General features: G+C 51.6%; 7 protein-coding genes and 1 non-coding gene across 47 annotated transcripts; 2 read left to right on the top strand and 6 right to left on the bottom strand.

Annotated features, from left to right (window-relative positions):
* The first annotated feature begins 13259 nt into the window (after positions 1-13259).
* On the top strand, positions 13260-36181 carry GPS1 (G protein pathway suppressor 1). Of its 11 annotated transcripts, none has more exons than XM_059878089.1 (15): positions 30953-31021; positions 31192-31392; positions 31910-32002; positions 32559-32740; positions 33062-33352; positions 33461-33596; positions 33683-33760; positions 33941-34001; positions 34439-34524; positions 34733-34827; positions 34936-35041; positions 35127-35207; positions 35290-35427; positions 35498-35632; positions 35715-36181. In XM_059878089.1, the coding sequence occupies exons 1-15, from the start codon at positions 30989-30991 to the stop codon at positions 35787-35789; spliced, it is 1791 nt and encodes a 596-aa protein (XP_059734072.1). In that variant the 5' UTR covers positions 30953-30988; the 3' UTR covers positions 35790-36181.
* Positions 26798-30901, bottom strand: RFNG (RFNG O-fucosylpeptide 3-beta-N-acetylglucosaminyltransferase). 4 transcript variants are annotated; one of them, XM_024980980.2, is made up of 8 exons: positions 30568-30901; positions 29975-30023; positions 29330-29432; positions 29067-29238; positions 28685-28773; positions 28419-28584; positions 27769-27854; positions 26798-27695 (listed from the first exon to the last, which is right to left on the bottom strand). In XM_024980980.2, exons 1-8 carry the CDS (start codon positions 30847-30849, stop codon positions 27614-27616), a joined length of 1029 nt encoding a protein of 342 aa, XP_024836748.1. In that variant the 5' UTR covers positions 30850-30901; the 3' UTR covers positions 26798-27613. The 4 variants fall into 4 exon arrangements, with proteins under 4 accessions (XP_024836748.1, XP_059734590.1, XP_024836749.1 ...); XM_059878607.1 differs by having other exon boundaries at positions 26798-27325; XM_024980981.2 differs by having other exon boundaries at positions 29067-29220.
* Positions 36182-36381: 200 nt separating the features above from the next.
* Positions 36382-43154, bottom strand: DUS1L (dihydrouridine synthase 1 like). Of its 2 annotated transcripts, none has more exons than NM_001435067.1 (14): positions 42947-43154; positions 41845-42339; positions 41101-41209; positions 40541-40591; positions 40032-40144; positions 39471-39553; positions 39168-39271; positions 38800-38944; positions 38456-38552; positions 38291-38379; positions 37705-37850; positions 37216-37253; positions 36884-36959; positions 36382-36783 (listed from the first exon to the last, which is right to left on the bottom strand). In NM_001435067.1, the coding sequence occupies exons 2-14, from the start codon at positions 42079-42081 to the stop codon at positions 36644-36646; spliced, it is 1428 nt and encodes a 475-aa protein (NP_001421996.1). In that variant the 5' UTR covers positions 42082-42339; positions 42947-43154; the 3' UTR covers positions 36382-36643. The 2 variants fall into 2 exon arrangements, with proteins under 2 accessions (NP_001421996.1, NP_001421997.1); NM_001435068.1 differs by having other exon boundaries at positions 41845-42091.
* Positions 43155-57384: 14230 nt separating this feature from the next.
* FASN (fatty acid synthase) lies at positions 57385-76093 on the bottom strand. The gene is made up of 42 exons (NM_001434958.1): positions 75999-76093; positions 73996-74133; positions 73073-73225; positions 71550-71723; positions 71110-71310; positions 70874-70996; positions 70673-70788; positions 70448-70582; positions 69302-69764; positions 69016-69203; positions 68729-68918; positions 68031-68125; positions 67757-67891; positions 67448-67651; positions 67225-67340; positions 66816-66988; positions 66544-66735; positions 66382-66462; positions 66078-66266; positions 65738-65917; positions 65457-65660; positions 64566-64870; positions 63870-64262; positions 63621-63785; positions 63384-63502; positions 63149-63303; positions 62795-62998; positions 62487-62637; positions 62223-62401; positions 62013-62132; positions 61695-61817; positions 61346-61569; positions 61060-61261; positions 60783-60934; positions 60581-60672; positions 60230-60381; positions 59902-60144; positions 59381-59569; positions 58925-59155; positions 58613-58833; positions 58435-58533; positions 57385-58350 (listed from the first exon to the last, which is right to left on the bottom strand). The coding sequence occupies exons 2-42, from the start codon at positions 74120-74122 to the stop codon at positions 57961-57963; spliced, it is 7548 nt and encodes a 2515-aa protein (NP_001421887.1). The 5' UTR covers positions 74123-74133; positions 75999-76093; the 3' UTR covers positions 57385-57960.
* Positions 61556-61639, bottom strand: MIR10179 (microRNA mir-10179). Its single transcript, NR_162216.1, has one exon. It is a non-coding gene; the product is annotated as a microRNA mir-10179 (primary transcript).
* Positions 76094-79306: 3213 nt separating the features above from the next.
* On the bottom strand, positions 79307-189821 carry CCDC57 (coiled-coil domain containing 57). Of its 14 annotated transcripts, none has more exons than XM_005221096.5 (19): positions 189762-189821; positions 175762-176176; positions 170589-170697; positions 161562-161663; positions 160015-160172; positions 159789-159863; positions 158264-158464; positions 152775-152933; positions 150266-150428; positions 149729-149863; positions 145915-146137; positions 145139-145288; positions 141160-141263; positions 138146-138346; positions 132645-132831; positions 113082-113182; positions 109648-109767; positions 109023-109239; positions 79307-79822 (listed from the first exon to the last, which is right to left on the bottom strand). In XM_005221096.5, the coding sequence occupies exons 1-19, from the start codon at positions 189805-189807 to the stop codon at positions 79623-79625; spliced, it is 3066 nt and encodes a 1021-aa protein (XP_005221153.2). In that variant the 5' UTR covers positions 189808-189821; the 3' UTR covers positions 79307-79622. The 14 variants fall into 14 exon arrangements, with proteins under 14 accessions (XP_005221153.2, XP_024836741.1, XP_005221157.2 ...); XM_024980973.2 differs by having other exon boundaries at positions 175762-176149; XM_010816488.4 differs by lacking the exon at positions 79307-79822 and adding an exon at positions 80446-95661.
* A 16151-nt stretch (positions 189822-205972) lies between these two features.
* SLC16A3 (solute carrier family 16 member 3) lies at positions 205973-218007 on the top strand. 7 transcript variants are annotated; one of them, XM_010816461.4, is made up of 6 exons: positions 205973-206123; positions 213049-213185; positions 214210-214456; positions 214891-215034; positions 215312-216076; positions 216956-218007. In XM_010816461.4, exons 3-6 carry the CDS (start codon positions 214234-214236, stop codon positions 217207-217209), a joined length of 1386 nt encoding a protein of 461 aa, XP_010814763.1. In that variant the 5' UTR covers positions 205973-206123; positions 213049-213185; positions 214210-214233; the 3' UTR covers positions 217210-218007. The 7 variants fall into 7 exon arrangements, with proteins under 7 accessions (XP_010814763.1, XP_024835658.1, XP_010814764.1 ...); XM_024979889.2 differs by lacking the exon at positions 205973-206123 and adding an exon at positions 206542-206619 and having other exon boundaries at positions 212991-213185; NM_001109980.3 differs by lacking the exon at positions 205973-206123 and adding an exon at positions 206591-206619.
* CSNK1D (casein kinase 1 delta) lies at positions 217249-255050 on the bottom strand. 7 transcript variants are annotated; one of them, XM_059878079.1, is made up of 11 exons: positions 254656-254785; positions 251639-251782; positions 248895-249152; positions 247735-247845; positions 231602-231750; positions 231104-231332; positions 230603-230773; positions 229998-230146; positions 227921-228092; positions 227248-227387; positions 224273-224895 (listed from the first exon to the last, which is right to left on the bottom strand). In XM_059878079.1, the coding sequence occupies exons 4-11, from the start codon at positions 247748-247750 to the stop codon at positions 224749-224751; spliced, it is 1173 nt and encodes a 390-aa protein (XP_059734062.1). In that variant the 5' UTR covers positions 247751-247845; positions 248895-249152; positions 251639-251782; positions 254656-254785; the 3' UTR covers positions 224273-224748.
* Positions 255051-255749: the final 699 nt, after the last annotated feature.

The following is a 255749-nucleotide window of genomic DNA, read 5'->3' as shown; positions in this document are numbered from 1 at the left end:
CACTCTGGAACACTCCTTAGTCTTTCCTTGATCTTTATGACCTTGATACTCTTGAAGAATATAGATCAGTTATTTTTAGAAAGTCCTTCAATTTGGCTTTGCCCAATGTTTCCTTGTAATCATGCAGGCTGTGTATCTCTGTCGTGAGCACCATGATGACGAAGCATCCTTACAGCATCCCACCAGTTGGCACCATTTTGATTGGTCCCATCACTGGTGATGTTAAAGATGGAAGCGGACATCACTAGGACACCACTTTAATCACAGGATGGAAGTGGACACAGGATGGAAGGACGGAAGTGGGCATCACTAGGACACCACTTTAATCACTGCGTCTCCCTTCCAGGTGCAAAAAGAACATGATTGCTGTAGCTTCACTTCTGTTTCCCCCAAATCCCAGGCAGAATGTCCCCCGTGTTCCACACCAGCTCGGAACCGTGCAGAGAAAGGACTATGGGACCCTAGGTTCAACCTTGCACAATATACACTGACCACTACAAACCCACCCCAGTCCATCTAACTTCAATTCCAAGTAAAGTTAACAGCAAAGACTGCCTGACATAATGCAACCACCAACACACGACACACAACACAATACGTGTTACCCTCTGACCAGAAGATGACGAAGTCCCTTTATCCATCTTTGGGTGATATTCATTCCTCTTCCAATGGAGCCACACCCTCTTATATATTCTGTAACTTCAGTGTTGACCTAGAAGGATAACCACTATTAACACATATTATGCTAGATAGTGAGGGAGAGGGAGAAGAGAAAAAAAAATTGGTTAATATGTGCACAAATGTATTTGTGAAGAACAGGGAAGCCTGGCATGCTGCAGTCCATGGGGTTGCAAAGAGTTGGACACGACTGAGCAACTGAAGAGCAACAACAAATGTATTTGTGTCAAAAGGAGGATGAGATTATTATAGTTCTCTTTTCTGCAACTTGGACTGCAAGGAGATCAAACCAGTCAATCCTAAAGAAAATTAGTCCTGAATATTCATTGGAAGGACTGATGTTGAAGCTCCAATACTTTGACCACCTGATGCGAAGAACTGACTCACTGGAAGAGATCCTGATGCTGGGAAATATTGAAGGCAGGAGGAGAAGGGTATGACAGAGGACGAGATGCTTGGATGGCATCACTGACTCGATGGACATGAGTTTGAGCAAGCTCTGAGAGTTGATGATGGACAGGGAAGCCTGGCGCACTGCAGTCCATGGGGTAGCAAAGAGTCCGACATGACTGAGCGACTGAATTTTCTGCAACTAGTCACATGGTCACATGACCATCAGTTCAGTTCAGTTCAGTCGCTCAGTCGTGTCCGACTCCTTGCAACCCCATGAATTGCAGCACACCAGGCCTCCCTGTCCATTACCAACTCCCGGAGTTTACCCAAACTCATGTCCATCGAGTCAGTGATGCCATCCAGCCATCTCATCCTCTGTCGTCCCCTTCTCTTCCTGCCCCCAATCCCTCCCAGCATCAGAATCTTTTCCAATGAGTCAACTCTTCGCATGAGGTGGCCAAAGTACTGGAGATTCAGCTTTAGCATCAGTCCTTCCAAAGAACACCCAGGGCTGATCTCCTTTAGAATGGACCGGTTGGGTCTCCTTGCAGTCCAAGGGACTCTCAAGTCTTCTCCAACACCACAGTTCAAAAGCATCAATTCTTCAGCACTCAGCTTTCTTCACAGTCCAACTCTCACATCCATACATGACCACTGGAAAAACCATAGCCTTGACTAGACGGACCTTTGTTGGCAAAGTAATGGCTCTGCTTTTGAATATGCTATCTAGGTTGGTCATAACTTTCCTTCCAAGGAGTAAGCGTCTTTTAATTTTATGGCTGCAATCACCATCTGCTGTGATTTTGGAGCCCCAAAAAATAAAATCTGACACTGTTTCCACTGTTTCCCCATCTATTTCCCATGAAGTGATGGGACCAGATGCCATGATCTTCGTTTTCTGAATGTTGAGCTTTAAGCCAACTTTTTCACTCTCCTCTTTCACTTTCATGCAGAGGCTTTTTAGTTCCTCTTCACTTTCTGCCATAAGGGTGGTGTCATCTGCATATCTGAGGTTATTGATATTTCTCCTGGCAATTCCAGCTTGTGCTTCTTCCAGCCCAGCGTTTCTCATGATGTACTCTGCATATAAGTTAAATAAGCAGGGTGACAATATACAGCCTTGACGTACTCCTTTTCCTATTTGGAACCAGTCTGTTGTTCCATGTCCACTTCTAACTGTTGCTTCCTGACCTGCATATAGGTTTCTCAAGAGGCATATAGGTTTCTCAGGTGGTCTGGTATTCCCATCTCTTTCAGAATTTGCCACAGTTTATTGTGATTCACACAGTCAAAGGCTTTGGCACAGTCAATAAAGCAGAAATAGATGTTTTTCTGGAACTCTCTTGCTTTTTCTATGATCCAGTGGATGTTGGCAATTTGATCTCTGGTTCCTCTGCCTTTTCTAAAACCAGCTTGAACACCTGGAATTTCACAGTTCACGTATTGCTGAAGCCTGGCTTGGAGAATTTTGAGCATTACTTTACTAGCATGTGAGATGAGTGCAATTGTGCAGTAGTTTGAGCATTCTTTGGCATTGCCTTTCTTTGGGATTGGAATGAAAATTGACCTTTTCCAGTCCTGTGGCCACTGCTGAGTTTTCCAAATTTGCTGGCATATTGAGTGTAGCACTTTCACAGCATCATCTTTCAGGATTTGAAATAGCTCAACTGGAATTCCATCACCTCCACTAGCTTTGTTTGTCGTGATGCTTCCTAAGGCCCACTTGACTTCACATTCCAGGATGTCTGACTCTAGGTGAGTGATCACACCATCGTGGTTATCTTGGTCGTGAAGATCCTTTTTTGTACAGTTCTTCTGTGTATTCTTGCCATCTGTTCTTAATATCTTCTGCTTCTGTTAGGTCCCTACCATTTCTGTCCTTTATCGAGCCCATCTTTGCATGAAATGTTCCCTTGGTATCTCTGATTTTCTTGAAGAGATATCTTCTACACTGCTCCATATTCTTTTTTTAAAAAAATTAATTATTTTACTTGACTGCATTGAGTCTGTGTTGCAGCACCTGAGGTCTTCCTTGCACCATGTGGGAACTCTGGCTGGGGCACATGGACTCAGTGGTAGCAGCGAGTGGTCCTAGCTGCCCCAAGGCACATGAGATTTTTGTTCCCCAACCAGGGATTGAACCCAAATCCCCTGCATAGCTAGGTAGATTCTTAACCACTGGACCACCAGGGAGACCCTGTGCCCCATATTCTTTTGTTCTCCACTGCCAGCTAGAGTCAGATCTCTGAGGGTACAACATTTTGATCACTGCTTTGGGTCTGCTTACCATTGTGGCATGGCTCCCCTGGTGGCTCAGAGAGTAAAGAATCTGCCTGCAATGCAGGAGACCTGGGTTTGATCCCTGGGTTGGGAAGATCCCCTGGAGAAGGGAATGGCTACCCACTCCAGTATTTCTGCCTGGAGAATTCCATGGACAGAGGAGTCTGGCGGGCTACAGTCCATGGTGTCACAAAGAGTCAGACACAACTGAACAACTCATACACACACACACCATTGTGGCAAGTATGACCAAGTTGTCGTTGAGGATTAAGTCAGTGGAGCTGAAGTGGAGTGGGACCCTATGCTCTTTGCCCCATCCCCATGTCCTCAGCTTGTCTTGTCTGTGGAAAAACTTTAACCAAAGAGTAAGTTTAATCAGAGAAGTAAGAAAATGCAGAAACAAAGGAAAAGAATCCAATGAGACTAGATGGTAATAGTTTACTCATTAAGCATAGTTTAGTTTCTTTAGTTTCTCTTCAAGAGCTAAGAGATTACTCTGAACATTATCCTTTGAGCTGTTTTATAGATATTAAAATGTTCACCAGGTGAAAGAAGTTAACTACATGATGACCAGACTGTAGCCATGACATAAGCTGCCACAGTTCCAAGCGCTGGCCTCAAAGAAATGGGAACAAACCTACCTTGGAACTGAAGATTAAGTGTACTTAAGATGACAAATTTCAAGATGACTATCAGAGCTGACTGTGCTGTTTCTGCATGTAGCTCCTCCTTTCACCTATAAAAACTCTTGCCAACTGATTGTCAGTGCAGAGGAGTCAACCTGTGAATAGGTGTCTGCCTTCACCCCAAGGCCTGCCAGCCTCCTAAAGAAAGCAAACTTTCTTTTCCACCAACTTTGCCTCTTTATTGGCTTTAGAGTGGAGAGCAGCCAATCCACACTTTCGGTAACAGAATCAAGGGAACCTCAGCCACATCTGGAGTCTGGGTAGGCCTGTAGGGGAGCTCTCCTGCCTCCCACACGCGTCCATGACCCCAAACAGCAAGGACAGTTGCCTCTATTTACTGTCCAGTAGGAGGAAGAAGTGGAGAAGGCAATGGCACCCCACTCCAGTACTCTTGCCTGGAAAATCCCATGGATGGAGGAGCCTGGTAGGCTGCAGTCCATGGGGTCGCTAAGAGTCAGACACAACTGAGCGACTTCATTTTCACTTTTTCACTTTCATGCATTGGAGAAGGAAATGGCATCCCACTCCAGTGTTCTTGCCTGGAGAATCCCAGGGGCAGGAGAGCCTGATGGGCTGACGTCTATGGGGTCGCACAGAGTCAGACACGACTGAAGTGACTTAGCAGCAGCAGTAGCAGGAGGAAGAAGTCTTTGCGCCCAGACAGCCCAGCCAATCCAACCAATGGGATGCCTCCATACGGTGGTCTCCCAGTTCCTCCAACTGAGACTCTGGTTATTACCCCCCAGCTCCTCGCGCCTCTTCCTTCCACTATAAAAGCAAGTTCCCCTCCCTTGTTCTCTGGGTTTGCCTCTGGTTCCGCATAGTTTGAGGTTTCTTGAGTCACAGTTCCTCTGGCTGTCCTGGAATAAACCTGTTTCTGCTGGTGAAATTGGCTACTCTGTTATTAAGTGCTACCCCTTGACCCTTGCCCCCCTGGGATTTCCATCACTCCCAACACGATGGCAGCTTTTGCCCCCATAAGCTCTGACCTACAGAGAAGAGCCCTACAGAGCTCTGTGCTTTGCAACAAGAGAAGCCACGGCAGCTAGAGAGTAGCCCCTGCTCGTCACAACTAGAGAAAGCTTATGCAGCAACGAAGACCCAGCATAACCAAAAATAAAAATAAAGAAATTATTAAAACCAAAAAACTGGAACCATAAATACAGAATATTTGAGCAGGGGAGGAGGGGTGGGGCTGATGTCCGGGCTGGGCAGGGTCCAGGACAAGAGATCTCTGAGGGGAATGGGCCCCCTCAAAGGGTCAGCTTTTGGGTGCCCACTACAAAAGGCCAGGGTTCAAAGGGTCAGCCCTTGGGTGCCCATTGAGAAAGGCCAGGGTCCAGGCAGAATGGCCACAGGGGCCTCAGGGAGAGCTGGGCACCCAGCAGAACAGGGGCAGGAGGTACATGACGGGGGTGCCAGGGAAGGAGTGCCCGCAGGCTAGGCCCCACCCTGCAGCCCAGGCTGGACAGGGCTTGATGCCACGTAGAATTCCACGTCTGGGAGATGGACTGGACCCTCTGGACCTGGACATCAAGACTTTCTCCCAAATAGCGCCCAGCTGTAGCCAGGGTCATGGGTGAGTGGGACTTTCCCATGCCTCATCCAGGTACTGCGCCTTCTTGCTGTTTAAGCTGAGCCATCACTCCTCACTGAGCTGCAGTGTCTCCTCTACGCCACCTGACCCCACCCAGAGCCACAGCTGTGGCCCCAGAACTGCCCACTGCTCAGCCCAAAGCCATCACTTGCTCCAGACCTTTCCTCCTCCTCCACTGCTCACCTGGGGTGCACCAGGCTCACTGGTTCTACCACACGAGGAGCCTTTTGACTGCCTGCGTCCCTGTGTCTCGCTCCCAAAGGCCAGGTCAGCTCCGCTCATTGCCCAGTGCCTGCCCTGCGTGGCCTTGCAAGCCTCTCTGCTGGCCTGTCTTCGCCTTCTGGCTCTGGGCCCCGCTCACATGTCAGCTCCCTTGCGGGACAGCCCTCTGGGCTCCCGCACTCCTGGGATGGCTCTTCCCAGGAGTAGTCACCTGAACCCCCAGAAGGCAGGGGTGCTTTCTCCACCGCTTCCCCAACACCTGGAAGAAAGCGTTCATCCAACCCATGTCTACAGAGTGAACAAATAAGGGAAAGACATATTCTAAAACAATCTGTGAAGCCCACTGGTAGCCACACAAAACACGGGCCATGACTCCCGCCTGCACAGGGAACCCGCGGTTGAGTGGGTGGGGAGAGGCAGGAACAGGGAAATGAGTGGCAATAATAGGGATGAAATCTTTCACTGCTAGGCCCACATCCAAGACAGGTGAAAGTGGCTTTATTATTGTCAATAGGACTGTTTTAAAGAGAGCACTGTTGACAGTGTGGCCTCCGAGACACAGGGCATGGACCTTTAAGTGGAGGTTAAGAGGCTGCGCAGGGAACCTTCTTGGTTGAAGCAAGAAGCTGGTGCAGCTGAGTGTGACCATAAGGGAGGGAGAGGAAACCTGTTTGGGTCACTGGCTGACGGTCATCGTTCCTCTCACGATTCCCGTGTGCACCCATGGCACATGCAAGTGTGAGCACATGCACTCAGGCAGCACATGGGCACACACGCAGGGAGTCACATGTGTAGTCACATGGACACATAGGCATAGGCACACGTGAACACACACACAAGCACACATTCGTCCCAGTGGCGTGATGAAGAGGACCTGAGTGTCAGCGAGTTCGTTCTTCATTCAGGAAAAAAAAAATTACTTATTTTGCTTGAGCCAGGTCTTAATTTCGGCACGCAGGATTTTTTTTGGGTGGGGGGTTTGCGGCCTGCAGAATCTTTATTTGCGGCATGTAGGATTTAGTTCCCTGACCAGTGTTCGAACCTAGGCCCCCTGCACTGGGAGGGCAGAGTCTTAGCCACCGGACCACCAGGGAAGTCCCAGCAGGTTCATTCTTGATGCTGGGCTGAGCCAATAGCCAGGCTGGGCTGTGTCTTTGTCATTGTGTTTAGGGTCCTCCTACCGGGCAGCCATACTAAGGAGGAGACAGAATCTTGGCACTCCCTGGAACCCGTCACACTGGCTGGGTCTTGGGCAAGGATGACTAATAGCACACTGGCTGTGGCGAGGGCTCCTGGGGATCCTGCTGGGCCAGATTCACACCAGATTCTGAGAGTGAGATCCGGTCCTGCGGTCACCATAGATGGGGGCTGGAAAATATTGCATCTCATCGGTATATTCTGTTTTCTTCTGGACTATGAGGGGATTGAAAGGACCTAATAAGACCTTCTGACCCTCCACTTTCCTGGACACTGTACTGGTGCTTCTGGCTCTCCGGACAGCCCTTGCCTGGCCAGCAGCTGGCAAGGGCCAAGGTACCAAGCTGATCAGGCAGGGGGCATAGCACTCCAGGTCAGATCCCGGGCGCAGGCCTCTGCTATTCACCACCAGGAGTGGAATCCCGGGCTCAGGGCACCCCAGGAGCCCAGCTAGGGGCCTCTTGCCTCTAGGAGTGTCTGTGCGCTCAGTGCCAAGCCTTTCCTACTGCAAGCACCCTCTTGGGGGTGGGGGGCATGCAAGCCCACAGACACCACACAGAAAGGGCTTCCTGAAGGCCTCCTTTGTGGAGCTCAGGCCAGTGTTTGTGGCCGCCTCCAATCAAGTCACTGTTGGACCGTGGTCTTTCTGGTCCTTCCCATGTCAGCTGGTGACTCTTTTCTTCACGCCCAAGGATGAGTCCTTCCTGTGTTGCTAGGGCAGAGGGGACAGCCAGAGGGTACGGGAATGTGCAGGGAGGGGTGGAGGGGCCGTGCCCAGCCCTGGTGGGATGGGGGAAGACTCACGGTTGCTAAGCCTCAGTCTTTCTCAGGATGTGCCCCTGTTCTACCCCACATCAGCCATCTCCTGAAAGCTCCAACCCTTCTCTGGGGGCTTTGCCCTCCAGGAAGCTGACTTGTTCCCAGCTCAGTACCAGGGTTTTGAAGAAATGAGAGGGAGGCTTAGGTGCTGGGGTTATTGTGCAGGAATTCCACTCCCCAAAGGCTCCTGGATTCCTAGGACCCGCAGAAGCTTCTCTGATGGGAAAGAGCCTGAGGTTTCTGCCCATGACATCATGGCATTATAGCCTGGGTGTGACTGGGAGAGGCCCTGCTCTTCTTCACCTTGCTAAGAGCTCTCCTAAGCTCTTCCTGGTAGGGTATACTCCTGGGAGAGGAGAGTTTCAGAAGTAAGGTGATACCTCTGGGAAAAGCCACCCTGGCTGTTCCCAGGGTGATTAGGCCTGAGTGGCTAGAGCCACAGAGCTAGGGAGGGATTGTCAAGTTTCCTGTGAGCAAGCAGTTTTCCCGTGGCCCCTTTTCCCACCATGGGGAACAGAGGCCCCATACTCTCCTGGAGTCAGCGGCTCACGGGGGAGTTGACCCCAGCCTGGAGGCACAGGGTCCCAAGTACTGTGAGCCTGGAGCTGAAGACCCAGCTCTCCAGTCCAGGGAGGAGGGTTTTCTCCAATGGCAGTTCAGATCGGTCCTCAGCAGTTCTGTCTGCTCCCTCCACACCCTGGCCTCTCCCAGACACGGGGAAAGGGTGACCCTTTCTTCAGGGCGATGATGTTCCTGGGGAGCGGCCCAGATTGGCTGCATTTCTGCCTCCCCAGGTTCCACCAGACCCTCCCACCAGCTAGTGCCTCCTCGTGGAATTGGCTCCCCAGGAACTGCTATAACTTGCTCCCTGGGAGCTGGGGAACAAGTCAAAAAACAGACTGAGGTGTACAACACACTCTCCTCACTATAAACTAAAAATACGTGCAGACATCTGCTTCCAGCGGGGATATTGTAACTCGCACCCAGACTAGCCTTCCTGCTGTAAATAACCATGAATCTTGACATCAGAGGTCCAGTAGTTATTCCCAGGGAACAGATAACAAGCAGCACAAGACTTCCAGCTCTGGAAGGTGGAATCCCTGAGATGAGACCCTCAGATGCTGTAGCTCAGATGACGCTTGCCCTGAGGGATGGGGAACTGGAGTCCAAACAGAATGCATGGTCCTGCTGAACAGAGGAAGCAGATCAGGGCTCGAGGGGCTGAAATCTTCAAGGCACAGCAGTAGAGAGGAGGCCATGCCCAAAGGTCTGTGCCAGTTCCTTGAGTCAATAGCTGAGGACTGAGCTGTGTATGCAGGGAGAGATGACCCAAGAGAGATTAAGGGCAGAATGGAGCTGCTAGGGGTGACACAGGGCCGGAGGCCCAGGAGTTGTGGCCCCACCAGAGTGAACGCAGCTCATTAACAACTAGTCCACTCTCTACACATCCAGCTGACTGCTAGAAAAACCATGGCTTTGGCTAGATGAAAGTTAGTGGGCAAAGTGATATCTCCATAAGGTCCTGGATCCTTATGATTCAGGACCAGTTGAGGTAAACTTGCTCCAGTCCCAATCCCTGAGACCTTGATAAAATGCACAGAGGAGACAAGAATTTGGAGGCTGAATCCCACTAAGTTAGAGGCCCTTGGGAACGCCATAGAATTTCTACAGATTATCCCAATGAAGCACATAACCAAGCCCAGAGAAGTACAAAGTGACTGCTCAGTAATTAAACTATCTACCAGAACAAACATGAACACTTCAGTGGAAAATAACAAAATCCAGACTCTCTCTGGCATGTCATCCACAATATCCCATATACAATGAAAATTGTCTAGCCATGAAAAGAAATGGGAAAATGTTACTCAAAGTTGGGGCGGGGGGAAGCAACCAATTAAAAACGGATCTGGCTTTACCAAGAAAGACTTTAAAGTAGCTATTATAAATATATTCAATGAATGAAAGGGAAAGTGGCCTCAGGGATAGGTGAAACCAGAGTGCTAACTCAAGTGCAAGGGAAGAAGGTCTGCTGCTTGGCTCTGGTGCAGGCTTGGCAGCCAGCCTTTGGCGCAGAGATTAGATATGGGGTGTGCAGTGGGGCGAACCTGGTGCCCAGCATGAATCTGTGAAATTAGATGGAAGTGACAGCTTGGGATGAGATTTGGAACCCAGCCCTCAGGTAGAACAGAGTCACCCTGACTCAACACTTTCCTGTTTGTCCAACTTCTGTTAGAGCCAATTTTGACTCCGTGTTGAATCCGTTTCTTTGACTTTGTTATTGTGGTTGTTCAGACACTAAGTCATCTCCAACGCTTTGTGACTCAGTGGACGGCAGCATGCCAGGTTCCTCTGTCCTCCACTATCGCCCAGAGTTTGCTCAAATTCTTGTCCATGGAGTCAGTGAGGCTGTCTAACTCTCTCATCCTCTGCCACCCCTTCACCTTTTGCCCTCAATCTTTCCCAGCATCAGGGTCTTTTCCAATGAGTCGGTTCTTTGCACCAGGTGGTCAAAGTATTAAAGCTTCAGCATCAGTCCTTGCAATGAATATTCAGGGTTGATTTCTTTTAGGATTGACTGGTTTGATCTCCTTGCAGTCCAAGAAACTCTTAAGAGTCTTCTCCAGCACCACAATTCAAAAGCATCAATTCTTTGGCACTCAGCCTTCTTTATGGTCCAATTCTCACATCCATATATGACTACTAGAAAAACCATGGCTTTGGCTAGATGAAAGTTGGTGGGCAAAGTGATGTCTCTGCTTTTTAATATGCTGTCTAGGTTAATCATAGGTTTCCTTCCAAGGAGCAAGCAATCTTTTAATTTCACGGCTGCAGTCAACTTCCACAGTGATTTTGGAGCCCAGAAAAAGAAAATCTGTCACTGCTTCCACTTTCCCCCTCCTATTTGCCATGAAGTGATGGAACTGGATGCCATAATCTTAGTTTTTTGAATGTTGAGTTTCAAGCAAGCTTTTTCACTGTTCTCTTTCACTTTCATCAAGAGGCTCTTTAGTTCCTCATCACTTTCTGCCATTAGAGTGGTATCATCTGCCTATCTGAAGTTGTTGACATTTCTTCCAGCAGTCTTGATTCCAGCTTATGATTCATCCAGCCCAGCATTTCATATGATGTACTCTGGATAGAGTTTAAATAAGCTGGGTGACCATATATAGCCTTGTCATATTCTCTTCCCAATTTTGAACCAATGCATTGTTTCATGTCTGGTTCTAACTGTTGCTTCTTGACCCACATACAGGTTTCTCAGGAGACAGGTAAGGTGGTCTGGTATTTCCGTCTCTTTAAGAATTTCCCACAGTTTGTTGTGATCCATGCAGTCAAAGGTTTTAGTATAGTCAATGAAACAGAAGTAGATGTTTTTCTGTAATTTCCTTGTTTTCTCCATGATCCAACAAACGTTGACAGTTAGATCTCTGGTTCCTCTGCCTCTTTAAAACCCAGCTTGTATATCTGGAAGTTCTCAGATCACATACTGCTAAAGCCTAGCTTGAAGGATTTTGAGCATAACCTTGCTGGTATGTGAAATGAGCACATTTGTGCGGTAGTTTTGTTGCAGGAAGGGGGATCCCTTCCAGGGCCCAAAACTGGGTTCTTGTCTAACACTCAGAAATGAATTGTCCGAGAAGACACATGTGCTGACAAAGCAAGAGATTTTACTGGGAAAGGGCACCCGGGTGGAGAGCAGTAGGGTGAGGGAACCCAGGAGAACAGCTCTGTCACATGGCTTGCAGTCTAGGGTTTTATGGTGATGGGATCAGTTTCTGGGTTGTCTTTAGCCAATCTTTCTGACTCAGGGTCCTTCCTGGTGGTCCCTTGTTCAGCCAAGATGGATGCCAGCGAGGATTCTGGGAGGTGGTCGGACATGTGGTGTCTCCTTTTGACCTTTCCTGAACTCTTCTGGTTGGTGGTGGCTTATTAGTTCTGTGTTTCTTACCAGGACCTCCTGTCGTAAAACAACTCATGCAAATGGTTACTATGGTGCCTGGCCAGGGTGGGCGGTTTCAGTCAGTGTGCTTCCCCTAACAGTTTGAACATTCTTTGGTATTGCCCTTTTTGGGGGCTTGGAATGAAAACTGACCTTTTCCAGCCCTGTAGCCACTGCTTAGTTTTCCAAATTTGCTGACATATTGAGTGCAGCACTTTAACAGCATTATCTTTTAGGATTTTAAATAGCTCAGCTGGAATTCTGAGCTAATTCTGAATTATCACCTCCACTATCTTTGTTCTTAGTAGTGCTTCCTAAGGCCTATTTGACCTCACACTCCAGGATGTCCGGCTCCAGGGGAGTGACCACACCACCATGGTTATACCTTTTTTTGTACAGTTCTTCTGTGTATCCTTGCTGCCTCTTTTTAATCTCCTCTGCTTCTGTTAGGTCCTTATCATTTCTGTCCCTTATTGTGCCCATCGTTGCATGAAATATTCCCTTGTTATCTCCAATTTTCTTGAAGATGTCTCTAGTCTTTCCCATTTTATTGTTTTCCTCTGTTTCTTTGCATTGTTCATTTAAGCAGGCTTTCTTATCTCTCCTTGTTATTCTCTGGAACTCTGCATTCTATTGGACTTATCTTTCCCTTTCTGCTTTGCCTTTCTCTTCTCTTCTTTCCTCAGCTATTTGTAGCTGACTTAGACTTTAACCTTAGCTTTTCATTGCTTTTTTAATTATAATCATACATAAGGGCCTTTCTCAGGGAACCCTGCCCCTCTGCCTGACTGTTAAACTAAAGTGCCTTTGTTCAGCTCACAGAGAGACAATCTAACCTTGCCTATCTGTGAATGGCTGCAGAAAGAAGAAATTAATACATCCCCTCCCGGAAGTTGGCCATTCCAGGAGACATTTGCTAGATTAATGGCCTTTTTACTTTACTTTCTCACTTCTTCCCCTTCTCTGTTCTGTAAAAGAACCTGGCATCCAGGCCCCGACAAGATGGTTGTTTTGAGACATTAGTCTGCCATCTTCTCAGTCTGTGGGCTTTCCAAATAAAGTTGTATTTCTTGCCTCAACACCTCATCTGTAGATTCACTGACCTGTTGTGAGGTGAGCAGAGTGAGCCTGGACTCAGTAACAAATTTGGCTTAGCCAGTCAGGGGGCTTGCTGCTTACAGCTAGTTGGTCCCGGTCAAGGAATACAGAGGCAAGGCCCTAGCAGCTTCTGGGACCATTTGTCTTGAGGATCTTCCCTTCAAAATTCCCTGCAGTGGCATTGACTGCCTCAGTGCTTGGCAGCTGAAGCAAGGGAACTACAAATTTCTGCGAGCTGACAGATTCAATTTTGCAGGGTAAGCCTACCCAGTTAAGTAACCAGCTCATTTGTTTGTCTTGGTTTTGTTTTCGTTTTGTGTATCCTTTTGTGTTGTGAGTTGACAGACTTGATTTTGTAGGTTAAGTTGCTCTAGTGTGCACACCAGGAACATATTCACCCCTCAGTTTGGGCTTTTCCTTTATGGGACGAGCCAATTTGGTTGGGGTACCCTGTTGGAGAGGAGAATTGTATTTGGACTGTACCTGAGTTGGAAATGGTTCATTGGGAACTAGTTTGCTGTTTTTGTTGGGTAAGTCTACCCCATTTGGGAACCAGTTCATTGGCTTTGTAGGGTAAGTCTTCCTGATTTGGGAACCAGTTCTTTGGTTTGTAGGGTAAGTCTACTCCATTTGGGAACCAGTTCTTTGATTTTGTGTGCATTGATGCTGGAATTTGTTTATGTTGGAATTTGCCTACGTCTTTTGTGTTTTAGTATTATCAAACTTATAAAATGAGAAATACCCCATTTATCCAGAAGAAAAATTCCTTTGGGGGCATATGTTAGATATATGAAGGTCCAAACGGTGATGGCCCCTGAATGGCTCATTCAATTATTATATGATCTTGCAGTTAGAAGCATTTTGGAAAAGAGAGGAACACTCTGATAATAAATGAAGAGACCTAGTGACAGCCTTGGACTTGTGTTGGATTCTAATTTCTCCAGAGGAGTCTCGGGTAACTTTGACAGTGCAAAACAAATTGATTGACTTTCTAATAGATACAGGTGCCACGTGTTCTGTGGTAAACATCAGTGCAGGGTGGACCAGAAAACATCTTAGTCTGTGCCAGTCACAGGAGTCCCTGGGGAAATTCAAAACCATTTGCTTTTATAACATCTAGAATGCCAGTTAGGGGATTTCACCCTGCAACATAGCTTCTTATATATGTCAGAGTGTCCAATCCCCTTTTCGGGGACAAGATCTTCTTTGTAGCTAAATGCTCAAGTAACTTTTTCCACCAGAACAGCTGGAAATTAAGATTCAACCGCAGAATTTGGACCTTGTCGATTTGGGAACTGTGCTTCCATTTGCGGAAGCTGGGTTCCATTTGGGGAACCTCAGGCTCCTGTTTGGAGAACTTCGGTTCTAATTTGGGAAGTTCTCCCCATGAAGGGAAATTCTGTTTATAAGGCACTCTGGGCAGAGGTGACAGATCTAATGGGACGGGGAAGTCATCTTGGGGCATTTTGCCATTCAACTTGGAATGTGACTTTCCTGCTGGTAAGCTTTTGGTTTGCTCTGGTTTGGTAACATATAGACACCTGGTAGTAACTGCTCAGCTGGAATGGGAAGCACTTCCTCGAAGGCTCCCCTCCCACCTGGGAGCCCTTTTGTTGTTCAGTTGCTAAGTCATGACTCGTTGTGACCCCATGGACTGCAGCATGCCAGGTTTCTCTGTCCTCCACTGTCTTCCATGGGAAATTTTAAATAACTGGTTGAAGCCTAGGGAAGATTCTCAAAAGTGTTTGTAAGTAGATTACCAAAATGAGCTAAGTGAGGAAAAGTAAAACTCTCCAACATAGGCATAGGAGTATTTCAGTCCTTCAGTATCAGTGAGATAGCCACTCAGTTATTTGAAAGAAGAAAAAACAAAACTGCCCTTGTTTGACAAATATAGTCTTTATACAGGACAAGGAGTGTGACTCCGAGAATAACGCAAAGGTCATCAATCCTTTTACAACTCCCCAAACCTTCCCTGTTAATGCAGACTTCTCACTGTGGTGGCATCTCTTGCTGCAGAGCACAGGTTCTAGGTAGGCGGGCTTCAGTAGTTGCGGTTCCCAGGCTTTAGAGCACAATAGTTTTTTAGGCTCAACAGTCGGGAAGCACAGGCTTAGTTGCTCCGAGGCATGTGGGATCCTCCTGCACCAGGGATTGAAGCCACGTCTCCTGAATTGGCAGGCAGGTTCTTAATTACTAAGCCACCAGGGAAGCCCTCTGCCATCTTTTTAACATGCAAACTTTGAAAAGAGGGTCAAGTAATTTAGAACTTGAGTTGTTTTCCATAAATATCAGTGAAAAGGGAAGAAACTTAAATTTTTAAAATTCAAATAGTTATTTATAAACTAGTGAGTTTTATATTGTGATATTTGATTCATGACTAAGTTTTGACAGTGAAGCAATGAGATCTCTCATTGTGTCTGTCTGGATGTATGTATGTCTCAGGATATGCCTTGTGTCACGCGAGTGTATGTTCCTCGGTTCTTTGTCTCGTCACAACAAAGATTTGGAGCAACGGACATTAAAGCCCTCGGTGCGTCACGGCTCTTGGGTCTTGGACAAACTGTGCTACAGCTCTTAGGCAAATCAGTGTTACAGCTCTATTTTATTTAGAAGATAGCAGGAGAATCCAAGACTTGAAGAGAAGAGAGTGGAGGAGTGCGTGGGGAGGGAGGGAGAGAGAGTGAGAGAGAGAAAGAGAGAGAGAGAGCGTGCGCATGCACGCGAGAGAGAGAGTCCGAGAGAAAGCGCTTTGGCCCCTCCTTTTATATGTTTTTTCTTCCACCTGGGCCTGCCCTATGCAAATTGGGCTTAGCCAGGAGTGCTGTTTGTTCTGCCTGAAGTTTTCACTCTGGTCCTCGGACCTTCCTTTGACCTTCCTTGTCTTTTAGCCACCGCCATTTTGGACTCCTTTTCCCTATTCTACCTACCTAACACTTGGATATTATTGCTGCGGTTAATGTGTAGAAGAGCTCTATTTAATTGGTTTAAAGAAAACTAAGTGCTTACAAATCAAACAATCCTAAATACAAGAGAAATTAAGCAAAAATGAGTTTCAGGTTCATGGGAACTGGGGAAACAATATTAAATTAATACCTGGTATTAATGTTTGATGATGCAAATTTATCAGTGAGGAAAGTAACTTGATGTGAAGAAATTTTAAGGAAAGAAAATGCACATGAGATAAGAGCTCTGGGTGAGCTTTTAGAAATAATTATATATTGGAATCTCTCCAGGGGTATATATCAAGGGAATGATTTCAGTGAGCCCTGACTCTTGAATCTTCCCATTGTCAACTACAAATCAGCACTTGCCAAGAGCATTTGCCAGTGACTGAACGACAACAACAACAAGGGCATTTGCCATCTGCCTCTGCAGAGATTGAACCCTGTGCTGCTGCAGCTGCAGAACTTCGATACCTATGAGGGGAATTCAGGGTGGAGAGAGAGGTACTCTGTGCTCCAGGGAAATTGGTGGAATAGGTCTTTAGATAGTTAGATATTTTCAGGAACTGATTTCATGAACCCAATCCTTGAATCTCTTCATATCTAGACAAGCACTAGATCCCTTCAGGGTGACATCAGCTCCTCGTGATTAGCAGAAAACCTTTTGTAAAACAAGCGCTTGATTGCATTGAATACCCCCTTTATCAAAATCTTATACATTGACCTTCCCCCCACTGCCTCTTTGAAGCAGTCTCTCAGAGCTGTCTGAGGTGCTGTCTCCCGGGCTACAGTCCCCTTTTTGCCCCAGATAAAACTTAACTCGCAACTCTTATGTTGTACACCTTTTTAGTTGACACCATACATCAGTTCAGTTCAGTCATTCAGTCGTGTCCGACTCTTTGCAACCCCATGAACGGCAGCACACCAGGCCTCCCTGTCCATCACCAACTCCCAGAGTTCACCCAAACCCATGTCCATCGAGTCGGTGATGCCATCCAGCCATCTCATCCTTTGTCACCCCTTCTCTTCCTGCCCTCAATCTTTCCCAGCATTAGGGTCTTTTCCAATGAGTCAGCTCTTCGCATCAGGTGGCCAAAGTATTGGAGTTTCAGCTTCAACATCAGTCCTGCCAATGAACACCCAGGACAGGTCTCCTTCAGGATGGACTGGTTGGATCTCCTGGCAGTCCAAGGGACTCTCAAGAGTCTTCTCCAATACCACAGGTCAAAAGCATCAATTCTTCAGCACCAGGTGGACCTTTGTTGGCAAAGTAATGTCTCTACTTTTTAATGTGCTGTCTACGTTGGTCATAACTTTCCTTCCAAGGAGTAAGTGTCTTTTAATTTCATGGCTGCAATCACCATCTGCAGTGATTTTGGAGCCCCCAAAATAAAGTCTGACACTGTTTCCACTGTTTCCCCATCTATTTTCCATGAAGTGATGGGACTGGATGCCATGATCTTAGTTTTCTGAATTTTGAGCTTTAAGCCAACTTCTTCACTCTCCTCTTCCACTTTCATCAAGAGGCTTTTTAGTTCCTCTTCACTTTCTGCCATGAGGGTGGTGTCATCTGCATATCTGAGGTTATTGATATTTCTCCCGGCAATCTTGATTCCATCTTGTGCTTCCTCTAGCCTAGTGTTTCTCATGATGTACTCTGCTGCTACTGCTAAGTCGCTTCAGTCATGTCCGACTCTGTGTGACCCCATATATAGAAAAATGCTAAATTCTTTAGCTTGAGATGTTGCCTTCTGGGTTTGAAGTCCAAGAAATTTCAACTTTTAGGTTGTGAATATTTCAAAGTCTACAATGATAAAGTAGACACTTTCCAAAGTGGAATAAAAGAAGAAAAATCTCAACATTTGGAACACTGGCACTGATAACAGAAAGATCCATCTGACGAAGCAGTTAGAATGATTGTCACTCTTTTTTCCACAAGATGTGGAATGGACATTGACAGTGGGGGATTGTTACAGGGAAGAGCCAATTTTGACTCCATGTTGGATCTGTGTCTTTGACTTTAACCTTTGCTTTCCATTGCTTTTGTTAAAATCATACACAATGGCCTGACTCATGATCCTGCCACTCTGCGTCTTAAACGGCAGTGCTTCTATTCAGCTCACAGAGAGATAATCCGCCCCTGCCCATCTGTGAATGGCTACAGAGAGAAGAAATTAATACATCCCCTCCCCAAGATTGGCCATTTCAGAAGACATTTGCTAGATTACTGGCCTTTTTACTTTACTTCCTCACTTCCTCCTCCTCTCTATTCTGTAAAAGAACCTGGCATCCAGGTCCCGACAAGATGGTTGTTTTGAGACATTAGTCTGCCCTCTTCTCAGCCTTCTGGCTTTCTGAATAAAGTCATATTCCTTGTCTCAACACCTCATCTTTAGATTCACTGACCTGTTGTGCAGTCAGCAGAGCGAGCTTGAACTTGGTAACACTTCCAAAGGATCTTCTGCCCTTGCTGATTTTTCAAAGTGCAAATGCTTCTCCCTCCTTCTCTTAAAAGACATTAAGATAATGACTTTCCCCTATAACTGTGTGCAGCACCCAGGAGCCATAATAGGGAAGACCCTTGTATCCTTTGACAAGTTAATTACCTAAGGGATATTGCCTATTAACTAAATTACACAGAATGGCCCATCTCTGGGAACCCTGCCTCCCAGGTAAAATACTTTTGTGTAACTCTTGCAAAATATCCCAACTAGGCCCATCTGTGAATGGCTGTAGGCAGGAAGAAATTAACACATCCCCTCCAGAGTCTGGCCAGAACCAGAACTTTCCCCCTCCCCTTTTAGTTTAAGAAGCTTGAATTCTAACTCTGGAAAGATGATTCTTTGGGACAGTAGCCCACTATCTTCTCAGTCTGTTGGCTTTCTTAAAAAAGTTGCTAATCCTTACTCTCAATTTACAGGCCTGTTGTGCAGCAAGCAGTTCAAGCTTGGACTCAGAGCCACCCTCTCAAGCTGAGGGGCTTACCTTCCATATCTTCTCTATTTTTTATATTCCTCCTGTATGCTCAGGCCACTCAAGATGACTGTTCTCTCGCTCTCTGTACATCCCCTTTCCAACCAGTGCCTGCTTCATGTATAACATAAGACTGACCTTCCTACATACTTGCCCCAGGCCTCAGCTACTGATTGTTCTTACTAAAGGATTGGTGAGGGGCACGCCCCTTTACTGGTTTCCTTGGTGACTAATGAGCCCATCTGTTGTCAATTCCCCTATAATTGGCAATCTCCCCTGTTACCCCCCCATTTCCCAGGAAAGAAGACTGCCACCATTTCCTGCTCTCTGTCAGCTGCACATGGTAGGCTGTTACTTCAGACCTGGAAGCTCCCCAGTCGTTTAACCACTGATGGCTCTGTTGCTGACTCTGGGCTCTTCTGTCTTGAAGCTGGCCAAGCACAGTCCTTAGGCCTTTGGGATACAACCCAACACCTTTTTTATTTAATTTTTCTTCTTCCACTTAGTGTGTGTGCTAAGTTGCTTCAGTTGTATCCGACTCTGTGCGACCCTATGGACTGTAGCTCACTAGGCTCCTCTGCCCATGGGACTCTCCAGGCAGGAATACTGGATTGAGTTGCCAGGCCCTCCTCCAGGGAATCATCCACACCCAGGGATCGAACCCATGTCTCTTATGTGTCCTGCATTGGCAGGTGGGTTCTTTACCACTAGGGCCACCTGGAAAGCTGTGTCTCCGCTTAGTACTCCTTCCAAAAACAATTTACACTTATGGACCTTGTTTCATATTCCATATGAGTTATGAGTGGTTCTAGCTGCAAACAAGGTGATTAACTGGCTGAAATATTTCTGTCATAATAAGTACACAATGAGAATGTGGCACCAGCAACATCAGAGACCCAGTATCTTTCCCTCAGTCCACTTGGTCAAACAGAGTAGGATCCTGTGGGGCCTTCCCAGGTACAAATCCTTTCTCTATTCCGCGTTTCTTGTTTGTAGGAAATAGACTTCATTCAGCCTCCTTGGCCTGGTATCCCTGAGTCCCAAAACACTGATTCAAACAGTAGTTAAGGCAGGGAGGGGATGCCTGAAGAGGAGCAGTCAAGACACAATAGTGCAGTTGTGGGGCAGGGTCCTGGTTTCTCCTCAAGGAATATACATAACAATAGTTTTGGGCTCTTCTGCAGAGACTAAGACCCCCACTCAGGTAGAGGATGGTAACTTCAGGCTGAGCCGAGATTCCTGGAGCACCGCCCTGCTACCTCACCACCAACCAATCAGAAGAAACTCACAACCCTGCAGTCTTCCCGCCAAATTTTACCTATTAAAAACTTCCCCTGGAAAACCATCCGGGAGTTCAGGGTTTTTCTGAGCATGAGCCTCCAGTTTTCCTTGTTTGGACCTGCCATCAATCTTTCTTTGCTCCAGACTCCAACATTTCAATATATTTGGTTTCACTGTGTATCAGACACATGAACTTGTATTCAGTTCAATCACTCAATTGTGTCCGACTCTTTGAGACCCCATGGACTGCAGCATGGCAGGCTTCCATGTCCATCACCAACTCACGGAGCTTGTTCAAACTCATGCCCATCGAGTTGATGATGCCATCCAACCATCTCATCCTCTGTCGTCCCTTTTTCCGCCTGCTTCAATCTTTCCCAGCATCAGGGTCTTTTCCAAGGAGTCAGTCTTTCACATCAGGTGGTCAAAGTATTGGAGTTTCAGCTTCAGCATCTGTCCTTCCAATGAATATTCAAGACTGATTTCCTTTAGGATTGACTGGTTGGATCTCCTTGCAGTCCAAGGGACTCTCAAGAGTCTTCTCCAACACCACAGTTCAAAAGCATCAATTCTTCAGCGCTCAGCTTTCTTTATAGTCTAACCATCACATCCATATACGACTACTAGAAAAACGATAGCTTTGACTAGACGGACCTTTTTCGGCAAAGTAATGTCTCCACTTTTTAATATGCTGTCTAGGTTGGTCATTGTGTGGTGGTTTGAGCATTCTTTGGCATTGCCTTTCTTTGGGATTGGAATGAAAACTGACATTTTCCAGTCCTGTGGCCACTGCTGAGTTTTCCAAATTTGCTGGCATATTGAGTGCAGCACTTTCACAGCATCATCTTTCAGGCTTTGAAATAGCTCAGCTGGAATTCCATCACCTCCATTAGCTTTGTTCGTAGTGATGCTTCCTAAGGCCCACTTGACTTCACATTCCAGGGTGTCTGGCTCTAGGTGAGTGATCACACCATCGTGATTATCTTGGTCGTGAAGATCTTTTTTGTACAGTTCTTCTGTGTATTCTTGCCACCTCTTCTTAATATCTTCTGCTTCTGTTAGGTCCATACCATTTCTGTCCTTTATTGAGCCCATCTTTGCATGAAATGTTCCCTTGGTATCTCTAATTTTCTTGAATTGCACTCATCTCACATGCTAGTAAAGTAATGCTCAAAATTCTCCAAGCCAGGCTTCAGCAATACATGAACCGTGAACTTCCAGATGTTCAAGCTGGTTTTAGAAAAGGCAGAGGAATCAGAGATCAAATTGCCAACATCCTCTGGATCATTGAAAAAGCAAGAGAGTTCCAGAAAAACATCTATTTCTGCTTTATTGACGATGCCAAAACCTTTGACTGTGTGGATCACCACAAACTGTGGCAAATTCTGAAAGAGATGGGAATACCAGACCACCTGAGAAACCTATATGCCTCTTGAGAAACCTATATGCAGGTCAGGAAGCAACAGTTAGAAGTGGACATGGAACAATAGACTGGTTCCAAATTGGGAAAGGAGTACGTCAAGGCTGTATATTGTCACCCTGCTTATTTAACTTATATGCAGAGTACATCATGAGAAACACTGGGCTGGAAGAAGCACAAGCTGGAATCAAGATTGCCAGGAGAAATATCAATAACCTCAGATATGCAGATGACACCACCCTCATGGCAGAAAGTGAAGAGGAACTAAAAAGCCTCTTGATGAAAGTGAAAGAGGAGAGTGAAAAAGTTGGCTTAAAGCTCAACATTCAGAAAACGAAGATCATGGCATCTGGTCCCATCACTTCATGGGAAATAGATGGGGAAACAGTGGAAACAGTGTCAGACTTTATTTATTTTGGGCTCCAAAATCACTGCAGATGGTGACTGCAGCCATAAAATTAAAAGACGCTTACTCCTTGGAAGGAAAGTTATGACCAACCTAGATAGCATATTCAAAAGCAGAGACATTACTTTGGCAACAAAAGTCTGTCTAGTCAAGGCTATGGTTTTTCCAGTGGTCATGTATGGATGTGAGAGTTGGACTGTGAAGAAAGCTGAGCGCCAAAGAATTGATGCTTTTGAACTCTGGTGTTGGAGAAGACTCTTGAGAGTCCCTTGGACTGCAAGGAGATCCAACCAGTCCATCCTAAAGGAGATCAGTCCTGGGTGTTCATTGGAAGGACTGATGCTAAAGCTGAAACTCCAGTCCTTTGGCCACCTCATGCGAAGAGCTGACTCATTGGAAAAGACCCTGATGCTGGGAGGGATTGGGGGAAGGAGGAGAAGGGGACAACAGAGGATGAGATGGCTGGATGGCATCACTGACTCGATGGACATGAGTTTGGGTGAACTCCGGGAGTTGGTGATGGACAGGGAGGCCTGGCGTGCTGTGATTCATGGGGTTGCAAAGAGTCGGACAGGACTGAGCGACTGAACTGAACTGAACTGACTGAGGTCGGTCATACATCTCTGTAACATCAATGCCACAGAGTTCAGCAAACCCATGGGTTTCTTTGCATGTTCCAGCTTCCCTGGCTGTTGTGGTGGCCCTGTGATTTCTTTCAGCCAGTGAAATGTGGGAAATTAATGTCACTTCTGGGCTTAGGTGGTGTGGATCTGGTGCCTTCATTCCACTTTCTCCTCCATTTCACCTGGACAATCTGAGGGGGGCTTAAACTACAAGATGCTGGGCCCTGAAGATAGAAGCAGCCTGAGTTCCTGATTCACCAATTAGAAGAGAGCCACCCATGCATATCATAGTGTGATATGGACAAATTTCCTTACAGGGCTTAGTGGTTTCTGCAGCACAGCCTAGCTCATCCTGACTAATACTTTCTCTAAGTTATCTTTTTTTTTTAATTATAAAAAATTAATTAGTAAACTAATTCTGGCACCATTTGCTGAAAAGACTTTTCCCCTTAAATTGCTCTGATGACTCTATTGGGAACTCTTATGATGGTAGAAGCGTGTATCTGTGACTGGGTTCTGCTGCATGTCCCATGGATCCATCTGTTGGTCCCAGTGCCAGCACCACAGTCTCCATACTGTAGCTTTGTGAAATAAAAGTCATATTTTTATGGCAAGACAAGAGATATTTAAAGAAAAAATCTTCTCTGCCCTTTGGCCTACGTTCTCCCCTCACTGTGCATTGTGTGTCTGGATTATGCATCACTCAAGCCTCCCCCATCAGCAGGAATACCGGCTCAACTGAAAAGAGCAACATTCTCCCAGCATCAACTAGACAACTCCTGAAGAGACAGCATTCCTTCTTCATCTCGTATGGGGTCACGTGACTTACTAGCATGACACTTAGATCTGGATCATGTAAACTGTCAGTCATACGTTATCTGGGGTCTTCCCTGGTGGTGCGGGTCAGTCAGTAAAGAATCTGCCTGCAGCACAGGAGACCTGAGTTTGATCCCTGGATTGGGAAGATCCTTTGGAGAAGGAAATGGCAACCCACTCCAGTATTCTTACCTAGAAAATGCCGTGGACAGAGGAGTCTGGTGGGCTACAGTCTATGGGGTCGCAAGAGTCGGACACGACTTAGTGACTAAGCTACTGGTGTAGTGGTTAAGAATCCACCTTGCAAGGCAAGCACCACGGGTGTGGTCCCTGGTCAGGGAACTAAGATCCCACATGCAGTGGAGCGACTAAGTCAGACCACTGAAACCGCTGAGCCCAAGAGCCAGGACTAGAAAGTCTCTGTGCCACAAGGAAAAGATCCCGCATGACCGAACTAAGATTCCTCATGCCACAACTGAGACCTGATGCAGCCGAATAAACCGGCTAGTTAATAAGTATTTTAAAAATATGTCATTTGATGTATGGCCCTCTGTCTCAAAAACTTATATAACTGTGCCTTGACATCTAACAGATGGTTCTCAGAGCTTTCTGAGATGCTCTTCCTGGGTTATAATCCTCAAATTTGGCTCGAATAAAAATTTCCATTTCTTTCCTAGATCAACAGATTAATTTTTCATCAACATCTCATAGTAGGTCTTGACGTCAGGCTGTGTAAATCCTTCAACTTTGTTCTTTTTCAAGTTTGCTTTTGAAAAAAAATTATTGATTTGGCTGAGCTTGGTCTTAGTTGTGGTTCGCAGGGTCTTTGATCTTCTTTGCAGCATGCAGGATCTATTTCCCTGATCAGGGATGGAACCCCAGACTCCCTGCCTTGGGAGTGCAGAGTCTTAGCCACCGGACCACTAGGGGAAGTCTCTCGTGTAAAATTTAGATTCAACTGGTCAATTTTTTGGTAACGTGTTTGTCTGATTTTGGTACCAGAGTAATGCTGGCCTCATGAAATGATCTGGGAACTGTTCTCATCTATTTTCTGGAAGATCATAAGATTGATGTTATTCCTCCCCCAAATGTTTGATATAATTCACCAATGAAACCATCTGATCCTAGAGATTTTTTATGGGAATATTTTTGTCAAATTCAAATTATGGAATAAATATAGGACTATTTCAATTTTTAATTTCATCTTGGCTTACGTTTTAAGTAACATCTTTATTGAGACATCACTCACATATCAAAAAGTGTACAGTTTTGAAGTGTATAATTCACTAGAGTTTTTTTGTTGTTGTTATTACATTCACAAAATTATGTAACTATCACCAAAATCTAATTCTAGAATGTAGTTCCCATTGAGTTTCTTGCTTTACTCTGCACTGCCCTCTGCTGTCTTCATCCTCTGGGGTGAGCCTCACCTAGTTCCACCTCAGTTGGGGATGGTTGCATCGGATGACTCAAAATTTTCACCATGGTTTGTCTGAGAATGACCAGGAAATTAAGTATTGGTTTGAGGGTTCCAAACCAGTTTTATTATGTGAGTGAATTTGGAAACACGGAGTATAATGAGGATCGACTCTTTTCAATGGAAGCTCAGGGCTTCCCTTGTGGCTCAGCTGGCAAAGAATCCGCCTGCAAAAAAGAATCCGCCTGCAACGTAGGTAGACCTGGGTTTGATCCCTGGGTTGGGAAAATGGAGAAGGGAACAGCTACCCACTCCAATACTGTGGCCATGGAGAATTCCATGGACTGTATAGTCCATGGGGTCGCAAAGAGTTGGACAGGACTGAGCGACTTTCACTTCACTTCACTTCAAAGAAAGCTCATACGTGTCAGCGGTTCCATCCAATACGCCCTCTCTCCAGCCTCGAGAGCTGGTTCATTTTGCAGATCATCATTCCTCTGGCATGCAGTGATGTGGGATGGACTGATGCTTAGTAAACAGTTGTCCAAAAAAATGTCAGATGGAGGGCCAAGTACACACAATTTAATTCTGAACCCTAATTACCAAAATTTTAACTTTTTCTGATTATACATAGTATATATGTCTATCATACAACATATTTTGGTATTTGTAAAATATCAAAAAGTAGGAAGAGAAAACAAGTCAACTCTCAAGGAAATCAACACTATTCATTGGAAGGACTGATGCTGAAGTTCCAATACTTTGGCCACCTGATGTGAAGAGCCGACTCATTGGAAAAGATGCTGATGCTGGGAAAGATTGAAGGCAAAGGAGAAGCCGGTGGCAGAGGATGAAACAGATACATCACCAACTTGATGGATGTGAATCTGAGCACACTTTGGGAGACAGTGAAGGACAGGGGAACCTGGCATGCTGGACTGCAGAGTTGGACATGACTAAGCAACTGAACAACGAAGGAAGAAGAAAAAACATTTTTACCAATTTTTCATTTTTTTTCAGGAACAATCACATATAAACATTTTTGTGTGTTTAAGACTTTTTTCTGTCTGAACAATACATGGACCACCCATTCTGGCAGACCATGCTGCAGCCTCGGGGTGCCCGCCAGTCCTACCACTCCTTGGAGGTGGTTTGGGGGCTTGGGAGTGACTGTTCCTCTGGACCCGGTAAGAGAGGAGTCTGTACCTCTGAGGTGATCCTGGCCCAGAGATCCAGGCCTGAGGTGGCTCCAGCCAGGGGAGGGACATTTTGGTCCAACTGATGCTGTCCTGGTTCTGTGCTGTGGATGCCCAGTGGACTGGGGTCTGGGGGGCTCAGTGCGTATCTAGGTCTTGAGAGCTGTTACATAGTCCACATCTAGGAACACAATGAGAGGGGTGGGTGGCTGCTGCAGATGGACACTTCCTGGTGACCTGCTGTATACCCCTCTTCAAGGAACCTTGCTTGGCCTGACCACCAGTGCATGCTGACTCCAACCTGCTTACCAGGTGTTGCTGGCCTGCCCTATGCACATACACATACACCTGCCTACATGTACACAGCAATGCGCATTCACACTCAATACACACATTTACACGGCAATTCACAGATACACGCAAGCACACGTGTGGACACCCATGCACACAGGCACATGCACTCATGTATGCTTCTGTGCATGCTGGCACACACACACCAGTCCCACAGTATGCTGCAAAGGTAAGTCTTAACAGGCAGTCTGCCTTCTGGAGCAAGGTTTGTCTTGCTTGTATCATTCCCTGCAGGAGCCCCACCTCCACACCCCATATACTCTTCAGCTCACAGTGAAGAGCCCAGTGGGCAGCTTTAGGCTCAGGTGGGCCGGCAAGGCTGTAAGGAACACAGATCTGCCTGGGAGGGAGCTGGTCTCGGGCAGTGCCTTCATGGGAAGGAGCTAGATGCTGTGTGGCCCTGCCTGGAGCTGAGCTGCCAGGTGTCACTGGTTAATTAACACAATGAGCAACAGAGAGTAACAATCAAGCCTTTATTCACTTGTTGCAACAGCAGCGCGGGAGACCAGAAGGCAGGTGCTGGCTCCCCTTGTTCTGTTTCCTCCTCCTGTGGAAAGGCACTGTCAAGGTCAGTGTGGGTCGGCTGGCGGGGATGGGGACGTCTCACTGCAGAGGGGGCCCCAAACAAAAGGCTCCTGTTGATTCATGGACTTGCAGCCCCCGGGAGCAGGGAAGGATGGAAAGTACTGAGCAATGAGTCAGAGTGCAGGAAAAGTGTCTTCGAGATCCCTCAGGAAGGACCTCTCGGCCAAGAGACCCCGAGAAGGTGCCTCTGAATGGGGACAACCTGGCTAGGAGTAAGCTGCACCCAAGAGCACAGCTGTCCAGAGGGTCTTCAGCCTTGCGTGCAGTTCCCCGTGGAGGCAGAGGCCCTGGCTGGGCTCCCGTGGGAAGGGTGGCATCCCAAGAGAACAGCAAGGAAAGCGTCCGGAAGTCACCACTAGGGGGCAGCATCTCACACACCACCCTGGCCTAGAATCCTCTCTCCTGCAGGTGAGGGGAACAGGATGGAGCCCTGGGAGGCGGATGCCAGCCCCCTCCCAGACCCCCAGCACTGTCCTCCTCTCCCACAGCGCCAGGGTCACCCGGGCCCGCCCGGGGCTTTGGGAAGCCCTGCCGGTCAGCTGGAGCGCCTGCTGGGCGCCCGTATCTCCCTGGATGAGGGCCCGGCCGTCGCCGCCTGGAGTAGCCAACTGAGCCCAGGAGGGGGCAGCACTGTTCCAGCACTGTTCGGCCACTTGCATCTGGGGCAGAGCCAGACTTTGGGGTCGGGGATCACCGAGGGGCAAGGTCGCTCTGCTTCTGCACAGGACACCAATCCGTGTCCGGGTAGAGAAGGCAGTGGATGGACTTAAACCTGGGAGGGAAGTGGGGGTCAGGCTGCGGGAGGGGTGGGCTGGCCCTAGCACTCCTCCCCACGGCCGGCTCACCGCGTGGGATCCTGCTGCAGGCTGAAGCCCCCAGCCACGTTCACCACATTCTGTGGGTTCTCAGGTCCCCCGTAGCTCAGGGTGACCTGAGGGAGGAGAGGAGGCAGAGTCACTCAGGGCTGGCACCTCCCACCTTGCTCTCCAACAGAGACGCTGCTTGGCCTCCTGGATTCCAGGGCCCCCGCTGCCCCACCCCAAGTCAGCATTCTTAGGGCAAGCTCAGAACACCACGGAAAGGTGATGGGGCTTGATGGGGGCTGAGAGGTGTGGCCAGCACAGCAGATACCTGGGGGAGGCCGCTGGCACACGTGTAGGGGCGAGAGATCCTGAACCCCCTGCCTGGGCCAGGTCTGTAACACTGGTCATGCCCAGACCACTGTCCCTAGCCCTGCTGCCCAGGGCCACCTTCTGGAAGCTGCAGCAGCTGCTCTTTACAAACAGGCCCTCATGTGAGCCTGGGGGTCTCCATGGCTGGGACTCCAGGTCCCAGTAGCCTGGATTCAGGGTCCACGAAACTTTGCTGCCATGCTGGGACCCACAGTTGTCTCACCAGAATCCCTCCCTGAGCCCTTGCTCAGTTGGGGGGGCCACGGGGGCATGGCCCCCATGTAGGGACGGCCATGGAAGCGGCAGGGGCCCAGCTGGCCTACCTGCTGGAGCAGGGTGTCGGGTGATAGCTTTTGTAGGTTCTCCAGGTGGGAGTGGAACAGCGAGCTGTGCAGCAGGCGAGCGCCCAGCAGCCCCTCCACGATGTAGCCCACCGTGCAGTCGTCTGGCAGCCGTACCCGCTCGGCTGTGCTCATGAAGCCACCCAGGCTGGGGAGCAGAGTGGGGACAGGTCAGCGCCTCTCCAGCCTTGGGGAACCCCAACCCCCAACAGCCAGCACCTGCTTCCCCCCCGCCATGCCTCCATCACCTGGCCCATGGGCTCATCTTGAGAGCAAGGCCTCTACTTAGGCAGAACCCGGCCCCACCGGTAGCGAACCAGAACTTGACCGTGGTCACCTGAAAAGGAGGGAGCCACTAGTCAGGGTCCCTCATCCTAACTCTACATCTGGACACCCTGAGAATTGTCCTTAAGCTGCCCCTTAACTGCTCCCAGGCCCAGGGGCAGAAGCTTCCCAAGGCATGAGAGGACAGGGGCTTTCACAACTCAGTTGCCTGTGGCTCCAGCCCCTCCTGTCTTGCCCCAGTTCCCAAAACACCCCATCTGGGTGGACTGGGCATCAACCCCAGCCCTTCCTTGCTGGGGTCTCCATACTCTCAGCTGCTCCTCCCCGCTTCGCCCCAGCACGCACGGTTCCACCTCCCTGGATCCTCTCGGTAGCCTCGATGGGGTGGTCCAGGCTGGGCCGCCCCAGGTAGATGTCCTGGCTGGGTGAGAAGGTGGACAGCAGCTGCAGCAGGCCTTTGGGGTTCACATAGTTGTCATCATCCACGTGGCAGAACCACCTGGGAACGTGTAGAAGCCTGGAGCCAGGCTGGGCCCAGAGGGTGGGGGTGGGGAAGCCCCTGACCCAAGTTGGGGCCCAGCCTCCCTTGGCCCTGGGCCACCACATACTTGCGTCCGGACTCAATAAACTTGTCATATTCCACTGACATCTTGCAGCACAGAGCCTGGCGGGTGTGCACGGCAGAGCAATTGGTGTTGATGACATGGCCACCTGCCCATTGGAGAAACGGAAGCACGAGGGCCGGGGTAAGACCTGCTGCCAGCCCACCCCACTAAAGTTGGGCTAAATGCTGCTGGCTGGCTGGCACGAGGCCTGTCCTGTTCAAGACCATGAAGTCGGACCCAATCACAGTCCTGTCTTGGCCTTGCTCATTTGACCCTGTTGCCACCATCCGAGGTCCAGGCAGATGACAACACTTGGAATCCCATGAAAGCAAACCCACCAGGAAACAGGACTGACAGGCTGGACCATCCCCATCAGGGCAGGCCTGGAAAGCATGGTTCCCTGCTGGCCTTTCTTCAGGGGACGTGGCTCCAGCCAGAGGCCCTGGGAACTCAGCCAGTGACCAAAGCATGGCTGGAAGGGTAGACCCTGGATGCCAGGCTTTCTCTACCAGCTGTATGACCCTAAGCAGGTGCCTTAACTTCTCTGGACCTGTGTACACAGCAGGGGGCTGCGTGGCACTGGATCGAGAGATAGCTGAGGAGACCCCTCAGACACGGCAGCCGGGCTGGGCTGGGGAGGGCACTCACCTCCCTGGAGCTGTAGTTCAGGGTCATCCCCGTCGGTAAAGATAAACGTCTGTAGAGAGATGACCTGTGAGGTTTCAAGGGGCAGCCCTCCACCCCAGGGACTCTGGGCCTGGCAGGGCCTTGACCTGGTGAGCAAGGGTGAATGAAGCTGGACAGGTGAGCCTGGGTTTGGGGATCCAGGAGAAGGGAGGGTGGTGAGCCAGGGACAGCCTGCTCTACCCGCAGCATCCCCAGTGCTGCTAGGACCAGGCTTCCTCTTGCTGGAGGAGTTTCTGGGGTCTCAGCCCAGTGTCATCCGGGAGAACCCACTCAAGACTAGAGCCCAAAAAGGGGCAGGAGCGGGTGGGCACTGGGGGTCCTGGGTCCCTGCATTCTCAGGCCTGGGCCTGACAGCCATGCTGGGGACACATCTGTGGGTAGGGGGTCTTCGGGTGGATCCTGGGTGGGGTCCAGGGCAGGATGCAAGTTTGAGGATGAAGGAGCGGGGATCTCAGGGCGTGCGAGTTGGCCAGAGGCGGGGGCTGGGGTGGTGGTGGGGGTGTCCCGAGTCAGCGGGGATTCCGGAGTCGGCGGGGTCCCCGGGCGGGACCCACTTGCCGTCGGGCCCGGGAGATCCAAGTGCGCAGCAGTAGCCCCAGGCGCGGCCCGTGGTTTTTTCGGGTGGTCTTGACCGCGATGAAGACGTCGTCGGGCCGCAGGCGGGGGGCGGTGGCGGGCCGGGCAGGGGGCGCGCGCGGGCCGGAGCCGGGGGCCAGGGCCCGGCTCGGGGTTGGCGCGGGCGCAGGCGCGCGGGGCAACGGCAAAAGCAGCAGCGCACCCAGGGCCGCGGCCAGCGCGAGGCAGGCCCGGCAAAGCGCCCCCCGCGCGCGGCTCATGCGGCCGCGGGACCCGCGGGCACCGCCCGGCCAGGCGCGCCGCGGCCCCTTTAAGAGCCGCCCCGCCCACGCCGCGACCCGGAAGTCGCGGCCGCGCTGCCCCGGAAGTGGACGGTGCGCCGCGGCGGGGTGGGCGAAGATGCCGCTGCCGGTTCAGGTGTTTAACTTGCAGGTAACGAGCCGCGGCCGGCGGCCCCTCCGCGTCCCCGCCGCCGGGCCGGAGCGGAGCCGGCCGTGCGCGCCCCTCGCGCGGCGTCCTTCTCGCGCCCGGGCTCCGGCCGCAGCGTCCCGCCCGTCGGCCCCGGCAGGCCCGGCGCGCTAACGCTCTCTCTCCTTCAGCAGCCAGCCAGCTCTGTGTCAGGGTCGGGGGGTGCAGAGAGTCAGGACAGAATGCAGGGTGGCCCGGCCCCCAACGCGGCCGCGTCGTCAGTGGCAGATGTGCACTGCACCCCTCCCAGCGGTAGGTCAGAGCTCTTCCTGCCGGGCACGGCCGGGGACTTCAGCCTGAGCGCCAGCCTGTCGGCCTGTACGCTGCTTTATGAGGTACCTTTCAGGACAGGGGCCAGGACCAGCCCGCCCGCCCGCCCGCCGGGCCTCGCAGGGCGCCCAGGTGCCCCACTCCCGCCTCCCGGCCGCGACTGCGGCCCGGTCCAGCCGCGGGACTCGCCCGGCGCTGCGGCTCCGGCTGCTTGGCCGCACCGGGGTCGAGGCCGCCCGTGTCTTCCCCGTGGCTTGGAGGAGGCTGCTGTCAGGATGGCGGCTGGGAGCGCGTAGCGACCCTTGGGGGTCCCTGGGCAGTGGTCCTCCGGCGTCTGGTTCCCGCCCCAGAGATGGGCCATCATGGTCCGGCCGAGCGTTCAGCTCTTGAGCCAACAGTCTGGCCAGGAGCCCCATCCCTGGTGTGGCGGCGCGGGACTTGGTGGGCAGTGGGGAAGGTCTTGGGACAGAATCCCGCCCGCCTGGGAGATGGCGGGCAGAGCTGAGCTGGGCACAGTGAGGGCCTCTCGCCCTCCTTGGGCTTCTCCCTCTCAAGGTGCCAAGGTGACCCCCCGTGTTGCAGGGGGCCGTGGAGCCCATGCAGATTGACGTGGACCCCCAGGAGGACCCGCAGAATGCGCCCGATGTCAACTACGTGGTGGAGAACCCCACCCTGGTATGGAGTCTGACAGGCTCTCTTCGGGGTGGGTCAGGGGCTGGTTGAGTGTCAGTCCTGCCGGGAAGGCCAGGCTAGGCTCCCTGACCACGTGTTTTTCTAACTCAGAAACCTTTAGACTTCCTTTGTTGTTGTTCGGTTGCTCAGTCGTGTCTGACTCTGCCACCAAATGGACTAAAATATCTAGTTGCCCGTTTTTAATGGGTTACTGGCCTCCTCCAGACCCTGCAGCTTCTTCTCCCCCACATGGAGAAGCGCCTTGTGCCAGGCCCCCTGAAGGTCAAGTCTCACTGTGAGGACAGGTCTTCCTTGGGGCCCACCTTGGGAAGCCCTGCCTCCTCATTGCTCAGCCTGGTGACTGGCTGCCTACATGGCTGTGACCATTCATCCCCAGGGCAGAGCTTTACTCCAGGCCCGTGCACTGGCCCATCCTGAGTGGTCTTTCCTCAGACCCCAGACAGTGGTTGATTTGGTGCCCACGTGTCCCGGCTCCTGATCCACTGGTGGGGGCTTGGGGTCCAGGGTTCCAGCTTGCACAATCCACCTCTGCCCCCAGGATCTGGAGCAATATGCGGCCAGCTATAGTGGCCTGATGCGTATCGAGCGACTGCAGTTCATTGCTGACCACTGCCCGCCGCTGCGAGTGGAGGCCCTGAAGATGGCCCTGTCCTTTGTGCAGAGGACTTTCAATGTGGACATGTACGAGGAGATCCACCGCAAGCTCTCGGAGGCTGCCAGGTGAGGCCAGGGCTCAGCAAGGTGGGGCAGGGACAGGGTGTAGTGTATGGCCAGCGCAGGCAGGGGTCTTTCTTGTGCTCCTGCAGCATTTGGCTCCAGAACACAGTGATCTGGCTTTCTTGTTGAAAAGCCAGGAGGGGATGGGGAACGGCTCAATGGGCGAGATTCTCACTCTCCTTGCTGAGCGTTCAGACTCTCTCCACATCTGCACGCGTGTGTGCGCGTGTGCAGTTCTGACACCGGGCAGAGCCTGTGGAGACGGCAACTTCTTGCTTCTCGGCACAGCTGTGTGACTTATTTCTTGCTGGGCTTTCCCGCCAGGCTGCGGGCTCCTGCTGTCACAGCTGCCCCTGTGCCAACTGGGCGCTCTCCCGATGGGGGTGAGGGCCGCTGGGAGGCACCCGCCCCCCCTGCACGTGGGCCCCTGATGGCCAGGTCCTCCCTCAGGGAGCTGCAGAATGCACCTGATGCCATCCCTGAGAGTGGCGTGGAGCCCCCACCCTTGGACACAGCTTGGGTGGAGGCCACGAGAAAGAAGGCCTTGCTGAAGCTGGAGAAGTTGGACACAGATCTGAAGAACTACAAGGGCAATTCTATCAAGGAGAGCATCAGGTATGTCCAGGGGGCTGGGGGGTGGGCTTCATCAAGAGAGCTTCAGGTGTCCCCTTGGAGTCAGGGGTTGGACAGCTGGCCAATGACCACTTGTGCCTGGACCCACAGGCGTGGACACGATGACCTGGGTGACCACTACCTGGACTGTGGGGATCTCAGCAACGCCCTCAAGTGTTACTCCCGGGCCCGGGACTACTGCACCAGCGCCAAGCACGTCATTAACATGTGCCTCAACGTCATCAAGGTGGGCCCGGTTGGGTGGCCACAGGGCAGCAGTGCCAGTGGACCGGGAGGGGCGCCCAGGCTGAGGGCATCCCATCTGCCTGCCAGGTCAGCGTCTACTTGCAGAACTGGTCTCATGTGCTGAGCTACGTCAGCAAGGCAGAGTCCACCCCGGAAATCGCCGAGGTAAAACAGTAGCTCTCCGCCCCTCAAACCCTGATCCAGGAGCCCTGACCACTACTGACCCTGGTGGGCCCCGTCCTCCTGGAGTCTGCCTCTGCTCCTTTTAGGCTGGAGCTGGATGCCTGGGAGTTGATGCGGGTATGGAGGGCATGGGTCGCTCACTTGTGCCACCTTCTCCTGCAGCAGCGTGGGGAGCGTGACACCCAGACTCAGGCCATCCTCACCAAGCTCAAGTGTGCGGCAGGTAAGGACCCTGGGGCATAGGGGCAGGAGGGCACCCCAAATGACCCCAGCCCAGGAAGCACACAAGCCCCAAACCTGTGCTGCACACCCCTGATACTTGCCCAACTCACGTCCCTCTCAGGGAGGTCATGGGGTAGTAACCTGTGGTTGGGGGTAGAGGCATTGCCTTCTGATAGCTGCCATCCTGGCTGGTTACCCCCACTTCCATCCCCGTCCCCCCCTTCACCGCTATTCCCACCCCGTCAGCTGAACAGCTCGGGTGCCCTTTGCAGTAGTAACAGCAGCTGCTCGGCCTCCTTGGGTGCCTTGCTCTCCCAGAAAGCTGCTGATGCTGGCCGACGAGGTCACCTCTCCCTCGCCAGCATTTCTGTCCCAGGTGCGCCTGTTGATGGGCAGCTTCCTCTGGGCTTCATCCTTCCTCCCCCTGCTGCCCCCCAGGCTTGGCTGAGTTGGCAGCACGCAAGTACAAGCAGGCTGCCAAGTGCTTTCTGCTGGCTTCCTTCGACCACTGCGACTTCCCTGAGGTGAGGGGCATAAGGGTCTCTGGGGAGACCTCACTGGAACTTGGGAAGCAGGCTGAGGGCTCAAGAGGTGGGCTTTCTGTTGGGGGCTCATCCTCATGAGGTCCTAGGCATTCTGACGGGGTGATGGGTGAGATAGGGTGGGCCTGGCCCAGACTTCTGTGCTGCCTGGCATTGACCCCAGGACTCTGATCACCTCCTTGCCCCTCAGCTGCTCTCCCCCAGCAATGTGGCCGTGTACGGCGGCTTGTGCGCTTTGGCCACCTTTGACCGGCAGGAGCTGCAGCGCAACGTCATCTCTAGCAGGTGGGTGGAGGCTGGGTGCTGGGCCCTGTCGCCCTGCTCCTGTGCCCCTGGCTGCCTCCAGGGCGGGTGGGCGGGCAGGGCCAGCTCTGAGGAGTCTGGCATCTGCAGCTCCTTCAAGTTGTTCTTGGAGCTGGAGCCACAGGTTCGGGACATTATCTTCAAATTCTACGAGTCCAAGTATGCCTCGTGCCTGAAAATGCTGGATGAGATGAAGGTGAGAGGCCTGGCGGCCTGGCTGGGAGGGCAGGCAAGTTCAGAAGGCCTGGGGCAAGCTGTCCCTGATTGGCTGTCCTCACCAGGACAACCTGCTGCTAGACATGTATTTGGCTCCCCACGTCAGGACCCTGTACACGCAGATTCGCAACCGGGCCCTCATTCAGGTAAGCGTTCTGGTGGAGGCTGAGGCCAAGGCAGGGCACTACAAAGGCACCTTCGGGTAACTCATGTCCCTCTGCTCTGCAGTATTTTAGCCCCTACGTGTCAGCTGACATGCGCAAGATGGCCACAGCCTTCAACACCACAGTAGCGGCGCTAGAGGATGAGTTGACGCAGCTCATCCTGGAGGGGCTCATCAACGCCCGCATCGACTCCCACAGCAAGGTGGCTGGATTCAGGGCCGTGGGGTGCAGGAGGGGGACCTTGGGCCCCACTGAACCTTGCACCTCCACAGATCCTGTATGCCCGGGACGTAGATCAACGCAGCACCACCTTTGAGAAGTCTCTGCTCATGGGCAAGGAGTTCCAGCGCCGTGCCAAAGCCATGATCCTACGGGCAGCTGTTCTGCGCAACCAGATCCACGTCAAGGTGTGGGCGGGGACAGCCCTGGGACTGGGGGTTGGGATGGGCGCACACACCTTCCTGGTCTGAGCCTTTGTCTCCACTGCAGTCCCCTCCCCGGGAAGGGAGCCAAGGGGAGCTGACACCGGCCAACAGCCAGTCCCGGATGAGCACCAACATGTAAGAGCAACCTCCGTCTCCAGGATGGTCTGCGCACCCCCACCCTGCCCACCCCCCACCCTCGGACTCCTGGGCCTCTCTCATCTGCTCCAGCGGCACTTCCGGAGGTGTTGCCTGTGGCCCACTTGCAGGGGTCTGGCTGCTGACTGACGCTAGTCCTCGGCGCCCCCGCCTGGGCTTCCATGTGCCCAGATTCTTGTGCCCCGCCCCCCCGCTGCACCTTGTGCCGGCGCCCTGGGGAGGTGGGCCTTCCTTGAAGGAGAAGCCGACAGGGCTCACCAACATGGCATCTGGGGCCCCCACCTGGCAGCACTGCCTCCCAGCCTCCACGTTGACGCATCGTTTGAGGTTGCAGCGTTATTGAATCTTAGTCCATTAAAGGGCAGCCTGAGAACAGCCCCTGGTACCACTCCTTCCTGTCTCTGTGGGGCCCCCTTCCTCATGCTCTACTCGGCTTTGCAGGGCTGAGGCCAGCGCGTGGCCCTCCGTTAGGCAGGTCTCCATGGCTGAGAAGATGAAGGCAGGTGGTGCCTTGCCCGCTTCCCCTGTTCTAAGGTTGGTCCCTGTTGGCCCCAATAATACTCAGGGATCAAAAGGCCTGGGAACGTCCCATCTTTGAAATGGTTTATTGTTCATCTCGAACACACGCGGGCTGTGAGGATGGGCAGGTCCAGCCTGGGAGCCTGCTCCTCGGTGCAGCATCTCCGGGCCCCCAGCATGGGCCGAAGGGAAGACCAGCTTGTCCTTCCGTGTGAAGTAGCAGGAGGTTCCCTGAGTAAAGGCGTTTCCTTAACTGGGACATGGGTTGAGGCTTCAGCAGCAGGCCTGGGGGGTGGCACATGGGGCTGTAGCTGCCCTTTAGGCCAGGGCACTGCCCACAACCTCAGGGAAGCCACCTGGTTCTCCAGGCCCGGCCTGCTGTGGTTCCTGCAGCCGCGGCTGGGCACCCTTCCAGACCAGAGACCTCTCCAATTTGGTTTTAAAAAGCAGTCCGTGACCTGGCAGAGGGGCAGGAGGAGGGAAATGGGGCTCAGGAGGCTGAGGCTCCACTGCCCACTGGGGAATGGGGTGGTGCTGATGGCGGCAAGCGCTCCTCACCTGGGCAGTCAGCGGTCTCTTTGAAAGCTCGCTTCTTGCAGCAGCCCCGGCATAGGTTAAACACACACCTGTTGCCCTGGACACAGAAAAGCTTGTGAGCCAGGGGCTAATACCCATTCCTTAGCCACCCTGTAGCCTGAGTGAGTAGCCAGGAACATGGAAGAACTGTCCTGAGGCCAGGCAGAGCTACTTTACAGGAAAGAAGCCCCCCTACCATGGGCTGTGGCCCGACTGCCACCAGCAGATAGAAAAAGGACTGCCCATTCAGGTCCCCATCCCTCCTGGGGCTGAGCCCTGCCCTAGGTGTTAACAGCCAAGACGGATGGACTCACCTTTGGGTTTCCACACTGATCACACTTTGCGTATTTTGCTGAGAAAAGAGCAAAAGGACATGCTGTTTGAACTAGGTGAGGCCACCCACCACTGCCATCTCTCACATGTAGCCCTGGGTAGGCCTCCCTGCTCTCTTGGGGCGGGCAGAGGACACAGCATACATGGTCCTGCTGGGAAACCTCATCCCACCCGCCCAAGACCCACGGTTCCACGCCGTGCTGTGCGCCTCCCACCTGAAGGTCCTTCCTGGGCACGGCAGCCCCTAGTGCTACTCCTGCCTCTCTAGCTGCCCTAGGGCAACAGCTGAGGGACTGGCAGGCAGGATGGCTGGCTGGCTGTGGCCTCGGGGAACCTGCCAGTCTCCTTGGGGGCTGCAGGGCCCTTCCTGCTGTACTGCCCACAGCTTAGGAAGCAGCAGAGCTACCCGACCCTGGGGAACCCGTTAGGGGCTGGCCTTTTCCCTAGACTCCAGTGGTTGGACCACTTACGCTTCAGCAAGGGGTCAAAGGTCTTGTGGGGGTTCCTTAGCTTCTTCTTCTGCTTGTTCTTGGATAAGACATCCGTGGTGCCCTCCTCCTCCTCCAGGGCCCGCTTGCTGCGGGCACCCCCATTCTCCTTGCTCCCCTCCTTGGGCCTGAAAGCGGGGATGATGGGCAGAGCTGAGGGACACCCATAAGAGGCAGCCCACTGGCCACAGTCACTAAATGAGGACGTATGTGCAACTCTGCTGAGGCCCCAGCAGCTGGCACGGAGGCTGGGACACCAGTGTCTGAACCCTGGGTAGGGCTGTGGCTACAGATGACAGCCCAGCCTCACTTCAGAAAGTCCAGAGGAAGCTAGAGAGGGTCTAGCTGATCCCAGGACAAATCCACTCAGGGTCAGAGGACCTAAGAGAAGCATCACATGGAAAAAGTGATTTAAATAAAACAGCACAGGCTGACAAGGAAGGAGGCCCCTAGTCACCAAGGGACGGAGCTGAGCCTCCAGCACACCTGCCAAGGCTGGGCAGCAGGCAGAAGAATCCCCTCCGTGTAACACCTCCCACCCAGGTCAGCCCATGTGCAGGAGGCTCACCCTGGCCGGAAGTAGGGCTGGCAGATCCAGTGAAAGAAAGGCAAGCCTCCTGAAGGCTTCTCTCCCTCCTTCTGCCTGGATATATCCTCCTGGAAAAGCCCAGAGGGCCCTCAGTAAAAGGCCCGAGACCAAGTCTCTCCCACCACACGGTGGCCCAGCACCTACCTGACACCGCAGTTTTAGCTCCTGGCTCACTGCAGCAATGCCCTCCAGGGTCTTCACTTTGGCGAGCTCCTCTCGAAGCTGCTGATGCACCTGCAGCCTGATACAGACGCCCCATCAGAGAGCTGGCTCAGCCCCTACCTCCCAACTGCTGACCCTGAGCCTTGGGCATAGAAGGGCACAACCCCTCCTCCCACACAACCTCAGCACGTCACTGTGGTCCTCCCAGATCTGACTTGGTGGCAGGTAGGGGTTTTGTGAATGTCTGTGGAGAGCTCATCTCAAAAACGACGAAGGCCCCAGACAAGGCTCAGATCAGACAGCATCTGCCATGGGGGTTGACTCACGTGTGGTGCCACAGCTTAAAGAGATGGGCCCGGACGTACGAGAGGGGGCAGGGGTGCTGCCGCACAATGTCCAGGTACTCCTCGGCCAGCTCCCACACAGCAGGGCTGCGGCCCTCGAACAGGGCAGGGTTGTGCAGGTTTCCCTCTGCAGGGGAAGGTGACGCAAGGCTCAGGGGCCCCTGTGCCTGGCCATCCCCAAGGCAAGGCTGGCCACTGGCCTGAGAGTGCTGGCCAGTCAGGCAGATGGGGCCTTCAGTGGTGACCGCGTGAAGCCTGAGGCTCTTCAGCTGGGCCAGTGGTGCCACGATGTGGACGGACCCCTCCAGCACCCGACGGTGGACCAGCTGCAGGCGAGGGCACAGCCTCACCTGCACTCATGACCCCCTGCACCCCCGTGTCCTGGATGCAGCGTTCCACGTCCCGCAGGCACTGGATGTTCCCGTTGGCGAACACAGGTATAGTCACCGCCTTCCTGTCGGAACAGGACGAGCAGATGCTCAGAAGGATGCTGCTTCCCCCAACCCTGGGGGGCAGTACCAGGCCCCAAACTCCATCCTCCCACTGTGCTGCTCACCCTCAGGCCCTGCGCCCTCATCTCGTGCCGAGGGCTGAGGGCCTGGCCTGGGGGCTGGGCCGTCTCCCCGCCCTGGGCTCACCCTGCGTCCACTCACCGCACAGCCTTGATGTGCTCCCAGGACGCGGTGCCTGACAGGGGCCCCTTCTGCTCCTTGGTGCGCCCGTGGACAGTCAGCAACTAGCACACAGGAGCACCTGGTTCAGCTCCACTTTCAGCTGCAGCCCCCAACACTCCAGGGTACCCTCTGCCTTTGGCTTTTCGGGCATCAGCTTCCCTCACTCCTCTGGGCCACACTTGGGCCAGTTGACACCCTGGGAGTGCTGCCTAGGACTCCCATGTCAGAGCTGTCCCTCTATCCTTTCAAGGGCCAGTCTTCTCCGCAGTGGCAACACTCCTGCTGCCAAGGTTAAAGGTGTGAGGGAGGAGCAAGCACCAGCCTGACCCCAGGACTGGTGGGGGTGGGTGGGGAGGTGATTTAGGCCCAGCACTACCCCTAGGCAATACTGGCCTCTTGGACGCAAGCATGGGACTTCGCTGCCTGCATCAGGCCTCACCTAAAGGTCACTGATTCCTGCCCATCCCAGGGGCAAGCCCTCAAGAGGTGTTTCTGGAGGTTCGGAAGCAGTATGGAGCCCTGGAAGCCCACAGTCCTCACCTGGCAGCCAGCCTTTTCCAGCATCTGGGCATATCTCACGGTCTTGTCAATCTCTGGGAAGACGCGGATCTTGCAGGTGACAGGAACAGAAAGCTTTTCGTGGGCTAGCAGAACTGGGGAAGGGCAGAGTCGGCTCCTGACAAAACTGTGCTGCCACCTTCAAGCAGGCTGTGGGGCCCCACGGCTAAGCCCCCAAAAGAACACAGGCTCCGCAGATGTCCCGCACTGGTAACAGGGAGCTGTGAGCCGTGCCTCGGACCACACTGGAAGAGGCGGTCCAGGCAAGGATGCCTTCCTCCAGCACAGTCTATTTGGTTCGAAGGAGGGCAGCAGGTACGGGACAGGCGACTTCACAGCCGCCCTCTACAGCAGGAAGGGGGAGGGCACAGCAAGGCCGGGAGGACCCTGCCAGCTACTGTTCTCTCCTGAGCCCTGCTAGGCTGTCTTGGGCTTGCCACCCAACCACCATGTGGCCCCAAGTCCCTGAGGGCAGCACAGGGCCAACTCACTCATTCTCTGGAGCAGGTCCCACTCCTCCTGCAGGAAGGCGCCATAGTGACCTGCAGAGAACAGGCACAGCCTCTGCACCCTCCCACTGCGTCCACGCTGGCCTCGACCTGCCTGGCCACGTTCGTTTAGTTCGGCGGCCTGAGCTCAAGGGTGCTGAGCTGAGTGCCCACCCCACGTGGTCTCTAAGCAACCAGGAACTCCTCAGGCCAGTGAGGAAGGTTGAGATGCCAGGGTAGTGGCCACTGGTGCCCGAGGCAGCACAAGGGTGGAGGAGGAACTCTTCAGCAAAACACGTTTATCCAGAGGGAGCCCCACAACTTCCTGAGCATGGAGGAAGTGACAAGCCCCTGACAGCCAGGTGAATGTCGTCCCCTACCCCCAGTGACCAAGGGCCGCCTTGCAGAGGGAGAAGCAAAGAAAGGCCCAACATCAGAAAGCTGCCAGAGGAAGGGCCAGGCCCTCAGCCAGCTCACCCACACACCTGGCATCTCTGCACTCCAAGCCTTGCCCTAGCCAAAAGCCAGTACTCAACACAGAACCCCAGAACAGGAACTCTTACCTCGTTTGGCGATCATCTGTGGGCAGCCCAAATTCAGGTCAATGGCATCACAGTAGTCCTGAGCCAAGAGAGCTGCCTGGACAAACACCTCTGGGTCATTGGCACAGAACTGGAAGAGACATGAAAGTTGCCACAAGCCCCAGCCAGGCCCTGGTACCGAGGCTGCCCAGGGCTTCATACGTGACCCAGTGAGGGTGTGGCCCCAGCGGATGACTGCAGGATGGTACCCTATCTTAGATGTTTACAATATGACCAAGCTAGAGACTTCCCTGGTGGTCCGGTGGTTAAGACGCCATGCTTCCACTGCATGGGACATGAGTTCACATCTCTGGTTGGGAAACTAAGACCCCACATGCCACACAGTGTGGCCAAAGAAAAAAGCAACATGACCGAGCTAGGATGCACCCCCATACCACCAGCAGGGCAAGCTACAGATTCACACAGTCCTCCCAGATGTAGGAGAAAGCTGGTATCACTGACTTTGCCAAGAGCAGAGCTGTTCTGTCTGTCTGATAAAGAGGGGGCACTTGGGGTGATGTCAAGGTTGGGGGAGGGAGGGGCTGCAAATCTTCCACGGCACCCAAGCCATCCATTTGCCACAAGTCTGAGGCAGCTACTGGGGAGAGGTCAACCTCTGCAAGAACCAGCCTGCCCTTGCCCCTCTGATCTCGGAAAGCCGGGAAGCCTTTTCTGGAAAGGCCCAGGAAAAGGCTCTCGGCCAGCGTTGGAGGCTGGGCCGCTAACCTGAACAATGAGAGGCCGGTCCTCGGGGCACACATCGCAGTACAGGTTCTCCTTGCGGTAGTTGGCATCGCGGACAAAAACCTGGGCATGCAGCATGGGTGTGTAGCACAGATGGGCCCCGTGTCGGCGGCTCAGCAGCCTCCAGGCCAGCTCGCTTTGGTCCACCATGGGGGCCACCACGTGGCGGGCCCCCCCCAGGGTGCGGCTCCAGAACTCGAAGCCTTCCAGCTTTGGCATTGCCTCCACACTGAAGGGCAAGACCACGGGCTCAGCCGCAGCCAGTGGAGCACAGGTGCAGGAGGTGACCCCCCTCAGGGCTGCTCTAGCGCTGCCTGGCGGCCACAAACGCGGGTGCTAAGGGTGTCGGCTGATGCAGGCCAGGAACCGACGCCTCATGGCCGTCGCCTTCCAGTGGAGACTGTGGACAGGTTACTCAAACTTTCTGAGCTTTAACCTCTCACTTCTTAGCGGGAATAGGATGTCTGCCTGGCAAGACTGGCATGAAGAGTAAATGGAACAGTGAATGAGGTCCTGTCAGCGCTTTGCCCAGGGGAGGCCATCACAAAAGGCAGCTACACCCCACAAGACCTGGAGACCCCACCAAGGCAGGACCACCCTGTGGCGACACTGCCCTCCGGGCCCACCAAGGGGCCCAGGGCAGTCACCTGGACACTCTGCCCTCCGCTGGGTGTCAGATGTATAAACGCACTACCAGTACGTTCCCTCTGGCTTATCTTACCCATGCCTGGCCAACCTTATCAGAGCCACCGTTCCCTACAGTGACTTAACAGGTGGTAGGTAGCCTGAGGACTACAACTGAAACCCCAAAGGAACAGATCGTGACGAGGGGCTCACTGTCAGAGAACACCCACCTCCTGTACTACTTTGGGAATTATTAAGCAGGGTCATCGGCTTAACAACTGCCTAAGCGCCCAGCTGTGGGTTTATTTTCGGGAACTGTGAAGCCACAGGTAAAAATCAATATGATACCCACAGAGGCCTGGACACGAGGCGCCGAGCGCGGGGTCCTCCACCTCCAGCCGAAGGAAGAGCCCCGGGGCCCCAGAGAACCGTGGGTCAAACCTGAAGGGAATCTACCTACCTGGGCGGAGCCGAGACACCTGGGCGCCCGAGTCGGTTCGCGGCTCCTCTCTACGCAGCTGGGCCCTTCGGAACCGGGGGGGAGAGCCAGGGGCCCCACCGGGAGCTCCGGGGATGCGGCTAGGGTACCGCGGAGTGAGGCTCCTGGGCTCGCGCCGCGACTTGACACCGCCACGCTGGGGCCGCCACCCGGCCGCCGCCGGGCCCAGGGCTCCGCGCTGGGGCCGCCGGGAGGTGCTCCTCCAGGCCGTTCCGGGCGGCCCGCGGTGCTGCAAGAAACGCATTCCCGGGAAACCGCGCCCGGCTGCTGAAGGGCCCGTCGCGCGGCGGAGGGGCGGTGTGCGGAGTGGGGGTCGTAGGCTAGAAGTCGACTTCTCCCGGCGCGGCGGGGCAGTTTCGCAGCGGTAGGGCCGGACAGGGGCCGCCGGGACTCTCCCCTCGCTTGCGGGGGCTGGTTATCGCCTGGGTGCCAACATACCCGAGCTCCCGCCCTCCCCAGCAGAGGCTCGGGGCTAAAGTCCTCGGCCCCCACGCGGAATCCTATAAAAATCTTCGAAGGACCAAAAATCTCTCTTTTATTTCGGAAACCAAACACCGCGTGAAATTCCTGTCCCGCGGCCCCCAAAGCGCCGCGCTTGGCCCCCCAGACCCACAGGATTCTTCATTGTAAACTTGAGACGTGCGAGAGTCACCGTCTTAACGAATATAACAACCTTACCTCCTGCTCGTTCTCTTAAATACTCGCTTCCCTGTCTAAAAGAAACCGATTGGTCCTCGTTTTCCCCTTCTCTCTTCCTTTCTCCTATTACCTTTGGTACTGAAACCTCTACCTCTGATTACTTGGTGTCGGTCCTCTGTATCCGCCAAAGAGTGTGAATATACTTTCTTCCTGTTCACCTGTCTTTTGTCAATTTAATTTGCAGGACCCCTAAACACAGTCCCAAAAGGGAAGAGGGAAAGTTTTTCCTCTAGCAGAACCAAGTTTCATTTTACCATTTCATCCTTAAGTGTCTCTGCTGCTGCTGCTAAGTCGCTTCAGTCGTGTCCGACTCTGTGCGACCCCATAGACAGCAGCCCACCAGGCTCCCCCATTCCTGGGATTCTCCAGGCAAGAACACTGGAGTGGGTTGCCATTTCCTTCTCCAATGCATGAAAGTGAAAAGTGAAAGTGAAGTCGCTCAGTCGTGTCCGACTCTTAGCGACCCCATGGACTGCAGCCTACCAGGCTCCTCCATCCATGGGATTTTCCAGGCAAGAGTACTGGAGTGGGGTACCATTGCCTCAGTATCCCCCAAAGACAGGAATTTTTAGAGCAATATCATTAACACACCTGAAAAATCTCTATGTCCTAAGATCAAATATCCATCCTCGTGTGTCCAGTATGGCAGCCAGCTGTCACATCCTGAGTGCTGGAATGTGGTCTGAATTAAGACGTGCTATAACAGGAAAAAGACACACCAGGTTTCAAAGACTTAGGGGGAAAAAAGTAAAAGTTAGTTCATAATTTAAAAAATATTAATGATATGTTGAAATTATATTTTTTATATTACATTAGGTTACATATGAGTGCCTAATATGGCAAATTCCCTAGTGGCTCAGGTGGTAAAGAATCTGTCTGCAATGCAGGAGACACCGGTTTGATCCCTGGGTGGATTCCCTGGAGAAGGGAAAGCTGTCCAATCCAGTATTCTCGCCTGGAGAATTCCATGGACAGAGGAGCCTGGTGGGCTACAGTCCATGGGGTCGTAAAAAGTCAGACAGGACTGAAAGACTTTTGCTTTTTTTCTTTTTTCAGGTTAAATATATTATTGCAATTCATTTTATCTTTTTAACTTTCTTGAAATGTGGCTACCGGAAAAAAAATTTTTTTTTTGTTGAAATTTTAAACTTACATATGTGGGTGGGATTTGTGGTACAGTAGATTGAGTAGCTCACCAAATTTCTTCCCAAAAAAGCAAAGATAAAACTGGACAGAATTGTTAAAAGCAACCATTTCAGGACTCTGTAAGTTGATCAAATTTCATACCATATTTGAAAAGCACTTATTTAAAAGAAAGAACTGCACATCTAGGAGAAGACCAGTGGGAGTCTGTGATTTCAGTATTGTACAACTTTTATTTCCTCCCTCCCACGGGTAATTCCACCAGAGCCTGGTAGGCCTTGAGGGCTTCTAGTTCCTACAGACTCTGGAGAGAGCTGACTTGACTGGGAAATAGGGAAAGCCCAGAGAACAACTGTAATCCCAGTAGCAGACAACGGGGTGAAAGCGTTAGCTGCTCAGCCAAGTCTGACTCTTTTCTACCCCACGCACTGTAGCCTGCCAGGCTCCTCTGTCCATGGGATTCTCCAAGCAAGAATACTGGAGTGGGCAATCTTTCTCTTCTCCAGGAGATTTTACTGATCCAAGGATTGGATTGAACCTGGGTCTCCCACATTGCAGGCCGATTCTTTACTGTCTGAGCTACCAGGGAAGCCCCAAACAACTGGGTAGAAACCTATATCTTGGCTGCCTGATACTGGTTGGAGAAAGCAATAGTCCAGCCATAAATTTAACAAAGAAATTCAGTAGATGAGCTAGCCATGGTGGGCCTTGATAAGATAGTGATTTGCTAGGCTGTGCATATAGCAAGGAAAGACCCGAGTCAGCCACAGCTAAATACTCCTGGCTGACTGAAGAAGAGGCTTTGTGCAAGGAAAAAGGCGGACCCAAACAATAAACTGTTAACTGCAAAGGGTGGAGGCCTTACCGGTTCAGTAGACTTAAGCATAATGGCTAACCAATAACTGGCTGGCCGTTAAACTATAATGGCCCAGGGATAAGTCTTAGGAAACCAGGCTTGCATATAAAAAAAGTTTTATTTTTGGCCTTGCCACATGGCTTGTGGGAGCTAAGTTCCCCAACCAGGGATTGTACCTCAGCCCTCTGCCATGAGAGTGCAGAGTCCTAATACTGAACCACCAAGGAATTCCCTAAAAAAAAAGATTTTTAAGAAATCTAGTAGAGGACTTACCTGGCAGTCCAGTGGTTGAGACTCTGTGCTTCCAATGCAAGGGGCACAGGTTCCATTCCTGGTAAGGGAATTAAGATCCCACATGCCTCAGTGTGGCCAATAAACCAAAAAAAATCCAGTAGAGATACCAGTGGCGACACACTGTAGGGGAAACAGACTGTGTAGACTTCATCCAGGTCGGGAACTGAGGGAACAAATACCAGCATCAATAAACACATACAGTAAAGGTGGGTGGGGTGGGGGGGCGGTCAGAGTCCAGAGTGACTTACTACAACATATTATAAATGCCTAGTATTTAACAAAATTTTATAAGACAGTCAAAGACATAAAAAATTTAGGACATACACAGGGAAAAAAAAAAGGTTCCTAGAAACTGTCCCTGAGGGGGCTCAGATGATGGAGTTAGCAGGCAAAGAACTAAAGCAGCTATTGTAAATATGTCCAAAGGACCAAAAGAAACCATGTTTAAAGATTTTTTTTTCAAATGTGATGATGATTCAACAAGTTAAGATTATCAGTATCTTTAGATGATTCTTAAAAAGCCAATGGAAATTATGAGTTGGAAACACAATAACTAAAATGAAAATTTCATCAGAGGGCCTCAACAGCAGATATGAACTAGCAAAAGGAAGAATCAGTGAATTTGAAGATAGGTCAGTAAACATTATCCAATCTGAAGAACAGAAAGAAAAAAAGCATAAAGAAAAATGAACAGCACCTCAGAGACCCATGAGATACCATCAAGAATACACATATAATACATGCACATCCAGGAGAAAGGAAAGAAGACAAGGAACAGGAAAAAGTTTTTTGAGAAAGTAATGGCCTCAAACTTTCCAGATTTGATGAGAATAACATTAATTTACCAATCCAAGAATCTTAATAGGATATATAGAAAAACATTCACACCTAAACACATGACAGTCGAAAAGCTAAAAGACAAACACAAAATCTTGAAGCAGTAGTCAGCTTCTGATGCATCCAGCCTGGCATTTTGCATGATGTACTCTGCATATAAGTTAAATAAGCAAAAATCACATGGTCGTCTCAATAAATGCAGAGAACAAAATCCAAGAGCTAGTCGTGATTTAAAAAAAAAAAAAACCTTGATAAACTAGGAATAGAAGGAAAATTTCAATTTGATAACAAGTATCTACAAAAAACTTACAACTAACATCATGTTCAGTGGTGACAGACTGAGCTTTTCCCTTAAGATCAGGAAAAGGGAAGCATGCCAACACTTACCACTCTTATCCAAAATAGTATTAGGAGCTCTAACCAGTGCAATAAGACAAGAAAAAGAAATAAAAGGCCTTGTGCTGCCTTCCCTGGTGGCTCACGGGTAAAGAATCCCCCTGCCAATGCAGGAGACATAGGTTTGATCCCTGATCCTGGAAGACCCCACATGTCACGGTGAAGCTAAGCCTGTGTACCACAACTACTGAACCTGTGCTCTAGAGCCCCAGAACCTCAATAAGGAGAGCCTTCGCACGACGACTAGAGAGCAGCCCCAGCTCTCCTCAACTGGAGAAAAGCCTGTGCAGTAACCGAGGCCCATCACAGCCAAAAATAAAATCAATATTTAAAAAAGGCATTGTGGTTTCAGTTTTTATTTCCCTGATGACTAAAGATATTGAGCCTATATTCATATGTTTATTGGGATGTTTGTGTATCTTATTTTGTGAAGTGATTGTTCAATTCTTTTGTCATTAAAAACATTGGACTATTTGTCTCATTGTGCTGCACTGTGTATGTACTGTGCTCAGTTGCACAGTTATGTCTGACTCTTTGCCACCCCATGGACTGTAGCCCACCAGGCTCCTCTGTCCATGGGATTTTCCAGGCAAGCATACTGGAGTGGGAGGCCATTTCCTACTCTCCAGGAGATCTTTCTGACCCAGGGATCGAAACTGTGTCTCTTGCATCTCCTGCATTGGCAGCTGGATTCGTCATCACTGTGCCACTTGGGAAGCCTCATTTGTCTCATTCAGTTCAGTTCAGTTCAGTCGCTCAGTCGTGTCTGACTCTTTGCGACCCCATGAATCACAGCACACCAGGCCTCCCTGTCCATCACCAACTCCCAGAGTTCACTCAGACTCACGTCCATCTAGTCAGTGATGCCATCCAGCCATCTCTTTGTCTGTCGTCCCTTTTTCCTCCTGCCCCCAATCCCTCCCAGCATCAGAGTCTTTTCCAATGACTCAACTCTTCACATGAGGTGGCCAAAGTACTGGAGTTTCAGCTTTAGCATCATTCCTTCCAAAGAAATCCCAGGGCTGATCTCCTTCAGAATGGACTGGTTGGATCTCCTTGCAGTCCAAGGGACTCTCAAGAGTCTTCTCCAACACCACAGTTCAAAAGCATCAATTCTTCGGCACTCAGCTTTCTTCACAGTCCAGCTCTCACATCCATACATGACCACTGGAAAAACCATAGCCTTGACTAGACGGACCTTTGTTGGCAAAGTAATGGCTCTGCTTTTGAATATGCTATCTAGGTTGGTCATAACTTTCCTTCCAAGGAGTAAGCGTCTTTTAATTTCATGGCTGCAACCACCATCTGCAGTGATTTTGGAGCCCCCAAAAATAAAATCTGACACTGTTTCCACTGTTTCCCCATCTATTTCCCATGAAGTGATGGGACCAGATGCCATGATCTTCGTTTTCTGAATGTTGAGCTTTAAGCCAACTTTTTCACTCTCCTCTTTCACTTTCATCAAGAGGCTTTTTAGTTCCTCTTCACTTTCTGCCATGAGAGTGGTGTCATCTGCATATCTGAGGTTATTGATATTTCTCCTGGCAATTCCAGCTTGAGCTTCTTTCAGCCCAGCGTTTCTCATGATGTACTCTGCATATAAGTTAAATAAGCAGGGTGACAATATACAGCCTTGACGTACTCCTTTTCCTATTGGAAACCAGTCTGTTGTTCCATTTGGTTCATTACTGCATCCTAAAGGTTAAAGCAGAGATATTACTTTGCCAACAAAGGTCCGTCTAGTCAAGGTTATGGTTTTTCCAGTGGTCATGTATGGATGTGAGAGCTGGACTGTGAAGAAAGCTGAGCGCCGAAGAATTGATGCTTTTGAACTGTGGTGTTGGAGAAGACTCTTGAAAGTCCCTTGGACTGCAAGGAGATCCAACCAGTCCATTCTGAAGGAGATCAGCCCCGGGATTTCTTTGGAAGGAATGATGCTAAAGCTGAAACTCCAGTACTTTGGCCACCTCATGCGAAGAGTTGACTCATTGGAAAAGACTCTGATGCTGGGAGGGATTGGGGGCAGGAGGAAAAAGGGACGACAGACAAAGAGATGGCTGGATGGCATCACCGACTAGATGGACGTGAGTCTGAGTGAACTCCGGGAGTTGGTGATGGACAGGGAGGCCTGGCGTGCTGTGATTCATGGGGTCGCAAAGAGCTGGACATGACTGAGTGACTGAACTGAACTGAATGGTTCTTTATATAATTTTGGATATAAATCTAACAAAGATATCAGATCAGATCAGGTCACTCAGTTCATGTCGACTCTTTGCGACCCCATGAATCACAGCACATCGGGCCTCCCTGTCCATCACCAACTCCTGGAGTTCACTCAGACTCATGTCCATCGAGTCAGCAATACCATCCAGCCATCTTATCCTCTGTTGTCCCCTTCTCCTCCTGCCCCCAATCCCTCCCAGCATCAGAGTCTTTTCCAATGAGTCAACTCTTCGCATGAGGTGGCCAAAGTACTGAATGGTAAATAGTTCCTCCTAGTGTGATGGTTGGTTCTAGTTTTGTTTTCCAAACAGGATCTTTTAAGGAGCAGATGAATTTGATGATAACCAGTTAAGCATATGTTTAGGCCTTTTTATGGCCTAAAAGATCTTTGCCTCTGCAGAGATCTTGAAGATTTCCTATTCTATTTTCTTGTAGAAATTTTATAGTTTTAGATTTCATTTCCAGGATCTAATCCATTTTGAATTAGTTTTTGTACAGGATGTGCTTCTGGTTGTGTTTCCTCCCCTCCCCAACATGTACCCTAGTTGTTCCAGCACTGGTTAAAGGACTCTTTACCCCATAAATCATCAGTATGGTGGGTACCTTTTTAAAAAGCAACTGTATATATGAGTGTGTTTTTGTGGAGTCTCTCTCCTGTTTCATTCATCCATATGTCTAGCTTTACACCCATAGCACACTGTTTTAGTTAATATAACTTTATCGTAAGTCTTAAAATCAAAGGTGTAATTCCTCCAGCTTTGTACTTTCTGAAATTTATTTCGTCCATGTTAGGTTCTTTGCATTTCCACTTGAATGGATAAGAAAGCTGTGGTACATATACACAATGGAATATTACTCAGCCATTGAAAAGAATACATTTGAATCAGTTCTAATGAGGTGGATGAAACTGGAGTCTATTATACAGAGTGAAGGAAGTCAGAAAGAAAAGCACCAGTAAATTAACGCATATATATGGAATTTAGAAAGATGGCAACGATGACCCTATATGTGACACAGCAACAGACACACAGATGTAAAAACAGTCTTTTGGACTCTGTGGGAGAAGGCGAGGGTGGGATGATTTGAGAGAAAAGCCTTGAAACATGTACATAATCATATGTGAAATAGATCGCCAGTCCAGGTTCGATGCATGAGACAGGGTGCTCAGGGCTGATGCACTGGGATGACCCCAAGGGATGGGATGGGGAGGGAGGTGGGAGGGAGGGTCAGGATGGGGAACACATGTACACCCATGGCTGATTCATGTGAATGTATGGCAAAAACCACCACAATATTGTAAAGTAATTAGCCTCCAATTAAAATAAATTACAAAATAAAAATTAAAAAAAATTTTAGCATCAGTTTTTCAATTTTCACGTTAAAACAAACAAACAAACAAAAAAACACCTGTGGGACTTTTATTCGGATTACACTGGATTTATAGATCAAGTTGGGGAGAGCAGAAATAGGAACAATACTGACTCTTTGAATACATGAACTAGGCACATTTCTCTCTTTTATTTAGATTTTCTTTAATTCCCCTCAGCAAGGTTTTGTAACGTTCTTTCAAGTCATTGCAGATTTTCCTGAATAATTGTTCTGCCCTGTGCTTTGTGCCCTCAGGGACTTAAAAAAATTGCTTATTTATGACTGTGCTGGGTCTTAATTGCTTCACGGCGCTTTCTCTAACTGTGGTGGGTGAGTGTTCCTCTCCAGTTGTGGTGAATGGACGGCTTCTCGCGTTGCAGAGCTCAGGCCCTAGAGGATGCGCTTCAGCAGCTGCAGCACATGGGCTCAGTGGCTGTGCCTCGTGGGCTTGGTTGCTCTGTGGCATGTGGCATTGTCCTGGATCAGAGGTCGAACGAACGCATGTCTCCTGAACTGGCAGGTGGATTCTTTACCACTGAGCCACCAGGGGAGCCTCAATTTTCCTCTTGAATATATAAAATATTAATGTAATCCCCCAAATCAAAGCCATATGGAAAGACTTGCTCAGAAATATGTCCTACCAACCCTTTCTCAACTGCCCCTGGGTTTCCTTCATCCTTCTTGCTCCTTTCTGAAAAAATAAGCATAGGTGCACATACACATTCCTATTTCTCCTTCTCAAATATACAGAGATATCATTCTTTAACACTTTTTCACATAATACTGTGTCCAGAATATCATAATGGTCTTCCTCATTCTTAGTGGGAAGGGGCTGCCACTTAGTATGTCAATCAGCCATTCAGTTCAGTTCGGTTCAGTCGCTCAGTCGAGTCCTACTCTTTGTGACCCCACGAACCACAGCACGCCAGGCCTCCTTGTCCATCATCAACTCCCGGAATTTACCCAAACCCATGTCCATTGAGTCGGTGATGCCTCTGTCATCTCATCCTCTCATCCTCTGCTGTCCCCTTCTCTCTTGCCCTTAATCTTTCCCAGCATCAGGGTCTTTTCAAATGAGTCAGCTCTTCACACCAGGTGGCCAAAGTAGGAGTTTCAGCTTCAACATCAGTCCTTCCAGTGAACGTCAGGACTGATCTTTAGGATGGACTGGCTGGATATCCTTGCAGTCCAAGGGACTCTCAAGAGTCTTCACACCACAGTTCAAAAGTATCAATGCTTTGGCGCTCAGCTTTCTTTATAGTTCCACTCTCACATCCATACATGACCACTGGAAAAACCATAGCTTTGACTAGACAGACCTTGTTGACAAAATAATGTCTCTGCTTTTTAATATGCTGTCTACGTTGGTCATAACTTTCCTTCCAAGGAGTAAGCATCTTTTAATTTCATGGCTGCAACCACCATCTGCAGTGATTTTGGAGCCCCCCAAAATAAAACCAGCCACTGTTTCCCCATCTATTTGCCATGAAGTGATGGGACCAGATATCATGATCTTAGTTTTCTGAATGTTGAGCTTTAAGCCAACTTTTTCACTCTCCTCTTTCACTTTCATCAAGAGGCTTTTTAGTTCCTCTTCACTTTCATAAGGGTGGTGTCATCTGCATATCTGAGGTTATTGATATTTCTCCCAGCAGTCTTGATTCCAGCTTGTGCTTCTTCCAGTCCAGCGTTTCTCATGATGTACTCCGCATATAAGTTAAATAAACAGGGTGACAATATACAGCCTTGACGTACTCCTTTCCCGATTTGGAGCCAGTCTGTTGTTCCATGTCCAGTTCTAACTGTTGCTTCCTGACCTACATACAAGTTTCTCAAGAGGTAGGTCAGGTGGTCTGGTATTCCCATCTCTTGAAGAATTTGCCATAGTTTGGGGTGATCCACACAGTCAAAGTCTTTGGCATAGTCAATAAAGCAGAAATAGATGTTTTTCTGGAACTCTCCTGCTTTTTCGATGATCCAGCAAATGTCGGCAATTTGACTTGTGGTTCCTCTGCCTTTTCTAAAACCATCATGAACACCTGGAATTTCACGGTTCACGTATTGCTGAAGCCTGGCTTGGAGAATTTTGAGCATTACTTTACTAGCGTGTGAGATGAGTGCAATTGTGTGGTAGTTTGAGCATTCTTTGGCATTGCCTTTCTTTGGGATTGGAATGAAAACTGACATTTTCCAGTCCTGTGCCCACCGCTGAGTTTTCCAAATTTGCTGGCATATTGAGTGCAGCACTTTCACAGCATCATCTTTCAGGATTTGGAATAGCTCAACTGGAATTCCATCACCTCCACTAGCTTTGTTCATAGTGATGCTTTCTAAGGCCCACTTGACTTCACATTCCAGGATGTCTGGCTCTGGGTCAGTGATCACATCATCATGATTATCTGGGTCGTGAAGATCTTTTTTGTACAGTTTTCTGTGTATTCTTGCCACCTCTTCTTAATATCTTCTGCTTCTGTTAGGTCCATACCATTTCTGTCCTTTATCGAGCCCATCTTTGCATGAAATGTTCCCTTGGTATCTCTAATTTTCTTGAAGAGATCTCTAGTCTTTCCCATTCTGTTGTTTTCCTCTATTTCTTTGCATTGATCGCTGAGGAAGGCTTTCTTATCTCTTCTTCCTATTCTTTGGAACTCTGCATTCAGATGTTTATATCTTTCCTTTTCTCCTTTGCTTTTCGCTTCTCTTCTTTTCACAGCTATTTGTAAGGCCTCCCCAGACAGCCGTCTTGCTTTTGTGCATTTCTTTTGCATGGGGATGGTCTTGATCCCTGTCTCCTGTACAATGTCATGAACCTCATTCCATAGTTCATCAGGCACTCTATCTATCAGGTCTAGGCCCTTAAATCTATTTCTCACTTCCACTGTATAATCATAAGTGATTTGATTTAGGTCATACCTGAATGGTCTAGTGGTTTTCCCTACTTTCTTCAATTTAAGTCTGAATTTGGCAATAAGGAGTTCATGATCTGAGCCACAGTCAGCTCCTGGTCTTGTTTTTGTTGACTGTATAGAGCTTCTCCGTCTTTGGCTGCAAAGAACATAATCAATCTGATTTCGGTGTTGACCATCTGGTGATGTCCATGTGTAGAGTCTTCTCTTGTGTTGTTGGAAGAGGGTGTTTGCTATGACCAGTGCATTTTCTTGGCAAAACTCTATTAGCCTTTGCCCTGCTTCATTCCGTATTCCAAGGCCAAATTTGCCTGTTACTCCAGGTGTTTCTTGACTTCCTACTTTTGCATTCCAGTCCCCTATAATGGAAAGGATATTTTTTTTTGAGTGTTAGTTCTAAAAGGTCTTGTAGGTCTTCATAGAACCGTTCAACTTCAGCTTCTTCAGCGTTACTGGTTGGGGCATAGACTTGGATTACTATGATACTGAATGGTTTGCCTTGGAAACGAACAGAGATCATTCTGTCGTTTTTGAGATTGCATCCAAGTACTGCATTACAGACTCTTTTGCTGTAGGTGCACATTTAGGATAAAAGACAAGTCATGGAATTGCATGGATAATCTTTCTATAGATCGCCAAATTCCTTCCAGAGGGTTTGTGCTGTTGTGCATTGTCACCAGGAGTGCATGAGTTCCTGTCTCCTCTTGGCCTCACCAGCCAAGAATGTAGGTGGTGGTCTCTGAATTTTTGTCTGTCTGATGGGTAAGGAATGGAATAGTTCAGTGTGGTTATATTTTGGATTTTTCTTAGAATAAAAGAAGTGAAGTGTCTTATTATATGTTAGGCTTCTAAGAGACTTTTATCTGGTGTCTATGTATATAGATGGGCTTCTCAGGTGGCTCAGTGGGTAAAGAATCCACCTGCCATGCATAAGATGCAGGAGACATGGGTTCGATGCCAGGGTTGGGAAGATGACCTGATGGAGGCCATGGCAACCCAGTATTCTTGCTTGGAGAATCCCATGGACAGAGGAGCCTAGTGGGCTACTGTCCATAGCGTTGCAAAGAGTTGGACATGAGTATGTGCACTCTGATACATACATATATATAATTTTTTAACAGCTTTATTGAGATAGAATAGTTTAAAACTGCATATAAGGTGACAATGAAATAAGTTTTCTAAAATTTTTATTTTTGGTTGCACTGGGTCTTCATTGATGAGCGTGGGCTTTCTCTAGTGGTGGGGTGTGGGGGCTACTCTAGTTGCAGGGGCTCCTCTTGTTGCAGAGCATGGGCGCTAGAGTGCACAGGCTTCAGTAGTTGTGGTTTCTGGGCTCCAGAGCACAGGCTCAGTAGATGTGGTGGATTGGCTTAGCTGCTCCATGGCATGAGAGATCCTCCCAGATCAGCAATCAAAACTGTCTCCTGCACTGGCAGGCAGATTCTTTACCACTGAGCCATCAAGGAAGCTCTACAACTGGGTTTTGAATATTGATCTTCTCTCCTGCAATCTTCCTAAATGCACCCATGAGTTCTAGCAGATTTGTAGATGTCATCAGCTTTTCTACAAAAACAATGACGTCATCTGCCAATAGGGGAAGTTTCATTTCTTCCTTTCTAATCCATATGCCTTCGATTTCCTTTCTTGGGTTTACTGAACTGGGCTGAACTTCCAATACAGTGTTGAGTAGAAGCAGTGAGACGGGAAATCTGTTTTGTTCCTGATTTTGGACAATATATCATCTTTCACCATTAAGTATGATATTAGATGTATGCTTTTCATAGAAATCTTTTATCAGGTTGAGGAAGTTTCCTTCTATTCCTAGGTGGCTGCGAGTTTTTCTCATAAATGGTTTTGTATTCTGTACATCTGCATTCAATAGATGTTTTCTACACCCATTGAGATAAAAAATTTTTTAAATTAATATGGTGAGTTATATTGATTGAATTTTGAATGTTAAACCAGCCTTGCATTCTTAGGAAAATCCCATTTTGTCTTAACATCATACTATGATTCTAATTGCTAAAATTATTTTTAGAGTTTTTGCATATATGTTCATGATAGATATTGGTATTTTCTTATATTTTGTCAGGTTTGGGTATCAAAAGTAAATGTTGGCCTTACAGAAGAGTTGTAAATTATCCCCTTGATGTGGGCTGAATTGGGTCCTCCGCTCCCCCACTCAAGTTTAATGTGACTGTCTTTGGAGGTGAGGCCTAGCAGGAAATGAAGAGGTTAAATGAAGTCATAAGAGTGGGGTCCTGCTACGATAGGATGGATGTCCTTACAAGAGGGAATGACACTAGGGCTTGTGCTTACTCTGCCAAATGACATAGCAGGGCAAAAAGGCAGCGCTCACCAGGAACCAACTTGGCAGGAACCTTAATTTTGGACTTTCCAGTATCTAGAACTGTGAGAAAACAAATTCCCGTTGTGTGAGCCTACGGTATTTTGTTATGGCGCCTGAAAGGCTAGGACACCCCAAAGTGTTTTATATAAGTTGAATTCTTTTGATATTATTGAGGCTGGTTTCCTTTCCAAAATTCTGAAAGTCTGAATAGAACTGGTGGTAGAATTTGTTATTCAGGCCTCGAACTTTCTTTGTGGAAAGATTTCTAAAAACAAATTTATTTTCAATAGATGGAGGATTTTTCAGGTTGTCTATTTCTTCTTGCCTTTGTTTTGCATGGAATTTGTTCATTTTCAAGTTGTCCAGTTATTTGACAAAGTCATTTGTAATATCCATTAGCCTTTTTTGGGCCATATTATGCAGCACATAGGCTCTTAGTTCCCAGACCACGGTTTGAATCCACACGCCTTGCTGTAGCACAGACGCTTAACCTCTGGACCACTGCAAAATCCTTAGCCTTTTAATATATGTATAGTCTTAGTTGAGTCACCTGCCATTTCTGATAGAAGTCTAGCAGGGGGCCTACTCCCCCTGCCCAATTTAGTCCTGGCTCACTGCAGGGCCCATCTCTCTCCCTGTTCCAGCTCACCTCTGTTGGCCCAGAAGCCTCCAGCCCAGCGGGTCCACCTCCTCCCTTGGCTTGGAGGGACTCAAGCCTTCCCCAGGGCCTCCCTGTCCCTCTTACTCCCTTTCATCCAGACGTCATTCCTCCTAAACCTGTGTGGACAGGGAGGCCTGGCGTGCTACAGTTCATGGGGTTGCAGAGTCAGACACAACTGAGCGACTGAACTGAAACCTGTGTGTCAGTGACAGTCAGTCTTCTGCTGGACTTGGCCAGTTAAGCAAACACTCATCTAAGTGTTGCTGTGAAGGTATCCGGTCCATGCGGTGCAAGTCTACAAGCAGGTGACTTCAAGTAAAAATTACTCTCAATAATGTGGGTGGGCATCCTGCACTCAGTTGAGGCCAAGGAAAGAAAACCCAAGGTTTCCCTGAGGGAGAAGGAATTCTGGCAAGGCTACCCTAGGTGGGGGGGTCCTCAATTATGCCAGCCCATCATCAGACTGCCTACCTGTCCCCTCCTGGTCAAGTTTCCTTGATCGAGGGCCCCTTCCCTGGAGGTGTCCAGCCTGTTTTCTGGAGCCAGGTATCACCCCTCCACACACACACACTCCTGCGGGAAGCAGAGGGTGGTACTCCCTGGGGCGCCAGGACAGTGGAGGCTCACAGAGCTGATCAGCAGGCAGGATGAAAGGATGCCCAGACGCCAGAGCGAAGGAGAGATTTAATCATGGGAGACAACATCTTTACCAGGTTCGTGAAAAATGAAACAGAGTACAGACACGGTTCTTTACACAGACAATTACAGTAAATTTCAAAACCCACGCAGCAATTTGAACCTTATTTCTTGAAAAACGAACACAGACAAATAGGGTGGGTGCCCAGCGCCCAGGGCTGCTCCGCGCGACCTCCGGCATCATGGGGCCCTGGGCCCGGCTCCCGCGTGCGCCAGCTTCACAGGTGGACCGACCAGCGTCTCCCCTCCCCACCCTCCGCCCCCCATGGCGACGCAATAAATAGGAGAATCCAAACAGAAAAACGACAACCACACCAGTGCAGCAGAGCCCGTGCGGTTCTGGAAGCTCGGCCCGGCTAGTGGCTCAGCCGACTCTTCACAGACCAGGCAGGTCTCCGAGTCGGCGGCGCGGGTCTCGGCCCTGCGCCCAGGGAAGCCGCGGGGTGGGCTGTGTGCGTGTGCGTGGGGGTGCTGGTCCTATGGGCGCCTGCACGCGGGGTGCGGTGCCAGGGTCGGCAGGTGGGAGGCGGGGGGCGGGCCGGTGGCCTAGCCCTCCCGCACGCTGACGCGCGGCTCGGCCAGGGAGCTGTGAATAATACTAAGGATGGACTCCAGGCCGCTGCCCTCCAGCAGCGTGCGGTGGTCGCCCTCGATGATGTGTACAGACACCTTGCCGTCGCACACCTGGGACAGATTGTAGTCGGCGCCCAGGCCCTCCTGGTAGGCGCTGCCCATCTTGGCGCGCAGCAGCGTCACGTTGCCGTGGTAGGTAGCCCGCGGCGTGTACTCCTCCGCGGCGCGCAGCTTGTGATAGAAGGAACGCGCAGCAAAGCTGAGCGCGTGCCGGTCCAGGCCCGCGTGGCTCTGCACGATCAGCTCGACGGTGGCTGCCACACGCGCCTCCAGATCCCCGAGGGGCAGGAGGGCCTCCAGCACCTGTAGGACAGGACAGTGAGCGAGCAGCGCCGGGGGCGGGGGCGGGGGCATCGGGAGGCCGGGCCCCACGCCGGGTCGACTCACTCTACTATGCTCCGCCTCCGTGAACTGCTGCATGAAGAAGCACATGGCCTCGGCCTCGGCCTCTGCCTCGCAGCCGGGGTTCAGCTTGGCCCGGTAGCTCTGCAAAGGGAGGAAGAGCTGTTGCAGTGGCAGGTACAAGGGGCTGGGCCTGCGGACTCCCGTCCGCTGCCGCCCTCACCTGAGTGTAGGCCATCACGAAGGTGTGCGAGCCGTCAAACAGGAAGAGGCTGTTGTTCGTGGGGCCAGCGTTCTGCTGGGCCTGCAGCTGTGAGCACATCTCGAAAGCCACGCAGGCCCCGTAGGAGTAGCCAGCGATGCGGTAGGGCCCCTCTGGCTGCACTTGCCTGATGCACTCGATGTAGTAGGTGGCCAGGCTCTGGATGCTGTCCAGGGGTGCCGCTGCGGGCACAGCATGAGGCTTAGCCCTCGTCTGCAGGTGCCTTGCCATCCCCAACTCCCTGGGGGGCAGCCCCGTAGGCCCCTGACATACCTCCTGTACACTGTAGGCCATAGGTGGGGATGCTGAGCTTGGTGGCCAGGCTGTGGAACACGGTGGTGGAGCCCTCGATGGGGTGCACCAGGAACAGGGGCCGCTCGGAGCTCTGCACCGAGTTGAGCCGTGTCAAGGTCGGGCCCTCGGGGTTCACCAGCAGGGTGCTCAGGTTCAGCTGGGTCTGCGACTGGGCAGGGCTGCCGAATTTGGGTGTGGAGTCCGTCAGCTCTGTGAAGAGGGGCAGATACCAGGGATGATACCATAGGGTCCCCTGCCACAAACACACAGACATGCACACCCGTCGGCCACGGGTGGCCAGGGCAGATGGGTGGGGGCGCTGGGCGCCCAAGGAGGCCTCTCAGGAAGGGGCCAGATGGACAAGCCCTGACCTGCTCGGAGGCCAAGAGCCCTGAGGGGACAGTGCTGCTTTGGGGACACCCCCTCCATACCTACCATCAGCTGTGCCAGCCTGCGCGGAAATCTCCTGCAGCTTGTGGATTGTGAGCTGCCGGATTTCCCGCATGGACAGCAGCAGGTTGTGCTCACGCTCCAGCATCTGGCGCACCTCCACGCCCATGAGTGAGTCGAGGCCAAGGTCTGAAAGCGAGCTGTCCAGGTTGACGGTGGCCAAGTCACGGATGCCTGGGGGGTGGGGAGGCAGCTCAGTTGGCAACGCGGGAGGGGTCCTGGGTGGGTATTGTACCCTGGACGAGTTTGAGTAAACTCCAGGAGTTGGTGACGGACAGGGAGGCCTGGCATGCTGCGATTCACGGGGTCGCAAAGAGTCGGACAAGACTGAGCGACTGAACTGAACAGATGGTACCATGGGACCCACAGCCCCCACCCAAATCTGCACAGACCACCTATGCCTCTCCCTCCATGAGCAAGCCCAGCACGCCCCCCTTTGCAGCCTGGGAGACCAGACTCGGGAGACGAGTGTCTACCGGTGGCGAGGGGGCAGGGTGCTGCCTCACCCAGGATGTGAGTCACAGCCTTCACGAGGTCCTGGTGGCTGCCGCTGGGGCCACGGGATGTAGCCTTCTCTGCCAGCACAAAGCTGCTCAGGACGGGGTGGGGCTGGTTCAGGAAGAGGTCTAGAACCTCCATGCAGGAGGTGATGCGCTGGGGCAGCGTCCCGCCGATGGCTTTGTCTTTAGTGCCCTTCAGCTCCATGAGGAGGCCCACGTCAGCAATCGCACCCCACTGCACGGCGAGGCCTGTGGGTGGGCAGTGGCGCTGTGGTGAGTCGGGGTAGTTATGAGGGTGGGACCGCACCAATCGGGGAGTGGCAGGTGGGCCCACCTGGGAGGCCGTCGTGCCGACGCTTCTCACATATGCGCTCCATGGTGGAGTTGGCGAACCCGTAGTTGGTCTGGCCGGCATTGCCACGCCCGCAGCTCACGGAGGAGAAGACCACGAAGTAGTCCAGCTCTGGGCATGCCTCCCGGGTCACCCTGTGGGTTCTTAAGTCACCCCCAGCCGGATTCCCCAGCCCCCCGGCTGTCATGCCCAGGACTCCTGCTTACCCGCCAAACCGCCTCCCCTTCCCTGGACCTGTGGTCAGACCCCAGCGGAGGCCCATGGCCAGGTCTCTGGACACCAGTGCAAGGGCTGTGCAGGGAGAAGGCGGGAGAGGAGAAGGGAGGAGCCCACCTGTCCAAGTTCAGGGTGCCATTGTACTTGGGCTTGTTGACGTCCTGGAAGAACTCAGGGGTCTGGTTATCCAGCATGGCATCTCTCAGGACCTGGGGTGAGGGGATCTTAGCACCTGCCTCGGCCCCAGGCCTTTGGAGGGCTTCTTAGGAGGGGCCCTTCCCTGGGCAGCTGGCTCCAGCCCCTCTAAAGCCGTCCTCACCACGGCCAGGTTGAAGATGCCTCCCACGGGCCCAAGCTGGGCGGCCTCAGTGATAAGGCTCCGGGTGCCATCCAGTGCGCTGACGTCGCTGGTGGACACCAGGACCTGCACACCCTGGCGTCTCCACTCGTGGACCTGCCTGGCTTGGTAGCCTGTGGGACAGACAGTGGGAGGGGATGGGCAAATGAAGGTCTGGTCCCAAGCCTAGGTGCCCTGAGAGCACCATAAAGGGGTCTGAAGGAGGCTCTTCCCACTGCCCCACCCTCAGGCCACTCACCTGTGCGGATCCCAGAGCGGGAGGTCAGCACCAGCTTCTGGGCCCCTCGCTCCACGAGCCAGTGGGCCAGCTCTAGGCCAAAGCCACCCAGGCCCCCAGTGATGATGTAGCTCTTGTGGGCTGGGCAGAAGGTCTTGCACAAGGCCACCATCTGGGTGGGTTTGGTCCCGTGCAGCACCGCCTCCTGCTCTTCCTCACGTACCTGCAGCCCAAGCAGGGCCCCTGTTCACGCACTGCTGGCAGGGGCCAGGGCTGGGGCCAGAGACCCCCAGGGCCCCCCACTCACCTGAAGGACCACTTTGCCGATGTGTTTGCCCTGGGCCATGTAGCGGAAGGCGTCCTCCGCCTGGGTCCTGGGGAACACTGTTCGCTTGAGGGGCTGCACCACACCCTCCCGGATGCCCGCCTTCAGCAGTGTCGACACTTCCTGCCACATGGTGTTGTTTTCTTCAAAGAGAGAGTCCAGTAGGATCCCGTGGAAAGTCACGTTCTTCAGGAAGATGGCCATGCCTGGACAGGTGGGCAGGCGGGGGGCCTCACCACATAGCCCACAGCCTACCACCCTGCAGACCCCCACTCTGCCCAACAGCCCCCTGCCCACCCAGCCACCCACCAGGCCTGCCGCCCCATCTCACCCAGGGGGTGGTTTTTGGAAAGGTCAAATTTGCCAATTTCCAGGAATCGACCGTGCTGGGCCAGGCACCGCACACTGGCCTGAAGCTTCTCTTCCGCCAGGGAGTTGAGGACCAGGTCAGCACCTTGGGATGGGGGGCAAGCCGGGTCCCCATAGTGAAGGTCACAGCCCGGCCAACCTGACATGAGTCTGAAGGTCTAGACCCTGTCCCAGCATGGGCCAGCGTCTCCTCCAGCTTGGCTGGTGAGTGGGGGATGGGAGGAGGAGGGGGCTGAGGATACAGGCGGATGGTGGGTGGTGAGTGATGGGGACCACTCACCCTTCCCGGCTGTGTGCCACAGCACATGCTGCTCAAAGGATGTGTCCCGGGAGTTGGCAAAGCTGGTTTCGTTGAGCTGGGGGAACCTGGACTGGAGGTATGCCCGCTTTTCGGCTGACCCTGGCAGAGAGAGGCACACCTGGTGAGTCTGGGCTTTAGCAGTGCTGCCAGGCAGACAATCCTGGGCTCTGGGAAGGGTTGGAGGCTTACCCACAGTGGTGAAAACACGGCAGCCCAGGCTGAGGGCGATGGCGATGGCAGCCTGGCCTACGCCGCCGGAGCCCGAGTGAATGAGCACCGTCTCGCCTGGCTGCATGCGCCCGCGGACCATCAGCGCGTAGTAGGCTGTGCTGTAGACAACGGGCACCGAGGCGGCCTCCTCCAGGGTCCTAAGGGCACAGTGCAGGGGTCAGCTCTGGCCTGATGCCCAGCCACGTCCATGTCGGGCCCCAGGTCCCAGCCCTGGTGACTCACCAGTTGGAAGGCACGTCCCACAGGAAGCTCTGAGGCACCAGAGTGGAGGTGGCCAGGCCTTCGGCGGGTACCAGCCCCATCACACGCTTCCCGCTGGCATCTCGGCCAGAGAACTCCATGCCTAGCAGGCAGTTCCGAGAGGCCCAATTTCCTGGGGGCAGATGGCGGGTGAGTGAGCCCCTGACCTCACTGGGAGGAGCCTCCCAGGTTCCTGAGCACTGTTGGGTGAGGACCCTTCTCGTCCCAGGCCCCGGCCCCGGGGTGGGGGGGGTCTTTGTTCTGGTCCCCCTACCGTGGGCTGCCTGTACCTGGGATGGCGTCGGGGGACAGCTTGCCCGTGGCCAGCATGATGTCGCGGAAGTTGAGGGAGGCATAATAGATGGTGCAGAGCTGGAAGCCAGGGGCCGTGGGCTGGCTGTGGCGCAGAGGAGAGCAGACCCAGCGGATGGAAGACAGGTCCCCTCGGGTGAGGACATTTATGAAGGCATGCTCTGTCTGCTCCTCGGGCTTGTCTAGGGGGTGACAGAAAGTGGAGCCCCTAGGATCGCATGTGGCCCTGGCCTGGAGCAGGGCTTCCAGCCAGAGTCCTCTTGCCCTCTCCTCAGTCCACCCAGCTGGGAGGCGAGGAACCCGGAGGAGCAGGGCAGTCCCGGGGGGCTCACCTTGTTCCAGTGGGAAGTGGCGGAACGCTCCCCAGGCCCCATCACGGTAGACATTCATCACCAGGTCACTCTGGAGCACCTTCTGCAGCTCCAAGGACTTCGGGTCTGTCTCAGGGATGGGGGACGTGCTGTTGAGGTTAGACACCAGGACGCACCTGTGGGCAGCCAGACAGGTGAGGGGAGGCTGTGGTTGGGTCCCGGGGGCAAGGGGCACGTAGCGCAGTGGGCATCTCACCGAATCCGGTGCCCGTCAGGCTCTTTCCGGAGACAGTTCACCAAGCCCACGACCCCTGAGGTGGTGCAGCCAACAGCCATGAGCCATACGGGCCGGGAGGAGGAATCGGCCAGGATGTTCTGTAGAAGGATGAAGGAAGGGTTGACGAGGGAAGGGTTGCCTGATGGGGGGGATTCCCCCAGGTCCCGACACTGGAGCCGGGTCAGCCTGGCCTGGTAGGGGCTGGGAAGGACTGACCTTCAGGGAGTCAACCCACTGGAAGCTGGTGTCCTCCACAGGCAGGAAGATTGGGCTGTCAAGCGGGGCCAGCCGGCGGCACAGGAAGAGCACCGAGCCGTAGAAGGACTTCTTCAGGGCCACCAGGTACAGGGACGCACCAGCAAACAGGCGCTCCCACTCATCCTGTGAGTTGAGGGGGTCAGGGCTCTGCAGCCTCCCGGTCCCGCCCCCCCAGCCCCATCCACCCAATCCCGGCTCCGCCTGTACCTGGCTCAGGAGGTGCCGTTGGCCTTGTTGTGGCTCAGGGCAAGTGAGGAAGGTGACAGTCTCTCCCAAGGGGTGTCCTCTGAGCAGCGTGTGCAGCAACAGGAAGCCTCCCTCCTTGAGGGCAGCCACCATATTGCCGACAGCCGTGGCCGGGTCACCGAGGCTGGCTAAGGCATAGTTGCACACCACGAGGTTGGCCCCACCCAGGTTGCTGGGGGCCGGGTCCGAGGGGTCCCACTGGCCCTGGGTTATATCGAGCTGCTGCAACTTGGCCTGGGCAGCCTCCAGGGCCTGGGGGTGGCGGTCAGTGGCTGTGTAGTCCAGCTCCAGCAGGGGCTGGGTGTTGAGCAGCGTGGGGATGCGGGAATACAGTTGGCCGTCACCAGCTAGCACCTGGGATGGAATAGCTTCTTGGATCAGCTGCCCCTGGGCAGGCGTCCCCCCACCTCAGCTGGGTGTTTCCCAGAAAGGCCCACCCACCGATTCTGCAGAGGTCATTGGCCAGTGCTGCCCTGCCCACCACACCCCTGGAACCAGTCCCTTCAGTGCCCCCTTCCCCTTCGGTGTCTGGGCAGCCTCAGCTCCATCTTGAGTTGGGCGACCTCACGTCTGAGAGGCCCCAGCCCTCCCTTAGGTTCGGGACTGCCGATATCTGAGTCCTTGAGCACTGGGCCTGCGGCCGCGCGGGACGCCCACCTCCACCACCTTCATCTTGAGGCTGGTCATGTTCTCCAGGGCAGTGTCCACGCACGCCTTGAGTGCTGGGGAGTTGAGGAGCCCACTGAGCAGGGGGTCATCACACAGCAGGGCTCTCTCCTGGGCTAGGATCTGGCCCATCTCCATCTGTAAGTTCCCGTTGAGTTGCAGCTGGCAGGCGGTGGCCAGCAGCCGAGGCAGGCCTTGCTGTGGGGCCTCCTGGGGAGCCTGGGCACCATCCAGCCCAGGAACCACCATCTTTATCCCCTGCTGGGCCACCCTGGTCTGCAGTGCCTGTGCCAGCCCTGGGGAGGGGAGAGTCACATGTCAGGGAAGAGCCTCAGCTGGGCTGGGGTTCCTGAAGCTCCCCCGACCAGGAACTAGTGACTGCTTGAAGCAGAACCCACTACCTGGTTCTGCCCACTGACGGAAGATAGAGGGATGGAGTGGACTGTCCAGTCCTCCAGGGCTGGAAACTGGCACTGACCATTGGTACACTAGGTGGGCAAAGGGCAGCCCTGCCCCCCATGCAGGTGTGAGCCCCAGAGTATGGGTTCCCCAGAGGATGGGTTCCATGCTTTGCCGGCCCTGGCTGCCCCTCCCCAGCTCCCCCCACCATCCTGCACCCCTCAGCTTGGGCATGAGCCCTGGGTAGAGGGTGGTCTCACGCCTGTGCAGCTGGCTGGTGGTACAGACAAGAGGGGCGAAATCTGTCACCTCTCTGCCAAGGCCCCCTCTGAAGACATCAGTTCCAGGTAGGGGGAAGCCAGGGGCACTCACAAGGGAAGGCAGAGGTAGACCCCACACGTAGGAGAGGCTATGATGGGATAACGGGGCCCGGGAACTGGGAGCTGGGCCCCGGGATGAGGGTGGTGGGTGCAAAAGACTCACCCACACACAGCTGCAGCTCCTCCTGCAGGGCCAGGTTCCCAGCCAGGCACCCAGTCTCCACGTGCGGTGTGAAGCAGAACTTCTCCAGGATGGGCACCAGCTGCTCCTGCTGATGCCGGGGGGCCACCGAGGTGTGGATCCTCGAGATGTAGATGCCGCCAGCCACCGTGGTGTCCAGACACCTGTTTATTACCACGTCGGCCACTGTGGGGACACGCTGGGTGAGGGTGGGCAGGGCCTGGCACGGGGAGGCACGTGTGTGGGGCCAGGGCAGGGCTGACCTTGTGTCTTGTCCTGCAGCGTGTACAGCTTCTGCTGGTGGGTAGCCGGGTGGATGTAGATGGCGGTGATGCGTGTGGGCAGGCGCAGGCTGCGCTTGCTCGGGGCCAGGATAGACATCTGCAGCATGGTGTCCATGAAGGTCACCCAGTTGTCCTTCCAGAGCAGCTGGCCTGTGTTGCCTGGGGAGAAAGGGGCTGTCGGTTTGGCCAGGCTAGGTCTCTTCCTGCCGTGGGCCCTCTCCTCTGTGTGCCCCAACCTGGGGGGACCCCTCGTGGCCCCCTCACACCAGGCAGCAGGGGTTGGCCCCAAAACACAAAGTGGGACCTCCCTTGTACGTACCTTCGGAGCTGGCCTCAAGGATACCTTGGAAGTAGGGGCCGTAGTTGAAGCCCTGCAGCTGCAGCTCCTTGTATACATCACCACGGCACAGGTGGATGGCAGTTGTGGGGTCCACGGGGGTCGCAGGGTCCGGGCCATACCGGTTGTCAAAGAGCTTGGGGTTGGGATCTTCCCACTGGTATACCTTCCCTGTGGGCAGGGATGGCAGAAGGGCCTGAGTGAGGGCAGGGCTGAGCCGGTAGCTAAGGTCTACCCAGAGACCCCCAGCAGGGACCCTGCAGCCCGGTCCAGGGCCCCTGCTCACCGCTCGCGATCAGGTTGCCATTCTCAGACACCTCAAAGGTACAGGAAGCTTCCAGAAGCCGCACTTCCAGGAGCACAATCCCTGTGGGCAGCAGGGGCAGAGGTCAGCTGCAGGGGTCGGCAGCTGGCCCTCCCACCCCATAGCTTGAGCCACCTTCCTCACCTGTCTTCGGCAGGATGACAGCCTGGTGCAGCGTCACGTCCTCGAATACTACAGGCGTGTGCTCCATGTTCTGGTCCAGGGCTCGGGCCAGTGTCTTCCAGACCAGGCACAGGTAGCCAGTGCCCGGGAAGATGATGCGACCGTCGATGCAGTGATCCACCAGATAGTGGTCAGGGGACTCGGGGTTGATGTCTGTGGGGCCTGGGCCTTAGTGCCACCGCTGTGGAGGAAGCCACCCCGCCCCCCTGCCCGCCTGCATTGCAAGGACTCACCGATCTTATAGATGGTGGCAGAGGAGCTACTGGAGCCACTGGGGAAGTCCTCAGCAGTGGGCACATCCCAGGTCTGGCTGTGGTCCCACTTGATGTGGGGGGAAATGAGGGGGGTGCCCCGGGGAGCTGGGAACTCCACAGGTGGGAACAGCCCGTTGGGGTTGACGTCAATGCTGGAGGGTGCAAAAGGGGAGCTGTGACTGCCCTGTCACACCCACTGCTGACCCACGGTCAACCCATCTCCCCTAAGACCTCGGAGACGCCTGAGACAGGGTGGGGTGGGGGGCATGCCAAGGGTGTGGAAGTGGCCCAGCACCCAGAGGTCTGCTTCCTGGGGACCATCTCAAGGCCGCCCGGTGGCCTGGCTGGGGAGGAGCCTCCCAGGGTTGAGCAGGGAGAGCGGCCGCACCCGGTCAGGTAGAGCTGGCCCACGTTGCTGAGGAAGAACTCTAGGTTGTCCCTGTGGTCCTTCTTCATCAGGGGGATGATGGTGCAGCTGGACTTGAGGCCTCTCTTCAGGACGGCCTGCAGAGGCAGAGGCGGGCTGGGCCTCCCCCTGGCCAGTTCCCACTGGACCCCCGCTCAGCCCCCCGCGCCCGGCCAGCCCGCCGGCCCTGCAGGACTACGCGTACCTGCAGCAGGGCATGGGGTGCGATCTCCAGCACCACGGCGTCCTCGGGCACGCGCCACAGCGCCTCCTGGAACAGCACGGGGCTCACCAGGTTGTTCACGTTGTACTCGGCCGAGAAGGTGCGGGCCAGGCTCTCCTGCCACTGGGTCTCGGGGATGGAAGTGCTGAGCCAGCGTGGGGAACGCGGCTGGGGCTCCCGGATCACCTAGGCGGAGGGCCGGGCGGGGTCAGCCTGAGGGAGCTGGGGCCTGCCTTCCCCGCCTGTCCTCAGGGAGGGCCCCCGCCACACAGCGCGGGGACAGCCACCCACCTTCTTGAGCTGCTGAAGCAGCATGGGGGCGATAGCGTCCATGAAGTAGGAGTGGAACGCCATGCCGCCCGTCCGCACCTCCTTGGCGAACACGCCCTCCTGCTTCAGCTGCTGCACGAACTCCAACATGGAGGCCTGGGGGGAGCGCAGACGGGGAGGGACGGGGGCGCTGACAGCAGTCCGGGTCCGGGCCAGTGCCGGGCTCCCCGCGCAGAGCACGCTCTGCGGGGGTGAAAGGGGACTTGGGGACGAGGCCTTGCCTCCCAGGGCCCACCTGAGGTCCCGAGATGGTCACGGTGTCGATGCAGTTGTGGCAGGCAGGCACGATGCCAGGGGGGCAGCGCTGCTTACACTCCTCCCAGGTCAAGCCTGGGAGCAGAAGAGAGCCTCAAAGGGTGGCATGGGGAGCAGGCACCCCCACACAGCCCTCCCCAGGGAGGGGAATGCTGCCCGGGTGGCCCTAATGACAGCTGCCGAGCGGCACCTTTACGAGGCAGTTTCATCCCTGCCGTTGTCTGGTCTCAGGCGGAGGTGTCATTAATACCGTCCTACAGGTGGGAGCCAGTTTCGGGTCCCACGCCTGGCCTACCAGAGAGGGCTTTGGCCTCACTCTCCCAACAGCCCCTCCGGCTCTCTCTGGTCTCCTCCCGTCCCCACCCCTGCCTGTCCCAAGTGTGAGCAGGCCCACTCCGCCTGCAGCAGCCCCCCCAGGGGTTCATGTGAAAATCACGCTGGCCTCTACTGACACCCATGGGCAAGTATGCCGGGCTCCAAGGCCATCCGGGGCATAGCGGGGCAGGCTGTCAGGGTTGTTCTCACCCTGCGGTGAGGACAGTGGCTGGTGAGCTGCCCCCAGGCCCTGGCCTCTGCCCAGCGCCAACACAGAAAGGTGCCAGTACAGATGACCACCTCCTATGGAGACCCTCAGGCCCAGGGGTGGAGCGCGACAGGGGAGCAGAGGGCAGTGCCTACCTACAGCCGCCATGGCCCCGGGCGGGATGTTGGCCTCCTTGATGCACTGGCCTCTCCAGTAGGCAGAGAGGATGGCCTCCTCCTGAGAGATGCAGCCGTCGGCATAGCCACAGGCCACCTCACCCAGGGAGTGCCCGATGATGCCGTCGGGCTGAAGGCCCATGGAGGTCAGCAGGTCTATGAGCGCGATCTGGGGGTGGGGTGGGAACAGGATGGGTCATGCCAGTCTCGGGGACCCCAGGCTCACCACCCTGCCAGCCGGCTCACCCCAGACCCCAGGGGCACACCTGGATGGCAGTGAGGCTCACGAAGGAGATGACCATGTCATCAAAGATGGCCTCGTCTGTGCTCAACAACAGCTGTGACACCTGCAGTCCCAGAGGCTTCACGGCCTCATCCGAGCGCAGGATGGAGTCGCGGAAGCGGCTCAGACGCATCAGGCTCAGCCCCATCCCGCGCCACTGTGTGCCCATACCTGTCCCGGAGGGAGATGTCAGGGCAGCGCCGTGCAGTCCCAGCCCATGCGGCCCTCGGGGATGACCTGAGGTGGGGCGGGGTGGGGTCGGGGCTCACCGGAGCAGATGAACCAGAGTGGGCGCTTGCCGGCCAGCACCTGCTGCACCTCCTGGCTGCCCCCCTGGCTGCCCAGCACGGCGTAGCCACGGAAGGGCATGGCTGCTGGGGAGGGGGCCGCGATGTCATTGAGCATGCTCACGAAGGCCAGGTTCTGGCTGTGCTGGAGGCCTAGCTCCAGCAGACCCTGCACACCCTCCAGGGTGCGCCCACTGGCCCGCAGCAGACGGGGCAGGGCGGCATGTGGGGCAGGCGGTGGCAGTGGCTGGGAGTTGGGCTGGAGGATGACGTGCACGTTGGAGCCACCGAAGCCAAAGGAGTTGATGCCCACGTTGCCCCCGAGGACGGGCAGGGGCCGGTCCACCACCTGCAGCCGCCCATCCTGCAGTGCTGGGATCTTGGGGTTTGGGTTGTGGAAGTGCAGGTTGGGGGCCCAGAGCCCGTGCTCCAGGGACAGCAGCACCTGTGGGTGCCTCGCGGTCAGCAGGACGGCCGGCCCTGGGCTCCCTGCCCCTGCTGGTCGGGATGGGCTTCAGGTACATCCCCTCCTGAGGACCCTCTGTGTCACCCCAGAGGCCCTGCCCGCTGCAAGCAATTTCGTTCTCCCCCAAAGCTCGCCCTGCCCCAGTGCAGCGGTCTGGTGACCAAGCCACATGCTCTGTCTCCTCTCAGCCCTAGGCCTCACCTGGGGCCCTGCCACCTCCCAGCCTCATTGGCTGTGGATCTAGACAAAGGCTCCTCAGCCATTCCCCACCCCATCTCCCAAGCTAAGAGCTGCAGACAGGTGGCTATGGTGGCCCAGGGAGCTGAGACCACCAGGAAGCTCCCATCATACTCAGAAGCTCAACCAGTAGTGACCTGGGTCCTCCAAGCTACCAGCTGGTCAGGAGGCCACAGGGAGAGCGAGCCTGGAGACACGGGCTGCCCTGTTGCTTCTGCTCCCTCTGGCTGGCCCCTTGGGGAGCAAGTGCTGGGTAAAATGTCTGGCCCTGTGAAGCCAGGCAGGGGCTGGCCACATGCTGGCGGCCTGCTCTCCGGGCCTCAGTTGACCCATATCCCACAGAACAGCCGGGAGGGACCCTCCCCCAGCAGGCTATAAGACGCTGACGGGGCAGGGACAAGATGGCCCTAGACTCGCCTGCCTACCTTGGCCAGCGCCGCGAGCCCTGAGGCGGGCTCCGGATGTCCCATGTTCGACTTGGTGGACCCAATCCGCAGGGGGCTCTGGCGGGTGCCACACAGGGCTTGCACGATGCCGTTTAGCTCCTGGGGGTCGCCCACCTATGGGGAACTCAGGGAGGTCAGGACCCCGCCCTGGTGCTTCTCTGGCGTGGGACGTGGGATATGAGCAGGGCCAGGCAGGGGTCTCACCTTGGTACCGGTGCCATGGGCTTCAACGTACTCCAGGGTCTCCGGGTCCAGCCCGGCCGGCTTATACAGGGAGCTGATGAGCTGCTCCTGTGCCTCTCCGGAGGGGAAGGTGACGCCTGGGGGCGGGTCCAGGCCTCAGCACCCCCAGCCCCGCCCGACTACCCGTAGCCCCACCCTCGCCTGCCCCAGGCCAGCTCCCACCTTTCTCTTTGCAGCCATCCGTGTTGGTGCCAGCGTTGAGGATGGTGGCGTACACCCGTCGGGCCAGGGACTTCTTGGTCAGAAGGATGGCCATCACAGCCTCTGCACGGCAGTAGCCATTCCCTGGGGGCGGAGGGCACTTCAGGCTCATGAGCTCAGGGAAGGGCTCAGGGGCTGGTGCCGGATAGAATCGAGGGTGGAGGCACTGCCCGGGGCCCCATGCCCACTGCTCTCACCTGATGCATCGAAGGACTTGCAGGTGCCCTCGGGGCTAAGCATGCCCAGCTTCATGAACTGCACCGAGGTGTTGGGCTTCAGCAGGATGTTCACGCCGCCGACAATGGCCATGGCACACTCCCCTCTCTGGATGGCCTGGTAGGCCCTCTGCAGGGCCAGCAGGCTGGAGGAGCATGCCGTGTCCAGGGTGATGCTGGGCCCTGCAGGCAAGGACACAATGCAGCCGTGGGACCGCCTCCCCACCCTATACCTTGGGGCTCTGACAGCTCTACTGAGTGCTCTCCACGTGGAACCCACACCACCAGGACCTTGTTCCTGCTGGCCTTCCTAGGGGAGGTGTGGTCAGAGTCTGGAAGGGTCTCAGCTGTCATCCGGCCCCTGCCCGCCTCCCCCCACCCCAGGCCCGAGTCAGAAACAAAAGGGCTGTGTGGGCACCCACCTTTGAAGTCAAAGAAGAAGGAGAGGCGGTTGGCCAACATGGCACGCTGGCAGCCCACCATGCTGTAGCCCACGAGGGTCTCAGGGTCTCGGCTCAGAGCCTCTGAAGCCTCAGAGCCACTCACACCCACCCAGACACCGGTGTTCGTCCCCCGAATGGAAGCTGGGTTGATGCCTGTAGGAGGCAGAAGTCAAACCTGCAGCTGTGCTGTGCCCAGCCTGCTGTTGAGCTCTGGGAGGTGAGGCGTCTCCCCTTGGCCTCTCTGGCTGGGGTGACTGGGTGCATGCTAAGTCGCTTCAGTCATGTCCAACTCTGCAACCCTATGGACTGTAGCCTCCCAGGCACTTCTGTCCATGGGATTCTCCAGACAAGAATACTGGAGTGGGTTGCCGTTCCCATCTCCACGGGATCGAACCCAGGGTTCGATCCTACGTTGCAGGGGAGAGGAGGCTCCACCTCGCCTGACTCTAGAGTGGCTGGGGAGTCAGAGAAGAGACAGTGGAGCCAGAGTGGGGTGGCTGGCCCAGGTAGGGTTGACAACAGATAACCAGGTCACAGGAAACTGGGGCCCGGGGGACAGGCGGGGTGCCAGATGGGGCTCCAGTCTCTGGGTCAGGCAGAGGCCAGAGACAGCTGGAGGTGGGGACAGAGGACAGCACTGTCCCCAGGCTACTCCCCTGGGCACTGGTACTGCTGGCAGGGTCTGATGAGCCCTGAGAGCAGCCTGCCTTGGGCGGGCCAAGATAAGAAGACAGAGAGAGACAAAAGCCGAGTGTCCAGGCTTGGGAAGGAGGGAGGGACACTGGCCAGCCCCTGGAGAGCAGCATCCAAGGTCTCCGGCTGGGGCCTGGGCAGTGGGAAGGCCTCCGCCTCCCCGCCCCTCCCCCCAGGCAGTGCCTGTCCAGGACCCTGTCACACTCAAGGGTCAACCCCAGGGGCTACTTAGCATCTGCTGCAGGACAAGAGACCTGTAAGGCCAGGGTACCCGCCCTGCAAACCACAGGTGGCAGTAGGCAGGTCCTGGGTTCCCCTGTGGCCCACCTGCTGAGGGGCCTCACCCCCATGGCCAGCCTTCCCTCTCCCACTCAGCACAATTTCCATGTTCCCCAGTGTCCCTGGGACAAGTCTGTGCCCTTGAAGCACTTTTCCAAGGCTAGGCACAACCCAGCAGAGGGGAGTGGAGGGTGAGAGTCCTGGGGCCAGATCCTGCCTCCTGCTCTGCCTGGCACCTGGTGTCCTGCCCTCACCTCCAAGATCAGCCACGCAATGGGGAGTGAGGAAACTGGGGTGACAGGACATGTCTGGGATTCCTCTGGTGTGCAGTTGTGAAACCTGAGCTGCCTGAGGCCCACACCTCCCCACCTCGTCGGCCCCAGCCCAGGGCTCCGCTCCCTCCTCAGCACCTTCTGTTCTGGATGTTTTGTTATGAACACACGATGCTTTTAGAAGCAAAAAGGGAGGTTTTCAAGAAGGGCAGCAGGAAACTTGGGGACTGGCCCTCTGCAGCCCCCCAGATGGCCCACCTGCATCCACAATGGCCTCGTAGGTGACCTCCAGCAGCAAGCGGAGCTGGGGGTCCATATTGTGTGCCTGCTTGGGGTGGACCCCGAAGAAGGAAGCGTCAAACCGGGACAGGTCCTTCAGCTTGCCTGACCGCCGAGGCAGGCCATATAGTCCTAGGGAACACACACAGGTGGAGAAATCAGTCATAGGACATCATAGCCCTGAGTGATTGACTGGGGGGGAGTCCCGGCTGCAACAGGGAGCTGAAGCTCCCTGGGATGGGTGGGCCCACTTCTGAAGGGGACCCTTGGGCCGGGGGGAACCTCATGGGTGATGGCCGCAGAGCAGAGCAGAGCACTGTAGCGGGCAGCGCTGCCTCCTCCCACCTGCCACTGTCCTGACCTGGCTGAAGACCTTCTGCCTGGCCCCATCCCGGCCTGGCAGCTAAGGCCAGCCAGGCTCTGCCACACTGACTCATATCCTGTAGATCAGGTGGAGCCGCTCTGCGGGAGAATCTACTGGGCGTGAGGGAGTCAAACCAGCTTCCCGGGGGAGCCTGATGTCTTATCTGACCGCCTGGGACAGCACGTGGGCAGGCAGTGGCTGGCTGGAGGTGTTCACCCACCTGGTCTTGCCCTGGCTCCACCCTAAGCAATGGCCCTGGTCTGTGAAAGGGGCAAAGGCTATGCCCAGAGAACTCCAGACTCCCACAGGCTGGAGTTCAGTCCCTAGCCCACTGGCCAGAGGTCCCACGTTCCCCTAGCCCAGAGCCTTCTGGTACCGTCTCCAGAAAGAAGCTATAACACGGCCTCACCTTAGGTGACTGTTGGCTCTGCCAGTGGGACCGGAGTGCAGGCCCTCCCTGGTAACCCGGGAGATTGTGTCCACAGAAGGGGTGAGAAAAGAACCTCTCAAGTAGGCGGGGAGCCCCAGGCTCGCTTACCGGCCTTCCACCGCCTGTCATCATCTGTCACCATGTCCACACCGCCAATGAGATTGGCCCAGAACTCCTCCAGGTTCTCCGACTCAGGCAGCTTCCCAGACATGCCAGTGATCACCACCTCCTCCATGGCTGCTCTCTCTGCAAGGAGGGTGGCATGGGGGCCCGGACACCAGTCAGCCTGGGCCCCAGCACTGCCAGTCCACAGCCTCGCTGGAGACCCAGCTGCTTCCCAACCCTGGCTTCATGAACTCCCTCCTCCATCTGGCCCGCTCAAGGGTCTGAGAACAGCAGCTCAGAAAGCCCTGCAACAAAGATCCACATGGCCAGCTCTGGGGCTGTGCACCCGCTGGAACGTTTTGTGAAGGGTATGTATGGTGGTTGGGAAAGGGGAGTCCCCACTCTGGTCCAGCCTGCCAACACCTCGCATTGGGCTCTCTGGGCATTGGCCTTGGCCTGGGGTGACCCCACCACAGCCCTGCTGCAGGAGACTCAGGAGGGGGCCCCATGGTGGGAGGCAGGGCCCAAACCCTTCTGAGGAAGGGACTGCCTGGCCGTCAGCCTGTTAAGAGGTAGCCCAGGGAATTTAGTAGGCGAAGGAGAAAGGGCAAATGTGGGGGTGGGAAGAAGTGCCCACACTGACTAGCTGGCTCTGCGCTCAGTATCTCGAGCTGCCCTCCAGGCCAGAACCACAGCTTGGTCTCCTCAACAGTGCCAAGGCCTGGCGGGGCTCTGGGGAAAAATTGGTCCCTGTCCCACAGTGGGCAGCCCCAGCCTGTACGGCCCCTCCAGCAGGCTCCAACCTGGAGAACCACTCTCTCAGCTGCCAGGCAAGCACTACCCAGACCCACACATCTGCACAGGTCGAGGCCTCAGGACTGCGCTTGCCTACTGTGCAGCCTGCCTGTCCATCCAGACCCAGGTCTCCCAGCACCAACGGGGGAACCTAGTCTACCCTGAGCCTGTGGGCCCTGGATGGGGCTCCTGTCTGAGGAAGGGGGCAAGGCCAAGGTTGGTCCTGCAAACTTCCACCAAGGCTCCAGGGCCTTATGGCGCCGATGACTGGTGAACTCGCCAACTACTGGCCCTTTAGGGTTTCTCTGAGCATGGGAAAGTAGGAGTGGAGAGAGCGTCTTCCTTGGGTGGCCTGATCGCCCCGGCGTTCCGGCAGAGGGAGCCCCCTCCCCCAGCGCTGAATAAAGAGCCCTTTGCCGGCCCAGAAGCACCAGCTCCCGGGGCGGCTGCTTCTCCAGAAAGCGCCCGCTCTGTTCTCCCCCTACTTGCTATTCACGCGGAGTCCGGCGGGACGAGGCAAAAGGGTGGAGACCCCTGCGGCGCTGGCGAAACTGCGCGCGCCGCCGTGAGGTTGCACCCGGCAGGAGTGGCTCTCCCCCCAGAACTCTGGGGGCTCCAAATGGAGCCCACGTGGTGGAGGAGCCGACCTTATACGGCCCTGCGCCTCCTCCATCCACCTCCCTCCCCTCTTCTCAGGCCCTCCGGTCGGCCGAGACGGCTATCCTGCACCCGGAGGCATGGGGATGCCGTGGGTGGAGGGGCTCGGCGGCCAAGCCGGAAAAGGAGGCCCTCGAGGGTGTGGCGGCTGGGGGCTCCAACAGGCCCTCGAGGGTCCGCAGCCGCCCGGCCCAGTCCAAGACCAAAATGGCTGTTCGCGGCGTTCCCGGGCGTCCGCCCCTCGCTATCCGCCCACCTGCCTCGCTGGGCTTAGGCATGGCGCGAGGGCCCTTTGCCGCCTAGCCTCGGGCGTCTCGTGGGGCTCGAACATCCAGACCGGAGGCTCGGACGCCGAGACCAGGGCAGGCTGTGTGAGATGAGCCCTCACCATCAGCGCGCCGAACCATGCGCACCCAAGGCCAGAGGATGCGGGCCGGCGGCGCCCGCTCGAGCCCGGCCGCCTTGCTCCCGCCCCAGCCCCCGATCCAGTCTGGCCCCAGGACCGGGTTCCCGACTCGCAACTTCCGACCCCGGCCCGGCCTGGCCGCTTGTACCTGGTCTGGGCGCGGGCGGCTGTGCGAACGGCTGAGGGAGAGCGAGGATGGAGTGTGCGGTGGAGGAGAGGCCGCTACTGTCTCTCTGGCTCCCTCTAGGCCCGCGCCGGCGCTATTTAACCGCGGCCGTCCCCGTGCGGACACGCCACATGGGCTGACAGCTTGGCTGCGCCGCCCAGGCCAATGAGCGTCGGGGCTGCGCCCCGGGACAAGGCGCGCCGCCGCCAGTGGGGTGATGCGGCGCGCCGCCGCCGGGAGCCGGGACCCTGCGCGGGGGCGCGCCCAGGGGGCGCCGGGTTGGGGGCCCCGGACTCGGGGGGCTCTGGGGCGGGGCACGGTGTCACCCCCGCCCCCCAACTTCCGTTCCGTGCTCCACGCCTCCCGGGGCCGCCCCCACCTCCGGGATCGCGGGGGCCACGTGTGCACGGCGCGCGGTGGAAACGGAACGGGGCGTACTTGGGTCACTCTGGGGGTCATACTGGGGCCACACTGGGGGCTAGACGGACCCCCAGGCGTTCGAATTGACGGCCAGCATCCGGGCTGAGCGGAGCCGGGCCGGGGGCGTGGCTCTCTGCAGCCGCAGCCAATCGGGGGCCCGAGGCGTGCGCGCTGGCCCAATGGCGCCCCTCGAGTGGGCGTTGCTAGGTGATAGGGTGATGGGCCGGGTGGCCCCGGGCTCTGCGCGGGCCGCGCGCGGTCATTGACCCGGCCGAGGGTGCCCCGTGCGGGGTTACTGTCGGTCACCGCAGCGCAGCGCCCCGGGTCCTTCCTGCCTTGCCGCCGAAATTCGCGGGGCGAGTGCGGGAACCCGGGGGACGCTCCGAGGCCTGCAGGGGCCTTCCGCAGACGGCCGCGGGGACCGGGAGCGGCCATCTGGCGAGCGGGTTCTGCACGGACACCTCTTGGCGTGGCTTGAACAAAGGAGTCTCCCTGGGCAGAGGCACTCGCGCTCGCACGTGGCCACTCTCACCCACCGGCACGCACACGAACCGATGGAAGTGCGTCTCTCCTCGCCCGCACACCCTCCTTCTGTAATTCCCGTCCTCAAATGTTTATCCATTTTATACACACACACAAAAATCCTTGACTTTCCAGACTGAAAACAACACGGATCGGGAATCACGTGAGCCCAGGAAGGACTGACTGGTGGCCAGGCCCTGCACGGCCCTTACTATCTCCTGGGACCACTGATAGACCCTTGGGAGGTCAGAAAAGCCCTGGCAGAGGTGCCTGGCCGATTCCTCTTGTAATCAAACGCTGCTGCTCTCCTCCCCTGCCTCCGTGCAACGGCTCTTGTCTTGCTCTCAGCAACTGAAGACTGTGGAGCATGGCACTGGCCACAGATGTTCTGGGCAGGACAGAACGGGACTGCTACGTCAAACCAGATAACTTGACTTCAGGTGCCCCTCCCTCAAACCCTACAGTGCTCCCTACACCCCCAGGTAGTCCCAGTGGCAGCTCATCTCTCTTGCTCTAGTCTTCCTCTTGGCATCATCACTGGGGACTTCTGGTTTGCACACTGTGAAACAAAGGGCAAGACAGGAAAAAAGGAGAGAGGGGAGGGAGATCCCGCAGCTCAACTGCTGTCCCAAATAACTTTGTGGGATTTTCTTTTCCTTCCTACTTAAGAGCTTTTCAGACCCTTGGTATCCTGGATCAGAAGTGGGTAGGCCGTGCTGCACAAACACGCTCAACTCTCGGTGTTGAGCAGGCTCACTTCCTGCTGGTCAGTGGGGCTCTGCTCACTGCAGACTACCAGGGGCCCAAGTGACACGACGATCGCAGGCTGCGTGGCTGAGTTCGAGACCTTGTTTGCACCACAGAGGGATGAGGACTTACGGGATCTGTTTCTAGCAAAGGGGCTCACTTTTTCAGCTAAAGGAAGTCACGTGGCCACGTCTCACTTACATGGCAATGTGCCAGACAAAACAGAGTATGGAGACCCTGCCACCCGGCAGCAAAGCTGCTCCTGGCATGTTCCTTTCTGGCACATTGGAAGAGACCTGCCATTTTCTCCGCAGCTCCCCAAACACTGTGTGCCCAGGATAAGCAGTGCATCAGTGGTTAGGACGTCAATGTGCTTGTGTAGATTTTTATCTTCCCTCTCTTCACAGAAATCAAAGACTGAAACCTAGATAAACAAGATGACATTAACGAAATGTATGCTTTCAAAGGGGCTTGTGGGGGGCTCTGCACCTCTGTAGGCCAGGCTGAGCACCCCACCGTCCTGTGGAGGGGCTGCCCACCTCTGCACCTAGCCAGGGTGCAGACTGGCAGTACACATGCCTCGAGGGCCTGTCCTCTGCTCCTCTTGGCAGGGGGGACACTGTGAGTGAGGCAACGCTCTTCTTTTCCACCGAAATGTGCCCCTTGGGAGGGCTGCCAATTGGCCCCAAGCACAGTAGCTGCAGGTCTTATTCCAGGCCCCAGGAGATGACCCTGAGGACCCTGTGGGCTACTTTGGGAACCCCCTCCCAATCTCCTCACTCCTTGTCCAGGACAGACATGCACTGCAGGGCAGGCACACAGCACTCAGGGCTGGGAGTGAGCTTTGCACAGACCTACTGTGTGCCCAGTAGTTGCCCACAGCTTCTCTGTTGCTCCCTGTCTGATTTCAGCTCAAGTGGGGGGCTTGAGGCTGGCGAGGAGGCCAGGAAGCCTCTCCAGGGGCCTGGGCCCCAGAACAACTGACCATGTGAACACAAGCATGGCATGTGCCAAGTGCTGCCCTGGTGCCAGGCCCAGCTCTTAGCGAAGCTTCCTGGACACACATCCACCTCATGCCCGGGCCCTGCATAAGGGGCCCCGGCCTGACACAGAGGTGGTGCAGCTGGGCTGAGAGCAAAAGGCCAGGATGTCAACCTGCAGCCTCTGGGCTGGAGGTGAGAACGCAGCTCTTGCCCCTCTGTCAGGCCTTGCTCAGGCACTGCCAAGAGCAGGGCTCCCGTGGAGCTCTGAACGCCTGAGCTGTGTCCCCAGCCCTGAATCGGGTGCTCCTTCTGTGGATGGCTGGCTTTTCTGCCCACCTACAGGGTTCCCTCAGTCCCCACGTGGACCAGAAAAGGCTCAGCCCTGGTCGCAGAGTGAATCCTGAAACCCGCATGTTGGTAGCAGGGTCTGCGCAAAGTTGAACAGAATTTTCTGCTACGAGATCTCTTGCTCACTCGTCTGTGACATCTGTAGTTCAGGACTGTAACTGGGTTTCTATTTTAAACTCAGATATAAACGGAGTAGTGTGTGTGATGGTACCAAAAGCACTCACGGTCGAACCTTTGAATCACAAGAAACCAGGCCATGAGAGCCACATATGCAAAGCCCTGGAAATCTTTTACTGTCCTTCCCAAGTTCAAAGAAGAATTTGGGATTCGGTGGTCAGTCTGTGAGGTGCCTTAGTAGTTCACCACCCCCACTGTACACACACACACACACACACACACACACACACACACACATGCGCGCGCGCGCGCGCGCAGCCCTGACATGGAGACCAAAGCACCGAGGAGGAGGATGGGAAGAAGGACTGACACATTGGATGGAAGGGAGCAGGAGGGGAAAGGGGAAGGCGGGAGGGTGGGGGAGGAGAAAGGAAGGGATCAGAACGGGGAGGGGGAGGAGTGGGGTGGGTCAGTCCTTGGAGTTGTAGTTCCGAATCTTGGGGGGCCGCTGGCAGCCTTTATGTTTTGGAGGATGAGCCCTGGGGTGTCTAGTAGGCTTGCCCCTTGTCTGGGCTTCCATCTTCATCCCTTCAACGCCAAAGGCTGCCCACGTCACAGTGGGGCTCCCCTCAGGGTGCTGGAGGCTACAGGCTGTCGGTGCTGGGTGCTCTAGCAGGTGAAGAGAAAAGAGAAAGGAGGGTGAGTCATCACGGGGCAGGAGGATGCGGTGCACATGGAGAGCTGGGTTCAGTGAGTGCTGGCCGAGCTTCTCTCCAGCAGGAACCAGAGATCCCACGTCAGCTTCCTTGTGGGAGCCCACGAAGGCCAGTGTCCTCCAGGGCAATGGCTGTATCTGGAGGTCCTGGCCCTGGTGTCCCGCACAGCGGGTCTGTGTGGACATGTGCTCTCCAGGTGTTCTGGGGGCCTGGACCTGCCCCTCCACTGGGCACACAGGATACTTGGCTGTGAAAACATCTCCTGTCCTGATCATTTCATAATGGGTCCCTCGGAGGTTCCGAGGTTAATGGCTGACTCACGGCACTTCCCAGGCTGTCATCTACCCTGTGCCCTCTGGCCATGCTTGCGAGCATCTGCAGCGGCACAGCAGCCCTGATGCGCGTGGCCAGGCCCAGGCCAAGGACCCTGGAGCTATAGCAGACGCTCTAAGTGTGGGCAGCCCTCCCTAAATACCGGCAACAACTGTCTTTGCACGAGGGCACTCTAGGTGATGTTTGAAAAGTCCCTTGAGCTTTTCACTGTTTTCCTAGCTTTTAAAACTAAAAATGTATTTCTTTAAAAAAAAAAAAAAATGTACCAGGAAGATGTTATTAAAAAGCAACTGTGAGGCTACAAGACTGTATTGTACAACATGTGGAATGTGGACGGTATTTTGTAATAACTGTAAATGGAGCATAACCTTTAAAAACTGTATACAAATAAATAAAAAATGAAAAAAATAAAAAGCAGTGGTGAGATGATGCAAGCTCAGCGGCTGCTCTCCTTCCTGGGCTGGCCCAGCATGCAGGGTTAAGACGCTGTGCTTCCAATGCAAGGGGCATGAGTTCGATCCCTGGTCGGGGTTGCGATCCTGCATGCCATGTGGCTCAGCCAAAAAAATAAAATATAAAAAATAAAAGAACGCTGACACAGGGCGTCAAGTCAGGATAGGTGGGGCCTGGCTGCCTGGTGCTGGCGTCTCACACATGTGAGACACACTTCAGGGATGCACACCGTCTGCCCAGTGTCACAGAGCCCACCACTGTGGGCCTGGTGGTGTGACACGGAGCAGTCTGGAGGGGTCCGCCCAGCACATGGCCACGTGCTGCACAGGTGGACGACAGGGACCAAACTGGCTCAGACTCCAATCTGGGGAAAGGCCGGGACTTGGAAAGCACACACAGGGCTGTGAGCCAGGCTTCTTGCAGTGACTCCAGCACCATAAGCTGGGCGCTGGCCAGGCGTACCCAGGCCCTGGTCCCCTCTCTCATTTTGTGCCCTTTCTACTCCTCTGGCCTCTGGAGATGTCTGGAGCTGCTTCTCCTTTCCTGGGGGCTTCGGGGGTCACACCCAGTGGCCTCTCCTTGTGCCCTCAGACCCAAAGCTGAGCCAGGTCCTGCTCTCCCCCTGCCCCCTGCCTGCCAGCGCCAGGTCCTGGAGTAGGGTGAGGATGTGGGTCCCTGGATATCCCCAGGTTTCCCTTTACTTCCTGTGGCCATGGCTGCTCCTCCCTCATTGAGAAAGCGCCCATGTCTTTGGTTCTTCAACCCTGGGTGAATTCTTCCTCTCTACACAGAGACCTTCTCACCCTAGACGTCTTTACAACTGCTTGTAAAGGGATCTCTGGTCAGCCCTGTCCTGCTAACTCGGTTTCCTTCTGGAAGGCCATTGCCATTGGGGAGGGTCAGGGTCAGGAGTCTGACCACTGCGATGTGGGGGTCCCTCCCTACAACTTGAGGGACCAGCCCCTTCAAGGGTTCGTGGGCATGACCTGAGTCCATCCCATTGTCTGCCTGGGGGACGAGGCGTAGGGAGAAGGGCCAGCCTAGGGCCCAAGACCTTTGCTTGGGAGGCCGTGCTTCCTGTGGCCAGTGGTTAGGAGCTGATTGCTAGTTCAGCCGGATGCCAAGCAGGCGGTTCCAATGTTTCTGCTGGAAGCACAGGCTGGGCTGACCAACTTGTCTGCCTAGGAGCAGGGCCTCTAAGCTGAAAGGACGGCACAGCCAGCCTTGCAGGGCACTGGTTTCTGCCCCTCTCCCTGCAAAGTCACCCTGAGGGGGTGACTGGCTCCTCCAGGTCAGGTGTCCAGAGCATGGCAGTCCTGGCTCAGGCATGAAGCTGAACAAGTCAGGCCTGCTCGACTTAGGACACTTCCTGTGCCCGAGCCGTGGTCTCTGCTTGAGTGATCTGTGCCCTCATTCAGACTTCACTCAGGGGGTGGGGTGTGGAAGCAAGGCCCCCATGGTGCTCTCTGCCGTCTCCTCCTTGCCTGACCTGTTCTGCTCTCTTTCTGCTCTGGACTTTGATGAGGCTTCAGGGACATTTAAGGGCATAGCACTTGCCTCCTACAGGCTGCTGTTACAGCCCCAGCCTTTGGGAAGGTTCAGTGAAATGCCCAAGACCTCCCAGTATGAACCTGGGGGCAGGATGGGGGCTGGGCAGGGGCGGACTGAGTCGAGGGGTTTGTGGGCCTGCCCTTTTGGTGGGTGGTCTTCCCCATGACCTTCCCTTACTGACCTAGAGCCTGGCATGTCTCATGGACCAGAGCCCCGGGGGGAGGAGGGTTAGTCTCCTGTCTAACTCCTGGGGCTCTCTGCGCACAGGGGCCTGTAAGGGTCCCAGCTCTCTGGATGCTCGGAGCTCCTGCCCAGCTCCCTTCTCAGTTGTCTTCCCATCTGTCTGTGCATCAGGGTGGCTCTGAGCACAGGCACGTTAGGCCTCTAAAGGCAGTTGGAAAAGCACTCCCTGAGCTCCTGAGAAAGGGGATATGGAGCCATGTGTGCCCTGGTTCTCCAGAACTTTCTGTGGAGCTGGGGCACTACTCAAGACTCAGGTCCCAGTTGTAGCCTTGGCCACAAGGGGCAGGACCTCCTCAGGCTCACTTCAGCCTCTGCTGGTCTTGCTGGGCCTTCCCTCTCCTCTCTGGGGTGATTCCCTCTGGGTGCTGATGGCCCCGCGCTTCTGCTGAGACTTCTCTCCTGCTTCCCTGGGAGCACCTTGAGTCCCCAAGTTCTACATTTCTCAAGTTGGGGGAATTATACCCCCTAGGGCTCCTCACCCTCACCCTGGGCATCCTTGTGAATCAGTGGTTAAAAGTTAGATTCTGTTACACTCCTCGCCCCAAATCCTGTGGGATAGAGCCCCAAGCCTTCAGTGTACGAGGCGCGTCGATGGTGGGTGACATGGACCCCCGAGCCTGTCCTGAGCAGCCCTGCCTGCCTGGGAACTGCTGCAGGCCCCTGGTGCAGAGGCTCTGGGCTGATACTTCCAGACTTGACTCCCTTCAGCAGCGTGGAGGAGGGGCAGGCAGGAAATGCCAGATCCTCAGGGCCCTGCAGCCACTCCCAGCCGTGGGCTGGGGGCGCTGACCAGACAGCCCTGGTTAACAGACCAGCATCACCACCCCCGCCCCCCCCACTCCGCACTTCCTGAAGTTAACGCCTGCCGCCAACCCCTGGCTGCCCCTTCTCACCATCATCTTTGGGGGTGTCTCCTCCCTGGTTCTGGGCTCACCCAGGACTGCCTGCTAGTGCCCCTCAGTGCAGCCCCATGGGGCTCCCACCCTGGGCTTCAGGAAGTGCCTCAGGCAGGGGACTTAGAGGGGAAAGGTTCTGTGGCAGAGGAGAGCCAGCACTGCCTCCGTCGTGACCCTACCCCTTCTCGGGCCCTGTCTGAGGCCCAGCGCCTCAGAGGAGAGGGGCTGGGAAAGGCCGCGTCGGGTGGGTGGGCAGAGGGGGTAGGCTTGAGTGCAGGGGCGAAGCGGAGGAAGGGGAAACAGCGCCAGGACAGAGGTCAAGATGCAGGGGGCTGGGGGCGGGGAGGCGGCGGAAAGCAGCGGCTGGGCCTCCAAGCCTGGCTGGTGCCCACTCTGGGACGGGAGAGGGCAGCTGAGTACCCAGGCTGCACCCAGACGATGTGTGTCCTCTGTAAGGTAGTGTGGGGACGGCAGGGAGGGCATGGTGCCACACGGGGGCGGGGGGGTCAGATGTTGATCTGCCTTCTTTTCATAGAGGGGCTTTCCTGGTGGCTCAGATGGGAAAGAATCCTCCCACAATGCAGGCCTGGGTTCGATTCCTGGGTCAGGAAGATACCGTGGAGAAGGGAACGGCAACCCACTCCAGCATTCTTGCCTGGAGAATCCCACGGACAGAGGAGCCTGGCAGGGTCGCAAAGAGTCGGACGTGACTGAGCGACTAACACACTTCTTTGCATAGAGATCAAACAATGGAAAACAGATGAACAAGGTGACATTCATTAAAAAGCACACTTTCACAGGGGCTCGTGGAGGCTCTGCCCCTCAGTAGGTCAGACCAGGAACCCAAGAATCCTAGGGTCCTCCCATGGAGGGGCTGCCCACCTCTGCACCTAGCCAGGGTGCAGACTGGCAGTACACATGCCTCGAGGGCCTGCCCTCTGCTCCTCTTGGCAGGGGGGACACTGTGACTGAAGCAACGCTCTTCCTGTCCATAGAAATGTGCCCCTTGGGAGGGCTGCCAATTGGCCCCAAGCACAGTAGCTGCAGGTCTTATTCCAGGCCCCAGGAGATGACCCTGAGGACCCTGTGGGCTACTTTGGGAAACCCCTCCCAATCTCCTCACTCCTTGTCCAGGACAGACATGCACTGCAGGGCAGGCACACAGCACTCAGGGCTGGGAGTGAGCTTTGCACAGACCTACTGTGTGCCCAGTAGTTGCCCACAGCTTCTCTGTTGCTCCCTGTCTGATTTCAGCTCAAGTCGGGGGCCTGAGGCTGGCGAGGAGGCCAGGAGCCTCTCCAGGGGCCTGGGCCCCAGAACAACTGACCACGTGAACACAAGCATGGCATGTGCCAAGTGCTGCCCTGGTGCCAGGCCCAGCTCTTAGCGAAGCTTCCTGGACACACATCCACCTCATGCCCGGGCCCTGCATAAGGGGCCCCGGCCTGACACAGAGGTGGTGCAGCTGGGCTGAGAGCAAAAGGCCAGGATGTCAACCTGCAGCCTCTGGGCTGGAGGTGAGAACGCAGCTCTTGCCCCTCTGTCAGGCCTTGCTCAGGCACTGCCAAGAGCAGGGCTCCCGTGGAGCTCTGAACGCCCGACCTGCGTCCCCAGCCCTGAATCGGGTGCTCCTTCTGTGGATGGCTGGCTTTTCTGCCCACCTACAGGGTTCCCTCAGTCCCCACGTGGACCAGAGAAGGCTCAGCCCTGGTCGCAGAGTGAATCCTGAAACCCGCATGTTGGTAGCAGGGTCTGCCCAAAGTTGAACAGAATTTTCTGCTACGAGATCTCTTGCTCACTCGTCTGTGACATCTGTAGTTCAGGACTGTAACTGGGTTTCTATTTTAAACTCAGATATAAACAGAGTAGTGTGTGTGATGGTACCAAAAGCACTCACGGTCGAACCTTTGAAACAAGAAACCAGGCCAATGAGAGCCACATATGCAAAGCACAGACAATCTTTCACCATCTTTCCCAAGTTAAAAAGCAAATGCCGGGCTTCCCTGGTGGTCCAGTGGTTAAGAACCTGCCTTGTAATGAAAGGAACACCAGTTCGACCCCTGGTCAGGGAAGATCCCACACACCTCGGGGCAATTAACCTGATACACCACCACAACTGCGGCCTGTGCACCTTCGAGCCCGTGCTCCACAACAAGAGAAGCCACTGCAAAGAGAAGCCCACACTCCGCAACGAGAGAGCAGCGCCTGGTCACCGAACTGGAGAACGCCCATGCGCAGCAACAAAGACCCAGAAGCCCCAGCGCAGCCAAAGAGAACAGATAAGTAAAACAAATCCCTCATTTCCCAGCATGTTTCACTGTTACTGTGCTTACTTGAAGAATTAATGGTATTCTTATAGGATGTTAATGGAGGACATAATTTGGATCTGCTAAACTTATACATAAACTTCTACATCTTTGTACTGAACTCTGTTAAACACAAAGTTTAAAATCCCTACAGGGATGCAGGCAGGAGGGTTTCTCAAACAAGTGGGATAAAAATTCTGGTTCCGTCTAAGGAGCCACATTGAGAATACTCTTGGGAGAAGTGCTTACATATGGAGAAAAACAAATATAGAAGAAGCTGCCAGACACTTGAGAAATAGGGAAATCAAACCTATACAAACCCACAACAACCCAAAATGAGAATTCCAGACATTGTGGCTGTGATGGGGGTGGGATGGCCAGATGTGGGGAGAAAGGGAGCGCGTAAAGAACATGCCTATGGAGGGGAAACGCAGAAGTGGTAACAAGTGTGAGAAATCAATAGGGCTGTGTAAACACGTGTGAGTGAGTGAGATTATCCTTGGGCAAAAGTAGACTGTGTAACTTATAATGCAGCAGAAGGAAACTTGAATTCTCCGATGAAAGGTAGGAATGTAGAAAAAATAAACAGGAATAAAGTAAACAGATGAGAAATAAATAACATGGAGAATTAAGCCCAATAGATAAATGAGTTAAATTCATCAATGAAGAAAAATTCTCAAGTTGGATTTATTCAAAACAAACAAACAAGATTCAACAAGATGTGTACAGATGTTTTAAACCCATTTAAAACAAAAGACAAGGAGTCCCCTGGTGGTCTAATGGTTAGGAGTCTGTTTGCACTGCAGGGGGCCTCGTCAGGGAATAAGATCTCACATGACTTGTGGTGGTGTGGCCAAAAACAAAACCAAAAAAGATACATAAAAATTGAAAGCAAACAAAAAATAAAATTAGGCACAAACTGTCATAAGGTGTAAAGAAGAACTCTGAGTCCTGGTGAAGGGACAACTTCAAAACACACCAAATAACATCTGAAAGAGAGCTGCAAGGCAAAGTAGATAATCCAAAAACAGGTAGGTGGAGGTTTTAATCACCCCTATTGATCATAAACCTATACAGAGACGGCAAAGACTTAGTCAACGGAATTAATTAGTTTGAGTTATTAGACACAGAGATGTCTAAACTAGTAGGCAGATAGTACACTTTCTTTTTTTTGCCAAACACAGACCATACACAGAATCAGACCACATATACTCTTTGCAGCCCCATGGACTGTAGCCCACCAGGTTCTTCTGTCCATGGGATTCTCCAGGCAAGAATACTGGAGTGGGTTGCCATTTCCTTCTCCAGGGGATCTTCCTGACCCGGGGATTGAACCTCGTCTCTTATGTCTCCCGCACTGGCAGGCAGGTTCTTTATCTCTACTGCCACCTGGCAAGCCCCTCAGGCCACAGGGCAAGTCTCCATTCATTCCAAATAGAATATGAATACAATAAAGTTAGAAACCAACATCAAAATCTCCCCAAATCCCTTCTGCTTGCACACTAACTTATTACTGAATAATCCTTGAGTTATGTAGGAAACCATATGGTGAATTCAAAAAATATTTAGAATTGAATCTCACAATTTGTAGGACATAGCTCAAGCGGCTGCCAATACACTTATCTGGAAATACTAACATCTCATCTACCAGGAGATGAACTAGCCTTCAGGGGGAGAAACTGGAGAGAAAGGAACAGAACGAACTTGGGAACAAGAAAAAGGAAGTCGTAGCATTAAAGGCAAGATTCAGTGAAATGGAAACTCCAAGAAAACAAGCAGCACAGAGCATCAACAGAACCCAAACTGTTGTCTGCAGAGATGAATAAGATTAACCTCTGCCAAGATGGATCCAAAAAAAAAAAAAAGGGAGAGAAAATGAACATGGTAGGGGAAGACTGGGTAAAAATGAATGTTATAAACACCTGTTCACTAGTAAGTTAATAAAATCTAGATGAAATGGAAAGTTCCAAAACCAGTACCAAAAAAAAAAAAAGCATTTAAATATCCAATAATTAATAAGAAAATTGAAATGATGATCAAAAACTTCCCTCCCCAAAGACTTTTGGCTCAGATGGCTTTACAGGAGGTTCTACTGAATTTTCAAAAGAAGAGATCCAAATTTCAAGGAATAGTCAATTTCTGTCTTATTCCAACTACTCAGAAAAGTAGAAAAAGAGCTCATTTTATGAGGTAATCTACATTTCTAAACCAGATAAATACAAGCCAAAGGAAAAAAAAATCACAGGAATATTTAACTTATAAATGTAGCTATAAAAACTATATATATCAACATTAGCAAGCCAAATTAGTATTAAAAATATATCAAGTATAGTTTATCCCAATAATGCAAGGCGGGTTCCATATCAGAAAATCTACCACCGTATTTCATCACAATAAGAAAAAAAATATATATGATTATCTTAATCAATGCAGGAAAACATCTGATGAGGTTTAACACTTATTCATGACGAAAAATCTTGGTAAATCAAGAACGTAAGGGAAAAATTTTAACTTGACAGAGGTTATATTTAAAAATTCACGGCAAAAAAAAAAAAAAAAAAAATTCACGGCAATCACTTTAGTGTAAAATCAGCCTCAATCTCTTCAAGTCAGAGAATGAGACAAGATGCCCCTGATGACACTCAGGGCCCCAACCAGCTCTGTAAGGAAATTAAATGAAACAGGACTACAAGCACTGAAGGAAAGAAACAGTCACTGTCTGAAGACACCAGGATCATCCACTTAGGGAAAAAAGCACCGCAAGACAAAGTGTTGGTGCTTCCCTCATAGCTCAGTTGGTAAAGAATCTGCCTGTAACGCAGGAGACCTCGGTTCGATCCCTGGGTCGGTCAGAAAGATCCCGTGGAGGAGGAAATGGCAACCCACTCCAGTATTCTTGCCTGGAGAATCTCATGGACAGAGGGGCCTGGCGGGCTGCAGTCCATGGGGTCGCGAGAGTCGGACACGACTTAGCGACTAAACCAGCACCACCAAGGAAGTTCAGCAAGAAGGACGGGCAGATGAGCCTGCTGTGTACTACAGAGCACTTCTCTGGAGAACTGTGACCTTCCAGCAAATAGAATAAGTATTGGAAACCGTAAGAGAACTCTAAGTCAGCCTGCCCTATTTTGAAAATGAAGTCTCGCTGGAACACAGCTTGATATGCCCCGTCGTGGCTGTCTGTGGCCAGAGGGTGGCTGCTCTTCCCACTGCTGCTTCTGCTACCAGCGCCTCGGGGCCCTCCCTCTCTTGAAAAAGTGTGAAATGTGCAGTGTTCTCCAGAGAGCAAATAACCCCTTATGGATAAAAACAAAACAAAAACAGAAGTGGGTGGGTTTGTTCTATACACTGATTCTATACTTTTTTTTTTTTTTTAAGTTGAGTTACTATTTCTTGAAACAAAGTCTTGAGTGCAGGCTTGGGGGAAAGGACAGCCCTGGCTGGGATGAGCGTAGGATGCCAAAGGCTCTTCCACCCCTCCCACCTTCAGGGCTCTTGAGGCCCTTCCAAGAGGCTCTGGGGCCCCGATGGGAGGGCACTGTCGACAGTAATGACCTCCCTGAGGAGTCCTGAGTGCCCAGTGGAAGATAATTAAGAGGGCCTGAGTAAATTGATACGAATTACAAGAATTCTGCAAGGATCTGCAGTGGTGTGAGGAGAGTTGACACTGGGTGTCTGTCCTACTTTGGCTCTTCTTGATTTTGCCTGGAACAGACGTAGATAACCCAGCGTAGAAACCAAGATCAGGAGGGGCCATGCAGCGGGAGAGAGACAGAACATCGAGAGCAGAAGGCCAGAGTTCTCCAGAATATGCTGCTCCCAGCTGCTGTCTGGGTGATGCCGAACTTAGGAGATCTTTTGCGTTTTTTTTTTTTAATAACTTCCATTGAGCTATAATTTATATACAATAAAACGCACCCATTTTAGGGGTACATTTCAATGGGTTGTATAAAATCTATACATCTATGTCTATGGAACATTTCCTTCAACCCCAAACATCCCTACTCCCAGCCTGAAACAACCACCGATCTGCTTTTTGTCATCACTGACTATGTAGGTCGTTTCTAGAAGTTCACATAAAAAAGAGTACCCTAGGGGGATTCCCTGGTGGCTCAGAAGATGAAGAATCCACCTGCCAATGTAGGAGTACAGGTTTGATCCCTCATCTGGGATCAGCTAGGCTTGTGCCCCACAACTATTGAGCCAGAGTTCAAGAGCCTCAGAGCTGCAGCTACTGAGCCCATGAGCTGCAGCTGCTGAAGCCTTTGCGCTCTGCAGCCTGTGCTCCACAAGAGAAGCCACTGCAATAAGTTCGTGCACTGCAGCTAGAGAGTGGCCCCCACTGACTGCACCTAGACAAAAGCCCATGCAGCAACAAAGACCCAGCGCAGCCAAAAATAAAAACATTAAAAAAAAAAGTACACTAGGGACTGCTTGATGTCTGGTTCTTCCAGAGATCAAAGCAATGTTTCTGAGGTTCAGTCCTGTTGTCATTATGTACTGGTAGTTCTTTTGCTTGCCGAGCAGGAGTACAGCATACTTGTTTTGTCCCTCAATCGTGTCCGACTCCTGCAAGCCCGTGGACAGTAGCCTGCCAGGTTCCTCTTGTCCATGGGATTTTCCAGGCAAGAATACTGGAGTGGGTTGTCATTGCCTTCTCCAGGGGATTTTCCAGACCCAGGGATCCAACCCACATCTCCTACATTGGCAGGCGGACTCTCTACCACTGACCATCAGCAGATAAATGGAGAAGCAGCACATCACACTGCTCCACAGCAATCTGCTTTTCCATTTACCTGCCGATGCACACTTGTGTTGTTTCCATCGGACATTCGTGTTAAGGCCTTTGGGGCGTGAATGTTTCTCTTACATGGTTACCATGGAACTGAATGGCTGAGTCGTGTAGCACGTTTTTTGCTTTTTGATAGGTAAGAAGCGGATTTATTTAGAGAGAAACACACTCTCCAGACACAGTGTGGACCATCTGAGGAGGCGAGAGCAACTGCAAGTTTGTTTTTTTTAAGAAACTGCCAGACTGTTTTCCAAAGCAGTTGACCACCCTGCGTTCTCTCAAGCAGTGTGAGTTCCAGCGGCTCCCTGTGTTTGCTACAACGATTGTACTGATATCACCATATTATTGTAAGGTTTCGGTTGTCTGAGTGACTGTAGTGGCACCTCAGTTCAGTTCAGTTCAGTTGCTCAGTCGTGTCCGACTCCTTGCGACCCCATGAGTCACAGCACGCCATGCCTCCTCACTGTGGTTTAAATTTGCATTTCCCTGATGACTGAGTATCTTTCATGGGCTTGCTGGTCATTTGTATCTCTTCTTTTTTGAAGTGTCTTCTGTAGTATTTTGGCTGTTTTAAAAATTGGGCTTATTTATTTACCACTAAGTTGTAAAGTTCTTTGTATATTCTGGATCAGGTCCTTGATATGTCTTCAAATATTTTCTCCCAGCTTATCTTTTCACCTTCTTGAGAGTGTCATTGCAGAAGCAGAACTTTAACATTTTGATGAAGCCCAATCCATCAAATTTTTTTCTTTTAAGGTTGAGACTTTTTTCTATCCTAAGAAATTTTTGTCTATCCCAAAGTCACAAAGATCTCCTATGATTTCTTCTAGACGTTTTATAGCTTTTTTAAATATTTATTTATTTGGTGATGCTGGGTCTTAGTTGTGGCATCCAGGATTTTGGATATTTACCGTGGCGTTCAGGATCTTTTTTTAGTTTCAGCATGTAGGATCTTTAACTGCAGCGTGTGGGATCTAGCGTCCCGATCAGGGATCAGATCTGGGCCCCCTGCATTGGGAGTGCAGAGTCTTAGCCACTAGACCACCAGGGAAGTCTCTTCCTGCCTACTCTTGAATTTGTGTTTTTAAATCCCATTTTATCTCTACTACAACCCTATTAGCTATACATCTTTGTGCTTTTTGTTTGTTTTGTTGTTTTTGAATGTTGCTCTATGGTATATACATTTTTAGTTTGTCACATTCTACCCTGAAGTAGTAGTATACAAGTTCACGAATAAGAGCCCGACAGGAGCGTACTTTCTTTTCCCCTTCCCATCATTTATGCCACCTTGTCGTATGTTTCACTTGTATATGTATCACAAATCCCATCATACACTGTCATCACGTGTGCTTTAAACAGCCAGTGATCTTCCAAAGAAAACCGTAAGCCTATTTCCATTATTTATCCACAAACTCACCTGCTGCCTCTGTATTTCTCTCTGATGACCCCAATTTTCATTTGCCATCATTTCCTTTGCCTGAAGGATGTCCTTTACTATTTCTTGTAGTGAAGGTCTGCTGGTGATGGATTCTATCTGGTTTGTCTGTGAACGTCTTTATTTTGCCTCCATTTTTAAAGGATCTTTTTGCTAGATACAGAATTCTACTTTGTGAGCTCCTTTTTCTTTCGGCTTGGAGACAATTGATGATCCCTTGTTGTCTCGTAGCTATAGTTTCTGAAGAGAAGTCTGTCATAATTTTTATCTTCATTCATCTTTAAGTAATGTGTCTTTTCTTTGACTGTTTTTAAGATTTTACTTTATTGCTGATTTTCAGAAACTTGGTTATGATATTCCCTGGATTGAATTTGTGCCTGTGTGTTTATCCTGGTGCTTGGGGTTGACAAATTTTTTGAATCAGTGAATTAGGAGTTTTCATCAAATTTAGGGGGAAAAAAAGGGCATCATTTCTTCAAACATTCTTTCTGCCCCTCCTTCTTCCCTGTTAGACTGGTGGATGCTCTCTTTCAGGTTGCCAGAGCTGTTTTCTGTGCCCTCTGTTTTCTCTCTGTGTGTCATTTCGGGTTGATTCTATTGCTATGTCTTCAAGTTCCTTGTTTTTCCTTCTGCTATCTCTATTCTACTGTCAATCCCATCCGATGTGTTTTCCTTACCAAATACTGTATTCTTCAATCTCTGGAAGTGTTGTTTGGTTCTTTTTTATAGTTTCAGTTCTTATCACTGTTTTCCTTTAAATACCTGAATATAGTCGTAACAGTCATTTCAACATCTTTGCTTGCTTGCTTCCTCATTTCTGTCATTTCTGGACCTCTTTTCATTGAATGCTTTTCCTTTTGGCTTTGGATCACATTTTCCTGCTTCGTCACAAGTCTTGAAATTTTTAACTGGCTATTGTACATTTTAGGTATTGTGTTGGAATTTGTCTTTTTAAGAATGTTGAGCTTTGTTTTATAGGCTGTCAGGTTCTCATTTCGTCATTTCAAAGACTGTTTTTGAGCCTTTCAAGGTAAGTCTAGATGAGTCTGCACTTCAGAGACACATAGCTCTATGACCAAGGTGTGACTTCTCTGGGTCTCCAACGAATGAAGGCTGGAGATTGACTATCTCCCCACCATCTTAGAGGTCTGGAAATGGTTACCCTTACAAGCTGCTTATCTTCCCTTTGCCTGAATTTGTGGAGTTTTATTCTGCACATCAATGAACTAGGACACGGTAAAGAGGTAAAGACTCAAGACAATTCCTACAAGGATTTCTGGAGCTCTCTTCTGTGTACCCCGCCCCCCATCCCCACCCCCTCCCCGCGAATCTTTCCTGCAACTTCCAGCCCCTCTGCCTTCCCAGACACCCATTCCCGCTTCCTCCACCAGAGAAGGCACTGCGCCTTGCTTGGTACTCCCTGCCCTGTGACTGAGCCCAGAAGATGCCTCGGGGCAGAAAGCCAGGGGGCCCGACAGGCGCCTCGTTTGTCTTCCTCGTTCAAGGATCCCGGTCCTCTGCTACCTATTTTCCCACGTCTGAAAACAGCTGTTTCACATATTTCGTCTATGCAGAGGTGGATGTTAATGTATAGTCCTTAGTCTGGCCAAGAGTAGGAGTGAATGCCAGTCATGCTGTGGCCCCAGAAAAAACAGCACTGAAGTAGACGCCAACTTGGCTACATCAAAGTATTTACTTTGTTTTAAAAGTTATTTCAACACAAGTTTTTTTCCCAAGTGGCAGGAAAAGCTGTTTCATCATAACAACTTCAAAAAAGAGCTAACAAAGATCTATTTGACTGTGTGTGTGTGTGTGTGTGTGTGTGTGTGTGTGTGAGCGAGTGCACACATGCTCAATTGTCTCTGACTCTTTGCAACCCACCGGACTGTACCTTGCCAGGCTCCTCTGTCCATGGGATTTCCCAGGCAGGAATACTGGAGTGGGTTGCCATTTTCTCCTCTAGGGGATCCTCCCAGACCAAGGTCAAAACCTGCATCTCTTGCATCTCCTGCTTTGGCAGGTGGATTCTTTACCATGGTGCCACCTGGGAAGCTCCTATTTGACCCTATATTTCTCAAAAAGTTTAGAGGATACTTTACGTCCTAAAAAGTCTCAGGTTATAATAAGCAGTAAAGGCGGGAAGCTGGAGTTGCTCACCTAATTCAAGATACTGCACGGCTCCCTTCTTGGACCAGAACCCTGGTTCTTAGATTTCTCTGGCTGCAATTACAGAAGATGCTAAAGGGTGGTGCACACTGGTAGACCTGGCTCTCTCATTCAGTCCCATCCTAAGAGTAGTAATGTGCAGAGCCAAAAGGACAAATGTGATGCTGGCAAACAGGGCAGGGCCCTTGTGATCCCCCCGCTCCCCGGTGGATGCTGGAAGAGTCCTGGTCACGCTGCTCAGTGGGCGCGCCTGGGGTGCCTGAAACTGCTCTCCTCACTCAGCCCCTGGGTTTACTGAGAAACATAAAGTTTCTGTGGGGAGGCCAGATCGTGATGCTCCTGGTCTTGAGAGCGTGCAGGCAAGGCGACTCAAAGGTCCTGTGTTCAGAGTGTGTTTGTATGTCCTCAGAGCACGGCTGAGCTGGCAGACCCATGGCTGAATCAGTCTGCCTTCAGAGAAAGGCCCCAAACGCTGCTTCTGAGTCCAAGCATCCTTCAGGGGAGGCCTGGAACAGTCTCCACTCAAAAATACACAATGCCAGGGTAAGCTGGTATCCTCAGGGCCCACTCAGCCCTATTCAGTGACTGGTGACACCCTGAAGAACGGCTCCTAACCACAAAGATGAGACCAAAGGGACCCGTACGTTGGTTCTGCAGTCAATCACGACTCTCAGAGCAGGAGAATCTCAGTTTACCTGGCAGTCACTTTATTCTGGGTCTGGGAAGGCGCTTTGCTGGAGGCTGTCCCCTGGAGCTGGAGGCCACACAGACCATGTACCACTGGGCATGGCTGGATCTGGCTCCCAGGGTTTTCTGTAGCTTACAGACTGAGCTGCAATTTGGCCTGTATGTTTTAACTAGTTGCCAATATTAAAAAACTGAAACATTCCATATAAAAAAATGGGGCTTCCCAGGTGGCTCAGCGGTAAAGAATCTGCCTGCCAATACAGGAGACATGGGTTTGATCCCTGGGTCGGGAAGATCCCCTGCAGGAGGAAATGGCAACCCACTCCAGTATTCTTGCTTGGAAAATTCCATGGACAGAGGAGCCTGGGGGGCCATAGTTCAGTGAGTCACAAAAGAATCAGATACGACTAAGTGACTGAGCACCATATAAAAAAACCAGACTTCTAACACCTCTTAAAAAATGGGAAGATCTGGCTTATTGAACCCGCACTGCTGTGCAGGGATTGCCATGGAGTAGCATCATCAACTGCTTCTGCTGGACAGGCTGGCTGGTCAGGCCCCCACCACCCGCTGGCCAAGTACTGCCCAGCGGCTGGTCAGGCCCCTCCGACCTGCTGGCCAAGTACTGCCCAGCAGTCAATATGGTCCTGCCTCCCTTCACTCAGCCACCTGTTGCCTGGCACCCAGGGCACTATCATCTGGGACCTTCTTCAGTTCTGTGGGCTCACGGGCAGCAGTTGGACAGTTTGGATTCTGATCCTGATTCATGAACGGGGGGGGGGGGGGGGGGGGCTGTGTGACCTTGAGCAAGCAGCGTTAACATCTCTGGGTCTCGTCATCTGAATGTCAAGCCTTGGCCTCCAGGAGCTGTTGGAAAAGGATCCGCGGTGGCGGGCAGAGTGATGTCTGGGCTGATGGCAGCACTGGGCCCTATGTGAGCAGACACTGAGTTGAGAACAGGAAGTGGTTGGTTACTTGCTTCCTGGATCCTCAGAACAGCTGGGCAACTAGGATTTAGGTGCTATCTCTACGGTGAGATCTGCACAGAAATGTTCTTATTACACAGGGTTTAAAAATAACTTTGGATTAGCAGCAGTTAACAGGCTCATGCATGCTTCATCTTAAAATTTTGTGCAACCCTTGTTAAAGGAAAAAAAAAATTAATTTCAGGAGAAACTAATATGATTTTCAAAAGAACAAACATTTAAAGAGAAAAAAAACCCCAACCCTTTAAAAGCTTTGTCCCCTTTCGTTCATCCTCAGTGAGTGGGGAGCACCCAGGGGGAAGAGCCTCTACCCAAGAGAATGTAGGGCTCACAGCCGGACTGCTCAGGACCATCTAAGACCCCATGGTAGAAACTTGAGGAGTGCCGCAGGGGGCCGGTGCTCAGAATGCTGGAATGGGGGAAGGTGTGTCCGGCCCCCAGGGCAGGGAAAGGCAGCTCCTCTCTTTCTGAAGGAATGTTTGCATTCCTTAGGAGCTTCTGCCCATTATCTGTGTGACCCCAGGGATAACCTTGGCCCCTCTGGACCGTCTGCCTGAGGATAAGGTCAGGCGTCTCTGCTCTGGAATTCCAGGGGGTGGGGAGAGGGTTTGGACGTGAGAACTCTGGCCTGGGCGGTGACTCACTGCCAGAGGTCTTGGAGTCCTCCTTTGGAAAGGGGACCCACTGACTAGATGGCATGGGTTTATGGTGGGAGTGGCTGCCTTAGCACAGGTGGGCACCTGGCAGGCACTCAACAAACATTTGCTTCTAGCTGGACTCTTTAAAAAAAAAAAAACATTCGGACTGCATTTATTTGTAAAAATCATGTCCCGCTCCTCCCCGCATCCTGCACCCAATGCCCTCCCCAGAGCAGGGGCCACAGCCTCTTCTAAGGCACTTTTCTACCCTTGGTGTTCTGACTTCAAGACCACAATGAATATGCATTTTCTTCTGTTGCCACCTTTCATGGTCACCTTAAAAAAGGGTACAAAACTGAACAACACACAAACCACACATAAAATGCCCAATCTTACCCATAATTTAAAAACTGCAACTAAAACCCATCAGATCAGATCAGACCAGATCAGTCGCTCAGTCGTGTCCGACTCTTTGTGACCCCATGAATTGCAGCACGCCAGGCCTCCCTGTCCATCACCAACTCCCGGAGTTCACTCAGATTCATGTCCATCGAAAAAACCCATACTGAAATACTATTTTTTTAACCTATGAAACTGGCAAAAAAAAAAAAAAAGCTTGAGAAAAATCTACCAGTACAGGTGTGAGGAGACAGGATTTACACCCTGTGGCCACGAACATGAATTGCACCAACTCTCTGAGGGTGATTTGGTAATACCTCCCAGAGCTCAGACCACTCACATCTTTGACCCAGAGATTTCACTCCTAGACACTCACCTGTCTACACATTCCCATAAGCAACCACCCACACCAGCAGACTCATGGCAGTACTGAAAACTAGAAGCAACCCAAGTGTCCGTGAATGTCAGACAGGTAAAAGGAAGTACTCACACACAGGACCACTGAACTACTTACTGTAAAGATCTGTGAGCTCAGTGTCAACCAAAATGGAGAAACACTACAGACAGAAACTTAAACAGCAGCAAGAGGATATACACACACACATTTAAATATAAGCTTCCATAGCCACAGAGTACAGAGCACATCTGGAGAAGAGCAAGGGAACCAGACAGAAGGCCAGGTGGGCAGGGGAGGAGTGGTGGAGAGGACTGATGTCCACTGAAAACCCTCTACGCTATTTTGGTTTATTTCTTAGCCAGTGGAGTGTCACTCATGCTGGAGGAGGTCTGGAGCCCCTCTGCTTCAGCGGACACGCCACGGCGTCGTGCTGAGCTGGGCTGCCTGCACACACAGCACGGACACGAGGGAGGCCACTGACTCCAACAGCCCCTGGGACAGAGTCACCAACAAACGCCCTCCAAGAAGGCCAGGCGGCGGGGCCTCCCCCCAGGCCTGCTCTGCTGGCAGGTCAGACGCCCGTACTTTCTGGTGCTGCCTTGGCTGAGTGTTTTTGCCACTTTGCGTATATCTGGTCAACTTGGATGAGTTATTTATATGTGGCTGACCCTTGTCATGTTGCTTAAAAATGTCCTTCTAGTTGGGTTATTTTTGAAAAGGTTAAAAAAGAAACATCTTAGAAATCTGTGATTTTTAAGTTACATCTAAGATGATATAACCTTTACAACTGATATAGTCATTTGTAAGTAGTTCTAATTCAGTGTAGTTTTAGGTTTGATTTAAGGCATTTAGCTGGGCCTGGGCTGCATTTTAGTGTGTGGTCTGGAGGCAGGCAGTGAGGACAGAAGCATGCTGCATCCCCACCCTGCTGGGTCTGGGGCTCTGATCTGTAGACTCTGGAAGGAAGGGCTTCTGCTCTGTGCCTGCCCCCCAGCCATCATCAGGCTGGGTCTCCCTACTCCCTCTTCCCCATGCATTTTATTGCTCTCAAACTTGAAAACCCACTTCTTTAGCTTCAAGCAAAATTCTGTCCCTATTTCATTGAATTACACTAACTGTTTACTTCAATTAGGAGAAAACAGCTGTCTTTATAATATTTAATACTCCATCCAGGAAGAGTCTGTCTTTCAAATCTGATACTTCTTAGACAATGCATGGTGGTTTCTCTAATCACACACACTTCCTGAGCCTCTGGATCCTTGCGCTGTGGACACGAGGCCTTGCTGGACTCCCATTCTTTGCAGTTATCTCTCTGCACATCCTGACTGAGCACCTATTGTGTACCTACCTGTCTGTGCTGGCCAGGGGACAGGGATCAAGGAAGCTGCCCCCACCTCCACATTCTTCCAGCAGAGAGGAGGACAGAGTCAAGCTAAATGAGAAAAACAGCAAGTGATCTGGAGACTAGCATTAAGTGGGAAGAAGACAGGAGACAAGCAGGGGGTGAATTTTGGAGGAGGTGGTGAGGGAGGGCTTTAGAGAAGAGGCGGTTGCTAGGGAGAGGAAGGTGGGGCATGCCCACCCACGTGCACAAGGGGCTGCATGCCTGTACAAGGTGGGGTGGGAAGGGGTGCAGCACGGAGCTGGGCTGCTTGTGTCTGGGGACAAGGGGTGATGGGATCAGAGTCCCAGAGCCACAGTGGGCAGGAAATGGTGGGGGGCAGGAGGGAGAGAGGAGGGAGTGAAGTGGGGGGAGAGGGGTGGGGAAGGTGAGAGGAGGCTAGGCATGGAGAGACTACACCCATCAGATCAAAGATCCAGGAGGATGGAGGAGGGGTTGTAGTGGCCCTGGGGTCTGGGGTGTGGCAAGGCCCAGGGTGTCAGGCTGCAGCCTTGCCTTGAGACCAGGCCAGACCGCAAAGCGGCAGTTCTGTGTGCTTGTGGCGGGATAGGGAGTGGGGCAGGGGCGGGGCAAAGCGGGGGGGGGGGGGCGGGGGGGGTGGGATGGCAGGATGGGGGTGGGTGGCAGGGACAGGTGGGGCAGGTAGGGGCAGGGCAGAGGTGGGAGGGTCAGCTCTGGTCTCACTTCAAAACCAAGAGGAGTGTGGCTTTTCAGCACAAAAACCTCCCTCCGTCCTGAGAAATACCATATAGTTCTTCATGTTATTAATGCAGATGCCACAACTTGGCAAACTATTTCATTATCACTTTTAACTCTGTTCATGACTGCTAGGTCTCACAGTCTGCTATTTAATGTGCTGAAAATGTTAAAAAAAAAAAAAAAAGCAGAGGGCAAGACATTCCACTTTCCAGAATGGAGCTTCCAGACTGCTTGACTGCGGACCAATACCCACACCATCCTTTATCATAAATGCTAACATGCTTACATCTTAAACCAAGTTGTGGTTATCATTTGAGTCACCAATAAGGTTTTAAAAAGTACTCTTATACAAAGTAGACATATCAGGTAGTTAAATTATGCATGCTCAAACATTCAAGATTACAAGGAGAGCATAAAGAAGCTTTGTGGGAGCTTAAAACAGCTAAACTGCATTAATTTCAATCTTTCTTCCAAACCAAACCAAACCTTTCACAGGGTGAACCAAAAGCCTAGGCAGCAATCATTCTTACTTTTTTACTGCAAAGAAAAAGAAGTAGCAGCTTCAACCGCTATAGGCAGGTGTCAACACCTTCCCCTGCACAGACTCAGCTGCAGTGCACTTATAGCCCTTTCTCAGCTTTCTTGCCAAGGAATCCCAATGCTGTTTAGTTTCACGCAGTAAGTTCTCAGGGTCTAAGACAGTCTCCCGTGACTGGTCAAGAGAGGCCACATGACCCGGGCAGCCAGTGAGATGGAAGAGCGAGTCCAGGAGCTCTAGGGAAACTTTCCAACTAAAAGAAAGAAAAGCAGGAAGACAGAAGTAGGTCTTCTGATGTGATGCTTGGAGCTGCTGCAGCCATCTTGAAACCATTAGGAGAAAAGAGCCTCAGAGAAGTCAGCTTTTGAAAAAGAGGAGCCATTTACTTTGGCCTTGACATCCCGCTGCTGTGCATGCACACTCTGTGTCAGAAAGGTTATGAAGATGCTGGCCGCTTTGGCTCCCTCCTCCTCATTCAGTGACCATGTGTGCTTATCAATGGGTGCCATGATCAGATAACGGTTGGGGAGATGCCTAATGCCGCTTTCATCAGGTTGTGCTGTAACTTGTAGCCAAAAGCATTTAAACTAATACACACAACCCCTGCCTCCTTCCCAGGCCAATTCCACTGCTCCAGGGCGGTGCTGGCGGGGATACTCCTCTCATCCCATCACGGTCATCACTTTCACCTCCAGCCACAAGTGGGCTGTTCTTGCCCTGATCCAGGCCCTGCTGTCCACGAGGCCCTGCTAGGCTGATGGCGCCACCCTTACTTGTCCCTGCTTCACTTGTCACATGAGACCCTTCTTTTTTTTTGCTAATATTTATTATTTTATTGATTTGGCTGTGCTGGGTCTTAGTTGCAGCATGCGGGATCTTCAGTTGTGGCATGCGAACTCTCAGTTGCAGCACGTGGGATCTAGCTCCCTGATCAGGGATGGAACTTGGGCCCCTGGCATTGGGAGCTCGGAGTCTTAGCCACTGGGCCACCAGGGAAGGCCCTGTCAGATGATAGTTTTGCACTTCTCTTTCTACCTCCTCCTCCACCTCCTCCTCCACTCAGAGTCTGTGGCTTTGCCCTGTACTTGAAAGGAGGACCTGCCTCTTGAGAAATCTGTATGTAGGTCAGGAAGCAATAGTTAGAACTGGACATGGAACAAGAGACTGGTTCCATATTGGGAAAGGAGTACATCAAGGCTGTACTTATTATCTCCTTGCTTATTTAACTTATATGCAGAGTACATCATGAGAATCGCTGGGCTGGAAGAAGCCCAAGCTGGAATCAAGATTGCCAGGAGAAATATCAAAAACCTCAGATATGCAGATGATACCACCCTTATGGCAGAAAGTGAAGAGGAACTAAAAAGCCTCTGGATGAAAGTAAAAGCGGAGAGTGAAAAAGTTGGCTTAAAGCTCAACATTCAGAAAACTAAGATCATGGCATCTGGTCCCATCACTTCATGGCAAATAGATGAGGAAACAGTGGCTGACTTCATTTTTTTGGGCTCCAAAATCACTGCAGATGGTGACTGCAGCCATGAAATTAAAAGACGCTTACTTCTTGGAAGGAAAGTTATGACCAACCTAGACAGCATATTCAAAAGCAGAGACGTTACTTTGCCAACAAAGGTCCGTCTAGTCAAGGCTATGGTTTTTCCAGTGGTCATGTATGGATGTGAGAGTTGGACTGTAAAGAAAGCTGAGCACTGATGAATTGATACTTTTGAACTGTGGTGTTGGAGAAAACTCTTGAGAGTCCCTTGGACTGCAAGGAGATCCAACCAGTCCATTCTAAAGTAGATCAGTCCTAGGTGTTCATTGGAAGGACTGATGTTGAAGCTGAAACTCCAATACTTTGGCCACCTGATGCGAAGAGCTGACTAATTTGAAAAGACCCCGATGCTGGGAAAGATTGAAGGCAGGAGAAGGGGATGACAGAGGATGAGATGGTTGGATGGCATTACCGACTCAATGGACATGAATTTGGGTAGACTCCGGGAGTTGGTGATGGACAGGTAGGCCTGGTGTGCTGCATGCTGTCCATGGGGTCGCAAAGAGTCGGACACGACTGAGCAACTGAACTGAACTGAACTGAACTGAAAGGAGGAAATAAAGGGAACCCGTGGGGACCTGTTTTTCCCACCACTGGACCTGCTGTCAGGATGGTTCTCCTCCAGCCCCTGCAGGCTTCTGCTCTGGACTCTCTCACTGGGTATCTCTGCATGGCTGACAGCTTCAGAAGATGAGAATACCACTCTCTTGGGGGCAAAGGGCAGATGTGCCTATAGCCCACTAGGAAAGATTCGGGTTCTGCCCATTTGGGGCAACTCAGCTGAGACTCCTGACCTGGCCCGTGGGACAGGGGTTGAGGAGACCCTTTGGCTGTCTGCTGTGCTGCAAGTGACGAGTCCTCCTTGCCTTCTGCAGGCGTCTGTGAAGCTGTGGAGACTTGCTTGTCAGGTGTGGTCAGTAAAGTTCCCAGTCTGGGTGTCCATCACCTTCCCGCCTCTGGCCTGTCCTATTAAATCCAAGCCCCTCAGCACACCTCGCTTCTCTCCTGAGTTCGTCCTCCTCCCCAGCCACAAGCATCGGTGTATCTCTCCCATCTTCCCCACCTGCATATAGGCAGGCTGCGTCTTCACAGTTTCCTCCAATGTTGCTTTTTAAAAACTATATTTGTTCATTTACTTTTAGCTGAGCTGGGTTTTCATTGCTGCGGGGGCTTTTCTCCAGTTGCAGCGCGTGGGGGCTACTCTTCGCTGTAGCGTGGAGGCGGGGCTCTAGGCTGAGAGGCCTTCAGCAGTTGCGGCACGTGGGCTCAGCAGTCGCAGCTCCTGGCTGCACAGGCTTGATAGTGGTGGCGCACGGGCTTAGTTGCTTTGTGGCATGTGGGATCTTCCCAGATCAGGGATTGAACCCTTGTCTGCTGCATTGGCAGGAGGATTCTTTACCACTGAGCCACCAGGGAAGCCCCAATGTTGCTTTTTAAATGCTGCTTTTCAGAGCAAGACCTCTTCAGTAAGCACTCCACCTGTTCTTCCCCAGCCTGTTCAGCCGGGAAGAGGATGGATGACCATTCCACTACTCCACTAAGACCGCCACAGTGACATGGAACACTTTTCTGCCCTGACCTTCCCTGACCTCTCTGCCCAGTTGACCACCCCCTCCCTCTTAAAACTTTTCTTTATAAAAGATATCCAAACTATATCAAGCACATATAATATACATGTATTGTTTAAAGAATTTTTTTAAAATAAAGAACTAAACAAAAACCTGTGTACTCAGCTTGAGAAACAGCATTCCTATCACTTGTGTTTGTCAATGAAGTTTTATTGGTACACAGCCATGCCCATCCCGTACATATTGTCTGCAACTGCTTTTGAGCTGCAGGTGGAGACTGCAAGAGAGATCACTGGGTCACAAAGCCAAAAATATTCACCATTCGGCCCTCCTTCACAAAAAAGTTTCCTGATGTCTACTCTGGAATTTTTTTTTTAGTGAGGGATGTGTGGGCAAAGTTGCTCAGTTTTTACTGCCTGAAAAGTCTTTGTTTTGCCCTCCTTAGTGGGATTCTAGGGTGACAGCTGTCTTCCCTCAGCTCAGACAGATACTGTCTCCCTGTTTCAGGCTCCCCACTGTGGCTGGTGAGAAGTCCAGTATTCCCCAGGCACGTCTCTTTGAGGGTAACTTGTCTACTCCCTCTGCCGGTTTTCAAAACAATCTCATCACCTCTGGTGCTTTGTTAGGACCGATCCAGGTGTGGATTTCCTTTAATTATTTGGATTAGGATTTGATAGACTTCCTAGGGTTGAAATTAGGATCTTGCCATACTGCTTCAGCCCCCTCCCTTCAAATGTGGCCCCTGCCCATCTTCTCTCTCTCGCTAAAGCTCTGACCAACATGGGTCAGACCTTCTTACTCTAGTCTCCAGGCTCCTGATCTGTTTTTCTTTTTTTTCTATTTCTTTCTTTTTTTTTTTAATCTGTGTGTCTCTGGGTAATTTATTCATATATAACATCATTTCATGAATTCTGTAGTATATCAGTTCAGTTCAGTCGCTCAGTCGTGTCCCACTCTTTGTGACCCCATGAATCGCAGCACGCCAGGCCTCCCTGTCCATCACCAACTCCTGAGGTTCACTCAGACTCACGTCCAACGAGTCAGTGATGCCATCCAGCCATCTCATCCTCTGTCATCCCCTTCTCCTCCTGCCCCCAATCCCTCCCAGCATCAGAGTCTTTTCCAACGAGTCAACTCTTCGCATGAGGTGGCCAAAGTACTGGAGTTTCAGCTTTAGCATCATTCTTTCCAAAGAACACCCAGGACTGATCTCCTTTAGAATGGACTGGTTGGATCTCCTTACACTCCAAGGGACTCTCAAGAGTCTTCTCCAACACCACAGTTCAGAAGCATCAATTCTTCGGTGTTCAGCTTTCTTCACAGTCCAACTCTCACATCCATACATGACCACTGGAAAAACCATAGCCTTGACTAGACGGACCTTTGTTGGCAAAGTAATGTACCCTGCTGTTAAGCTCATCCACTGAGTTTTTAATTTCAGTAATTACAATTTTTCATTTATTAGACCTCTATTTGGTTCTTTTTTTAAGTCTGCTTGGTCTTTCTTTATATTTCCTTGCTTCTTGAATGTATTTTCTTGCTGGTATCTTACTTCATTATGAAACACAGTTACTTATACCCTGATATCCCAGGTCTGCTTCTGCTGGCCTCATTTCCCGTGCCTTGCACCTTGTGTTTGGGATCTTTTTTTTCACAGGAGTCTGATCTGAGCAAATTTTCTACAGCCTGGGATAAAGGTGATTCCCCCTGAAGTGAGCCGCCACTTGCTGTTGCTAGTTCTTGGGGATGCCACCAGCTCACAATCACTTGAAATGAAGGTTCTAGGCACCCAAGGGTTAAGTGGGACAAAACCATGAGGACTGACTCTTGGTGGCAAATTATTAACATATGTAACAATCTTCCCTTTGTCACTCAGTGCCAGATCACGTCCTCAGTCCTCACGTCCCTGGCCCCTGATGGCGGTGGGGGTCTACCTGTCCACCTGCACACGGAGACTATGGTCCTTGGAGTTTCAGCTTTGGGAGGTGGGGGGGATTGTGCCATCACATTCCTGCCCTGGGTGGGCCTGGCTTTCATCACCATCACCTGTTTTCTGAAGCCAGAGAGGTGACAACACCAGATTTCAAGCCCACCCAGGCTGGCGAAGTCCCTGGTCAAAGGCAGTCTCAGGTTGCTCCTGTTAGCCTTTGCTTGAGGCTTCTTTACCTTCTTGCTATTTACCGATGCCTCATAAGCGTGTCTTTACTTTTTATTCAGCAGTTTTAGCTGCTCTCAGTGACAGTGTTAATCCAGCTACCCAGCCTGCTACATTATGAGAAATGGAAGTCTGGGGTTTTATACTCAACTAAAATATGTAAATATGAGACAAATAAAAATACTCTGTCATACAGAGGCCTCAAAGTTTCCTATATAAAAATTCTCTTTTATAATTACCTTGGAAGAAGAAAATACATCTAAGAGGATACTATGAGAGAGCTGAAAAGCAAATATGGATAAATTATAAAGGACTTAGTCAAATTCACTTTTGTTTAAAAGACAATCACCTCCTGCCCAACAGCTAATGCTTTCATTGATATCAGTAGAAAATTAGAAAAATACAGAGGTTGATAAATTTAAGAAATGGACGGGTAAAATGAAAATAAGTGGAATCTTAGTCACTGAGGAAGAATAAGCATAGAGAATGTAACTTAAAAACAGGCAGAATGCAATGGAAATGTGATCTCCCTGATGAGACTGGAGGAAATAAAAACTTTTAAAAGCACGCTAAAGACAAAACACAAACTAAGCTGCTGGAGGACAGCGCTGATACAGGAGCATGGTAAGGGAAGGGTAGGAGACACTGAACAGAAACAGGCTTTCAGACCCGGGGAAAGGAATACCAAAAGGGCACCGCGCTTTCTGCAAGCGGGTGCCACTGGCAGAAGCAGGCACGTCAGTTACTGTAGCTAGAGCAAAACTATACTCTCAGAAGAGCTGACACCATGGTGACCTTATTCCCTAACCAAAATGTAAGTATGTTAGGAATCACTAACTAGGACTTCCCTGTTGGTCCAGTGGTTAGAATCCGCCTGCAATGCAGGGGACACTGGTTCAATACCTGGTCTGGGAAGATTTCACATGCCTCAGGGCAACTAAGCCTGTGTGCCACCGCTACTGAGCCTGTGTGACTACTGGAGTCAGCATGTCCAGGGCGGAGGGGAAAGGAGCTGAGCTTCATGAAAATGGGCAAAGATAAGTCAAGGCTAAACTTACTTAAAAACCACCAACAAGAAAACTGCTAGACAGGACAATGTTCCTGGTCTCTTTTCCTGCACACATTTCCTACAAATACTTGGTAGAGGAAAAATTACCTCTTTTAAAGATGAGGGGGAATAAGGTACAAAAGTGCTATGAGAAAAAAGGAGGAAGGAAACCAGCAAAATGGCAATGAACATTTACCAAAAACTTCCAACAGAGTCGATGAAAAGTACAGCAAAAAGTTTCCTGAATTTAAAATGTACTGAATGGCTTCCCTGATAGCTCAGTGGTAAAGAATCTGCCTGCCAATGCAGGAGACACAGGTTCCAACCTTGATCCAGGAAGATCTCACATGCCTTGGAGCAACAAAGCCCATGTGCCACTTCTATCAAGCCTGTGCTCTAGAACCCAGGAGCTCAACTACTGAAGCCTGTGAGCCCTGGAGCCTGTGCTCTGCAATAAGAGTGTGTGTGCAATGAGGAGCAACCCTAAAAAGAAGTCCAGGCTCCTCAACTAGAGAACAGTCCTGGCTTGCTGCAACTAAGAGAAAAGCCCATGCAGCAACGAAGACCCAGCATGGCCAAAATAAATAAATAAAAAAAAAAAATATATATATATATATATATAATATATACATACACATGTATATATATATTTATATATATTATTTATATATATATAATATAGATACATACATATGTATATATTATATATAGACATACATATATGTATGTGTATATATAATATATACATACATACATACATATATATATATATATGTATGTATGTATAAAAGACAGTATGGCTTTAAAAATATATATACTGAAGCAGCAGCTTCTCAGATACACGAGCTTGGGCAGAAGATGTGAGGAGAACAGACCAGTCTGCATCAGAGGAGACTACTTGAAGGCATCACAGGGGTGACTGCTGCCCCAGGGAGCAGAACTCAGACTAATAGGAGGACTTGGCTTCTTCCGGACGCAGGACCCAAGGTTAACAAATCCTGAGAAGAATCACAACAGAGTTTTGGGGCTGGGACTAAGGTCTGTACAGGAAAAGTAAAAAATAAATAAGTGAGAATTACCAGGAAAACTCTAAGAAGCATAATTGGAGAGTCAAAGTCAGCAGACATTATGAGGGACCAGGAAGTGGTAACAATTCAAACAGCACTGCATGTGCATGGACTGAGACCAATGAACCACAGGACAGAACAAGAGCCCAGTGACTCAAGTACACACAAAACATTTAATATTATAGTGAAAGTAGGATTTCCAACAAGTGGGGAAATGTGAGTTACTCAGTAACTGGTGGGGGTGGGAGGATATCTGAATTGCCACCTGGGGTTAAAAAATAAAGTTTGGTTCCTATTTCATAACCTACAAGTGTGATAAAACTCCAAATGGATCATGGATTTAGATATGAAAAAAGGAAACCATAACTGTGTTAGAAGAAATCATGGCAGAATAATCTTTCATCTTGGAGTGGAAAAGACCTAGGTATAGCAAAAATCCGAGAAAGGATTAAAAACAAGAACATAAGTTAGACTACATTTTTAAAAATGTGCATGACAAAAAGCCACCATAGGCAAAATAAAAGAACAAATGAAAAACTGTAGGAAAATATTTGCAATTTATGTCTCAGAAAAGGTCTAACTTCCATTATATATAATGAGCTCATACAAATCAATAAGAAAAAGATTATAAACCCAATAGACCAATGAGCAGAGAGCTGAAGAAAAGGAAAAGACATAATTCAAACATGTGAAAAGATGCACAACCTCCTAACAGGTAAAATGCGAAATAAAACGACACCTATCAGACTGGCGAAGACGACAGCTCGACGGCACTGCTGGACAGGAGTCTCAGCCTCTGCTGGGTGGCTGGGAGCTGCTGCTGTCTGATGGAGCCCAACTAACGATATCTTCCCGAACTAGACAGGCACATGTGGTGGTGGTGGTTTAGTTGCTAAGTTGTGTCTGACTCTTGTGACCCCATGGGCTGCAGCCTGCCAGGCTCCTCTGTCCATGGGATTTCCCAGGCAAGAATATTGGAGCGGGTAGTCATTCCCTTCTCCAGGGGATCTTCCCAACCCAGGGATCGAACCTGTGTCTCCCGCATTGGCAGGCGGATTCTTTACTGCTGAGCCACCAGGGAAGCCAGAAATGCACATACCTTTGGACAGAACAATCCCCTCTCTGCTGCTGCTAAGTCACTTCAGTCGTGTCCGACTCTGTGTGACCCCATAGACGGCAGCTAACCCTAACCCTAACCCTCTCTGGGAATTTACATTTATACTTTAATTCATGCACTATAGCATGTACAAGCTAATTCACTGTAACATTATTTGTAGTGGCAAAAGATCGGGAATAACCTAAAATGCCCATTGGCACACTGGGCACAGTGGGAGGCAGTCAGGCATTAAGGCTGAGAATGAGGATGCTAGCTGCATACTGATCTGCAAGGGGCTCCAAGCTCACTCCCCCCACCCTGGTCTTCACACAGCCTCCCTTTCACCCACCATGCTTGCTACACCTCGGTCTCATGCAGTTCCCCCAAAGGTTGTGGCCCCTCAAATGAATTTTCCTGATTACCTCACAGTGACATTATCGGGAGCAAGTTTTCCAGGGGGCTGAAGACACACTCTTCATGGGCTGTCCTGGCCTCCTGTGGCTGAGCAGAACACAGAATGCTTGCCACCCCTAGAGTTACAGACTGACCACGCTGCATTCACCCCTTGTGGGCTGAGGGTCCTTGTGACCTGTGGTCTCCACTCTCAGTAAATGTGGTAATGTGGTCAGCTGGACGTGGGCCTGGGAGACACACTCCTTCCCTGGGGGACGCTCAGGCACCAGGTAAAAGAGGACAGGACTGCTGTTCTCATGGCCAGTATCCTGACTGACAGAGTAGCGGCCTACCTGGAGGTGAGTCATCCTGGGAAGTGAGGCCAGAAGGGCTGGATCCCAGGTCCAACAACTTCCACGTGTCCTGGAGGGAACTGCTGGCAAGTGACGAGGACCTTCGGGTGTGGTGGCCAGTTTCCTCCTGGAATTCTTGAGCCAGGCGTGGCTTTGGGGACCGATTTTCTTTCTGAGGAGCTGATCTGCAAGTCACTGTGGAGCTCCTGTGCTGTCTCTGTGAAAGAGAGTAAAGAGAATTATCCTTGAAAGCCACCCTCTCTCCCTGCCCTCCCGGGGTGATAAGACAGTCAACCTGGCCTGAGGAGCTCTGGACATTCAAACATGGAACATGGGGAATTCCCTAGTGGTCCAGTGGTTAGGATTCCTTACGTTCACTGCCAAGAGCCTGGGTTCAATCTCTGGTCAGGGAACTAAGACCCCACGAGCCATGTAGTGCGGCCAACCTCCCCGCCAAAGAAACAGGATTGTGAGGGAGGTGAGCCTGGAAATCAGGGCCAAGGCCCTGAGGGGAAGACACTCAGGCAGTGGTCACTCTCCGCGACACTAAGTGCTCCAGTACTGGGTGCTTCCCAAGCGAGGATGTGGGCCGCATGAAGAGCTGGCCCTGGTGGGTCCTGTGTACCAGTCCTGGTCCCGCTGTGCAGCCTGGCCGAGCATCCTTTCTGCAGACTGTCTGTGCCAGACGGGCTTGGCTCTTTCCTGAGCATTCGGAGAAACATTCTTTCTTGGCTTTCCTAGGGTCCTGTTGTGGAGATTTTAGTACAAGAAACTCAGTGTTTGTGGGTCTTTGATGGGCTGTGTTACTGAGTTTTCAGTGTTTGTGTGGCTTTGATGGGGCATGTTCTCAGTGTTTGTAGGGCTTTGACAGGGTGTGTTACTGGGTTCTCAGTGTTTGTGGGGCTTTGATGGGGTGTGTTACTGGGTTTTCCCTCAGGATTAGGAAGAAACACCTTCCCCACATTTCTGATATTAGGGAGTCAGCTCTGTGATGAGCCAAAAGTGGAGAACGTGTTTGTGCTTCCACCAGCCAGTACAAATTTAACAGGCCTCGAGACAGTGATCCAAGTACCTTTCCAAGTACCTGACAGTCACATAACCTTCCTGCGGTGCCCAACAAGGGCACCCTGCACCTCGCCAGGCACAGGGTGAGGGGCCTGCAGCTCTCCTTTGTGGCACATCTTCAATGCACAGCTGAGGCCACTCTGGCCCCCTGCGGCCTGAACACTCACATCTGCCCTCTGAGGGGAGGCCTGTGGAAAAGCACTTGGGAGGGGGAGCCGAGGAGAACCGAAGCCCCGGACTATGCAGAGGGCCCGGTGCAGAGGGCCACCTACGGCTGCTGCTTCTCCTGCTCAAGCTTACGTTTGGATTGTGAGCAGAGTAATGCACGCGTATCTTTCGATTTTAACTTTCAGTGTCCAGGTGGCAGTGATAATGAGCAACTTCTCATGTTTGTTGACTGACGCAATGAGTTTCTTCTTCAATGGCTTCTGAATGTTGCATGTGTGCGTGCTCAGTTGCTTAGTCATGTCCGACTCTTTGTGACCTGACCCTATGGACTGCAGCCCGCCAGGCTCCTCTGTCCATGGGATTCTCCAGGCAAGAATACTGGAGTGGGTTGCCATTTCCTCCTTCAGGGGATCTTCCCGACCCAGGGATCGAACCAGCGTCTCCTGTGTCTCCTGCATTTGCAGGTGGATTCTTTACCACTGAGCTGCCTGGGAAGCCCCTTCTGATTGTTATCCTTTGCTTATTTTTCTACTGGTTATCTGTCTTTTTCTTCTTGAACTATAGGCATTCTTTTCTGTATGTTCTTCTTGTTTCTTCCTCCACAGCACCATTTACTAGTGGAAGTAAAGAGGAACCAAAAAAAGAGGACCTCAAAGAGTCTTCCTTTCTCGAATTTTAAGATGAGTTATTTCATTGGATGTAATGGATAGCTTTGTAGTTTGAGAGAGATTGATAAAGTTTAATAAACTACTTAATTTACTAGAAAGAAATGGAGGTCTAGATAAGAGTATATGTGTTTCACCACAGAAGTTAGCAGGCACATTTATTTGATGATCTGGGAGAGATTTTTTCTAATAACACACATTTAGAGACTTAAATGATTAATGCAGATGACTTGAAAGGTACAAGCAGCTCAGACAGGCAGCCACTTCGATGCTTTAATACCACTTTCCACGAATGGCGAAGAGGGAAGGACTCTGAGTGTCTGTGTGCACACGCACACACATGAGAGGAGTCTGGAACAAAGCCTATCGGGTTCCAGCAGACCCGCCCAGGTGAGGCCCAGCCCAGGGTGCCTAGGCCTCAGTGATCCTGCATTTCTTCTTTCTATGCTCTTTCCTTCTTCCCAAATACATCCTCCACAGGCTTTTTGTCAGTGGAAGAGTCTGTTGTGGAAAACACTGTGCCTCCTGGGCCCCTCTCAGAGCCAGCCTTTCTGTTTCTCAGGCCAGTGTCTCCTGGTCTGGCACACTGCCTCCCTAGGCTTCTCTGTCCCCCTGACCCATTCCTGGCTGACCTTGTGCTGGTGACTCAGAACCCCTGCACTTTGCTGAAGACTTCCCTTTGCTGAAGACTTCTTCCTCAAACTCCACATCTAGATGTGCAAGCTCAGACTGAATGTAGGTGTGGGAATGGTAAAGGATCATCTCGGATCTAAGCCCATCCATCAAATCTCCACCCCCAGCTGCTCCCCAGGCCTCAAACTCTTTAGAGAATCCTGACTCACACTGCGCCCTCCCAACTCCCACCCATTATGATCCAGCCACCATCCCAGCCCTACTCCTCCTTACCAGCCCCTCCTCCCACCCTCACCCACCTGCGCCTCTTACCCAGGATGGAGCTTGTCACTAAGAGCCACATGTCATCTCATGGTGTAACAGGCCAGCTATCTGTTACTTGACTTGCTATTTATTTTAAATAAACTGAAAAGACAAACTACACAGTGTACAAGTCATCCAACAGATAAGGATTAGTATATATAAAGAAAAGTACAAACACTCAAGTAGAAAATCAGCATAAAACATGCATAAATAACCCACAAAAGAAGAAATACATATGGCTGATGAACAGATTTAAAATTTGAACACTCTCAGGATATAAGAAATGTTTGGAAGATGCATTTTAAACCTGTTATATTGGTAAAGATTTAGAAAACAATACCTAGGTAGGTAAAGCTATATAATAAAATACATATACGATATAGTTTATAACTTTGAAAAACTAAGATCATGGCATCTGGTCCCATCACTTCATGGCAAATAGATGGGGAAACAGTGGAAACAGTGACAGACTTCATTTTGGGGGGCTCCAAATCACTGCAGATGGTGACTGCAGCCATGAAATTAAAAGATGTTTGCTCCTTGGAAGAAAAGTTATGAACAACCTAGACAGCATATTAAAAAGCAGAGACATTACTTTGCCAACAAAGGTCTAGTCAAAGCTAGGGCTTTTCCTAGGTCATGTATGGATGTGAGAACTGGACTATAAAGAAAGCTGAGAGCCAAAGAATGGATGCTTTTGAACTGTGGTGTTGGAGAAGACTCTTGAGAGTCCCTTGGACGGCAAGGAGATCCAATCAGTCCATCCTAAAGGAAATCAGCCCTGAATATTCATTGGAAGGACTGATGCTGAAGCTGAAACTCCAATACTTTGGCCACCTGATGCGAAGAACTGACTCATTTGATAAGACCCTGATGCTGGGAAAGACTGAAGGCGGGAGGAGAAGGGGACAGAGGATAAGATGGTTGGATGGCACCACCAACTTGATGGACATGAGTTTGAGTAAACTCTGGGAGTTGGTGATGGACAGGGAGGCCTGGCATGTTACAGTCCATGGGGTCGCAAAGAGTGGACACGACTGAGTGACTGAACTGAACTGAACTGAATACACTGATAAGTTACTGCTAACTATGCTGAAGTGCTGAAAACTGGAAGCTTTTAAAATTGTGTTCACCGTATTCTAAAGTTTCTGTTATGAAAATGCAGTATTTGAGCAATCAGTAAAAAGTTTATTAAAAAAAAGTTTCTTAGATAAAGGACTGTTACCTGAGTTGTGAGGCAGGGTTGCCACTGTCCCAAGCATACGTTAGGAGCCTCACCTGAGCCCTGCGCCTCAGGGGTGTGGAAGGGGTGATGAGGCGGCTTCCCTGTAAACGAAATGAGGGAAAGGGAGTTTATTCCTTGTGTGCATATCACTTGGGTTCCTCCCATGCTGAAAACAAATACTCAAGAAGAACCGCATGTGCATCTTTAAAACCAAAGTCACTTCTCTTTTAAGAGAATTTGGGTGGGGGTGGTGCATGGACACGTGTGAACTGTGCAACACACGCCAGCATTTCAGCAGACTTCAGAACACACAGAAACATTCCACAAAGTCACATACCCTTGACACAGCTTCTCAGAGTGGCAGACATGAGCACATCCATTAACAGACCCAAAGACATACCCTCTCTGCAGCATAGAAAAATAAGAAGCAAAAGTTTACGTATGTATGCTTGAGGATTATTCTTGTAATCAATGCTTCAGCAGTCTGCCTTAATCAGGTATGATCTAGGCATCAAATGAACATTCATTTGTTAACTCAGTTTGGGTTATGTTACCTGAAAACCTTAGAAATTTACCTTTAAGCTGACATACTACAAGAGAGAAATTACCATTGAGGTAAGTTTTTCAGAATAACAAATTAATTTGGTTAAATACAAGGTTATTGAGGACCCCGAGTTGTTGTTGTTGTTGTTTTTTTTCGGTGTGTGTGTGTGTGTGATTTATGTGAAAATTAATCATGGGATCCTCACTAAAATGGAGTTGGGAGGCCAGAAGGGGAGCTCTCACAGAAGAGACCACCTTGCATCTCTGGAAGGAAGTAACACTATTGGCAGCTGGAGAAGGATTTTATCTCTGCCTGGCAATGGCCCAGCCAATAAAAGCCACTGTGCTTTGAAGTTCCAATTTGTTCCAATGGACTCTGTTTTTAACAGCTCCTCCCAACTTCCCCTTCTCTATAAAAGAGGTTCCCCTCCTTTGCCTCAACATACTTGCATGTGGTTCATTGTAGTCGCAGGTCCCAAACTGCAATTCTTTGCTGCTCCTGAATAAATTCATTTGGCGGGTAAAATTACTGGTTGTTTTACTGTTTTTGGTTAATAACTATTGCTATTTACAATGTTGGAAACTGAAGCAGATAAATTTTTCAAAAGCTTATTTCTCCATTCATTTAAAAATAATGATGATGGACATGTTGCGTGTTATTAACATCTGAGTAGTTATGACAGTAGTTTTGCCACCATGGTCCTTCTGAGATGAGGCCTAAAGTAATGTATGTTTTTTCCAGGTGATAAAAAGACGTATGAAGAACAATATTTGGAAATGAATATACTTTCCTTAGTTTATAATACCTTAAAGTTTAAAGGCTATCAATTCTGAAGTTACAGAAATGGGTAACAAGCCAATGAAAAGATGCTCAACATCATTAGTCATTAGGACATGCAAAATCAAAATCACAATGAGATACTACTTTGCACTTACTAGGATGGCTAAAATAAAAAAGACAGAGGACCTTCTCTGGTGGTCCAGTGGTTAAGAATCTGGGCTTCCACTGTAGAGGGCATGGGATCAATCCCTGGTCAGGGAAGTTCCATATGCTACAGGTACAGCCAAAAAACCCACAAAAACAAAAAGATAGGAAGTAAGTGTTGTTGAGGATGTGGAAAATCAGAACCTCAGAGATTACTGGTGGGAAAGCAAAATGCAGCTATAGTCAAAAACAGTTTGGTGGCTTCTCAATGAGTTAAACATTGAATTACCATGTCACTGCAGCAATTCCATTTCTGGGTATATATCTAAAGAACTGAGAACAAGTTTAAACAAAAACTTGTACAAGAATTTTCATAGCAGTATTATTCACAATAACCAAAAGACAGAAAAAAAAAAAACACCCCAAATGTCTATTACTAATGAGTGGATAAACAGTGTAGCCTGTCTACACAAGGGAATATTATTCAGCCATAAAAAGGAATGAAGCACCAACACACACTACAATGTAATCAAACCTCAAAAACATTATGTTTGGTGAAAAAAGCCAGACACAAAAGGCCACAGGATGCATGCTTCCATTTACATAAAATGTCCAGACGACCAGAACAGTTTTCTTTGCTTTATGTTGACTTTATTACGCTTCATGATTAAAAACAAATAAACAAAGCTACTTCCCTATGGGAGAGCTAACGTTCTTTACAATGACGTTGACTTCTGTGTTTATTTTTAAATGTTTATTGTCACTTTCACCTGAGGAGACAAATACTGTTGTTTCCTGGGCGTCCATGATCCTATTTTAGTGTTCAAATCTCCTGACAGCCTTTGGTAATTTTCCTTTTCAAACTGAATCCTAGGGGTAAAAAGGAGGTAAAACTTCCAGGGTACTCTTTTCACCTAAAATTATCTTTGTGCCTTGGGAAAATCACAGATTTGTTCTTATAACAGAAGTGTTAGAAATAATTAGGTTTGTTTGAGGTATTATTATCCATGAGTTTCATGAGAAGAGTTGCTGAGTCCGAAGAAATGTTCAGCCAATCCCATTTTATATATTTGTTGGTAAAATATTGTTCATATCATGTGTTTGAGGAACTTTCTAGAGATCTGTTAGGGTCCTGGGTGCCTGTCAGGTTTTTCTTCATCAGAGTCCTAAAGTGTCTGCCCAGTGCCATGAGGGAACAGGGGTATAGAGCTTAAAAGTTGGTGGACTCAGTCACTGTTTTAAATATTTACTTGGTCACAACCTTACTTCTTTAACTTGAATCCAGCGTTTGGGAGGCCAGGAGTTTGCAGCTGTGCCTTCACATCTCATAGTTAACATGCAGATGGTCAGGACCTGCCCCACAACTCCTGACTCTCTGCTTGATATTCTTGGTATATTCATGGTACATTATGTTTCAGGATTATTTTGTGTTATATCGCAGGAATTTTCCCTCTATAAAAATTATGTTCACTGATTTTTAGAAATCAGATACAGTGTTCACAGTCTTCTTTAAAAACAGGCATAACTTCTTAGACTAACTTTATCTAAAACTTTTCCAGGGAGCAGCTTTTTTGCTCTGCACGGCACAGAAACAACCAAATATAACTTCTCAGCGGCACTTTTATTGTTATGCACTCCCTTCAGATCTTTCACTTTTGAAAATTATTAGTATAAGTTAACCATGGCCATATTACATCTTCATCATCCATGTGGACAAAAAAAAATGTGGTCTACCATTTCAATAAACAGATAATATTGCCTGCCACCAAGCAATCAGCCGCTGCAGCTGTCCCAACTGTGCACCCTAATGGGATTCAGAATGGACAAAAACAGGATATTGGCCCTAGATAGTTCAGATGCATATCAGAAGAACGGTTTCAACAGGCCCAGACTCTTGCATCTTCCCATATATAAAAAGGCACTAAAATCCTAGAGATGTCTGTTTTTTTGGTGATTAATAGTAATCTTTTGATGTTTGGCTACATATATATTGTTTTAACAAAAACTCCTTCATATCCTGTTCTCTTTGACCTCTCTGGAACAGTCTCTCAGAGCCGTCAGATAGGCTGCCTTCCTGGACTGTTGTTGTGGTTCAGCTGCCAAGTCGTGTCCGACTCTTTGCAATCCAATGGACTGTAGCACATCAGGCTTCCCTATCCCTCACCATCTCCTGGAGTTTGCTCAAGTTCATGTCCATTGCATCAGTGATGCTGTTCAACCATCTTATCCTCTGTCATCCTTCTCTCTTCCTGCTTTCAATCTTTCCCAGCATCAGGGTCTTTTCCAATGAGCTGGCTGTTTGCATCAGGTGCCCAAAGTACTGAGGCTTCAGCTTCAGCAACAGTGGACTGTAGTCCTCAGGAATATTCTCGAATAAAACCGAATTCTCTACTTTTAGATTGTGCATTTTCTCTTCAGTGAACAGCTACAAAGAGTTTGTTTTACTTTAGTGAAAAGAAAAAAAAGAAGAAAAAAAAGAGTCAGGCCAGCACAGTGGGAAAACACTGTGTCATGGGCATTGCTTAGACCACCGTGAGGCCATCCAGTGGCCTGACTCAGGATGTCCAGAACACTAGTAAAGAAGCAGATGGATTGTTGAGATTTCAGAACCAAGATGGAGTGGAATAAGGATTAATCACCTAGGACTGAAGGGACCCACGAGGGACAATGCAGCTGCTGCTGGGAATACTGTACATGTGACTTTAATGCTCCTTCTAGATACACAAGGAACCCTTTCTCTTTCCCCTTAAGCTGTCTGTGGTGGTGGTTTTAGTCGCTAAGTCGTGTCTGACTCTTTGTAACCCCATGGACTGCAGCCCGCCAGGCTCCTCTGTCCACGGAATTTCCCAGGCAAGAATACTGGAGTGGGTTGCCATTTCCCTTTCCAGGGGATCTTCCTGACCCAGGGATTGAACTCACGTATCCTGTATCTCCTGAACTGGCAGGTGGATTCTTTACCACTGAGCCACCTGGGAAACCCTTAAGCAGTCTGTAGTCCATACAAATTTAGTGGCCTCTGGTTTTGTAAACTGAAATGAAACATTTCTAAGTGGTATCTTGGTCTCTTAAGTCTGAGTCCTCCAGAACTTGTTAACTCTTGTTGAGTATTCTTCCTTTCCTGGCAATATAATAATTTGCGTAGGTTCAAAGGGTGTCTTCTTGTTTCTACTTAGATTTGACTGGCAACATGGATTGCGCAGCCAAGGCCTTGCCTGGGTGGCCACAGGGGAGAATGATACTCAATCACCAGGACCCAGCATGTGTAAGGATCTGCAGTTCAGGGATCAAGGCTCATAAGGCCCTCCCAGGAAAACTGCCAGGTGCCAGCCTCATGAGGGGATAAGAAAGTTCATCTCCTGGCAGGTCCAGGAGCCTCAGGATATTCTGGAAACCTCAAGAAAAAAGGAATTTGCTTGAAATAATCCATCAGGTGAAACATGGTGGGTTCTCGGCTTCCTGGACTCAGGACAACAAATAAGACGCTTTCAAAAGTCCAACCTGAAATCCTGACGGGAACTTCCAGCAAAGCAAACTCAAAAGGGCCAACATGATGGATTAACACTCTGACTGCACATACGGAAACAATCAGGCCAAATGGGACCAGCCTTGTTTCATGATCAAGAATAATCTTTCACATGAATTGTATCAAAAGCTGAGAAACTAAAGGGAAAAAAAAAAACAGCTATGGAAACTGCATTGCCTACCGCACATCCTGAGGAGCTGTCAGGGTACCGCCTCTCACAGTGCCTGAGTTACAACTCTGGAAGCTGCTGGACATGCAGACTATGCCTTGTCCCTTGGCTTTTTCATGGGCTCCCGCTCCTCCCTTTAGAGAAACTGGTTCTGCCTCTATTTGCAATTCAATTCCTTTACTCCATATACATTTGCTCTTTTGATTTTTCCTTGAATTGGTTATAACATTTGACTGGTTTCCTCACTGTTCAATGAACAGGGGAAAATTCTAAACATGTGCTGGCTTTCATATCTGTTTGAGAATCATATCTTCTCCCTGAAAATTATCTTTTAACACTTATTAAAGAAATATTATTAAAATGTTATCAGATATCAGAAAGGACACTGAATAATATGAACCTTGATGAGCTATAACTGGCATGAGCACTTCTGCTCTAAGTAACATGGCATGAAAACTGACACAACACAGTGGTAAGGAACAGAAGGAGAAATGGACAGAAATAAAAGAACAGTGCAAGATTGTAATGCAAAAATCATAGTTCTTGGCATTTCAAGTTGACGAGTATACAGAAGTTTAGAAAGAGTGTTAATCATTGTATTTAGGCTGAGGCGTCCCAGCACTGGAGCCTACCTGCTGTTGGGTGGGGCTGGGTCTTGGTGCTGGGGTGGTGGCTGGCCTCCAGGAGAGCTCACCCTGGTGAGTACCTCTGCCACCAGTGTCCTTGTCCCCACAGAGCCACGGCAGCCTCCCACCTCCCCAGAGACCCTCCAAGACCAGCAGGGTCACCTTTGGTGTTCTGCTCGTTTGTTCATCCACATGAACCTAAAATCCAGTTTGTCCAGCTCCACAAAAAAATGTGTTAGAATTTTCATCTATTTGAGAACTGGATGTCCTCAAAAAAGTGACCTCTAGTAGACACACTAGAGTACGGGTATCATTATCAGTGGGACTACTATACCTCTGTTTATCTAGGTCTTCTTCAGCATCTTTAATAAAACTGTATTTTTTTTCCAAAAGGCTGCTTAATAGAACACAATCAAAAGTAGACTTCAATTCTCTCTTCAATTTTGAAACTCTCTCTTGTGAATTCAACCAGTCCATTCTAAAGGAGATCAGTCCTGGGTGTTCTTTGGAAGGAATGATGCTAAAGCTGAAACTCCAGTACTTTGGCCACCTCATGCCAAGAGTTGACTCGTTGGAAAAGACTCATGCTGGGAGGGATTGGGGGCAGGAAGGAGAAGGGGACGACAGAGGATGAGATGGCTGAATGGCATCACTGACTCAATAGACGTTGAGTCTGAGTGAACTCCGGGAGTTGGTGATGGACAGGGAGGCCTGGCGTACTGCGATTCATGGTGTCGCAAAGACTCGGACATGACTGAGTGACTAAACTGAACTGAACTCACCAAGACAGGAGTCAGGAGGCCAGAAGCGGAGCCCTTATGCATGCCTTACTCATGTAAATACAGATCCTAACAGAAGAGACTACTTTGGATCTCCAGACACAAGTGACATTGCCTTACTGCCACAAGGAGGAGGAAGATACTCTCTTTGCCTGGCAGCAGCCCAGACAATGAGAGATCATTACAGTTCAGCCAATGAAAAATCACTACACTTTGAACTCCCAGTTTCCTCCAAAGGACTCTGTTTGTAACAGCTCCCCACAATGTCCCCTACTCCGCTATAAAAAGGTTTCCTCTCTTCTGCTTTATCTGACTTGCATGTCAAGAGGCAACAGGAGCGGACTTGGACTATTTGCTTTACAGGACTATGCAGGTCAAGAAGCAACAGTTAGAACTGGACATGGAACAACTGACTGGTTCCAAATTGGGAAAGGTTCCAGCCGGGAAAGGAGTACGTCAAAGCTGTATATTTTCACCTTGCTTATTTAACCTATATGCAGAGTACATCACGTGAAATGCTGGACTATATGAAGCACAAACTGGAATCATGATTGCAGGGAGAAATATCAATAACCTCAGATATGCAGATGACACCATCCTTATGGCAGAAAGTGAAGAGAAACTAAAGAACCTCTTGATGAAAGTGAAAGAAGAGAGTGAAAAAGCTGGCTTAAAACTCAACAGTCAAAAAACAAAGATCATGGCATTCAGTCACATCACTTCATGGCAAATAGACAGGGAAACAATGAGAACAGTGACAGACATTATTTTCTTGGGCCCCAGAATCACTGCAGACGGTGACTGCAGCCATGAAATTAAAAGACACTTACTCCTTGGAAGAAAAGCTATGACCAACCTAGATGGCACATTAAAAAGCACAGACATTACTTTGCCAACATAGGTCTGTTTAGTCAAAGCTAGGGCTTTTCCAGTGGTCGTGTATGGATGTGAGAGTTGGACTATAAAGAAAGTTGACTGCCAAAGAATTGATGCTTTTGAACTGTGGTGTTGGAGAAGACCCTTGAGAGTCCCTTGGACTGCAAGGAGATCCAACCAATCCGTCCTAAAGGAAATCAGTCCGGAATATTCATTGGAAGGACTGATGCCGTAGCTGAAGCTCCAGTACTTTGGCCACCTGATGCAAAGAACTGACTCACTGGAAAAGACCCTGATGCTGGGAAAGATTGGAGGCTGGAGGAGAAGGGGACAACAGAGGATGAGATGGTTGGATGGCATCACCGACTCGATGGACAAAAGTTTGAGGAAGCTCTGGGAGTTGGTGATGGACAGGGAAGCCTGGCGTGCTGCAGTCCATGGGGTCACAAAGAGTTGGACACGACTGAGACTGAACTCACTGACTTGCATGTGGTTCACCACAGTTGTATGTCCCAAATTGGAATTCTTTGTTGCTCCTGAATAAACTCATTTTGCTGACAAAAAATAAATTTTAGGTTAACACTGGAGGTCCCACCAAGATCCAGAGCAGACTCCTGACAACCCTGGGACTGGTGAGCAAAAGGGTGGGGTACTCACCAAGTCTACAGGGCTCACCATTTTCCTAGTCACCCCTGGAGTTTAAGGGGAAGGTTTTCTCCTGGATTGGAGCTCCGCTCTTAGTGCATTTAGAACTCTCAAAGGCTTTGTCTGGGATATGTTTAAAGGCTTTACCCTTTTTGTTAAGGCTTTGCTTTGTCTGTGAGCACTCATTTGGGACTTCAGCCTTACTTGAAATCAGGCTGTCCCAACTGGAACTGTGCTGGCCTTCGGTCCAATTCCTTTTGGAATTGGGCTGTTCCTATTTCGAACTGTGCCATTCAGCCTTTAACCCGATTCTTTTGGGATCAGGCTGTCCCAAGTGGAACTGTGCTGCTATTTGGCGTGCAGGCTGTTTAAGAATTGCCCCCTTTGCTTTAGAGAAAAAAGAAAGAAAGAAACCTCCAGAAAATGGGATCCCAGTTATCTAAAATGTCTTGAGGGTGCCCCACATTTAAAGACCCTGTCTGATTTTATGTTTAAAAACCACAGTCCCTTCTCACGCATGTTTCTAAAGAAATGGACAAATTTTAACCCAAAGTAATTTGGAACATCACTGGCCATTATGGAGAACTTTCAGACTCACCAAGCTTACCTTTCTTAAAACTATTAGACAGCCATGACTCTGAAATTATCAAAATTAAAATTGATTGCTATTTTGATTGCTGTTGATTGCTATTTTGAGGCTTCCAAATATTATCAGGAATTTAAAATTGTCTCTCTGCAAATACAATAATTATACCGTCCAAGGCAAACAAAGACAAAATGGCTCTGAAGCCTCATGCTCATCCCCCCCACTTCTTTGTCCCTGGTATCAGCTCATTTATCCCCCCACTCTCCCTCCCCTTGCTTCTTTGTCTCAGTCTGCCACGCTCTATCAGAAACTGGCCTTTAAAGGGAAAACTTCTGGGACTTCCCAGGTGGTCCAGTGGTAAGACCCCACACTCCCAATGCAGGGGGCCCAGGCACAATGCCTGCTCAGGGAACTAGATTCCACACTCTGCAACTAAGAATTTGCATGCAGCAACTAAGAGTCTGAATAACGCAACTAAACTCTCACATACTACAATGAAAATCAAAGACCTTTGAGTGCTGCAACTGAGATCTGGCACAAATAAATAAATAAAATAATCAACAACAAAAAAATAGAGAAATCTTCTGAGGGTCCAAATAGACCCATTACTTATGTAAGTAAGTAAGACCCATTAGTTATGTTCCCTTGACAAAGGCTGAATTGCCACACACAGTTAAAAGTTTCCAAAAGTAACTGAGGACCTTGGTAGATTTGCTGAAGAATTTAGCATAGTTATTCAAACCTACCAGTCTGGTTTCTCAGATTTATATCAGTTAGTTCACAAGCTTTTTGAGAGGCAAGCCAAACACTGAATGAAATTAGGCTGAAGGAATCACCCTGGGCAGGGGGTGGGGGGGTGGGGGGGTGGCTTTAGAAAAACAAACGCCTAGCTTCTAGTAAAAGAATCTGCCTGCAGTGCAGGAGACACAGGTTCCATCCCTGGTTCAGGAAGATCCCTGAAGAAGGAGATGGCAACCCTCTCCAATATTCTTGCCTGGGAAACCCCATGGACAAAGGAACCTGGAGGGCTACAGTCCATGGGGTCACACAAATCAGACATGACTTAATGACTAAACCACCACAGCTTCTGTTAAGAGGTCAGAACGTTTGCTGAAAACCCCCACCAGCAGTTACAACTGCCTTTCCCAAGCCTGTTGATGGGAACTAAATTCAGGTTTGCACACAAAAATCTGATGAACCTGTTCGTGACTATTTAATTGACTCCAAATTGTCTTTAAAGAAAATACTGGTCTTCCTTCAGATGTTGAAGTCACTCGGATAGCCCTTATCGCCTCACTTACTAATGGCTGAACCAGGATCATTCTCTTTTAGTTAGAAGGACAAGGGTGGAATGGGAGATTATGTTCACTTTAGATTTAGTTAACTTGGCAAATCAGCTGACTCGAATCCTAGGTGAGTCAAGACCACTAAATTCTTAATCTTTAATTTCTGAAAATGAAGGCGCCTTAACAAAACCCTTCTAGTCTCTGCTATTACTGTAAAGAGCCAGGACACGGGAAAAAGATTGCTAAAAGTGTAAGTGTTTTGGGCATCTTTAGCCCTCTAACCAGCCTCTCAAACATCCTCTTAAGCCCCTCCCTGTGAGGGGCTCTGAGGAATGACTGGGGCTCTCTCAATCCTCTCCTTGAATCAGCTTGGAGAAACCACTCTCCAGATTGCGAACGAATCTCTGTCTTTACAGACCCCAGATCACACTCTCAGTGCTCAGCCCCATCACTAAAGAAAAATACTAAGATGGTCCAAATAGTGAGGGTCTCTAATGAACCTCAACAGGGTCCGGTTTCTGAACCTCTTCCCTTTTGCTTAGACCATTTAAGAGGTACACACCCTTTTTTCCTTAGCTCCTCCACCCCTATTAATTTATAAGGCCAGGGCTTCTTGGAAAAGTATCATGCTGGAATTTCTTTCTCCCAAAAAGGGAGAAACAGTTCTAAAATTTGACAGTTGCCATCAAAATAACCAATCAGGTGAATTAAACCACCCTTTGACTTCTTTTATTTGCTCTGTCTCTGATAGTACTGCTTCTGGAAACACTGATCATTTGTCTCTATTGAATCAGGTACCACCCTCCTTATGGGCAAACTGTCCAATTGATATTGGCAAAATCCTCCCATCAAGATTCAAATAGATTCCCTCAAATGCCCTCCCCAGGTAAATAAGCACTTCAACGTATAAAGTCTGTAACAGAAGAGGCTACTGGGGCTCAGGGCCTCATTATCCCCTACAGTAGTTCTTGTATTACTTCTATTTCACTTGAGAGAAAACTTAAGTTCTGTCTGGTTTTTTTACTGGATTTGCATATGGTTCACCATAATTGCATGTCCCAAACTGCAGTTCTTTGTTATTTCCAAATAAACTCATTCTTCTGGGAAAATAGCCTTTTGTTTTTAGGTGAATACTCTTAATCAACTTGAGTGATATAGAAAACCTGAGTCTATAGTGGTAGAAAATCTAGCAACTAATCATCCTGATAATATTATCCCTCAAAACCTCTGGGGTGGGACTTCCCTGGTCATTCAGTGGTTAAGACTCTGTGTTCCCAATGCAGGGGCCCAGGTTAGATCCCTCACGCAGCAACTATCCCTTGTGCCACAACTAAGCCCCAGTGCAGCCAAGTTTAAAAGAAAAAAAAAAGCAAAACCCTGGGACATGGCAAAATTGATACTCAGAAAGGATATTCACATCTTAAAACTATGCAATTACTAAACAAGAAAGGATAAAATAAATGCTTAAGAAATCAGGGAAAGAACAATAAAATAAACCCAAGGAAAGGAACGAATAAAAATAAAATGGAAACTTCTGATAAAGACATAGAAAACCACCCATTGACCCCAAGCAGTCGTCTTTGAGGAAACCCCCTGGAAGGTAGCAAAGAAATCCTAAAACACACAGGTTAATAAACACATTTAACGTGCTCTAGGAGAGATTACCAAGAAACGGGAAGACGTGGTATTTAAAAAAGCAATGACTGGGCTTCCCCGGTGGCTCAGTGATAAAGAATCTGCTTGCCAATGCAGGAGACACGTGTCCTTTCCTGATTTGGGAAGAACCCACATGCTGCGAACAACTAAGTCCGTGTGTGTGCCCTTAGTTGCTCAGTCGTGTCTGACTCTCTGTGACCCCATGAACTGTAGACCGCCAGGCTCCTCTGTCCATGGGATTTTCCATGGCAAGAATACTGGAGTGGGTTGCCATTTCCTACTCCAGGGGAGCTTCCCAACCCAGGGATCGAACCCGTGTCTCTCGTGTCTTCTGCATCTGCACTGGCAGACAGATTCTATACCACTGCGTCACTTGGGAAGCCCAACTAAGCTAAGTCCCACAACTACTGAGCCTGTGCTCCAGAGCCTGGGAGTCGCAACTGCTGAGCCTGCCTGCTGCAACTACTGAATGAAGCCCGAGAGCCCGTGCGTCGCAATGCGAAGAGCCGCCGCAATGAGAAGCCCGTCTACTTTAATTAGAGAAAAGCCTGCACAACAACGAAGACCCAGCACAGCCATAAATAAACAGAATTAAAAAAAAAAAAAGACAAATAGTTGAGAAATTTAAAGAACGGAAAAACCCAGAAAACCCAACCAACCATAAGTTTAAGATATTAAAAATAAAAAAATACTGATTCCAGAGCAGGTTAAATTAAAGCAGAACAACCCTCATGTAGACACAGGATGATAGACCAGGAGCACAAATGGGTTGGGAGCAGCCATAGAGGAAAGGCAGACCACTGGCGAGGGAGAGGTTCACACTGACGCTGGCTTCTCACAGGACAGCAGGGCCCTGCCTGACAAAAAAGCTGTAAGAAAATGCCAATCAGAAGTCTCCTTCCAGCCATGCCATCGTTCCAGGAAGTGGTCAAAATGAAATCATTTTATGAAGACAAAGTTTACTGCCCACAGGCCCTTCTTGAAGGAAAGAACAGATCCCTGAATGTCAGATCCTTTCCCTCCAAGGCCCTCAGAACACACGAGCGAAGCTGTGCATGACCCAGGGCTTCCAGGGGTTTGGAGGCGCAGAGTGTGGCAGGGCGCTGATAGCGAGGGGCAAACACACCAAGAATTCATGAAATGTGACCAAAAATCACTGCTTCTCAATTAATATTGTTTATAGGACTGGAGATGCACATGTGGAATCATAATTAATAAACTAAAGCAGTATTTTCCTATTTATGCCCAATAAACAGTACTGGGTCAACCAGCTAACCACCTAGGGAAAAATAAAATAAAGCTAGATCCCTAACCTGTTTCTATTTTACCAAATCATTTCTAGATGAATCAAAGATTCAGCAAGAAGAAAGCTGGGGGAGAGCACAAAAGAAATTCAGCAGAAAAATTACATAATGATATACAAATGGCCAACACACACACACCCACATCCACACACAGAAATGTAAAGAAATACAAATTAAAACAATGAACTAATTTTACCTAACTAAACTGGCAAAAACCAATTCCTAATGAATTTTTAGCTTCTGTGAAGCTGTGGTCAAATAGGCGCTTCACTGTCGTAAAAAAACACCCAAATGCACTTTCCCTGGGGGCGGGGTGGGGGTAGGGGGAGGTGAGGAACGGTTCACACTCCCCTGAGAGGCTGGTTGGAGCATGTCTGCTGGAGCCCAGTGAACAGACATGTGATAGAAGCAGCCCAGTGCATGGAGTCTCCCCTGGGGCCAGCTCGGTGACGGCCCCGAGGGAGGGTGTGCAGAGCTAGGCAGGAGTCACTGTTTCAACATTCGGGTGCATGTGACACCATGAACAGACAATCCAACAGACAGGCAGCAAAGTGCAGACGAGACCTAGTTGGCAGTTTGTGCTTTACAGTATAAATTAACTATCTCTCAGCATTCATTGAAATTTTTATAGTGAGCAAATAGCATTTTCAACATCAAGGGAAAAAAAAAAAGAGCCTTTAAGAAATGTTAGGTATCAGAGAATACATATTGTGTGATCCCCACTCTATGACATGCTGCTGCTGCTGCTGCTAAGTTGAGTCAGTCGTGTCCGACTCTGTGCGACCCCATAGACGGCAGCCCACCAGGTTCCCCTGTCCCTGGGATTCTCCAGGCAAGAACACTGGAGTGGGTTGCCATTTCGTTCTCCAATGCATGAAAGTGAAAAGTGAAAGTCAAGTCGCTCAGTCGTGTCTGACTCTTCTCGACCCCAAGGACTGCAGCCCACCAGGCTCCTCCGCCCATGGGATTTTCCAGGCAACTATGACATGCTGGAAAAGGCTAAACTACAGAGACAGGGAAAAGATGAGTGGTTGTCAGAGGTCAGGAGGGAGGGAAGGTGACCAGGTGGAGCGCACAAGGTTTAAACCCACAGAACATACACCATGAAAGTGAGCCCTGATGTAAAACTGCAGGAGTCTGGGTGATGCTGTGTCAAAGCAGTTTCACTGATTGCAATGAATCTACCATCTAGAGTGGATGTGGGCTCAGCAGGAAAGAATATGTTTGCAGTGCAGGAGACCGCCTGCAATGCAGCAGACTTGGGTTCCATCTGTGGGTCGGGAAGATCCCCTGGAGGAGGAAATGGCAATCTACTGCAGTAGTCTTGCCTGGGAAATCCCAAGGAGAGAGGAGTCTGGCGGGCTACAGTCTGGGGTTGCAAAGAGTCGGACATGACTCAGAAACTAAACCGCACCAAGTAAATGTGGGTGACAGGAGCTGTGCATGTGCAGGCAGGGAGTGTATGGGAAGTCTGTTGTCTTCTGCTCAGTTTTGCTGTGAATCTAAAATTACTTGCCCTCCAAAATAAAGTCTTCCAAAATGGTCAGATGTTAAGATCCTGATAACCGACACTCTAAAGAATCCCAGCTGTGTACTGGATTAAGAAAACATCACAGGCTCCAATTATGGGGAAAAGGAGAACTGGCAGCAGGAGGAAGAACAAAGTAGGGGAGAGGTAGGTTGAGTTGAAGTCCGCTTGGTCTGGCCTCATGGCCTGTCCTTTTCTGGTCCCTCATTGTGCAGGCCGGCTCAGCTGTACTGGCATCTGCCGTGGTCTTGGCCTTAGCCCCAGCAGATGGTCTGATGGCCACTGTCTCAGAGGTGAGGGGTGAGCACTTGCAGCTGGGCTGATGGGAGAGCAAATGGGGCTGGGACACCTGAGGACAGGTGACGCTCCAGCATTGCCACCTACCCACTCAAGAGACGAGGTAGGAGAGTGAAATTCTGAGTCAGGGCCACATGCCCAATCACATGAGTCTGCCTGTCTGAAAGTGCAGATCTGAACCACATGAGCCTGCCTGTCCATAAATGCAGATCTGAAAGCCTGGAACTGGAGAAGGGGGCATGTGGCTGGGACAGGAGCCTGATCCCAGGCCGTGGGGGATGCAGGACGAAACCAGGGCCAGTGAAGGTGCGGCTCTGCTAGCCCCCTGGGAGATGAAGTCCCTTCCCAGAGGTGGACACGTGAGGACAAGCCCTGGGGTTGACCCTGCCTGGTGGTGCTGGAACCAGAGGGAGCCCAAGTGGGCGTGGCTCTGCCTTGGCTGGATGGTCTCACATTTTCAATATTGTCAAGCGATGAAAACATACTCCTGTCATGGTTGGTCACTCTGTACCACTTAATGACCACAGTCACATGATTGATGACCTGGATAAATCAGCTTTGTTAAAAAACATGCAGACAGACCAGCCTTGGTCACAACCTTTGCTGTCTCCCTATGTGGGAGAGCAGAAACCTACCGCCACACAGTATTGGGGGAGGGTAGCCTTCCCAAAAGGGAACTAATGGAGTGTGCTGGGCATTCTTAAAATAGTTTTTTCTCTTTTAAATTAATTGATTTGGCTGCTCCGGGTCTTCCTGGCTTCATGCGGGCTTTTTCTAGTTGCAGAGAGTTTGGGGCTACTCTCTAGTTGCCACGCTCGGTCTTCTCACTGCGGTGGCTTCTCCCGTTGTGGAACATGGGCTCCAGAGCATGTGGGCTCAGTAGCTGTGGCTCCAGAGCACAGGCTCAGAAGTACAGGGGCTTAGTTGCCCCGGGGCATGTGGGATCCTCCCAGACTGGGATCAAACCTCGCAAGGTGGATTCTTAACCACTGGACCACCAGGGAAGCCCTGTGCTGGGCATTCTTTACAAACCACCATGATGCACAAGTTCACAGAGCAAACCGCTCACCCCTCTCCTCTCATCTACTGTCCTCCTCAAAGTGTTAGGATGGAGGTGCTTCCTGCCAGCCTGCCCTCTGTGTGCATGGGTGCACACGCTCTGTGTATGTTCACCTGGGCCTCAGAGCACACTGTTCTGCGGGCTGCTCTTCTCATAGGCTGACGTGTCTGGGCTGGCACACACATCATGTAGTCAGCATGCTGAGCCTGGTCCAAAGAGTGTCCAAGCCCACGAGGAAACAACACAAAGTGAGGAGTTTTGAAGTCGTTTGGAAAGGCCACATTTTATTGTACTTGACAAAATAATTATCCACAGTGGACTGGAGCTGAAGGGGGAAAACGGGCTGTCTCTCTCGTTTGAGAAGTGCCGTGCAGAGATGGTGCCCGATGGGGATGCAGGAGACCCGTGGGCATGCAAGCGGCCCACACGCTCTCTTTTTAAAAATTTGCTTACTGATTTTTGGCTGTGCTGGGTCTTTGTAGCTGTGAGTGGACTTTCTCTTTTTGCAAGGTGCAGGCTTACTGCAGTGGTTCTCTTGCTGCGCACACAGGCTCTAGGATGCACGGGCTTCAGCAGTTACGGTGTATGGGCTCAGAAGTTGCAGTTCATGGGCTCCAGAGTGTGGGTTCAAGAGTTGTGTGGCAGGGGCTTAGATGCCTCGTGGCATGTGAAGTCTTCCCGGACCAGGGATTGAATCCATGCCCCCCATATCGGCAGGGGGATGGGACCAGCAGGGAAGTCCACCCCACATGCCCTTGAGGGTTAAAGTAGCATCCACGGTCCGATTTCAATGTCCCAAAGATGGACCCCTAGACCTTCCTAATTGCTTTCTTACTGTAACAAAAAACACTGCCAAACATCCTTGCATTCGCATCTTTTTCAGATTTGTGAGAAAATGTTTTTAAAAGATCTCTAGGGGAAGATTTGCGTATTCAAAGGGTATGCTAATTTAAAAAGTTGTGAGATGCAGGCAAACTGCCCTTAGAGAGGCTTCACCAATGACAGCTCCTGAGATGGGACTTTTTAGTCTGGGCGTGAACTCAACGCTGACTTACTTGCCCTCTTCAGACTCCTGCAGAGGCAAGTGGCATCCATACCCTTGTCACATCTGGGGATTTCTCCTGGACGCTCCGTCCGGCACTTCGCCTGTCATCAGTGAATGCCCATGTTGGGTACTGGTTCTTTTTCATCTGTCAGGTATGCTGCAAATATTTCTCCCATCTGTTATTTGTCTTTTATCTTTGTGTACGATGTCTTTTCCTTACAGATGTTTTAGGATGTGACGACATCAACTCTGTTGATTTTTGCCTTTCCCACCTCTAGGTGGTTTTAGACTTTTTTTTTTAACCATTATTTAGGGAAGACTTCCTCATACAAAGGTGAACTGAGCCAGTGTGTGCATGGCCAATGGGGGAAAGGGCAGGTGGAGCAGAATCCCACATCCCTGCACATACTGAAGTCTTAGGAAATGAAAGAGCGATAACCAGAGATGCAGACGAAAACAGTTACAGGCCACTATGTACTGCTCTATGGTAGTACTTGGAAGACTAGGGACTTTGGAGAGATTTCCAGCAAAATGCACATGTCCAGAATTGATCCAAGAAGAGGCAGAAAATCCATACAGACAGATCACCAGAGAAGAAAAACAGAAGATATTACGAAAAGTCTACCACTAATGAAAACACCAGGCATGGAAGGCTCTACTGCTGAGGTCTCTCTAACTTTCACAGAAGGCTGCAAACTTGGCCACGAGGAACGTGTAGCTTTCTCTGACACTGGGAGGCACAGGAAGGCAGGCCCGGCAATGGATGATCTGCTCCTTTGTTGGATGGATGGCCGGATGGATGGATGCGGGGTAGATGGGTTGAGAGATGTGTGAGTGTGTCAGTGAGTGGATGCTGGATAGAGAGGTAGGTGGATGACTCACTCACATACTTGATGGCTGTGAGGCCAGCTGATTAGGCTAGGAATTCACCATGAGGAGAAAGACAGGTTAGGTCGGAGGGGGAGGGAGGCATGGCTGTGCCTCCCTCTGGAAGCCTCGGGGGCTGAGAGGGCAACTGAGCAGTGGCAGGGCTTGGCACAGAGGCCAAGGTGAAGGAGAAGCAAGGTTCAGATGTGGGAGGGAATGCAGTGGAATTAAGAAATGGAGCCGTAAGTGAATGAAGGCCATGAAATGACAGGAATGTGGGGCGAGAAGCACATACACGACATGACCCTTAAAAGTAAAAATAGGGTTTTTAGTGAACTTGGCAGAAGATGGCCCAGAAGTGCCCCTAAGGAACAAGCAAAGCCAAACCTTCCCCTTCAACTTGTGGAACAGAAGGAGGACTGAACGAAAGCAGGGCTTTGTCAAACGGGTCCCAAGGGAAGGAGCCAGCTCCCGTGAAAGACGCCCTCGGTTGCTGCTCGCACACTGATGACATCTAGAAATACACTGAGCGCTGCTCACCCTTCTTCTTTCAGGGGTGGGTTCTTAGAAGGACAAAGCCTCTGAGCAAAGTCTCGCCCAGGTCCCATGCACACAAAAGGTGGATGTGTACAGCGGTCTCCAAGTACAACTGGGGATCATTTTACACGGATGGTTTGGTTGACCTCTGTGTCTCGGGCGCCTGGCACATAGCAGCCACTCAAAAAGATGTCTGCTGAAAACACAAGTGACTTGTCTGTTCCTCCTTAGATTTTCCAGGGTCTTCCACACCCTCTCCCCTCAGTTCCGCAGTCCCCTTTGTGCTCTCGAGTCCCACTTTCAATCGCTTGGTAATTTCAGGAGTCAACATATTAAGGCTAAATATTAATGTATTCAAAACAACTATTCTCGTTCATGCAGGTATGTGCTGGGGAGAGACCAGGGTGGATGTTCTGTCCCATCTCCTCCCCTTCAGTGGGAAGTGCTTTCTGGACACTGCAGTGGTTGGGGGTGAGAAGGACCTGGGAAGGAAGCCGGGGCTCTCGTTAGCCGAGAGAAGCATTTTGTGGATACCCTGTTGCTCTGAGCTCTTTACAGCCACACTGGAGCACTCTGCCTCCAACAGGAAATGCAAGTCAGAGACCTTGCTCCTAAAGTAGGTGAGCTGTCATGGAGAGAGGGGTGGCTTAGTTTCATATCCACAAGGTGAAATCCCAAAGACCGGAGATTTGGAGATCATCACAGTTACTCAAAGCTGTAGCTGGAAAAGGACAGAGGCAGGAGCCACAGAAGGTGAGGGGGAGGCTGCGAGAAAGGGGCCGGCGCCTTGGCTGCAGGAAAACCAAGGGGTTTAAAAGCAGGGAGGCTGGTGCGCTGAGACACTGGGAGAGGCTCAATGTCTAGTAGCTCTAGTGGGTTAATCGTGGGACCTCAGGCCCAGTTCATGGGTCCCTTTCTCAGGAACCAGCACCACGACGGGCAGCCTGGGCATCTGCAGCCCACGGTCCAGGCTTTGGCCACACCGCACACACTGCCGCCTTTATCCTGAGGAGGCTAAGGCTGTGGCTGGCCTGGGAACACGGCAGCCTTTGCTGCCACCACAAAGCCGCATAGAAATGCCAGCTGCTTCGCTAACCTGTGGCATTTTTCTCACAAAATGCTGCCAGAAGGGTGGGTTCACAGGACTCCCACGGCAGAGATCAAGCAGAGTCCTGTCTGTCCTTCCTTCTGTCCCCACCCCCAGCCTGGGCTGGGCCTCCCCACTCCGCCCAGCCCTCCTCGGGCCAGCCCTGCCCTGCACCCTGCACCTCCATCCCCAGAGCAGGGGCGGAGTGGGGGGGAATGACCCACCGGTAAGGTGCCCCAGCTCCGCTCGCAGCCGGTTTCCCAGCTCCAGGAGCTGCTCCTTCTCCAGGCGCAGCCGCAGGATCTTCCTGGCAGCCTCCTTGAGCTTCCTCTGGAGTCGGGGCACAGACAGGACCTGCAGGGGCTGCGTCCCATGGTCCTCTGTCCCCGCGGGTCCCCCGTCTGCAGGAACCTGTGAACAAACCCACATGGCAGAGACCATCAGATGAGCCTGGGGTTGTGGGGCGGGGAGGAGGAAGTGGGAGTTGGGGTGCGGACGGCGGGACACTGCCTGACCAACTGTCCCAGAAGCCACACCACTGGGTGACGTCCCTCCAGCCTAACAGACAAACGGGCGTCCCTGCAATATGACGCATCCACAGCAGCCTTCACTCTCATTGTGGGGGGGCGGGGGGAGAGAAGTATGTGATGAAGGTCGTCAAAGCTCCTAGGCCAAGGCTTGCCTGCCCTTGCTTACTCTGTGGCTCCCCCACCCCCTCACCACCAACGCTTTTGTGTCTTTCCAGTGAAGACAATGAGGAAGCAGCCCAGGCCCGGGACCCATGAGGGCTACACGTGTGATCACCACCTCCTCTGCTGGCCCCTCTGTCATAGGCTGGGTGCCTGCTGTCTGTCTGGTATGGAAGGGGGCCGGCGGAGACCCGAAGTGAGGCCCTGATGGGAACCCAGCCTCGGTTACTCTTTCTCCAGCCCTGGACATTTGCGCGGCTGGGCCCCTCTCCAGTGCCCCCTCTGCCCTCACTCGCTCAGCACGTTGCTTCCCCTGCCTCCTCTCTGACTTCATCTGTCCAGACTCCTAACTCAGACACTTACTCCACCTGTCCTTCAGACTTCCCTCAACCATCACAGGCTGGCCCAGGTTTCCCACCATCCTGACCCTGACGAGAGTGCAGAAATCAAAGGAGGCCAAAGGCAGGAGCAGTGGCTGCTTGGGGTCTCAGCTTGTGGGCCAGGAGGTAGTCCCGGGAAAAACACCCAGGCTCTGAGCCCCCTTGCCCAGGCGGTACCATGCGGCCCTTCACTCTACCACTGACCCAGCTGTCCCATTTCCCGCTATCCCATGGTCCAACCGTGTGGCTCTTACACACACATGCTGTCCTACCTAGAGGGGTTTTTGGAACGGGGTGGGGTGTGGGGAAAAGAGAAAGGGAAAAAGGAGAATGTGTGTGGCTGCCTCTGTGCCGGGCAGGGGCCCAGGAAGAGCCAGTGGTGTCCAAGGCCCCGAGGGAAGCAGGTGGCCTACTTAGGCATGGCTATGGCTGACACCTATGAAAAGCGCGCTGCTGACCCAGCCAAGCGAACTGGCGCCAGAACGAGGAACCTGCTCTGTGTCCCTGGAACAGGAGCACACCCTGTCCTGGCCCAGTTTCCTGGTGTGTCTTTTCAGGGCTGGCATACACCTGTGCCCTCCTATGGCCTTGGAGCCACGCTGACCGCACAGCAGTGCCTCCAGCACATGCCTGGCATGTGGCATGAAGGGGGCATATGGAGGTGAGATGGCAAAGGGAACATCAGAGAAAGGCCTTGGCTCAGGGTCTCTCAAGGGCACAGGACCAGGACTGGTGGGAGACCTGGAGTGGGAATTCGCATATGGGGCTGCACAGGCCCCAGGCGGCTGACATGACGACCCCTTTGGAAAGTCGCACAGCCTCCAGGGGTGCAGCCCTGGGGTTGGGGGACCAGCCCAGTCAATTCTTCAGGCTTGGTCCCTCTCTACAGGGATATGCTGTAGGATTATCTTGTGTTATCTGAAGTAAAATCCTGAAAACAGAGACTTTCCAAACCTCAGGACACTTAGAAATCTAAAAATCTCTTCAAAAGCAGCACCCCTGCACCACCACTCCACCCCACCCCCCATCCCCCGCCCAGCAGATGGCCCCTGGCCTGGGCCGAGGAACCAACGCTGCCCAGGAAGTGGCAGCTCTCAGGGCTGGGGAGTCCTGATCTTAAACGGTCCGTGTTCTTTCATACCATGATCGCACGCGATGAGTTGGGGACTGCAGCTGGGCCCCCCGCTCTTAAGCTCAGTTCCTGGTAAGATGAAGCTTATTTTGATGACTCTACAGCCTCAGCCCACAGTGACACAATGCTAATAATGACCTGAAACACCTAGGAGCTTCTGCACTGCTACATTCAGGGGCCAAGGCTGTGACGGCCACATCCCCCTGCCCCCACCTTGCTCGGGTGCCAGTGCCAGCATCTTGGCCAGAATCCACGCAGCAGAGGGGAAGCTTGAGGCGTCCTAATGACTCTGTTCCCCAGGGAAGGGAGTGCCTGGGCTCCCCCCACCCCCCTCCCACCCCCCCGCCCCCACCCCGTGAGAAGCCCTGTGGGGAGGCTGAGGACCAGGGAGAAGCAGTGCGGGCTCCAGTGGGAGGGAGAGCAGCGCCGGCAGCCAGCACTGTCCCCTGGCGGTCGAAGCCGGGAGAAGTACAGTAGGCGTCTTGGGCTCTTTGCAGAGGGGCCCGCGGGAGGGAGGGGCCTGGGTGAGCAGAGAAACACCCAGTGTTCCCAAGTGTGACCATGCAGCCTGAGGGGTGCTCTGCGGTCTGCAGGTCCCTTCCGGGTTGGGGGTCTGGACTTGATGTGGCAGAATCTCATCCCCAGGGAGAAGCTGCAGGGGTGGCCTGAGGCCCCACGCCCCTCTCACTGCTGGTGCTTCCTCCCCTCTCCACATACATCTCTCTCTGAACCACCTGAGGGTGAGTTGGAGACATTGCACCCCTTTCTGCCCCGATACTTCAGTTTGTACTTTCTAAAAATAGGGACATTCTCTTAGTAATCAGTTAAGAAAGCTGCCCAGATGGCTGACCCAACCCATCTTGAAAGCTGCACAGCCTCTAGGGGTGCAAAGGTTGAGGGGGTAGGGGAGCGGCTAGGCCATCCTTTCTCTAGGCTTGGTCCTCCTCTACAGGAACACGGCAGAAGTTTCACAGGGCCATGGCATTATGACCTAACGCACAGTCCACAGGCACCTCCATCAGCTGCCCAGAGGACATCCTTTATGGCCTATTTCTCCTGCCTGGGGTCCACGATCTCACACGTCTTCCATGTCCCAGGCGCCTCAGTCCTCAGAATGCTCTCAACAGGACAGGCTGCATGTTTAGTGTCCCTCGCTCAGGATCTGTCCAAAATCTCATACTTGGGAGTCAGGAGTGAGGCTATCCCTCTCCTGTCCATTGGCTCATGATGTCCCTCTGTCCCAATGTTGGCAAAGGAAGCTAGCTGATCCCTTGGAAGTGGTGTCCACAGGCTGCTGCACTGGAAAGTTACTGAAGAACTTGTAGGGAGATTCCTTATAAACAGCTTGTCCAGAATTTCAGCATCCATTGACGACATTCCCATGGTATCATTCCTTTCACATCCTTGGCTGATGTTCTAAGTAAGAAAGAGTTTCCCTCTCTCCTTCCTTTCCTTGTCAGCTTATGTGCATCAGCATGAATGCAAATTTTGGTAGACAAATTATAACAGTGACTTCATGAGTGACTAGTCTGGATCTGGTCAGTGGGAGCCCTTTATGCTGGCTCCTGCCTCCTTGTCATGTCTCTGTGGCGGTGGAATCGGCCTCTTACCCTGGTTCTTCTCTGCAGAGCATCAAGTTCAGGAATGCGATCTAGGTACTGGCTATGTGCTCACCCACCCTGGGGAGCCACTGTTCCTTGGCTCCCAGTGGATGGAGCCAGGATGTGTGAACACCCCTCTCTTCAAAGTAACTCACGAGTTTAACCTGGTGACTCCAACCCCAATTTGTGCCCCAGAGGTACCTCAGCCCTCTCCACCACCGTTTCCCCCAGTCTGGGAAGCCTGATGCCCACAACCTCTTCTCTGGGCACCCAACACACAACAAGTGGAGCCTGGATTGGGTGGGCCTGGTCTGGGCCAAGGGTTTCCTATGCCTCCAATTTTTCACCCTAGGAGTGACCTCACCAAGGTCATGGGACACCTAGACCTGGAAGGAGGTGGGACCCTGATAGCTGTGCAGAAACTACAAGACCCAGAGAGCTCACTCAACACCCACCCTGGGAGAACAGCCGTGGGCCTCAAGTTGCTTCAGATCCCAGGCTGTCTGCCAAGGGATAAGTACCTCAACTTTAATTTCCACTCATTTGCAGAGTTTCTTCCTCTTTCACTCAAAACAGGTGGGGTTAGTGAGTTATGTGAGGGCTGCTAACAAGGGAGCTATGAGGGCCACTGGGGCTGCAGCAAGCCCCTGGCAGCACCCGGAGCAACTGTGGCCATGGCAGGAGAGCAGACACATCACCGCTGGCAACTGCTGCCCAGCCGGGCCTGGAGCTTCTGGACTTGACTCCTGAGATACAGGACTGTGGAGATGTCTGAGGCTCCTGGGGACAGCATCCACCTACCGATGGCACAGAGGGTTCACTTTACACTTCCAGTGTCCCCACAGCTCAGACTCCCTCAGCCTCCCCCTCACCAGCCCCTAAAGACACTCCTCACATGTTTGCCTCTGCCAAGGCACAGTGGCCCCCCTCGTGTTCACTGGGCCAGACAGCGTCCTGGGCTGCGTATTCTCCCTTCGAGGCCCTTCACAGCCCCCGATAGTGGGTCCTGGAGTCGGGTCCCTCCTGTGTCCCTAAGTCACTCTCATAGCTTGGTCTGTGGGATGAGAGCCACTCAGCAGGGAGTGAGGTCGGTAGGGAATACAGTCAATGCTGTTTCTGCCCAAGGACTCTCAGCACCTTCCAGACGTCATCTTATTGTCCCTAAAACCTTCAGCTTATCACTATCACCATCTGCAAACATAGGTAACACAGGTAACTGCAGGTCACCGCAGCAATTACAGGTAATTACACATAATTACAGGTAACTGCAGGTCACCATCTGTGGTTGCAGGTAACTGACAGGTCTCAGGAGGTGTGTCACATGATGTCCTGTGACAAAAGCCATTCTTTGCAGCATTTCTATAACGGCATTCAGGAAGCGGGAAAGTAGCCTGTCTGGTACGTACGTAGGGAAAACGTGCTGCGGTAGCACTCATGCCCTGGCCTGGGACCTTGGCCTAAACCCAACCATGGAACTTGAGGGGACTGGGTGCCAAGGGCCTGACCAGGACCAGGACACTAGGTGGCCTGGTGGCCAGTGCTCCAGGCAGGATCTCACACACTGAGAAGCTCATGAGACCCACAGGGTCCACCCCTGGGGGTCCTCTGGAAGGAAAAGTCACCTTGTTACATCCATTTCAGGGCTTCCCAGGCCCTTGAAGCACATGGTCAAGGCCTCCTGTTCTAGAGGACACGGAATGGCCCCCTTCATGTGTGCAGGCTCCCTATAGTTTTAAATGAGGGATCTCAGCGACCTGCACGACAAGGGTGGGGTGGCAGCCCTTTACGGCGTCTGCAGAGAACAGCCCAGACAAAGCCAGCCCAGCCAGGGAAGAAGAGGGAGGGAGGGGAGGCTCCCCACTGGCCAAGACTGCACCCCAGACAAGTCCCGGCACAGAATGCAGAGCACCAGAGGGCACCCACCTCTCCTCCAACAGCTGCAGTATCTGAGGCCTTTGGTTGCTGCCTGCTGGCAGTGCCCCCACTTTCCTTCCGAGCTGACCCGAGATGCTTCTCCAGCTCGGCCACCTGCTTCTGCAGCTGCAGAGCCTCCAGGTGCACCTGGTCCAGCTCGTGGGGAAGCTCTCGCTGGATGGTGTCCACGTCCAGGACTTCCTGCAGCACCTGGGAGGCCATTTTAGAGGCAATGTTAGGAAGGAGGCAGGCTCTGGGAGGGGGTCTGGAACAGATCAGCAGGGAGGACTGGGAAGCAAGAGAAGGGAGGTACTAGGTGGCAGAAAGTCCAGAAAGATCAGAAGGACACATGCCAGTCAGCCTCCCCTCTCTGGCTTAATTCCAACCTCCATAAGACAGCACCCCCACAACCAAGCCACTGCACTTCTGCATGAGCAGCCTGGGTTAGCTGCGGGGTGGCTGGGAGGTACGTGAGCAGAGTCCAGGCCAGAGCTCTGGGGCCACCCTGTCCTTCAGCTGCCTCTCTGGATGTCTGCTCTCCCGGCATAAAGAGGGAAAGACAGGCAAAAAGAAAGACACACTTCTCTACACCCTCAACTTTCCCATTTTACTCTCAGGAAGATAAGATACCATCTTCCTATTCCGGAGGCTTCCACCAGGCTTCCACCTGGTGGCTCAGCTGGTAAAGAGTCTGCCTTAATGCAGGAGACCTGGGTTTAATCCCTGAGTCAGGAAGATCCCCTGGAAAAGGGAACAGTAACCCACTCCAGTATTTTTGTCTGGAGAATTCCATGGAAAGAGGAGCCTGGCAGGTCACAGTTCATGGGATCACAAAGAGTCGGACGTGACTGAGTGACTAACACTTTCCTGTTTCAGGGATTTCTATAACGAGTTTGTAATGAATATTTTATTCTTTGTCACATACACCAAAAAAGGTGATCATCTGATAAACAAACATTGTTAAGTAAAAACAAATAGAAAACACCTTTTAGGGTAGACTTTTTCCCTCAGGATAATCAAATAATCTGTGATTACCAAGACAAAATTAAAAGTTCTTATTTACATATTTATTTCCTGTTTGTAGCTTGTGGGGTGTGTGAAATCCTCATGGTGGGGCAGAACTGGGAAAGGGCACAGATCTGAAGGACCCCTGCCCTCATATGTGACACAGGTCTGCAACCCCAGAAAGAGAAAAGCAGTCAAGTTCATCCCCACTGCAACAGCACAACTGCTCTTCAGTCAAGATGAGGCATCTGATTTCCAGGCACTGCCTGCTCCCCACAGAAGACAGAAAACTCTGAGCAATGTCTGTCACTAGCTAGGAGTTCTGTTCCACAGAAGATGCAGAGTCTGTAGGATGGTCTAACCTACATACTTATGGACTTGAAAGGACACGGGAAAATGGCCCCATGGGAAAGAAATACCACAAGGCAACACGGAGGTGTGACACCGCCAACACCAGCAGTAAGAGCTGTGCTCCCAGGGACATCATCAAGACCACGGAAAGATAAGGCAGGGAATGGCAGGAAAAGTCTGCAAATCACGTATCTGACCAGAGACTTGAACCCAGAAAATACAAAGAACTCTGATAATTCAACAATGAGACGACAGACAGCCCAATTAAAAATGGGCAGAGGATACTCATGGACATGTCTTCAAAAAAGACATACAAATGGCTGATAAGCACACGAAAACATACTCAACGTCATTTTTTATCAGTTCAGTTCAGTTGTTCGGTCATGTCCGACTCTTTGCCACCCCATTTCTTTTATCAAGAAAATGCAAATGGGCCACAGTGAGATCCACCTCAAACCTGCTAGGACGGCTAGAGTCAAAAAGACAGAAAGCAGTTGCTGCTGGTGAGGACGTGAGACACGGGGGCCCTTGTGCACCTTCTGGGAGTGGAAAGTGCTCAGCCACTGTGGAAATGTTTAGTGGTTCTCCAAAAGTTAAATGTAGAATTACCCTGAGACCAGGGATTCCACTCCTTCACGTCTACCTGGAAGAACTGAACCACGCGCTTGGACAGACAGGAGTCCACCACACTGACAGCAGCCAAATGGCAGAAGCGACCCAAGTGTCCGGCAGATGAGCGGGTACACTGAATGTGGGGTTCTTAAGAGGAAGTTCCGACCCCTGCTACAATACGGATGAACCCTGAGGACATTATGCTGAGTGAAAGCAGCCAGTCACAGAAGAACAAATACTGAGTGATGTCACTCATAGGAGGCTCCCAGAGGAGCCGGCTTCACAGAGACCAGAAGAGTAGAGTTTACCAGGGGCTGGGGGCAGGAAACAGGGAGTTAGTGTTCAATGGGGACAGAGTTTCTGTTCAAATGATAAAAATGTCCTATTCGGAATAGACCCTGGTGATGGGTACACAATACTGTGAATATACTTAATGTTACTGAATTGTACACACAAAAATGCCAAATTTTGTTATGTATATTTTACCAGAATTTAAAAAAACACTAAATAAAAGAGGTATCAAAAGAGTTATCACGAGATGACAGCAATAAAGCACAGGCTGGGTCACCAGCCCCAGGTGCCAGGGTGGCGCCGCGATGGAGTTGTCCAGTTGTCCCACCTCCACAGGGACGAGTGGGTCAGCCCAGCGCCTGGTTACAACCTGTCCCCCAGAAGGCCGGGCCGAGGGGACTGCAAGGGCCGGCACCGGGTGAAGCATCTGGAGTCACAGACAGTGGTGACGAGCACACGCTCTTGCCGCAGCTCGGTGCCTGGGCTTGACGTGGGTCCCTGGACTCGCCCAGCACACCCTGGGTGGGTGTCAACGGCCAGCACTGTCCCCCCGCCCTGGACTCCCCTCTGTCGTCTACCCCGTCCTCACTGTGTGCCTCCCAGGGACACATGACAGGTGAGCCAGCTGTTCCCAGTAATAACCCCGTCCTCACACGGCACGGGAGGCACAAAGAGGCCACAGCAGATTCCTGGAGTTCACTGCCACCCCAGCAGTGCCTTCAGTTGGGAGACCTACGCAGTCGAGCATCAGAGGGTGGCCATACCTTCTGTCTCAGTCGTGCCACCAGGAAGCTCAGGAGATGCGTTCTGTCTCCAAGCCTTCTGAGTGCCAGTCCCATGGACACTCTATCGACTGGCACAGCTCCTCCTGCAGAAAGAGCGATTTTGTCAGAATAACATTCCTACCATCCTGGGGGCGCTTCCAATTGCCCACTGTTCCCTTGGGGAGAAGGACATCTGTGGCGTCCAGGGCAGAGGTGCGTGGGTGTGTTCTCTGCCCTCCTCTGAGGATGGCTACTTGTCACTGCTGGTCCACTGGGACGCTGAAGACAGTCTAAGGCTAAGTGGGTGCAGCTGGGTGCCCACAAGGACTGAGACGAGATGCACGTGAAGAACAACCTTTATGCCAAGAAAGGAGGAGTCTTTGCAGAAGAAAAATCCAGCTTTACCAGCTAGTGTCTGTTAGAGGCTGGCCTGTGTTGACTCCTAGTCATTTGGCCAGGAATAACGAGAATGTCCACACAATCCACAGGTCAAAGAAGAAACCACAGTGGCTATTAGAAATTACTTTGAGCCGAATTACCATAAAAGCATGGCTTATCAGAACGTAAGGAGTGCATCTAAAGCTGTCCTTTCAAAAGTATTTATAGCCACAGAAGATTGTTTTTAGAAAAGAAGGATGAAAGATAAATGGGCTGAATGTCCATTTCAAAAATGAGGAAAAAAGCAAACAAGGTAGAAGAAAGGACAGAATAAGCCAGTATTAGATGCACTGGAGAAGGCAATGGCAACCCACTCCAGTGTTCTTGCCTGGAGAATCCCAGGGACGGGGGAGCCTTGTGGGCTGCCGTCTACGGGGTCGCACAGAGTCGGACACGACTGAAGCAACTTAGCAGCAGTAGCAGCAGCAGATGCTGAGCAAACACAAAACAGTGTGTAATAGAGGATGACACAATACTCAAAACATCCATGACAGAATCCAAAATCACTCGTTATACCAACAACAAGAAAAATTGTACCTTGGATGATAAAAGACCTATCAAGAAGACAGATTAAAGCAATTCCAACAGGCAATATAATACAGTCTCAAAACAAATGGAATACTGGAAGTTTCAGCAAAGGTATGAAAAAAAAATTTTTTTTAATATAAATTTTAGAACCGAAACCATAATAAAAATCTCACTGGATGGGCTCAACAGAAGAACGAATTGGTGAACTTGAAGAAAAAAACAGAAAATTTCCAATCTGAACAATAGAGAAAACAGATTGGAAACAGACAGACAGAGCCTCAGTGACCCAGGGGAGAAAAACAAAAGTTCTAATACTCTTGCATTGGAGTCCAAAAAGGAAGGACAGTGTGGAGCTAAAAAAATACTTGAAGAAGTAATGGTTGGAAACTTCTCAAATTTGGTTCAGTTTCAATGCCAAAAGGATAAGCCAAAGAAATCTATGCCCAGACCATCATAATCAGATTTCTGAAACTAAAGACAAACTTTGAAAGCAGGCAGAGAGAAATGATTGAAAGGCAATAGACTTCTCATCAGAAACAATCATGTGATTTCTCCCCAGAAGAAAATGGTTTAATGCTGAAAGCAAAGAACTTTAAACTCATAATTTTATACCAGTGAGTATACTCTTCAGGGATGAAGGTGAAACAAAGACGTCTCGGATGTAGGAAAACTTTGTGAGTCTGTCACCAGCAGCCTTGCTGAAAAGGATCTGCTGAAACAAGTGCTTCAGACAGAAGGAACCTAGAATCAAGAAAGAGTCACAGGAAGGATAAGGATTCAAGCAAAGAATGGACCATTCCTCTACTCCTGAGTTTTTAAAATTATGTTTGGCAGTTAAAAGCAAAAATGAGAATCCTGTCTGATGTGGTTCTTGATGTACAGAGAGGTGGTATTTGCAAAAAGAAATGGGGTGTTGAGGCCTGACTGGTGCTAAGATCCCCACATTCCACTTGAAATTGCAAAGTGCTGACATTAGTTGACCGTGATAAGTAAGTATACTGTAATTCTTGGGGAAAACACTAGAAAAAGTACCTAAAGAGACCGACTGAAAAACCAGATTAGAATAGAACACTAAAAAATGTTCAAGTGACCCAGTGGAGGCAGAATCATGACAAAAAACACAGATTTGTATTACAATAGGAATAGGAAGAAATTTCCTTAATCTGATACAAAAAAGTAACAATTAAACTTAAAAGTAAAGTGTTGAAAATTCTTCTCCGGGATCGGGAAGAAAGTCAGCTATGATGAACATCATAATAAAGAGTTCAGTCAGGGGAAATAACACAAGGAAAAAAAAGTAAAAGATATCAGCACTGGAAAAGCCAAAAGTAAGACTTCCACTACCTGGGACAAGATGACCAGCTGTGTAGGCAGAGTGTCCTGCCTGCCTTTTCCTCTCCTTCCTGAACAATCGAGCCCATAAATCATCAGATGGGCAGCTGGAAGTTACCCTGAGGGGGCTGATCTGCCTGAGAGCTGCAACCCAGCTGGAGAGGGAATCAGGATGGAGGGCAGCCTGGCTTGGCTGTCAGAGCCAGGGTGGGCCTGGGTCAAAGAGTGGGACCTCTATGTGGGAAAAGGCCTCTGTCCGTGCAAGGGAGGGTGCTCACACCCAAGAACTGGATGGAAGAAGTAACGTACGGAGAACAAGGAGTCAGGCTTCTCGTTGGAAAAGGAAGTTAAGAGAAATGGAAGTGGAGACCAGAACAAGCCTGTAAAGCTGGATCAACCATAGAGGAACAGACTGATGAATAAAGTTTGTCTTAAACACTATGAATTTCTGTTGCCTTAGGAAATGGATCCAAAAAAATACTGCTAAGGTTTATGCAGAGGGTTCTGCCTATAAGTTTTCTTCTAGGAGTTTTATGATTTGTGGCCTCACATTTCTGGTCTTTAATCCATTTTGAGTTTATTTTTATATGTGGTGTTAGAGAATGTTCTAATTTTGCTATTTTACATGAAGCTAGCTGTCCAGTCTTCCCAGCACCACTTATTGAAGAGACTTTCTTTTCCCCATTGCATATTCTTGACTCCTTGATCACAGAATGAAATGTGGCCATTTGCAACAACATGGATGAACCAGAAGGGCATTATGCTAAGTGAAATAAGTCAGAGAAAGATAAACACAGTATAATGTCTATGTGTGAAATCTAAAAAATACAAGTAGTGAATATAACAAAAAAGAAATAGACTCACAGACACAGAGAATAAACTAACGCTTAATGTGGGGAAAGGGAAGCGGGGAGGGGTGACATAATGGTAGAGAATTTAGAAGTACAAACCATTATGTATAAAGTAAGTAAGATACAAGGACGTACTGCACAGGAGATGGCTCACTGTGCAGTGTTGGCAGTAACCAGAGCAATGGCTCTCTCAGCCGCTAGTTCAGTTTTCAGTCGCTCAGTCGTGTCTGACTCTTTGCGACCCCATGAACCTCAGCACGCCAGGCCTCCCTGTCCATCACCAACTCCCAAGTTCACTCAAACTCACGTCCATCGAGTCAGTGATGCCATCCAGCCGTCTCATCCTCTGTTGTCCCCTTCTCTTCCTGCCCCCAATCCCTCCCAGCATCAGGGTCTTTTCCAAGGAGTCAACTCTTCGCATGAGGTGGCTGAAGTACTGGAGTTTCAGCTTCAGCATCAGTCCTTCCAATGAACACCCAGGACTGATCTCCTTTAGGATGGACTGGTTGGATCTCCTTGCAGTCCAAGGGACTCTCAAGAGTCTTCTCCAACACCACAGTTCAAAAGCTGCTAATGGGGGAGGAAATGATGTGAACAGTCTAGTCTGACCATCAACCAAAACATACTGCTGCTCAAAAGAAGTCAGACAAGAATACACATTTGTAATTCCACTTATATGAAAATTCAGCCATAGGGTGAGGAGTCAGGAAAGTGGCTGGCTCGGCAGGAGGAGGTGGGGCTCCTGGGGTGGCACCTTTGTAACATCTCCTTGGGCTGCGTTACTGGGAAGTCATTAGACAGAGCACACCACACGAGACGAGGACTCTCACCGGTGGTATCTGTGGAGGCCAGGACACTGGGTTGAGCGCAAGCACAGGACAAGGATGTCTTCGAAGGATCTAACACATCTAGCTGTTCCTCCAGTGTTTTAAATTTATGCTTTAGATTGTGCATTTCTGCTTCAAGGGCCAGAACGTAACCTTCCAAAAAACACAGTAAACACACAGGCAGAGGCGTTTACACTCACCCTTTATCTACCGCCCGCGCCCTCCCCTGTCCAACCCTCAAGACTGTCCCACACTGTCTGTGTGTCTCCCCTCCAGAGACCAGCTTGCCATGCTCTCCGAGTGGGCCCCACGATCAGGAGCCCTCAGTCTTGTGATCCTTGATGCAGACTTGACAATCCCATCTTGAGCGCAGCTGTCAAAGGTGCTGCCCCTCCACTCACCATCCTGAGTCCCTGCCCTGAACAGTAGGAGGCGGGGCCACCTTTGTGGCTCGGGACGCTCCCCGGAGGAAAGGCCTGGTCCCCCAGGCCCACTGCCTACTCCAGGAGAGTGCAGTGCCAACTAGCCCTTGGTCCAAGTCTGTCTCTGGTTTTTAGATGTGCCACATGTGTATCCTTCCCTTTTTCCCTCCACGAACCAATACAAAGTTTTTATTGTACATAAAAAATATGACTTAAGATCCTTTCTCTTGGAGGGAAAGCAGCTGTCATACTTTGACATAATCTATAATGGGGATGCTCATTTTTAAGACTCCAAGTGAAGCCTATTTACAGACCCAGTAGAGAAGACTCCTCATCTTCCCTCTTTCCCTTGCTCACCAGGAACCGCAGAATCTGCTGCTGCCTTTGGGTCAGGCTGGTTTGTTTGTGAGGTCTCCCCTCCTAACCGGGCAGAAGGAAGAATTTGGTCACTTAGAGCTTCCATTTCTTTCCTCATTTGTGCAATAACATTTCGCAAACTTGTGTTCTGCTCTTTTAGCTGCTGGATCTCACTAGATGGAAAACTTTTATTGATTTCTTCTCCTTGATAGCTTAGAGGCCTCTGTAAAATACAGAAAAATAAAAGGAAAAGAAAATGGTTAGAGCCAAGAACCAGCGATTCCCTTGTGCATCTGAGGCCGGCTGTGTCGGTGTCTGTCAGCACCCTCCAGGCCCCCTGTCCCTGCGGCTCCTCATCTGTCCTGGAAGTGGGTAATGTTGACAGAACTATGAAAATGCTTTTTCTTTTATGTTTCATAAAGACAAGACCACTGTTTTTCAAAGATAAGTTTTATTGAGAGGTTTGGGGACTCTTCCTTTTTAGTCAAAAACCCATCATTCACCCGTTAGAGGGGCAGTTATTTAAAAAAAAAAAAAGAGAGAGAGAGAGACTTCCCTGGGGGTCTGGTGGCTAAGACTGTGCTCCTGATGGAGCGGGCCTGGGTGCAATCCCTGGTCAGGGAACTAGATCCCACATGGTGCAACTAAGACCAAGTGCAGCCACATAAAATAAATAAATATCAAAAGAGATGGACAATAACAAGTGTTGGTGAGGATGTGGAGAAAATGGAGCCCTTGTACACTGAAAAAGGTAAAAGTACTCGGTGGTTTGTAATGTAAGTATAACATAGTGCAGCTGCTGTGGAAAACAATCTGTGTTCCTCAACAAAGTAAACACAGAGCTATTACGTGACCCAGCAAGTCCACTCTTGGGTACAGACCTGAGAGAAGTGCAAACACAGATCCACACAGAAACCTGCAGACATGTTTGGAGCATTAATCATAGTAGCCAAAATGGAAATGTCCACCAACAGATGATGGATAAACAAAAGTTAACACCATGAAATACTATATAGCCATAAAAGGAATGCCGTTCTTATACACACTACCACATGGATGGAACATGAAAACATCATGCTGAGTGACAGTCAAGGACTTTAAAGCAGTTCGCATAAATATACTCCAGATTTAAAGAAAAATATGAAAAAACAAATAGAAGATATCAAAAAGAACAAAATAGCATCTACAGAGATGAAAAATACATTGTCTGAAGGAAAAGTTCACTGGATAGGATGGGATTAAGAGCAGATAAGATACTACAGGAGGAAAGGTTAAGTCAGCACAAACACAGAGCAGCAGAAAGTATCCAAACTCAAGAACAGGGTGAAAGGCAAAAGAACAAGTAACAGCAGAGCCCTAGTGACTACAGAACACTGTGAAGCAGACATACACTAACCCAATCAATGAGGGGATGGAAAAGGATTCAGAACGTGTTGGCAAAAAAATTTCAAATTTGATGAAAACCTAAGTCCACAGATCCAAGAAGTTCAACAAACCCAAAGCAAGATAAACACAAAGAAAGTCACACCAAAGAGCACATCATGGTCAAACTACTTAAAAACAGTGATGAAGGAAATCTCTTAAAAACCACCAGAGGAAAAAAGGCACATTACCTTCCTGCAGAAGGACAAATAAAAGAAACTACCAACTTCTCAAAAGAACCAGTGAAACCTAGAAGACTTCCCACTAGGATACCATGCCGAGAGGTCCGGCCATGGAGTTGAGCTGGGGTGAACGTTGGGCCAGCTTTATTCCAGAGAGCACTACAGTGAACTAAAACTGTAAAATTTCTGCAGTGGTATATATTACTTTTGTTTCCAAAGTGAAACTATTTCTTCTGTTACCGCTAGTACCCAGCTTTTCAAGCCACCTCTGGCTCCGCTATGCACCTGCCTGCCTCCTTCCAGCCACCGCTCTGGCCCCACTGCTCCTCCTGCAAACATCCAACCTCCCTCTCTGCCCACTGGGCCATTTGCCACCTTCTCTGCAGCAGAGCCTTAGGCTGCTCCCGCTCAGGCAGACAGCAGAGTGGTCAGGGCTGTGCACCTGGCCAGCACTGCTTACATTCTCCCTCTGTGGGGAAGGGACCACCCCTCTTAGGGCCTTAGCTTCCTTGTCCTGAACAACAGGATCCACCTCAAAGTTGCAGTGTAGCCCACTCCCAAGGTGAATCTTCTGTCCCTGTGGCTGTGGCTGCGTTTGCCCTAGCAGCCTGCCTGGCGGTGCTGCCTTGGTCTCTGTGGGGTGATCACTCAGGCCCTGCCGAGGCGCCATCATCGAAACTAGTGCCAAGCAAAGAGGAAGCTGTGGCCACAGCCAAGAGGCTGCCTGTCTGTGCAGTGCAATCTGTGGTGGGCTCAGCGCGTCCCAGGAAGCACCACGTCTTCCTCCCTGAGCAGCCTCTGTCTCGGCTTCAGAGCGTGACAGATCCCCTGCTGCCCCTACTTAGTTTGCCAAGGGCCCACCTCTATAGAACTCAGCACCAACTGCCGCCTGCCAGCCGACATCTGCTGCTTTACCAGGTGGTCACATCTTTAACCTGGTCACAGTATCAAGGCCCTGAAGGGGGAACACAGGTGTTTTGCTATTATCTGGAGGATTCAAGACTTCATTCCTCTGGGTCAACCGAAACTTGCACAGCATCCTCCACCACCCTGGGTCCCTGCTTGGTAAGGAAGCCACATCTCTGTGTTAAGACCACCAGGCCAGCTCACCTTCACTGGTGTCTGAGGTGCTGCTCTGCCACGCCCCCTCATCTTGCCTCCAGGGCTCCCTGTACAGAACAGAGGTGCACACCCCCCCACTCTGCACACAGCACTTGTTTCTGACCCCCCGGCCACTTCTAAGGTTCCTGTTCACTTAACAAGGCAACAAGCCACTGACAGGCCTCCCTGACCAGCTGAGCTGGTGCTTGGAGACAAATGTCTTCTTATAATTGCCAGCCTGGCAGTAAAATACAAAAAGAAAAATTTGCGTAGGGAGGCTCATTAATAAAAACAACAAAAAAGAGGCATTTGTTTTCTCTCTATGCCCTAGAGAAGGCACCCATGCAAAAACCACCAGCGATGAGTCCCCAGGACCATAGGTGACCCTGGAGACTGGGTTGGCCCCTCCTCTCCTCCTGGGAACACCAGTGCTCCCAAGCCTGACCACTGGCTGAATGTGAATCTTCCCAGAGGTCTGTTAACAGACACACCTTCTGGAGCTTGACCCCTAGGGCATCAGGCCTAGTATGTCCTGCTGGGATGTGCTCATGTGACCTTAATTAATCATCCATCTTAACTAATCACATCCATAAAGACCCTATTTCCAAGGAAGGTTGCATCCTGAGGCACCGGGACAAGAATACGTCTTTCGGGGCCACCATTCAACCTGGGGTCGTCCCGTAGTCAGTGTCAGGCTCTGGCTGGCACACAGCAGCACGGGAGTCTGTGCCTTTTGAGAGGAACGGCCATCGTCACATATCGAATGGCTCAGTCACCACATGTGAAGAAGTGTGTTTTGGGATAAAGCCCTAACCTTTTGGTTTTCTGTGTTACCGTCTGCCATGGTACAATATCTGAATTTGAGGTTTTGTGATATTTCAGATACTAAAGACACAAAGAAGACTGAGTGCAGATTCCCATTAGCTGGTTGAGCCTTGGTCTCACCTTGTGTGAACAGTCATCTTAAAAGAAACATGGCTGAAAACATCTACCTCAACAGTGCTGATTCTATTTGACGTGTTTTCCCCTCTGGCCGGGGGAACAGATATCTCCAAGGGGCCAGGGAGGAAGAGCTGCAAGGGAGACTCAGGAGGAGGGCGGCCCCTCACCTGAGCCTCCTCCTCAGGGAGCAGCCCACGTGTCCGCAGAGCCTGCAGGGCCTGGTCTCTCTCTCGGGTCACAGCCTTCAGCACCACCTCTCGGTCACACAGTCGCCGCTCCGTCTCCTGGAGCTTGGCAACAACCTGGGGAAAACACAGGCTCAGTTCATCTTGGGAGGATCAGAAGGGAGCAGTGCCACTTTCAAGGTCCAGACCAGCTCCCTACCCTGCTGGGAAGCAGCGAGCAGACACGAGGGTGAGGAACCCCAGGAAATATGTGGCCTCGGAGCCAGAGGAGCACAGCAAATGCTGGGGCCACCTATGCATCCAGCCCCACAGGCAGCTGCCTGGCCATTAGAGAAAGGCTGCGGGCAGGGACTCATCACTGCGAGTCCTGCTGTTATAAACCAAACTGCTCAGTGAGGCCAAGTGCTTTCAAGTGCAAAGGATAACTTGGTGAGGGCCCAAGCCGGCTCCATGCTGCAGCGGACACTCCCAGCCCTTCCTTCTGCAGAAAGAAGTCAGACAGCCCAGGGGAGTGCAGACCTGGTCTCTGGCCGTGGTCAGGCCCTGAATCAAGTCCTCGGCCTGCTGGTACTGCTCCCGCTCGACGCCTTCGCAGCGGCGCTGCCAGTCCAGCTCTAGCTGCACCTTGTCACGCTCCAGGCTCCGCTCCCTCTCTACCGCTAGAGACAGCTGCTGTTTGTACCTGTGGGGGTAAAAAGTGCCAACACTAACATTGTCCTGAGGTTCCTTCAGGCTGTGATGTAGCTGAGATGGGAGGCGTCCCTCCTGGGCCCCCTGGCCAGCCATGGTCACGGGCTCAGCCGACACCTTCACACAGGCCCAGGTTCAGAGGGGAGCAGGCGGCCAGGCCCCCCAGTCCTGAGAAACTCAGCACCATAGGAGATGAGGTCAAACTCAGTAAGAGACAGGAAGAAAGCCAGCAAACTCAGACAAACAAGAAAACAGCCGCACTAGAGAAGTGCCGGAGGGTTCCTAGCAGAGCACACAGAGCTGGAGGGTCAACAATAAGCTGAAAGGTCAAACATAACTCAGTGTCCATCTACTGGGGGTTGGGAGAGATCAGAATGGAAGAAGGAAAGAACCACGCAAGTAGGAGGAACTGGTAGGCTCTGCCAGTCAGCACAGTGTCCTTAGGAATCATCGGAGGATGTCCAGGGCGCCCAGTGGAGACCCTGGGGTGCATGTGGCAACAGGGCTAGACTGGCCCTCTGGAGAGATCTTATGTGCATGTGGTGCTCAGTCATGCCTGACTCGTTGTGGCCCCGTGGACAGCAGCCTGCCAGGCTCCTCTGTCCATGGGATTATGGTATTCTCCAGGCAAGAATCCTGGAGTGGGCTGCCATTTCCTCGTCCAAGGATCTGACTGGAGGGACCAGATCTCCATGTCTCCTGCATTGGCAGGTGGATTCTCTACCACTGAATCACAGAGAGACCCTAGAGCCACTATAACAAAGATTTAAAGCAACCCTTAAACAATCAAGCTGCTCTGCCGCTGCTGCTGCTGCTGCTGCTAAGTCACTTCAGTCGTGTCCAACTCTTAGTGAACCCATGGACTGCAGCCTACCAGGCTCCTCCATCCATGGGGTTTTCCAGGCAAGAGTACTGGAGTGGGGTGCCATTGCCTTCTCTGAGCTGCTCAGCGGGACTATAATTAACCAACTACCTACAGCTGAGCAGCAGGGGCCTGTGAAAGGAAGATGACCAACCTAGAGGCCTGCTGACACAGTGGCCACATATCTGACAGCCATGGACAGCTGTGACATGTACAAGGAAGCAGGATACTGGCCTCTGTGCCACAGAAACAGACTCTCAACAGAGGTGGCAGGAAAATACGTAAAGCAGCTCCTGTAAATATGTTCAGAGATTAAAAGCAACCACACACACAGTGAGGAGATTAATGAAAAGTAAAATGTGTGAAATAAAAACTTCACCAGCCTTGGGACTTCCTTAATGGTTCATGTGGCTAAGACTCCGTGCTCCCAAGGCAGGGTGCCTGGGTTTGATCCCTGCTCAGGGAACTAGATCCCACGTGCCGCAACTGAAGATCCTGCACGCTGCATCTAGGAACCGGTGTAGCCAAATAAATAAATAAAAATACCAACCCCCTGCAAAAAAACCCTCACCAGTCTTTCCAGCAGATGAGGCCTTGTGGGGAAAGTCTCAGAAGCTAGCAAAAGAACATTAGATTAAAGCAAAGAAAACAGAAGACAGACAATAATAAGGATAAGAATAGATATTGAAATTGAAAACAGAAAAACCATTGAAAAAAGTCAAAGAAACCAAATGCTGGCTGTTTGGAAAGATCTGTAAAATGGATAAATCTCTAGCTAGACTGATGAGAAGAAAAGAGAAAATACGTATCATCAGTATCAAGAAGGGGAGAGGACCTTGTTACAGACTTTACACATATAGAGAGACAGTAAAGAAATACTATAAACAATTTCATGTCAGTAAAGTCAACAATTAGATGAAATGAACAAACTCACTGAAAGACACAAATTACCAAGTGACACGTGCACAAAATAGAAAATCTGAAAATTCAAATAAATATCCAAAGAAACCAGACACAAAAGAGTATAAACTGTAGGATTCTACGCAGATGAAATTCCAGAACAGGAGAAGCCCACAGTGGCAGAGAGCAGTCCACAGGGTGCCAGGGAGGGAGGGGACTTTGGGCGATGGAAGGGTTTTACATGATGATGGCACTGGTGGTTGTACCACATACTTAAGTGTATATTTGTCAAGATTCATCAACTGTACAGTTAAAATGGGTACATTTATTATAGTTCAATGATTCCTTAGGAGAGAGAATACTACCTTTACTCAAGTCTTTATTCTGGCTGATAGGAAAAGACACCAAGACATTAGAACAAATCAGAACTCAGAGATGATTCCTGACACGGGACGAAATAGCACACACCCTTTTACAGCCCTGGTGCAGACTGGGAACTGTGCTCTGTGGGAAAGACCGCCTCTGACCACCCGCCCTGCCGCCCCCATCTTCGCCCCCTTCCTCCATCACACACACCTTCCAATATCCTGCTGGCATCTGGTCAGCTGTGCCTTCAGCTTCATCTCCTCTTCCTGCAGTGACTGAACCTGAAGGTCTTTGGAGATCATCTCCTTAGATAGCTGAGCAATCTGGGCATCCCAGCTAGACTTGAGAGCTGATGCATCTTCCCGAAGTCTAAACCAAGAAGGGAAGCGACGTGAATGTGGGTGTGGTTCTCACCCAAGCTCTCTTTTACAACATACACACACACACACACACACACGCAGTCCTCAGAGGAAATGCTGCAGATCAAGGTCTCTTCTACACACATCAGGGCACAGACTTCCCTGCCTAGATTAAGAAGTAGTCCTACCCAAGAAGAAATATCTACCCATCCCTCCCACCAGCCCAGGTACAACACCTGTAGCACACCAAGCCAACACCAAGTGTGTGAGGAAGTAGGGGCCAGGACATGTCTCTTGGAGCCAGAGATCCTGAGACAGCACCATCTGACACACCTGGGCACCCCTTGCCATGCCTAGCACAGTCCCTCCACATAGAGACTTTCAACACGTATCTCCAAACTGAATAGTAAGATAAGGTTCTACATTCATTGGTAGAATCTCGACAAATCTGATAAATCTCCCAAGAAGCAAAACTTGAGAAAAACATCTAGAGATATTGACTAGAGTAGCTATGGTATTAACCACGCAAAGCTTGCAGGGTAGTCACCCTATTTGCAGCTCTGGCCTGTTTCCCTCCTAAGCTGCATTCAGCATGCTGTGGGGAAAATACTATGGTCACGCACTGGCCACTGCCCAGAGCCACAGGCCCAAGGGTGGGCCATGGACTGCGGCACAGAGGTAGACAAGCCACGGGAAGGCAAATGGCCATCAGTCTACAAGGTCTTAGAGCAAAGTCCTGACTGCAGTTGCCTTGAGACTTAGAAAAGCTCCATCCAAACAGTGGCAGAGACAGAAAGGAGAAAGGAGCAGCTGCCCTAATGGGAAACTTCTTTCAACATTTCAGCTTAAACAGGCCTCAACATTGAGGCTGGTGTGCTGGTTAAAATGCCCTTGGCAAAGGGTCAGCCAACCTCACAGGAACGAGATGGCTCTGCTCTGCTCTTCCTACCCTGGCCCTGTGACCCCCAGGCCTATGAGTCCCTGCCTGAGGAGCCCTGTGCTCTCCACTCTCTTGGGCATCCCAGTGCCCTCGCACGCCTGGCACAGACATGTGGTGGCTGGGTAGGGCTTTCTGCTCACAGGCAAAGCCCACTGCAGTGGGCAGAGGCTGGTGTGGGGGGGTTCCACAACCTCAGTCCTGGTCAAGCCAGGATTATCAACACTCTGAGTAGCAGAGTTCTCTGTTCATAAAGGACTGCAGTGAAGCTCATTTAGGAAAACCCTTTAAAGACCAAGGTGGGAATGAAGAAGGGGAATGAGTATGGGGAAATGTACAAAACCCCACAGCCCAGAGGAAAGCCATGCTGCTCGGTAAAGCATTAGGATTCTTCAGCTCTATTACTAACTTAGGAAAAGGCACCCTCTTTGAAACTGCCTAGATACAGTATGTAATAAAAGTGTCACATTCTCAAAGGATTAAGACCTTTCAAGTGTGAGATTTCCAGTGTTATTCTTAGCTATTGGAAAAAGTCATTTTTCTTAGTATGATTTAAACAAATTACTTCTAGTACGTCCAGATTCATACTGACCTCTTACCTAAAATAAACCAGCTCAGCCTAGTAATACAGGGGGCTGCAAAACATTGGAAACTTGAGAACACGTCCAGCTCAGACACAGTGCTGGTGTCAGAACAGGGGCTGCAGCTGTTCCTCTCCAGGTCCACCCAGTACCCCTTCGCTGGGGTACTTCGCTCTGGTCCCATGTAGTTGTTGGGGTGATAAAAGTAGCATGTGGGGGCCCAGGTGAAGTGAAAGTCACTCAGCCGTGTCCAACTCTTTGCAACCCCATGTGCTATTCAGTCCATGGAATTCTCCAGCCCAGAAAACTGGAGTGGGTAGCCCATCGCTTTTCCACAGGATCTTCCCAACCCAGGAATCGAACTGGAGTCTCCAGCATTGCAGGTGGATTCTTTACCAACTGAGCTATCAGGGGGCCCAAGAGCCTGTAACAAAGCTGCCCCCCACCCCATGAGCCAACCTAGAGCCAAGACCACATGGGGCAGTATGTATAGGCAGGCAGGGTGCTCATGGGATCCGGGCTTCACCCTGGCTGTGTCCCAGCAGGCACTTAGCCCCGGAGCCTCGACTGACATGACAGAGGGAAATGAGAGGTTCTTCTTTGTTCTGTGTGTCACTAAAAGACAAAAGGACATGAGATGCCTAGCCTGCCCTGGAATTCCAAAGCACTCCTTCCCCTCTACCTACTCACTGGCAACTCTCTCCAAGGCCCAAGGAAAGGGAAGCAGCTGACAGCCCTGGGAAGTCGACTGCCCGGGCCCCACGCATCAAGCAGGATGTCTGTTCTGAGCTTCCCATTATAGTCCCTGACCTGATCCTTCATGATTCCATATGTGTTGGGCTTCCACAACTATAAGAGAAGTTGCTGGAGCTTGAGAGCCATATTTTTATTTCTTCTTAATTTCTAATTCTCACGAGATGATTTGTACACAGCAGGGGCTTTGTATGTGGCCATGAATGGGATCCTGGTTCTCGCTCCACTTTGCCAAGACCAAGACAGCACAAGCAGGCCTGTGTTCTGGAGAGCAGAGAACTTGCCCTCATTGAGTCCTGGCCTCTGCCCAGCATTTGGACCAGCGCTGCCCAGCACTGAGCCAAGGGCCATTCAGGGCTCCCAGGCATGCAGCCAGTCTGAATTGAGATCTGACTTTAAAATTTAGCATCAAAAAATGCAAAATACCTCAATAACAATTTGCTCAGGCAAGTTTAGGCATCCATCTTCATTAATATTTTTTAATTGATTACTTATTTTTTTCTCAAACTTAAACTTTTTATTTTGTATTGTGGTATAGCTGATTAACCAATTACTTTCCCATGTGGCAGCAGTGGTAAAGAACTGGCCTACCAATGCAGGAGATGCGGGTTCAGTCCCTGGGTCTGGAAGATTCCCTGGCGCAGAGCACGGCAACCCAGTCCAGTATTCTTGACTGGAGAATCCCATGAACAGGAGCTAGCAGGCTACAGTCCATAGTGTCACAAAGAGTTGGATGCGACTAAAGTGACTTGAGCACACAAGCACACAATGAGATGGTATTTTGGACATACTGGGTTAAAACATGTTATTGAAGTTAATTTCATCTACTTCTTTTTTGCGTCTGGGCTGTGAATATTAGGAGGTTAAAGTGCCCTCTGGCCCCATCATATTCCTTTTGATAGGTTATATGTCTGCATGGTTACATGCACACAAGGTTCTCACAATGCGGTCTCAGCTCATCATTTCTCCACCCTGCTATCCACAAACTAATGGTCACAAGAAAACCAGCACAAATAGGCCCAAAGAGACCACAAAATCATAATATGGGCCATTTTGTCGCTGACTTGTAAAGAGTACGTCTCGGTAGGAAAAGACGCTGATACAGACACTAAGGCTTCTCCTGGGAACCCACTGATGCTGCTCGTCACGGCCTCTCGACTGTCCAGTGGGGAAGCGGGAAGGAACATGACGGTGGACCGCCGAGAGAGCAGAGGCAGGAGGCCTCCCCTCAGGAAGGCCTGTGCACCCGGACCCTGGGCTCTGAGTTACTGTCTGTGAGAAGGACCCTGGGAGAATCTGTCCAAACCAAACAAGGAGTGGCTGGGAGACACACACCCTTGAGATTGAGCCACCTCACCCCTCCAGCTATTGCCTCTTAGGTTTAACAGATCAAACAATAAAACGCATGACTCTAAAGAAGCTATCCTGAATAAGCTTTGACTTCCTGGTATTTTATAGTTTAAGAGCTATTTTCCCCTTCAGTAGAAATATAACTTGGCAGAGAATTCTCTGTAAGAAAGAGAGACAGAAATATTTCCCAAACAAAGGGGAAAAGCCAGTTGCTAAACAGCAGGATTTGCAAATGACTTATTTGTCTTAATCATCTTCCGTAAACACAGCTTCTCTGAAGATCACTTCCTTACTGGCTGCCAAGAGGCTGAGTTCAGTTACTGCTTCAGTTACAATGATCCTTCAGAGACACCAAGCACAGTGGGATAGAGTGGTTGTGTATGGCCTGGCTTAGATGTCAAAAAGAAAACTGGGTTTGAAAAGAAGTTAGTTTGGAATTCCCCGGCAGTCTGGTGGTTAGGACTCTGTGTTTTCACTGCCAAGGGCCTGCATTCAATCTCTGGTTGGGGAACTAAGATCCTGCAAGCCATATGGCATGGCCAAAAAAATAAATAGTTAAAAAAATTTTTTTTAATTCTGTTTTTGGTTGTGCTGGGTCTTCATCGCTGTGCTTGGGTTTCCCCCAGCTGTGGAGGGTGGGGCCGCTCTCCAGTTGCGGTGCACGGGCCTCTTGCTGCAGTGGCTTCTCTTGTTGTGAGCGAGGTCTCGAGGTGCACGGGCTTCAGCAGTTGCAGCAGGCAGGCTCAGTAATTGTGGCTCGAGGGTTCTAGAGCGAGGGCTCAGCGGTTGTGGCATGGGGGCTTAGTTGCTCCTCGGCACGTGAAATCTCCCTGGACCAGATATCAGACCCGAGTCCCCTGTATTGGCAGGCGGATTCTTATCCACTGTACCACCAGGGAAGTCCAAAAAGAATTTTTAGTTAAAAAAAACAATAAAAAGCAGCTAGTTTATGGAGAAACTGGAACCCTTGTGGAGAATGTGCAATTACTGTGGAACACAGTTCCTCAAAAAGTCACACCTAGCACCTCCACTTCCGGGTACACATCCAAAAGAACTGAAAAGAGACCTGAGCAGAAATCTGCTCACCCACAGTCACAGCTGCTAAAAGGCGGAAACACCCAAGATCGCCGTCAACGGAGGAAATGATAAACAAAAGGTAGCTGTATGCAAGCAATGTGATGTTACTCAGCCTTAAAGAGGAAGAGCATTTCTGACGCCTGCTGCAGCAACGTGGATGAACCTTGAAGCCATCACGCTGAGTGGAATCAGTCAGTCAGAGAAGGGCAGACAGAGGGATTCCACTTGTGTGAGGCCCTTAGGGCACTCAGATTCACAGAGACTGGAGGTGGGGTGGTGGGTGCCAGGGGCTGGGAGAGGGGGATGGGGAATCATTACTGAAGAGGCACAGTTATAGTTTCACAAAGAAAAGGGTTCTGAAGACGAACGGAGTGACGGTTGCTCAACAGCGTGAATGTGCTTAATGCCACTGAATTTAAAAGTGGCCAAGATGGTAAATTTCCTGCTATGTGTATTTTACCATAAATACATAAATGCACACATTCATACATACGTCCACACACACTTTCAAATGAAACAAAAGGAAAGAGAATGGTTAAGAAAGTGACGGGAGAGCTGCAGGGGTGACTCCCAACACCCGGTGCCCACTTCCCTTCATCTGAAACAGGTAACTAGGCAGCCAGGCCCTTGGCCCGGGCTCACTTGTCAATGGCAGCATCCTTCTCCTTGGCGGCATCCACCTGCTTCCACTCGGCCCTGCGGAGCTGTACTTCGAGGTTCTCACAACGCGCCTGCAGCTCCAGGGCCCTGGCCTCCGCTGCCTGCAGCTGCTCCACGTGGGCGCTCTTTGCTGCCATCAGCACAGCGTCCCTTTCCCTGGCCAGATGGTCCAGCTCCTCATGCCTGAAACACAGGGAGGTCCCCAACAGCCCCATTCTGGACCCCCTAGCCCAGAACCTCCCTCGTCCTGCTAGGGCTACATACGTGTCCTTTTAGAGGGCATTTCTGCCCACTTCCTCTGCTCCTCATTCCTCACGAGGAACCACTGACTGAGAGATTTTCAGACTGGCCCCCCTCCCTTCCAAGCTCACAGTCCTTGGGAAAAAGAGACTTGAGCAGATATTTGTGCTTTAGGAAAAAGAACCCAGAACAGGTGCTTCAGCAAAGCATCACCAGCAGAACCCTCACAGACTAGGGAAGAAGAGTGCAGGTGCAAACTGCCCTCCCTTCACAGCTACCCCAACTGCTGAGCTGCTTTCAACCCAGGACTGGAGACTTCCAAGAACTGGGGGCCTTGGGAGGCAGGCTGCACGTCCGTCTCGGTGAGAGATGTCAAACCTATCGAAACTCTGTCAATGGAACAGATATTTGTCTCGAAAATACAGGTGTTGCTAACAGGCAACACCATGCTGACATGACTTTTTATGCTTTTATTCTATTTGGCTTCAGTGAAAAGTAAAAAGCCCTAAAAAACATAATTCTACAGCATTCTCTTCAGATTTCATCAGCGTTGTTTGATGAGATGGTTAAGCCTTATTTAATCAAGTCATGTGATGTACTTTTCATTCCAATTATGATCAGTTCTCATCTTACTCATCTTGCAAACTGTTCAGTATTTTCCACCTTCTAATAGCAAAAAAAATATACACATAACAGCTGCTGTACTTGTTAAGTTTCTTGTAAGATATACCTTTCTTTTTCACCAAATCACAAAAAGTGTTTGATCATGACAACTAGTGAAGGGAAGGAGTTATCTCTGAACGCATCATCCTGTGATCATTGGTTAGTTATTTTTGAGAGGCAAACACCAAGACTCCAGGGCACAGACACCACTGCCTACGCCAGGGAACACAGGTTCCTTGTCACCTTGGCCAAATAAATAATGCCACCTGGGCTGCACATGACTCTGCAGGGCCATGCAGTGTGATGACACAGAACATGTGCGTGCACCCTGCTCCTGTGACTGTGTCAACGGGTCAAGTATATTAGCACTAAGGTGTCAACCTGGATGGCTTTCAGCAAGTCGTTTCACCACACGCGTCCTGTAATTCTCAGGGTTTTGATATTCCTCCAAACACACACAAATACGCTCATTAGAACTGAGAAGTGAGGGGCGATCCTGGAAGAGCAGGCCTGACCCTCCTGACGTCCCACAGAAGGGGGCTTTGCTTCCAAGGTGGTCGGGGGACGTTACCCCACACTGACACTGGAGCCAGAAAACACTCACTTCCTCCGAAATGTCTCCTCTTCTCTTTTCCTGGTGAGCTGCACAGAGTGAAGTTTACCCTCTAAATCTTTTATCCTGAAAAGAAGCAAATGTTAGTGGAAAAAGCACATAAGAGGCTACTGCAAAGCCAACCTGGAATAACCCAGGACAGGCAGACGCCTCGGGGCTAGAGCCCAGACAGCTCGTTGGCCATGCCCACCCACGGGGAGGTGGGGAGGCTCCGCACCGGGCGTCCTTCACAGCCACCAGGTCTCGGAGCTCCCAGTCTCTTCGCTGCAGCCTGTCTTCCAGCTCCGCGTTCGCCACCTCGGCACCCTGCAGGGACTCCGCAGCCTTCGCCCCAGCCTCTCTCAGGGCCGCAAGCTCTTTGTTCAGCAGTTTAATCTTCGAAAAGAGAATTCAAAATGAGGATGTAAGTGGAACAGACAGAGGTGTTAAGAGTTAAGTGTTACCATCGTATCAGAACAGGGAGAGAAGAAAGACTGGAATTTGAGAAGCAACAAAACAGTGAGAATCTCCTCACATGCTCTCACAGCATCGAGAGCAGACCCCCGGGTGAATCCAAGTTGTACTCCAGCACCCCAACCAGGCCATGATCTGGATCCTGGAATCACAGAGGAGGTGGAGGTTGTAAGAATCTGGGTCCCTGCTGAGTGACCCCACTCAAATCCCAGCCACATGCTCAATTTTTAAATAGCTTCTCTGGGGCCTTGGCTTCCTTGACTATAACATAGGGGTGATGGTACTGCTGCTCCCAAATTTGTGTATAACCTGTGTACAAGCTGTGATGCCCTCCAGGGATAGGTGTTCAGGGGACCAGAACCATCTCATGGCAGAGGTGGGAGTGGGGCATGCCCTGGCCCACCTTTCCCCGCTCTTTTCCACAGGAGTGCCCACTCCACTGTGAGGCATAGGTTAGCTTCACATGTCCCACTTGTCTTCTGTTCCCTGGTGCTCAGAAGTCCCCAAAGAGGCCTCATGGGGATCACCTTGTGGCAGCCCCAGCCTCAAAGTCCTGCTGGCCCTGGGTGACAGGGACAGCATTCTTCCAGGGGGAAGTCAGAGAGACTCTTGTTCAAGGGTCAGGCAGGGCCCAGTGCTGCCCCTTGGACTGTGGCCCTGTGGGAGGCTGACAGCCTGGAGGAGGCACCTTGGTATCACTAGGGCAAGCATCCATCCACCTGGCTGGATGCTGCCCAGGTGTGACCAGCTAGGGTGGCAGGACTGGGCCAGACGTCAGCCCTGCTTCTTTGTCCCACACACACCTCCCCCTCCTCTCCCAGCTGGTCCCTGTCTTGGTGCTAAAGGCCAGGTGTGTGTGCTCCTCACGTGTCCCTGGCCAGGTCAGTGCTTTAGAGAAGCCATGCCTCGTGGATGGCAGCCAGCACCACAGCTGGGAGCACCAACAGCAGACAGGCCTCCTTCTGAAAATAGGGGGCGAGTGACACCTCCTCACAGGCCCCTCCTGAGCTGTCACGGGATTTCACAGGCCAAGGACAGAGTTTGCGGGATGGCGGTTTCTCCTGGGGGAGGCCCTTCCTCAAAGTCAGAGTAACCAGACCCAGACTAGTGGCACCGGTGCTCCTCCTGGTGGGCAGAGTGGCCATCACTCTGGGCTAGAGCCCTAGCGGGCACGGTGGCAAGCATGTCACCTGCATGGTAAAGACCCCAGCCCACGTACAAAGAGAGAGGGAGGCCTTGGTGTGAACCCTAACTGGCCAGGGCCTTCCCACTTATGCCGAGGACACAGTTACAGTCCGAGGGGCCCGCTACCTTGAGTTCGTGCGCCAGGACAACACTGCTCATGCTATCGGCCCGCAGGCGGAACTCGTGCTCCCGCTTCTGCATTTCAGACTCAAACTCCTGGAGCAGCTCCTGGAACAGAAAAGGGCTGCTGGCGAAAGGAGCACAGTGGGGCTGGCAGAGGTCCACAGGCTCGCTGAGGGTGGGAGGGATACAGAGGGCCTCATGGAGGATGCGGTCAACGGTGGGACCGAGGCTGAAGGGCATCAGAGAGCCTGTGTTTTCACCCCGGGCGTGGGTTTGTCTGTTTTCTCCGTGATCCTGTGGGGTTTTGCTCTGCCCAGACAGAGCAGCTAGCAAACCCACAAGGAAAGGTTAGCAGAGGCCGGTGAACCCAGAACCACCCCTCCGAGCAGTTAAGCTGTTGGTTCCGTCTATGTCTCTAAAAAAAATGCCATTCTTCCCCATCAGTCCTCCATGCTGCCTGCCGGGTTCCTGAGCAGTCCCACCCCACTCCCCAACCCAGGGTCATGGCTCCACCCCCTGGCTCTGTGAATGCCTCACTCACGGGCTGAATCCAAAAGTCCCTAAATTATTATACTAGTGATTCACTGCACACCCAACAGTGAACAATTATGATGGTTCCCACATCATTGTTTTTCTGAGTTTTCATTTCCCCTCCTCCCCTTCTCCCGCCACTCCTCTGGTGCTCTCCTGTTTCCCGAGTGGTGTCTGCTTCCCAGGACACACCCCACGGTATGATTCTTTCCCCTCCTGGCGTTCCTCTCCCTGGGCTGCCCCACAGCCGGTATCCAGGCCTGCCCTTCACAGCTCCCCAGGTGATCCCCAGGATCCCTTGATGCCCTCTTCCCCTCTCTCCGTGTACTCTTGCAGGAAAGGAGCCTCCTCCCTGCCTCAAGAGCTCGCATCAGGGTGAGAGTCCCAGGATCCCCGGCCCCAGTAGGCCTTCTCCCAGTTATGGGAGCAGGAGCCACCCCCTGCTCCACCTCACTCAGGCTCATGGGTTCCATGTGAGGCTGCCAGCTGGGCCCTGTGACTGGAGCCACCCCGTCCTGGGGATCCAGGGAGCCCGCCCAGCTCAGTCCCTCCTCCCGGCAGCCTTCTCCACTCCCTCCATCTCTTGGTTCTCAAAGTTCTAAACTCAGAAGGGAAACAGAGGCAGCTACAGGTTGACCCCTCAGCCCTGACCCACAGGTGCTGCTCAGAGCTCGCTCAGTAGTTACACTCCAGTAACCTCCTGAGAGGCAGCTGCCTAGTCTGAGGCATCCACACCCTCACACTCCAGGGCTCTGGCCTGACATCTGGCCCCACAGCGCTGAAGGCCTTTTCAAGCCTATCCCAAGCTGCGGCAGAGGAGCTGGGGCCAGGCTTTGCCTTATAGGTTTTGTGGATGTTTGTAGCATCTCCTCTTTGTTTCTCTGACACACTTTCGTTCATGGCTCTGGTGGGGTAGGGGTTTCAGTCTGAAGTCCCCACCCCAAGAAGCAACTGCACCGTTCACTTGACAATCTGATCCCTTCCCGTTCTTTGCTGTATGTTTCTGGAATTTATATTGTTAGATGAATTCTGGACTTATCTTCCATGTCTCTTATCTTCTGTTGGACTTTATGTGTCTTTTTTCTATCTTCTGAATTTATTCCTTTATATGTACTTGTAATTGTCAAAATTCTTTCTTGTTCTGATTGGCCCTTCCTCCTAGCATCTGAGTTATGGATGAAAAATACATTCCTGGGGGTACTGACCTCCCCACCCCACCACCCCCTGCAGGCTCGAACTCTCACCTCAGGGGAGGGACAAAGGAAGAGCCCTGTGGGGAGGAGGGAAATAGCCAGCCTCTGCCCCAGAAGCAGGAAGGCAGCTATTCTCCGGACCCATCCTCCGGGACCAGGCTGATGAGAGTTGCAGTATCACTGGCACCGCCTGTGGGGCCTGGGAGGCTTCGGCACCAGAGCCACCCGTGCAGAAAACTAGCCCAACTCGGACAACCAGATGCCACGCACGGGCAAGCCTAGCACGGGTGGCCCACGGGGCCCACCCTGCTGCCCCGCTGATCACACAATGGTGGGCTTCAGGAATCACCTTCCCTGTTCCTCTGGGCCTCTTCTTGGGTTGCTGGCATTTCTCTGTCTTGTAATCCTGCCTCAGTTACACACTCCTTTATTTATTGCCAGGAATGAGGCAATAAATAGTTCACTGCTGCTGCTAAGTCACTTCAGTCGTGTCCGACTCTGTGCAACCCCATAGGCGGCATCCACCAGGCTCCCCCGTCCCTGGGATTCTCCAGGCAAGAACACTGGAGTGGGTTGCCATTTCCTTCTCCAATGCATGAAAGTGAAAAGTGAAAGTGAAGTCGCTCAGTCGTGTCTGACTCTCAGCGACCCCATGGACTGCATGCAGCCTACCAGGCTCCTCCATCCATGGGATTTTCCAGGCAAGAGTACTGGAGTGGGGTACCATCGCCTTCTCCGAAATAGTTCACTAGGATGTTGAAATTAAGACTTACAAAAAGGAAAAGGTAAGGCACAGAACGGGAGAAAATATTCAAAAAAATATATACTTAAGGACTTATTTCTGGAGTACACATGAAGAACTCACAAATCAATACTAGGAAGACAACCCAATTTTTTTTTTAAGTACAAAAAAGCTGAACAGACACTTCATAAGGATATATGAATGGCCAATAAGCACGTTAATAGATGCTTAAACTCTGATCATCAAGGATAATCGCATTCAATCCCCAGGTACACACCCACTAGACTACTAAAAAGGGAAAGACTAACAACACTAAGTGCGAGCGAGGACGGGAAGTGACCAGAACTCTAGTCTGCAGCTGGTGGGATGTGACCCTATAACCATCCTAAAGGACAGCTCAGCAGTTTCTCAAAAGTTACGTAGTACGCGTCCCAGAAGTTGCACTCCTGGTCGTGGAGCCTGTGTCCATTCAAAGACAGCCAAGAATGCTCACAGCAGCCTTATTCAAACTGGCTCCAAACTGAAAAGACCTAAGCGTCCAAAGAATGAGCTGACAGAGAATGGAAACATACTGGCACCTCCACGCAACACACAGCACCAGCAGGCACCGAGAAGGAACAGCCGCCAACCACACGACGTCCGTGCGCCTCAGACACCGCACGGCGAGGGGGAAGCCAGACAAAAAGGGGAAACAGCTCGAGGCTCTGTTCTCACAGGACTCTGAAAAGCCAGTTCTCACTGCAAGTGGAAGGCAGCAGGCTGGTGGGATCAGGGCCGGGGGCGCTGCTCCCTGATCGCAGAGAGGCACACAGAACTTTGGGTGGCAGTAAAGTTCTGTCTTGGCTGTTACCCTGTTACCTTGGCTGTGTTAAACCTGTCGAACTGCACACAATATGGTTGCGTGGACTGTAGGAAATGACTGCTTAATGAAGCCAATCTTGGCAGAGCTGACTGAGGGTGCTGTCTCCCTAAGCTTAGACCTACGCAGCAGGCACTTGGGCCCACACTGCTGCCTTCCTTCTCCCCATGAGTGATTCGATTTATTTCAGGAAATTTGTGCTGAGCTTCTGCCTGGGGAAGGGCACTTCCCCGGCTGCTGGGCCGTCCATCTGCATGTGAGCGGGGGTTCGTGGCCCCAGACAGACTTCCACCTGCACATGCATGGCCCTCAACATCCTGGGGCCTAAGATCTGAGTCTGTAGGTCCACGGGGTGTGTCTCCCACAGGTCCCCTCCCCCTGCTATGCCGCCCCGGGGAAGGCGCAGGCCCATCCGGGTGCTGAGGCCCTTCTCCTGCTCCTGCCACTGCTATGGGTTCTCACTGTCCTTAATCCTTTACAGTCCTGTCTCCAGCAGTGTCAGGAGAGCAGACATGCATGGCTGATGTGGCCTTTGAATAGGAGGTCTGGATATAGACGCACAAATCACAGTGAGGGACAGAGTCAAACTGAAATGCATGTCCTGGAGTTAGTCTGAATCTAACCACCTCTCCTGGCCTAAAACCTCACAGTGACTTTACCTGACACCCGTCGTTAGGGTGAGCACAGGTTAACACGGAGCGGGAAGACAGGAGGCCCAGCCCATGGAGGAGCTGTGAGGACAGGCTGAGCCCGGCCAGCACAGCACGTGCAAAGCACAGTGCGTGAAAAGCGCAGCACACTAGCAGGATTCCAGGTTTCTGACCGAGTAACAAGGGCTCTGCTTTTGAAGAGAGCTGGACAGACTCAGTTACCCAAAGGAAAGGGTCAAGGGAGGCTGAGCCCAGCCAGAGCATGCAGGCAAGAACGGGTGTGTCTCTGCCTCTTCCTGAGATAAATGCGTGGCAGGCTCCCTCCCCTCCTCTGAAAGTCGAGGCTGGGGGCCTCAGAGACACTGCGTGGTACAATTGAAAATATACATTTTTTAAATCCCTTGAGAAGCCAGATGAAGTTTAAGGGGGTCACACAAGTAACCCTTGTTGGGATCAGAATATGAAAATCATTGAGACTGAATGCTCAGTTCAGTTCAGTAGCTCAGTCACGTCCGACTTTTTGTGACCATATGGGCTGCAGCACACCAGGCCTCCCTATCCATTACCTACTCCCAGAACTTGCTCAAATTCATGTCCATCAAGTCAGTGATGCCATCGAACCATTTCATCCTCTGTTGTCCCCATCTCCTCCCGCCTTCAATCTTTCCCAGCATCAGTGTCTTTTCAAATGAGTCAGTTCTTCACCTCAGGTGGCCACAGTATTGGAGTATGAGCTTCAGCATCAGTCCTTTCAATGAATATTTAGGACTGATTTCCTTTAGGATCGACTGGCTCAATCTCCTTGAAGTCCAAGGGACTCTCAAGAGTCTTCTCCAACACCACAGTTCGAAAACACCAATTCTTTGGCGGTCAGCCTTCTTTATAGTCCAACTCTCACATCCATACATGACTACTGGAAAAACCATAGCTTTGACTAAATGGACCTTGTTCGCCAAAGTAATGTCTCTGCTTTTTAATAAGCTGTCTAGGTTGATCATAACTTTTCTTCCAAGGAGCAAATGTCTTTTAATTTCATGGCTGCAGTCACCATCTGCAGTGATTTTGGAGCCCCCAAAAATGAAGTCACTATTTCCATTGTTTCCCCATCTATTTGCCATGAAGTGATGGGACCAGATGCCATGATCTTAGTTTTCTGAATGTTGAGTTTTAAGTCAACTTTTTCACTCTCCTCTTTCACTTTCATCAAGAGGCTTTTGAGTTCCTTTTCGCTTTCTGCCATAAGGGTGGTGTCATCTGCATATCTGAGGTTATTGATATTTCTCCCGGCAGTCTTGATTCCAGCTTGTGCTTCATCCAGCCCAGCATTTCGCATGATGTACTCTGCATATAAGTTAAATAAGCAGGGTAACAATATACAGCCTGACATACCCCTTTCCCAATTTGGAACCAGTCTCTTGTTCCATGTCCAGTTCTAACTGTTGCTTCTTGACCTGCATACAGATTTCTCAGGAGGCAGGTAAGGTGATCTGGTATTCCCATCTCTTTAAGAATTTTCACAATTTGTTGTGATCCACAAAGTCAAAGGCTTTGGCGTAGTCAATAAAGCAGAAGTAAATGTTTTTCTGGAACTCTCTTGCTTTTTCAATGATCCAACGGATGTTGGCAATTTGATCTCTGGTTCCTCTGCCTTTTCTAAATTCAGCTTGAACATCTGGAAGTTCACGGTTCACGTTCTGTTGAAGCCTGGCTTGGAGAAGTTTGAGCATTACTTTGACTGCTAACACTACAAAATACTGAAGCCTTTGGTTTCAGCTCAAAGTTGTGCAGGCTATGGCCACCAGGGGGCAGGAAGCCCACACACAGGCAGAACCTGGCCCAGACCAGTAGGTAAGCACTTAGGGTCCTTGGTGAGGAAACAAGAAACCCATTGCACTCCCCATCCCCACTTCAACCCAGAGGTAAGGGGCTCAGGCCTGCCTTCTGACCACCTTCCGCTCTTGTTCCTGGGGGCCCCTCTCCTGCTAGTCCCCAAGCCATACCCCTGCCCTGTGATGATGTCCCCTAAACTTCTCTGTTCTTGAATTCAAGGTTCAGCCTGGACAGCTGGCTCCTCTGTCTACAGCCACCCTCTGGGGAAGCCCCAAGCTTCCAGCTCTGTACCTTGTGACCACCCCCCTCCGCCCTGACCTCCCAGTGTGTCTTCCTGGGAGCCCAGGAGCCACCTCCTTGTACACAGCCCAACCAAGCGCCCTCCCCATCCTTCCTGTGCAGTTCCCCCATCTCAATACATGGCAAGTCGTCCCGCCAGGCACTCAGCCCCAAAGCAGGCATGTCCTTGGTGCCCGCCTCTCACCCCATCTGATCTATCAGCGTGTCCGCTGGCTCTGCTGTGTAGGTGTATCCAGAACCTGTCAGTGGCTCAAGTCCCCCACCTCTCACCTAGGGCTGCAGCAGCCCTCTTGTGTCTCCCTGCCTCCCCAGCTCCACAGTCTGTCCTCAACCCCACAGAAGAGGCTCTTTTAAAGACTTGACTTGGCTCACAAGCCCCCAAGAGTTTCTCACCTCACCTGGAGCAAAGGTCATTCTCATGAAGGCCTGGGAGGCCATCATAGCCCTCACCTCAGTCTCCTTGAACCTGAATTCTGTTGCTACCTGCAGACCTGGGCTCACAAGTCCTCTTCTCAGGGTGCCCTGACTTGCCTATTAAAAGACAGTTCCACCCCACCCTGCCCGTGTCACACAGGTGATGACCCCAGGATGCTAAAGCCAGAGACTATACTGTTCAGGTGCTCACTGCATCCCCGACGAGGGCCAGCTCACTCCCAGGGCAGGTGGGGCTAGTGCTCAGCCCTAACCCCAGAGCCCAGGAACGTGCCTGGTGAAATCTCTTTGTTAAATGAATGAATACATCAATAAGTCATTGTTTCTCCTCTAGAGGCTTCTAATCCTGGGACTGCTAACCAATAATGAAAAAACAAGTCCACAGTCTACAACTTGCAGACATAATAAACATTAAACAGACTAACTCAGCTCCCGTCGTCTTACATTTCTTTCCTCAAGGTAATAATCAACATTACCATTGAATCAATTCTTTTTTTTTTTACCATTGAATCAATTCTATCTTTGACAAGTCAGTAAAGAGCACAAAGATCTTCAGAAAAAGGAGACAAAAACCAGTCCAAAGGAAGCCACAAAGCCGATAAGCACATAATACCCTTCCTTCAGTCACAGGGTCGGGCACGGGCAATAGAGCCCCAAGGCTGGCATGGGCCCCAGCTGGCCCTGAACTACACTAGACAGCAAAGGCTGCCCAGGTTCCCAGCAGCAGCCCTGGACAAAGCCTACAGCTGGAGAGTCCAGACGTCAAGTTTCCTTCCTGCAAGAGACAGGGCTGGTATGAAAACGCACATCTGAAGGGGCTTTCCTTGTGGACAAGGGGTTTCAAAGCCTGAACAAGCCTGACTCACAGTAAGGACTTCTTTGAGTGTGGACAAGCTGGAAAGTCATCCAGAGACCCAGCCCAGTGACCACAACACCCACCAGGGCCACCGCCGCCTCCATGTGCCACTGACTGCCCTGCTAATAGGGATGATTCCACCGCCACCTGGAGCCCTTCTGAAACTCCTCTCTGGAGGAGACTCTGACACCACCTGAGGAAACCTCATGACCTAGATGAGTCACAGCTGGTCTCTTGATCGCCCAGCTCAGCCCCCAGTGACCTCGGATGTTTCCCAAAGTCAAACCCACCCATAAGAGACAAAGTTCTTAGGTCCTCAAGGACTCCAAAGGAAAGTCCTCTGCAGGAAATGTCAAAAGCTCTACAGAATGTTTTGAGTGATGGCATCATTGTGGACAATGAAATTCAAGCTTCCAGAGGGGAAGGAAAGGACAGGGGCTCCTCCTGCGCCAGCGGTGGTTAATAGATGCGGCCAGGCCCGAAAGCTCGGTCATAAGGACATTTGCGTCCACAGGTATCTTCCATTCCGATGGGCACAGCTCATCAGGATGCTGTCCTATCTCAGGGTACTGACGCCATGCTATGGGATGGAGGGCCCGACACTCAGGCCTCAGTCCACCAGCTGATCGGTCTGCCCTCCTTGAGAACTGCTGACCCCAGTGCCAAGAAAGGATAGGCCAGCACAGGCAGGCACAAAGTTCATATCTGCCCCGTGGCACATCCACCGGGAGACCAGGGTCCAAGGTCGGATCACCCCAGATCACTCAGTCACTATCACTCCAAGGAGGGCAGAGGTGGGGACACAGCCAGGCTGGCTTCCAGCTCCAGCTCCTCTCCAAAATCGCAGACACAAGTCTAAAAATAAGTCGTGAGTCGCTAACCCAGGGCAGGAGGACAGTGCCTAAGACTTCACACGCTGGAAGTGTCTTCGACTCAAATTACGGCTCCTCGATTTACTGAGGGGGATCTTGGGCAGGTTACTTAATGTCTCGACCTTGGTTCCCTATTTGCAAAATGCAGAACAAAATGGTGTCTCTGTTGTATTGAGCAGATAAATTCACACGCGTGCACGAGGAGCTACATGTGGCAGTTTCCATAAACACCTGCCACTGCTGCGACAACACAAGCTCGGTACATCCTGGAAGGCGAACAAGGGGACCCATGTCGCTGCACACACGCAGCCCTGCCGGACTCAGCCCCAAGTGTGAAGGATGTCCTTCACCCAAACTCCAGCATAGCGAAGTCTCTCGGATGTGGAGGCTGAGCTTCAGGGACAACGAGGAGAAATTTCGGAGACAGGTTTAAGTGTCTCCTGTCAGTTGACACAGCTATATTTAAACTTAGGGTCATTTATTGCTTGTTGAAAGAAATACAATTATCACAATTTGAGTTCCCAGCTCTCTTCCACAGTAAATAACTCTGACTTCATAATACTTCTTTCTCAAACAAATAAAGGATGAAATGTTTATTCATTCCCAAGGAAAGAGAATTCTGGGGGAGTTACCACAGAGGAAGATTTAGATACCCTGACACATTTCGCCACAGATCACCAAAAAGTGGAAACTTGTGACCCCAGGCTGATACTATAGAACCAAGAAAACAACGGTCCTGAGGAAGAAGCGGATCCCCCACCCTACCTGCCGCTGCAGGCCAAGTTCGCCGTCCAGCTCCTTGAGCCTCCTCTCCAGCTTCCACTTCAGGGTCCCATACTGCTCCCGCTGCTGATCCAGCTCATTGTTCCTGTCACTATGTAAAAAAAAACAAAAAAAGCTCAGCGTTAAGAAAAGTCACACTGAACAGTCTCCAAACTACACATTTGCAGGGCTTCCTTTGCAAACGTGAGGTGACAGGTAATGCTGCTTCTTTCCAAGAGTGGCTTTGGCAGGATCCAGACAGGATCTGCAGAGGAGAACATAACGTGGGATCCAGGCTCTCAGGACAATCCACAAGTGTTCAGGATACAGTCAAAAGTCAACAGTCATACCAGGACTCCCTGGAAGTCCAGCCACTAGGACTCTCTGCTTCCACTGTAGGGGGCACAGGTTTTTATTCTTTGTTTGAGGAATGAAGATCCCACATGCCGAGCAGTGTGGCCAAAAAGGAAAAAAGGAGCACAAAAGTCACTGATCATACCAACAAACAGGAACTCTCCACTTGAATGAGAACACACAATCCATAGATGCTAACACCAAGATGACACAGATGCTGATATGATCTAACAAGGATTTTAAAGCAGCCATCATAAAAACGCTCTGACAAGCAATTTCACACAGCCTTGGGACAAACGGAAAACAGAAACTCTCAGAAAAGAAAAAGAAAATATAACAAAGAAGCAAATGGAAACTTGAGAACTAAGAAGTACAATAACTGAAACAAAGGACATTCTAGTTGGGCTCAAAGGCAGAATGAACAACAACAACCAAAAAGGCAGAATGAACATGTTACAGAAAAGAGCCAGAGGATGACGAAAGTTACCTGACCTGATAACAGAAAGAAATATGCTGAAAAAATGAGCGGAGCCTCAGAGCCCTGTGGGATGGTAACAGAAGATGCAGCGTTCACACTGTTCTTCTGCAGTCCCAGGATGGAGGAAAAAGAGGGTGGAGCCAACAATGTACTTGAAGAAATAATGGTTGAAAATGTCCCAAATTTGGTAAAAAAAGAATGAGCAGAAGTTCTGGGGAGACACTTCACCAAACAATATAAAGCTCGTCAAGGCTGCAGCAGAGCATGCAGCTGAGGCCTGTCCTTTCTCGTCGTGAGCGGAGCCCATGGGCCTGACAACAGCTTCAGGGTCTCAGTCGACCCGCCTCAAGTCAGCTCTTAGTTTCAGATTTAATATATATTTCACATCATTAAAACAGTAAGTCCCCTACATACAAACCTTCTGGAGGCGAACTTTCCAAGATGAGCCAGGTAGCAAGTCCAACCACAGAAGCTGGTCCATGTGCCTGGCATACTCTGTCACGTGTGTGCGTCCTCTACATGTGGCTGCGCTTTCGGGTACTTTACGGTACTGTATAGAGCACAGCAGTACAGTATCTTTATTTCAAGCCCAGGATGTCCAGAATCGAACGTAAAAGCAGCAGTGATGATGTGGCTGGTACTGTACTGTAAGATTAAAAATGTTTTCTGGGACTTCCCTGATGATCCAGTGGTTAAGAATCTGTCTTGCAATGCAGGAGATGTGGGTTCAATCCCTGGTAAGGGAACTACGATCCCACATGCCTTGAAGCATGTGTGCCCGGGTGTCACAACTATTGAGCCTGTGCTCTAGGCCTGAGAGCTGCAACTATATTGAAGCCCTCGGGTCTAAGATCTCATGCTCTTCAACAAGAGAAGCTACCAGAATGAGAAGCCTGAGCACCGCAACTAGAGAATAGCCCCCGCTCACAACTAGAGAAAAGCCCTCGCAGAAAAGAAGACCTAGCTCAGACAAAATTAAATAAATAAATATTTTTAAAAAAGAGATCGTGGCAATTTATGTCAGAGTGTTCTGCCTATGTTTCCTGTAAGAGTTTTATAGTGTCTGGCCTTACATTTAGGTCTTTAATCCATTTTCAGTTTATTTTTGTGTATGGTATTACGGAGTGTTTTAATTTCATTCTTTTACATGTAGCTGTCCAGTTTTCCCAGCACCACTTATTGAAGAGGTTATCTTTTCTCCATTGTATCAGATCAGATCAGTCGCTCAGTCGTGTCCAACTCTTTGCGACCCCATGAATCGCAGCACGCCAGGCCTCCCTGTCCATCACCAACTCCCAGAGTTCACTCAGACTCACGTCCATCGAGTCAGTGATACCATCCAGCCATCTCATCCTCTGTCGTCCCCTTCTCCTCCTGCCCCCAATCCCTCCCAGCATCAGAGTCTTTTCCAATGAGTCAACTCTTCACATAAGGTGGCCAAGTACTGGAGTTTCAGCTTTAGTATCATTCCTTCCAAAGAAATCCCAGGGCTGATCTCCTTCAGAATGGACTGGTTGGATCTCCTTGCAGTCCAAGGGACTCTCAAGATGCTCAAAATCACTAATTATCAGAAAAACGCATATGAAAACTATAATGAGGTATCATCTCACACTGGTCAGAATGGCTACCATCAAAAATCTTGACTCCTTTGTCATAGGTTAGGTGACCATAGGTGCATGGGTTTATCTCTGGCCTTTTGATCCTACTCCACAGATCTCTATTTCTGTTTTTGTGCTAGCACTATAGATTCTTCATTATTGTAGCTTTGCAGTACAGTCTGAAGTCAGACAGCTTGATTCAGCTTTATTTCTCTTTCTCAAGACTGCTTTGACTATCCAGGGCCTTTTATGCTTCTATACAAATTGTCATTTTTTTTTTGTTGCTGTTGCTATTCTAGTTCTGTGAAAAATGCCATTGGTAATTTTACAGGGATTGCATTGAATCTGTAGATAGCTTTGAGTGGTATAGTCATTTTCATAATATTGACTCTTCCAATCCAAGAACATGGTATATCTCTCCATCTGTTTGTGTCATCTTTGAATTCTTTAATCACTATCTTGTAGTTTAGTACATATGGGTCTTTTGCCTCCTTAGGTAGGTTGATTCTGAGATATTTTCTTCTTTTTGTTGCAACAGTAAATGGGATTATTTCCTTGATTTTTCTTTCTGATCTTTTGTTGTTAGTGTATAAGAATGCAAAAGGTTATAGAGTATTAATTTTGTATTCTGCAACTTTATTAAATTCATTGATTAGCTATTAGTAGTTTCCTGGTGGCATCTTTAGGATTTTCTATGTAGAGTATTGGGTTTCACTCGTAGCTCAGTTGGTAAAGAATCTGCTTGCAGTGCAGGAGACCCCGGTTCAATTCCTGGGTCGGGAAGATCCCCTGGAGAAGGAAATGGCAATCCACTCCAGTATTCTTGCCTGGAGAATCACATGGACAGAAAAGCCTGGCGGGCTACAGTCCATGGGGTCGCAAGAGTCGGACACGACTTAGCGACTAAACTGCTGCTACTACTATGTAGAGTATCATGTCATCTGCAGACAGTGACAGTTTAATTTCTTCTTTTCCAATTTGGATTCCTTTTATTTTTTTTTCTTCTCTGATTACCATGGCCAGGACTTTCAAAACTATTTTGAATAATAGTGGCAAGAGAAACCATAAACAAGATGAAAAGACTACCCTCAGAATGGGAGCCAGTATTTACAAACAAAGCAACTGACAAAATATTAGTCTCCAAAATACACAAATAGTTCATGCAGCTCAGAAATCAAAAATAAATGGCAGAAGACTTAAATAGACATTTCCCCAAAGAAGACACACAAGTGACCAACAAACACATGAAGAAAAGATGTTAAAAAATCTCTAATTATTAGAAAAATGCAAATCAGAACTACGATGAGGTATCACTTCACACTGGTCAGAAGACCATCATCAAAAATCCATGACAATAAATGCTGGAGAGGGTATGAAGAAAAGGGAACCTTCCTGAACTGTTGGGGGAAATGTAAATTAATAGAGCCACTACGGAGAACAATATGGAGATTCCTTAAGAAACTAAAAATAGAACTACCATATGGCCCAGCAATCTCACTACTGGGCATATACCCAGAGAAAAACATAATTCAAAAAAGACACATGCACCCCAATGTTCATTGCAATACTATTTACAATAGTCAGGACACAGAAGCAACCTAAATGTCCTTCAACAGAGGAAGAGGCAGAGACTTCGCTGGTGGTCCAGTGATGAAGACTCTACGCTTCCAATGCAGGGGGTGCGGGTTCAATCCCTGATTGGGGAACTAAAGTTCCACAATGCTGCATGGTGCAGCTAAAAAGTAAAAAAGTTTTAAAACGACAAAAAACCAACCAAGCAAAAAAACGCCAGAGAAACAGATAAAGAAGTGGTACGTATATACAGTGTAATATTACTCAGCCATAAAAATGAATGACATTGGGTCATTTGTAGAGACGTGGATGGACCTAGGGACTGTAACACAGAGTGAAATAAGTCAGAAACGGGAAGGCAAGTAACATATATTAACATTATATGTGGAATCTAGAAAAATGGTAAAAATGATTTTATTTGCAAAGCTGAAATAGAGACACAGACGTAGAGAACAAACATATGAATGCCAAGGAGGAAAGCTGAGGGAGCAGGGTGAATTGGGAGACTGGGATTGCTGTATATACACTACTGATACTACGTATAAGATATCTAGTGAGAGCCTACTGTATAACACAGGGAACCCTACTCAGAGCTCTGTGGTACCCTAAACGGGAAGGAAATTAAAAAAATTATATGTATATACACACACACACACGTATTCACTTTGCTGTACAGTAGAAACTAACACTATAAAACAACTATACTACAATAAAATTTTTTTAATGTTTTATTTTTGTTTTTTATGTATTATTTGTGTGGAAAGTACTATAAACCAATTACAGTACTCAGAGCCCACCTCAGATCCCCACCTAAGTGCCTGCTGCCACCAAGGCAGGAGGATGCTCTGACGAGTTACCAGCTGTACCTGGACTAACTTTGTCGGACTTACAAACAGGCCCTCAGAACAGAGTATCATTCATATGTAGGGGACTTACTGTAATTATAAGCTCAAATATGTTTTATTACAATAATTCAGATTTGTAACTCATGGAAAAAATTTCAAATAGTTAAACCAATCTCCACTAATTTCAGCTGCACTGGGACCCAGAAAAAAACATCCAGGTATGGCCTTGCCTGCCTTCCTGTGACAAACACTGAGCAGGTGGGAGCCGGGCAGCCCTGTGGGGAAGGAGGCCCATGGAGGGCAGGGGCGTGGGGTCCGCTGGCCCTCACCTGTGGACCCGCTCCAGCTCCAGGCGGTGTTCCTGCAGCCTCTGCTGGTACTGCTGCTGCAGGTCCTCCAGCTGCTGGGCCTCACTGGCCAGCGCCTGCTTCAGCTTGGCCACCTCGATCTTGAGCTCGCTCACCTCGGCCTGCCTGGCCTCCTCCAGCCCTCGGGCCTGGGCGAACGCGGCATCGTAACGCTCCAGCTCCCGGTCCCGCTCCTCCAGCACCTGCAGGTTGTAGATGAAGTCCTCCCGCAGGTGCCGCAGCTTCCCCTGAGCCTCCTCCAGTCGGCGCTGTGTGTCCTGCAGGGCCACCTCCTGCATTTGGGTGCGCTGGGCCTGCAGCGCTCGCCACTCCTCCTCCTTGCGAGCCAGCAGGGCGTTCAGGTCCTGCTCTGAGGGTGGGGGCATCATGTCAGCAACTGCAGCAAAGAGAAGGCGGGCACTGGGTTCACTGCTAGGAAACCTGTGCTCCACAACGCCCACCTCAGATCCCCACCTTAGTGCCTGCTGCCACTAAGGCAGGAGGATGCTCTGACTAGCTACCAGCCATCTGGTCACACCCTGAATTCTGGAGAGCCAAAGGCAGCTCCTTTAGGGTCCAGCAGGGCAAGGGCACACAGACCCAGACTCCAAAGGCTCTTTCTACCCTCTCCTCACCCTGCAGCAGAGGGAACACACAGGAAGTGCAGGATCACAGAGGGAAGAGAAGGAAAGACGGGGAATGTTGTTTGCTCACTTAGAGGTGCTACTGCTGCTGCTGCTACTGCTAAGTCACTTCAGTCGTGTCCAACTCTGTGCGACCCCATAGACTCTGCGGTCCCTGGGATTCTCCAGGCAAGAACACTGGAGTGGGTTGCCATTTCCAGTTTCATGAAGTGCTCTGTTTTGCAAATGAAAACCCAAGGCTGCTCCAGCCAGTCCCATGTGGCTCCGGAAAGCCAGTGCCCCATTCCCACCCCCATGCTCTAGTCCTGGAGCTGGAATGAAGCTCTGGAGATCCACCATCCAGGAGCATACTCTTCTGCTCTTGGGTCCAATCTATCGTGCACAGACACGTTTTTAAAAACACAATGAAGTGCTAGGAAAAAAAGGGAAAAAAATACATAATACACCACTCCAATTTTTTAATAGATTCAACAGCATAAAACCACTCTGTCAAATTTCCAACAAGTGTCTGGAGATCTATTGCTTCCCATGTCCACTGAGGATGCCCGCACGTGGGGCAGGGCTGCCGAGAGTTGCTCCCCACCCGGGCACCTCCATGACTGTCCTGGTCCCAGCACCGGCGGAGATGGGGTGGATTGTCACGTGCAAAACCGCTTGTGGGGGCGTGGAGTGGGGATGGAGTGGGAGTGATATCTCCCTGGTTGATTTATGCAGCGAGTCTGAGGCCATGGGTCACGCTCCACCAGATACATAGCAGGCCCAGAGGGATGCAGGCTGGCCCAGGTGCCATGAGCATCTTCCGGGACAGAGGGTGGAATGTGAGTGATGCCTGGCTCTGTGAGCGCTTTTCCAGGAAGGCCAGGTGGGGTCTGGCCGTAACTTCTGTGTATCACTGTCCTCAAAGCATCTGAAATGTCTGATTCACTTTGAGAGGGTCTTTTTTTAAGATGAAAAGACATACGGTCCCAGGCCATCTCAACCCACAGGGTCAATACACATTCACAGAACTCCTCCTGACAGAGGGAAATTTCTAACAGGAACAGGATTTCAGGGGCCTGTGAAGACACCCTGTGGGTTGTGAAGGTTCCATGTAGCCCCTCCCCTGAGGGGTACCAGCAGCATCAATATTGGTCTCCCTTGGTCAAAGTAAAGTAAATATCCACGGGCAAACTCAGAAACAAGAACAAGAGAACCTGAGGGTCTTTTTTTGTTTGTTTTTTTTAAGCATTACATTGACAGTAAACACTCCCTGAACCAGAAAGAACACTACTTTTTTCAGAGACATGAAGTTCATTTCACTCCTGAAATTACTAACAAAAACCAACAACAGTTCTACCATGAACCCTTACTTTCCAAAACTCAGTGGAGGTAAGAAATGGACAAACTTTTCATGTTGTTCAAGGCTTTGATGGCATCGGGTTTCTTGTGATGGAGTGCTTTGAGGGGCCTCAACTCAGACCCCTGCAGAGCTGCTGCCCCCAGCACCGCAGAAGCAGACAGTCCTGTATCCTCAGACAGCCCTGTGTCCTCAGACAGCCCAAGCCTTGCCTAGTTGATGAGTTGGGAACTCTTTGCCCTGTGAAAGGTGATCACTAATGGTACAACACATAAAACTCTAGAGGAAGACAACAAAAAAACAAAAAACAAGTCCATACATACCCCACCAAAAAATTATCTATTGTAATCAAAATTATTACTATAACATCCTGGTAGCAATATGAAAAAACAAAGTAGAGGAGAAATTGTCAGAATGGTCTGGGTTTCTATTTGCAGACTCCCAAAATATTCCGTCAGGACTAAACAAACTGTAAGGGTGTGTTTTCTGGAAGATGTGTGCTGTGTGCTGGGCTACCCCAGTGGACAGTGGGAAAATGAAACAAGCTTTCTAGACATTTGTTTCTCTGAGCTGAGCACAGCAGTGGTCAGAACACAGAAAAATAAAATAAGAAAACACAACATGAAGCACAGTGGATTGGGCAATAACAGCCGGGTAATTACTAAGTACTAAGGGCGGCTTGTTAGAAGGCAAAGCACAAAGGAAGACAGGACCCATCATGGGATTTGCATCTTCCATGTGGAAAAAGTACGGCGATCTCCCGGGCGAAGCCACTGGCATTTACAGATCTAGGCAAATTCCTTATGTAGTTCTTCCTGTAAGGGCAACGAACTGTGCTGGGCAGGGCCTGGCAAGCTTTGTTCCTTTTCGGGCCGGTAAGTAAATATTTGGGTCTTTGTGGGGCACAGGGTCTCTATGGAAATGCCTTAACTCTGCATGAAAGCAGCCAAAGAAGATAGAAAATGGTAGGCTGAGTTTGGCCCACAGGCCTGCTGTGCTGACCCCCTGAACCTTACACAGGAGATGCTCTCATCAGCAACTGTGTGACAAATACCATTATTTCTTAAGACTGGTCATTGCACCCCTAAATCCTCAGGGGTCCGAGATGAGCTCAATTCGGACACAAATATCCATCCACAACTCTTGCCTGGTGTCCACTGGGGGTGTGGGCCAGGCTCACGGAGGGGAAGAGATGCATGCACTTCCAGCCCAGCCAGTCTCAGGGTTACTCCACCAGACAGGAGGCACAGAGGGGAGTCCCCGCCCCACCCCACAGGGAGAGGGCACAGGCACAAGAGTAACAGATGCAAACACTGGTCTTCATCCACGGTTCCTGGCATCAGGCTCCTAAAACCCTTATTTCCTAAATGACAGGAGCTAAACAGGTGTCTTTAGTTATACTGAGTTTTTGTTCCTAGTTTCTAAAAAAAACTCTGGGTGAAACGATGTCTCCCATTATTTATAACAAACCTCTTTCAACCACACCTGAGTCAGTTAATGATGTGAGTTTGGAAAGCCCTTGGATAACCAATGAATGAGGGCTGGTTGCCAGCGGAACTAACCACAGGATTAGAGGGTTGAAACTTGCAGTTCCACCTCCCAACCTTCAGGGAGCTGAGAGGAGCTGGAGGCTGAAATCAATTACCAATGGCTAATGGTTTAATCAGCCTGTATAATCTAGTCAGGATTGTCAAAATCCTGCCAGGTGGGCCTCCAACCCATGATTTGCACAAGACTGCCAAACAATCCGGAGAAGGTGATGGCACCCCACTCCAGTACTCTTGCCTGGAAAATCACATGGACGGAGGAGCCTGGTAGGCTGCAGTCCATGCGGTCGCTAGGAGTCAGACATGACTGAGCGACTTCACTTTCACTTTTCATTTTCATGCACTGGAGAAGGAAATGGCAACCCACTCCAGTGTTCTTGCCTGGAGAATCCCAGGGACGGGGGAGCCTGATGGGCTGCCGTCTATGGGGTCACATAGACGCGGACACAACTGAAGCGACTTAGCAGCAGCAGCAGCCAAACAATCTAGGCACAAGTGCATTTCCTTAAAGGAGGTTACTCAACCAAAAGACATTTTCCAAACCCAAATACTCAAAACCCAAAACCTGTCTCTTTGCTGCAAAACAAAACTAAGCACCAAATCTCAGCAGCACCTTCCTGGGGAGATTCAGGGGCCAGTCCCTGGAAAAAAACAGACCAGGCAGCTGCTCAGACTTGACCACAGTCTTTCAGGACCGGCAAGGGGCCGACTGCTGCTGCTGCCACTAAGTCACTTCAGTCGTGTCCGACTCTGTGTGACCCCAGAGATGGCAGCCCACCAGGCTCCACCATCCCTCGGATTCTCCAGGCAAGAACACTGGAGTGGGTTGCCATTTCCTTCTCCAATGCATGAAAGTGAAAAGTGAAAGTGAAGTCGCTCAGTTGTGTCCGACTCTCAGCGACCCCATGGAGCCTACCAGGCTCCTCCGTCCATGGGATTTTCCAGGCAAGAGTACTGGAGTGGGGTGCCACTGCCTTCTCCGAAGGGGGGATGCCGACTAGCCACAGGTAAAAAGTCCCTCTGGACTTAACCTCCTGGCTGGCAACTATATTCATTTTGCCCCCATACAACAAAACTCCCTTAGACAAAAAGGTTTGCAGTCTTTATTTGTAAGACAGTCAAGTGACCGATGGATTTCAAATCCACCCCCCCAGAGGCAAGCAGCTTGGGGTATTTATGAGATCAGGAATAAAGAAGCAGGGGAGTCAGAGGTGTGGGGAGCATGAGGAAAGGGGAAATGGGACTTCCCTGGTGGCCCAGTGGCTAAGACTCTGCACTCCCAATGTAGGGCGCCTGGGTTCAATCCTTGGTCAGGGAACTAGATTCTGCAATCAATGACTAAGACTCAGTGCAGTCAAGTAAGTCAATATTAAAAAGAAGACCGGTAATCAATCTTCACAGTTATCCTAGTTATTATTATCCACAGTATCCTAGTTACACACTAGGATGTTCTCATAAGTTTATTTTAAATTCATTAACTCACGTGGCCGCATCAGGCTTAGTTGCGACACGCAGGGTACTTTACTGAGGGGTATGGGCATCTCTTGCGTTGTGGTGCGCGGGCTCCAGAGCATGTGGGCTCAGCAGTTCCAGGGACCAGGGCCCAGACCCTCAGGGAAGTCCCCCTCTGCACGTGTTGAGGGTGGGGTTTTTGACTCTACGATGTCAAAAAGTCACCAAACGGACATTCCTACTTGTCCTTTTGGAGGGTCAGCGATCTTATCCAGTCTTAACTGGCTCAGCTCAAACTAGATGCAGCTGGCTCCAAGTCCCGGAAAACAACTCAGGCAAACATTGTTTAGGTTACATGTTGCTGGCAGGATATCCAAGTCTTAAAACCACCTTGATCAGTGAAGGCAGGTGAACGGGCTTGACTAATTATTATGCATATGTTCAAAAGCACCCATAAAAATCCCTGAACTACCAGATTCGGAGAGTCTCTAGGCTGGTGAAGGTGTGGAAACACGGAGGACAGTGTGCTGGGGGAGAGGGGGTGCGAGCTCCCAGCCCCTCCCGCCTACCTTGTCCTGTACGGCTCTTCCATCTGGCCGCTCAGAATTGTGTCCACTTACAATAAACTGGTGATCTAGTAAGTGAACACTTCCCAGAGTTCTGTGAGCTGCTCTGGGACATTACTGAACCTGAGGAGAGGGGTCCTGCCCTGATTCAGAGCAGCCGGGAGAAGCACAGACGACACCCTGGACTTGCCAGGGGCATCCTGTGGGGCCGGCACTAATCCCTGGCAGTCCGTGTGGAAACTGAATAAGAAGTCCACTAGGCGTGTGCTGATAACTGTGTGGCGGAGGAAGCACCCCTGACGAGGGGCATCAGGGAGGAAGCAGGCCTCTGAGAGTAGGGAGGGAGGAGGAAGCAAGTGTCCTGATAGCGCTATCCTAACCAGGGACGGGTGGCGGCCTCCCCCCAGGGCTCTGGAGCAGAGGGGAGCTCCGCTGGGCCGACCTTGGGCATAGCTCCGGCCTCCATGCCCGCTCCTGCTAGGCAGTCTCAGCCTGCCCACAGGCACCTGACGGAGACCCCGGGGCCTGCCACCCTTGATTCTGTGTGCCCCTGCCCCCATGGCCCTCAGCTTGTCAATGGCACGCCCCTATCCAGCTGCCCAAGCCAAACGCCTGGAACTAGCCTGTATTCCTGCTCTCTCACCCAGGCCGCCCTTCAGCCGCCCTCGTCTCTCACCTGGAGCCTCGCTGACTCCAGACCCTGAAGTGGCGCCTCTGCTACACACCTGCCCTTTTACGGCCACCAAAGGGATGGGTTAAAAAAAAAAGCCTTCCCTCGCCACCACACCCACAAGGGCTTCCTGTTCCTCAGTCCCTGGATCACCACCCTTGGGGCTGGGAGGTGCCTAATCTTTCTTGTCAGTCAGCTGCCCCTCTGCCTGGAAACCAACATGTCGGCTCCTTCCTGTCACTGAGACCAACTCAAGTGTCGCTCCAGGAAGTCCTCCAAAACTGGTGCAAGGACGGAGCCCCATTCACATTCAAATTCTCCACTTGGCGCTTGTCAGGAGCCGGCGGTTTACTGCTTATGTGTCATTCTTTCCTACACGTTCCACCTGGTATTCCATACTTGGAACTCCAGCACACAGGAGGCGCTCAAAAGTATGTACTAAATAACTAAATAGAAAAAAAAAATCCCAGGACAATCATAAACGTGGGGCTCTGGGGCTAGAGCAGAGGAACTGGGGGAAGGCAGATATCTCTGCTCCCTGGGGCCCTTCCAGACCCTTCTTCCTCCTCCTCCAAAGGCTTGGCTTCCTTAAAGTGCCCACAGCCCTGTGTGCTCCGCCACAGAGGACAGCCCTGCACCCACTGAGTTCGCCTGGCCCACCTCTGCCACCCCGTCCGCGGCTTCCCCCACTCCAACATACCCTAGCCCCCCACACTCTGATTGCCAGCCCTTCAGCTCCGGTCACTCTAGATCGACAATAACTTTAGCTTTACAGGTGTTACTGGAGGTATCAATGAACTACAGGAAAACCGACATTCACTTTAACAAGTTTTGAATTCAGTAAAAAACTGGAGTTACTGGCTTCAAATTCAGTCAGGTGCCAAGTATTTCTCCCACGCAGACAGCTGAGGGGATTCCCCGAGTATGTCCTGCCGTGTGTCCTGGGTACACTGTTCTGTTCCCCAATGCCTGGCACACTGAAGCAGAGAACAAATGCTTGCTTCTATTCCATGCAGGATGTGTATCGCTGTAGCCAGAGAAACATGATATTAAGTACTGTAAAATTCGCACAGACATAGCAAACTTTCTTAAATCCATTCATTTATTCATTTAACAAGTATTTATTCAGCACTCACTACATGTCAGGAGCTGTTTCACCTGCTGGAGAAATAGGGGCCAGGTCCCCACCCCAAAGAGTTGTCATCCTTGCTGGGACAAGACAGAGATGCACAGAAACAAAGGGAGGAGGAGGTAACTTCTGGGAGTGGTTGGAGGCCCCAGCCTGCAGCAGGAAATGGCAGAAGTGGCTCTGCTTAGCCTTCAGGAGGTTCACATCCTGCTCAGCTGTGGCCCCTGCCCTGGTGCAGGGTGCCCAGGACCACTGGGAAACCAGGGTTCCGGCAGGTCAGGCTGGCCACCAAGCTCAGGCAAAGTTCAGTGAGATAACAAGGTGACTCGGTGACCTCTAAAATTTCAGGTTCACCCACACTAATTGGACATCTAATGGCTGGGCCCCCACAAACCCCAACATATGCACAAACCTGACTGCCTATGGTGGGGCTGTGTGAGTGCGAGCTGGTGGGTGGCCTAGCAAGTTCTGGGGTCTGGCACAGGACTCACTTGTCAACAGAAATCATGCATTCACAGGCCACCCACATACCTATGCACAATCACAGGCAAAGAATCAGTCTTTAAGCAAATATACAACTTTAAATGATACTGATGCTACTGTGATCATTGATGAAGTGCCCGTGAGTCATCACTATGGTTCTTTATGGAGACAGCAGGCCAAGGTCTGTGAGGTCAAAAGGGCTCCCTCTTCTAAGGATGCCCGTAGGCTTGCCTCTTAAATGCACCGATCGCACAGCCACCCATGGGAATTATGCTTCCAGTATAAAAATCTGATCATGTGATACTGTGCCCACGGCACATGGCCTTGTTGAAAAAAGAGTTCAACCTGTTTGGCACAGTATATGAAGACATCTAGGGGGCGTCTCTGGTGGCTGAGTGGTAAAGAATCCGCCTGCCAGTGCAAGAGACACGGGTACAATCCCTGATCTGGGAAGATCCCACATGCCTCTGAGCAACTAAGCCCGTGTGCCACAACTATCGAGTCTGTGCTCTAGAGCCAGCGAGTCACAACGGCTGAGCCCACATGCCGCAACTGATGAAGCCAGCATGTCCTAGAGCCCATCCTCCACAACAAGAGAAGCCACCGAAATGAGAAGCTCGCACACTGCAACTAGAGAGTTGCCCTGGCTCTCTGCAACCAGAGAAAAGCCCGCACAGCAGTGAAAACCCAGCACTGCCAAAAAATAAATAAAATCCCCAGAAAGAAACCAGCTTCTACTGTGCGCGCTCCACTGCACCCTGACATGCCCGGCGCTCGCGCTCCTTTCCTTCCCACTCCAACACAGACAGCCTGCCCTGCTTCCGTTATAAATCCTAAAAGCGCCGAGGCTGAGATTAACAGCTTTTATTAAATACCAGATTCAAAATCTGGACCCAATCTGTCTGTCAGCCAGCAGGCATCCCCAGCAAGCATCCAGTTTCCGGGAGGGACCAAACAAAACTGGGGAAACTGGTAGGTGGTAGGTGGGGAGCCCGCTGTCAACTCAGCTTGGCCCATAGCACTCACGGTCTTCAAAGAGAACCAGTGGGCTCAGCAGGACTATGCTAGGTCGTCTCATCACTCTGATGTTCTCATCTGTAAAATGCTGAGCTTTCTAAACTTCGTTTTTGTTTTTTTAAATCTAAAGAAGAGTAATCTGTCAGTTCTAAAAGGCCCTTGGAAACCCCTGGGTTTTAGGAAGAGGGAAATTACTCCTCACGAAAGCCTTGGTTTCCCAAACATGGAAAATTTGCAGGCTGCAGACACAAGCAGCAGAAGCCCCATCTGGAAGAACACCTCAGTCCTGAGTGAGCTGGAAGGCACCCCTGGTGCACTGACGCCGCCAGACTACACAGTAGATAGTGGACAGTGCGGAAGAGCTTGGGCACTCACTCACTCTCTTACCCCAAACCCAGCAGTGGTCTGCAGCGGTTGACCCTGACCGTGCAGGACCATCCTTGTCAGATCAAAGGGACCAGGAAGAAAAAGGCTCAGAAGTCGGCCTGCCCAGGCAGTGAGAGACTCCGAGGTGTCTCTTCACGGATAACAACAGGGAAAGGGCTGCGAGGAGGAAAGGCCAAGCATCTCCTGACAGCCAGTATCATACTTAAAAAGAGTTTGGGGCAAAGGATGAGTCCTAAGGAATTATGAAAAGGAGCTCCATGGAAGAGAAAAGGCTTTCCAAACCAAGTGGGCTCTGCAGATGGGCCTGCCCTGCCCTGCTCTGCCCTGGCAGGGCCCCACCTCTCTGGCATTCTGTCTGTTGGGACTGCAAGCCAGATATATAGGGCAGGAGCCTGGGAAAATGATTCTGTCCTTGCCAATCTCAGCCCTTGCCAAGATGACCAAATCATTAGAGCAACGCATGTCCAAGTCAGAGAGGAACTCACAGGCTATCTGATTGCAGATATGACAATGGAACTGATCATACTTTTGTTCACCTGACCAAAAACTCAGAGCAACTGTTTTAGAATAAACACTGACAAGTACTTAACTGAAAATACATTGCATGACCTCAATAAAACCTAAGCAGTTACCCAAAACGCCGTTTGTAAAGGCTCAAAGTCAGATACAGAATGTTGTCTTACTGGTGCTCTGTAAATATATTTAATAAGCTCAATCTATGAAACATGTTTGTGGGACTTGAAAGAAAGTCCAGAGACGGCTCATCTCTGTATTCGGGACAAAGAACTCAAGGCTGGCACCCTCTGGAACCCCTGAGTGAACGAAGCTCAGTACAGGTGATCATTAAGGGGATCCAGAGGGTGAAAATTATGGGCCTGTGACTCCTGTCCTTCACGGACTGCCAAATAGTACCCACAACCATTTGTAAAACCTGAGGTGAGAGAAGAGCAGCAGATGGATCTTAATTCCATCACTGGAACTTGCTGGGGATGAGGGATACTGTTCAAGTGAGGAGAATATAGCGCTTTTTTTTATCCAAATTTACAGCTGCCAAATTCCTATGCCTCCCCCACCCCACCCAAAAAAGCAAATAAATGATAGGAGATAAGCGGAACAGTCTTGTAGTTAAGAGCTGATAATCTGCTCATACTTTTAGAACCACATAAATGTTTCATATACCAAGACTTAAAATCAATAAGGACTTGGGAATTCCCTGGCAGTCCAGTAGTCAGGACTCCGTGCTTTCACCGAGGGCCCAGGTTCAATCCCTGGTTGGGGAACTAAGATCCCACAAACTGCACAGCACGGGGGGTGGGGGTGGGGGTGGAATCAATAAGGACTCAAAGTGAAATATAACCAGAAACAAATGAACCTAACTTTATTACAAATTAATAACATAAATACACTAAGGCAACTTTGTAAAATAGATTTTGACTATATATTTAAAGAAAAAATAAAAAACAATCACATGCAAATATCATACTCTACTTAAGTAGGTTTGTTTTTCACAGAAATATGGCTTGGCAATACTGAAACTAGTCTAGGACTGAGCAAAAAGGCAAACACGCTGAGGACAATAGGGCTTCCCTGTGGCTCAGCAGTAAAGAATCCACCTGCCAGTGCAGGAGATGTAGGTTCGATCCCTGGGTCGAGAAGATCCCCTGGAGAAGGAAATGGCAACTCACTCTAGTATTCTTGCCTGGAGAACTCCATGGACAGAGCAGCCTGGTGGGCTATAGTCTCTGGGGTTGCAAAGAGTCAGACATGACTGGGGGACAAAGACCAGACCAGACTGAGACAATGGGAGCCAGAGTTAGAGAGCAAAAAGGAATGTATTAATAGAAAGAACCCTGTGGTGACTGATTGAAATTGGAGGTATAACCTCAGTTTTTAATATATATACAGATATAGAAATAGATACAGATGTATAGGGTATACACAAATTTATGTTTCCTAGTACTACCCATTGAGACAGCCAAGAAGTAATAATCCTCCAGTAGCAATGAGCATACCTCCAAAGATCTTGGTTTCTAAAAAAAAAAATCTTCTAAATTAAAAGGAACCAACACTCCTTAGAGAAATTTCTGATTCCAGGTTAGGTCAAGGAAAGCACAAGATTGAGTCCAGAATATCCTATGGTACCAGAAAATAAGGAAGTGCTCAAAATGTTGGGGATAGGCTAAAAAGGACACGGAAGCCAACCTGAATGGGCCCAATCTGCACAACAGAGCAACAGAATAAATGACAGTAATGGATTTCTGTGTGTGCACGCTCAGTCTTGTGTGATTCTTTGCAACCCCATCGACTGTAGCTGGCCAGGGTCCTCTGTACATGGAATTTTCCGGGCAAGAATACTGGAGTGGGTTGCCATTTCCTGCTCCAGGCGATCTTCCTGACCCAGGGATTGAACCCCCATCTCTCGAGTCTCATGCATTGGCAGGCAGATTCTTTACCAGAGTCACCTTGGAAGCCGTTAGTAATGGTCTACAACCTATGAAATAAAATTAAAATGTCCACGCCAAGATAAATAACTGAATAAATTAAAATATGGAAGGTTCTTCCTTACAGTAGAATTCCAACTTAAAAGTAAAAATAATGGAAATGAAAAAATCACTCTGTGGCAAAAGCAACACTTACAATTGTTTCAGAAAATGCTCACTTCTGTATGCTAAAATTAGTGATTTTAAACAATATATTTACACACTTTCAAAGTAACTAACTCCCCACGGGAAAAATGGTAATTCAATGATGGAAACACCTTGTAGATATCTCCTAACACAAACGACCGAAGTTAGTATCAGCAGTAATGGGACAAATCGACACTATACCACTCCTGATGCAGAGAAAAACACAATTTCACAGGTAAGGTTCTTCTTACCAAAAATGCACAACTTAAAAGTAATCATAAGGGAACATCAGATAAACCCAAACTGAGGGGCATTCTACAAAATAATTGACTCATAAAAGTCAAGGAATGACTGAGGAAGTGCTCCAGATTAAAGAATAAGAAAGAAAACACGGACGGTCCTGGATTGGATCTTGTAAAAGAGAAAAGTCATCCGTGGGATAATTGCTGAGTCTCAATAAATCCTGTACATTAGATCATGGTTTTGTATGAGTTAAGTTTCCTCAGTTTGCTAAAAAGAACTATTTCTGCTTTATTGACTATGCCAAAGCCTCTTTGACTGTGTGGATCACAATAAACTGTGGAAAATTCTGAAAGAGATGGGAATACCAGACCACTTGATCTGCCTCTTGAGAAATCTGTATGCAGGTCAGGAAGCAACAGTTAGAACTGGACATGGAACAAAAGACTGGTTCCAAATAGGAAAAGGAGCACGTCAAGGCTGTATATTATTACCCTGTTTATTTAACTTACATGCAGAGTACATCATGAGAAACACTGGACTGGAAGAAACACAAGCTGGAATCAAGATTGCCGGGAGAAACATCAATAACCTCAGATATGCAGATGACACCACCCTTATGGCAGAAAGTGAAGAGGAACTCAAAAGCCTCTTGATGAAAGTGAAAGTGGAGAGTGAAAAAGTTGGCTTAAAGCTCAACATTCAGAAAACGAAGATCATGGCATCCGGTCCCACCACTTCATGGGAAATAGATGGGGAAACAGTGGAAACAGTGTCAGACTTTTATTTTTGAGGGCTCCAAAATCACTGCAGATAGTGACTGCAGCCATGAAATTAAAAGACGCTTACTCCTTGGAAGGAAAGTTATGACCAACCTAGATAGCATATTCAAAAGCAGAGACATTACTTTGCCAACAAAGGTCCGTTTAGTCAAGGCTATGGTTTTTCCTGTGGTCATGTATGGATGTGAGAGTTGGACTGCGAAGAAGGCTGGGCGCCGAAGATTGATGCTTTTGAACTGTGGTGTTGGAGAAGACTCTTGAGAGTCCCTTGGACTGCAAGGAGATCCAACCAGTCCATTCTGAAGGAGATCAGCCCTGGGATTTCTTTGGAAGGAATGATACTAAAGCTGAAACTCCAGTACTTTGGCCACCTACTGCTAAGAGTCGACTCACTGGAAAAGACTCTGATGCTGGGAGGGATTGGGGGCAGGAGGAGAAGGAGACGACAGAGGATGAGATGGCTGGATGGCCATGAGTCTGAGTGAACTCCGGGAGTTCGTGATGCGTGCTGCGATTCATGGGGTTACAAAGCGTCGGACATGACTGAGCGACTGAACTGAACTGAACTGAACATACGAGATTAACATTTGGGGACACCTCGGTAAAAGTACCGAGGCAATCTTTATCCTTCTTCTGCAACTCTTTTGTAAATCTCAATTTTTTTTCTTTAGTTTTTCTGGACCAGGCTGCCTGGGTCTGAACCTGTCCTCGCTGGCTGTGGAACCGGTAAACTCTCCCATCTCTGCAGCGCCCACCACTTCAGATTCCTGAAGGGGTCGAGTAACAACGCAGAGCACTCAAAGTGTGGCGCCAGCGAACGCCCAGCCTTCCCACCCCGCCTGCGACACGGGCGCTGCAGAGAAGAGCCCGGGCGGGCTCTGTGTACCGGGCTCCGCGGGCCCGGCACCGCTCTCGTGCCCACAGCCCTGCAGGGTGGCCCCAAGGGAGTGCGCGGCGTCTGGCAGGACTTGGACGTCTCGGGTTTTTCCAAGAAAAGAGTCGACGCCCGTGAAAAGCGACCCAAAGGGCCACACCTTCTGGCGTCGCGGGCCCCTGGGGCCCCTCGGCGCCCCGCCGCGTCGCCCCCGCGCCCGCGCCTCACCTGGAACGCTGGCCCCGAGCAGCCTTTTGTCCCTCCGCGATGCCATGGTAACCTGAGTCTGTCAGCCGCCGTCCGGGCGCTCTCGGTCCAGCGCTCGGGTTCCGCCGGTCGGAAACGGGAACCCTGACATCTGGTTCCGGATTCTTCGCGCCCCGCCGGCGCGCAGGTAGGTACACCAGAGCGAGGAAGACTCGACCATTGGATGGCAGGTGGCCGGGTTTCGAGATCCCGCCGGTCTCGTAGCCCCGAGGCTGTTGGCGGCTCTGACGGGTCGGGGTGGGGCCTACAGGGAGCTGTACCTGGGAGGGGCCCAGGCTGCACGTGGGCGTGGAGCGGAGTGAAAGTCCGAGACCACGAGAACTGCGTCTTCACTCGTGGATCCTCCGGCAGTGAAACAGGCAGACACTGCGAGGGGGCCCCGGGAGAGGCGGGCAAGCAGTGAGCTCTGCGTGTCCGGGAAGAGCGGGGCTCAGCATGGCAGGATGGCCTTTCTGGCCAGCGCCCTTGTTCTGGGCGCTGTTGCACCGTGTGCTTGGCTTATGAAAATTCGTGTTTGTGTGCACTCATAACTTGTGTGCTTTGGTGTTTGTGTGTCCAGTTACGAGTTAAAAAAAAAAATACCACCTCACAGAGGCAACGAGCAAACCATTATGTCAAAGCCCCCATCCTTAGAGACCCTCTTCCCCAGTATCTGAAGGTCTACTGGAGCTGAAGAGGACCAGCTGTCCGAACAAATGCAGACACCCATGTTCAGCCTGCCTGGCCAATCGCACTGTGGAACTCCAGGAAGTAATGGGCGCAGAGGCAGTGGTGGCAGCAGAGAGGGGGACATAGTCTTTGGTCCAGCCTCTCCTCTCCATCTGTGTTTTCTCCACCTTGATGGCATTCTAGCTGCACAGGGCCAGTCCTCAAGCTGTTCCTGCCAGACATCTCAACACAGTTAATAGTAAGAAAGGCTCTGCTTTAAGAGGCAGCTCTTAGAGGGAGGTCTGGGGTTATTAAACATCAGGCAGATCAATAATTCAAGCCTCCTGGAAAATGGAAGATGTGATCCTATCAGTGCACAGAAACCATGTGAAAATAGCCCTGCCTTCCTGCCTGGGGAAGCCATAGAGGATCCGCATGACTTTTAACCTATATCCCATAGGCCCTGGGCAGCATCACTGCCCCCAGCCCAGCTTCAAAGGGCAGTCCGGCTTTAAACCCCAGGCCCACTCCTCTTGTTACAGTTTTCTGGGACTCTGTTTGCTCTTCTCCATAACGTAGAAATAATGCCTTCCATTCCCTGTGGATTTGAGGATCAGAAACAACATATGAACTACATGGGTGCTGGGTCAGCCCCAGTGAAGGGCCCCTGGGATGTGTGTGTATGTGTAAACCAAAAAGGCCAAGAGGATACACACTTCTGAATAAAAATAAATCCTAACAACAAATAGGAGCTCTGCACCTCACCATCCACGTTGTGAAACTTGACCAACCCCACCATGACCCTCTCCCTCCAATTACCCCGACACTAACCCTAACCTGAGCCCTGACCTTGACCTTAACTCTGTGACTTCACCAACACGAATTCTACCCCCTAACCCTGACCCACCCAACCATAACCCTGTCCCTGCAATAAACCCCACCCTGACCCTGACCCTGGGCACTAACCCTAAGGGTAGCCCTCGATTCCTATGGTGGGGCCAGCTCCTACCACTTCAATCGCCCAATATCCCAGAACCTCTGATTCCCTCACTTGAGCCCCAGATAAGGCTTCTGGGGTGCTGGGCCCAGAGAGGGATGGTACTCCCCTGCTCCTGCACATCACGCCACCCCAAGAATGATGGAGGCCGGCGGTGGGCCCTCACCACCCTGGAAAGGGCCTTGTCACTCCTGGTGGGCCCACAGCCCCACTAGGGTCTGCAACTTTGTCCACTTGGGCTCTGGAGCTCAGCCCCTTAACTGTGCCCCGTGTCCAGGAGCTCAGTAGACCCTCATGGAAGGGGAGAAGGGACATACTGGTCACTCTCTACCCAGCTCCCTGCCCGATCTTCCCACAGGTCAGGCCAGACCCAACATCCTCCAAGTCTGTCTCCCCCGACCTGCTCACCATCCTGCCGGTCAGACCAGACCCCCTCTTCCACCCAGAATGCCCTCTGCCCACCCTGTAAGGCAGGTGACTCTTCAGCCAGCCTGCTGCGTCCACACTGTAGCCAGTGTGACGGACCATGTGTCTGTCCTGGGGCTGCATAGTGACCACAAACTGGGGGCGTGAGACAACAGTTCTGGAGGCCACAAGCCCAAATCAAGGTGTCCGCAGGGCTTTTCTCCCTCCAAAGGCCCTGGATAGAATCCTGACCCACCCTTTCCAGCTTCAGGTATCTAGTGGCGATCTCCTTGGTGCCCCTCAGCCCATTGGTACATCACTCCACTCTCTTCCGCCTTCATCACGTGGCCTTCTCCCAGGTCTGTCTTCACAGGTTCTTTTCCAAAGACACCAGCCCTATTGGGCTAGACCCACCCCGCTCCCATGTGACCTCATCTTAATTAATTACATCTATAAAGATCCTATTTCCAGTGACTTCCTGATTGTCCAGTGGCTAAGACTCCACAACTCCCGATGCAGGGAGCACAGGTTTGATACCCAATCAGGGAACTAGATCCCACGTGCTGCAACTAAAGATCTCTCATGCCACAATAAAGACTGAAGATCCTGTGTGCAACAACTAAAAGTTGGAACAGCCAAATGTATAAATACATTTTTAAAAGTCCCTATTTCCAAGGAAGGTCACATGCTGAAGTTCTGGGACCAGAACACATCTTTTCCGGGCCACCATTCAACCTGCTACAGACTGCTTCCCCTGGGATGATAGCTATCCAGGGCCAGTTCCCCACAGGCCACCCTATACTCACAGATGTGGTAACAGAACAGTGGGAGTTTAGGTTAACTCCCTGCCCAGCACCTCCGTGACTAGCATAGCCAGGATCAAACTCCCCCTGCACCCCAAGCATACAGTGGGAGCCTATGAGGGTACAATGCCTGTGGGATAATAAGAACACTGCAGGGCCATGGAAGGGCTGGCAAAGAGCTAGTGCTGGACCTTCCTGAGAAGCCAGTGGGCTCTGAGGGGCTCTGCTTCCCAGTATGTCATCTGGGATGGCGCCCATATCGCATGGAGCCCTCATAGCCACACTCGAGTGATTCTAGAACTCTCCACACTTTACAGATGAGGAAACTGAGGCCAGGGGGCCTCAGGAGTGGGCCAAGGCTGCCAGCCTAGGGGGGGTGGTCAGCCATCCTGCTCCCATTGGCGCTCCCCTCCCCCCCCCTCCTCCCCGCCAACACACACACCTAAGCTCAGAGCAGATGTCAACACTGGGTGGCAGGCTAGCTCATTGTGGGGGGGGCGGGGTGGTCAACCAGGATGGCCACCCATCAAAGGGCTGGACTTGGGCTCTGGCCCCCAGATCCTGGAATGTTGTCTGTCCTGGGTAATCATTGAGTGACCCCTGTGTGGGTGAAACTCCAGTACTTTGGCCACCTCATGCGAAGAGTTGACTCCTTGGAAAAGACTCTGATGCTGGGAGGGATTGGGGGCAGGAGGAGAAGGGGACGACAGAGGATGAGATGGCTGGATGGCATCACTGACTCGATGGACGTGAGTCTGAGTGAACTCCGGGAGTTGGTGATGGACAGGGAGGCCTGGCGTGCTGTGATTCATGGGGTCGCAAAGAGTCGGACACGACTGAGAGACTGATCTGATCTGATCTGATCTGTGTGGGCAGACTGGCCTGGCAGCTGGATGTCCTCCCAGGACAGTGCCCCCTAGTGGTGGCAGAGAGAACAAAGAGCTGCCTGTCGAGGCCCTCGTCCTGACTGTTCCATGACTCCAGGTCCTTCCTCCAATTTTTGGCCACGGCACTCATGGTGCTGGGAGCTGACCTCACAGTGGGAGCCCTATTGCAGGCCTCTTATGGGGTCCCCAAAATCACAGGGATCTGGATGGGGCCAGCTTGGGCACATGCCTTGAGCAAGTCACTTTCCCCTAGGATTAGGAAGGTGCTGTGCTGGGCTGCAATGACCTACCCACTTGCTCACAGGCCCCAGGGCAGGAAAGGCCAGGCTGCTACCTGCTGCCTGGACCTCTGAGTGCCCCAGTGGACTTCCAGAAGGGGCTGGGCCAATCCTTGGGGTCCCAAGGAAATAGGGACCAGTGGGGGCTTTGTGGGAGATGTCCTTCACCCCTCCCCCAAGTATGTGCCAGGCCATGGTCAGCCAGCTGGATGGTCCCTGCACGTGTCCCCAAACAAGCAATGCCCTGTGAACTGGGCAGCAAACTGGGGCAGGGGAGGGCATCTTCATGGCCCACAACCAGGAAGGGCCTCTGGTGGCAAGCACAGTGCTCCTGGAAGAGATGAGTGGAGAGGGGGCCCAAGATAGCCATTTCCTAGAGGTCAAGGCCTGGAGGCAGAAGCCGGGCTCTGGACGTGGGCAGGACAGAGGAGGGTATTCCTTGTGAGACCGATGTCAAAGGGACGAGCTGCCCAATGAGTGGGAACCAAGAGGGGGTGTGCCTCACCAGGTCAACTGACCCCCACAGCTTCCTTGCCCAGGGGGCTGGTGTCCACCTCACTTTGCTGTCCATTCCAGCCCGTGGGGCGGTTCTGGGCTGGTGGGGTTCTGGGCTGCAGAATTCCAGTCACCAGAGACGATAAGGTCCACACTCTGGGGTGAAAGTGAGGAGTCCAAAGGAGAGGGAGGCCAGGGGCTGGACTGGCCAAGCAGAGCAGGGACAGGACCCACTTGCATGCCTTCCTGGAAACCACCCGCGAGCTGGCGCTCAAGGGGCAAGGGACTGGCTGTGTCCTGCCCACCCCTGAGCGCCCCCAGGCATTCCACCAAGCTGTGCTGAGTCACCGGGAGGAGGAGGGCTGCGGTCAGTGCAGGAAGGTTGAGCAAGGCCTTTCCTCTCTGTGGCTGTACCGACGCTCAGCCTGGCACGAAGCCCAGTCCACCCTCTCGGCCCCTCAGTGGCTCCTGGCCTGGCTCCTTACCAACACCTGGCCGTGTCCTCTAGCTGTCCATGCCAGCCTGGTGAAAGCCAAGCACAGGGTGGGCTGAGACATCCATCCCCCACCTCAGGAGGACTTTCCCAGGCCTCCAGGGGCCAGGCAGGGGCTGAGGCATGACCTCTGTCCCCTGGGGCTGAGATGCTCCAAGTTGAGATTAGGGGGTGAGTGGGGAGCTATAAATCTGGATACCACCTCAGAGAAGGCAGCCCAGGTGAGCCAAGTTGGAGCCCTAGACAGCAAAACCAATTATCAAAAAACCCACACCCAGCTCACCCCTAATCAAGTAGGCAGATCCCCGTCGAGGGTAAGATTGAGAGAGTTGGCCAAAGCAAGGTCAGGGGCTGAGTGCATGGCCAGGACTAAGTTGTCTGGGCCACCAGGCAGCCCATCTGAGTAAGTGAGACCTGAATGGTGGCCGATGAAGAGAGATAAGAGGCCTGGGCCCCGGGGGTAGGTGGGGGGCACAGGCGGGGGGCGGTTGGGAGGCTCCCTCTGGCCGCTGCATGGGAAATGGGCTATGGGGGTGGAGAGGAGGCTGGACGGTGTGTGAAGGTGCCCTTCCTCAAATGTCCTCACTCACCTGCATTCATGAAGTGCCTGCTCTGTTCCGGGCACCGTTCCAGACCCCAGAGCAGGCAAAGCTCTCCATGGCCTGGGCCTGAGGCGCTGCAGGACTTATCCGGGCCCAGGTATGGGAGTGGGGGAAAGCGGGACTCCACGGGGAGGCCCACTGTGCAAGGGGCCCAGGGCATTGAGGGTCCTCAGGGAGCCTGGGATGCAGGGGTGCCTTGGGGTCACGAACAGGAGGATTGTCTCGGGGGCCCTGAGCGGGGACAGAGCTACCCCAAGATGGCCAGAGAAAGAAGATGGGGTCTAAGAAAGCACGACTGCGCTTGGGGGTCAGGGACCTGGACAAAGAGTTTGGAGTATAAGCATTTGCAAGGTGCCCCCTAGCCAAGGTGCCCCCTAGGCAAGGTACCCAAGTGACTGGGAGTGTGTGCTGTGTTGGGCTCAGCCAGCCTCCTCGGCTGCCCCAACCTGGGAAGGGGCATCGTGCCTCACCTGGAGAGCAGGGTGCAGCTGCAGGTCTAGCCTGGCCATGTGAGCAGCCGCTGCCAGCACAGGTTGTGTGGTTGCCAGCTCTGTTCCAAGCCCCTGGCTGAGATGGCCGTGCCAGACCCACCAGCAGAGGGATCCCCTCTGCCAGCCCCCAGTGGTCTTCCAGCCCCCAGTCCTTCCCTGGCTGGCCACTGCACTGCTCTTAGCCACGCCTCACTCAGGCCCCAGGTTGGGGCAAATAGCAACAGGTTGGGGGGAGGGGGCGGGGGCACAGGGAGGCGATGTCCCATAGCAGCAACCTCTGAGCCTGCAGGACCCGGAGGGAATCTGCGAGCAGCAGATAGAGGAGCTGTCCATCGGGCCCCTGGACTGGGTGGCCTCCAGGAGGAAAGGAGGAAGGAATGGGTAGCAGGGACTGAGGTTGGAAGGGCTGCCTGTGGGGCCTGGAGGGCACAGGTCTGGGAGGACCCAGGGAGAGGGCGGTGTGTGGATACAAGGAGCAAATAGGGAGATGGGGGGGGCTCCAGCCAGAAGGAAGCACAAAGTGACAGTTCTGACCCCTAGGACCTAGATTGGCTCCAAGAAGGGCCACAGGGAGCCCTGACCCCCTTCCTGCTCCCAGCCCACAGCCCAGGATGGGGCAGAGATGGCAGAGCCCCAGTGGCTACCTGTGGGACAGGTGGAATGAAGCAAGTGGGAGGAAAAGTGGGGGCGGTGGTGACTGGATCCAAAGGGCTTGGGGCAGCAGGTGGGGGCAGGGACAGCCCAAACCCTAGGAGCCATGCCCTACCCAGCCTCCAGACCAAAAGGCTGAACTAAGAGGGGAAGGTTGTACCCCCATCCACTGGTTCCCTGATCCCAGGGAGAGATGGGTCTTTCTGATGGCCTTGCCTGACCTGGTCTAGCTTCCCCAGGCTGGATCAGCCCTGCAGAGCCAGTGGCCTTTGCTGTGGCCAAGCCTGCAGACAATCCATGCCCTTTATGCCAGGGTGGGCTGCTCCTCCCGCAGCACCCAGGCGAGCCTGCCTCCTGCTCCATGCCCATCACTAAGGCCTCCGGCTTGAGGCTGATGATCTGCCCACTGAGGTGCAAGTGCTGGAAGGGACAAAGGACTGGGGCAGGGCTCTACTGCCCCAGGAGTAGGAAGGGGAGACCAGGACAGCCTCTAGACCCAAAGGGATGTCCTTGTTCAGCAATATCTACTCCAGTTTAAACCCAAGAGCAGGCTTATTTTTTTAAATCTATTTTTGTAGTTATGAAAGTAATAGATCAACAAGTGGTGCTGGGACAACTGGATCTTCGTGTACAAAATAATAAAGTCTAATCCCCATCTCACATCATACACAAAAATCCACTCAGCACTCAATAGCCAACACCTAAGAGCTAAAATCATAAAATTCTTGGAAGAAAACATAGGGGTACATCTTCATAGCAGATGTTATTAGCTGCTTATTATTAGCTGTTATTATTAGCTATGACACCAAAAACACAACAACCCAAGAAACAAATATAAGACTTCTCTATATCAAAAGACTATATAAGAGAGTGAAGAGTCAAACCAGGAAATAGGAGAAGCATATATATGATAAGGCTCTAGAACATATAAAGAATTCTTACGACTCAACCAAAAGAGACAATCACTTTAAAAAATGGTACAACATTTCACACCAGTCAGAATGGCTGCGATCCAAAAGTCTACAAATAATAAATGCTGGAGAGGGTGTGGAGAAAAGGGAACCCTCTTACACTGTTGGTGGGAATGCAAACTAGTACAGCCACTATGGAGAACAGTGTGGAGATTCCTTAAAAAACTGGAAATAGAACTGCCTTATGATCCAGCAACCCCACTGCTGGGCATACACACTGAGGAAACCAGAAGGGAAAGAGACATGTGTACCCCAATGTTCATCGCAGCACTGTTTATAATAGCCAAGACATGGAAGCAACCTAGATGTCCATCAGCAGATGAATGGATAAGAAAGCTGTGGTACATATACACAATGGAGTATTACTCAGCCATTAAAAAGAATACTTTTGAAACAGTTCTAATGAGGTGGATGAAACTGGAGCCTATTATACAGAGTGAAGTAAGCCAGAAGGAAAAACATAAATACAGTATTCTAACGCATATATATGGAATTTAGAAAGATGGTAACAATAACCCAGTGTACGAGACAACAAAAGAGACACTGATGTATAGAACAGTCTTATGGACTCTGTGGGAGAGGGAGAGGGTGGGAAGATTTGGGAGAATGGCAATGAAACATGTAAAATATCATGTAGGAAACGAGTTGCCAGTCCAGGTTCGATGCATGATGCTGGATGCTTGGGGCTGGTGCACTGGGACGGCCCAGAGGGATGGTATGGGGAGGGAGGAGGGAGGAGGGTTCGGGATGGGGAACACATGTATACCTGTGGCGGATTCATTTTGATATTTGGCAAAACTAATACAATTATGTAAAGTTTAAAAATAAAATAAAATTGGAAGATTTAAAAAAAAAAAAATGGTACAAGACTTGAATAGATATTTCTCCAAAGAAGACATACAAATGGCCAATAAACTCATGAGAAGATGTTCAGTGCCATTAGTCATTGTTGTTAGGTGGCTCAGTTGGGTCTGACTCTGCAACTCCATGGACTGCAGCCCGCCAGGCTTCCCTGTCCTTCACCATCTCCCGGAGTTTGCTCAAACTCATGTCCATTGAGTCAATGATGCCATCCAACCATCTCATCCTCTGTCACCCCCTTCTCATCCTGCCCTCAATCTTTCCCAGCAAGCATCAGGGTCTTTTCCAATGAGTTGGCTCTTCAAATCAGAGGGCCAAAGTACTGGACATTCAGTTTCAGCATCAGTCCTTCCAATGAATATTCAGGGTTGATTTCCTTTAGGACTGACTGGTTTGATCACCTTGCTGTCTAAAGGACTCTTAAGAGTCTTCTCCACCCCCACAGTTCAAAAGCATCAATTCTTTGGCCCTCAACCTTCTTTATGGTCCAGCTGTCCCATCTGTACATGACTACTGGAAAAACCATAGCTTTGACTCTACGAACCTTTGTCCGCAAAGTGATGTCTCTGCTTTGTAATATGCTGTCTAGGTTTGTCATAGCTTTTCTTCCAAGGAGCAAGCATCTTTTAATTTCATGGCTGCAGTCACATCCATAGTGATTTTGGAGCCCCCCAAAATAAAATCTCTCACTGTTTCCATTTTCCCTCCCATCTATCTCCTGTGAAGTTATGGGACCTGATGTCATGATCTTAGTTTTTTAATGTTGAGTTTGAAGCCAGCTTTTTCACCCTCCTCTTTCACTTTCATCAAGAGGCTCTTTAGTTCCTCTTGGTTTTCTGCCATTAGAATGGTGTCATCTACATATCTGAGGTTATTGATATTTCTCCTGGAAATCTTGATTCCAGCTTGTGTTTCATCCAGCCCAGCATTTTGCATGATGTCATTAGTCATAGGGAAATGCAAATCAAAACAATATGACACCACTTCCATAAGACACCACTTCACACTTACTAAGATGACTTTGATTTTTTAAAAATGAAAACTAATAAGAGTTGTCAAGGATGTAGAAACATAAGAACTCTTATACATTGCTGGTGGGAATGTAGAATGGTAGGGTCAGAAAACAATTTGGCAGCTCCTTAAATAGTTAAACACAGAATTATCATATGATCCAGCAACTCCACTCCTAGGTATATGCCCAGGAGAAACGAAAACATAGGTCCACACAGAAACTTTATAGGAAAGTTCATAGTGGCATGACTCACAACCTCCAAAAGCTGGAAGTGACTCAAATGTCCATTGACAGATGAATGAGCAACCAAATGCAGGTTATTATTCACTCATAAACGGGAATGAAGGTATAAAGACAACAATGTGGATGGACCTTGAAAACACTGTGCCGAATGAAAGAAACCAGACACAAAGGCCACATACTGTGTGATGCTTTTTATGTGATAGATGTGAGACAGGCAAATTCACAGAGACACAATGCAGGTTAGCAGTTCCCAGGAGATGGAGGAGGAAGAAAATAGGAAATGATGACTTAATGAGTACTGGATAGGCTTTTTATGGGGTTTTATGGGTTGATGACCCCTAGAGTAGGCAATGGCACCCCACTCCAGTATTCTTGCCTGGAAAATTCCATGGGCAGAGGAGCCTGGCAGGCTACAGTCCATGGGGTTGCAAAGAGTTGGACACGACTGAGCGACTAACAGACAGATGAGCCACAGAATTAAAAGACACCTGCTGCTTGGAAGAAAAGCTATGACCAACCTGCTGCTGCTAAGCCGCTTCAGTCGTGTCTGACTCTGTGAGACCCCAGAGACGGCAGCCCACCAGGCTCCTCCGTCCCTGGGATTCTCCAGGCAACAACACTGGAGTGGGTTGCCACTTCCTTCTCCAATGCATGAAAGGGAAAAGTGAAAGTGAAGTCGCTCAGTCGTATCCGACTCTTCGAGACCCCATGGACTGCAGCCTACCAGGCTCCTCCGTCCATGACCAACCTAGACAGTGTACTAACAAGTAGAGACATTATTTTGCCAACAAAGATCTGTATAGTCAAAGTTATGGTTTTTCCAGTAGTCATGTACGGATGTGAGAGTTGGGACTATAAAGAAGGCTGAGTGCCAAAGAATTGATGTCTTCGAACTGTGGGGCTGGAGAAGACTCTTAAGAGTGTCCTTGGATGGCAAGGAGATCAAACTAGTTGATCCTAAAGGAAATCAACCCTGAATATTCATTGGAAGGACTGATGTTAAAACTGAATGTCCAAATACTTTGGCCCCCTGATTTGAAGAGCCAACTCATTGGAAAAGACCCTGATGCTGGGAAAGATTGAGGGTAGAAGAGGGTGACAGAGGATGAGATGGTTGGATGGCATCCTCGACTCAATGGACATGAGTTCGAGCAAACTCTGGGAGATAGTGAAGGACAGGGATGCCTGGCATGCTGCAGACCATGGGGTCACAAGGAGTCAGATGCAACTTAGCAATGCAACAATGACAATAACAACATCTCTCACCTATGGGTACAGAGGGGACCTCAACACCAGGCTCCTTGTCTTCTCTTGTTGAGATCTACCCCGGAGCTGAGTCTCCACATATATATATAGATAGATAGATATAGATACAGATGTGGGAAGAGGGAGGCAGGGCATTTTGACACCAGTGTTTTGACAGAGTCCTGCAGAAGGGAAGGCATGGCTAAGTACCGGGCACTTTGGGACAGCTCAGACCTGCCTCCCCCTGGCCAGGATCCTCCCGAACTCACCTGGCCCCTGAGCTCTGGCCCCAGTCCCACCTGGGGAGGAGCCACATTCCAGGTAACAGATCCACAGCAGGCTCACTGATCTCCCCTGGGAAGAGGGCACAAACAACACACGCAAAGGTACAGAGGCCTGGACAGAAGAGTCCAGGGAGCCTCTCAATCTGGCAGGGTCAGGGCGGGCGCTGCTCTGCCACATCCCTGGTCTCTACCTCTCACAGACATGCCATCCATACCTGGCCAGGCCAGTGGCCTTGTGCCCACTCCCCATGCCCTGCCTCTGCCTGCGCTGCTTCCTCTCTTCTACATCCGGGCTCAGGTCTGCACTTGAGTCCTTCCTCCCCCAGGGCCAAGCCCATTTCCTCATCTATGATGGGGGAAGGGCAGAGGAGAGCTCCTGAGAGCATCACAGGGTTCCACAGGGTGTGGCAGTGGCCTCAAGGCTGAGGCTACTGTCCTCAGAGCCCATGGCCTTAAGAATTCCCCTGTTTGTCTGCTGCGGATGCCCCAACCTCGATGCCCTCACTGGCCACCCAAGGCAGAGCTCAGTTGAGATTGGGGTGGGCATCAGGGATGCAGGGTGATGGGCGGCTTTGGGAAGAATGGAGGGAGATGCCAGGCTGGGACAGGGCTCGATCTGAAAGCCAGCAGATAGATGTTGGTGCGGGAGGGGGTGGGGAAGGCTTGTCCCCATGGGAGCCCCAGCCTGGAGCCAACCAATCCCGCTGGAAGACAAGGCAGGAGGGTGGTGTCCCCGACAGGTGAACTGGGTGAGCTTTCAAGCCCTCCTAAGAGTGGTCACTTTACAGGCAGGACACTGAGGCCAGAGTGTGTCAGAGTTGACCTGGGCCACCTGCACGGCTCCCTCTCTGCTGGGCCCCTTGACCCCACGAGAAGAGTCTTGGGCACCACCCACCCAGTGGCCCCACTGACCTTGGGTTCTGAATGCTCTGGGAGCAGCATCTACCCCATCTCAGTCCTGTCTCTTAATGGCATGGGCACTGTGGCCACCGAAGAGAGGGGCCATTGGCCCGCCTGAGCCTGCTACCCCTGCCTGGACCCAGCCCCCCATGATGTGCTGCTGTTCCTCACCTCTCAGGTGATACCCTCCCTTCCAGGCCGTTGAAGGGTCAGGAGGAGTAGGCAACTGGGCAGCCCCTCTTGGGACTGAGCTTGGCCCAAGGAACAGCAACCAGCCAGGTCTGCAGGAGAAAGTCAATGGCTGTCAGGGGGATCACCCACCAGGACCCAAGGCAGAGCCCACCTGACCCCCAGTCACATCCCGACCTCAAATTCCTGCTACGGACACCCCAATTTTCCTATAGAACCCCACTTCAGACATCCCCACCCTTTTTGTTGTGGTTCAGTCGCTAAGTCATGTCTGACTGTTTGCGACACATGGACTGCAGCATGCCAGGCTGCCCTGTCCTTCACTATTTCCCAGAGTTTGCCCGAGTTCATGTCCATTGAGTTGGTGACACTATCCAACCATCTCATCCTCTGTTGCCCTCTTTTCCTTTTGCCTTCTGTCTTTTCCGGCATCAGGGTCTTTTCCAGTAAGTTGGCTGTTCCCACCCCCACAGACACCTCCAAACCCTACCCATACCCTCACCCCTCATTCCCAACACTGGGTGGGGAGGGCAGGTGAATCTGGCTGGACTGGGCAGGGGTCTGGCCTCTGTAGCCTGTTTCTATCTCTGCCCACAGCCTGGGCCAGCCAAGTGGTCAACAGGTTAATTTTTCAGGGCTCTTGTTCTGAGATAAAGCTGAGGGGCAAGCAAGGAGGAAGGGGAATGGCCTGCCTCAAGGAGCGGCCCGTGCACCGCTGGCCTCGAGTCTTCTGGAAAGGTGGGCTCCCCACCCTGCATCGTGGAAGGTGTGGCCCAGGGGCGCTCTGAGTGAGGACCGGCTGTGACAGTCCTGTCTCCAGGTCCCTAAGGACAGTGGGGTACAGGAGCTAGACCCCACAGCAGGGGGCCCCGGCTCAGCCGTCAAGCCTGTCCCGTGACTTGGCTTTCTTCAACTGACCCAGCCTGTGCTGGCCCCGATCCTGACCACAGGGTGGTGGCAGCCAGTGCTGAGTGGCACAGGCAGGCCTGGGGCAGGACGAATGGACTGGGTGGGGCCTGGAGTCGGGTGGGGTGCACCCAGGGCTCAAGAATAGGCCATCTGCATGGCCCCATCAGGCTCAGGAAGGCTTCCCCTCACCTACAATCAGGCTCTGTGTAGGAGCAGCAGGCCTGTCCCACACTCTCCCTGGGGGTGCTGCTGCTAAGACTCTCAGAAGTCTCTCCAGGTTTCAAAGATCATTTTCGGAGATAGTGGCACAGTGGAGCCTGGTTCCCACCCACATAGTGGGTGGGAACTGGAGCTCAGACACCGGGATGAGGATGGGCCTGGTAGACTTCTTCTCCCCTTGGGGACGGTGGAGCACAGCCCACCCCCAAGGAGCTGCAGCAGTTGGGGAGGGGGTGCAGGCAGCCTTGGATGCTCCTCGGTACATGTTCCAGGGCCTGATGGGACCTGCAGCTGTGATTTGGAACAACTGGAAGAATTAGAATCCAGGAGATGGAGCAGGTGGGGGCACTGGCAGGGGCGTGGTGGGCCGCTGGGGAGGGCACAGGTTGGGTCATGAGGGAGAGTGTCCCCCCACCTCGCCAGGAGTGGCTGCACCTCCTCGGGTCACCTACTCACTTCCCTTTCCACCCACTCCTTTTTCAGAAAGGGGCAGCCTGGGGTCGGGGGCTAGCCCAGGGTGACTGTGGGGGACCAGGCACTGGAGCCAGGCCTAGGGTGGGTTGCCACTGGCCTTTTCTGCTCCTCCACTGCACTGCAGAATGGCACCCATTCCTTCCCTCCTGTGCTCAGGGCTCCCGGTCCTGGAAAGAAGACTGAAGCACCATGGGGGAGGTTGGGGCTTGGAAGGCCGAGGGTCTCAGGTGGCGGAGGTTCCTGGCCCTCCGTTCCAGGGCCCCGGTCCAGGGGAGGGCCGGGGAGGAGTCTGCTCTGCCCTTCCACTGACTGGCAGCAGGTTGGTTTCCCATGCAGAGCCACACACAGCAGCCATCACTCTGCCACCCCACTTTGGTCTTCCTTCGAATCCCCAGTCAAAGCCAGGGGGGCTTCCAACCTCTGGGTGAGACAGTCCCTCTACTGCTAGAGGGTAGGGGGCAGGGGCTGGTAAGCAGGTGCCTGATCAGCCTGCCCCCTCTCTCCCCTCTGGTCTTCCATGGGAGACCATGTCTGAGGGGCCCTGGGTCTGGGAAACTGTTCTCTCCCTCCTTGGGGCTCCTGCAGGACCACAGCGTCCCTGGATAACCATCCCCAGCCCTCCCAGATGGACCCTTGGGGTCTCTCTCCTTCTGCAGGAGCAAGGGTGGACCCCAGGAACTCTCTCAGAGCACTGGGTAGGGGACTCAGAGTCCAGAGAAGACCCAGTCTTCTCTGAGTTCTCTGAGAACTCCCCGGTCTCATAGTTCAGAGAAGACCCAGCCCTAGTCTAAGGGGAGCTGGGAGAAGTCAGGAAGACCCCAGCCACCCCACATCTGTCTTCCTCGTTGGCCACTCTGAGCTCTTTCATTTGGGGGCAGGAGTCGGGGGTTGGAGGCTGTAGGCCTGGGGCTCTGGTTCCTGTGGTGGTGGGGCACCAGCTCCCAAGTCTTATGAAGATGGGGTAGGGCATCCAGGTGATGGCAGGAGGGGCCCACGCAGGGCAGGGTGTGGGTCTAAATGATCTGAGGCAGAGCAGGGAGATGCCCCACCCCAGAGGTTGGAAGTCTCAGTACAGGGGTGGGATTCTCTTCTGTAGCTCTGCCCTGCACCCCCACAGATGCCCTCCCAGGTTGGTGTACCTTCTACCTCCAGCTGTGAGGAAGCCAGTAATCGTTGTTGGTTGGTGCAGGCAAGTGGGGGTATCACCTGAGACCCTATGGGGACCCTCTTCCTTCCCAAGGGCCCCTACAGACACCCAGGGTCCAGGCCAACTCAGTGGGTCTTCGCCTGGAAGGGCTAGGCAGAGCTGCTGTGGGAGGGCTTGGGCTGGGCTGCCTGCTGTCTTGTATATGCATGCCTATGTGGCAACCTCTCTAGCATGTGGGGGTGAGGGTGGTTGGGCCCCAGGCCAGGGTGGCAGCAACACCTGGCCCAGCCTCTGTGATTGCCAGGGCTCTTTGGACAGGGGATGGTGGTGGGTGGTCTCCCAGCATTCAGAAAAAAAAAAAGATCAGAAGTCCTCAGTGGACTTGGTGTCTCCAAAGGAGTGGTTGGATGGTGAACTCTGGGCTAGAAGGCCCACACCACCCTCTGCCCACCCCTCTTTACTGTGCCAAGGCAGGTGAGCCACCCCACTGGCCTCTGGAGAGGGTAATCCTCCAGAGGATGCACCCAGGGATGCTCACCCTGTCACCCTGTCTGGGATGAACAGGAATCTTTGAGATAAACCCAGAGACACCATTGCTTGGCCTCCTGAAGTCCCTGAACACTTGGGTGTCTCGGTGGAAAGTGTCCTGTGACTTGAGACCAGTCACCAAGAGGTGTCCTGGGCCCAGGCCACTCTGTGGTTTCTCTTTAAACCTTAGTTCTTTCCATGTTGCAGATGAGAAAACCCAGGTTTGAAGCACCTTGCCTAGGACCAGCTGCGATTAAATCTCCCCTTAGGTGAGGGTCTGCGGAGTATGGGGATGGGGAACACGCCTTGGGGCCCCACCATCCCCCAGCACAGCCAGGTTCTGGGAGCTCGAGAGGAGGAGCAGCGGTTGTATTTGGCTCCACAGGGGAAACGGAAGTCAGAGAGGATGACATCTTTGACCAAGATCACTCAGGCGGGGTCGGGGGACGGGCGATGTTCGCCTTCTCCCTCCTCCCCAGCCCAGGAAAAGGGGCGCCGGCCGCCCTGGAGAGAGCAGAGGTTTGGGTGGGGGCGCAGATTCCAGGGCGCTTGGCTAGGGTGACCTGCAAAGTCCCAGAGCTGAGTTGAGAGGTGAGAGTCCCACGGGTTCCGCGTGCCCTTGGTGGCGTGGGGTGTGGCTGGGTGCGCGCGCTCACTTGTCAGAGCGAGCGGCCCCCGGGCGCGGGGGGCGACAGGGGTCGGTGCCTCGGAGAACGCGGGACCCAGTCGCGCTGGGTACCAGCCCCGGCAGAGAGAGGCGAGAGCGTACAGAGTGGGAGACGAAGGGGCGGGAGGGGGCTGCGGGCCAGGGCTCCCAACTCAGCGCCAGGGGTTGGCGAGGTTGGGGGGCCGGTCTGAGGGCGCGGGGCAGCGGGACTGATCCGGCGAGAAGGCTCAGCCCGCGCCGCTGTCTGCGCCGTCGGGGAGCACTGGGTCGCCCCTCCCGCGGGGTCCCGGCGGGGCGGCGCCAGGCAGCGGTGACGTGCACTGGGGAAGTGCCGCGCGAGCGGCCGGAGCACTGAGTCGCCCCCGGCGCGGCGCCTGGCAGCGAGGCGGGCAGAGGCGCGCGGCGACCGAGCGGCAGCAGGTAGGCATGGCCCGATGCTCCGCGGCTCCGGGACCGGGAGTCTCCCAGCCGCCCCGGTGCTGAGTCTGCGTCCGGCCTGGGGGCGACCTGGGGGTCCGCGCTTTTTGCCTTTCACCCTTCTGGTTCGGGGGCACGCCGGGCACATACGAGCCCCCCACCTCCGGCGGCCCTCACTGAGGAGCCCAGGGAGCCAGCCGCACCCCCTTTGAGCCCTCGGACCTGGGTTGTGCGACCTCGACTTCCCCGGTTCCTCCGGGCGCCCCTCCGTCGAGCGACCCTCGGGGGCTGGGCACCGCCAGGAGGCGGCTCTGTGGGGTGGAGGAGCGGGTTCCGGGTATAAATAGCTCAGTTCGCTGCGTACGGCCTGGGCGCGCCGGCTATATTTGGTGGAGCTAACGCCTGGCCCGGGCCCCTTCCCGGGGGGGAAACGGGGAGCACGTATTCTCCCGGCCGGGGGGGTGGGGTGGGGTGGTGGTGCCCGAGGGCTCACCTCCTTCCTCTTCTCACGCCGCCCTAAACACTCACCAACCCACACCTGCCCTCAGGCAATGGGTTCTGATGGAGACTCTGGGTAGAGAAATGGGGAACCCGCTCCAGGATCAGACTGGACTCCCCAAGCTCACTTCACCCCCCTCCCAGGTCCTGGGCTCTGGGAAAACCAGGTGGGGCCTCGGGGCCTTGGTTTATTTATCTGAAAAGTGGATTGACAACTCACCCACCTGGATGCTGGCCCAGGCCAATGGCCAGCAGGCCTGTGAATGGGAGGGAAGCAGTGGGGGTCATGGCCGCCAGGCAGGGGCAGGAAGTGCTGCCTGGATTCTGGGTGAGGGGCAGGCACAGCCCCTGGGGTCAAAGTGCTTCTCTGTCCCAGAGGCACTAGGCTATACATCCAGAGGTGCTTGGGACGACAGGATCACTCTGTGATGAACACGGCCAGGCTGAGTGGTCCGCAGGACAGCTGATGGCAGCCGGACCCATGGCCTTTATGCAACCCAGGTCAGAGAGGTTTGTCCAAAGTCAAGAGGAGGAGTGGGTGTCGTGAGGGTTGGAGGGTTCTGGGGTCCAGCATTTCATTCTGAAGGCCCAGGAAGTGTTCGGCTGTCAGATGGGTGCTGGGAGGGACGGGCAGATGGAGGAATGTGTCCTGGAGGATGGACTCAGCCCCTTGACTGATGGACAGAGGCTTGGGCTCAGCTTAAGGAGTTGCTCCCATGGTGGGAGGTCTGCCCCCAAGGGGCTCTGAGGATGGCGGTGGCAGTGCCCAGACAGGTGTGGCACCTTCCTGCCCAGTCTGTGGTATAGTCAGTGCCTAGGTTGGATATTGAGAGGCCCTATCCCAAGGCAGGCTCTGTAATGACCCCATGTGACCTTGGGCAGGACCTGATACCCAGAAGGCAACTCAGCTCTCACTCACTACAGCTGGACACCTCTGCTTGAAGGGCAGCAAGGAGGGGCAGGCGTTCATGCTCCTCAGGAAACTGACCAGGGAGACCGTGTGGAACAGGGTCTGTGGGGTCCCACTCACTGGCTGGTGGTGTCTGCAGAACAAGGCTGGCTTGCTCCAGGGCAGGACTCGCAGGGACCTAGCAGGTGTGCAGGGGGCCAGTGCCGCCCCTTCGAGGTGAGGAGCCCAGTAGAGCGACCCCAGGGCCTCCCGTGGCCCTTCTGGGAGGAAGCCAGTGGAGAAGACAGCCACGCAGAGCCATCAGACCATTGGACGCGCCTCCGGATCAGGCGGGATCAGGCCTCCGGCGAGTCGGGCACTGGGCCCGGACGCAGGGGCGGGCGGGGCGGGGCGGGGCGGGAGCGGACAAGGCCTGGGGCTCCTGCCGGCGTCGTCTCGGCGAGCGCAGACCTCCCGGCTTCGTGCGAGGAAGCCGGTCACGGAGACCCAGCGTTCTCAGTCAATGTTTCGAGCGCCGGGCCGCGCCCACTTGGCCCAGCTCCAACGCGCGGACAGTGAAGAGTGCCTCGCCCGGGGGGAACCACGGGGTCCCCTTTGGCGCTCTGGGATGTCCAGTGCGGCTTAGGGGTTCGTTGACCCTGGTGGCCTTACGTGTTGGCCTTGCGCTCTGGCCAATACGGTAGCGGACAGGGAGGGCTTCTACTCCAGGCAATACGGCAGCGGCTCCTCCCTTGGCGCGGTCACGTCCCCCACGTCCCGCGCGCTGCCTGGCAGCGGGGCTGGGGCGGGGCCGCCCTGAGCATCCTCTCTTCCCACCCCCACCCGCCCCCGGCGCCCCCCAGGGTCGGCCGGATTCCCACCTGCCCAGCCGGAAGCTGAAATAGGAAGGATCATCCATCCTGCTCCCTGGGGTGGAGATTGGGGTGGGGGTGGGGGATGGCCGGGGTTCCACTTCCCCCTCCCCAACCGTTCTGATCTCCTCAGCCAACTCCCCCACCTTCTATTTGCTCCAAAGCCCCCAGGTGGTGGTGGTGGGAGCTAGGAACCCAGTTTTGGTGGAAGGGTCCCTTCCTTGCTGGTGGGGCTTGCTGACACAGAGATCACCTTCTGGGCCTTGGTCTTAGGTACAGTTTAGGTCGGGGGCGGGGGTGGGGGGGGGCGGCGGCGCTGCAGGGAGTTGAGTGGGACAAGGTGGCCACGTGGATGGGCAGCCCAGGCAGGGCCAGGCTGGACAGGGTTGGGTCCAGACCTGAGGGGGGTTAGCTTGGGCCTGCTCAGCTACCTTCAGGCCCCTCCTCATTGCCCTCTGAGCTTCCTAGAGGAGGGGGCCCCCCAACAAGGTAAATAAAAAAACATCCCCGGGGCAACTCTCGAATGGCCTTCTTGTCATAACTGGGTGATGGAGGTGGAGAATGACTCAGAGCTAGGGGCTGGCCTGGGCGGCAGTGTCCAGTCTGGTGAATGAGACCATTGTTTCCACCCCACTGGCCCCTACAAGACATGAGCCTATAGGAGAGCTTGTGGGAGCACTGGGCATGTGCGTGGTCAGAGAAAGTGGGGTGGAGGGCCCAGCAGGCTCAGAAGGCCTGGATTAGACTTTCACCCACTGCCCAGCTTCCACCTCCCCAGAAAAAGCCCCAGGCACCTCCCTCCAGTCACAGCTCCAAACACCGATGAGGGCAGGGCTGAGATGTGTCCTGTCCCGCCTCTTGGAAAGGAGACAGGCACTCTGATCAGAGTGTCCTGAATCCTCTGGTTACCTGTGCACAACAGGAACTGCAGGCAAAAGAAGAAGGGGAGCCCCTCCCTCCTCCAGAGGGTACAGCCACCCCTATGGGTTTCAGGGGCCTTGAAGCCTGAGGAGTCAGGAGATAGCCTCACTGGGCTGTTTCCCTGTTACTCAGGCATGTCTTCCAAGCCTCCTGGTGCGGGAAGAGTCAGGAAGGAATGTAATTGCCCCTTTCTTGCCCCGCCCACCTGGAGCTGGTCTCCAAGGACTAGAGGTCCAGTTAGGTAACTGGCCAGGCTGGAAAGTGCACCGACTAAGCACGTGGGACAGGCCACAGGCTCTGGGGCTGGAGGCCCCCTACACTGAATGCCCCTTTCCTGGTTCATGGCCTGGACTGAGGTGGGTGAGGGAATTGCCAGTACAGAGGCCTAAGGGGCAGCAAGCCTGTGGCTGGAATGGAGTGGCAGAAGGGGCCCAGGAGGTGGTGAGGCCACCAGGACATGGTCAGGGCTGGCTCTGAGGTGGGGGCGTGGGGTCAGGTTGGGAACACGCTGGTATGAGGTTTGCACTAGCTCTTTGGGTGCAGATGTAGGGTTGGGGGTGAGGCTGGGCACTCTCGCCACCAAGGACACTCAAAGCCGGTGAATGTAGGCAGAGAAGGGGGCCACGGAAAGAGGGGTGATGCAGAAGTTTGGAGCCTCACCCCAGCTAGGACCCTCACCCAGATAGCCAGTTGGCCCCTGAGGCAGCAGCTGGCAGGGGCCCCTGATGTAGGAGGGCATGAGGGATGGGTCATTCAGAGGGATCTCTGTACACGTACCTCTTTGGGCCAGGACCTGGGGGCACCCCCTGGAGCCTCACCTGACCCAGAAGTGGGCACACATACCCACCTGGGAGATCAGCTTTCCGAGGCCTGGAGGGCGGGTTATTTCTGGGCTGGGAACGTGGTTTACGTGCTTCCCTGTGAGAGTAAATGTCACTGAAAGGACAGCCGGCCGGCATGTGCTAACAGATGTGCTGGTGCCACCTCCCTCTGCATTGTGCTGAGGGTCCCCGACCAGTCCCTGAGGGGGCCGCTCCTCCCACTCTAGGTTTCCCTTGGCGTATCAGCCAGCCTGTGCCCCAGCCTGCCTCCTCCACAGGACAGGCTAGGCTGATGAGGCCATTTTGCTCTTGGAAATTTTAGCTGACCCCACCCCCCGCCATAAATACACAGAGCACTTCTGGGTGAAATCCCTTTGCCCCCAATCTAGAGACCCCTGCTCTCCATCTTCCCCTGCTTGCACACCCTTCCCCATTGCAAATTGAAGTTCACTAGAAATCTCCCTTTGAGAACCATCTGGTGTGGGGAACAGGGTGGGGGTCATCTCAGTGTGGCTGCAACCTGGGCTGGGGGGTTAGCCGGGAGAAAGCAGTGTCTCTGGGGTGTTCAGGGGATGGTGGGAGAGATGACCACACAGGACCTTGACCCAGGCATGTGAGATGGCCCCCTCCTTGTGTGAGCCTTGACCCCTACAGGTCCTGGAACATACTGTACCCTCCTGCCTCTGGGCCTTGGCACCTGTCCCTCTGTCTCCTCACCCTCCCCGATGCTCTTTCTCCTCAAGATCCTGGAGGCCTCCAGGGAGGACCCAGCCCTGGTGGGCAGAGAATAGGGCTTCAAAGGTTGTGGTGCCCATGATTCCCCTGGTGCCCCAGGTCTGGCTGGTGGAACCAGGGAGATCTTAGATGGAGGCCCTGTCTTATACCTGTGGGTTTGTAAGTGTCCAGCTATTCCTAATTGCTCACCCCCCACACACTCTCCTCTTTGGCCTCCACATGATCCGTTTGATTTACTTTACAAAGCTCATAACCCCAAACAAGCCAGGATACTGAGGACAACCAATCCCGCAGTGTCCCCGTGACCACAATCACGACCACTGTCCGGGGTCCTGGGTCAGGGAGTCCTGTGTTTTCTGCCTTAGTGTCATCGCATCGCAGAGCATTCACATTCCTACGAATATACTTAGTTGTTTTTTGTTTAGTATCAGTCAGCTGCGTGTACCTTAGAGACCCTTTAAACTTAATGCTCACAAGGGGAAGGGCAGAGGCTCAGCCTCCACGGCCTCCAGTGAGTTTGGGATGGCATTTGTCCACCTGTCTCCTACCAGGCTCAGGCATGTGGCCATGTGACCCACGGCAGGGCTCTGGAGAACCTGGGGTGGTCCACTCTGAAGCTGTGCTCAGACTGTCGGGGCGCAGGGGCCCTTGTCTTTCCTCCAGTCCTGTCCCAGGTTCTGTGTGGCCTCAGATGCAGAGGTGGCCACCCAGGGGGCTGTGCTGGGTCACGGGGCTGTGCCTGCATTTGCAGGAGGATGAGGGCTCCCTTGACAAGGGTGCCCCCGTGCACCTTTTGGCTGTGTCCCCAGATGGCTGCATGGCTCTTGCCCTCAGACATACCCTCCATCCTGTTCACTGAAGTCCAGGTGTCTTCTGAGCACTGGGGTCTGAGTGCAGGGAGAGGTGAGGGCTTCTCTTGGGTTTCCCAGTGGCGCCTGTGGCCCTGGCCCAGCTGAGAACCAGCGCAGGCTCTGAAAGTGGACCTCTGGCCCAGTCTGTGGGTGACGGCAGGGCTGCTGTTCTGCTCCAGTGGGCTGTATCTGCCTTGTCATCACCCTGATAGCCAGCTGGCTCCTGGGGTCCAACCATCAAAGGGTGGTGCTCAGACAGCAGCTCCTGCTTGTAATCATCTACAAAGCCCCTAACCCTGCCCCCGCCCAGACACCCTCTGAATCAAAGCCCAGGATCCCCCCCTCCTCCACTGCTGGATCACAACCTGGATACCCCTTCCCCATACTGAATCAGAGTCCAGATCCCTCCAGACTACTGAATCAGGGTCCCTGGAGGGCACAGCCCCTGTGGCCAGGGTGCTGGGGGGCAGGCTGGAGGTGGGGGTGGGTGGGTCTTATTCTCCACATTCTTTTGCTCTGCACATTGAAGCTGTGCTCTGACAGGCTGGGCACAGAGGCCCTTGTCCTCACTCCAGAGTCCTGTCCCAGGTTCTGTGGAGCCTCTGATGCAGGACTGGCCACCTGGAGGGCTGTGCCAGGTCAACAAGGATCCGAGGAAAAGGGGAAAGGGGTGGAGCCACGACAGATTACGATACCCAGGCGGGCGGGCTGATAGGAGGGCGGCTAGGAGGGCGGTGGTGCTGCCTGTGCAGCTCCCCTGGTCAGGAGGTCCTTGGGTGTCACGCAGGTGGAGTATTTACACCACGGAATCGGCAGATACTACATATCAGGGCTTCCTCCACCAGGGAGCTGGCTTATAGCTCACCACGGGTGGGGAGACAAGGAGCTTCAGTGGGCAGCGAGTGGCTGGATCCAGCAAGCCCTCCCTTCCCCACGCCTGCAGCATAGAGGCCTACTCTGTCCTTGGAACAGCCTCTGTCAGGTGAGGCTGATTTCTGGGATTTGGGGATTTCTGGAGCGAGGATCAGGGACGGGTTGGGGATGAAAATGGGCGGGGAGGGGAGGATCTTCAGGTGGAAATCAAGTTCCTGGGCCTCAAATGAGCTAAGTTCCTGGGGTTTAAAAGAGGGAAGTTGACCCCAGGCTTCCGCGGGTTTGGGGCTGACAGTGGGTGTGGCCAGCTTCCACTGGGGAGCCTGGGGGCTGCAATGGTTTGCTCTGGTGGGTTGGATGGAAGCGTGTTCTTCCTGCCGTTCCCTCACCAGAAGAGTTAAACTCCAGCAGCCGGACAGAGGTAGGTGGGTGATAACAGGATGGGACAAGTCAGGGCCAGCACAGTGACCCTCAGCTGCCCCGTCTGCTCCCCCACTCAGTCCCTGCACAGCACAGCCTTGTGTGTGCCTCCTCAGACTCTCACTTCTGGTGCAGTGCAATCAGAGTGGGAAGGACGGGGAAGCCCTGTCCTCCTGGGAGTGGGAGAGCAAGGCTGGCCACATCTAGACTGAGGTCTCGAGGGACAGCACCGCAGACCGAGCCCCAGGCCCCCACCAGGCCTGGCTTCACTGCCTGAGGTGCTGGCGGCTAGAACCACGCAGCTTCCTGACACAAGGTCAGGCGGGAGGCCAGAGCACAGCTGATTTCCCCACTGGGGTCTGCCCTCCTCAAGAGGTAACCTGAGACCTGGCTGAGCCCAAAAAAGCCACTGCCCTTTAGAGCTAGTTGTGTGGGAGCAGGCCAGGCCTGCGCAGGGGAGGGAGGAGGAGCTGCAGCTCTGGTCACCCCACACCCTGCTGCCCTGCACCCAGCGCAGGTGAGGGGCAGAGGCAGGGCTCTCAGGTATCATCAGGCGGCGGCCCAGCCCAGAGCTGAGCTCCTACTGGGGGCTAGGGCCTGAAGGAAGGGGCAGCCCTTCCGGGTGCCTGCCCTCAGCTACATCTGTGTCCCCATGCTGCTGGGCTGCAGCTGGGTGACTGACAACTGAGTCAGCCTGGCTTCCTCTTTCTCAGGACGCAGAATCAGCCCTCCTGGCCATGGGAGGGGCAGTGATCGACGAGGGCCCGACCGGCATCAAGGCCCCGGATGGGGGCTGGGGCTGGGCCATCCTTTGGGGCTGTTTCGTCATCACGGGCTTCTCCTACGCCTTCCCCAAGGCGGTCAGCGTCTTCTTCAAGGAACTCATGCGAGAGTTTGGGATAGGCTACAGTGACACAGCCTGGATCTCCTCCATCCTGCTGGCCATGCTGTATGGGACAGGTGAGCAGGGGCTGTCGTGCCAGGTGACCACCTCTGCAAGTTCACCAAGTTCATTTCTGGGCAAAAAGCCCTGGGGGCTGGGGGCTGGGTGGTGCATCCAAGTGTCCGCAGCCCTGGTTCCCCAGAGACAGCTGGTGGGAAGCCCTCGAGGGTGCCATGGTCTCCAGAGGGCAGGTTGGCACGGCCAAAGCTGTCTGAGACCCTGTCCAGAGGGCCGTATCTGCACAGCTGTGCTGGATCCCAGAGCCGTCCTCGCTGCCTGCACAGACCAGTCAGGAGAGATGCCTGGGGACCGTTGCTTTACTTAGGAAGACACGCGAATGTGGTCCCCTGTGTCTCCTGCGCCGGGATGAAGGGGCATCGGGGAGGGGCAGGTCTCCCTGGGCCTGGACAGCCTCGGTCCCGTGCCTTAGCTGCTGTCCCTCACCTGCCAGGCCCACTCTGCAGCGTGTGTGTGAATCGCTTTGGCTGCCGGCCAGTCATGCTTGCGGGCGGCCTCTTGGCGTCCCTGGGCATGGTGTCTGCGTCCTTCTGTGGAAGCATCATCCAGCTCTACCTCACCACAGGGGTCCTTACTGGTGAGTGAGGCCCCGCCAGGAGTGGAGTGGCCGGGTGGCAGTGGTTCCTGTTGAAGAGATAGGGCCTCCCGGGGGAGGCCAGCTGTGGGGTGGCCCTGCCAGGCTCCCATCTGTCCCTTGCTCCCCGTCTCTCCCGGACACGTGGGCTGGTGTCGGGGACACGCTGAGTCCCCTCACTTGGATGCCTCAGGTCCACACAAGAATCGTTCAGGCGGGTGCCCGTGCCTGGGAGAACCTGGGCCGGGACACCTGCACTCACCTGCCTGCTCCCCTCCAGGCTTGGGTTTGGCGCTCAACTTCCAGCCCTCACTCATCATGCTCAACCGCTACTTCAACAAGCGGCGCCCCATGGCCAACGGGCTGGCGGCAGCAGGCAGCCCGGTGTTCCTGTGCGCCCTGTCCCCGCTGGGGCAGGTGCTGCAGGACCACTATGGATGGCGGGGCGGCTTCCTCATCCTGGGTGGCCTGCTGCTCAATTGCTGCGTGTGTGCCGCGCTCATGCGGCCCCTGGAGGCGCCCCGGCAGAGTTCAGGTTCGGGGCCTGCACCCCAGCGGCCGCCCCGGCGGCTGTTGGACCTGAGCGTCTTCAGGGACCGTGGCTTCGTCATCTATGCCCTGGCCGCCTCCATCATGGTGCTGGGGCTCTTTGTACCACCTGTGTTTGTGGTGAGCTATGCCAAGGACCTGGGGGTGCCCGACACTCAGGCGGCCTTCCTGCTCACCATCCTGGGCTTCGTCGACATCTTTGCTAGGCCCACCGCTGGCTTCATCACGGGGCTCAAGAAGGTGCGGCCCTACTCTGTCTACCTCTTCAGCTTTGCCATGTTCTTCAACGGCTTCGCTGACCTCACGGGGTCCACTGCCAGCAACTACGGTGGGCTGGTGGTCTTCTGCATCTTCTTCGGCATCTCCTATGGCATGGTGGGGGCCCTGCAGTTCGAGGTGCTCATGGCCATCGTGGGCACCCAGAAGTTCTCCAGCGCCATTGGCCTCGTGCTGCTGCTGGAGGCCATAGCTGTGCTCATTGGGCCGCCGTCCGGAGGTGAGTGCTGGGGGTTGGCAGCAGGGGCGTGAGCGGCCTCACCTCCCTGGGCCTGGCTAGGCCCTTGGGCAGTTTTCACAGCTGCTCTTCCTGGGAAGGGGACTCACCATGGGGAGCTCTTAGCTGGAAAGGCCTCCACCACCTCTCCCAGCCCTGTGTAGCCAGGTCACCATGTACCTCTGCACATGGGCAGCTGACCTCAGTGGGGGAACACAGCCTCTTATACATCCCAGGACCCACTTGGTTTCATTGTGGGAGGAAGCCCATGGGCCTGAGCTGTGGTGATGGCTCTAGGGTGGAGTCCTGGTCCTTCTTTCTGGCTGTCCCCACACCCCGGGGACACTCAGAGCTGAGGCCAGGGTTGGCTTTTGTTACACTGGACTTTTATTTTTTGATAGCTGAGAAGATAGGGGTTGGGGACGTGAGACTAGTGTGGCCAAGGCCCTGCCAAGTCTCTGCACCTGGGTTTGGGTCTCTCCAGCCAACCCTGTAGGCCCTCTACCTCCCACTTGACCTTGGGCCTCTTGCTCTTCTTGCCTGGGGTGGGGAGGCAGGGTTCTGGTGTGAAGAGGTGCCTGAACTGGGGTCCCAGGGTCCTTCTGGAGTCCAGGTGGTTCCTGTGAGGGCCACTGTGGCAACAGGCAGCAGGGTCAGACCCCTCAGGAGGCCTTGGATGAGGCCCCCATTCAAGGCTCTGCTCTAAACCCTTGTCAGATCCACTCTGCTTTAGCCTCTGGGTCTCTGCTGCCTGGGGCGGGGTTGGGGGGTGGTGGGTGGTGAGGGTGGCTACCTCAAGGGTCACAGGCTATCCTGGTGACTGGGGGTGGGGTTTTGGCGGAAGCTGCAGCCCTGGGCTGACCCTGTCTCCCTGCACTGCAGGCAAGCTCCTGGATGCGACGCACGTCTACCAGTACGTGTTTATCCTGGCGGGGGCCGAGGTGCTGGCCTCCTCCCTTGTGCTGGTGCTGGGTAACTTCTTCTGCATTAGGAAGAGGCCCGAGACGGCCACGGAGGAGGAGCGCCACAAGCCCCCGGAGGATGTCAGGGTGGACTCCCGGGAGGTGGAGCAGTTCCTGAAGACAGAGCCTGAGAAGAACGGGGAGGTGGTTCACACCCCGGAAACGAGCGTCTGAGCCCAGGGAGGACGGCAGGGGTGCAGGGAACCGGACAGAGACCGTCAACGCTCGTATTTATTTCACAAACAGGACCAGCTTGGGCGGGGCCTTCGGCTCTGCGCCGGCTGCCCGGGCAGTGGATCATCACCCGATCAGTGTTTTTCAGGGGAAGGTGGCGGGGTGGGAACGTGTCATTCCGAGGCGGATCTGTGGTGAAGCCAAGCCGCGAGGTTATGAGCCGTCTGCACCAGGGAACCCACCTGCTGACCCCAGGGAGCCCAGTGCCCACCGCTGGGCTCAAGGACCCAGAGACCCGACGCTTTGGAGACAACACGACTTTAATCAGGGGGCGGGGCCGGGGACAGCTACGGAGCGGGCACTGCCACAACAGGCCTCCCCATGTGCCCATGAGTGCCCTGTCCTACCGGGTCTCCTGTGTGCCCCAGCCCACCCCTTTTGAGTGTCTTAGTGGACAAAGCTCCCTCCTTCGCCTCTGAAAGGTTTGAGATAAACCTGCTCGCTCTTAGGGACAGCGGTCTAACCGTTGACCCCAAATCTCTTTCTCAAAAGACAGCCTGCTTATTTTTACAAATTGGTTTCAGTCCTCAGCAGCCACGTCAGCCTTCTAAGTACTGCTCGTTCTGGACCCTGTCCTGCTGGACCTCAAACGGCTCAGCGTGTTCACACAGCACCCTGGTGGTCGGCAGGGAAGGGGCCACACTGCGGGGATGTGGACACCTAGGCTGGGATGTACATGTGGTTTCTGTTCACTGGTGTGTGTTTGAAGAAAATGATCTGCCTGCTTTTGTTTATTCACCCCTTGGTTAGCTGACAGTCATCCCACGTGGTCAGTGCCCAGGGCTGGTGTCTGGTCCCTGTCCTTTTGGAACAGCCCTGCTCAGCCTTGCCCTGGGTACCTCACACCCACCTGCCCTTGTGGCCAGCGGTGGCCTGTGTGGCTGGGAGCCCGGTCAGAGGCCGCTGGGGCCGCCTCAGTAGGTGGTGCGTCGAGGGCGCTGGGGACGGCAGCGGGCACCCTGGCGGGCCGCGTGCAGCCGGAGAGATGCCACATCCCTGCTCCTCTGAAACGAAAAGCAAGCAAGAGCTCACGTCCTGGGCCCCCCTCCCCAAGAGGTGTTGCCCTAAGGGGGCTGCTGGCTCCCTCCTCCATCTGCCCCTTGAGCTCTATGAGGGGGCTGGGCGCCTGCCTGCAGCACCCTGCCCCATCTCATCCTTTCTGTCCTTCTCCTCTGCCAGGGGCCTGAGCTGTGGGCAGTGCTAGCAGCTGCAAAAGTCAGGTGGTAGCCCTGCATCCACGGACCTCACCCTGTGCAAGGTGGGCCAGGCAGGGGCCAGCCCCTGGGAGAGCTGAGCCACGAGCACCCAACTTGTCAGCCCCACCTGTGGTCTCTGAACTGGAGGGGAACAGGAAAAGGCCACAAGTGGGTGGCCTGCTTGTGCCCTTCCCCCAACCCCCTCCCAAGCCCTCATCACGACACCCCCTTCTCTCCTGGCAAGAGCTCGGCCTGGCTGTCGCCAGTCATTCAGTTTTCTTGGGTCTCTTGGAACCAGCTGTGGGGATGACCAGGGCCCCTGTATTCCACACCACCACCCCTTCACTCTCACCTGAAGCTGCCTCACTCGTCCCCACTCCCTACTGGGACTCTCTACAGCCACACTGGGTATACCGTTCAGTGACTGAGATGGTGTGGGAGTCCCTCCCCTGGGGGTGGGACCCACGGCTGGTCTGGTGCTGGATCCATGCAACCCAGGGTGCACCTGAGGCCCCCTGCCCCTACATCAGCTGGTTAAAGCATGCAGGGGCTCTGCCCAGATTGGAGACTGACCTGCAGTCTAACCCTAACCCTGGGGAGAAGGTGACCAGACAGTTTGGTCTGCCTGGTTTTCTGGTTCCAGATGTTTCCAGCTGTGCCCAAGACACAGTGAAAGAAAACTTCCTGTCCTCAGGAAGCTGTGGCTGCCAAGGGCCAATGGCCCTAAAAGCAGTTAGGAGAGTGGTCAGCGCTCTGGAATGAACAGGGCTCTCCCTAGTCCTCCAGACGTCCCACCGGAGGAGGCTCACACCCAGCTTCCCATGAAGACACAGATGCCTGTGCTAAGCCCACTCTCACAAGCCGTTAGCACCTCCTTGGAGGACACATACACATCAGCCTAAATCAGAAGTGGGGGGTACATGAGCCAGGCGCCCTGGGGCACTACCCAGCCCTGCCAGAACTTGGGGCACCTGCCATCCTGTGTGGAGAACACCCTGGCACACACGTGCAGGCCCCCACTGGGAAAGCCTGGCAGGAAGGCAGCCCCTGCTGCCAGTGACTGCCCAAGGGTTCTGCCAATGGCAGTCTGGGAGGCGGCTCCCTAGACCTGCAGGGCCCCCTCAAGGTTCCCCCCAAAGGACACTCCCCTGTAACCCTAAACACTCTTGCAAACAGCGGTGCCAAGGGGTGTGCTGCTTTCATAGCTCCCAGCCAGTGGGGGTGGGCATGGTCCCTAGGAGGAGCTCCAAGCACCCCATTCAGAGGCGACAGGGCCTGGGGGCAGGTGGCAGGTGGCGGCTTGGACCCAGAGCTTGCTCTCCCGAGCATGGAGCCTGTCAGGCAGGTCAGGGGGTAGAGTTCTCCATGTTGGGAAGACAGAGGTGGTGAGGGGGCTGGAGAACAGGGCAGGCAGACTCTGAGTGAAAGGGGCCAGGGTCCCTGTTCTGCCTGTGACCTCCCTCCTGGCAGGAGAACAAGAGGTGGTTCAGGGTTCACCTCATCACCATTTCAGCTGAGTCCAAGTGTCAGCAGGCTTAGGGGAGGAGGGGGAACCCATAAAGAAGAGCTCAGGCTCTTTCACATCCTCAGGGACCACCTGGCACAAGCCTGGCACACCTGGCTTGTGAGCAGTAAACACAAACCAGTGGCAGCTGGGAGATCCACCTGCCCCACCCGTTTACCATGCATGCGGGTGGCGTCACTAATTTCCCTGGAGTACACGCAAAGCTGGCATACTCCGCTCAGGACAAGTGGGTGTGGACCAGAAGGTGCTTAGTTACCACACATCTATGGGAACACATCTGTGGTCCCAGTTCAACAGGGAGGGACTTTCCTGCGGGGCCACACCTTCTCACTCGGCTCTGCCTGGAGCTCCCAGGGCTAGTAGGGGTGTCCTGGTCTCCAACAACTCCAGGGGCAGGGGGAAGCGGAGGCCATGAGCCCAACAGCTGGAGAGACGATGCCCTCTTCCAACACTGCCTGCCTAGAAGGGACAGCCCCTGGGGCGTGAGGGATGCAGACTGGTGCTTACACTGGGATGGTGACTGCTGGGCCCAAGCCCCTGGGTCCCAGCAGGGGCCCCCCTGGGAGCCCTTTCATGGGTACCATGAGCACCCTCCACGGGCAGTAGGAACAAGGCTACGGGCCAAACACCATGCTCTTCACTCCCCAGAGAACACAAGGTGAGTGGCAGCACGCCCTTCCCACAGAGGTGGTTAAAGCAGGAGACTGGCGTGTGCGCACGGCCCACACCGGCAGCAGCTCAGCCACATCCCCGCCACAGCCCAGAGGCTCATCCCACCTGCTCCTGATCAGCTTACAAAAGTACATCAACAGGCTTCCAAAGGACAGACACGAATGCCCAGTCTCAGAAAATTAGTTTCACAAAGTTAATCTACACAAATCAAAACTCAAAACTGATGAAATAAAGACCACATGGCAGGGGCAGGGAAGAAAGGCAGAAGTCGTCATGAATTTATTATTTACATGGTGGTTAAGGACACAAATACAGTGGTCATACAAAAGCGCAGTTCAGAGACTGGCCGCTGATACACAGGTTGATACAGACATTCCAACTATGTTTCCTGCAAGTCAGGATGGGGAGTTAAATACGGGGGGGCGGGGGGGACACAACTGTCCACAACCACACTGCTGAGGACTCGGGGTTGGAGTCCACTTCTAAAATGCCATCTGGCAATTTCAGGTGAAAACCTGGATGCAGAACATCGGGGCCGCAGCTGCTAACAGCTCTCCAGGAGGGGGACGCCCACCTCTGAGGAAGGCACTGGGCCACGATGAAAGCCCCCAACTCACTCCAACCAACCCGAGCTCCCTTTACACTCCCAGAAACACAGCCCCACCTGGCCAAGTGTCCATACCCTGAAACACTTACAGAGTAGCCAGCTCAGGATTCAGAAAGAAGCAACCAGCTGCATTCTGTGCCATCAACACAGCAGTTGGGGCATCCTAGGACCAGTGTCCCTGTGCTGGGACTTTGGGGGCAGGAAGGGAAAACACAGACATGGACACCTTTCAGGTCCCTAGCTTCCTACCAGTGCCTGTTTCTAAACAGAATGCACTGCAGGGCAATGACGGGGAGAAATGTGGAAGTACCTATGAACATATATATTGCACCTCACTTCCAGAGACGGAGGCTCCTGTCTACCGGCCGCCACTACCAGCTGGTGCTTCTGTTGCTGCTGCTGCAAAGCGAGGGAGGGTGTCTCAGGAACCCACCTGGAGCCTGGTTGCCCCGGAGGGTCTTTCTGGGGAGACTCGGCCCTGCTCTGCCTCTTGGCCTCTGTGGGGTCACTATGTCTCAGGGAAGGTCACAAAAGCGTGTTATCTTTCACTCTCCTGGACCTCAGGTCGTCAGAGTCACTTGTTTCTTGGCACTTCAGAGTGGATTCCCTTGGGCCCGCTGGCCTTTCTGGGCAATGCTGGCACACAGGGTGGACACCACAGCCCTTGGTTTTGAGCAGAGATGTTAACCCAGACTGGGGGCCAACCTGCACTGGTAGTATCAACAGCCTATTTAGAAAATCTCCCAAGTTCGAAAGCACTGGGGCAACCACCACCAACATAACCAAACATGACTCCACGGAGGAGCCCAAGTCTCTGCTTGAAATCCTCTCCCGAGGGATCAGCAACATGACGCGAAGCCGTGGCTTCTGCAGTCTTCAGGCTCGGCTTCCTTCTCGTTGTGTCTGGGAAGGTCAGATCCATGGGCTGCTCTGTCGGGAAGCACCCGCTGCGCCTGTGCGTGTGGCCAGCACTTTCTAACTGCCCTGATGATTCAAGAATCCCAGCGGGTCTGCAGTGAGCAGGCATTTCAGTTTACAGTGGGGAAGGGAGCGTGACAGCCAAAACTAGATTAATGAAGTCACGAGACACACGGCACACGGACACACACGTTACTTACACACGCGTATATACGTGATAGAATTTCTGATGAGAAAATCCCTTCTCCACAGTGGACCACATAACAAACCACGAGACGCAGACCACAGAAACCCACGTGTGCTCTGCTCCCTGCCTCGCTCCTACACAAACTCCACACCAGCACCTGCTTCAGAATTCTTTAAGTCAGCATCTTTAAGACCGCAAAAACAGACATGAAAGAAACAATAAAAAGACAGATTTCTTTACACAGATTTAAGCCAATAATTTTTAGCAAAATGATACAAAACTGTCTTAACCAAGTAGAAGATCGGTAGTTACAGTAGACTCGGCAGGGACACGGGTGCGCCACCACGGAGGGGACTGAAAGGCTCTTGGATGGGAGTTTGATTCTCTCTGCAACCGTCTCACTGCTTTCTTCCCAGCCCCGCTAGAACCGAGTTCATGGGGGCTCAGTGCAGCCCCGGCGATGGCAGCGCTTGGAGTCTGTCCGGTTGGGTTTGTGTTTTGTTTCCCCCATGGGCGTCGCTGGGTGGGTGGCCTGGAGAGCTCCCGGTGTTAACATTTCGGTTCTAGACCGGGGGCGTGTCACTAGTAACAGAGTAGATCAGCCATGCATTGTCTGCCCTCAGCAAAAAGGAGAGTTCTCATCGGTGCACGACAGACTGCAGACCACTGGACGCCACCCGACCGGGAATCTGTCGGAGCCAAAGCACAGGAGAAGGTCAGCGTGAGGCCAGAGGAGTGGAGCCGGTCAGGCTTGAGCACAAAACACCAGTGACAGCGCCCGGGGAGGAGGAAGGACAGATGCCGCCTAGCCCTTTGGACATGTGCCCCCAGCCGCTCTGGAAGGTCCCTTGAGGCCAGGACACGTGCAGCAGAAAGAGTGACAGGAAGACGGGGAAGGAAGAAGAGCCATGCAGGCAAGGAGGCCGCGGAGCCGTGAGCTCATGATCAGTCAGACCGGACGGAGTCCAAGCGGGCAAGAGATGCCCAGCGCCCCCTTCCTAGAGAGTAGCCTGGTGTTCCGAAATAAAGGACCAGGCCCCGAGTGGGCACCGGGACTCCACTTGGGGGAAGACGTGAAAAGCACTTCCCATCAAGATGTCCCCAAAGAGTGCAGTCACGTTACAACTACAGCCGGTCTGCCCTGCGGTGCCGAGTGGACAGAAGCTGCAAGCCCTCAGCTGGGAGGAGCCACAAGAGTTGCCACCGAGAGGGGAGCTGGGCTTGGGAGGCCCAGCCATGCACCAATGGCAGGGAGCAGGCGGCTGTGGCTGATGGGTTAATACAGACGACAGCGTGGACAAGATGCTGGGCAGAGACCAAGTTCAAAAAGAAAAGCAAACGAGGACAGAAATCAATGCTAAAGGAAGAGAGACGACAAAGCCAGGACAGCAGAGACCATCAGGAGTGTCTCACGCAGCGAGAGCGCAAGAGCCCCCACCAAGCGCGGCCCCCCACAGCCAGCAAAATACAATACACGTCCGGCGACCAACCTGGGGCCACAAGGCCCCGAGCCTTCTGGGGCCAATGGAGCCGAGACCGGGCTCCTGCTCCCCATGCCAGCTCCTGACTAGAGACCACGGCGAGGGCCAAAGGCCAACAGAAAGGATTCTGGGGTCACCCCAGACTGCACAGCCCACTGTAACTGCACAGCCCACTGTAGCTGCTCTGGAATCCATGTAAGGAGACGACCTGGGCCGGGCCCTGGCTCTACCTGGGGCACCTGGCATGCAAGCCCGACCCCCTGCGTGCTCCCTCAGGCCGGCGAGTGGGCGGCAGCTCCCACCCGGCCCGGCGCCTGCCGAGGAGCCCCGCCGTGAGCACACTCACCCAGTGCTGCCTTCCGACGGGGAGACGTGCAGCTACTTGCCGTGATGTTCGAAAGGAATGCTATTCTGAGGTGGGGGGAAAAGACAGCTGTTGGTAAGGGTTCCACTGGCTGGACCAGCACGTAAGGCCCTCCTGTTTCCACAAGTGCTGCCTTGCCTCAACCAGGTCCAGGACCCCTGGCTGGGACTGCTCGAGGGGATCCCGGGACCACACAAGGAACTGGGTCCCACCTTTCCAGAGTGGCCCCTGGACATGTGGCCGCTGCTCCTCGAGGATGGATCCATCAGGGAGGCCAATGAGGGAGATCCTTCCCAACTCCTCAAGCAGTAAGAGAACTGGATGCCCAGACAGCAGCCCCTCCACAGGGTCTTGGCATCAGGGGCTCCTGAGGCTTGTGCTCGGGAGGTGGAGAGGACACCACCTCCCCGTGACACAAGGACTGACATACGGAGAAGGACAGGGCTGCGGACCTCACTTGGAGCCAGAATTAAAACAAGCTAGCCCACCTGAAGGAAAAACTGGCACCACGGGTCAGTATTATGTTCTATTAACAGCACTGGATGAAGAAGACACTTCTCACAAAGAGAAACATCACACACAGGTTCAGCCACCAGAAGCCTTTCAGTCTCCATGACACTCCAGCAACAGAGGCCAGATTCGCAGGCTGGGGTCGGGGATACGGGGACTGCAGTCCCTGGAGAAGGACAAGGGGGTGAGGAGTGGTGGCTAGGGCAAGGGACCTGTATGTCACGTCCTCCCACCCCCAGCTGGAGAGGGTCGGCAGGGCCGTCCCCCAAGCAGGCAGGGGGACTCCAGGCACTTGTATGCTGACGATGAGCTACCTCCTTGGCCTGGGTACACGGATGCAGGATGCAACCTCCCCTTGTGGAAGAGGAAGCTGGTAAGAAGAGGCCGCGGTCTGTGCACATGTGGCGCTGCCCCCTGGATCACTGTGTCACTGGCCCTATTCCTGATTGCATCTTTTGGCGGGGGTTCGGGGGGTGGGGGGTGTGAATGGAGGCCAGTCATAAAAGCTGGAGCAACTCTGATCACACCCTTGGTGGACAGCAGTCTTTCAGAGTCTCTTAAGGAAGAGCACCTGGGGGATGATCAGGAAAACCTGAAGGAGAGAGCTGTCCAGCTGCCCTCAACATGAAGATCATAAGGAAACTCCCAGGGTAACTAGAGTGCTTCTTTTGGAAGGGACACACACAAATTGAATCTCTTCAGAGACCGGCCCCCCCCACCCCAGTGTTCAGGCCCGTTTCTTTGAAGGGAAAGCAGAGAGAACCAGAGGGCGAAGACATGCAATTGTGATGGAAAGACTTTACAGGAAAGGTCCTGAAGCTGTGTGTTGTCCACGTTCAGGGGTCATGGGCTGAATGAAGATGGACACAAGGTGGTGAAGAGGCTGGATTAAAACCCATAACTGCCTGGCACTCTCAGGACTCTCAGCCTCTTCCACTTTCCTCAATGATCCTCAAAGCAAAACACATTTTCTTGTGTTAAAAAAGAAGTTAGCCTGCCCCTTCCTCAGTCCTTGCTAGCTGAGGTGTTCTGGAGTCCTCTACCAGGCCCTCCTGGCCAGGCATGGTGAACACCTCCAGGGACCTGCTCCCAACTGCTAGCTCATGCATTCCAGGGGTTGTGGGAAGAAACCTGTTAAGCCCCTTCTGTGCCCTGTGGTGACAGAGGACGATTGTGGGGCTGGGAGCCCTAAGAGGCCCAATCTCATTACTGACCCACTGAGCCACACAATTTGAACTACCCGCATCTTCAGTCTCTTAGAGAAAGTTACCATATAAGAAAAACCCATTTCTAATAGACTTGCTAGTAAATTACTAGTAAATTTGGCAGAAACATTATTTCACTTGATTAAAGTGTGCCTGGGCACACCTTGTTCCTTTGCCACAAGACCGGCTGGATGCCACAGGACTGAGGTTCTGGGAGTTCTCACAAAATGCTCGACCCACCAAATTCACCAACATTGTACGCCCACAGCCCAGAAAGCACGAGGAGGGCAGGACGCAAAGTGTAAACGTGAGGCATAGTGGTGAAGCACAGGGCCGCTGCCCCAGCACGTGGCCGGGACCTGGGCTTCGGACATTCCTCAACCCGCCACCTACCCACTGAGTAGACACCAGGGGGTAGTCCCAGTCCCCACAGGACACTGGCTGAAGCAGGAGAAATGGTCCACGTCAGTTGTTCCTGACCCGTACGCCCCTAGTGCCCTGACTTCAGGAGGAGACCCTGAAGCGACTTGAGGAAAAATGTCCGCATGTGGGCAAAGAGCTGCTCTGCTGAGGGAGGCACGGTAGCAAGCACAGAAGGACAGCAAGGAAAGCCACAGTGGGAAGAGGACATGGGGGGAAAGGGGCCTGGGATCAGGCCCTGCACCTCTGAGCACACTTGCCTTGCCAGACAGAAGACAAACATCAGAAGGGGCACCAGAAGACAGGAACCCTCGCCCCAAAGCACACTGCCAAGCGCTGGGCTCTAGAAGGCCTCTGCCCATAAACTAAACAGTGATGGCCGGCAATATGCCACCCCTGCCACCCCCCGCGCCCCCGGCACTCTTCTGGGGGAACACCTGGTCAACAAGATCGAGGACAGAGTCTCCAAGGCTGGATGTGCCCACAACAAATGGTGTGAGCAGGCTAGAAGCACCAGCCTGCACAGGGAAGATGGCCAAGGCTCCAAGGCTGCCCGGGGGCTGGGAGCCACGTGGAGGGCAGCAGGAGAGACAAGGCCCCGTGGCACGTCCCAGCCTAGCACAGCCTGAGGGGAGGGGTGTAGAGCCCTCACCCCACACAGCTCATCAAGGAGGCTCTCAACCAAGGGGCCAAGCTGCATCAAGGGGTACAACGTTACCCCATCAGTTAAAACACCCCAATATGGGAAGAAAGGGAAGGAAGGAAAGAAGGAATGACTATGAAACTATGACCTCACTTTGTTTGGAGCCCATTAAGACCAGACCAAACATGAAGTCAGAGGCCCGCAGCACCCGGCCTGGGCAAGCTCAGGTGCTGGCCCACGGGGCGCGTACCTGTGAGGTGGACATGCGGGAGGTATCTTGCCGGCCCGTGAGGTCGGATGAGGAGATGTTGACCGGGGCACCGCGGTGCAGCCGCATACTCACTTTCCGCTCTCTTTCCATGCCGGACACGGGCCTAGGAGAGGTGTTCGCTGGAGGAGAGGGAGACAGGGCAAGCGTGAGGCCTCGGAATGCAACCCCACACTCCAGCACAGGGTCTCTCCCTGAAAACCATGTCTACCAAGCACCCTCAGCTGCCTCAGTTTCAGGCACAGGACAGCTTACCGCACCCTAAGGGTAGGCCGGCACCACGGGCTGATCCCCGGGAGTAAAGCACAAGGAGTCTAGTGGAGGCTGGCTGGGGCCTCTGCCTACACTGCCTGTCTCAACAGGCAAGGAAGAGGCTAAATGTTGTGTCATGAGACCAAGAGGCAAAGCAACAGAGCTCACAGGGAACACAATCCTTCAACAGGCCCACTTCTGAGAAATAGATATTCTGGAAGGCACTATCCCAGGTGGTTCCCCGGCGTGTCTAATTTCGGAGTAAGAAACGAACAGAACGAGGACGCGCACGCTTCACCCACGAGGCACACCGCCCAGACCCCATGAGGTCACACACTGGAGTGTCCAGAGCAAGCGACACACAAAATAGAACCCTGCTGCCTACAGCGCGGGAACCACTCACCAGTGTGTGAGGTAGGGGTGAGGGGGGTGGGAGGAGCCACCTCCTGTGTCCCCCTCAGCCGGCCCGAGGCCGTGGAAGGGAGGCCGCGGGTGGCTGGATTTCGGGAGTGTCTCAACCGCTCCTCTCGGTCCCGGCGTTCCCGCTCAGCATCGTCAGCTGCCCGGCTGGCTCCCTATGGAGGAAAGAGGGCGACACCAGAACTGAACTGGTTTGGTAAAAAAGTACCTGAGGCCCTTGGCCACCACTCGAAAAAACACGGGGGCATGTGCAACAGTCCCCCTGAAGTCTGCAGCCTCTGACAAGTCAGGCGTTCCTCCCTCCAGGGGCACACTTGACCCGTCCCACGACCGAGGGGGAGCGGAACCGGGCTTGTCTCCTTTCCCAGCAGAGGAAATCTCCACCCAGTTGCATTCTCACTCCTCAGAACCCAACCATCAACAGCACCTGGCGGCCCTCTTCTCTGCAATTATTCACGTGGGGACAGGAACCAGCCTAGGTCAGAGGTGGCCCAACGTGGCGACAGCCGGGGGAAGGCGCCCATGTGACAGGCAGATCAGCTGAAGGGTCCAACCAGAGCCCAGACACCTGGCTCGGGCCCATGTCCTGCTGGTGCGCATGAGACGAGGCTGGCAGCCAGGCTCGTCCCGGGTGGCGAGGCAGTGGGCACCACCTCAGCTAAACTAGCTGCTCCCAGAACAGTTAGTCGACACTTTCAGTGAGTATCAAACCAGAAGCACAGGGACACTGGATTTTAAGTGGTGACGCCAGGGTACCTGTCCTAGGAGAGCTTATGTCCTAAACACCAGCGCCGTAAGTCAAGAGTCTGCAAACTGCAGCCCATGGGCCAAATGCAGCCACACTCATTCGTGCAAATAGTTTTCTTGGCACAGTCATGCCTGCTCACTGACGCACTGCTTTGGCGGCTCTCCAGTTACACACAACACAGAGTTGAGCGGTCACAATGCCATACAGATGGCAGAGAGAAAACCATTTATTGTCTGGCCTTTTATACAAGAGGTTTGCCGAATCCCTGTGAGGGGTGACGATGTAAGAACAAAAAATTTGTTACAGTAACTCTGACAGGAAGTGCACCCTGATGTGCAGACTCCAAGGAACCTGCAACACCACCCCCAAAGGTTGTCCTTCGAAGGCCATCCTAATAAAGAGGTCTGGCAGGATGGCACGGGCCAGGTCCAGGGCAGGCCGGCTCTGTGGGCTGGCCCCAGCTTGAGGAGGCTGCAGTTATCTGCCCCGACCTGGTCTGTGTGAGCACCCATGCACCCATGAGGCCACGGGATAAGGGTTCCTGTTTTGCACTCTGAGGAGGAGGTTCTGTTCCTCCATCAGATTTTGTTACCTTAGAAACATGCCAATTTTTGTTTTAAGCTCATAGAACACATTTTTAATGAAAGAGGAAGTGCAAATTAAAACAAAAAACGGGGATTCTGGCTGTAGTGTCAAAGATTAAACAAACTTCTACAACAAACTCAGAGACAGGTGGCCTGTTTTAGAGGAAACAAATTGAAGTCCAAGCTCCCATCCTATCCCACCCCGAGTCCTGACAATGCGCATGCACACAAACACAGGCTCATACTTAATGAACAAACTGGGTGACAAAGGAAATCAAATGTTAAGTCTAGCTCCTCACAAGGCCAAACGGAGACCTAACACACAGCACCTCCCAGGCCATTCAACCCCTGGGAGGCTGGGCCTCGGCACGGCCAGGTGAGGGGAGGAGGGGAAAGTCTTCACCCCACCCGGTGGGAGTCACATCCCCTTGACAAGGAATTCACAGACCAGTGCAGTCACAACATCCCAAGGACTGCAGAGTTCAAATGAGAGCCCTGGTCTGGGCAGACCTGCACTGGGGACTCCGTCATGGCACTGAGGCGCCTCCTTGGCTTGCCCTCTGGCATTTTGCTTCTCAGAACCCCTTGTGCTCCCCATGTGGCAGCCATGCCTCCTGAAGCCCCAACCCCGTACAGCTCCCAGAAAGGGATGGCAGCTGCTGGCAGCCTTCTGATGATAGGCAAGCCCCTTCCACGCTGAGTGGTCAGTGAGCTGGGGGCACACTTACAAATTTGAGCATGTTCCAGTCGAACACGTAGTCATAGGAGAAACCCTGGCGATGGAACAAGTTCCTGAAGAGCTGTCTCAGGTATGAGTAGTCAGGCTTATCGTCAAAACGCAAGGAACGGCAGAAATTTAGGTACGTGGCGAATTCAGCTGTAAACACCAGAAGACTCAGAGGTAACCAGCAGTATTCCTGACTAAGAGCCAGAATGGTGTCTGTCCACAGAACCCTTGACCACCCACAGCCACAGAGAGAGGCTGTGAAAGCTGGAGCCTGATACATCAGGCATGCTTTGAGGAAAGAGGATAAGACTGAGCACCACAGAGCATAACAGTTTTACCTGAGACATTTACCCCAGGAAAAGTCTCACAAAAACAAAAGGAAAACTCCCTGAGTTATGGCTCAGGAAGGCAGAGAAGCACTAGGGACAGAGGCTGTGGCCACTCGAAGGGCAGGTCACCTGAGTTAGCTCAGCTCCCTAACTCTGCAGGACGCTGAGGGGGCTTTGGACAGCCAGCCTCTGGGGGACTTCCCTGGTCCTTCCAGACCTCACAGGCCCCTGCCCTCCCACAGAACTACAGCTGGCCCACTGTCCGCCGGACACTCACAAGGGTAGCCTTTGCACAACACCTCGATGGGAGTGGACATCTTCTTCTCACTGATCCTCTCATACTTCTGCCTCTTGGTAGCAGCCTTCAGGCCCTGCCAGGGCAGTGAGCCCAGGTTGAAGTACATGAGCACATAGCCCAGAGACTCCAGGTCATCCCTTCGAGATTGTTCTGGATAGAGAGGAGAGCAGGTCAGGGCAGCATGCCTGAGTATGCACAGCAACACCCCAGAGATGCTGCCTGGGGATAAACTCAGAGCCTCAGAGAAGGACACTTGGAGTCTTTGCTTCTGCAGAAGCAATGCTGCTGTGCTGTTAGGAGATGCACTGCCACCCATTAGGAAGCCCCAGCACATGCTGTCCCCCATGCCTCACAAGGTCTGCAGGCCCAGATGCCAGCCTTTGCTATGAAGGTTTGATGCCAGCCTCCATACCCAATGTGCCACAACCAACCCTCAGGGCCCCCAAGAGGCTGCAGGATAGCCAGGGCGGGAGGGCTCACCGATGCCAAGGTGTGTGTTGATGGAAGCATACCGCGCCGTCCCAGTGAGGTTCTTGTTCTCGCGGTAGGGGATGTGCTGGTGGGTGCGGGCGTCCCGGTACTTCTTAGCCAGCCCGAAGTCAATGATGTAGACCAGGTTGCCCTTCTTACCCAGCCCCATGAGGAAGTTGTCCGGCTTCACATCTCGGTGGATGAAGTTCTTCGAGTGTATGTATTCAATACGACTAATCTGCAGGTGGAGAAGCAGGGGTGACAGGTTGAACCCAAGGCTGCAGCCTGGCAGAAGGAACCAAGGGAACCCTGGCCCACTTGCAAACACCCACTTCCCTCCACAGGTCACTATCTCTTGCACAGTTAACAAGCTTCTGTTTTCTCCGTATGCACGCATAGCACAAAAAGGAAGCAAACAACCCTGAAGGCCTCATCAGATTGATGAATCAAACCAAGCCTGTGCTTAGCATGTGGGCTGCCCTTCAGTGGAGAAAAATGAAGTCTTACCATTTGGTCAGCAAGGAGTAGGACGGTTTTGAGACTGAACTTCCTAGAGCAAAAGTTGAAGAGGTCTTCCAGGCTGGGTCCCAACAGTTCCATCACCATGACGTTGTAGTCCCCCTCAGCCCCACACCACCGGATGGTGGGGATGCCCACTGCAAGAGAGAGTGCGTCAGTCCCCCTCCCGTGCATCTGCACTGAGGATGCCAGTGCCTGTGATGCTGATGGGGGGCGGCTGGGCAGGAGCAGTGAGAAGTGACATGCGGAGAGGCTGGAAGGCCAATTTCACAGTGGGGGTGGGGTGAGGGGCTCAGGCAGAAGAGCCCCGCTGGCTCCCACAACCGGGTCCCAGTCTCCCTACGACTGACATCCTGCACCAGTGTGGGAAAGGTGTCACAGCTAATGACCCAATGCTGATACGCTGTCATTAACTGAAGTGTATACTACTCAGGCTTCCTCAGGTTTAACCTCATGCCCTCTGGCTGCTCCAGGACGTGTCCCAAGATCACATGACGAGTAGTCGTCATGTCTCCTTCAGCTGCTCTTGGCCAGGAGGGTCTCTCAGACTTTCGTGGTCTGAATGACCCTGACAGTTTGGAGGAGGGCTGGACAGTGATGCACAGACTGTCCCCTCTGCTGGCCTCTCTGATGTTTTTCTCGTTATTAGTCTGGGCTTGTGGGTTTGGAGAGGAAGACCACAGAGGGGAAGTGCCCTTCTCATCATGTGCCCTTCTCATCATGTCCCGCCAGGGCTGTGCTGCAGTATGACTCCTCACCATGGCTGTACCCTTGGTCACCTGGCTGAGGTGTATCTGTCGTGTGTCTCCACTGGGGAGTTTCTCTTTCTTCCCCTACCCATGCCGTTCTCCCTGTGGAGATGTCACCACACGTGGCCCACACTTAAGAGGGGTTTTGGGCCCCCTTCCCAGAGGGCAGAGCATTCATATATATACGACTTGGAATGCTTCCACACAGATGTGTGTCTTCTCACTTTTTCACTATTTTTCCCATTAGTATGAGCCCACGAGTGTCTGTGTCACATTTTGGTCTGTACTCCAGCACTGTATCACTTATTCTGTTGCTCCAAGCATCCTGGCCTTGCATGCTTCTCAGCGAGCAGCTCCTGGGGCCCTCTAACACCCCATCCCTGCAGGCTGTTTGAGTACTGCATTCCTTTCTGGCACTATAAGATGCTAAATACTTTTGATTTTGATATCAACAGGGCAACTTTTCATTTTTACAATTAAATATTTAAAAAATACATTTTACACGTGACATGAGAACAAACTTAACAAAGTCCATAGGTTATAAGGCATAATGTGACAAAAGCTTGTGGCCTACCATGAACACAGAAGCTCAATAGGCTCCAAGCACAAGAACCATAAAGAACGCAACACTGACATACGCGACAGTCCAAATGCTCACTAGTGATAAACAGAACACCTTGAAAGCAGCCAGAGGAAAAAGCAGAGTGGAGAAACATCTTCCAAGAACTGAGAAAAGAACTGACAATCTGCCGAAAAAACCTCAGCAGAGACAAAATGAAGATATTTTCAGATATAAAAGGGTGATGAATCAATCACCAGCACTGTGACACGTTACAGGATGTCCTTCAGGCAGGAAGCAAGCGATGCCACATCGAAGTGTGGGGCTACAGAAGGAATGAAAAGCACTGGAAACAACATGAGTACATAAAAATTATTTAAATTTAAAAAGTATGACTGTTTATGGGACTTCCTTGGTAGCACAGTGGTTAAGAATCTGCCTGCCAATGCAGGGGACACAGGTTCTATCCCTGCTCCAGGAAGGTTCCACCTGCCATAAAGCAACTAAGCCCGCGTGCCACAACCATTGAGCCCATGGCTCCAGGGCCCGGAGTCGCAACTCCTGAGCATATACGCCACAACTCCTGAAGCTCAAGTGCCCTGGAACCCTGCGCCGTAACTACTGAGCCCAGAATTCTGTAACCGCTACTGATGCCCGTATGCTTAGAGCCTGTGCTCCACGACAAGAGAAGCACCACAATGAGAAGCCCACGCAAGGCAATGAAGAGTAGCTCCTGCTCACCTCGACTAGAGAAAGCCCACGCAAAGCAACACAGACCCAGAGCAGCAAAAAAAAAAAAATTAAGACATGACTGCTTAAACAAAAATAACAACGCACTGCAGCGTTTACAACATGCAAATAAAACACACGACACTATCACACAGGCAAGCAAGCAGCAGTCCACGAGGTCAGGTTTCTCTGCATCCTGTTGGCGATGACAGACCCTAACTGAACCACCATTGTGACACCACAAAGATAGTGAAAAAATTCAACAGAGGAGGCCATCACAAGAAAAATCATTTAGAAATGTTAAAAAAAAAAAACCCACAAAAAATTTAATTCAAAATAAGGTTAAAAAGGAAGGAAACTGAAGCAAAGACCAGATGGCACAAAAATAACAGCAAAGCCAATCCTGTCATTAATCACACTGAATGTAAACACCACAGGGAAGGCACACTTTCTCAGATTAGATGGAAAAGAAAGGATCCACACCAAACACTCCTCAGGTCTAACTAGGTCACAAGGAGGACTGTGCACCACACCAACATCAGACGAGAAGGGCTGTGTCAGCATCAGACATGGTAGACTTGTGCAGAAGAGTGTTTCCAGGGATATTATCAGTCATCTCACAGTGATAAAGGCATCAACTGATCAAGAAAACATATATTCTAAGTGTTCACACAGCTAACAACAGAGCTTCAAAATACATGAAGCAATACAAGGAGAGAGACAAATCCACAACCTGACTAGAGATGTCAATCACCCCTCACAGCAGCAGAACAAGCTTTTTTTCCCCCAGGTATCATAGGGCATTTATCAAGATACATCACATTCTTGTCAGAAAACAAGCTTCAATAAAGTTACAAGGATTCAAGTTATACAACATATTTTCTCAGAAAACAGTGGAATTCATTTAGAAATAAATAACATGGAGAAGGCAATGGCACCCCACTCCAGCACTCTTGCCTGGAACAGCCCATGGATGGAGGAGCCTGGTAGGCTGCAGTCCGTGGGGTCACTAACAGTCGGACACAAATGAGCGACTTCACTTTCACTTTTCACTTTCACGCATTGGAGAAGGAAATGGCAACCCACTCCAGTGTTCTTGCCTGGAGAATCCCAGGGACGGGGGAGCCTGGTGGGCTGCTGTCTATGGGGTCACACAGTCGGACACGACTGAAGCAACTTAGCAGCAGCAGCAGCAGGTAGAGTGAAAATTGTCTATATATCCCAATAATTCACATTATTACTTCATGAACGTACATTAGGAAAATCATTGCCAAATAAACTCTTACAACATATCAATGTAATTCAAAAGACAAATAGCCCTTGTTGTTGTTTAATCCATACTTATCTCTCTCTCATCTATATAAGAAAAATTCATTGAGTGGAAAATTGATCCAGTTCTCTGCACATTTATTAAAAGAGAAAGTGTATTGAAATTACAACTTAGTGTGCATAACACTGTTAGATTGTATGAAACCCTATAATATTTGAATATAAAAGATTATTCCGATGTTAAAAGTATGCTGTTAACAGGACAAGTCTCATTTAATGAACCAGAGTATGCGTATCTTTTTTTCCTTGTGCTATACTGTTATGGTTCCATTTATTTCTATCTTCTGGGCACTAAAAATTTATTACATGAAGGTTTTTCATGTAGAGATATTGGTAAGGAATAAATTTGGTTTGTAACTACTAATAAATAGTTGATGCCAAAAAAAAAAAAAAGAAATAACAGTTCTATGGAAAAAAATCCTCAAATATCTGGAAGCTAAATAATACAGTTCAAAATAATTTATGGATCAAGAAAGAAATCAAAAGGGGAATTAGCATTTTGAACTACAGGAAAAAGAAAACTCATCAGGATTTGAAATGTTGCTATGGTAGGCGAAAACTTTATAGCCACTAAGTGCCTATACTATAGAAAACACATCAATGATCTCAGCTTCCACCTTAAGAAAACAGTTAAACCCTAAGCAGTCAGAAGTGAAATAAAAGATCACAGCAGAAACTAATGAAACAGAAAACTGAGAAACAAGAGAAAATGACTGAGACCAAAGCTGGCCCTTTGAGCAGATTGTTGATAAATCTCTAATGAGACTGATTCGGGAAAAACCAGAGAAGACACAAATTACCAACAGCAACAACGAGGGACGTCCCTGGAGGCTCACTGGTTAGCACTCTGTGCTTTCACTGTTGAGGGGCCAGGTTCTATCCCCGGTCCGGGACCTAAGATCTCACAAGCTGCATGGTACAACCAAAAACAAAACAAAATGAAAAACACAACAAAACACGCAGGAACGAGAGACAACATCACTAGATTCAGGCTTCCCAGGCGGCTCAATGGTAAAGATTCCACCTGCAATGCAGGAGACACAGGAGACGTGGGTTCAATCCTTGGGTTGGGAAGATCTCCTGGAAGAGGAGATGACAACCCACTCTAGTATTCTTGCCAGGGTTTTGAAAACCCCCCACGGACAGAGGAGCCTGGGGAGCTACAGTCCGTGGGGTCACAAAGAGTCAGAAATGACTGAGCAATTGAGCACGCACAAACATGGGGCAATATAAATAGCTTTATGCCAATACATTCAGTAATTTAGGTGAAACAAACAAGTTATTTGAAAGATACGAACCAACAAAGCCCTTGTATGCTGCTGGTGGGAACATAAGTACAAGCGGTCTGGCAGTTTCTTCAAAGAGAAAAAACATTCACTACTTTTGGTTCAGCCATTTCATTCCTAGTCACTTACCCAGAAGTAAAAGGATAAGAATGTCCATATCTACACGAAAGTTCACAGCAGCTTTGTTTGGAGTGCCTGACACCTGGAACAAATCCAAGTGCCCGTGAACAGGTGCAGGGATAAAGAAACTAGGCATCCAAGGGAATAATTTTCAGCAATAAAAAGGAGTAACCATGACACACACACACATTCTCAAAAGAAAGGACACACAGTACTACTCCTTGCACAGGAAGCTCTAGAAAATGCAAACCAGCCCATAGCGACAAAAGCAGATGACAAAAGGCGGGGGTAGAGGAAGCACAAAGGGACCCAACAAACTTTGAAGAGCAACGGATATGTTTGTCACCTTGATTATGGCAATGGTTTCTTGAGAGGACACTCGTGGTAAAATTCTCAAATCACCACACTCAAAACACATGCAGTTTGATTCCTCTCAATAATGCTGATTAAAAAAAAAATAAACCAGAATGTTTTAGTTTTCTTTTCACGCTAAAGTCACCTGAGCCATCTGAAGTGGATTTTGGGGTGAGGGGAGGCAGGACTTTCAGCAACCTTGGCCACGTGTGTTCACAAGGCCTCGCTCACTGACCATTACACCTCCTCCACTGACGTCAGAATCCGGTGCCCGAGGGTCTTTCTGCAGCTGGAGTGTGGGTGGCACAGCACTGCAGGTGGCACATGTGACGCAGCGCAGACAGAGTCCACATTCACACTGGCCCAACCGCCTGCCCCAGTAATCTCCTTCACAGAAGTTCCCCGCCTAGGGTACAACCTAGGACCATGCACTGCCATGTAGTCACCATGGTTAAGTCTAGAACAGTTTTTTAACCTTCCATCAAAGAGAAATTTTTGAAGAGTTCAGGTCAATATTGAATGGTCCTCAATTTTGGATTTGCCTGATTGCTGGTTCTCATCACCTGACAGATGGAAATCTGCCAGATTTCTCCAACAAAAATTACTTTTTCTTTGTAAGTTATTTTGGCTGTGCTTCAGGGCATGTGGGATCTTAGTTCCCTCACCAGGGTCTGGACCTGGGTCCTAGGCAGTGAAAGCGCAGAGTCTTAACCAGGGGACCACCAGGGAATTCTCCTTTTTATTATTAATACATAATCTGCAACTGATGCTGAAGCTGAAACTCCAATACTTTGGCCACCTCATGCGAAGAGTTGACTCATTGGAAAAGACCCTGATGCTGGGAGGGACTGGGGGGCAGGAGGAGAAAGGGACAACAGAGGATGAGATGGCTGGATGGCATCATCAACTCAATGGACGTGAGTTTGAGTGAACTCCGGGAGTTGGTGATGGACAGTGAGGCCTGGCGTGCTGTGATTCATGGTGTCGCAAAGAGTTGGACACAACTGAGTGACTGAACTGAACTGAATCTGTGAGGGAAAAAAAAGTAATCTGTGGATGAAGCTTTGAGGGCAGTGTCAATACTTGAACTTGTATCAGGTTGGTGTAAAAGTAACTGTGGTTTTGCATCGCTGAACTTTGCTGTTTAATATTGGAATACATTCTTCAATGTGGTTATACTACACATCATTTTAATGTGCATTTCTCACTTTATGTTTTTTTGCTAATGTATTACTTGCTATTTATTTTACATTTGTTTTAGACCATGGAAATGATGCTAGACAAAAAGCAAATTCAAGCAATCTTATTTGAGTTCAAAATAGGTCGGAAAGCAGCAGAGACAACTTGCAACATCATCACATTTGACCCAGGAACTGCTAATGAATGTATGCGAAGTTTTGCAAAGGAGATGAGAGCCTTCAAGATAAGCGTAGTGGTTGGCCATCAGAAGTTGACAACAACAAACTCAGATCATCATCGAAGCTGATCCTCTTAAAAGTACACGAGAAACTGCCAAAGAACTCAATGTCAACCATTCTATGGTTGTTTGGCATTTGAAGCAAATAGGAAAGGTGGAAAGGCTTGCCAAGTAGGTGCCTCAAGAGCTGACAGAAAATTAAAAAAAATTGTCGCTCTGAAGTGTCACCTTCTCTTACTCTACATAACAATGAACCATTCTCAATCAGATTATGACATGCAATGCAAAGTGGATTTTATACCACAACTAGCGACAACTAACTAGCCCAGTGGTTGGACTGAGAAGAAATGGAAGTTCCAGAGCACTTCCCAAAGCCAAAATTGCACCCCCCAAAAAAAGTCATGGTCACTATTTGGTGGTCTGCTGCCCGTCTAATCCACTACAACTTTCTGAATCCCAGTGAAACCATTACATCTGAGAAGTATGCTCAGCAAATCGATGAGATGCACTGAAAATTGCAGTGGCTGTGTTGGTCAACAGAATGGGTCCAATTCTCCAAAAGTTGAACAAATTGGGCTGCAAAGTTTTGCCTCACCCACCATATTCACCTGATCTCTGGTCAACCAACTACCACTTCTTCAAGCATCTCAACAACATTCTTTTGCAAGCAAAATGCTTCCACAACCAGCAAGAGGCAGAAAATGCTTTCTAAAAGTTGGTCCAATCCTGAAGCACAGATTTTTATGCTACAGATTTGAATAAACAAACTTATTTCTTGTTTGCAACAATGTGTTCATTGTAATGGTTCCTGTTTTGATCAATAAAGATGTCTTTGAGCCTAGTTAAAATGTTTTAAAATTCACAGACGGCAGTAATTTACTTTTGTACCAACCTGATATGTTTGTATCCATCCAGTTACCCTTTAAACCAATCAAGTAACAAAACAGTGTCCACAAAGTGGCGAGTTTCCATTTGATTGTTCCTTCTGCCCCTCTGTAGAGCTTAACTTCACACCTGCCGCCTGTGTATAGAGCACTGTAGACTCATGAATTCTCTGTGTGTAGAGCATTGTGGACTCATGAACTTGCCCCTCTTCCATGCGTCATATAAATTTTAGGACTGTGTGTGTGTGTATGTGTAGAGAATTCTGGACTCATGAATTCTCCCCCTTCCATGTGTCATATAAATCTTAGGATTGTGTGTGTGGGTATGCAGAACATTGTGGATGTGTGAATTCTCCCCTCTTCCATGTGTCACATAAATTTCAGCACTATTTGTTCTGGTTCTGTGAAGCATGTCATGGGTAATTTGATAGGGGTCACATCCACTCTGTAGATTGCTTTAAGTAGTATGGCCATTTAAACACTATTCATTCTTCCAATCCAAAAGCACGGTATATCTTTCCATTTCTTTAACTCATCTTCAATTTCCTTTATCAGCATTCAATCGTTCTCAGCATATGTCTTTCACCCTCCTCGCTTAGGTTTTTCCTAAGTATTTTATACTACTTGATAGAATTTTTAAAAAGACTGTCTTTTTACCTTCCCTTTGTGTTATTTCATTGTTAGTGTAAAGAAATGACATAGATTCCTGTATGTTACACTTGTATCCTGCTACCTTGATGAATTCATTATCAGTTCTGGTAGTTTGTGTGTGAAGTCGGTACACAGGGTTTTCTGTACACCTATGTGCACATAAAGACAATTTTACCTCTTCCTTACCAATTTGGATACCTTTTGTTTTTTTTTGTCCAAAAGAACTATGTTGAATAGAAGTGTTGAGAATCTCTTTCACATATTACAATCCGTTATTCATGATGAGGCTTTAATTGAAGCCACTTCAAGCTCGTTCCTGTGTCCTCGGGACTCCTGCCAGAGTACCTGTTTCCTTTCAGCCACATGCTTCAGACTCACCTTCCCTCTTCCCGGCTCACCCTGGAATCTGGGCTCCTCTTGGTGTGGAGTGATACTAGAAGCTGCCACCTGGGTGCCGGCTTGAGTGTGTGGCATTTACGTCTTGGTCAACCTGGCCCTTCACCGTTCTTCAAATCTGTTGGCCTGTCCTGTGGGAGGAGGGCCCTGCTGGACTGTGAGCAGAATCCCCTGAGCCCTCTCTCTGAGCAGCTCTGGGACACAACATCTTGCCAAGTCGTTCTCTCCATGAACAGAATGTCTTCACTTGCTTGAATCCTCATCAGCATCCTCCGATGCGTTTTCCACATACGGGTCACACCTGGCTTAGGGTTTATTCCTCTGTACTTATGGTTCGTCTTTCACTACTGTAAGCAGTATTATAAGAACACCACTTTGGCCTCTGGACTTCTCTGGGGCCAACAGCCACCTGACCAGGGATCTTGGTTCTCTGTCCGACGAGATGTTTGCAGGTGGCTGTGCCAAGGAGCCAGTGGAGCTGCTGTGCAGTACTGGCAACTGAAAGTGGGTCGCTATGCTCCAGGTTCAGCTTCCCATCCATGACCCCTGGGGTCATACCTGACCTCCAAGTGGATGTCTCTAAGCCCTAGAGTGAGCTGTACACAGAGGGCTTACGGAACTTAAAGGAGGGCAAAGCAGTGGAGCTGACCTTTGAGAAGTCCCCCAAGGGCATGGAGTCTCTCCAGTCACCAGGGGGCTGAAAGCAGCCATGGGAGGGGCTATCTTTTCACAACCCAAGGTTTGAGGAGCAAAGAGGCAAAAGCAGGGAAAGGGTGGGTAGGGGCACTGCCATGGACCTCAGGCAGGGTCCATGGCATCCCCCCACTTCCTTCTTGGCAAGGGGAGGGGTGAGACAGAAGGCAGCAGCTCTGGGCAAGTGCTTGCGGGCGAGGAGGAAACACCTCCGGAACCTGCATACCTCTTGGTCTCTACTCCCAAATTTCCAGCTTTTCCAAGTGGCCAGGACATGGAAGTGTTTTCCTGTGGAAGGCTATGTAGTAATAACACTTCCTGTGTCGGAGAAGGCGGAGCACAAGACCACAGGACACACCACTGCTCTCTGGGACCCCCTCTCTCAGGGCTGAGGCAGGGCTTCCCCTGCTGGCCTCCTCCTGACCTGTTCTTGGGATAGGACACGGGACTGAGGACAGGCAGAGAGATGGCTAGCAACAGCTGCAGACCTGCTAGCCCTCTCCCTCCACCGAAGCCAGCACCACTTGTTTACTGCTCCCTGGGGGCCCACTTTCTCAGGATGCCAAGCTGCACTAGCTGTGTGCAAATGAACCATCTGTATTTTAACTTTTTCCTTCATAGAAATGCTCCACTGTGTATTTCAGTCTAGAGCAGTGCATTCTCTACCATCAATGCTCCACAGGAGACAAGGTTTTAACTCTTGCCCCATCACTTGATCTCCTACTGGAAGGATGGAAATCAGTTTGAGCAGGAAATGTGGTGTAGACAGGTCAGGAGAGGCAGGACCAGGTGACAGCACCAAGAGGAAGCGTGGTTGGGTAAGGGCTGTCTCTACGTGTGATGAGGGATTCCCGTTTCGGACCTGCGATCCCAGGCACAGACTTGCTTCACCTCCCTGAGCCTTCACCAGGGTTCCTGTGTGTCTGTAAAAAGTGGATTCAAAGGGTACCAGCTCGAGCCTCCAGGTGAAAATGAAGCAAAATCCTTACGCTTTAATAACGCTGAGCTTTCTCGCCCTGGCTTCTCACGACCACAGGCAAGGGCTTCTTCCTAGTATCTGGCGTCAGCAACCTGCCCCCAGCAGCAGTGGTCAGTGTTGTGGCAGCTGAAGGACAAGGGGCTCAGTTCACAAGCTGGGACTCAGTGCTGGAATGGGGTAGATACAGTGGAGCACATGGAGGGACGTATGTCTGATGCTGGGTTCTGTCACCCCAGTGTCTGCCCATCTACTTACTATTTGTGGGGGCTTCACAGGACTTCATGAGTCACTGATCTGGAAATAACACGAGGTAGCCTAGGTGGTGTAAATATAAGGCAGTGGCCTTTTCCCATGTTCTTCTGGGGTTTTGTTGTTTACAAGCTTCCTACTGTATTCAAAGAAGAGACGGATAAAAGGTTGTGCACCAGGCAAAGGATCTCAGACACAAATTTGGGGGTACCCCACCCCCCATCTCAAAACAGGGGTCTTAAGACCTTCTTTCGTGTTCCCTTCCCCCATTTCAGACCAAATCTTCTGTACTAAAAACTTGACTCCTATTCTACTCCCTTCTCCATCCTCACCAACACACCTGTACCTTTAGTCTGTGCGGGTATCTCCACAACTCAAAACGTTTGTCCAGAAGTACTGAAGCAGCTAGAAACATTCCATCCCTTGTCCCCAACTCCAGGTCAAGGCTGTTACTTGACATGATTCATGACAAACACACTGCTGCATTTGCATGGATCAAAACTACTTTAATCTCAAATCCTAGGGAAGAGAGAAGGTCGGTGGGGGTGCTTCTTTGTAGAAAGTGAGGTTGGGAGATCACTCAGGGGAAGATACATGTATCTCCAGGTCACTCAAGAGCTTTTGTGCAAGTGTAAGAAACGTCTATCCAAGTGGCCACACGACTGTTTAACAGGAAACAAATAGAACTCCATGTTCTCTGTTAGACACCAAAGCTTTGTTTGAAATCTTGAATTTATGAGGAAGGAGTAGTTTGTCCTCTTCTGGTTCCCCGTTCCCCTTGCTCTCCAACTACAGGAGACTTCAGCCCTGGGGCTGCAGGGACTTCACCCCTGGAAAGCAAAGACTCAGTGGCTGACTCTGCTGTGCCCCCACTTCCTTTCTCACTCGCCATGTCCTGTCACATGGGCTGGCTCTTTTCCTCTTTTCCCTGTCAAATGTAAAGAATAAAGACTAGCTTGCACTGAGGAGAAAAAGAATTCTATTTCCTAACTGACTGTTGGTGGTGTAATAAGAGAACTAATTTTATACTTTGATCTGAAGTATCTGGCTCACCGCTCTAACTTGTCTTGTTGGTTTCCTATGTAGGAAGTCAGATCATGCACAAGTAAATTTTTTCTTTCTTTCTTCTCCATCTTTATTCTTTGACACTTCCCCCTTCTCTGCTAGCTGAGACATGCCAAGTCACACTGGAGAAGAATGATTAATGGCAAGGTTGAAGATGATGTGGATGTAACAGGAGCCCCCAAGACTTTCCAGGTGAAGGCAAATGTGGGTAAACACCTGGGAACACATCCCTGTGGCTGGGGTGCCACCCTACAGGCCGAGCACCTGCCTGCTTCACAGAATGCCTTTCCACCAACAGGCTCTGCACCAGCGGGTATGGGCGAGGGAGTCACTGTGGCACCATGATTAAGAGCAAAACCCTAAAAGCCAGCCAGGGCTCCTCCTCAACACAGGGAGGTCTGTTTATGGAGACACAAGAGCCTATAAACTGCAATGAAATCCATCGAACCACAACTGTGTCAACATTGAAGAACCTCAGGAACACAGCAGGTCAAAGAGGAAAATTGTAGAATACACACAGTGTGACTGTATTACTCATGTCCAGAAGTGTGTGAACTAGGAGACGTGGGGCACGGACCTGCCACTCGTCTGCTCTGACGGTCCACTTCACTGGCAGCACCATCTCTTACTGGTGACCCCAACACACCTTATCACCTCAAGATAAGATGCAGTAGAAGCAGGGCGCTCCTCTTCTCGGTTCCCTGGCCAGAAGAGGAAGATGCTATGTAGCCTGCTTCATCCTTGGCAGACTGTCTTGCAAACTAAATGCTGAGGTCCAGGCAGCAATCAACTCTAAAGCCACTCACAAGAATAACCCTGCTCCCTGTGCACAGACAGCTGCCCCATGACCTCAGAGGTGTGATGCAGCGAGACCAGAAAGCTGAAACGCACCTGGGATGCCAGACTGCCGCTCCTGGGGCTGGGGCAGGACATGTGAGGCCGCAGGTGAGAGACACAGCCATCAGAGTGCTACCTGGTGACCAGCCATGCCAGGGACACTCAGCTGCCCCTGCCCACTTGCCCTTAACATGGGAAATGGGTCACTTGGACTATTATGTGCAGCTCTGGACACTTGATACTTTTTCCCTCATTCAGTCCAAAGATAACCAAAGCATATGCCTGGGGGTGAAACAGGAGGGATACCACCAGGTAAATGCTTTCCGTTGGATTTGCGGAAAGTTTCAATGTAAAGATAGGGACTCAGTATTAATGCAAATACAATAGTTCATTAAGTGTTTGGCAATTCAACCTTAAAACAACTGTAAATACCATGGCCAAATGTTTCTGGGCGATGTCATTAGATTTTAAAAAACTAACTTCTTGCAGGATAATGGAGAAAAAAAAAAATTAGAAACAAACTAAGCAAGGGCACGGGGAGCCAGGCTTTGGGCAGCTGCAGAGAAGTCCTGGGTGGGCACACGGGTGCAGAAGGCCTTCCTGCTCGCTCTCTCAAGCACATGGCTCTGGGGGTTCATTTTAGTATTCCAACAGCCACGAGCTCTACACGTTCTTAGGTACTGTGAAACCTTTCCTAATAAAAAAGATTATAACTGTCTTAAATATACTGTGGGAACTGACCAGGCATGTAAAATGAGAGTGAACTTGGGTGAGAGGCCACCTGTTTCTACTGCCACGTCACTGGTGGCATTCACCCACCATCAGCACAGAGCTCCCACCCTTCACCCCTGGCCTGAATTCTCAAAGGGCCCACCCTCTCCTCCCACACCTGCCACAAGCCTCGACCAGAAGCAGCTGTGAACTAAACAAAATATCTCCACTCGAAGGTTTTCCAAGGAGAATGTGGTCTAAAGATACTTTGTGGGGTTATTAGGTCAGCCTCTAGGTTCTGCCTGGCAGTCCACTTTGTTTTGATAAAAACTGGGTGTCCACCCAAGTCCTTCACCAACATAATTAACTTAAAATTATTTCTGCTATTTCAAGTTTTTTAATCTATTGCACCAACTAGATCTGGGGCTCGTTCCTGATTGCTGACACTCAATAGAGGGCTGCTCTGCAGGAGTGGTCTGGGAGCTACAGTGCTCATGTTCAAACCTGTGTTCTTTAGAAACAGCCTCAGTTTCTTCATTCGTTATATGAGGGTGATGACACCTACTGCACACGACTGTGGTGGAGAACATGCTGGCACATGTAAAAACACTTTTAACAATACCTGACACTGGTGTGTCTTTTTTTTTTGCTTTTGCCTTTATTGAAGTAAAATTGGTATAAAACATATTAGTTTCATGTGTACAATTTCATCTTTGTATACACTAATAAAAGGTGATCACCACTGTAAGTCTGGTTGCCAAATGCTACCATACAACTGAAACTTTTCACCCATCTCATCCACACCCCCAAACATGTTGCTGTTGTTTTTTTTAAATGCCAACCCCTCCCTCCCTTAGGTGGCCTGAGTGAGCCAGCACAGCACCTCTCTCTAGTGGAGTACTGTAAGGCCACCATTACCAGGCAGCAACCCAGGCAACACTGTACTACGAGCTAGAGAGGGCAAAGCAAGCCCTGGGCTACAAGCTTTCTCCTATGATGATGTCAATTTATCAACTGTCTGCAAAGAAGCCCAGAGCTCAGTATAAAAAGAAAAAAAAACCATGATCAGAGATGTACCACCTAAGATGGATACAGCAGGGTGGCCAACAGCAGAGCTATGAGGTTTCCAGGCGGAGGCCTGTATTTCCTCTGCCATCCCAGCTTCGACAAGCTCACAAAATAGTACCAGCATGGAGCTCTCTGCTCCCGGACAGAATCCGTTTTCTAAAACAAACATTTACATCTTGATAGAATTCACCAAGTGTATATCTGAAGCAAGAGTAAAACCCAATCTACGTGTGGGCAGGGTCAGACAGCAGAATATCTTATCTAGAATTCTGGTGGGTTTCCATGATCCTACGGGAAGGGCATGGGAAGACTAAAGTAAGTGATCTTTTGCATTCTAAAATAGGGGGTCTAAGCAGAAAGTACATGCAGGGGCATTTAGCAGCATCTGCAGACATTTCTGATCATCCCAACTTGGGGGAGGGGGTGAGGGCCTACTGGCACCTAGGATGCTGCTCTCTGTCCTCCATGCAGGAGACAGCTTCCACAATAAACAGTAACGCTTTGGAGGAGAGACCCTGTCTAACCCAAATAAACTCTTTTCTGTTGAGGCAGGATCTTAGTTCTCTGACCAGGGACTGAACCTGTGCCCTTAGTGGAGAAAGCAGAGTCCTAATCACTGGACTGCCAGGGAATTCCCTTTGTTGAGTCTTAATCTACTCCATATTAGTTCCTCCCTGGCATCAGTTCTTCTCCTTCCCTCTGTCCCTGGGCGCCCAGCTGCTGAGTTCCCAGAGATGCTGCTCCTCAAATGCACAGGCTTTTCAGTCAGAAGGTTTCATCCAATCCCCATTACCAAGCTCCTCCCACCATGAAGGCCATATCCCAAGTCACCTGTTCCTATTCAGCACCACCTTAAAAGCTGTGGAGACTGCACCTGGCGCCTGAGAAGCTCACCGGGGGCCTCCAGAGGGCAGACACACTGACAGGGTCCTCTGTCAACCTCTCCTGGGCACTGGAGGGGCCAGGGAGTCTCCTCTCTATGTGCCATCCGAGAACCTACAGCTTTTTCTGGTCTCATAATACTAGGGATGAGAGGCACCGGACACCCCACCTGCAATCATCTCACAGGACTCTGAATGTTGCTTTAAGATGTACCTGCTGCTAGAGACACCTTGTGCTACGTCAACAGAGCTATGGTGCTTTCTCGAAGTAGCAGCACAGATCTGGTTTCTGGTAGCAGCAGCACAAATTAAGCTGCTTTGTGAAGCAAAGATGCCAAGAAGTCACCTCACCAGTCCTCCCTTTCCACCTGACAAAGGTGCCAACACAGACTCTGAAGACAAGCTTTCCTTTGGCAAAGTGCCAGGAGCCCACCCCCCATCTCCAACTCTCAAAGTATCATGGGGGCTTCTGCCTTGAAGGGTTTCCAAGAGGGAATAACACAGCTATTCTTCACACACAAAGCCCTGTCCCCAGAGAAATTCAAGACATTCAGGGTTGTGCCTAGGCTTTCCAAGCTCCTTGGGGAGCAGCACAGGCACATCCTTCAAAATGCTGCAGTGTCTTCAGGACTGAGACCCCCCCCCCCCACGAATAAGACCCCTTCCTGCTCTATTAGCCAAACAATCTCAGAGTCTAGAGAATTCTAAAAGGGAGATTCTGAAATCAGGATGGGTGCTCTCTGACATCCGGTACCCTCAGGCCCAAGGGGAGGTTTCACAGAAGCCGGACGGTAACTGAGCTGAAAGGGATCTCACTCAGGAGGAAGAGTCCGCGGACCGTCCCAAAGCCACAGGCATGACTGAGACAGCACAGGAGGATCAGCAGGAAGCTTCAAGTCAGTGCTGACATAAGTTCGTGTTCAAAGACACCAAGTACATAACATTCCCTAAGAAGGGAATATTCATGCAAAGAGCATAAAATGATGTTTGTCGAGTGAGGTCCTTTGCAGGCTTCTCAGATAGTATCTGAAGGAAGCCACAGGATGGGGTAAAGGCTATGAACGTTCCTGCCCCCTTTCCAAATCAACCAGACTGTGATTCATGACATCTGCCATCTCCCTTATCAAACACCACCTTGGTTTTCTTAATAGGTAAAAATCATACCTCCTCCCTGCATCATTTTGTAGATTTTGCTCTCAATGTGGAGCTGAGGGTGTTTGGTTTTGACACATTCAAGCTTGATGGCAACTTCTTCTCCTGCAGCAATGTCCGTACCTTGGCAAAGAAAGAAAACCACAAATGTTAATCATCTGGTATCTCCCACCTAACCCGACATTACAACACACTGGAGAGACAACGAGTGCTCTCAGAATCTTCTGAGGACAACCAGCTGATGGATGTACTCCACTTTCTACTACAAAATGGTGTCAGTGGTAGATAAACCCTTGTGGGAAAATAACCTTATTTTCACTTTTTAAAATAGGAGTATGTAATATGTATAGAAAAATTTTACATGGCGTTGTATCACCCACTTCCATATGGCCCTCCTCTGATCACCAGGAGACCCAGAGACAGGCTGTACAGTTCTCTCCACAGGATCCCTACTTGGTCTGAACCTTCTCATCCAGCCTGCTGGTCAGCCCTGCCTTCACCCACCCTAGGCTAGACCATGGGGAGTCCCAGGGCAACACATTCTATGTCGACCCCATTTCTCCATGCTTCCTTGATGGGCCTCAAGGGTGTACAATCCTCTCTCCAGAGGGAAAGCTGGGTTTCCACTGAACAACCACATGGCCTAAGCCCATCTCAGTCCATGCGGCCCAAGTACCAAGTCACAAACAGCAGGGTGGTTCTCAAGGGGGCTTGGTTCCCACGACACGGCAGGAGCCATCATTCGCCCAACACAGGTCAGGCCCAGGGAGACCCAGCACGTCCCTTCCCTCCCAGGGACCAGGACATTGCTCTGTGTCTCCTAGGGACACTGGATCAGGACTGGGTTCTGTCCGCAAAGCCCTAATCACACCTACGCAACACGTACTTGTCACTTATCTTTTGCCAATTTTGTGTTAAAACTAGCAACATATCTGCTCACATCTCCTGATCACCAGCCTATGACTGAAGATCAGAGGTTTAACCTCACGATGCCACTCTCTTCTTTACTACAATGTGGACCTACATACGTGACAACCACTACCCGTGCAGGCTTATCACAAAAATGTTCCTGAGTGCCAGTCTGACTCAAAGCTATGCTACAAGACCCCCCTCACCCTCCCAAGGCACATTCACTAGAGAGAATAGGAAAAGCAGTCTTAGAAAGCACATACCTAGGTCTCCCTTTGCTTTCCTCACCAGTTCTAAGTTAAAGCACTTTAATTCTTCCCAGAAGTACGGTTGTTTGTGAAGAAATTAACACTGGCTCCAGCAGCCCAGACGAAACCGAGACCCATGCTGGGCAAAGCAATGTTGCCAGTCCCTGGCAACTCAAGTTTCACCACCTGAGTTCAGAGGGGAGACCAGGAGGAGTCTGTTTCTTGGAGTTGTGGGGATGAATGAGTTGCTGGTTACAAAGCACACTGAGACTCCTGGACAAAAGGCAGAGTAAGGTCAGCAAGCATTAGAACAATGAAGACCTGCAGGAGAGTTGTCTGCTTGACATTCATGAACCCAGTAAATGCCCAAAAAAGAGAAACTGTCTCCTCTAGTCTGCTGGGACAGCTGCTTGAAATGTATCCATTTCTAGTGGCCCTAGGTACAAAGCTGGTCACCAGTGCTGGGGTTCCACGGGAATAACCACCATTTGATCACTGTTAGTGACCACCTTCAATTGAAGAGCTCCCTTTACCATGCCACAAAAACTCCTGGGTACTCCGAAGAAAGATAGGTAATACATTTTGTCCTTCCTGCCTCAGATTGGGATAATTTACCTAATCACAAGAGAAATGACTTCATTTTAAAATGTACTGTGTAAATGGAAAATGAACTCTGAGTTCCTGTGAGGACCTGGAACTCTGAACTGAACTTGCCAGCCCATGAGGAACAGATGACTCATCTTTCTAGTTACCTCAGCTACTCCCCCACCCCAAAGCAGGAGCATCAGAAAGTCTGTGATTATAGCACTCTTGCTCTTTCAACTATGTCTGTTCTGTCAACCTTGCCAAGAGGCAGGTTCTCAATGACAACATAGCCTGAGCCTGCACAGGCTACCTACTGAACTTGCACCTTCAAAAAGGCTGAGAACACTTCTAGCTCCACTGTATCATGGTTGATAAAGCTAACATCTGAGTCACCCCTGCAATACTGACAGTCTTGGGGACAAATGACCACAGGCAACTCTGAAACACAGTTGAATTCCAGTCTCCCCTAACATCACACCAGCAACAAAGCCAGCCTCCCCCAAGACCACACAGAGCAAGAGTCAGCTTCACCTAAGATTACACCAGGAAACAGCTCACCTCCTCCATGATTACACCAGCAAACAGCGTCAGCCTGCCCTAAGATTACACCAGGACAGAGTCAGCCTACCCTAAGATTACACCAGGACAGAGTCAGCCTACCCTAAGATTACACCAGGACAGAGTCCACCTCCTCCACGATCGTATCAGAACAGAGTCAGCCCCCTACAGCGTCACAGATGCAAAGGGTGCCCTGAGTCTGATGACTGAAAGAGGAAAGGCTGGACATGGGTTCTGTGCCAAACAGACTCGAGGGCAGCACCCACTCCAGGCTGTCTCCTCTGAGAGGTCTTCACCACTGGGTGAAGGAGCAGAGCTTCAAGTTCTGTATGTTCCATGGGAACTAAACAAGAGAGACCCCTGAGCAAAACTGGGGTGCACCACTCTGTAGCCCTGCAGTCCTATCCCAACTCCCCTGGCTGACAGCAGCCCCTGTGCTCTACCACCAGTGCTGGCCCACGTCTTGTCCCCAGACTGCCACCAGTCCACAAAGGGAAAACACAGGATAGCGAGGAAGCACCCAAGATCTCTGATGGCAACATGACATTGCTGCATTTTAATCTTATTTAACAAAAGTGCTGGTCTGCCACAACTGGAAATTACAAAGCTTGGGCCTTCACAACAGGTAACTTTTAGAAGTATTTCTAGATGCTGCTGCTAAGCCGCGTCAGTCGTGTCCGACTCCATGCGACCCCATAGATGGCAGCCCACCAGGCTCCCCATCCCTGGGATTCTCCAGGCAAGAACACTGGAGTGGGTTGCCATTTCCTTCTCCAATGCATGAAAGTGAAAAGTGAAAGTGAAGTCGCTCAGTCGTGTCCGGCTCCTAGCGACCCCATGGACTGCAGCTCACTAGGCTTCTCTATCCATGGGATTCTCCAAGCAAGAGTACTGGAGTGGGGTGCCATTGCCTTCTCCACTTCTAGATGGGGAACGAAAAAATCTGAAAGGTATTACTGAGCTCTGGGTTCCAGATTCAGAGCAAGTCAAAACCAAGCGGTACATCATGATTACTCTTAGTGTCTGTTTATAGTGAGATGTTTTATCCCCCAACAACCTCAGCTCTTTTGCGCAGTTCCACTGCTGGTCAGACAAGAGTTCCCTCTCACCAGGTAAAGATGTTAGTCTATGTTTAGACACAGGTTGATGCTGGTCCTAGGAAAACAAAATTATGTCCCTCAAGTTGAGAGCAAAGGCAGAGGATAAATGAAGTGAACTTAACTCTAAGCTTGGCCCTTTCCTGGAAGAGAAAGGTTAACTCCCACCGATGGCTGTCTTATCTTAAGAAATAGGGAGAGGCCTCTCAACAGCAGGTCAAAAGTTACTCTTGTAGGACAACCACTGACAAAGCAGCTGACTTGGTATCTAGAAACACTCAGGCCACCACAGTAGAGGACACAGGTGTGTGACTGCAGGAGCTCACACTGCAACTGCTTTCCTCTCCTGGCCTGTCAGCTACCATTCTGGAGCCTCTACTGCGTGCCAGATACCCCACTGAAGAGAAGTGAAAGTCAGAGAAGGGAAAACATGAAAACCAAGTATGAAGAGGTTACTAAGCTTTAGGTCCCCCCCCCAAAGTGTTTGTGTATATGATAAAGTCAAACTGCAAAGTCCACCTGGGTGAAGACTGGACAGATGAGGCCATCCTCTGACAAACCGATTGTCAGGATCAAGTACAAATGCCAACAGCTTGCAGGAAGAAAACCTCCTTCATTCCACCAATCATGAAAGGCGGTGGGTCCAAGGTACTGTAACCACCTCTACAAGACAAACATGGACAAGAATAGAGCTCCATGAGAACAGGGGGATCACAGTTTGGGAAAGACTGGAATAAACTGCAGGGCACAGTGCTGAGTGCTCATGTCAGCACAGCAGGCCTCTGGAAAGGGAGGCCAGCTCTGGGCCTTCTTGGTTCATAAGGCATTTAGCAAGCTGAAGGATAGCTCTCAACCCTCAGCTTCAAACACCTAAAAGCACTAGAAAGTCCAAGAAGACCCCAAACCCCACGCTCAAAGCAAGGTGGAGGAGGAGGAGTCCAGAGTGATCTGACCTATAGCAAAGTGACAGCAACTGGAACAACTTTAATCGTCATCATACTGTAATTTGTAGGACATAATTTTAAGATGAGAACCAAATTCATCATTCCTCAACTAATGACTAATTAATTGCCTAAAAAATGGAAAAAAAACCAACCCAGAAACAACAGTGGTACAGATGACTCAATACATCCCATGGTCCTTGGACCATAAAAAAGACTGAGAGCTGAAGAATTGATGGTTTCAAATGGTGGTGGCTAGAGAAGACTCTTCAGAGTCCCTTGGACTGCAAGGAGATTAAACCAGTCAATCCTAAAGGAAATCAACCTTGAATATTCATTGGAAGGACTGATGCTGAAGCTCCGATACTTTGACCACCTAATGTGAAGACCCAACTCACTGGAAAAACACCCTGATGCTGGGAAAGACTAAAGGCAAAAGAAGAACGGGGTGCAGCAGAGGATAAGATGGTTGGATGGCACCATCAATTCAATGGACATGATTCTGAGCAAATTGTGGGATATAGTGGAGGACAGAGAGCCTGGTGCTGCAATCCACAGGGTCACAAACAGTCAGACACAACTTAGCAACTGAACCACCTCTGACCCACTTTTCCAGTCACACATCTCAATCTAACAAGACCACGTCACATTTTCTCAGTGAGGTAGCATGTAGCCTGAAGCCACCACTACATGGGCCAAGAGCCATGGCTGATGAAAATAACTGGTTGTATCCAACCACACACAAGTAACTCTAAGTGTATTCCAAGGGCTGGGCCATGTGGGTACTCATAAGGAGTGCTCAAGAGCCACAGTGTATCCATCTTAGGATAAATGTGAAGGAGAAAACTGAAGACAGATCCCTCTGGGACCAGTCAGCATGATGATCTGTATCAAGCACCACTGGTGTGCCCAGAACAAGGTGAGGCCCAAAGGACACACTTGTGAATAAGCCTACAGGGTCTCCCACAAAACTCTCAACTTCTTTGTGAATGCCCTGGTGACAGTGTTCCACACTCTGACTGAACAAAGTTTTGGAAAGCAGAGAGCTGTCTGGCAAGGTTTCAGACCAGAGAACAAAAAGTTTCAAAACACTTGACTTTTTCCTATCAGTGTAAAGGTGGCTAATGGATTGGCTTTTCAGTATGGCTCCTAGGTCTTAGGGTAAAACTTTTGCCAAAATCTATTGTTCTATAAATAAGGCAAACAGCATGCATTTACCCAGCACTTTGCCTCCCAAAACACTGCTGAGAAGGCAACTGCTGACTACCGGACATAAATATTTAAACAGCAAAATGCAAGTGTCTCTAAAGTGTATTCTACTCAGCAGGGAAGTAAAGCACACACTGATGTGACACGTTTCCCCGTAGGGTAAGGCTACCAAAAATAGTTAGGAACTACCCTAAGTGTGGATTCCTCTTACACTGTCAGCCCAGGAGGTCGTGCATCCTTTTGCGAACTATAGCCAAGGATGCGGCAGTGAGCACACGGACTTGGGACCATCTGAAAGGCATAACCAGAAGCATTACTGACAAACGAAGCTATTCCTGACCCTCCCTGACACCAGCCAAACAAAAACACCAGAGCGGGCTGCGCAAGCACAGAGCATGTTTACCCCCAAACTTGCGCAATGACAGTCCCTCTGCACACGCACCGCGTGCCAGGATGGACGTCCCCAATGTGGGGGTAGGAGTAACTTATATACAATTATTCCTCTGGGAAAACCCAATAAGGTATTTTTAAACTTTCAACTGTAAGACTCAAGACAACCTTTTATTACACACGTGTATATGCGCTTTCTTTCACTGGAAATCTGAAGCCATCCGGAACGTTCTAATCTTCGCCCCGCCCCGCCCCCCCCCCCCCCCCCCGGTCTACCTGGAAGAATTTTCATAGCAAAAGGGCAAGCCAATGAGTAGAGCTTTGCCACTTTATTTGCCTCTAAGTCTGCCAACACCCTAGCGCTGACTTTGTCCAGAATCACCTGAATGTCATTCTCGTTTAAGCCGAGGTACCTAGTACGGAACTTGGATGCGCAACACGTTCTCAACGACCACTCGACTGGCCCCCAGGCGACCCTGCGCGCCACCTGCGGTCCACGACCCAGGCTCCGAGCCAGAGGGGCTGGTCAGCTGAGGCTGCACCGTCACGAGGAGCGCCGAGGAAGCCTCGGCCAGCCCCGGACTCTTCTCGTGCCCGCCGCACGGGCGTAGGACGTGGGAGCCGCACTCGCTGACGGCCTTTGTCTGCCTGGGGGGGCCACTGGGAGCGGACACCAGGCGGGGCAGGCAGAGCGGGCAGCGAGGGCCTAACCAAGGCTCCCGGCCGCTGCCCAGAGGCCGCGAGCTCAGGTTAAGCAGGTGCCCTCGGAGTGGGGTGGTGGGGTGGAGGGGCGCTGGTCAAAAAGGCCTAAAGTTCCTGCCTGGGGAGTTGGGAGATCCGAACCAGCGGGGACCCGGCTCACCGCCAGCGGCGAAGAGGGTCGGGCCTGGGGTTCGAGTCGCCGGGGGCGGGGTCGCCGGGGCGGAGGCCGGAACGGAACCGGGGCCGGCGGACGCCGGTTTGGGGTGGCCCGCGCCGGGGGGAGGGGCGCCTCACCGAGATAGATGTCTCCGAAGGAGCCGCTGCCGATCTTCCGGCCCAGCCGGTACCTGTTCCCCACTCTAAGCTCCATGGCGGCGGCAGCGGGACCGCTTTACTCCTGCCCTCCCGGCCGCTTCCTGGGTCTGAGCTCGGGGAGGCGGCGCCGCTGCTGCCGCTACTGCGGGTCCGGCTGCCGGCTCCGCCCCCCTCACGGCCCCGCTTTCACCATCGCTTTCCGGTCGCCCCGCCGCTCCCAGCGCCTCAATACGGGGCGGATGGGACAGTTCGAGCGCCGCCGCCCCTGTCCCGGCCCCCGCCGGCCCCGCTCGCCCTCTCCCCGCCGCGGATGGACTCGGATCTCCCGGGCCTAAATCTCCCTTCAGCTGCCTGAAGGAGCCGCCGCCATCGCGCTGTGACGTCACTTCCCCTAGCAACCCGGTGGGGCGGGGCTGCGCTGGCCGAGGGGCGGGGCCGCGGCTTCGGGCGGAGGGCAGGCGGCGAGGCCGCGCAGCCTAGGGGCAGGGCTAGGGGCGGGGTTAGGGGCGCGGCCGGGGCCTCGGGAGAGAGCCTGGGTGAGGGCTGGGCCTGGGGCCAGTGCTGTGTGGCGTAGTCGCGATCCACGGGTGTCCCGGCCAGTCCTCCTCTTTCCTTGCCCCCTGCCCACCCCCGCCCAGCAGTCCCTGGCCGAGAGCCCCCTGCCTGGTCCCTTTCCGCATGCAGGATCCACGTGCTCTCGCAGGGACTTCGTTTGTCCCCGCAGGTGTCTGGGAAGCCAGCTTCTCCTCGCGACAGACATGGGACAGGCTTCCAGGCAGTGCCCTTTGCCGAAGGGAGAGAGGGGACAGCCTGTCTCTGCAGGCCCCAGACCCACGCATTCGGGACTCTCGGCGGCTGGGGTGGTGGGAGTGGGGACGCCCTTCCCTGCACAGGTGTCTGTAGGAAGTGACACAGGCCGGGACACAAGTGTGCACAGGTTTCTTGGGCTGGCCAGGGCGTGCACTGTGCAGTTCCCCTCCCACCCTCTGAGCCAAGCCCCGGGCCTACAGCAGGCTCAAGGGCCTACAGCAAGCTCAAGCCTCTGTCGGAAGGAGGAGCAGTTCGAGGACCTC

This window comes from Bos taurus, chromosome 19 (assembly GCF_002263795.3).
Source record: "Bos taurus isolate L1 Dominette 01449 registration number 42190680 breed Hereford chromosome 19, ARS-UCD2.0, whole genome shotgun sequence".
In the NCBI taxonomy this organism is placed as follows: Eukaryota; Metazoa; Chordata; class Mammalia; order Artiodactyla; family Bovidae; genus Bos; species Bos taurus.
Note: the sequence above shows the minus strand (reverse complement) of the source record. Positions and strands in the feature narration are given on the sequence as shown.

Bases quoted from the DNA above. Each gene is read 5' to 3' on its own strand.
- GPS1 (XM_059878087.1), top strand. From the start codon at position 30,989: ATGCCGCTGCCGGTTCAGGTGTTTAACTTGCAG. The intron at 33,761-33,940 runs GTAAAACAGTAG...CTTCTCCTGCAG, and splicing joins CCACCCCGGAAATCGCCGAG to CAGCGTGGGGAGCGTGACAC. The intron at 34,828-34,935 runs GTGGGTGGAGGC...TGGCATCTGCAG, and splicing joins CGCAACGTCATCTCTAGCAG to CTCCTTCAAGTTGTTCTTGG.
- CSNK1D (XM_059878076.1), bottom strand. From the start codon at position 254,731: ATGGAGCTTAGAGTGGGGAACAGGTACCGGCTGGGCCGGAAGATCGGC. The intron at 231,333-231,601 runs GTAAGACTTCAT...CTCCACCTGCAG, and splicing joins TACTCCTTGCTGACCAAATG to ATTAGTCGTATTGAATACAT. The intron at 230,147-230,602 runs GTGAGTGTCCGG...TGGTGTTTACAG, and splicing joins GTTGTGCAAAGGCTACCCTT to CTGAATTCGCCACGTACCTA.
- CCDC57 (XM_005221096.5), bottom strand. From the start codon at position 189,807: ATGGCATCGCGGAGGGACAAAAGGCTGCTCGGGGCCAGCGTTCCAG. The intron at 170,698-175,761 runs GTGAGGGCCAGC...TTTTTTACATAG, and splicing joins GAGCTGGAGCGGGTCCACAG to TGACAGGAACAATGAGCTGG. The intron at 146,138-149,728 runs GTGAGGGGCCGC...TGTATTTTACAG, and splicing joins TCCCTGAGGAGGAGGCTCAG to AGGCCTCTAAGCTATCAAGG.
- FASN (NM_001434958.1), bottom strand. From the start codon at position 74,122: ATGGAGGAGGTGGTGATCACTGGCATGTCTGGGAAGCTGCCTGAGTCG. The intron at 68,919-69,015 runs GTGTGCCCCTGG...CCCCACCCCCAG, and splicing joins TGAGCCTCACTGCCATCCAG to ATCGCGCTCATAGACCTGCT. The intron at 66,463-66,543 runs GTGAGGAAGGTG...TGCTGCCCACAG, and splicing joins TGTCATCCTGCCGAAGACAG to GGATTGTGCTCCTGGAAGTG.
- DUS1L (NM_001435067.1), bottom strand. From the start codon at position 42,081: ATGCCAAAGCTGGAAGGCTTCGAGTTCTGGAGCCGCACCCTGGGGGGG. The intron at 41,210-41,844 runs GTTAGCGGCCCA...TGTCTCTTCCAG, and splicing joins ACCGGCCTCTCATTGTTCAG to TTCTGTGCCAATGACCCAGA. The intron at 39,272-39,470 runs GTGAGTGGACGC...CTGTTCCGACAG, and splicing joins GAGCACATCAAGGCTGTGCG to GAAGGCGGTGACTATACCTG.
- SLC16A3 (XM_059877890.1), top strand. From the start codon at position 210,120: ATGCCCCTTTCCTGGTTCATGGCCTGGACTGAG. The intron at 210,153-214,209 runs GTGGGTGAGGGA...CCTCTTTCTCAG, and splicing joins GGTTCATGGCCTGGACTGAG to GACGCAGAATCAGCCCTCCT. The intron at 214,457-214,890 runs GTGAGCAGGGGC...CTCACCTGCCAG, and splicing joins GGCCATGCTGTATGGGACAG to GCCCACTCTGCAGCGTGTGT.
- RFNG (XM_059878607.1), bottom strand. From the start codon at position 30,849: ATGAGCCGCGCGCGGGGGGCGCTTTGCCGGGCCTGCCTCGCGCTGGCC. The intron at 28,774-29,066 runs GTGCGTGCTGGG...CCTCCTTTTCAG, and splicing joins GGATCCAGGGAGGTGGAACC to GTGACCACGGTCAAGTTCTG. The intron at 27,326-27,768 runs GTGAGCCGGCCG...CCTCACCTGCAG, and splicing joins CTGCAGCAGGATCCCACGCG to GAGAGAGGATTCTAGGCCAG.